Raw genomic sequence first — 230,382 nt, forward strand, 5'->3', positions numbered from 1 at the left:
AGGATGAAACAATTGAGCTCATGTGAGAATCAAGGAGTTTAATGGAAAATTAATGGGCCTCTTAATGAACCCCTCTAATATTATGGCAGAAGCACAGCAGAAAATGTGTGGAGCAAGTCTCACTCCCTGTTTGCCTGTAACAATGCACAGCTTAATCTGGTGTTTTACTGGATGTAAAAGTATAAATCTTACTGCAACCTTTTCTGAAATGCATACTGAAAACTGGAAAGTTCTGTAAGAATCTCTGGAAGTTCCACAGAGTTCTTCCTGGGATCCTGCTGGGGTTTGTGCAGATATTTCCCAATGTGTAAGTGGGTGCATAATGACCACAGTACTTGTGAGGAAACACCTCTTTTTAAAATATTTATTTTGCCTCTTAGTTTCTTTAGTTGCTTTTATTTGGGAAAGCTGTATCTTCCAGAGTTAGATGATCACAGATATCCAGTACTGGATTCCCTTCTCCCACCCTAGTTTTGCTTTTTGGGATTTTACCTTTCTTTCTGTATAAGAATCAGCACCTGAGGTTCAGTGGCAATACTTATATGGTTTTGTTTCCTGATAATAGGACCTAAAACTAGAAAAATGGAGAGTTTTCCTACCCCTGCTGGCCTGAACTTGTCTGGATTTGTCAGCTGAGAGCACAGTCAAAATGGTTGGTTTGCAGAGGGTGGGACTGAGCTGTGCCTTGTCTGTAGTGCTTCACTTGGGGTAAACTTTGGTTCTACTGCTGCATTTCTTTTCTACACTTGTAATATATGATGGGCAATGCTCCTACTGCTACAGGATGATGGTATTTGTTATCTAATGTGTACATCAAGCACTTTGGAGAGACAAAACATCATCTTTCTGCTACATACAAGTGTTATTCTTATGGCTAATAATGAAATTGATTCAAATTCTGATCTTGTCCTTTGTGTGAGTCATTTACAGTTCTCCAGCAGCCAATGGCATTAAAGAGCTATTAGCAGAGTAATTATTATTGGTACAACATCAGAATCAGGCTCTGGAATTGCTTCCTATATAGTGTGAGTCTGTATTTGATTTCCAAATACCCATTACTGTAATTACCTAGAAATTCTAATATTGCCAAGAAATCAGTGCTTTGGGCTTAAAGTGTCTCAGTTAAGATGATTAAGGAATTAGAATTGGCCAGCTTTTGTCTGAGGCAAAGTTCTGACAGTGCTGCAGCTCCAATAAAGTCCCACTGTCATGTTTAACTCAGAACAGTGAGGTGTGTTTACTAAAGATATTTATTTTCCATAGTCATGTGGATAAAATTTATCTTTGTTTATTTTAAAACTTGGCTTCAAAGAGTATTCCTTGCCAGGCTGGAAAAAGAGGTGTCCTTTAACTTGCACATTAGGGATGGCTGTTTCTCCTTGGGAAAGGCTGCAGCACACTTGACATATCTCACCTTGTGGTGCCTGAGCTGTGACAGTCAGGGGTGGATGGGTCAGAATGGACATCAGCAGAAAGGCACCTCCTTCAGCAGGGTGAAAACACTGAAATATGAGGGAAGGTCAGGAAAAGAATGCTTGAGAAAAAATTTAAAAGCAAAATTCATCTGAACTAGTGGACAAGGAGAAGGGAGCTGCTGTCTCCATGCATGGAACAGAAGGTCTGCAAGGCAGTGGCAGTGACTCTTCCCTGCTCTGCTTGCTGGCCTCCAGGTTAGGATTTATTATTTAATATCTGCTGCAGACACTATTTAGAACAGTAAATACCATCACCCCTTCTCCTCTTGGCTTTTTCACTGAAACCTGGCCAGATGAGGGTCTCAATGACAGTTTTACTAATGAACATTCTCTTGCTAAATGAAATTAATTTATGGTGTCTCTATGCTGGTCATGAATTTTTTCCTCAGATAATGATAAGTTTAGCATCCAATCACTGTTTGCATCTCCTGTTGGGCTATTTTTAATTATGATTGTTTTAATTAGCAGCCTAACCTAGAGAGGCTCCAGGAGAGCTGGAAAGAAACTTGGGACAAGGGCCTGGAGAACCAGGGCAAGGGGAAATGGCTTCCCACTGCCAGAAGACAGGGTTAGATGGGATATTGGGGAGAAATCCTTCCATATGAGGGTGGGCAGTCCCTGACACAGGGTGCCCAGAGAAGCTGTGGCTGCCCCTGGATCCCTGGCAGTGTCCAAGGCCAGGTTGGATGGGCTTGGAGCAACTTGGGATAGTGGAAGGAGTCCCTGCCCATGGTAGGGTGTGGAATGAGACAGTTCCTTCCAACCCAAACCATTCCATAGTTCCAGGATTCTAAGATTCAATGAATGTCAGCCTCTTCTCTGTGCCTTTTAAAATCCATTTTTTGCAAGTCTCTTCTGAAAGAAAACATCTCCTATAGCACCCAGAACTGCTTAGAAATGCCATTTGTATTGCCAGAATTGGTGGTGGGCTCTCAGTGTGGTAAGCATAGTAAGGGAGCACATGGTAAAAATAGAATGTGTGTTTTAAAATATTGTGGAACTGATGAAAACTTTTCTCCTTAGCAATTTGTGAGTATGCAGCTGTTATTTTTCCCCAGAAGTTGCTCAACCCTGTGGCCAGACTATTACTCAGCTGCTTTCTGGTCTGCTCTGTGTTCAGATGTGTTAAGGTTGGCTCTGTGCTGTGCTCCACATGCAGTTAGGATGGAATATCCTTGGATCCTTTGGAAAACAACTGAAGGGAAAAAAATGCACCTAGACCTCTGCACTGAGGCTGCTGTGTGGCCTGTTTATACAACAGGGTCAATAAAAGCTAATTGAGATTGGCCTTTTGTTGTCCCACTTCTCCTGTTTTTCCAATGTGTCCCTCTCCAGATGTAGGTTACATTTATCTCCAGCTGTCAATGCTGGTTTGCCACTGCTGACTGTAAATCAATAAAAACATGCTGGTATTTTCCATGTCCCTGTTCCCTGGGGCTTGGAGATCTGTCATGTCAGGAGCTATACTGGGAGCTGGTACAGAGCATGGGGTGTGTTCAGGGGATGAACAGCAGCCTGGAGTAATTTGAATAATCCTCAAAGTGACTAATACCATTCATAAGATACTCCCATGGATGACTGAAGTCCTTTTTGCCCAAAATGCAGCACTGTTTCCCCATGTGCCATTACAGTTAAACACCAGTCACCATTAAATAAATATCACATTAATATAAGGATTTTACAATCACAGAATCACAGAATTGGAAGGGATCCACAAGAAACATAGAGTTCAACATGTTTTAAAAATCCTTGATTCCATTTAATAGTGTCACAGTGATTTTCATTTTTTTATGTATTGATAAATTAGTATTTCTCAATGACAGATTAGACAAATTCCCAGCTGCCTTGCTTCCCTTAGAGTCCCTGCTAAAGGCTCTTAAGAGACAAGGCTGGCAAGCAATGAGTGAGCACATAGGTATCTATAGCACTGTTATTTCCTGCTAAATTGTCAGTGGCTCCATGAGAAATGATTACCAGGGATAAACCCTTCCTTGAAATGCTGTCTCTTATTACTGTTTAATGTTGGATGGTTAAAAATAGCAAACTGACTTAGAACTTCCTGAGCTCCTGATGGGCTTAAACCTGCATTTTACAAGATTATAGGCCTAGATCTGCAGTGGGGTTTGTCTGTTTGCCTTGCTTCTCTTCATTCTTGCAGGCACCCCTGATCAGACAGAGGCTGCACACAGCTCTTGGTGTAAATGCTCATCTCTACATTACTCTCCCTAAATCAGCAGCAGTGTTTTTATTTTGATTCCATGCACCCCATGTGTTCTGTGGCCCCTTAGGGGCTAAATCTCAGTCATTTTCCTAGAGCACCACCTTGTCACCCACAAATTGCTTCCTTGTGCTGGGTCAGGTTCAGTATCCAGTCAACTTACCGTGAATATCTGTGGAGTTTCATCTTAAATGTTGGATTGTTCTATTTTTTGTTATTAATATTATTTAGAGGAAGGAGAGGACAGTGCAAAAGGCAAGTGGAACAGCAAATGCTGGCTGGATCAAGCAGTTGAATTCTTCCAGCTGCATTCTTTCCCCCAAATTTGTGAAGATTTGGATGTATATATTACTCTTTTTTTTCTGTTCTAATATTCCAGGCATGGATGAAGCATAGGAAGGGAAGAATCCTGCCAGTAACAGCTGCTGCTGGTAAAACCAAGTGTTTTGATGACATTGAGGGAAACTTTCAGTTTCACTGGAGCATAACTCTTGTTATGATATAGCTGTGATATAGGGGAAGTATAGACAGGAGAGGAAATTAATGGGCTGCTTAAGAAAATTAACCTTTGCCTGTGTTTCCAAGGCAACACAGATAAGGAAAGGAGTAGCTGCCATGCTTAGAAAATGAGTTTGTTGTATTCAGGGGAAAAATTGCTCTAGCAAAACCTAAACAACTCTCAAGCAATAAAATAAAACAGGTTTTTTCTTCCAGTTATCTTTTCAGACCCCACTGAAACCACTCAGACAGGGAAGAATAAACAAAGTGGAAAAGTCACTCTGAAGTAAGACAAATAATTTACCAGGTGGACACCCTTAACCATTCCTTAGGTGTTTGATCCTAGCACACAGAAAGGTGTCCTGTATTTGCCATGAACAAGGGCTGGGTCCTCATGGGAGTTTAGATGCACTTAGCAGAATACCAGTTCTGATGTTTGAATGCATTCTTATTGTAGACAGGCAATTCAAATGTCTGCCCAAAATATTTGTCTTTTGACAGGTTCACAGCATTTTAGGATCTAACTGTAACAAAGAATACTGAAAGGCTGGGGAAGAGGATCTCTGTGTTGTTGCTTATTCCTCATCTCAGTAAAAGGGTCTTGCTAAGGATCCTACTTATTTTGTTTTTATACACATACACATATATGTATGGAGTTTTTATACAACTTTAAACTGATATATTTGTGAATCCTGGTCAGTCAGTAGAAATAACAAAGGCTTCTAGAAATGTGGCCATTTCAGCTCCTGCAAACATTTCACCTTTGGCAAGCACTTGCTGACCTATAGTTTAAGATAATCTCATGATTTTTGTTTGTTTGATTTTAACCTTTGGCTTGTTTTTAACCTTTCCTAGAGTATTTTTAGTCGTTTGAATGACTGTTCCAAGACTAAAATCAGCTTCTGTCCCCATTTTCCTTAAATAAACTAGGTCTGCTCCAAAAGAGCATCATAAAATAGATGAAAAGAGGATCCAATGACTAAAGACTTAAGGAGAAGTGAAAGATTTGACAAAGAGGTTGCCATGAAACTGCTTCTTGTTTCGTGTTTTCTGACTACTCTCCCAATTCTCCCTTAGTTTTCTGTGACATGCTCTGTGAGCCAATGCCTCTGACTTTCTTCAGGTGAAACAGAACTGCAGAATTCTCCTGGCTCCACTTTTACAGGCTCTATTTATTGTCTGATTTCTTAAAATAAAGAGGAAGATTAAAAAAACCAACAGTGCTGATGGTTGTCTGCTGTTGATTTCAGATTGTGTAACCCAACCCAAGCAATGGCAGTGCTGAGTGATTTGGAAACTTCCAAGAAACAAATTCAAACCTTTATGGAGTAAGATGAGAGGATATATTGTATGTAGTCTCTTCTTGGGCATTGCACTTTGTGGCTAAGGGAGCCTGAAAAATCTCCTGCAGAAGTGTGGATGGAGTGCTCCTGGTGGAAGCTTTTACTCTCCTGTGTGGCTTTTTATGATAAAACAACTCTGTGGAAGTGAACTGGATTGTATTTTGTGTCTTATATTCATAGATCTGACTTTTAAAATATTGCATTTCTTGCATTCTTGCATTTTTCCTTGCCTTCCCTCTACTTTTTTTGTTTTGTTTTGTTTCCTTTTGGATGAGGCTTGCAGGATGATGTTTAGATCTCTTACATATTTTCCTTTGCATGTTTTCCTTTTGCCATCATTACTTTTACAGAAAGTATTGGAAAGACAGTTGGAAAATGACTTTTTGGGAAAAGAGAGGGAGATGAAAAAGTGGCAAACTGACATTTTATTATCTTTGAGGGCAAGAAAAGGTTTAAACAGAAGATTTGCTAACAACTTATTCGATGCAAAACTTAGTGTATTTCACAATGTCTGGAATCCTGCTTTTCTGTTGGAAAGCTTCCAGCTGGAGCAGCTCTTTCTGTGGTTTACATAACCTATTTTCTCTCCACTTTGGCAGCTGGACAGAGCTCCCATCCATGGGTGCTTCAGCATGATTTCCATCTCCTGAGCCATCAGTGACTTAGTGTGACAGAGCCAGCCCAGCAGAGCTCAGGGGGATTACTGGGAGTGACTGATCCCAGCCTTCCTTCTCCAGCAGGACTTTAGTGCTCCCTGACAAATTATCAGTCACCTCCAGCTGCCAGGGCTTCCCTTGCTCCTCTGCCTGTGATCAGAGCAATAAGGAAAAGCTTTTGTTCCTACACATCTCCTTTCCATGGATAAATGTAGGATGGGAGCCTTGCATGGTCACACTTGCCAAGTGTCTTCAATAATGGATATGGATTTTAAACTGGAATACTGCTGGGTGACAGTGTGGCTTGGGGGTAGGGGAGGGCTGATGGGCTATTTTGCCTGCTTATTTATTTCCAATTAAATAGAAATACCATCTGTAATGGGATTATGGTATTTGCTGAGTGCCTGTGGGCTTTTAAAGCATTGACTTGCTGACATCACTGAAAACTGGATGCTGGCTTGCTGTGGTGCAGGGAGAATATCTGAATAATTGAGTCTTTAATGGGCTGGGTTTGGGATTGTTAGCTGGGATGTGTGCTGGAAATGGGCAGGGTGCATAGGAGGGGATTGTTCCCTGTGAGGGTGGGGAGGCCACAGGTTCCCAGAGAAGCTGTGGCTGCCCCTGGATCCCTGGAAGTGTCCAAGGCCAGGCTGGATGGGGTTTGGAGTAACCTGGGACCGTGGAAAGTGTCCCTGCCCCTGGCAGGTCTGAAATGAGATTATCTTTGAGATCCCCTCCAAACTGTTCTATCATTCTGTGTATAGGAAGGAGGAGAGAAAGAGGAAGAAAGTGAAAGAGATGAGTAAGGGGGGGAAAGAAAAGAGGAACTGAAGTACAGAAAAGGAAGACAAAGTGGAGAGAAACATCTTGTGCAATTCCTTCCTTGCTCAGGGCCTGGGCAGTGCAGTGCCTAAAAAGGAGCCTCCTAAACCAAGCTCTTGGGAACTTGGGAGCAGATCTAAAGGTTCAGCTCACCTCACCTGACCCAGTGGCACAGCTGGTTTGCCAGAGCTCAGGGATCAGAGGAAGCACTGCTTGCACCAAGGGCTCCCTGCAGGACCCCAGGGGACAGGTCATGGGCTGCACTGAGGTGACAGGTTGGGTTTGACAGGTTCCTTGGGAAGCAGGGTGTCACTTGTCACTGTGGTTCCAAAAGGATCAGGATCAGTCAGCTTTGTGCAGGTGCTAGAAAGAAATGTCACGCACAGGAAGGTGCTGGGAGGGGGCATCTTGCTGGTCTTGCACTGTCTGTGTTTTGGGAAATCAGCTCCATCTCACAGTGATGGATCCATGTGTGTAAAACAGAAAACTTGTTCTGCCTACTGGGATCCAAAACCCAACAGTGTTTGTCAATCCTGTAAAACATCCCAACTGTGCCACCAACCGTGCTCATAACTTCCCTGTCATTTCCAGGCCTTTCCCTGGAAAAATGGAGACATGGATATCTGGCTTTGGAGCCTCAGCTTCTCTTGATTCCAAGAGGTTTAATTTGACCCTGTGTCCCAAGGCAGCTGTTCTGAAGAGAAGGAAATGAGGGTGGGAGAGGGAATGGTCTGCTGGGGTCGAGAAGGTAAATATCACATGAGGATGTGCAAGAAGGAGCATTGTTTGAAAAAGAGTAATGTGTCTGCTCTGGTCAGCATTTGTAGGACCTGTCCAGCTTGGGATGCTACATTTCAGGAGAGACCTGGGCTGATGAGAGCACTGGGAGGGAAGCACTGAAGGTGCTCAGAGATCTAAGAAACACAGTTCTCAGGGAAAGGTTAAAACAACCTCAATTCTCTCAGGTTAAAAGCAACTGAAAGAAGGAGAGTGGCACACAGATTTTAAGGCCTCAAAGAGCTGCTGTAAAAAGTAAGAAAGCAGTATGTCTTCTATGTCCACAGTTTCTATGATAAAAAAAAGACTAATTATATTAAGGGAGATTTGGGTTGATTTTGGAAAAGCAGTAAATGTACTTACACCTTGTAAACAAACCCAAAACACAGAGGGAGGACATGGAATATCACTAGAGGATTTTAAGAGTATGTTGGGAAACTACTGGAAGCAATTGTATTGACAGAACTGATCCTTTGGTCAGAGGGTAGGTAAGAGAGTCTCTCAAGGGTCCTGTTTCTTTGCTTTTTGACCTAATTTTAATTTTGTCGAGACAACTTTGAGTTTTGATCCTGGCTTCCAGAGCATCTGCAATTGCTTTGCATATTTTGCAAATGTATTCTCTCTGTCCTCATTGCAGTAGCTGCATCAAGATGCAGCCTTCAGGCTCACCTCAAATGATACACCACCACTTGCAACACCCTTGGGGTCTGACATTTGGAATTTTTCCAGCGAGTTGCAGGTTTGTGATTTGGTAGCCACACGCTGCAGGTCAAATCCTGTTTTACCAAGCTTGAGTAAACAGTGAAGGGACACAACAGTGCTGAACTGGCTTGGATTGGTGAAACAAGGGAATGGTTCAGGAAGGTCCTGGGTGGGGAGGAGCTGAGTCCAAGCTGCACTGATGTTGTAAGTGCACAGTGGTTGTGCACACCTTGGGGGCAAAGGCAGTAAAACCCTCGTTTTCTAAGTACTTAAGATGAAATATGAGTATTTACATGTCCTGGGAGTGCACCTGGGTGTAATACTGATTCAGACTGGAAACAAATCAGGAGGAGGAAGGGCAGTTTTGGGTGTCCTCCTGTGTTCCAGAGGACAGGTTTCTGCTCAGCTGTGTCCACCTCTCCCTGGAAACCTGCTACTGAGGCACCAATTCCTGTCTGTGGACTCCTGCCTTCTCTGGCCAGTTTCTTAGGAACCTGCTGATTTTGTGGCCAGGCTGACATGGGGATGTGGGTCATTCAAAGAAGTTGAATTCAGGTGGTTAAAAACATCAACACAATATTAGCACAAGGAGTAGGTGAAGAGTGAACACTCTGTAGGAGAACACTCTGTGCAGCCTTGAGAAGGGTCACAAAAACAAGCCCTTAGTAACACCCCCAAACTCTTGGTACTATTTATCTGTTGAATACAAAACAAGTGGAGGTAGGTGGCACAGGGCAACTGGCATTGAAGCAGATCCAGTTTTATTTAGTACTCCAGATTTTTCCCATTAATCAGATGTTCAGGACACTTTGCAAGTAGCTAACAACAAACTGCCTAAAAAGATGGAAATGCAAGATTTCCATCCATCTCTCTACCTAGCTGAGAGCAACTCTATATAAACTTCCATAAAATAAAATAAACTGGGCAGCTCTATATAAACTTCCATAAAATAAAATAAACTGGCCAGTGATTTGGGGAAGTTCTTCCAATAAACAGAAGAAACCATATTTCTGCTCAAGACATATATTTCTGCTCCCTGTTTTTTGGGAGCCAAAGTTGACTATAGGTGCAGAATGCTCTGAAAATCCTTTGAGAAGGAGCAGGGACAGGAGTCAGCCTGGGCACAGAGGAAATCATGCACCAGAGGGTCTGTGCCAGGCTCTGCCAGGACACAGAGTCATTAGCTGGCCTAGGGTGGCTTTCAGTGTGACCAGCAGCTCATGTGGAAACACTCCACGGCTCACTGATCGTGTTCTGGAGTGCCTATCAATATGTAAACCAGGCCTGAATTGTACTTTGAGTGCTCCAAAGGAGGTCACCCAGACTGCAGTGGATTAAAAATTTACTTTTGTAAAATACGTAACACATTATATAGGCCACGTGTACAAGTCTGATAAGGCAGGTGGAGAAAATACATGAGATTTTCAGTCTGATTAAATACAGCAATATTTGTTGTGCTAAAGAAAAGCAACTCAGGAGACTTTTCATTTTTGTGAGGGGAAGAGAACTGTTGAAAAAATATAAATGCAATTAGCTATATAAAGATATTCCTTTTACTAAATAAGTGCAAATCTAAAATACTCTAAGACTTACAGAGGAAATCCCTTAATTGGCAGACAGAGCCTTTACCATGGTGCCAGTTTTAGTGTTACAGAAATACATTGGTAGTAAATAAATTGAGCTCACTGGCAATTCCAATGGGCTGCTCCTGCAGACCAAGCACTCAGATGGAAATGGTCACACTGGAAGTGAATTCCCACAGAACAAAAGGGAAGTGTTTTGGGGCCCACTCCTGCATTCCTTGAGCCTGAAAATTCATCTAAGCCTGGCAGCAGTGCCACTGAAATGGCACAATGTGGCATTTGTGCATCTACTTGGAGCAGAGGCAGATGAAAATCTCATTTTAAAACGCTGCACTTTTTAAAAAAGGGTAGAAGAGACTTGGGTGTCAGTATCTGTTTGAGACTGACAGTATCTGTTTGATGTGTTCAAAACCACCATGGACTTAAATCCTGTGTGCAGCCTTATCTTAACTTTTTAGGATTTTTGTCTGTCCCTGGAGCTTGATAAAGTGAGGAAGGCCAGCACAGGGCACTCCTGATCAGACCTTTTCTACTTTTAAAGGGTAAATAGAAAGAAAATAAAGGGTAAATAGAAAGAGGTATGTGTGGGAGTTTTAGATCTTATAGGAAGAATAAACACAGCTCAGGCAAATGTTTGCAGATTTATTTTAGAGGCCTAAATGAAACTAGAATCCCAAGCAACCAGCCCTGATTTATTGTGTTCATAATATAGTGAAGGCTTTTTCTCACAGTAAATGTTTTCTTTGTTGTATTGATATAAATGACTGTGTTTGTCCCAGAAGGAAAGTATTTTAGGAGTCTGAGGGTTTCTCTTAGAGCAGTGCATTTCAGTCTCCCAAGGGATTATTCTGCTGATAAGCCAGGCTGGCTTTGGGGACCAATTTTTAGTGCAGTTTAAGTACAGGCCCAGAAAAATTGTCTATGAACTGATGTTAGCTGACTTTAAACACTGTTATTGAGGGAGGAGGGCAAAGAACATTGTGATTCACTGTCTATCAGTTACTCAGAGCTGGGAGGATACACACAGCACAGATTTGGGGAGATTTGTTGTCCTGCTCTTCTTTCTTCTTCCTGCAGTAGGAGTTTGCAGTTTCCAGAGAAGCTCAAGCTTTAAAGATGCTGGCTAGAGAGCAGGATGCTGCTGATCTTTTCTAGGAGAGCTTTTCACTTGGAATTGCATTTTCCTAGCTAGAAATACAAGCAACTCAAATTAGAAAGAAATAATTTAATGTTTAGTGCCCGGGGCTTTATTAAGTAATTGTTTTTGTCCTGGTAAGACCTTTCTGTTTTGCTGTTGATGATTTATTTTATTATGGATTGCAGTGTTAATAATTTGCAAGATCACCTGGCAAATGGAATAGATGGTTCAATTTAACATTTTAGGAAAATATCAAAACAAATCAACATTAGAGACTTTGACACACAGGGTCACTGATTCATCTGCTAAATCTGACAGCAAACAAATGACTCATGCTAAAATGCAATAGCTCAATTATTTGGCCAGCTACTCCAGCAGTGCTACAGAATGGATTTGAGTGTCCCTAGACACGTGGTGGTATTTTCCCCCCTCTCATCCACGTCTAGAGTGTTGTGATTTGGATCAGAATTACAGCTTTTAGCACTTTATAAACCAGGACAAGACCAAAACCCCACTATAAAGCCCAGCACAGGCTGCCCAGGGTGGTGGTGGAGTCCCCATCCTTGGAGGTGTTCAAAGCCATGTGCATGTGGCACCTGGGGACAAGATTTAGTTTTGGACATGGGTGTGGTACTGATGGTTTGACTTGGTGATTTTAAAGGTGTTTAAAAGTACAATAAATTGTAAATTTATTTGATGAGGATTTGTGCCAGATTAATTCCTTCTAGATTCAAATTCCTCAGGAAAAAAAAAAAAAAAAAAAAAAAAGATGGTACATGGCTTGTTACTCATCCCTTTTTGCCCTTGGGTAGGACTGTGCAGCATCAACTGGTTTTTAGTCCCTGTGGGAATGACTGATGGGCCATTGGCCAAAACCACTGATCAAATTCTGTCCCTTTCAATGGACACCACGAAATTCTGGAGGCTGAGTCCTCCTCAGAACAATACTCCCACAACAGCAGGATATTCCTGAACCTCTGTGTGCATGTTGAGTCTAGAAACAATGTTAGGTGTAGCCTAATAACCAAGATTACTTCCAGCAATCCTGCAAATCTGGGCTTCATATCTACCCCACAGATTGGTCTGAGTTCCTCTCTTGCAACCCTAAATTGTATCAGTCCTGCTGTTGGTGCTGTTCTGGAAATCAGATAGGGCTGTGTTTATCCTAAACTTGATCCACAGTTTTTGTGTGGCCCTGGGGGATAATGGGCAGCAGATAATGACTTAATTGGTAAGATATGCCAGAGCACAGTTCTGTACCACAGCTAAACCAAAATGGCCCTTGAAGGCCACCTTCTGCTGCCTTCTCTGTTTTGAGGCCATGTCTTTCCCAGAGCAGGAGCTCCTGTTTTCACCTTAAACCCAGCAGTGGGGAACTCAACTGAGTGCTGGGACTACAGCAGGAGGCAGAGGAGCTGAAAACTGCCCCATTTCTGGGAAAATTTGTGCATCTGAGCACTCAGCACAGGGTACAAATGTGCTCATCTATGTGTTCCATGCCCAGGTCTAGATGGGAACACAGAGACATGTCCAGCTCCCTGCAGTGCTTAAGAGAAGGGATTCAAACAATATCATTCACTCCCTTATAGTATTCTGGTACATGAATATTTTAATACAATAATTTTAAGGGCCAATTCAATTTCAATGTGTCAAAGATGATGGCTTCTGAACTGAAAAAAACTCTTTAGTTGTCTTTTTTTCATGATGCATAATAAAAACCATAGATACTAGTGAGTTTAGATTGTGGTAGTGATCTTCCAAATATACTGCTATAAACCTCAATAAAACACTGTTAGATTGGAGCAAGGCTAAAAATTCACTAGAACAAGGATGAATCTGTGACTTTATTATGATGATACATTACTAATATGTACTACAGTATAGACCATTTTTTTACTGTAGAGTCACACAATTGAAAATAAATGACAAAAGGTGACTTTTTTGTCATTTGTATAGTAAAAGCTTTAAAGCTTTGTATCAGCCAGGTTTCTGCATCTATCATGAGATAATTTGACACTGGAATCTTGTATCAAGCAGCTCAAAGGAAACAGTGATGTACTGGCATTGCTTGAACTCAGTGAAAGACTGGGTATGTATCAGTATCTATTATATTTATATATCATGTATGAATGCTGACTCTTCATAGTGATGAACTAAAACCAGAGTTTATGCCAGAAGTCCAGCCTAAGCTATTCCTGAAACAGCCTTACCTTATATTGCCAAATTCAGCCTTAGATCACTGTTCCAGTCACTGTGACCACAGGAAAACAACTAAAACCAACACAAAAGTAATAGAAAGCCCAGAGAAGAAATTGAATTTATTAGAGGGAATTTCAGTTGAATGTCTGCTTTACAGAGGGCAGAATAATGAAGATAATTTTGGAGACCTCTGAGGACTTTCTGGAATAGTGTCAGATCTAATCTCACAAGCCCTTGGACACGTAAATAATCCTGCCTCACACACGGAGCGTCACCTGACGTCAGTGAATGATTTGCAGGGGAAAGGATTACTCACAGGACTAAGGGTTTGTACATTTACTTTAATGTCTCTCTCAGGTTTTTGCTTGTTTGTTTTTAAAAATGGTTTTCAAATATTAAGGGTAACTTTCCCTGTATTTCTGCTTCCACACCCATTTCGGTCAACATAGCAGATAAAATATATATAGTGGCACATAAATTTATGGTGCATTTAAATTCAGTGTAATTATAACAGCTGTTAAAACCATTCCATAAAAGCAGACACTCTCAGGGACAACAGCCCCAAGTGCTCTCAACATCCTGGGTGGAGCAAAACTGAACTTCTGTTTAATAAGTTTATACCCCTTTTTCTCCATCTCAAAACTAATTGCAGTTCATCCATATGAAATCAAGAGAACTCAAGTGTAACTAGACAGAATAAATGAGAGGGATCTCATCTTGATATCTAAGATGTACTAATAAGGAGGAGAAAATTCCAAAGGGAGCAGTTTTGGTGTGAATTTTAAACCAGGGACCAGAGAAGTCCTTGCCTGTGTCAGCCTGGGGGTACATCTGCATTTGCAACATAACTATGGAGTGTCCTTGGTCCCAGGAATCCCTTATCCCTTGGGACAGTGTCTAAGGCTGTGCTGGTAACATTCAGATGGATACTTTCACTGGAACAGTGTGAGCTGATTTGAGACATTTCTCTGGGTGATTACAGTCACCCTGGCTGGAAGAAAGGGCAGAACAAGATCCCATGCTTTCTTACAGCTTATGGGAAAAAGACTCCAACCAGGATAAATTGGAGGTGAAATATACTGGTTCTTTAAGGGTATTTAGTTGCTCTACACATCACAAATCATGAAGAACCAGCTTGAAGAGCTAGTTCTGTATAATGTTCTGAGGCAGAATGTACGTGTCAGTACTGGAGAAACTTAATTCTTGAAAGAAGAGAACAAACCCATAACCATACATGTTCAAAAGTAACAACATGAACCCTCTGAATGGCTCTGGTACATGGTCATCTTAAAGCCACCAAAAAGAATATTGAAGCCAATACCTGTAACACTGCCAGGATGAGTGAAAGGAGAAGAAATTACTCTTTATTTCAGAGACCAGCAAGCTACTTAGAGTAATTTATGCATTTGTCATAGCAAGACTGGACTGTAAAACTGTTGCAGAGGAGAGCAATTCTTGGAAAATAACACCAAACCTCTCTGTTCAATCCAGTCATCCATGTTGGAGGGGAACAAGAGCAGTGGGACCACAGGAACCTTTTGCCTTACACTGACTTCTAAGAGACTTCAGGTCCTCTGGATGGGTCACCAAAATCCTTCAGAATCTGCCCCCAGGCTGTGGATGAACATGATCCTCGTGTCATGTCACAGTTCATTTTTGTCTTTGTCAATAACTGCTTCTTTGCCCTTTACAAATTGTTTTTCAAAATCTTTCTTGTTGATTTTCTTTATTCCTTGTCATGATTTAACCTCTCTGTGTAGTGCTTATTTGGGGACTATAAAGGGAAAAAATGTACATTGAAATTTTGTTTTCAAACAACCTGTAGGACATCAGGTATGCTGCTAAACTTCTTGAAAGTTTATTAGACAACTTTGAAAACAACAGATACAGACTATCAGTTAGTATTTTCTTGCTGGTTAAAGTCAAGGGCTCAAAACTTCTAGATACTTCCTTATCTTTGATGGCTACTCTGCCAGTACCATGCATTTGTATTTAAAAATAAATAAAATTCCTTCTCTAGCAGGAAATGAGTTTTCTTATCAGATCAGGCAGGTGAATAGCCATGCTTTTAGCATGGTTATGCAAATCCCTGCAAAAACTCAAGGAGTAAAGGAACTAAAGGAGGTCAGAACTGCAGGGTGTTCTAAAGAACTATTTTATAAGTATTTGTGGAAGGTATTGCTGTAACCTGTGGGCTCAGTTGACAGAGAGAAGTCTCTGTGTTGGGTAACTCAGAAGGCTGGAATAATAATACAGAGAACTTCAGCTCCTGTGTTAAGCTAAGAATGGCTGGTTTGCCCAACAAAATGTTCTGTGGGGTTTTGTTCTTCCTATACTTCAGTCCAGAAGTGTGATCAATAAATAGGGATTTGTTTTCTCCTAATTTTTCTACTCCTGTAGAAAAGCTTGCACTGGATCCCACCATGGCATAGATTTTATGTTTGGGGTGTTTTCTCCAGCTGAACCTTAGCTCAACCACTAAGTAAAATAAAAATATCAACTGGGTTATTTTTTGGAAATATTTTCTAGCAGGTTCAGCTGCTAGAAAATCAACCAACCAATCCTTGGGGCAGGGCATGAAAGGAACAACACACCCTCATGGTTGGAAGAAACCAAGTCAGGAGAGGGTAATCCATTGCACTTTGTTCCATTCAGGTTAAGCTCTGTTATAACTTTCCATGACTGTTTTTATTGATCCTGGTTGTTCACTGGTGGCATTTGCTGCCTTCCTTCCTTTGTTCCAATAACTGTACATGTAAATAAAGGAGTAGATCTTCTCCAGCCCTTACTGACGGCCAGGCTTTGAACTCCCAGCCCAGCCAAGGGCTGAGCCTCTGCTGGAGCCCCAACACTGATTGCTGCTGTCAATGACTCTGCTCAGTGTTTGAACACAAATCATTAAGTGGTTTATTAGTCCTTTGCACCCTGCTAGACAAAAGCTGGTGTCTTTGCCAAGCCTTGTAGTGCAAGTTGTTGTGTGTGCCCAGTCATCCTTATGCTGGAAAAGCCTTGGGAGCTTTGTGGAAAGAAGGCAGAAAGCCCATTGTCCCAGCGAGCAGAATGGCTCAGTCTGGCTGCTGAAGGGCACCTGTAGGGTCTCACAGCCCCTGCCTTGGGCCTGCTAAAGGGCAGGGACAGGAGCACACAGTGGCATTTGCCTCCTGCTCTCCAGGTGTCCATGGACATCTCGCTGGTTCCTGCAGGGCTGTGAAATACCCTGGTGTGGTGTTCAATCCCCATCCCCTGGTGCTCACCAGTGTCAGGCTGTGAGCATTCCCTGCAGCCCCTGGCAGCCAGAGCTTCAGGCTCCCAGCTGGCAGCTCCCTGCCCTGTGCCCAGGGAGCCTTTGCCCAGGGTGTGCAGGGCGTGCAGCAGCATCCCTCCCAGGGCATATGGGGACAGGGCAAGCCACTGCTGTCCCTTCTCACAGAGTGGGTTGGGAGGGACAGAACTTCAAGCCCATGCAGTGCCACCCCCTGCCATGGGCAGGGACACCTTCCACTGAGCCAGGGTGCTCCAAACCCTGTCCAGCCTCTGAGGCTCTGAGGGCCATTACAGGAGGTGCCTCTGCCGTGCTGCTGCCCAGACTGTGCCTTCCTCAGGCTGCCTTTGCTCCTCACACAGTCAGGGATCAGGCAAATCTGGGCTGCACTTGGACCTTAACCTCTTCAGGGCTTGATAACAGAGCTGAGCCACTGTTAAGAAACTGCAAGTTAATGCCAATTACTTTCTCAGGTATTTACCTTGCTGGAGATAACCAGAGATTATTACCTGAACTTGCTATTTTGACTTTTCTGCAGAAAGATGGTGCAAGCTGAGCAAGATAAAGCTGTGCATTATACTGATAATTCAAATTACAGTGGTGCCTTTCTTTTTAACCCACTTAGAATTGCATAATAATGCAGCACAGGCAGGAAGTTTCTTTCCTTTTTTTTTTCTTTTCAAGATCACTCTCACTGCATTGCAAGGGAAGTTATTTGTTTTCAAAACTGTTATAGCAACATGTATTTATCAGTTGACCTTGAACTTCATTTTTAATGAATAACAAAAGTCAACAGAATACTGGCTCTTGATAATCTGTAAGAGACATCAAAAAAAAGAGAAAAGTTAGGTAAGAAAGGCACATAAAATCAGGTAACAGTCATTAATGAGTCATGTTATTGCTGTTTACACTATTAAACAGAGTTAATATTGCCTTTCAAACCTTTCAAAGCTAAGTCTTGTGGGGTTTTTCTTAACTAGAGTGAAGGACAAAGATAAGTAAAGTGGAAAAAAGTCAAACTACGTTCTGTGATTCAGGCCAGTATAAAAGAAGGTAACTCAGCAGGAGAGTGAACAGCATGTGCTGGGGGAGGAAGAGGATGTGTCAGTAGAGAAAGGAGAAAAACATGGAAACGTTATCAGAATTGTTTTCTTTATAAACCTGCTGCCCATTTCTTGCTTCTTTTTCATAATGTAGGTCTGACTGGTTAATCACTGCACATGATGGTTGCCTGTGGCTTTGTTCCTGTACTTGACTGCATTTTTAATTGTCAAGGGCACCTACAGCAGTGTCCAGGCATCGTTTCAGGCTGTTGCTCCAAACCCAGGTAAACACAAGTGGAAGTTCCACTTGGAAAAACTCTTTTGCTCATGGAAAGGGAATTTTTAAACTTCACTGTTGACTAAGTCTGAGCAATTAGCTCTGAGTTTGCATTCTGCAACATTACCTAGAAGCTGCTTATCAAATCAGGGAGCAAGGGCCTTGGAACCCAACGTACTTAATTAATTTTGACCAGGGAGCTGATATGTAAAGCAAGCTTACCAAAGAGCAAAAATACACTCCTTGTACACCCCCCCTGCATCCCTTCTGGCAAAAACCTCCAGCAGACACACGTCCAGGAGGAGCAGGATCTGTGGATGAGCTGTGCAGGGGCGAGGGGTGATCCCTGAGTGGGTGGCATTTCATGCAGGCAGGACACTCGCAGATCCCTGTGCTGGGCAGTGAGGACAGCACAGCAGCCCCTGATGTGTGCATGCTGTGCACTCCCTCTTCTGGATAGCTCGGAGTGCTGGTGCCGGTGGAATTTCCTCCCTGGGCTTAAAAGCCTGGCAGGGCTGAAGTTACAGTGCTGCTGCTGGGTTGTGGTGCCTCAAACAGGAGCAGGGAGGCACAGTGAGCAATGGGGGCTCTGGGGGGTTCTGGCACAGCCACGAGTTGTGTGGGTTGTTATCAGCTGTGTGGAGGTTATGGTAACACAAAGGGGACCTGACCAAGCCTGAGCAGGGGCTTTCAGAACCAGCATTTCAGTGCTGACCACATCAAAACTGGAAAATCTGGATCTGACTGCTGTGGCCAGCCTCTTCCAGTGCCGTGAGTCACACGGCAATAATGGCTTGGATGCCCTACATGCCAGGCATCCAGACCTTTGATCACGATTTGGGCTCTGCAGCTCGGACTCATCGCTATGGAAATCTGATTTTCATTTAGGAAAGCAGCTGTGACCTTGCAGCCAGGTCACCTAAAAAAGTGGGGCACAGCCCTGTTCCCACCCGTGCCCCTGGCTGACCCTAGGCATGTCATCTGCCCTCTCCTTCTGTAAAACAAGGCTGGTGACATTTCTGATATCCTGGGAGGAAAATGAAACCACATCAAATCATAGATTCATGGAATGGTTTGTGTTGGAAGTGACCTTAAAGCCCCTCCCATTCCATCCTCACCATAGGCAGGGACATCTTTCCCTATCCCAGGCTGCTCTAAGCCCTGGCCTTGGACACTTCCAGGGATGGAGCAACATAGCTGGGGTAATTTGATGCCTGGCATTGCAAGCCTTTAGCAGCTTTGTCAGACAGAGAAACAAAAATTTCCATATGAAATATTCATTACCTTATTATTTTTGCTCTGGTTAGGGAGGGTTCATAGTATCCTTTCTTGTAACCTCTGTGCGGTCCTCCCACCTCTCCAGCCTCCACCAAGCAAAAAACCCCAACTCTCCATCCTTTCACTGCTTCTTTCCTGGAGCAGACTGATGAGGATTGCCTAATTAACTCCTTAGGGCTGGGGAATATACCCACCAATTTCTTCCCTATCAAAAAGTTTGGACCCTTCCTGTCCACACCCCCAAAACCTTTAGATTACTCCACACTCAGACCTCCAGGAATCTTCAGTCTTGAAGAAAACAGAATTTTGGGGTAATCTGTTTGGTCCCTTCCTTCCCACACCCTTTATGGGTGGGTTTACAGCTATATTAAAGCTCATGAATCTCATATGCCTCCAAAATAGCAAACCCATTGGCAGCACTCTATTTTCCACGTGTAATTAAATCCTCAGTGTCCTATTGGACCATGCAATTTCATTGCTAAGCATTGTGCTGCTGACAGAAGAGAATGCTTCAATTTGAAGCCCATGAGATTTAAAGGAATAAAGTAAAGCTTTGCTCTAGGTTTTCAAAAGCCCAAACTCTGCCTGTGCATCCATTATACATGACAGAATGATTATACTACCAAAAAAAAAAAAAAAATCAGATATCCAATCTTTTGTATTTTGGCTGCAGGCAGTTCAGCTCTGTCTGGTTGAGTGCACGTTGTGTGTTCTTCCTTTGGATACACAAAGAGCTCTAGGTTGGGGATGAAAGGGGCAGGGGGCTGGAATCACATCAGGCTGTTTTCCCTCTGTGTTTGGATAATGCAAGAACAGGCTCTACACACACAGGAATCTCTGGGGATCATCAGTTGCTGTAGGCAAACTCAGTCCCCCATTGTTCTGATGCAAAATCAGAAATACCAGTTCATAATGTGTTGAAAGGTTTCTGTGCATCCTAAAAAAATGATGGAATCATCTGACATGTGGGCTTGGTTTTTACTGGGATATATATCCATATGTATCCTCTGCAGCTGGGTGTCAGGTCTAGCTGTGCCCATACAGCTTCCCAGGTCAAGAAATCCATGATTTGGTGAGGGTTATGTTGGTGAAATCAAACTGTTGCTCACCTGCTGCTGATTAATTTACTTGCAGTGTTTCTATACAAGCAGATGAAGCATTCAGTATTTTTAGCATGGTAAGAACTTCTACAAGCAGTGAAAGCACCAGGCTCTGAAGAATCAGAATATCAGTGCACCTACACTGGTGTTTGCAGTGCTTCAAGTCGTACAGGTGGAACTGGTACAGTGGAGGGTCTGTGAGTGACAGGGCTCAGGGTCCTGCAGATTAGCTGATGTGTCTAGAGAGGTCTGTGATAAAATCATGTACTATGGACCAGCAAGTCTCACGTATTTTGTATTCTTGTATTACGCACTAGCAAGGCTGCATACAGGTATACAAAAATCCCATATTCTGGAGGATCATTTTCTTGGCTTGTTTGTTCTTTCAGCTGGTCTTACTGATCCATAACTCACTGTTCAGCCACTTGTTCATGTCATACTGCAGGCAGTCCTGTGGTTGTGTAAGGCTTCAGCTCCTCATTCCCAAAGTTCCCTTTTCTTCCACAGCCCCTTCCCTCTGTCACACACGTCCCAGCCTTGCACACAACAGGTGTGACATGGTCCTGGATATGCACACCTGTATCCATGTCCCCAGTAAAGCTCACCCCCAAGCTTAGATTCCCAAAGAGACTCACAGAGGCCTGCAGGGCTTTCTGTCATTTATTTCCCCCAGCTACTCCTGCACAAGTATTTATGGGTGTCTTGCACCAGTGGTAAGACAAGGACAAGAGTTACACATGCCAGCCCTGAGAGGGCTTGGAACCTTTTCCAACAGAGAGCTAGATTTACCACTGTAAATCAACACAGGTGTTGCCTGCCTGTTATTAACTGTTTTGAAATACAGTAGCACTCTTTTTTATTTTTGCTTCTGAGCTGGATATACTGTGTGCACAGGTAACAAAAGGGAAGGAGAAGAACAACCACAGCTCCTGTCAGTCACATATGGGGTCTGTGCTGCCAACCACACGGGACCACATCATGGCTGCACATCATACACTGGACTTCTTTCTCCCTGTCTGCTCTGTGACTTGAAATTCTTTCTCCCCTTCCTGCTCATCCCCAAGGATTTCTGTTTTCTTCACTCAGCTCTGCCCATGGCTCTGGCTGCCCTTCCTGAGGATGAGCCAAACCATCCCTTGTGCAAGGAAAGGCTGGTGTGAAACTCTGGATGCAGCCTTTCTCCAGTGAAACTGGAAGCTGCAGATTTTCTCCTGACACCTACAAGGACCATGTCTAGAGCTCTTCAGACTCTCAGCACCCAATTTTTGTGGTTTGTGAAACTCAGATTGAAAAAGAGGGAGTTCCCTGCTCCCCAACACAGAGAGGAGCAGTGAGTTTCATCACTGTCAGCTGCCTGAGCCCTCAAGTGACCTCTTCTAACATCTGAACAGCTGTGAGGGGAAAAAAACAAAGCTCTCTTGCTGAGGAAGGAGGAGGAAGTTCAGGCTGTTTATGTGTAGTTATGGTTTCCTCTGTTTTTTCCTATTTTGTGTTGTGCTTGCTGGGTTTTTTTTTTAAAGCTGCAGAAAGCAGACTTTGCAGGGCACACAGCAATATTCACTGTATATGCTGGAATATACTGTTGTTTTCTCAGGATACAGGCTGTGCTTGCGAATTTCTGAAATCTGGGCTCCTATAAGGGTCTATAAGAGGCCCAAGACATGTTCTAGAATATAAACAGAATTGAATTGTACAGATATAAAATGTTTTGGTTGCTTGAGTGGATAATTTCAGTCCAAGACAGGTAAAGGCCAGTTTCAAATTGAATGAAGTATTCTCAAGCAGTGAGTAAATGAATGAGGAGAGGTGGAGTATTCTCTTACATGGACAGCACTTTGCCATCCAGTATCTTTGCTGGGCCCATTTTCAGATGTTTTTCCCTCCTGGCATATTTTTTATTGGTCTTTTGTGGCTCTAGGCAAAGGCCTCTCCTCCCACTTCTCTCTCTAGTTCATGTCATATTTAGTTTCTTATTTCCTAGCTCTGTATCTCCAAGCGGCACAGAGAATACCTAAACATCAATGCTGGTAATACATATTGTGATTTTCTGGATTCCTTTTCAAGGCTGGGAGATCAGTTTCTTTCTGGACTCTTCAATCAAAGCTCAAGCACAATAAGAGCCTGACCTTCAATTACGTTATTAGGTCTCTTCTCTCTGAAATTGCTGGTTATGCCTCTCCTTGAGTCAGCAGAACTGTTGTGTGCCTTCACTCCTAGTCTTTCTGTAGCACTGATTGTCCTTGTGTTATACACACATGCTCTCAAACAGCATGTGCCTCTGGTCTTGGAGCTTCAAATTAATCTTGATCTTTTTGAGGGGTGAAGTGTACCTGAAGGGTAGTGGAATTGTACTGGTGTTGGTGTAAGCCAGGAATGAAAGCACTGGCAGGAGTAAGGCTGTAACTCTTACAGCTGCAATGTCCAGACTGTTATTTTTCACTGAGGATAATCTGAAAGAAAAGAAATGTTTATGCTGGCTTTGGAATGTTTCAGTCCGGTCCCAAACCACTGACCTCCTAAAAACAAAACAAATATATGCCAACACCTCCCTGAAATCCTTTTGAAAACCCTGAAATCCCCAGGCATGTGCTAATACCAGCCAGTTTGCCTGAATATGCACAAATAATAAATAAAAAGAGCCACATGTCTGGTTGAATCACAGAGCAATTAAGAACCTTGAATGAAGGCTTGCAGATGCTGCCTTTGCAATTTATGGTTTGTTCCTACACTTTATAAGGACTAAATGAGAGTATGATGACTGTTGGCATATCCTGCCGACAATAATATTAGAATATCCTCACTTTTAAGAGTTCTATTTTGAGTAACTGTTTAAATAGTGAAAGAGGGGAATTTCATACTTTCTTGTTGAATCAGCAAAGACTTGAAATCTCCTGTTGCTTTTCTCTTCAGTTATTTATAGCTTGGATTATCTCCTCCCCAACACTTCACTCTTGGAGCCTGTAAATCCAGCTAAGAGTCATGCAAGACTCCTGTAGCCTCAGTTCTCTCTCCAGCTCTCTCTCTGATCAGACTGGATACAAGGAGTGACTTTTCCCGCATAAGGAAAATCAAACCTTGGAGGTTTGTGCAGTCTTCCACCTTTGACATTTCCAAGAGGTTTCCTCTTTCCCTGTGTCAGAACACAGGTTTGATCCTGATGCTCAGTCCTGCTGCAGCTCCTGGCAGCTTCTCCTGCAAGTCTCCTTTTTATCAAGTAACAAACAGCCATGGATTCTTTAGAGTGGGATGAACAGGAGGCATAAAAAATATTAATTGGAGTATTGTATTAATTGGAACAGGAGAACAGAGAAAATATTAACTGGAGTATTGACATGCTAACTGCAGTACTGACTTCAACATATTGGAAAAGAATAGATTTACACTGCAAATGGAGAGATGCTCTCTGTGCTTGCTCTTAATCCTGGTGCTATGGAACTGAGGATGTTTGCTGTCCATGGCATGTGGTGGTTGTCAGTGTGCTGAGGAAGGGCTTTGGGTTGGATGCGTCCTCCTGAAGGCTGCAGGAGATGTCAAACCAAAGAACATAGAACAGAACACAGTCCTCAGAACTGTGTGGCTTTTGTCTCCCCACAGAAAACCATCACTGGAAAAGCACTTCATGGTTTAAGGCAGCAGCAGGATTGCTGTGGCCTTGCTGGGTTATTTTGCTGCCGCAGTGGAAAGAAAGGAGTGGAGTGTGTAGGGCAGAATCTGCCTCTGCTTTTAGAACTATTCCTGGCAACAGGATCTGCAGTCCAGGTCTGAGTATTTCCTTTTGGTTTTCCATACCACCTCCTTCTTCCATCTTAGGGTGGAAATAGAGCCATTCCTCAGCCACTGAATACCGAAATCCTGTTTCCTGTTAAGCTTCTGTGATGGAAAAAAATGCTTGCAGGAAAGGAAGCACAAAGAACCTCCATCAGGAACTGAGGCAAATCTGACAGTGTGGCTCCAAGGCCTGGAGGGACGGGCATTGCACAGAGCTCTGCTCCTGGAGATCAAATGTCAGCCCTTCAACTTGGGCTGGATTTGCATGTGCAAATTATTCACTAGCACTTTATTTTTGCATATTCTCATATGGTACTGCTAACAAAACACAGAGCAGCTCCTCTGTGGGTGTAAGAGCTTTGTTTGTGTCTCTCTGATCTCTTGGTACCTGCTTATAGAGGTTTAGTTCCATATTTTGTGTTTCCTTGGCTACTCACAGCATGGCTCCCTAACCCAGTGTTTAACATATTTTCAGGGTGATACAGCAATGGCAAACATTTTACCTTAATCCACTAAACTACTAATTTAGAAGTAGAAAAACACCAGCTTCTGGAGTTTAGTCGCTGCAATATTGCATCTGTTGTCAGTGGTAATTGCAGAGTACACAGAGCTTGATTGGCAGGGGCAAAAAGCCTGTTCATTCCATTCCTTATTTATCAGAAATTAAAAGCCAGCCTTTGTGCATGGCATTTGTGATGGCACCACTCTGGGGCAGCACCAAGCCCTGAGTTGCTCAGATGGCACAGATCCCATTCAAGGAGCTCTGGTGATGCAGCTGATGGAATCCTCACCTTGCAGCAGCTGTGCCCAAACTAGCTGTACAACTATTCACATACTCCTACAGAATGAGTCTTTTTTCTTGTTTTAAAATGCAAATACATCTCCATTTAAACAGGACAGAACCCAAGAGTCCCCTCAGCAATGTCTGGGAAACTGCATTTACTGAGTTAGAAACTTTGGGCTTGTACCCAACTCAGATATCTAAAGATTATTAGTTTGCTTAAGGAAGGGAAACAGCTCTTCACAGAGTGCACAAGAGGGAACTTGCACAACACCCCAGTTCTGCTCCCTTGGAAGCAAGCTGCATTATTCCTATTTCTTACAGTGTTACATTAAATGTATTGGGATAAGCCCTGTTGTGTTTGCCTCATGGAAGGTATTCCTAAGGGATCGAGGGAAAGGGGCTGTGCCTGGGAGGGGCAGCCAAGCAGGCTGGTGTGTCAAGTCTGGCATTGTGAGGGAAATAAACAGGCATTGGGGGGGAAATGATTGGTGGAATGTTTTCTATCTTTTCCTTCACAGCTTAGCATATCTGAGAGACTGGTTATCTACAAAGTATGTGGCAGTCCTGACAGACCTTCCCATAACTTTGTCCTTTAGGTTTCTACCAATTGTGCTGGCACTGCTTGCTCTATTTGCAGCTGATCTTGAAACAAAAAAAAAGAAAACAAAGAAAACCCCAAAACCAACCAATCAATCAAACAAATAAAAACTTCCTTCAAAACCTCGTTATGAATTATTTTCCCGGGCAAATGATTTTTCATCATAATGTCTTGAACTCTTTCATACCAGCACAATGATAAAATCAGCTGCATTAATTGTGTTGAATCCTGTGTTGAAATCACTACTGAGACTTCATGAATGGGCATATTGAGGACATTTGCACATCTGAATGATTCCAACATCCTGTGACATACTTTGTCTTCCAGAATACACTGAAAAAGGAAATTAAATCCAGATTTTGTGTTAAAAGAAAGAGTAAATTGTTCATTTAAACACAGAACAGGAGAGTTAGATCTACCTTTCAAGTTGTCTATCACCTGAAAAACTACTTCAATAACCATGCTCACAGAAACATGGTTCAGAGCTGGTTGTCTGCCTGGATAAAAAATGGAGCACAACAGACATCTGTTCTGCTCAACATCTTTATCAGATGGAGGTTTGTGCAATCTCCCCCCTTTGACATTTCCAAGACCTGCCTGGTTTGACTTCACAGCTGACCCCAGCTGGGAGCTCGGACCAGATTCATCCTGAGATCCCTTCCAACCTGAATGATTCTATGAAAATTACAAATTGGAAGGATCTCTGGAGGTCATCAGGAGATATTAGCTAAAGTTTAGCTGAATTCTTAGTATCTGCAAGCATGGAGACTCCACAACCTCTCCAGGTGACTTGTGCCACTATCTGACTACTCTCAAGAATGACAAAATTCTGCAAGCAATTGGGATTTGACACTTTCTTAATGTCTTTAAACAAAAGTTATGGTAATATAAGTCAAGATGGGGTCAGTATGGATAGGTTGAGTGGTAACATCAATATAGGTAACGTGGCACAAAACTCCAAGATACTCCAAGAATTGAAATAAGATTTAAAAAAATGTGTATTGTAACACTGTGTTTGATCTGATAAATTGTCAGTCTCTCACATGTTATCATAGCATACCCTTGTCTTGTTTTCTCTCTTCCTTTCCTGTTATCCCATGGTTATACAAAGCAGTCACAGGATGAATTCATGGTGGATCTGCAGCACAGGGAGCAGCCAGGAGTGAGGAGAGGGCAAGGCTCAAGTGGTGCAGCTGCAGTGCTGGCACTTGAGCTGATACACATTCATTGAGGATGGAGGAGTGTAGATTGCCTCAGACAATGCCCCACCACTCCAGGACACTGGCTCTGAGTGCCAGCAGTGTTTGGCTGTGCTTCAAAAGTATTTTTACCTTGGAAGTGGTGTATACATGTCGAATATTGCACTTCCCACTCTGCATTGCACTTAACATTTCTCTCATATGGCTGTCACATAGCTTAACAAATCATTATGTGGTATCTGGGGAAAAGCAGGTCAGTGGAATCACAGAGATTGAGGACCATTTCCATAATCTTCATTAATCCTTTCCTTTGAAGTAAAAATATTCCAAATGGCAGTAAATGTCCTTACAGCATTTTGGCACCAGCAGCCAGCCTGGGGTGTCTTCACATTCATTGCTGCATAGGAATAGATAGGGGTGAATAATCTGGAGCAGTGGGTTACAGTTCCACAGGGATAACAAATAAGAAAGAAAAACAATGGCTTTTCATGAGAGTCTCTTAGAACCCTGTTGGGATTTTTTCTATAAATAGTGACTTATTTCTCTCAATCATCTCTACAAAATATAAAATCCAGCAGGGCTGTCATATAAAATCCTGACTGGTGAGAACTATAAATCATGATGATAAATATAGATGCTTTGAGAGCTGGAGCCCCTCTGCTCTGAAGCCAGCCTGGGAGAACTGGAGAGGGACTTGGGACAAGGGATGGAGGGACAGGACGCAGAGAAAGGCTTCCCATTGCCAGAGGACAGGATCAGATGGAATCTTGGGAAGGAATCCCTGTGAGGGAGTGGAGGCCCTGGCCCTAGAGAAGCTGTGGCTGCCCCTGCATCCCCTTGGAAGTATCAGGGCCAGGCTGGACAGAGTTTGGAGTAACCTGGTATAGTGGGAAGTGTCCCTGCCCATGGCAGGGGTGGAACAAGATGGGCTTTAAGGTCTCTTCCAACCCAAGCCAGTCTGGGATTCTATGATAAATGCTGTTTCCTTCTAGGAATGGGCATAATCAATAATTAGGGCTACTTAGCATGATCACTGCTGTGTGGGATGTGAGAGGTGCTGTGGTGAGATAGACAGCTCTGCATGTTTTGAATAACTGTGAGAACCCCAGCAGGAGGAAAGGGAGCACCAGCCCTTTAGGCAATTGGTGCCTGTGTTCATGGTTTAGCAGCAGTGCTGCCTGCCAGGAAAAGCAAGCAAGGTGTGAAGAGAGGACAATATCCTCAAGGAGGCCAATTACTGTAACTGGTAAATAATAGCCAAAGGTTTGGTCAGCCAGGCCCTTCTGGAGGTGTGATGAGGCAATTCTGCTCATGGCTTTTAGCTCCTTAAAGGCATTAACTGGCAAGAGGAGCTCCAGATTGAGCAATTTTGATCCAGGTTGGACAGTTTACACCTGTAAAGAATACCTGGGAGATGCAAAAGGCCTGCAAAAGGCCAGGGAATAAGGGGGAATGAGTTGATGGGTTGCTGTGTCTGTGGGTGGTGGTGCATCAGGGTTAGGAGTTGCTGCTGGGAAGCTGGAAGGGAAAAGCAGCTTCCCAAACAATGTGTGACTCCCTTGCTAAGAGAGTCAGCTTGAGGGGGACTGGAGTTTGTGTCTGTCTAGACTTCTGCCCACTAAATATAATACCCAAGTCTATGGAAATTGGCTGTTGAGACTCAGTGGAAATTAATTTTTCCTTCTCTTTAAGAAGCTGGAGACAGTGAATTTTCCTTCACAGCTATTGCAAATTATAATTAATAATTGACTGAGGTTGGAGCTAGATTATGCCCAAGGTCCCCTTTTCACCCAGACCATCCTAAGAGTCTATGAATTAGTCCATTTTTGTCTAACTGCAACTGAATTCTCAGGCTGCCTGCAAAAATCCTTGAGCCAGGTGTGTTTACCAATGAGCTCTGAAAATACCTGTCCTTTTTATTCTCTTGGGTAATTTAACCAAACTAACAGGTTTTTGCCCATTGCAGCCCAACAGGTTTTTAATGCACTATGTTGAGCAGATTTCACAATGAAAGTGTTATGGAACAAATAGAGAAAGGCCAGCTAAATGCAAGGCCTCCTTTCTTTTGGCTGATTAATATTGTTGAGATTTAGGACTCACCTTTGCAGGAACACTCAAGCAATAATTTAAATTAACTAAAAATGTGACTTTAACATGTCAAACTGTATTAAGCCCCTGGGTGGTTAATCATAATGAGAATTAATCTGGCCTTTATTTGGTGTAGCTGACTTTATTTCCAAGGTCAAATTAAAGTTACTTGACTCCTGAATTTTTATAAGGAGGTGTTCAAAATGTTTTCTCTCTTGTCTTGAAGAACCTCCTTTTCTAGGACAGTGAATAATTACCACTATTCTTACTCTGAAGATATTTAAAGTCTCTCATGCTGGTTTTGGGCAGGGCAGAGTTAATTTTCTTCCTGGTGTCTGGTATGGGGCTGTGTTTTGGCCAATTCTGATTTATTTCTTCTGAGCCACTTGGCAATGTCTCCAGCATCCCTTGGTTCACAGCTTCCTTCCAACGTGATCTAATTAACGCTGCTGCAGTTGGCTTCCGACAAACAGCCTTATCAGGGCTGTCCTCAAGGTGCAGGATGCGCTCAAGGTACTACTGACGGGTGAGCCTCACAACTTCCACATTCCCAAAGAGTTTGGATAATCATCACAAAGTCTGGATGTTTATCTGAACCTTATTCAAGCCATTCCAGCCCCCTTGGGTCTGCAGATTTAGGTTAGAAATCTTTGACGTAAGACTCATGGTATTTCCTGCTCCTGACAGGGAGCTCAAGTGTCCCTTTGAGGTGACATTTGTCTCCTGTTTTCACTGCTGCTGAGGGGTTATCAGGTCAGCCATTCTTGGATTTGGGTGCAGGAAGAAACTTAAACATGTTCTTGGTCTCAAGTATAAAGCAAAACAACAAAGCCTAGAAAATGGGCTTTAAAGGGAGTAGAAGGACAATGGGAAAATTTGTAAAAGACAGCCAGAGATTGTGACAGCAGGGATGCAGGGGCTGTTGTGGGAGGACAGACATCTGCAGATCATGGGCATTTGACTGCTTTGTGGGACAAAAGGAAAGTTGCTTATGAAGATAAGATAAATGAAAAGATGAACTAAGAACACAAATGAGCAGGAGAAAGTGCCTTCATGTTCAATTTAGGGTTACATTAAGCTTTGCCAAGACAGAAAGAATACAAATAATGTACACAAAGAAGTGGAAATGATAAAAAAATCAATCCAGCTGTGTTGAAGATCAGGAGGGAAGAAATCCCAAATTACAGCACAAAACGCAGGAGCTCTAAGGCTACTTATTGCCCTCTTTTTCCTTTCAAAGAGCTTGTCACTTAATCAGGCCTCAGTATTCAGGCTTGGGGGCACTGGGAATATGTCTTCTGCAATTTCTGAAATCACAGACCTACAGCTTAGGGCAGGATTTATGTAGGAATCATCCTAGGATCAAACTGCTGAGGAGCCACAAGGTCAGGCATATCTAATCATCCTCCAAGGATTTAGGAAGTGCCTTGAGCGAGGACACTGGCAGGAATTCCTAGTGCAACCATCCTGCCTGAGGGTTGGGGAAAATGATGCCTTGTAAAGATGCATTTGTAGAAATATTAATCTCAGCCCAACTGACAACAACAAGGAAAGATGTTTCCTTTGTAAATCTAATAAAAATGTTAAAAAGCAAGCTAACTATTGAGGAAGGACCTAAAACTTGCCTTTGAACTAGAACAGCTTTCATGTAAAAGCAACTTAAGTCTTCTGTGTGATAAACTAAATAACTTTTAACCAAATAGATATTATTCTAATCTAGTCCTTGAAGTTAAAAAGTTTACTTTCTCTGTGATTTCACCATTTATGACAGCCCCTGGCTGTGTTTTTACTGTCATAGCAGCTACTGGCAGACTGCATGTCTCTCACATTCACTACAAAGTAGACAGGAATTTTTTTCCAAGGGGAGCTGGCTGGGCTCCAGTGGAAGAATGCAAGTTATTCATAAGTTCTGGTAGGGTCATTTCTGCTTAATATGGTCTGTTTTTATTGTAGGTTTTATGAAGAAAAAAAAAGCTGTGAATATTTTTAATCCCTTGGGATTGTTTTCTTCAAATGTGTGGGAAATGGCCTCCACCCCAAGCCCCAGCACAGAGTTATGTTGCTGTTTGTCCCAATAATGTTCACCTTTTCCCACCTTGAGGCCTGGCAGGCTGCCAGAAGGTTCCCAAGATGCAGACAGCCCATGCTGTGCTATTTTGAGGACAGAATTGCTGCTGCAGACAGAGACCCATCAGTGTTCTGGTGAAGGGCTGCAGGAGTCTGGACAGAATGGGCCACCCTGCACACCCCCCTTCCCAGGCACAGGCAGCAGCAGCAAGAAGGGGCTTGCTTCTGCCTGGATAACCCTGGCAGGAAAGGGAGAAAAGGCCTTGAGGGGTTCAGGCAGATTCAATACTGAGGAGACACAGCAGAGCCAGGTGAATTTTGCTCAGTGCCGTGGCACTGGCAGGTACCAGGTGCCCATCCAGCAGAACAGAGCTTTCCCTGCTCTTGCCTTGGTTGGTCTCTGGGTTTCCTTTGTGGTTCTTTCAGCTGGAGCTGGTACCTGTGGGAGTACATGGGATCACTCCTGTCTAAGGAGAGAGCTGGGGGCCTTTGCCAGCAGGGGAAAAGCTGGGAAGCTGGAAGATATGAGGTTGTCATAAGGACAAAAGGAAATGAATTGTCCAAGCATAATCTGGAAACTGCATGGAGGCTTCCAAGCAGTAACAAGGTTCTTAGAAGATTTCCTGGGAGGAGGAGGAAAAAGGAACTTGGTGCATTAAGAAAGGGATAATATAATAATGATACAGAAACACTAATTGTGCCAACTGAAGAGTGAATTTGATGAAGAGGAAGGTCCATTTCCAGATTAATTTTCTCTTAATTTCCTTCTATAGTTGCAGAAGCACAGCTATGGAAGTAGAGTGTAACTGAGGAGGAGCAGCACTTCACTGATGCTGTGAAATGGGTGAGTTGTCAAGCCAAGTGAAAGTGTTATCATGCCCCTAACCTCCATCCTGGATAAATCAGCTGTTGTAACTGGAAACAGCACCACAATCAATGTGGTTTGCATGTTAATGGGTGAAAATTCAGCAAAATCAAACCAAATAATAAATTGAGTATTTCACTTTATAATTGATAATGTTTCTGTAATAACTTTTAATCCAATGTTTTAGGCTGATTCACCATCCAAACTGTCTTAAATACTGCAAAGCTCAGAATGAAAATTGTATTTTATCTGGCTGTGTGTATAGGGAGTGCAGAAAAATGGGTGATTTCCCCCAGGTCACTCCAGGACAGCTGTATAAGGGTGATCCACAGAACCTTGTAACACTGCATTTTCAGGTGGGAGACACCCTATGGAAATTGCATGCAGGGAATGAAGGACATTGGAGTGGTATGTGGTTGGTGAGGACCTGCTGGGAAGCCTCTTGGGATGTTTGTGGCTCATGTGAGAGCAGCTGTGCAGAAAATAGTTTTCTTTATCTGCCCTGTGGTTAAAGTCAAGCAGACAGGTTAACTCAGCCCAATTTGTTCCAATCTCTCTCTCCCCCCAGTCTCTGTTTTTCCTTTGACTGTTTCATGCCTGTCTTTTGTTTCCACTCTGGTCAGAGAGGACACTTTAATTTCACATGAAAGAGCAGATTGATGTGTGATGCCAGGGATTTACCCAGCATTGCTGGCATACTCAGCTTTGCATTTTGCCTGCCTGAATGTATTTGGAAATTAGAGCATTAAAAAAAAGGGGGAGACTATTCCTCATAAAGCTGAGTTTGTGTGGCTCTTCTGCATGTTCAAAGCAGTGTCCAGACATCATCTAAATAATCTTGTGATCTTTCCAGGGAATGGAAATGTAAACAGTTATCTCCTTCTCTGAAACTGAAGTAAACTGCTCAAGGCCAGCAGTAGGAGAGGTTCCCCTTCCCTTCCCACTGCCTTTCTTCTGAAATCCTGGGTACAAATCCTTTTCTTCAGGTTTGGGATGGATGAGAAAGGAAGCAAAGGCAGGAGGCAATAGCAAACTTTGAGAAGGCTATACTTACTGACTTTTCCTGTTTTCCCCTCAGTTTAACATCTATGTGTGGAAATGGGGAAATAGTGTACCTGGAGTGCAGAATTTGTCCATGAGGAGGGTCTTGAGCCTGCCTTGGAAGTCACAGTGCATCATTTCTACTCCAAGGGCACTGACCCTCTTGTGCCAGGGAACAGTGGAAATAATGCCTTTGGCACCATGAATTTTGTGTCAGAAGGCTTTATCCAAAGGTGGCCACAGGTCAGGTAATTTTTTTCCTCTCCTTCACTTTACAAAAAACAGCAGGTGGGCAGAACTACTCCTATATGATGATATTATCTTTATAACACTCTTGAAAACAAAATTTTTTTTGAGGCGATATGTACCAAAGATGTTTTAATTATGAATGGAGTAAATTTCTTTCGTTCTTGGTAAAATGGAGATTTCTGATACTTTATCTTGGTAAAACCCATTTCTAATAAACTCAGCAATGGGACACAATGTGGGAAGTGTGTGCCACCTGCTGAGAGCACAATTCAGTAGCTTGGCCAGTAGAAATCCATTTTTTCAACCTATGCATTAGATGTAGAATCAACCTGTTGAGTTCACCTAGGCATGAATTTTCAGGTGAATTTGGACTGGAGGTCGTGAAGCAGTTGGCTGGGAAGCTCACCAAGCATTCCAGACAGCCCCACTGTCATGGGCTGCTTTTGGCCTTTTCCCTTTTGTGTGCCCCAGCCAGGCCTCTGCTGATCCTGGCTTGTCTATAAGCCTTGGAAAGTGTTGGTGTTGGTTCAGTGTTATAGTTTCTCTATGATGTTCTCTGAAAGATTTGTACAAGTTTCTTTCATTTTCTCTTGGCTCATTTGCCTTTTCCTCTTTCAGTTTTTACCTCCTACTAAAGCTGAACTAGTAGTCCAATACAGGATATATTTAAGCCTTCCTGCTGCTTGGATAGAGCCCATCTATTTTTCTTTGAGAAGGATTAAAAATTAATTTTAATTATTCAAAAAGTCATGGGACTGCCTCTCTTTAAAGCCTCACCAATCTCCCTTTCTCTCTGCTTCTCTTCCTCTCCCCATGGCTTTCTTTTCAAAGCACAATAGATTCTTTTCTTTGTTCTGGATATTTTCATCCTCCTGTAAAATTCACTAATGAATCCTTTGTGTAAGTATCAGCCTGATCTTTCAAGCAATAAATGGGAACAGAAAAAAATTACAAAGCCCCAGTTCAGAGTTCTATATTTCATATAAAATATGAAATAATATCCTCTTTAAAGCAAGGTTTTTCTGCAGCTGCTTTATCATTCCTTTAGGTGTTGCCTGTGAGCTCTTCAAAGCCCCAGTCTTGCTGTTGGCAGAGGTGAGTCTCTCTGGAGGGGGTGTAATTTAATGAAAAAAAAAGAACTAATGGCTCATTTTTAACCATTTAAACCACCTCAAAACCTTACTGGAGTCAATGGTCTGGTCATTTGGGCAGGGAAATTTCCAGCTCTTCTGCTGCCTTGTGTCCCTCCCTTCACAGCACCCAGGGTAAATATGTTACCCACTCATGAGGAATTTAAACTGTAAGATTTGATGAAGTAATCCTTTCCTTACCAGATGGATACTCTAACAGAGTCCTGTTATACAGATGGCACACTGCTGTCATAGCTACAGAATTTCTAATCACAGCAAGAATTAAAGTAAGATTTTTAAAAGGTGGCTTGCTCCTTCCAGAAACCTCCAAAAGGGCCTCACACTCCAGACATCAGCCATTCTCTCGAGACCGGTGCCTGGCATCTGATCAGTTTTATAATAAAACAATATCCATGGAACCCACTTTCCCTTTAGGAAGTTTTTTTAAAAAAGAAATTGCTTATTTTCATCTCTAGAAAGCACGTTTTTCCTAAGGTAGGGGAAATGGAGATAAAAACATTAACTGTGTGTTTGATGTTCTGATGCAAATGTTTCAGAAGCAAGGCCTTCCAGTGCCTAAGAGGAAGCTACAGAAATGATGGAAAGGGACTTTGGACAAGGGCCTGGAGGGACAGGACAAGGGGGAATGGCTATAAGCTGCCAGAGGCAGGTTTAGATGGGATATTGGAAAGAAATTCTTCCCTCTGAGGCCTGGCACAGGTTGCTCAGAGAAGCTGTGGCTGCCCACAGCGTGTAGAATCACTTAGGCCTCTAACAGTTACCCAAAGCAAATGACAAAACATTTCATATGGCCTTCAATTGCATTAGAGTTTGCAACAACACAAAATAACACAACTTGGAACCCCACTTGAGAGCAGCATAAACACACTTGTGGAGTTTCTCAGGGCGATTTTTCCCAAATGACAGACACGATAGAAGACAGTGGTGTTTGTTTTCCAGCAGTTTTTGCACAGTTGCTGAAAGTTTCATTCCCTTCTTCCCTGGGTATGCCATGGAGGAGCAGTTCCCAGAGAGAGTTCAGTTCCTGTTTGGCCTCTGGTTCATTAATATTTGTGTACACAAACAACTGACACGCCAGACAATGCTCTCCCTGCAGAGCACTCACACACATCCCTGCTGCCAGAGTATTGTTTTCTACATGGCAGGAAACTATTCCAGAAATTACTTTGCAGTTATCTGGCAAAAAGTGAAGTGTTATAGATTCCTCTGCTTCCAACCTCATCCCTAGGTGGAGTCAGGGAGATATTTCTGACCTGTTTAATTGGATAAATTCATCACTGGGCATGGGGATGAGGGGGGGGAAATTGGACTCTGGAGAAAATATTTTCTGTTAGGACTGAGGGCTGACCTGTTCCCATGTTTTGACAGCCTGCATTCCCTCCTCTTACCATCTCCTTACCTGGGGAAGAGCTGGGGGCACAGCAGCCAGGTTCCCTCTGGCTTCCTCCCAGTGGTGGAAGTACAGCTTTCCATGGGCCAGTAAAGAGAAAGGTCCTACCTTTTAGCAGAAGCTCTGGAGACATTAAAGCAGGGGAAAGAAATGTTGCTAAATTTTGAGTCCATCTCCCTACAGGACTAAGCTAAATTATTCAAATATCATCAAACCTCAGGCAAAATAACTCCAACAGCAGAGGGAGTCTGAAAGGAAGGAGAGGCACAAACAGAGACTGGAGAGAGGAAATGTTTTTGTTAATCCCCAACCATTTTGTGCTCAGTGTTTCTTGTCTCGCATTTTAATGATTTGGCACAAGTGGGGAGAAAAAAATGTGAGGCATGTTGAGGCTCATGGAAAGCAGAGCTGTGTCCTCTCTGTATACAGAGCTCATGATAGAGATATGAATGAAAAATTTATCTCTTTCTGGAATGCAAAGGATTTAGTGAACTTTGGGAACCATCCCAGTTCTTTCTCTTCCTTAATACTCGTGCAGCTTTGAATATAGAAGTGCAGATAATCTGTATTAGCTGCTGGTGATGGGTTCTTTGTTTTCAAAATAATTTGAATTTTCCTAAGCTTCTCTTTGTTTAATCAAGAGCTATTTGCTACTTCACAACATTTCCCAATGAGCAATGTTTTTCAGTGGACAGAAAACACTTTAATGCTGGAAAGAGATACCAAAGAAATTTTGACCTTAGCAGCTTGAGTGATGTAGGCAGGCTGGAAAGGGAACATCCTCAGTGATGGTTTGGGGAAACATTCTGCCTGCAGATGAGCAGAGATGACGGGAACACTTTCAATAAAGAAAGCAAAGCAGGAGCAAAGCTGCTCCAGTAATGGAGTAACATTAACGTTTTCTGGAGAGTTGCAGGACTCTCTGTGCCCTGGGAAGGTTTGCTCCTATCCCCCTTCTTGCCCTCCACATCCACAGCCATCCCAAAGTTTTCCTGGCTGTTGAGGCAGGTGCCTGTAAAGAGAGGAGTGAACTGAGGAGCAGAGAATTGGATGTACAGGTTCTGTTTTAACAACGAACTGCAAATTGCGACTCTTGCAAGCCCTTTGTTCAGTATCTTCATGGAAAAAATTAGATCCCTAAATGGAAAACATTCCATCAAAGATGAAAGTTGTGAAAAGAGAGAGACAATGGAGACTGTTTTAATATAAAAGGAACATCTGAAAGCAGTAAAACAATAAATTAATGACCAGTGCACCTTAATCTGAGACAATTATCAAGTCTATCTTCTATTTAATTAAGTCCCTATTGTACATTATTATTTTAATTATTATTTTCCCTATTTCAAAGGTAATTGAAACACCTCGTTGGTAAATAACACCTGAACCCATACACTAAGAATGGGTGAGTTGGGACTTCTTGGAAGAAAGCAGCCTAATTCCAATGTAAGAACCCAAAAACACAGCTCACAGAGCTTAGTGCTGTGTCTAGGGACCAGCAGAGTATGAACATCCTTGGGCCTGGACTTTTGGGCTGTTCTCAAAAAGATGTGGATTTCCACAACATAATATCCACCTGGCAATATGAAGTGGGAAAACAAACTATGCCATCCAACAGGGAATGAATTAATCACAGCTAAAGTAGAAAAGTTGAAGGTGTTTCCAGAGAAAGAGTTTGGCATTGGGCAAAAATATAGGAAAAAGGCCTGGGAGGAGGAAAGAGTTGGGATTTTGGATAAATTACATTTTTCTGTTCTGAGTAGTGGAATAATCTAAGAATAAAGGGAAAATTATCATTGAATCCCAGAATAACTTAGACTGAAAAGTACCTCTGGAGACCATTGAGGTCTAACCTCTTGTTCAAGGAAGATTTAGTTAGATGTGGTTCTTATAGGCCTTGTCCAGTCTAAGTCTGATTATCTCAGTGTCCAGACACTGGACATTTCTGACAACCTTCATGGTGAAATAACAGAACTGGTACATAACTGGAATTTGCCACATCCCACTTGTGTCTATGCCTCTTGCCTATAGCTGTGCACTTCCAAGAAAGTCTGGCTTGATCCTCCCTACACTTTCCACTGAGGTTGTAGATCTCACCTTTGTCCTCTCCAAACAAATCCAGTACGTTCCACCTCTCCTCAGTGTCCTGGGTTCTGGGAAGGGGAAGGTGCTGCAGTACTGAGTCACTTCATTGGCGTTTGCTTGGAGATATAGGACTGTAGACTTTGGTTTAGAGGCACCTTGAAAATGCTAATTACATTTGAAGTGGTTTTGGCCATCTCCAGCAAAGCAACCTGGGTCACTAAGGAGTTAAATATCTTGCCCAGGGGCCAGGGCTGAGGCCAGGATGCAGAAATCCTGAACTTCAGCCTCTGCCCTGTAGTCTGTCCTAGGAAAATCAAAGTGGTTTTTACAGTGTGGACCAGTGTTTAGGTCTGTCATTACCAAAAAGGTAATTGCTAAAGTTAACAGTAAATCACATGCTAATGCTTTGCAAAGAGAATAATCTTCCTTAAGCAAAGTTGAAAAAGTGCCTTTGTAACTCCAGCATGTCCTCTGGCTGGAGCAGCTGGATGCTCCCACCTTGGCACAGCAGCAATGTGTCTGTCCTTGGCCAGTGGGAAAATCTGCCAGGGTGTGCGATGAGCTTCTGCCACAAGGTGACAGACACAAAAATCAGAAGCTTTATAAGTTTAACAGCCTCTCTGGGTATTGCAATGGGAGGAGGGATAGAGCAGAGGAACAAAAGGCAGTCTGATGGAATCATTAAGATTGGACTTATGGGGTTACTCAGCACTGGGGTTAGAGCACAGCACATGGGTATGAGCAGCTGCTTCCAGATTTGTGAGATTTAGGTTGCATTGGGGAGATATCTGGTACTGAAAAGGTAAGTCCTACAGTTGTCTTTATCCACAATGAATAGCTGGTTTTTATGTGTTTCCCAGTGGCATTTATAGCAGGCCTCTCGCCAGGTTAACTCCTGCAGAGGGAATCTTTAAGGTAGTTCTTGAAAAGAATGTTTTCTATTGAAATGGAGAATAAAAGCATTTATTTGGCAAAAGAAAAGCTGTTTTACTGTGTGGCCCTTGTATTTAATATGAGAAATTAATAATGAGAGAACCAAGTGCTCCTACTTCTTGCATGAAGCTGAAAATGCCTGAAATGTTCTAACTGGCAAAACCTAGGAAAGGAGAACAGAGAGGAAAAATTCAGTTCTTTTTTGCTGTTTATTTTTGTGTTTTAATGTCTGTGCCAGGAGAACTCCCATCTGGATGTGGTACCTTGGCCTTGGTTTTGAGGGGGTGGGGGATATCTCCTCCTGGCCTCTTGTGTGCACTGGGTAAAACCTCTGCTGTAGGAATTCTGGAAGTTCACAGGCTTCAGTTGTGTGTTTGTGCCCAGTCTTCCAGCCCAGCTGTCCAGGATATGGGACGCTTATCTTAGCAGGTTATATGGATTTGTTTTGAAAGGCATTTCACAAGTGATGAAACAAATCTCAAGCTTGGGTACTGTGCTAATAATCATAATCCATGAGTCAGAAAGGATTCAAATGTCCCTTTCTGTTTTAGGCATAAACATATCCACATTCACATCCACATCCACATCCATATCCATGCCAAGGCTCACTTTTAAGTGGATTCTTTTTTGACTCCATTACCCATCACTATTCCTAATATCCTGTACCCTTCCAGGAGGGTTTATCTCCTTCAGTCTAGAACTTCTGCACCTGGCAATACATGAGAGCAAACAGTGGATTTTCTGCTGTTCAGATTCATCTGTTTCCTACAAGTTAGAGCATAAACTCCCCAAAATTATTCCAGAAATTACCTGCAGAGCTAAAAAGTCCATCTGCCCACTAGTGACCAGCCCAGTCAAGTTCAGTACCTGCTTGTACTTAACTGGGACCAGCTGGTTGGCTTCCTGCATATTTAGCTTGGATTGTTCAGGTTTTTTACTAATTTTTTGAGGTCTTTCTTGAGGCATTTGCTGGTCTTCTTTCATCTGGAAAATTTTAGAAGTTCATATGATCAAAGTTATGTACAAATAAAATCTCTTGTAGTTACTAGCATGAATACTTCCATGGTCTTAATAGAAAGCTGCTACCAACATGCCAATGTTTGGTATTTTTTTCAGAGCACCACATTAGCAACTTTCAGACATATTTCGTTTTTCCAAATTAATAGAAATACTTTTTTTTTTACTTTTCAAATTTATTTCTTGTTTCCAGCTGGAAATTCTGTAACTGCACCCCAAGAGTGTGTGCATGACTTTGTATTATGGAATATAATTTAATTTCTACTATAATATCCTGAGCAATCCAGTTTTTTTTGGAGATGTAGTGATCCTCTCCAATCCTAGAAATTTACTGCACCTTTGCTCTGCTTTTGTCATCACTCTATTGCTGAACGAGGCAAAATCTGCATTTCTTCTGGGGGGACTGTATCTATATATCTGTATATCTATTTTTCTATGTGTCTATCACACAATCTCAATTCTATCACTGTTGCACAATAGAGATTCTCAATCTTTTAGAAGGAACTACATCATCTCTTTGGGGAAACTAGACAAACAAAATGCATAAATCCAAACTAGTTTCTGTAAAAAGCTGAGTAACTGTCTCATGCATATCTTCTTATTAGAATATTCAGCATTACAGAAAGGTTTATGCCTCCAAACAAAAGAGATTTTCTCTCAATTATATGTGTTTTACTATTATAGTAGGGCAAGACTTTAAATATTAAACAATAATCTTAAAACTGCTCTTCATCAGCATATTTGTATTGATTAAAAAATGGACATTCCAGCCTTTGACTCACCTGCTCAGGAAATCAAAGGCAGGGAGAGGAAATGAATATTCTGTATTGCCCTCTGCTGCAGGTGCCTTCAGGAGGAGCTGGAAGGACTGTCTCAGAGATGTGGCTGCATTTGGATCCCATGATTTATCAGCTGGATGTACACAGGAAACAACTAAGTGTGGGTAGGTTACAACAATTTTAAAATTGCTTTTTTGCATATTTTTCTGTTGGCCTGGCTTTTTTGACGTATATGAAGGCTCTCAAGGTGGGGGGGGTCTTCAGAGTCTGGACTCTTTTTTATTTATCAAAGTTTTTATTGTTATGTGATCAACTAAATCTGAGATGTGGAACAACTTATAAAACATAAAGAGACTTGGGTAGTGTGTGTTTGCTCAGCCATTGCCACAGGGGTTAAATAGGAGCAGATGATGGTGGGGGTTAGTCAGGAGGAACACTAGGTTGTTACCAAAAGAATGGGGCATGGAGATTGACTTTATGGGTGTAATGGCCCCAAAGAAGTCACAGCAGGATTTCTGGGGGTTGTAGCATAAATAATAATCTCCTGTGCATTGCACATACCATATATTTAATAGCCTTTGGAGGAGTTGCCTATTTTGTTTGCCAATTCGTCAACCACTTATATTGAAAGAGATTATTCCTCCTGAAGGAGGCTTTCTGTGTTTAATCAGATTATGGCACAAAGATCTTTAGTCCTTTCCAGCATTTGGGAAAAAATACTATTTCCCACTACATTTATATGCTTAATTCTTGAGTCTGCATTAGATCCATGGCCTGTTACTTCCTATATAAAGCCTATTTATAATTCCAGTTAGAGATAGTACAGCTGCTTCAATGCCAAAGCAAAATACAGCAGTATTAAATCTAATTTTCTGTCCTCCATGTAAGACAAAAATACAATGTATTCAAGTTAAGGCAAAAATGTGGGGGAAGTTGAAACAATGCAGGCTGGCTCAGCTGTTTCTAATTTAACCAATAACTTTCTGAAATTCCTCAGAACTGTAGATTTTGCCTTGTAAAATGGGGAAAACACCAATGGTTTGGAGGTTAGCCATAGACTTGAGATGTTTAAAAGGATAAAAAGGTGACCCAGAATGTTTGTGGACTGTTTGATCGGTGTCAGTTCTGGTAAGAGTCCCAAGGCAGGCAGCTCCAGACCAAGGGAGTGCCAGAGCATCAGCAAAGTGTTACAGGCTAAAGATGGAGTTGATGCAGTCAGGGCTTTTTGTGGAACTTTTGTAGGCTTTGTTAATGGCCTGAAGCTGAAGCAGGGCAGGTTTAAAGTAGCTATTATGAAACAATTCTTGGCTGGTGAGGATAATGGGACACTGTCACAGGGTGCCCAGAGAAGCTGTGGCTGCCCCTGGATCCCTGGCAGTGTCCAAGGCCAGGCTTGGAGCAATATGGGATAGTGGGAGGTGTCCCTGCCCATGGCAAGGGGTGCAACTGCATGGGCTTTAAGATCCCTTCTAACCCAAACACCGCCAGCCTTTATCACCTCACACCGCCAGCCTTTGTCCCCTCACACCCCCGGGCTATGTCCCCTCACACCTCCGGGCCGTGTCCCCGTCACACTGCCAACCTTTGTCCCCTCACACCCCGGGCTATGTCCCCTCACACAGCCGGGCCGTGTTCCCCCCACGCAGCCGGGGGAGCCCGAGGCTCTTTTGGGCAGGTAAAATGGGCTTTTGGGGCTAATTGCTGTAATTGGATTAAGCATTGTAAAGGCCTCCACCTCGTGGCTGTTTTGTGCAATGAACCGGCAGCACCAGGCACGGCTGGAATTTAACATAGCAGTCATGTTAGGCGCTTTGCACGTTTTGCTTACTTCCCTAATAAGCCTTTTGGGAATCTTAAAACTGTGTGAGAGGAATGTAAGGGATGGTGTTAAAGCAGCGGCGTCCTGGGCTGTCCTTTGACCCGGTCACAGATTCACAGAATATCCTAAGTGGGAAGGGACCCACAGGGATCGCAGAGTCCAACCCTGTCCCTGCACAGACACCCCAACAATCCCACCCTGTGCATCCCTGGGAGCGTTGTTCGAGTGCTCCTGGAGCTCTGCAGCCTCGGGGCTGTGCCCATTCCCTGGGGAGCCTGGGCAGTTCCAAACACCCTCTGGGGAAGAGCCTTTCCCTGATCTCCAGCCTGACCCTGCCTGGCCCAGCTGCAGCCATTCCCTGGGTCCTGTCCCTGGGCACAGAAAACAGATGGGAGCTGTCCCTGTGCCGGCCCTTGGGAAGAGCTGCAGCCAGCCCCTGGGGAGCTCTGCCCTCAGTGTCCTCCAGCTGAACAAGCCAAGTGCCCTCAGCCGCTCCTTGTACGGCCCCTCCAGACCCTTCAACATCTTCACATCCCTCCTCCGGATTTTTCTCAAGGAAGTTGAAAAGAGAAAGAGGAGGATGCTGCTTGCATTCCTGTGCATATTTGCACACACTTTGTTTAACCTCTAGGGGTTAAGCAGACTCTGGGCTGGCCATGCCCTTGGGCTGTGTGATCCTGTCTCTCTACCTCAGGAGGCACCTCATAAGTGGATGAGGCTGTGGAACAGGTGGCTTTCTGGTCGGGCAAGGGGAAAAGCAGCTGAAATACATCAGATGGCAGCAAAGAGCTCAGATATAAGCTGGTTTTGTAAATGGATGTTGGCTGAGAGGAGACTCTGAAAACTTCTTATAGAAACCTTTTGACTAGATATGGCTGGCCAAGTTTAGAAGTTTTAGAATATAAGAGTAATTCAATTGGAATGGGCCACAAGAATCATCAGCCCAACTGCATGAGCACTTCAGGGCTGACTGGAAATTAGTGTGTTTTTAAGGGCATTGTCCAAATGTTTCTTGAACACTGACAGGCCAGGGGCATCCACCAGTTCTCTGGGAAGCCTGTTCCAATGTCTGATTACCTTCTCAGTACTGAAATGCTTCCCAATATCCAGTCTGAACTGCCCCTGGCAGAACTTTGAACCATTTCCACTCATGCTGACCCTGGATCCCACGGAGAAGAGCTCAGCACCTCTCTGCAGGTTCCCTCCTCAACCTCCTTCTCTCCAAACTAGACAAGCCTAGAGCCCTCAGCTGCTTCTCCCAGGATCTACCTTCAGCCCTGTAACCCTCCTCTGGATGCATCCAAGGACCTTCACATCCTTCCCTGGGGTCAGGGCCAGCCCTGCACATGGGGCTCCAGGTGAGCCCACGCTGAGCCCAGCAGGACCATCCCCTTTCTGGATCAGGGTACTATGCTGTGCAATGCCCCCAGGATGGGATTTGCCCTCTGCTCTCTTCTCCCCAGTGAGATTCTGGCCACCTCATGTGACACAGAGAGCAGCCTGAGGCAGAGGATGATTAAATTCTCACTTCCTTGCTCAGCCTAGCCTTCTGAGGCAGTGATGGTGAGTCCCAAATGTGCTGTTCACCAGAGGGACAGACACAATGGTACTGCACCAGGCTACCCTTTGTAAGCAGAACTTGTTCTTTCTTTCTCACATTCTCCATCTTTGGCCCCTGTCCCCAAGGAAATATGAGCTGCTTCTCTAGGACTGTACACAGCTGTGGTTTAAACAGTGCTGTTTGATCCTGAGGGTTGGTATGCCACAGAGATTAGAGATCTCTATTTGATCATGAGAGCTGGGGTTCTGCTGAGGTTTGTACTAATCCTCATCTCCCACTTAATAAGGTCTTTCAATATATTCTGAAAAGGGAGTTTTGTTTAAAAAGTAAAATAGAATTGATCTTTGGAAGTCCCAAGCTACCCATGTCACATGAATATTCTCCACTTGTATGCGTCTTTTTGCTCTCTAAAAGGAAAACCACAAGCTTCATCAAGACTCTAAGATCAAACTAGATCAAACAGATTCCCTTTTTTTTGCCAGGTCAATTTTAAAAGAATGTTACCAATCTAAATACTATAAGAGCTAATATTAATTGAAAATAAACTGTGGACCACTTCTTGATTTTATCCATCCTTCAGCAAGTCAAAGTATTTGTTTCAAAATTACCTTTCTGCCAAATCCAGTGAGAATGTAAACAAGTTAGATATTGAATTAATTTTCATTTCTTGTACAGATAACTCATTTTTCTTCCCAATTTCTTTCTCAATTCTTTGGTAAAATTACCTTGGTCTGAAGACAGTCAAAGCCCATTCTTAACCCACCATTCCCATTTCAGAGCTCGGGAGAAGAATTCCCAGCAGTTTAATAACTGAGCTGTGCCTTTGGGTTTATGCACACGCTACTTTGTTCCAGGCCCACGAGCTCCAGGAAATGTCTCTACCCAAGATAGCAGATCTAATCTCTGCCTTTGTTACCATGGCCTGGCACCAGGAGATAAGCTTTCATCAAAAGCAGAGCTGTGACTGTGGTATGGGAGCAATATTTGGTGCAGTAACTTCTGCTTGATTAATAAAAATGAGTAATTTAGAGAGCCAGTAATCATTACAGCTGGGTCACTTTGAAATCGCCACAGTGGGTAACAGGTGATTCAGAGCCCAAAAGGTTAACCAAGGGAGGAAGAATGTGGCCCTGAGCAAACTGATCCAGTAAGTGGCATCCTTGCACACGGCAGGGAGTGGAAACTGATGATCTTTAAGGTCCCTTCCAATCCAAACCATTCTTGGCTACTGTGAAATAAATGCTTCTGAGGATGCCAGTTGTTTTATCTGAGTGCTCTGTACACCCAAACTCCATTCAATGTACGGAGAAACCAGGTCTAAGCACTAAGACAAAAGTTTTGGTGGTATTACTGCAGTTTTGATCTGATGTCTTCCCCTGAAAGCAGAATCTTACTGCCTACCTTTTTCTGAAGGCTGTTTTATTAGTTAAATAGTTAAAAATCATACAGTTGCAGAATTGGTTTGGTTGGAAGGGACTTTAAAGCCCACCCAATCCCATCCCCCTGCCATGGGCAGGGACACCTCCCACTATCCCAGATTGCTCCAAGCCCTGTCCAACCTGGCCATGGACACTTCCAGGGATCCAGGGGCAGCCACGGTTTCTCTGGGCACCCTGTGCCAGGGCCTCACCACCTTCACAGGGAAGAGTTTCTTTCAATTGTCTCATGTAAACTTACTCTCTTTCATCTTTGCCCTTGTCCTGTCACTCCATGCCCTTGTACAAAGCCTTTCCCCAGCTTTCTTAGAGATCTGCAGAACAACTGTGGCATCAGTGAAATAAAACTCCTATGTTTAAAACCAATTATTGAAACCTTAGAATACTTTATTTTGCAAGAGATTATAAACCTTCTCCTTCCAGATTTTTTTTTTTTAGCTGATGACCATCAAGAACAGTTTCATGATGAGGCCATCTACAGTAGAACTTCTAAAATACATTTTGGACATTGCCAACTAGTACTTATTGATCTGCAAAGAAGGTTCACCCCTCATTTCTTGGGTTACTGGGCCTGTGCTGGGAAAGTCACACTGAGCATCATAGAGTAGCACTACCAGAAAAGGTTAGTTGGATGCTAAATATTGCAGTTCAGCTGTGTGCTCTCTCTGTTTGTTCTGATTTTGAGGAGTGGATTTAGAAGTACTTTAACTAGAACAAAAAAGACAACAATAAAAACTCTATAACTGTAAGCAACAGGAACTAAATTACTTTAACAAGCCTTCCATGAAGTCTGCAGAAATGCTTTGATCACAAGAACATTCCCAAACCCTGCAATACTGCCGCTGATGTTATTAAGCAAGAATAAATTTTATCTTGGCATTCAAGAAGTGTGACAGAAAAAATATGATGCATTACCTTCCTGTAAAATATTTTATTGCACACACAGAAGTTTGTATTTTAAGTTATTAAAGCGTGAGTATCTTAAAAATCTTCATAGCAGCCCAGGAAGGCTGAGCAAAGACAATATGTGTTTTTGCAGACACTTGAGATGTTCTGTGGCTGATAGACATGGAAAGCGCACTTCCCCTCACCTTCTGCTCATCTACAAGCCATGGAAAAGAGAAGTCTCTATATTTTACCGACTGGATTCTAAAACTCATGAAAATTAATTTATTACTGTTGTTACATGTTAATTACTGGGCAGACGGGTAGAAAGGAGTAATGTAGAGCTTTGCCTGCATTTGCCTTAGCAGACCCATGGGCTTCAGCAGAGTCCTGCTAATCTAGGCCCTGCATTTTTGAAATTATTGTACATGCCAAAATACTAGCACCCTAATCAGTGGATTCAGAAAATCTCCCAATGGAAATGATGCACACACACAGGAGAAATGGGAAAGTTGATCAGGCTGCCTGTGTCTGGAATGTGGCCTCTCATACTGAAGGAACAGCTTATTCTGAACACATTGCCTAGTTAAACAGGAATGGTCTGATCTAGGGATGGCTGGAAAGGAAGTGAAGGAGCCTGTTCACCTCTTCAGGCCAGGAATGTGTTATTGTTTGTATTTAACTGGAATCAACAGTATTTCTGACACCTTTTTGCTTTCAGACTCTTAGACCCAGGAGCCTGAAGGTAGGAGGTAAATCTACCCAAGACTGGAGTATTGAAGTAGGAATTTGTCTTTTTAAGCATAGCTGTGATCATTCCTTACAGGAGCTGTCCCTGTGCATAGGCCAGTTGCTGCAGTTGCAGGAATAAATAGTTTTCCCAGCTCAGCTGATGTGAGTTTCGTATGATATGAATTAACCAAGATTCACTTTGGTTTTTCAGAAAGGGCTTGGCATCAAGTTATATGAAGTGAATCTGCTGCTCACTCTTTTGGAGCAGAGACAAACCACGGGCAGTGACCAGAGTGCCACTTGATGCTCCAGTGCACTGGAGCAGAATGGGCTTACTTGTCTCTCGTGCCGCTGTGGCTTGGCTCCAAACCAAATTTCTCTCTTGCAAGTCAGGCTTTATAAGAGAAGTTCAGCCTGTCACTGGGGACTGGCAAAGCTCACTTTAGACAGAGGTCTTAGAGCAGTGACAGGAACCACCACTGTGCTCAGACTGTCACCAAGGGATTTAGTGACCACAGGGGAATGACCTCTGCTGCTTACAGCTGGCTTTAGCCCCACACTGCTGCTGCATCAACCTCCTGAGATCCATTCAGGACCTCATTTGACACCCACTAGAGCTGCAGACCAGCGAAATGGCTTTGGTACATGTTATAAGGTAAAGCTGAACAGCCTGCCAGGGCTGTGCAGACCAGCTGCAGCTGTAGCTGTGGGTGCCAACAATTACATGTTCTCAACTCTCAGAAAATGAGCCTGAAATTCTGGCAGCATAGACGTGTGGCTCCTGGTCTCCAGTTTGCATAGCTACAAGCCTGGGTGTTGCCACCAGCGCCAGGCTCAGAGCACCAGCACCTCAGCCAGCCCCATCTCAGAGCCCTGCTTTGTGCTGGGTGCACTATCTGAGACCAGAGCAGCTACAATTTGAATGGTGGTGGCTCACCTGTGCTGACTCAGGAGCCTGGTCCCAAGTAGTACCAGGGGACATTCAGATTGGATATTAGGAAAAATTTCTTCATGTGAAGAGTGGTGAAGCACTGTCACAGGCTGCCCAGGGCAGTGCTGGAGTCACCATTCCTGCAGGTTTTCAAAAACTGAGCAGACGCAGCACTTCACAATATGCTTTATTTGGCATGGTGGGATGTGGTTGAAAGTTGGATCCAATGATCTTGGAGGTTCCTTTCCCATCTTGATTTGGTGATTCCTTCCATCTTTTATGCAGAGCTCCTGATACTGCTGGTTCCTGCCATTTGGCTCCTTGCATTGGGCTTTGCAAAACTAGTGCAGAGAAGGGTACAAATCTTGTCTGGGGCAGTGAGTGCTCTTGGAAACACCTGAGTTCTTTCAGTGGAAAGCCAACAAAATCACCCCAGAGCAGAATTTTTATCTGGAAAATTTCAGACCAGACCATGAGTCTAACAAATCAATAACGCTCTGAAAGCAGGGCTGGAATGGAAACTGCCAGGTAACCTGATGCCAAATAATGAATTACCCATTTCTGTCTGTTATGTGTGTGTGCATTAACAACTATGTTTTGTAAGGGGAAACCTTTATCACCCTTTCTTATGAAAGGCTTTTTATTCTTATTATGAATAAAGGCTCAAGTCCACTCTTATTTAACTCATCCCTTTAATCCTAGAAAATGCTATGCCTGACAGAAGGCTCACATTTCACACCAGAAGGAGAAACAGACAATAAAGAAAAAATGTATATGCAAAACATTCCAAGTTTTAAGAACACCTCTGTTATGCCAAGAAGAGTGTGACTGTGGAGAATACAGTCCATGCTGGTAGTAAAACCAGCTCTCCACTACCTAGAGGTCTTAGAACGTTATCCTTGTTAACTACTGGGGAGGTGCTAACTTACAGTCTGGCAGGATTTCAAAGGATGCTTTGGTCTTTATGGGCTTAAATGTAAAAACTGAAACTGCAGACTAAAAATAATAACCCAAAAATTATGAACTCATAAATTGGGTGAACTTGGTTTCTTTAAATGCTGGAAAAACACATCTCACATGCCTGAAGATATTTAGTACTCTGTGGCTGAAGAAATCTAAAGCAGGATTTTTAATAATGTGAGAAATATTTAAATTAGCCAAGTTGACACACTCACAAAAATATAATATTGAGATTGGAACTGTGAACTAACACATCCATGCTGATGAGGATAGGTGGGGAGAGAAGTGCCAAACAATTTTCATCAGTCTCAGCCTGTAGAGACAGGTGCCTGGAATCTGGACTTATGTTTGGTTTAAAACAAAATACTTTTCTGACAGGCTTAAAAGGAGCAAAACTACAACTCTGGAGAACTAAACATTTATTTTCTTCTTTGCTATGCAAATGGCATGAACACCAAACTAATTCCCATTCCTGGAAGGGTTCAAGGCCAGATTGGACAGGGCTTGGAGCAACCTAGGCTAGGGGAAGGTGTCCCTGCCTGTAGGAGAGGGTGGAACGGGATGGGCTTTAAGATTCCTTCCAATCCAAACTTTTCTAGGATTCTATGGTTTGTTGTTCCATGAAGTAATTTCATTTCATGATTTATGATCAAGGATGCCTAGATCTCTTTCCTTCAGCTTTATCAGAACACACCCACAGGACAGCTCTATCTAATTTCTGTCATGGGGTGTTGATTTGATGCTGAGCCTTAACTTACTTCTCCTTAGAAATTAAAACTAGAAGAGTTCATTCCAAGGCATGAGGTGCAGTAATTAAGCTCATCTGTCAACTGCATTCCAGAGGATAACTCCCAGTATGAGAGGAATGAGATGCTTTGTGATTTTATCTATGGTTTGAGTGTCTGTCATTGACTCCAAAACAAGTTTTTGTCTGTAGAGCCAAGTGGCAAAGCAGCTGCCCTTTGTAACAGGATTATGATACTTGAAGTAATTTCCTCTTCTTTCAGAACCTATTCTGGATGTCAGCCAGGAAATATTGCTGCTTGCCTGTCAGATAAGGAATTGCAGAACTATGTTCTAGACTAATTGTGTTAGCACTGCACCAAACATCTAACCTCAAGTCCTTCTGCATTGTATGGGACTTGTTGTAGTAATAAAATAATTGAGAACAGTTCCACATATCCAAAGTGGCTGTTAAATGATATAGACTGTCATGTGATGGAACTTTTGTAGATTTTTCTGAATATCAAAGTTCATTTTAAGTAATTCAGAACTATTAAGGAGACAACAAGAAGGTATTAAATGCTAGATTTTCTCTGGTCAAATTATTAAACAAATCTATCATTGGACCAGTTTTGAAAATAATATACTCTAAGTAAATAAATTTTTCCCCAAATATAAAAAGTACTCTTGCCTTTTGAATTCTCCTATCACTAGAATCTATCTTAATGTACTTTCCAGAAAACCTTCCTGTAGAAAAGACTTGTGTAAATATTATGTACAAAACATTTGGACATAGGGATAGATCTGTGTGTGTCTGTGATGTTTGCTGCTATTTTAGGGTTGTTTTCGATGCCATGTGTGAAAAGTAATTTCATTTTATATTCTCTAACTTTATTAAAAATAAGGCTAAAAATCAATCCTTTCTGTAATCCCTTCTCACAACATCTCGATGTGATGTACCAGCAGAGGGAGATAATGTTCTTGTTCTTCCTCTTGCTTTCCTAACACAGCCTGGTTGCCTAATTGTAAATGTATTGATAACCCTGACATGGCCAATGGGATATATTGAAATTCTCCGGAATACAAATCTTGTCAAAATTTTAATATACCTTTAAAAAATATTTTTCAAAAGATTCCTATATGCAACAGCAATTACTCATAGAATCATGGAATTGTTTAGGTTGGAAAAGCCATCCAAGACCATTGAGTCCAGCCATTCCCCACCACTCAAGTGACCCAAGTGCCACATCCTCACAGTATTTGAACACCTCCAGGGTTGGAGGCTTCACTACTGCACATGGAAATCTGTTCCAATGCATGAACACTCTTTCCATGAAGAAATTTTCCCAGCAATCTCCATTCTAAATCTCCCCTGATGCATCTTGAGGCCATTTCCTCTCATCCTTGTTTTGTTACATCTATATATCTAGTTCTCTATAAATATAATTTGATGTAAAATTCATGCTTGCAATTCAATGCATACACACAGGGATTTCTTGGAGAAATCAAATGGGAGATCTCCATGGACTGGAAAAGGAGCTCCAGGTGTTTAGGGTAGATGTGGACACCCATGGTCAGTGGATATACTGATATTTTAGGGGCAAGGAACCCCACACTCCCTCATGCACTGTATTTAATACACAACCACAAGTAAGGTTTGCATGATGACATGGCTGTGGGTAAAAATAGCTTGGAATAATGGATATTTAGCATGAATTCCCCATGTGCAGAATTAAAAAATTTAAGTACAGGATTTATTGATCTTCATGGAGCTGATCTTGAAAAATTCTTTTGCTTTCAGTGTGTGATAATGTTCCCAGTGTTTTCATAAGGAAATACATTACTTCTTTCATTAGATATTTAATATCTTGAAATCTCCATCCATCAGTTTATCTTCTCTTTTGTTTTTCCAAGCAAGCAGCAGAGCAGGTCCTAACTTGGTCCCAGTCTTGCTCCATAATTGTATTAATGAAGGCAGCAAGTCTTCTTCTGAGCCAGAAACAAAACTTTTGACCCCTGACTTCTATGTCATAATCACAGGATGGCCTGTTTTATAAAACAAATGTTTTATAACAAAAAGCAAAGTGATTTCATCTTGCAGATGAGAGATGATTCAGTGCTAAAACAGGGTGAAATGGTCTCTTGGCTCAGGCACAGGGTTTGTTAAACAAACTACTCCAGTTGCTACAGCTACTTAATGCTTGTGTCTCACTCTTCTTCACTGGGATGTGAGAGTTTGAAAGGTTTTGAACTGTGAATCAAACTGACATTTATATTTAAGCAAACCTCTGTGGAACAGAAAGAAGATTCAAAATGGCAGAAATGTCTTAGACTTTAGATCCCTCACAATGTAGAACACACAGCATGTTAAAATACCTAATTTTTACATCTTTTACATGAAAATCCGCCTGTCATCAGAAATGTTTGTAGAACACAGGGAATTGGTACCATACACCTGTCTGCTCTGATTCTGTTTTAAAGCATTAATTGGCAAAGCCATGAAATATTAGAGCAGACCAAGTTTAAAAAGGAAGCAGGAACCATAAAACACAGGATGGCCAGAATTCAGCCAGATACTATAGGTGTGAACATTTCAAAGTAGATTTCAGTTCCCATAGCTGTAGGGTAGGAGCAGGGAACATAGCCTGTAGCTTAGTTTTTGATTCAAACCTTTTGGGAATGTAGAGATCAGAAACTTGCAGTTCTTCAGCATCTGGATTATGTAATAAAACCCTTCATTCCTGCACAGATGCTAGAATCCAAGGGTTTGTTTCCTAAACTAGAGCAGGTTGTTTCTAGTCATGGGGATTGTGGAGAATACTCTCAATGTGTTACCCTTCTGAAGAGTCAGAAGGAGTCAGAAGGCAGAAGTAGAACAAAGGTACATACATCCCATTTTTATATAAAATCACAGTTTTGATAGTGTTGGCAAAGGTAAGCTACCTCACAGGAAGCTGTGAATCCTCTGTGACTGAAAGACCTTGGGATTGTTCAGCATAGAGGCTCTCTGGTTCTGTCTGCAGGACAGCTTTTAACCATCTCCACTGAATGGTCACAGAGCAGAGGGATGAGTACTAAAAACACGCTGTCCATGTGTGAGAGCAGCTGCACAGCTGAAAACCAGAGGGCACAGGCTGGAAAAGGGTCAGGGGTTATTTGATCCCTTCAGAGTCTGAACCCTCATCATATAATGGCATTCACATTACAAAATCTCCCCCAGAAGTTGTGCAGGTGTTTTCATGGTCTCTGTAGATGAATATGAAGATTATAACAGTATAACCACAGATTAATCTATCAGCCCTTTCTCTTTTCTGCACCTTGCTTATCTTTTCTTGAAGATCTATAAGCAGCAGCCCCAGTGAGCTGCATTAGCTGCTTCCAGGCTCCTGATATACCTGCTGATTCCTGTTGTAGCATTCCTGTCCTGGGATGACACTTTAACCCTGTCCTTGCCAAAAACAGCATAGGTTCTGTCTGCATGCAAGAATTTGAGACAAAAAAAAGATTATTTTTAGTTTTAGAGCAGTGAATTTGCAACTCTCATATGCAGGACCAGAGGTGTCTACATACATAAAATACAAAGACAGAACTAAAGGCTGGCAAAGAAAATATGGTCAGTGAACTGGAGAAAACTCACTCTCCAATACACACACTTCTCACAGGGAGAGCCAAAGCCACCTATCCAAAACAAACACAACTGTTCCCTGATTTTGCACAATTAATCAAGTTCAGGAAAAAAAAAAAAAAAAAAGAGTCATGATGGGATTTTTAGGAGGAGTTGGAATAAAAGCTTTAAATGCATAAATGTATAAAAAGCTTTATGGAGTTCCAGAGGAAACAAAATATTGTCATATGTGACAAGGTGGCCCAGATTATGTGGGGTACGTGCAGAACTTGCTGGCCAGGAGAGAGGTGTCGTGAGAAAGAGCTCTGGTGGATGCAGCCTGCTGTGAGTGGTCCATGGGATCCCAGGAGGAGCATCTGTTTTGGGACCAGCAGTTGCTCTGTAATTAGAGAGCAGCATCAGCTTTAAAAATAATCATTTTGATGTTCTCCTTCAGATGGAAACTTGAGTTTTGGAGTCTTGTTTATTATAAACGAGGATCAAACAGGCAGCTCTTTCCTCATTAGCAGCCACTGGACAGTAACTATTTTTAGCTGCAAATTACAAAATGGGTCAGATTCAGACAGAAGCACAGAGAGCGAAAAGTATTTCCTTCCCAATCTTCTAAGCTTCTACACGAATTGTATTTGTTTTAACGGACATGAGTTTGAAAAAGGAATTAAACAACTTAATTCTTTATTCCACCTCGGCTAATACTTTACAACTGCCCAGGATAAATACATAGGGGAAGACTCATGGACTGTTTGGGTTCAAAGGGACCTCTAAAGGTCAGCTGGCCCACGCTTTGGCCACACTCGGTGTGACAGTACAGGAGTGTGGTGACAAGGGTTTACACTATTAAGACCACATATTTTTGATTTTTCCATTCTACCAAATTGCATAAAGAAAATGTTAAATTCCAACCCCAAAACAAGCCCAAAAAGATGATAAAGCTAGAAATGCTCAGAATTAGGAAGTGAGAATACAACTGAAATATCTGTGCATACGAAGGAGACTCCAGTGGACCTCTTGAGGGTGGCACCCGCTGTGGCAGAGCCAGGGCTGCTCCCTCTGGGGTACCTACTTCTGTGTCTCAGAAAACACATCCCTGAACATGGCTTTTAAGGTGCAACATAAAGCAAAATCATGATTTTGTAACAGTGGAAACTGATATTTATTTTGGTTGCCTCACACTTTCCACTATAAAATAGCCTTGCAGCTTGGAAGCTCTGACACTATTATTCACAGCAGGCCTTTGAAATTTGCAGGAAGAAAGTCCTGTAGCAAGAGGGACGGCTTTTTTTTCTTCTTTTCCAATGAAATGGTTTTCATAGTTTGCCAAAGATTTGTCTATTGAAAAAAAAAAAAAAAAAAAAAAAAAGCCTGTGTTCCTTCTGACATGCTTTACAGTAAGGTTTTGACATGATGCCAGAATGAGAGAGAAGCACAGGCACTCTGAGGTCAGGCCGTGGCACTGTGGGAGTGCTCTGTGGCAGGAACACTTGGAGATTACCAGGGTGGGGGGCATGGAGGGGAGAAGGGTTGGGGTACCCCAGAGGGTTGTTTTTTTCATATAGGCATTGGGTTTATTCTTTCTTGTTCACAGCAAATTGGGAAAGAATTCAAGACAGCACTGTGGCTTTCTTTATGATGCAAAATGTAACAGAAGTTTCTCTTCCTAAAGGAGTGAAAGCAATCCTTAAATCCAAATGCTGCCAGTCCTTAGCATGGTTGAAATACATATTCCTATTTAATGGCGTGAGTGTATCTCTCTTTACACAATTTGTGAGTATTTTTGACAAACCTGGTCCTAGTTTTCTGCTAACAGAACTACAGATGAGACAAGTTTTCCATGGTTTGGGGTTTTATTGCGAATGCTTCACACAGCTCTGGTTATGTGTTTCCTTTTCATGACATCAGTGCTGAAGGGGAGAAAGAATGTAAACATCTGCTTTTTATAATTCAATTCCAGGCTTATAACTTGATTAGGATAAGCAATGTTTCTACATGATTTATTTTCCAGTCACAACAATGCACAGTTTTAGCAGCAATTTGAAGATTAGTAAAATAAGGATGAAACTAATGAGGTAAATCCTGCTTCATGGTCTACCTTTTTGAACTGCACCAAACATTGTGCAAAGGCTGGGGATTTCCCTCCCTTTTGGTGTTTAAAATGATGTCCCATTATTCCCCACAGTGCAGGATGCAGCCCATGGAAAGGAGGCTTACACAGCAGCACTGAGGTGAGCTGGAGCAAAAGAGAATTTGGGCTCCTGACTCTCTACTGAATCCTTCTGTGTGGCATTGGGTCAGGACTGAGTTTTCCAAAGATGCCTGCTGGGACATTGCTGCATCCCTAAACGACTAAGAAGCCTGAAATATAAAACCTTTAATCTCTTCCATCACTGGAGAGGGTTAAAACTCCACTCTGGTCGCTTTCCTTCCTTTGTTTTCCAGGATTTTCTTGCACCAGAAACTGACAGGGCCTGGAGCCATGGTCCTTGTCACAGTCTGGAGTCTTTCCTACTCTCTTTAAGCTATTAAATTGAAGGATATGCTCATGGGCACTGAGGAGGGCTTCATTAGTAGTTGTGGACGTGTAACTGAAGCCAAGGGACAGCCAGGGCAGTAGGGCATGTCAGAGTGATTTCAGTCTTGTATCACGTTTCCAATAATAAAACACTAAAAATCACAGAATCCCAGAATGGCTTGGGTTGGAAGAGACCATAGAGCTCATCCAGTCCCACCATGCCATGGGCAGAGACACTTCCCACCATCTCAGGTTGCTCCAAGCCCTGTCCAGCCTGGCCTTGGACACTTCCAGGGATCCAGGCCAGCTTCTCTGGGCATCTGTGCCCAGGCCTCTCCACCCTCACAGGGAACGATTCCTTCCCGATATCCCATCTCACCCTGCTTGTCTGGGACAAGCCGGCACTGCCACCCTCACGTGCGGCAGGTGCGGGCACAGACCCCGGGCCGTGAGGGACAGGTCCTGCTGGAGTGGCCGGGCGGGGGGACCCCGGGTGAGGGGGGACCCGCAGGTGAGGGCAGGACCCCGGCACAAGGACAGAGACCTCGAGGTGAGGGCGGGACCCCGGCACAAGGACAGAGACCTCGAGGTGAGGGAGTGACCCCCAGGTGAGGGCGGGACCCCGGCACAAGGACAGAGACCTCGAGGTGAGGGAGGGACCCCGAGGTGAGGGCGGGACCCCGGCACAAGGACAGAGACCTCAGGTGAGGGAGTGACCCCCAGGTGAGGGCGGGACCCCGGCACAAGGACAGAGACCTCAGGTGAGGGAGTGACCCCCAGGTGAGGGCGGGACCCCGGCACAAGGACAGAGACCTCGAGGTGAGGGCGGGACCCCGGCACAAGGACAAAGACCCCGAGGTGAGGGAGGGACCCCCAGGTGAGGGCGGGACCCCGGCACAAGGACAGAGACCTCGAGGTGAGGGAGTGACCCCCAGGTGAGGGCGGGACCCCGGCACAAGGACAGAGACCTCGAGGTGAGGGCGGGACCCCGGCACAAGGACAAAGACCCCGAGGTGAGGGAGGGACCCCCAGGTGAGGGCGGGACCCCGGCACAAGGACAGAGACCTCGAGGTGAGGGAGGGACCCCCAGGTGAGGGCGGGACCCCGGCACAAGGACAGAGACCTCGAGGTGAGGGAGTGACCCCCAGGTGAGGGCGGGACCTCGGCACAAGGACAGAGACCTCGAGGTGAGGGAGGGACCCCCAGGTGAGGGCGGGACTCCGGCGTAAGGTCGGCGACCCCGAAGTGAGCGAGGGAGCCCGGGGTGATGGCGAAAACCCTGAGGTGAGGACGGCGACCCCGAAGTACGGGGGAGACCCCAGGTGAGGGCAGGACCCCGAGGCGGGGGCAGGGGCCGCGGCGGGCCACGGGAGGCGGACCGGGGCCGGCGCCGCCTCCATCCGCAGCCGGTGCTCTCGGGCGGCAGCCGCAGCTCCAGCCCCAGTGCCGGCCGGCAGCAGCAGCCCCGCGGCACGGCCGGGACCGAGCCCTGTCCCTCGGGGCGGCGCTGCCCCGGCCCTGCCCGGTAGGGAAGGCGGAGCGGGGCCGCAGCCGCGCGCAGACAAAAGCGGCGGCGCTTCCTGCGCCGCGCCGGAGGGGAGCGGGCGGTGGGCGACGGGCTCCGCTCTCCCCTCTCCCCGCTCGGTGTTTGCTCCCTCGGTCTGCCCCCGCCCTGCCCGGTCTGTCCCGGCGCTCTCCCGGGTCCGTCCCGGTCTATCCCCTCGCTTTCCCCAGTCCGTCCCGATCTATCCCCGCGCTCTCCCTGGTCCATCCCCGCGCTCTCCGCGGTCCGTCCCGGTCTGTCCCGTCTCCGTTCCCCCGGTGCCCTTCCCGGCCGGCGCGATGCCGGTCGCCGGTCGCCCCGGGGCGCTGGGCACGGCGCTGCTGCTGCTGCTCGCCCTGAGCGCCCGCGCCGTGCCCGAGCCCGAGGCGGTGCCCGAGGGAGCCTCCACCCTGGCCTTCGTCTTCGATGTGACCGGCTCCATGTACGACGACTTGGTGCAAGTTATCGAGGGCGCATCCAAGATCCTGGAGACATCGCTGAAGAGACCCAAGCGGCCGCTGTACAACTTCGCGCTGGTGCCGTTCCACGATCCCGGTAGGGCATTCCCCCCGTTGGGACGAGCGGGACCGGGCCGGGGCGGCAGGAGCTGGGGAGGGCAGCAGGGAGCTCCCGAGGGCTGCAGAAAGTTGGGTTTTCTGCGCTTGGAGAGACTAGAGCCTAAGTATTCCAGTCTCATCGCAGTCCTTGCCGCACGCCTTTCTCTGTCGAGTAACATGTGACGCTATTTCTCTATCTCTCTACAAAGCTTCCCAAAGCCTTCGGGATAGACTGGATGGGCTCTAAGTGTGCTTTGTGCACCAGAGTATCTTAAACGATCAAATACTCCCCTTAATTGTTCTGATACGAGCTGAAGTAGCGTCAGTGAACTGCACGTGTAGTAGTAACGGTGCTACTGAGTTTTTTCCGATGCACTTCTATAGGAGTGCAGTTAAAAACATGCATAATGTGGTTGCATTCTTCCTCCTGTCTTATTATCCCATTCAGAAACTTACATTCAGAAACTTACATTCAGAAACTTACAATGAAATTATCCAGAAGCTTTACATAGTATGTTTTTTTTTTGTTTGGGGTCTGATTTCTTCCCCTCACCTTTTTTCCGTCTTCCACTGTACATCGTGCATTCCTCTCTTTCAGCATCTGTTTTTTGTTCCCTTCCTATCCGTTTTCTCTGGCTTTCTTCCTCTTTCCTTGTCAAATTATTCTGTTGACTTGAAGAGGAAATAGGAACAGGATGCCCCAGGCTGGTGATATGTGCTGTACTGTGCAGTAAAAACTCCCTTAAATAAAGTCAGAAAGTGGGAAAAAGCCCTTGAAAATTACCTTTTGGCTTTAATTCCCTTGGAATATCTCAGAATATGATATTCCCAAACTCAGTGCTTAAGACTTCCATTTTTGCAGGGATGTCAGCAAAAAAAAGTGGACATCATTTCTGTTTCCCTCCTAGTAACAGATACTCCTGCTGACAGTATTTTGCTATTGGTATAAATATCTTAAACCAAATGCTTAAAAATTAGAGGGAATAGCTTGTATAGGTTCTATTTTTTTCCTAGAAAGAGTTCTTCATGGTGGTATCAGCATGTTCTATCACAAAAGATTCCTTATTGTTTCCACATTTGATGTCATTTTCTTTTTGGTTTCACTCTGTTCACCCTATCTCCACCCCCCCCCCTTTTTTTTTTTTTTTTTTTTGTTATTTTATGGAACAAGCTTATATGGGACTTAAAAAGCATCATGCCACGGAAATAAACAAGAAGGGAAAGATTTGGGTCAAGTGTTGAACCTAGAACTCTTTTATATCCTAAGCTGATAGATATCTTTGGAGCTCTTTTTCCATGGAATAGCCAGAAGATCAAGAGGATGGGTTGGGTGTGGTTTTCTCTCAATGATGGGACATCTTCAGTGAGCAGAAAGGAATTCAGTCTAGGAGTTGATAGCTCTTTTTTTTCAGTGATTGGGTAACTATTCCATCCACAAGAGCAAGAAGATGTGTGGTGCTTGTTTAGTGGTCCTTTGTTCTTGTGCATCCTCAGTAGAAAGAAGTCTCAGCTTTCTCTCATGGGTAGTCCTTGGCTTTCATCACAGACCACTTTCATGTCCTCTGTTTCAATAGCTCCTTTTTTCATTCTCATTGCATATGTTTTCAGTTTTTCAGTTTTTCTTCTGCACATTTTCATCTTTTCAGTCCTTTTTTGTGTCCTTCTCCCATTCCTGCTCCCACTGCCTCTCCAGGTCCTTTGTTTGTGTTCCAGACTGACTCCTTTGACCATGCTTTGCTGTACCACCCTTCCTTGCTCTGTACAGACCTCACCAGCAACAAATCCACTGCCACCTTCCCCTTCTTGAGTCACATTTTCCCACTCACTGACTCCTTGCTTCCTTGCCTCCTCCCCCATTCCCTCTCTTTGCACAGGAGATCCCTTTCCTTGGCAAATGTTAGACTTCATTCAGTGGAGTGACTGAAACTTAAACCTGCAGAGAACTGACCTGTGCAGCACAGAGCTGCTGGCAAACGTGCCTCAGAGTATCCTATTACACCTCTGTGTGGAAGTCCAGCTTCCCTGAGGGGCCTTACTTCTTAGCCTGATGGATAACCTGTGAGGGCAGGGCGCTCTGTCAAAGTGGAAGATGGACAATTTTCAACTTCATTTTGTCCTAGTTTCTGAAAACTATTTATCTGGCCTTTCTCAGAGTTAGAAAGGCACACTACAGGCCAATGTCTTGAATTTTGTGGGTGTATAAGGTCCAGATGATTGCTGGTCATCTGTACTGTACATCTGATGATGACCAAGCTGAGGCTCTTGAAAAGAAATGCAAGAAATGCTGTTTTTACCACTTCAACCTCTTTTTTTTTCTTTCTTTTTTTTTTTTTTTTTTTTATTTTTTAATCTATGAAGAAGTAACTTTTCTCAAGAACCTCATAAAAGCATTGCTTGGCAAGTATTTCACAGCATCCAATTAATTTACCTAGTATTGGTCTTTCTGAAGGTTGCTCAACTGAATTAATGAGCGTGAAGCTATTTTTGTTACAATTTGTATTGTTATTCTCTCAGTTCTTCTTCCAAAAAAGAGCTTGATATGTAGCTGCCTCACAGGCAAATTTTCTGGGTATTTTTGTGAGGTGCTGTGGTCCCTGGGGCAGATGGGACTATAAAATGGATAGAGATGCAGCTGGGGCTCAGGTACAAGGAGCTTCTCTTTGAATAAAGGTTCCCTGATGCAGACACACTGTTGATAGGTAATTAGAATTTAAACTGGGTGTGGATTTGATTTCAGACTCTATTGTTTTCCTAGTCTGTGTTGCAGAGTGCACTTGACATCCTACAGGGTACAGCTGGTATACATTTGGTATAAATGTAGTCTAGCAGAATATGGGAGGATTTTTAAATAACTCAAAGTGCTGCATTATTAGCGCTGCATTAAGGCACTGGAACTTGTCCAGGGAAGGGAATGGAGCTGGGGAAGGGTCTGGAGCACCAGAAACAGCTGAGGGAGCTGGGAAAGGGGCTCAGCCTGGAGAAAAGGAGGCTCAGGAGGACTTTCTGGCTCTGCACAACTCCCTGACAGGAGGGGACAGCCGGGGGGAATCAGGCTCCCAAGGACAGAATAAGGGAAAATGGCCTCAAGCTGTGCCGGGGCAGGTTCAGGTTGGATATTAGGGAAAACCTTTTCACAGAAAGGGCTATAAAGCATTTGCACAGGCTGGTGGTGGAATCCCCATCCCTGGAGGCGTTCAAAAACCAAGTGCATGTAACACTTGGGGATAAGGTTTACTGGTGGTGGTGTTGGGTTGATGGTTGGACTTGATGATGTAAAAGGTCTTTTCCAACCTGAATGATTCTGTGATTCCATGATTGTGATGTGCCAATGTACTGTGGTGTGTGATGGCAGATTTAAATGTAGTGTTTTCCCTACTGCAGTGGCATTTTGGTAAAACAGGAATACAAGTATACTTTTGGTATCAAACCTGAAGCTTTTGGTACAGAATTGTGGCCTAGGGAAAAATTCGTCATGGCTTGCACATTCCTGTACCATGTACCATCTAGTGGGATGCAGAGAGTTCAACTTTGGAAAATCCTTTTGTTTTGGATTCTACTTTGTGAATAAGCATGTGCAGTGCTTTAACAGATTACAGGGAATTTTTTTATTGTGGGCTTTCAATGCCTAGACGTGATCACAGAACTTTTGTAGAAGATGAAAAGGACTGTTGACTAAGAAATTTCTTGCCAGACTTGTGTTCAATGGAAGAACTGGCATGGGGGGCAGAAAATTGTCCCAAATTTACGAAGAGTTGGCCCAGGAAAATTTAGAACTGGAGCTAAAGCTGAAGATCAGCAAATGCTTTTGTAGTTGTGTGTTGTGGGTCCTGATGTCCTCCTAACTCCCATTGTATCCTGTGGAAATGGGATTGAACTTGGAATGTCTTTATTTAACATCTGTGGCCAGCTTTGCTATTTTTTCTTTATGCCATTAAGGAATTTTGGAATGGAAAATAAGCCTGAGAGGACGAATTCATCCCTAGTATTTTTCTGTAAAGCTAATGGAATTATACCAGTCATAACTCACTCTGTGTGATTTAATCAAGCATTCCTTTGGTGTGAATGACTATTCCATAGACCAAACTCCAGTAATTAATTAAGACAGAAATTAAGGGAATATATAACCTCTGGATTTCCTAGGGTAGAGGATGGTGTTTGTCTGTTCATATTCTGCATATCTACAGAACTGTGAGCACCTCCTGACCCTTTTCTAACAAATCAGAAAGGAAAAACACTGTGTGAGAAAAGGGGAAACATTAATAATGCTTAGTTTAGATGGGAAAATAGTATTGAACTTAAGTCACATAGTAAGTGTGTAGAACTAGGAATACATTTTTTCCCCCTTGATCCCATTCCTCTCTTTTGAGAGAGCAAAGCTTTTTTCTATCTTGGAGTTATGCACATAGTTAAGCATGTAGTTATGTTTAACTGGAGTCTCTTTTTTAACAGACTGGCAGGGCTGTGTCTATAACATGGTTAGGCTGCTGAGCCACATATTAGCTTGGATCAAGTTCAGGAGGTCATATGAAAAGTCTGGGAACTTTGGGTTTTGCAGGTTTGATGGGTTTTTTTTAGAAGTTATATATAATGAAGAAGTAATGATTTTTCCAGAGGAGGAATTCTATGAAATTAAAATAAGGCTATTAATGGAGTTAAAGTTTTTTGTACTTCCTGACAGAAAAAGTGGCTATGCAGATGGATAATGAAGGGAGAGGGGAAGGCAGGACTGTGTCCTTGCTGTACCCACAGCTGGATGGTATCACGGATGATGTCACTGCTTCTTCCTCTCACATCCAGCTCTCCTGATAGCTCTTCTCCCATGTGCTGCCCTGCACTTTTGCGTTCTTCTGTCACTTGAGGTCTTTGGCCTTGGGCTTTACTCTCAGATTTATGAGTGTCTAAGTTTCTTAGGCAGAGGCTGAATGTGTGTAAATCACTTGGAGAAGATGAAGAATGACCCTTCTTGTATAGCTTTAAGAAGAGGGGCATTGTCTTCAGCATTCCCTCTGTTTCCTTTTTGGGTTGGAAGAAGTGGTTCAAGACTTATTATTAGTTCTAGTAAAGAACAGGAACATGGTTGTAGAGAAACACTACTGCAGCAGTGGTTTTCAAATCAGGGAGAACAAGTTTCAGGGAAATGTGGTATTCTGTACTGATATCTGAGTTTACCCACACCATGGCACTGGTATTTCTACAGGAGATGGGGGCAGCATGGAAAAGATTGGTGTCCCAGAAGCTGTGGCTGCCCCTGGATAATGCCTCAAACAAATAATTCTTTTCTGCTTTGAATTACAAATTATTTTTCATGTTACATTTGAAATTGTTTCCTACAGAGCTTAGAAGTTACTTGTTCTATTTTGCTTTGCTCTCCTCAGCTCCAAGTGGTTATAATTCCAAGGAAAACTGCAGCTCATTAACAATGTATTCCCATGCTATTTTGTCCCCATAATTACTACTGATGTGATTTGTCAAGTGAGCCTTGCTGTTTGTTAGCAGTGTGTGCCTTTTCCCTAGAACTTTTGGCATTTGATACTTCACCTGTTGTGTCCCACGTAGAAGTCACAGTACCTTTGTTAACTCAGCTTTCTGATACGTGACAATTCACAGAGAGATCTTCTCCCAGTTTCTTAACCACACTCTGAATTTATCTCCCAGGAGTTACAGCAGCTTATGTTTCACACAATCACATGGAGAAGCCCAGTTAATCCTATTCATGGAAGTAATTGTTTAACACAAGGCTACAGGTCTTGATGGGAGCTCTGTGGTATGGAAAGAAAAGAGCAATTTCTGCTGCTGCATGCATCTCCTGGATTGGTTTAAATGCACACAAATCAAATTCATACTGATGTACAAAAAGCAGATATTTGATGCAGATGCTCAAGTACTTTTAAGCTATGAATGAGCTGTCCCTCTGAGACTGATACAGTGTCCCATTTTCATCTGGAGAAAACAACTATTTTCTGAGAATGCATGGTAATGAAGTGAATAAGGAGCCATGAATATTGTATGCATCTTTATCTCACTTTAACTGAGGTGATAGTGTTCATTATAAAGAGAATTGTCACAGAAATATGGAGGGAAGTTGACAAGGAGGCCAGTCAGAATATTTGCTTCTTGAAATGCCAAGTTTGCTCTTTTCAAGTGCCAATCCTAGAGGAAAACTAGGAAGAAACATGTCTTTGTGGTGGGGAATTGGAATCATAGAATTGTTAAGAGAGGTGAATTGTTACAAGGTTGGATGAGACCTCTAAGGTCATCTAGTCCAACCACTAGTCCAACACTGGCGTGTTTGCCACTAAAACTTGTCCCCAAGTGCCATACTGACATGTCTTTTGGACACCTGCTGGAATGGTGGTTCCTCCACTGCCCTGGGCACCCTGTTCTAGTGCTTCACCACCTGTTTGGTGAAGAGATTTGTTCCCAATATCCTTAACCTCCCCAGGAGCATCTTGAGGCTTTTTCCTCTCATCTTGTCCCTGTTTCCTGCGTGCAGAGCCCAACTTCCTCCAGCTGCCCCCTCCTGTCAGGGAGCTGTGTAGAGCCAGAAGGTCCCCCCTGAGCCTCCGTTTCTCCAGTCTGAGCCCCTCCAGCTCCCTCAGCTGCTCCTGGTGCTCCAGCCCCTTCCCCAGCTCCATTCCCTTCCCTGGACATGATTTAATAGTGAATGAATGCCTTTACTGGAGAGAATGAAGTTGAGGTCTCAGGGGAAAACGAAGGGAAAGAACCACTCAAGACCCAAAAACTGGTGAAACTGACACTGATCCTTAATCCTTGCTCTGTGTGCTGCACTGCCATCCAGCAGTACTGACTTGATTGGGATCAGGCACGAGGCCATGCCCAGGTGCCTTTTGAAAGCTCACTTTTTTGTGAGGCAGGGGTGTGCTGCATGTTACCTGCAGAGGTTGAACAGTTCCTGTCCTGCAGAGGGGGCATGGAGCGATGGAACTCCCTGTGCTGATACAAATTGTGTTTGAGCTTTGCTTAACCAAGGAGGAGTAAAAGGAGTTTGTATTGGGTTAGTGATTTTTTTCAATGCATTATGCAATGTTGGTTCTGCATCCTGCTGGTCCAACTTGTTAGAAACCTTAGAGCTATTTTTAGTGTACTGTGAAAACAGGGAACAGTCATGACCCAAAGGCTATCAGAGCTCCAGGAGCTTTTGGACAATGATCTCAGGCACAGGATGGGATTGTTGGGGTGTCTTGTGTGTGGCTGGGGATTGGGCTGGATGATCCTTATGGATCCCTACCAGCTCAGGATACTTTGTGATTCTATGGCTTGACGTCTCTATTGTCTTTTTTCTGACTTGTGCTTTATCCTTTGTGTGTGTATCAGTCTTCTTGGAATTCATATTAGTGTGGATTCACTCAGTGGAGGATCTGGATAAACCAAATTGAGGACTGTGGAAAAGGAGCACATGTTTAATTTAGTTAATGTACTTCAAATGTGGCCTGAAGCCTGGCAGGAGGAACCCTATAGACAGAGAGCCCCCAGATGCCAGTTAGTATATATTTTCCAGTCAATGATTTGATTGTTGGCATATGCTTTGGCTTTGATTTTGAAGGAGACACATGCATCAGAGGAAACATTGAGAACATACGCTTTTCAGTTTGCAAATGGCAAAGCAGTTTCTCTGTTGAAAGCGAGTGATGGTGTTACTTGATCAGCTCACCATGCTGTGGTAATCTGCAGTTTTGTTAGAAGGAATAGGATGGATTTAATGAAATGTGCTCTCTGCTGGTTGCTTTTTGTGCTTCATTACTCCAGCCAGGGAGAACATTTTACCCCTCACATTTTTGAACATAATGTGTCTTTTATAACTGGTGCTGGTGTTTAGGATTTCCTGTTTGAGGTGTGCTGCTCTGAGATCATATTTATGAGACCCTTCAGTGATGCTGTCAGTGAATTCATGCCTGTGCAGTTGTTGTTGGGTGAGCTCTGGGTCCAAGATTTGAATTTTGCAAAGGGGTAGCTTGCAGTGTTGATTTTTAAGGGGAATTAGGATTGTTTAGATCAGGCATACCCCCCTTTGGTCTATGGTTAAGCTTCTTTTGTTGCCTTTTGAGAAGCACATGTAACCTACTCTTTGGTAACTGATTTTGCCAGAGGAGAATCACAATGAACTCATGTTCATGTAGTATTTGGATGGGATAATGTTATGTCAAGATACATGAAGCCGTGGCACTGAGGACAGGATTAATTTCACTTCAGGCACTTAACTGAAGACTCTCAGATGAGAGTCTGGTGACCCAAGGACTCTTTCTGTAAATCACAAAATGAAACTGGCACCTTAAGGAGCAGTTCATCTCCTGTGAATTTTTAAATACTCTTTGGAGATCTCATTTGCTCTCACTGACTGTAGGGAAAGCAAAGATTAGTTCAGTCAAAGCCCTGAATTTACAATGCATGAAGTTAATTGAGAAGCTTTCAGCTTTCTAGCATTCTGCACTGGGCTGCCTGTCCACATAATAGTCCCTGAGGTTTGTTTCACACCTAGGTTTTCATCCTTCCATGGATACCATGGGCTCTCAGGGGGGAATAGGTTATTCCCACATGGTCAGCAGCTGAAGAAGGTCCCTCTCTGGGCAGCCCCAGCACACCCTGAGGGCTCCTGCAAGCCTTTGCCAAGGGCCTTGCTGCCTGTCTGATCATGGAGCTGCTCAGGAGCTCAAGCATCTCCTCTGCTCTCTCCACAGATTATTGGCAGGGTTGGAACCTTGGTGTTCAGAGACCCCTTCTGTGTCAGCTAAAGGAGTGACACTGGCAGATCTGGGGCTGAGAGTGCCATGGGACAGTCCCTGAGTGGGTCTGGGATGTGCCTTGTGCTGTGTACTGCAAATATAAACAGGCGGCCTGTGTTCCTGCAGCAGCTTACTGTTCTGTGTCCCTGTGCTCCTCCATCCTGATTTGCTTTGGCACCCTTGCTACTCCTCTTCACTCTGTGCCCTTTGCTGAGCTGTGCCCCTTCTCCTAAAACATTCCTGGCCATGGATTTCAGTCTGCAAGGCATTACTGGTAATATATATGCATTTTTGCAAATGACATATTCCCAGACAGCGAGCCAGCCTGCAGCAAACATCACAAACAAACAGAGAGAACTGAAAGGATTGAATTTATTCTCAGTGATGTGTCCCTGTTAGCAGGCTTATCCATACTTGCTGGAATAGTGGCTTCCTTACCATTTGCTCTTGGGAAAAGGCCAGTAAGTAAGTGTGTGATATAGGTACAATGAATGAATATTATACAGCTTTAAAAGCTAATTTCGTGTAGCCTGATACATAGAGGAGCCAAATATCAACTTTATAGGATCAATTATAGCCAGCAGAGCTTGCTTAGCAATAAGAGGTAACCAAAGCAGAACAGGACCCCAGTTCTCAGCCTGGAAAAATGCTGCTGGAGTGGAGTGAGTGGGGGTGGGTTTGCAGCATGGAATGAAAATGAAGGAATGTCTTGTGTTGCTGTAGTCCCTGCTAAATGTCTGGGCTGTTTGCTCAGGATAGCAGTTCTGAGCTGTGACTGTAGGTTACTGCTGGACTCCTGCCAGCTTGTTTAAATTAGATTCCTAGCCCGGGGGCTGGGGTGATCAGCAGGAAGCCATTGTAATTTTCATGCCTTGGACACCAGTGTATTTTCATGAGCTGAAGTGAAGTGTCTCTGGGGATGCTGAATATCTCTGAAACATTTCCTGAGTTCTCTTAAGCTCTGCAATGGTATGTCCGACTCTGTTTTCCAAAGGATGGAGCTTTTTGTTTAGTTAGTGAGGTCTTAGTTCACTTGAGTAGTATGCTTTTGCTGTTGGAACTCAGAGAGGAACAGAAGAAGAGGAGGAAAGCTGTGCAGGAAAAATGATGGGCTGTGTCTTAGGACAGCTAGGAGTACTGTAATTTCTTTTATGCCCTCATATTAATTTGTATTTCTGTTTACTAAAATCTTCATGAGATTGTGACTTCAGGCTACTGTGTCAGAGACAGGTTTTTAGGTGAATGGGGGAAATGTTTGGGCAAGCACACAGTTTTAGGTAAAAGAGCAGTAGCTGGAGTGCCTAGGCAGAGAACCTGTGATTTTGGGCAGATCCTTTGCCATTTTCTGTTACTTACACCAGTACAATGGTAGTGTGATTTTTAATTAGAGATCATTAACATCCCTGTGCACACTATTGCTGCCATGTACCACAGTTGGAGTACCTGAAGCATGGCAAGACCCCAGGGTGTGGCACAGGCCAGGCCTAGTGCCTGGTGATGCCCCAGTACTTTGTTGAAATAAGACATGGTGTGCACTGTTGGCTGCTCTCTAACAGCATTTGGAGAACATAATAAGGTGCCTAGGCAGTGGTGCTTGATTTAACAACATAGTACTTAAGCCCCTACACATCTGTGTCATAGGACATTTCAGATGTCTGTGTGGTTGGTTTTTTTTTTTTTTTTTTTTTTTTTTTTCCCTTGGTGTCTTGGTTTTTTTGTTTTGTTTTGGTCATGTCTTTCCCTTTTAAAATTTTACATAAGTTGAATCAAATCACAGGGAATTCATGTGACCTACCCCTGTGTCACAGTTTTCTGTGTTAAACACAAACTCACAAAACATTTTTTTCTCTCTGAAATGTTTATTTCTTCTTTTCATTTCTTTCCTAGTCTGTCTGATTCCTCATCTTTTTATCTTCTTTGTCTGTGTATTCAGCCCATCCCTTCCTCAAAATTTCCATTGACCCTTTTCCCTCAGAGGTTCAGTGTCCCTTCTCACTACTCCCCTCCATATCTCAAGATTTCTTGGCAGTCTGGAGTATCTTTTGCATATACACACTGGATCCTGGTGGTGAAATGTGTGGTGCTAAAGACAATATATTCTTGCTTTCAAAGAGGTGCTGTGTTACCCACAAAAAGGTTTGTGCAGGAGAGCACAGAATCATGGAATGGGTGCTGTTTGCCTCAGTCTGAATGTGGCTGGTAGCTAGGACACATCTCATTCCCAATTCACATGTTGGTCATGGGAGTGAGTACTTTTGTAGAGTCAAAATTGGACCAACTGACCCTGATACTTTGTTTTCTGAAATTGTGCTTTCCTAAAGTTGTATCTGTAGTGGACAAAATAATTATTTTTCTGCATTGCTTCCTGCTTCCCTCTTCTTTAAGGTCATGGCTTTTTCTGATCCCCAGTTACGAGTGCTGCTTGGCAATCCTTGATTCATTCTCACACAGTCCAGGTTAGCAGAGGCAGAAGAAGCTTCTTAGTTTGGGAGCTTGATTAGAGTGCATGATCCACCCTGGGGCTGAGCAGAGGAGAGGTGATGGCTTGTGTTGTGGTGGTTCTGGCCAGCAGGACTGGCACTGGGCTCAGCTGGCAGGGAGGGAGCATCCCGAGTGCTAGTGAGCTGGAAGGATTGAGTTACACTGGATCTGTGTATGAGGGAGAATCTGGACAGCCTCTGTGAATGCTGACAGTGGAGGAAAACTGGCTTTGTGTGTCAAGCTTTGTTCTCAATATTCCTGCTGTGGCTTATGCTTAGGGTGTGAAAAGCAGGGATCATGTCATTGCTGTAAAATGTTGGCCCTTTCTCTACCTTCCAAAGTTGATTTGAATGTCATTCTGTTACCCAAATGAGCCGTGGCATAGGGAGATGAAAATCATGACTGTTGGCTAAATGGCATTTTGAAGAATTGGCAGTTCTAACACATCAAGCAAATAATTTAATGACTTGGTGGTATGGCACAGCCACCAATATGATGTGTACCCGTGGCTGGGACTTGTTTAGAGGGAAGGCAAAAAAATACTCCCCTGGAGTCTAGAGGTCTATGGTACAGTATGGAGCTGGAACTGGAGCTGCAGCTTAGCAAAAGGTGGAAGTCTGTATTTCTTTCTGGAAAGGACACAAGGGAGGCAACCAAAGAGATGCTGTTGCATTCCTGCTTTGTGGGGACGAGTCTTGGTTCATCTCAAACTGTCCTTTTTACAAAACAAGCAAGTAAGAAAAGCCCTGAATAAGTGAAGCATGTTTTGAATTAACTCATTAATTTGCATAAATCTTGCGTAGAGGTAGATTTGAAGTAAATAAAACTTTTCACTCTGTAGAGGATTTTGACTGAGGGTATTTATGGGATAACTCAAGCCCTTTTTACCTTATGTTGTATCTATATAGCATTAAACGCTTGCTTAGTTACTTGCAATGAAAGCCATTTTTTCCCAGTTTGGTATTCTGTCTCTGATCAGGTTTTGATCTCAGTTAAATGGAGTAAATCCAGAGTAATTCCATTATAGTCAGTGATGCTAGTTTGGATTTACACCGGTATAACTGAGCTCAGAGTCTGGCTTTGGTTGTCTGCCATCTTATTCTGCTAAGTATTACATCCTTCCCAAATGTCCTTTCTCATCTTGTTTTCAGACCTTGCTGGCTCCTCCTACTTTACCAGATTCCAAGAGTAACAACATAGGTGAAGTTTACGTGATGAAAGATTGTTTAAGCAGGGTCTGGTTTTTATTAGCTCAGCTGGTTTTCATTTTTTCAGCCCTGTTTGAAGTCTGATTGTGCTCAGGCTGGGATCTGGATCCATCCTGCTTTTCCTACTTCACTCAATTTTGTCCATTAGAAGTGTGGTGTTTTAAATTACAGGGTGCTGCCCGACATTATAGTTCAGTAACAATTATGTGCCTCAGTGATGTTTTAAAGCAATTTTTAACTCCAAAGATCAGAAAAAAAGAAGAGTACCTTAAGGCATTACTGCTAATCAGCAACATAACTTGTTTGGAAGGGCTCAGAAAATGTGAGATGTGACTTTGGAGAATGAAATTAATTAAATTTTTCCTGGTTTTGTTAGCATCTAGGTTATTCTGTTAGTTAAATAGGGTTTATTACTCAGGTTTGCAGTTTGGACAGTTTTATCTGTGTTTATGTAGTTTAGCTGGGCATTGGGGGCTTGGGCCTTGTAATCATTCCAGAAATGAATCCATAACGTTTGTTGTAACCTATTTACAGTTGGGTTTATGTTGGTACAGTATTGCTGCATTCATGGGATGATAAATAATCCTACCCAGGATATCCAGCCCCAGCTCTAGGGATAAAGAAGGGATAGGAAATGGGAAATGTCACCTCCTTTAGATTGGAAACCTCAGGCACAAACTGTAGTTAAGCAAAACACTTCGGAATGTTTTTATATAGATTCTGTTGATTTTGATACCTTTTTCACATACCCTTAAGTTTTTCTGAGTGAGGCCTGAAGATTTGCCTCTGGCAGCAAAGGAGATGTTTGGCAGAACTGGTAATTTAAACCTGAGCCATCGTTCCTTAATCATCTGGATGGCGTTTTGTACTGCAGACACCTGAACAAGATCTTCAAGAGAAGCTGGATGACTATCCATGTCTGTACCTGATGAGCTCCTGAATTCCATGAAATGACAGTCTTCACTGTGACCACTCCAGTGGGCAGTTGGTGCAAGAAAATGGTTCCTTGAGTCTGCCCAATGGGCTGTTGTTTAAGGAATTAGTGATTCCCTTGCAATCTTTGTTCCTTGGCCTTCATGTTCAGGAAAACTGCCTTGACTGTCAATGTATGCAGGTATTCCATGTTGGTTTGTGAGTTTCTTTAAGATGCTGGAGGGGGCACAGAGAGAGTTTGGGGCTGGAGCACTGAGCAGCACATCAGAACAAAGATGGGACCAGTCTCTAAGGGCAGGATTGAAGACAGGCTGGAAGAGCTGGGGGTGTTTACCTGGAGAAGAGAGGTTTCTGGGGGAGACCTGAGAGCCCCTTCCAGAGTCTAAAGGGGCTCCAAGAGAGTTGCAGTTGGACCTGGGACAAGGGATGGAGGGACAGGACAAGAGAGAATGGCTTCCCACTGCCAGAGGGCAGGGTCAGATGGGATATTGGGGAGAAATCCTTCCCTGTGACGGTGGGGATGCCCTGCACAGGGTGCCCAGAGAAGCTGTGGATGCCTCTGGATTGCTGGAAGTGTGGATCAGGGTGGATGGTGCTTGGAGCAACGTAGTGGAAGGTGTCCCTGTGCATGGCAGGGGGTGGAATGAGATAAGCTTTAAGGTCTCTTCCAAACCCAAACCATTCCATGGTTCCATGCTATTCACTGGTGACATCCTCAGTGACTGTACTTGCTGCAGCAGCTCAGGAATTTGCACTCACTCTTCACTCGTGTTGACTCATGAGAGGAGTGGTGACCCAACCACTTCAAATATCCATTGTGAGCTGCCAGACTGTATTTGAAAGGACCTGCAAGTTCAGAGAGTGGGTTTTCTTCCAGACACAATGCAGACCCTGAGAAAATACGCTTTAGATTGACTTACACAAACAGTGCAAGTCAGGTGATAACATCGATTTTTGGAGCTTGATGGTTTTATGGTCAGAGATCCAAATTCCCCAGAGAAGAAATCTTTGTGCTCTGTGTTGTATAAACAGGCTGAACAGTATAGTGAAAACAATCATCATGGTAAATGCTTCTGTTTTTAAACTGTAATCATTCTTTTAGAGTAAAGTTTGGTTATTATTTAGCGATCGATTATTTCATTGCCCTGTGGGAGTTCCATGTTTTTCCAGTAGTCAGCTGAGTACATTCATGTCTGTTTGGGCTAGGCCAGATGGAGGGTGAAACTGAGAAATAGAAGGCTCAAGACAAATGAGTTAGTCTAAATTAATTTCTGTCTAAATATAAATAATGGCATTATTTCAAACAAATTTTACAAGATGAGTGAACGGAAAACAAGGTTTTGCCTAATGTATTCCTGCTTAGCTGATTAGGGCAAAAAAGTTAATGTTCTCATCCTCTTTCCCTTCTCCCTCCCTGTTCACATCTGCTTTTTGAGTTAGTTTGGAGCATGCCTGCATTTTTACACTAGTAAAACTCCATGGAATTTTATAACCCACAGATAATATTTAATGTTTCCCTCTCTTCCACAGCTTCCTAAAAACTACTGAGCACTGAAACCCGCATCAAGAACAGAGATATTCTGATGCCTTTTTTTTTTTTTTTTTCTTTGTCCAAAGCCATGAAAAAGCTTTCTTCTAGCTGCTGAGCTCCCGTGGGCTGTGCCGTGTCCGTGGGTCAGGGCAGGGGCACTGGGAGGTGATAGAGATCTGCACGGCTGGGATTCCACTGCTGGGCAGACAGGGCTGGGCAAAGCTGCCCGGATTAGCAGCTCCCCAGTTAAGCTCTCGTGGATCAGGCTGTCATGAGCTGCCTGGAGTTGTTGCTTGCATAGAGGAGTTGGCAAAAGGCAGCGTGGTAGTAAGGGAACAAATGCTGTTTGTGGGACTCATCAGTGGCATCTGAGCAGGGCTGTGGGCTGAGTGCCAGGCCCTGTGACACACATGTACCTCTGCTGTTTCTGTGAGCTGGGCAGCCTGATCTAGTGGAAGGTGTCTCTGCCCATGGCAAGGGGTTGGAACAAGGTGATCTGTCAGGTCCTTTTCAAACCAAAACGTTCCATGGTGTTCACTGGTGGCATCCTCAGTTACTGTGCTTGTGCAACTCAAATTTGCCCTTGAAATTAGTTTTTTGTAAAACACTTCCAGAGGCTTAACTTTGAGCTTGTCCTGAGACAAGCCCGTAGGGAGTAAAGACACAGAACAGGGCAAGTCCTTCAGCTTGCTAGGGAAGCTCATCTGCTTTGAAAACTACTCATACCCTTGACGGTTTAGGTAGACTCTGAAGGATGCTGAAGAAAGGACCTGATGAGCTTTTAGGATTCTGAGTCCTGTATGGATCCAGGTCACACGAGACTGTGATATGCTCTGAGTTCCTGGCTGAACTACTGGTGATGAGCCCCTAGAGCTGCTGGTTCACAGCTGAAAAAGCAGCCTGAAATTCTTCCTGAACAAGTGCATGGCTTTTCCAGCTTTGGGCTTCTTTTCTCACTTGACATTTAAAGCTATATTGTTATAAAGGACATGAGGAAACAGCCTCAAGTTGCTCCAGGGGAGCTTTAAATTGATACTAAGAAAATTTCTTCCCTCATAGGGTTGACAAGCATTGGAACAGGCTGCCCAGGGAAGTGTCACCATCCTTAGAGGGATTTAAAAGCTGTGTGGATGTGTCACTTGTGGATGTGATTAGTGGTGGCCGTGGCAGTGCTGGGGCAGTGGTTTGAGGTCTTAGAGGACTTTTCCATCCTAAATGATTTCATGATTCTCTGTTATAAGGTGTTTTGCTATCTGATTGAGATGTCAATTTTATGTGACAAATGACTGTGGGCAGAAATGATGCTTAGACATGGATTGGGGGATTGTTTACATACCACAGAGTTTACATTAGTCAGTGAATGTGCAGATTCCCTTTCCAAAGTGAGAACTAAACGTGTGTCTTGCAGCCAGACTCTCAGCAGCACTGAGTGGGGGACTTCTGTGCAACAGGATTCATTTACCAAATAGTCATTCCCAAGAGTTGTGTCACTACTGTGGGGAGAAGTTCTGGTTTTTGGTTCTCGTGGCAGATTAAAGCCATGAAGTGAGTGCAGCCTTTAGAGGGGGGAGAGTGCCTCTGAGCCTCTGTAGATGGCTCCCAGCAGCCCAGCTCCAGGGGCTGCAGCCTATCTCAGGGAGGAGGGCTGCCAGGGAGCCCTGTATGGGCTGCTGGGCCAGACTCAGAGCTGGGAAGAGTCAGAGGCAAGGCATTCTCACTGCTGCAGCCCGTGTAGAGCAAGGAGACACATGAGACCACTGTCACCTCTGAGCTATTCTGGCAGTGTGGAGACACTGCTCAGCCTGGCTCTGCTCCTTTCCCCTTCCCCTGGGTTGTGGTGAGCATTCCAGTTTCTCAGGCTTGGTTCTCTAGACATCTGCAAGAAGTTTATCCCTTACTTGAATGGTTTCTGCTTAAAAATGTTTTTCTTGGTGCCATTTAGAAAATGACACAATTACAAATGATACAGGCAAAAAAGTGAAGGGATGGGAGGGAGCTGCTTCCAGCTGACTTGCCAGTTACCAAAGTAAACAGTGCTGTGATGAAGCTTTTGTGAGGCTCGTCTGGCCATGAAAAACTTGCTATATCTTTCTTTTTAAATCGACATTTTGATCCAAAACACATATTTTTAAAAATAGAGCTAAAATGTTTCAGTATCCTCTTTTCCCTGGGTTGGCTCTGTCAGATAAGCTCTTTTGCAGTCTTCTTTTCTGCTTCTTTTTCCCACTGCCTTCTAGAGTCCTGCAACAGGCCAGGTTAGAAGTGACCTAAAAAAATCATCTGATCCAACTTCTCAAACAGAGCCTCACCAGAAGTAAGAAATATGTGCGATAGGTGGAAATAGATATAGAATTTTCACTGTTTGTGTTAACAATAGATTTTCTAAAAGACCAAAAAGTTCATGTTAACCTGGAACACCAGTAACATTTGAACATCCTTAAATGGGTGTTTTACCTTCAACTAATCGATGCCTCTTTATTCACAGTGGTATTTGAGGCATCACTGGACCATTGTTAGAGCACTAGGGATAATATTCCCAACTGGATATTGTCAGAGTGAATAATTGGTGTACACGGACAGTGTTATCTGCTGTACATTCCATGTTCTGTCAGCTGCACATGGATTAGTTCTGTGAAGTGGAGACTTAGCTGGAATGATGCAGACATTTGAATTTACAGTTGTAATGCCTGAAAGGACAGGGTTGGGGTTTCTAATGGTTTTACACTGGTAATCCTTTAGCAATTCACTTTATAGTGGAATACTTGGATGGGAGCTGGGATCTGTTCTAAATGAATTCAATAAAAACTCTGTCAGTTACTTGGAAAGAAGGCAGATACATTTTTAGTAGTAAAAAGGAAGAAAAGAACATTTTAGCTGCAGAGAAACCTCATGCAGAATATCTGCTTTTGTACTGAATGTGACACTTCTCCCAGCAGCTCACATTGAGTTTTGTTATGTTGGAAAATCTGCATTCTCAAAGGATGGCAGCTGGATATATCCTAAAGCCTTTTATTATATCAAAATGATGATGTTCATGCACCTGTGTGTATATGTGTGCAGGCACTCATAGGTCATCTAGAACCTTGGTTTTATTCTCCTAGAATTTTCAAAATGAAACTTTTTCCTTTCTTTCTTCTGTTCTATTGAGAGACAGATAGCTTGGTATAAAAACCAAGGAGACTCTATTTAGTAGTGTTTGAATTATGCAGGTGTAGGTAGGTCTGTGTTTAGTGTCTATCTTTTCCCTTTGTATTAGGGCTAATTGAGTCATTATGTGATTTGCTGATATTTTGCTGAGCAAAATTTAATGTTTCAAGGATTGTGTCTGGCTTCTGAAGGAATTTTAGTTCAGTCTTTACTTATTTTGTGTTTCTTTTAGGGAAAAAAGCCTACAAATTACCACACTGTGTTTGAGCTTCATATCCAACAGTGATGTTTTGTTCCAGGCCATATAACTCCCTCCAGCCAAATAAGCTTCCAGAGACTCATTTAAACCTAATACACCATAGTGCATGTATGGTTAGATGGAGAGCCACTGTAGGGATCAGTGGAATGGAGCACCTCTCCTATGGGGAAAGGCTGAGAACATGGGGGTTGGTCAGCCTGGAGATGAGAAGCTTTGTGGTTACCCAATTTTGGCCTTGCAGTACCTGGGGGGAGCCTACAGGAAAGACTGGGAGAGACTTCTTACAAGGGATAGAGGGGACAGGTCAAGGGGGAATGGCTTCCCACTGCCAGAGGGCAGCACTGATTGAATGCTGGGTGGGAATTGTTCCCTATGAGGGTGGGGAGATCCTGGCACAGGGTGCCCAGAGAAGCTGTGGATCCCTGGAAGTGTCCAAGCCCAGGTTGGACAGGGCTTGGAGCAATCTGGGCTAGTGGAAATGTCCCTGCCCAAGGGATGGAACTAGATGAACTTTAAGATCCCTTCCCACCTAAGCCTTTAATTCTGTGATGATTTAAAATAAAATTATCTTTTACCATGTCAAAGCAAACCCTCAACATAAGCCTGTTAAAGAGCAGGGTAGGGTAAATATGGGAACATACTCTGGGAAGTCCTTGTGTTCCCATGGTCTCTTGGCAGTTTTAACCACTGATGGATGAGTGCCATGGTCTCCATAAAGCTTGTTAGGAGAATGACTTCTTGAAGAAAACACTGTGCTTTGTTAATAACTGGGGGTAATTACCTCTGTTAAGTACGGTTCCTGCCTTGGGACTTTGGTGTGTGCTACATAATGGAGTTGTAGAATGTTTCCCCTCATCCCAGACTGAGTAGGACTGGGTTATTCTGCTCCCAGGATGCTCAGGTTGCTGATGGTGACTTTATTTACTTACAGGGTCTGCTTTTGTGTAGCTGTGGGTTCTGGATGCATTAGTAGCTCCATACCCTTTGGGAGAGCAATGCAGCTGCACTTTCAGCAGGAAAGAGACGGTTGCTTTTCAGTTTGCTGATGTCTCAAGATCAAAAAGCTGACTTGGCTTTAGTAAGATAGCTCTTTCCAAGGATCTTCCTAATCTCTTTGAAGGATGTAATATAATCTTCCAAGCAGAAGCTTTTGATTAGCCATTGTAATTGAATTAATCTGTCCTGCAAATAAACGAAGCTGTGACATTTTTTTGCCAGTCAGCCCCTGGACCCCTCTTATGGTGGGGTACATTTGGGGACATGGTGGGAGCCCGAGTTCCATGAAGGAGAAGGAGCTTTACAGATGAGGCTGTGGTGCCAGGAGGCTCTCGATGGTGGAGCTCGGATATTCCTGGCTGACAGAGGCGTGGACAGCAGCTCAAAAGCAATCATGCTAGATGTCACAGTAAATGAGTTCGTTTTGTAATGCAGTATTAAGTATAAATTGTGAATTAAAAATTGTGTTTTAAGTCTTTCTTGATTTGACTTCAGCATGGTAAGGTAATTAATCACAAAGCAGCACTATGAAATGGGTAGTTGTGTTCGTTCCTGCCTGATTCCTCAGTAGATGTTCTTTATCCAGTGCTGTTACAAGTGCAGAAGGAGCAGTGCCAAAATACACAGACCCAGAGATGAGACAGAAATAGACCTGGACTGAACTGGAGTTCAGTCTGGAGAAAGAATTTAAAGAGCATTATGAACTGAGTTTTACTCTGTTCAGCCTGTTGTTAACAAGGGGAAATAAACACAAACAGAAAGTGAGCTGATGACCTTCTCAGATGTTCAGTGGGAGCTGGGAGCACAGGCCAGCCCCAGGATCCGGCCCTGCCGCCAGGCTGGACAGTAAGGAAGCTGTGTCTGCAGTCCTTATCAGCTGGTTGTCCTTTACTGTAGGCTGAGTTCAGCAAATCACTCAAAGCTTTTTCCCCTTGTGTCTGCTCATGCCTTTTCTTGTTGGAATATCAAAGTAGCCCCGTGTACGCTGCAGTGGTGGCAGTGCTGGATGGGGAAGCACAAGCCCCAAATCTCTGGGAATGCAGGAGAGCACAGCCTGCAGTCCCGGATGAACTCGGTGCTGGGATGGAGCTCAAGCTCAAGACTCGGATGTCAGGGACCACCTAGTTGTAGGAGCCTCCCGTAATCTCCGTGGCTCGCTGAGCCTTTGGCCTCTCTCAGGGCCTGTCAGCCGCGTTGCCAGCCGTGGCTGCGTGCTGGGAGCTGGGCAGTGATCCATGGATCCATGGAGGGCTGGCCAGAGGAGCAGAGTCAGCTCTGACACGGCTGTGCCCCGCTGGGAACAGACCTCCGGCACCGCGCTAAAGGCTCAGGCAGGGAGGAGGAAGGTGGGGCTGCTCCACATTTCAGCATTCACTCTGTTTGCTTGTCCTCACAAAGGAAAAACCTTGCTTTGTGTAATTCTTTTTTGGGACATTTAATAGCCACTAAAGTCATTACTTTAAATCTGAACCACATGGACTCAAGTTTTCTGGTCTCTTTGCCTGTAGTTGTGCACCAGCAATAGACAAAAACTTCTGGCCTCGCAGTGGAGCTAGAGACGTTTAGCTGGATTATTTCCTCAGAGCAATAATCAACCTGTGTTTCTACTTAATTCAAGCTATCTTTTTCTAATTTCCAGCCTAAGGGAGTAGTTTTTTAAATTAGGATTCCTTGGTTAATGTGATGTACTGCTCATGCAAAGGGCTTGAGAAGCTCCAATGCTGTTTTGTGCCTCACTCATTTAAGAGAGGACTTGTAACAAATCTGGATTTACTTTAACTTCTCTGGGTAGAGGAGGTTACTCTGCACACACTGTAGTTTGTGACTGTAGTTCTCAGAAGATGGAGTTAACAGTGTGCTGGGCAAATCTGTCCCTGATTTTTATTGTTTCTTACTGCATGTGGTTAATAACTTTTAGACAACTGCACTTGAGACTCATAAGCTAAACTTAGTGCTTGTTACAGTAGACAAAGGATGAGAATATTAGATTTTATCCACTGTGGGTCTCCAAGTGAGCTTTTCTTTTCCAAGAAATGAAGCAAGTATCATGCTTTTTTTTGGTCATTGTTATTTTCCTTACAAAAAAAATCATGAGCTCATAACTATTAAAACAATGGGAAATAACAACACAAATGTGGCACTTGCTAAGGCACATTGCTAGTAAAGTTTGTGGTAGATGTTTGGTAACTCAGTTTCAGCCAGCCTTTGACCACTGTCCTAAGGTGAAGAGTTTGATGCATGAGGGTGGTGACCCTTGCCATCTATGAGGATGGAGCTTCATCAGCTCCCTGGTGCTGGGTTGGGCTGTTCAGCAGGGCTCTGATATTGCCAGCATAATCTAGCTGGTTTGTCTGTGAGCAGCCAGCTAATGAAAAACTGGGTGAAAAACTGTGAGCAGTCTGACTCCTTCCTGTCTGCTGTTACACTTAGTAATCATAAGTCATGAGGCTAAAAAATGATTTAAAAAATAACAAAGTGAGTGTGTTAAGGAAACATGAGCTTGCTGGGCTGGTTTGGCTCATTTCTCTCTGGTTAAGAATCTGGTAAAAGTTGCTCAGTGCAGTTTTTGGCCTCTTCAAAAAATTAATTATAGCCAGGTTAGAATCTGAAAGCAGCTGAGTCATGAGGGAATATAATTTAGGAGGAAACTTTAAAAAGCTTTTTACATGTTCTAGTGCTAAAAGCATCCTGGCTTGGTCAGTGCTCCCTGAATCCACTGGGATGGTTTTTCCAGTGGGATGTCTGTTAGCCATGGAGGCTCATGACTGAAGGCAGCATCTCCAGTGCTGCTTTGTGCTCCTGAAAAAATTCAACGTTTCTATCCACACAGCTCCCATCATCTATCTCAGTGGGAGGTGAGATTGTCCTTTACCTCAGAGCACGAAGCACAAGGCTTTAAGTTTGGTGTTTCTTTACTACATGGTGGAGTCAGCTTCTTGGTTTGCAGTCAATTAAAATGGAGAAGCATTTTTTTGTGCATTAAAACATAATGCTGTAAAACAGCTTCTGATCCTGTATGCATGTATTTGTCAGCTGTGTGAGGAACAAAACTATTCACTGTTGTTTGAGTGGCAGTTACAAGTGGTTTTCTTTTATGTAGTCTCACCTGTGTGCTGACCCACCCTTTAAGGGGAAGGAGAGCCCTGTGATGCACTTCCAGTGGCAGCTCCGGGATCTGTAGAGGGAAGAGCCTGCAGGACTCCAGTTTTCTGTTGGAAAATTGCAGGTTTCTGCTTCTGTGCCCTCAGGGTGGACAGCTGGCTGGAGCCTGGCTGGGAGCAGCTCTATCATTGCTCTTACTCTCTGAATTCTTGGCAGTGGCTGCTCCTAAAGGTGTTCAGAGGCATTATAAGCAGATCTTTGCAATGGATTGGATACAGTTCTTTACTTCCTCTGAGAAGAGCATTAAATCAGATAAACCTCGGTGCTCACCACCTTAGCAAATGGCTTTTAGGGCATAATTGTGCACCAGCTTCTTTTGGCAGGGATCTTGGTTTAGGCATTTCAGCTGTCCCATCTGATTACCCCTAATCCTTCAGCATCTCTTCATTTGTGGTGAAAATTATTTGATATACATGTACTCACATACACACATATATATACACACATATATAAGTGGGCAGGTGAGGATTTGTATATACGAGTATGTGAAACCCATATTAGTCCTGTGTTCTCAAAAATGTCAGAATTGCCACAGCACAGTGCTAGACTTGTCAGTCCATTTCATACACTAAAAAGAATGTGGAAGATAATTGTCAGCCAAGTTTTTTCTGTGTATACTCTGTTATGAGGAGATAACTAAATATACCAGTAACTGTAATATTCGTTTTTATTAGTATATAATTAATGTAGTTATATAATGTAACAATGTAATTATTGTGGTATTATTATATATAATAATAATGTAGTTATTGGAACATGAGGGATTTGTTGCTATTCTGTGGTGGGTTTTGGGGTTTTGGTTTTTTCTATTTTTCTTTTTCATTTGTAGTGTCATAGTTTTGAAATTTATATTTCTTTGGAAGTATTCAAAGGTGTGGAGGCTTTTTTGGGGGATATCTTTATTTATTTAGTTAGTTTTAATTCTGGATATGGCTTTGCATCAGGAAAACATCCTTGCTGTGAATTAGAGGAAAGAATTCTGTGGGTGAGAGCACTCCACAAGGTTTAGCATCTCTGCCAAAATTCCTTCAGCTACCATGTCTCACTTAGGGCTTTTTTAGTCCTTCTGGAACAAACAAATCCAGTGTTCTGAGTTGATGAGAGGTAGGCAAAAGACTTCCATATTCCTTTGCTAGATGTCCTAAAGCACCCAGCTGTCCAAAACAGACATTTGGTGCAGATGTGCTCCGTGGTCAGGACTAGGGGAGTGCCAAATTTGCAATCACCGTCAGTGGTAATTATCTGTGATTGTGTGTCGTGGGGAAATCTGCAGTTTTCCCAATGTGCTTGCTGCTCAGCTTGTACATAAACATGTTTCCATTTGAGGTGTGGCAGAGAGCCATGGAAAAACAGCAGGGCCTTTTGGAATGGCCAGTTTCTCAGGTTGCTGTGGGCTTTTCTCTTTCCTTACCAATGAGATGGTTTTTACAAGACTTGCCCCAGAAAGGAAGCATCAGAATCCTTGATCTCTGTATTACTCAGTCTTATGTTGTTGTAGTTGTTGTTTTGCTTAGGTACAAGCTCAGATGGCTATGTTGACCTTAGTGATTTCAGTTTTGGAAGTTCAGGCTTTGCTCAGGGATGTGTAGCCATTCCTTTAAAAGGTTTCCTTTTGGTTGCTAGCAGTTTGTGTGTGTGCAACAGTGACTGTTGGATTCCCAAGCTGGAAGAGCTGACATTTACACTGTACTTGTGAGGCCAGAGAGCTGAGTTGGTGTCTCAGAAAGACTCGCTGCCATTCTGGGGCTGTGTCAGCTTGCTCACCTTTGCACAGCTCCCTCTGGGTTACCATGAAAGTGAGCAGTGGAGAGAGTTTTGGAGTAGTGAGCAATGGAGGGACTCCCACAACAAACCAGTTCCAAATATTCCCATATTGGTCCCTAAAAATGGATTCAGATTACAGCATGAGAATGGAAAACCTCCCCATCATTATAATTGTCCAAGGTCAGATTGGATGGAGCTTGGAGCAACTTGGGATAGTGGGAAGTGTCCCTGCCCATGGAAGAGGGTGGGACTAGAGGGGCTTTAAGGTCCCTTCCAACCCAAACCATTCTGTGATTCTGTATTCTGTTATTCTGTATTCTGTTAGAGTATTTCATGTGTGATGAAGTTAAAAAGCTTACTATTTTCTTTTGCTTGGTGTGTTTGCAGAGTGTAGTTTCTGAGTGAATACTCTGTTTAAACTGTGCTCGTTATGTAAATTCAAATAATTTCTCAAAATGCCCTCTCACTTTTTTATATTCTGGATACTTTGAGGGCCTTACTTGGGCTGCACTTGGAAGTCACAGAATGAGGATGGAAGAAACTGAGGCAGGTGAAGCTTTTCTGAGAGGCAGGTCACATAAGCTGGTGGCACAGCAGTACGTGAAGGACAGCTGCTGGGTTTTCTGGGACAAGCTGGTGTGTGTTCAGATTGTGAGGAGAGCACCATCACCATTCAGACATGGTTGTGGGTCAGCTGAGGGTACCTGTCCCCCTGCATGGCTTCTGATGGGCTGTTCTAGCTTAGCTGAAGGAGTGTTGCTTTTCAGATCTTTATTTTATAGGGTAAGAAAGCCTTTCCAAAGGATTTTAGGCTGAAATGCTGAATCCCTCAACGGATGGGAATGATGGAGCTAAGGGAGTTACTGTATGGATAAACACCAGTCAGTGACGTGCTTTAGAACAGTGCTTGGCAAGGAGGAGTTTGGAAGCAAAACAGTTTGGAGGTAGCTTTATTGCAGGTGTTTGCTTTAAAGGACACCCAAAGGAGAATAGTGCCAGGGGGAGTGGGAGGACAGCAGGATGAGGTATGTGAAGGAACAGTGAGTCCTTATAATGGCTCTTTTAATGATACTGCAGCATTTTAGTACATGGCATTCACAGATAAATGACTCACTGCCATACAAAAAGCCCCCAAGGACAATTTAATAGTTTATGAAAGGTTTTGTGTGAGCTTGTGGGTGACTTTGAAAGAAATTAAATCAAAAAACATCCATAAATAGAGCTTGCCCAACAAATGCTGGTGTGATTAGAGTAGACCTTAGTGATGGCAGATGTTGTAACTCCAGTGAAATAAAACCTTGGGTTTTTTTAAAAGAGAAAAATGTCTGTAATATATGGCAGATAAGTGCATATAAACTTTTATAGAGCTTGGAAAGTGTTGTGAGGTCTGCTGAGGCAGCACTTCCCTGTAAGCTGCAACTGTTAAATTGGCACCGTTGCAGTTTCATGCTTGGGTTTTGCTCTGACAGCAGAATTGTGCCCCATTTGGTCTGTCAGAACTCAACTGATCTCTTTGAGTGCTTTGGAGCACTCAACTGTCAGAAATCTCTTCATTTGTGTGTGTGTGTGTGTTTATTTACTGATTTTTGGCATAGCACCATGATTGCTCTTGTTGAGCTGGGCGAGTGCCCATGGCCAGGGCAGCAGTGCCTGCCCGGGCCAGACAAAGAATGAAGGGCACTGGTGCCAAGGCAGATTGAGGTGAACAGGCAGTAAATCTCTGCACAGGCACCAGCTGGCTGGAATCACATTTGATACCAATCAGGAAGGCAGCTGTGTGAGGGGCAGAGTGACAGCTCTGTGGGATTGGGAAATGCTCACATATGTGCTGCTGTGACACACCCCAGGCAACTTCACTTGGATGTCCTGCCGTTCCACAGTAGACAAAGACATGGCAAATGCCATGAATAAAGTTGTTTCTGCTTTGGTTTCTTCTGGCAGCTCCTGCTAGATGTGCTGGGACTGGGAGTAGGGCTCACACTGGCATTTTTCCAGTGTTACTTTTTTTTTCCAGGAAAGAAATGTGACATGTGTCTTTTTAATTACAGGAGTAAAATTGCAAAGCCAAGTATGTGTGTTCTGTCCAGAGAGGCCTCTTCATGTTTACCTAGAATCACAAAACAGTGGAATGGTTTGGGTTGGAAGGAACCTTAAATTCATCTAGTTTCACCTTCTGCCATGGGCAGGGACACCTTCCACTATCCCAGATTACTCCATGCCCTGGCCTTGGACACTTCCAGGGATCCAGGGGCAGCCACAGCTTCTCTGAGCACTCTGTGCCAGGGCCTCCCACCCTCACAAGGAAGACCTGTTTCCCAGTATCTAATATCTAAACCACTTCCCTCATCCTGTCCATCCAGGCCCTTTTCCTAAGGCCCTCTCCAACTCTCTTTGAACCCTGTTAGGCACTGGAAGGCTGCTATAAGGTTTTCCCAAAGCCTAGTTTTCTCCAGTCTGAAGAGCCTCTTTCTGGAAAAATACATTATTTCTTGGTCCAGCAACATTTGTTCTGAGAATTTTTGTTCCCTTTTTATTACTAAGAACAATTAAATGTTTGATCAAAATCAAAGGTGAAAGGCTTTATGTGCCTAAGAGTGTTTAAGGCAGAGTTTGGGAATACTGGAAAATTAAAGTTACCAGATTTGATGTGTAGATTTCAGTACTGGGGATATCATTCTCTACGATTTCTTTCTGTTCAATGCTTTTAGTTTCATTTTTTTTACTACCATGTGTCTTTGGATAACTCTTTCTTTGTATTTCATTCTAGAAATTGGTCCAGTGACAATAACCACAGATCCCAAGAAATTTCAATTTGAACTTAGGGAACTTTATGTTCAGGTGAGTAACTTGTTTCCTGTGCAGTTTTAGCAAAGACTGTTTCCTCACACTAATCTTTCCTCTTGTGCTGATGTTCCTGCTGCAAGCATTCATGAGGATGTAGATCACTTACCTCTGTCATTTTGCCTGCACAAGCCATTGTCTTCCTGCTCATCTTAATTTAGGGCTGTGATTCATTCCTTTGTCTTAGTTTGCATCATTGTGTAACAATGAGACATGGTTTGATAACACAAGAATGAATAATTAGGTAATGCTAACATTTAGTTGGCATTTTCATTAGTCCTGCCACTTGTCCCCAGACACTTTTATGGACTTTTACTGTGTTCTGGAAATTATATTCCATGAACACTATTCAATAGGAGGACTGTAAGACCCATCAGGTTTTCCATAGGTATTGCTTTCCCTGCTGTGCATTGCTTGGCACTTACTGATTCAAAGGCTTCTTAGAATCACAGAATATCCTGAGTGGGAAGGGACCCACAGGAGTATCCAGTCCAGCCCCTGGTCCTGCACCCCAACAATCCCACCCTGTGCATCCCTGAGAGCATTGTCCAAATGCCCCTGAAGCTCTCTCAGCCTCGGGGCCGTGCCCATTCCTTGGGGAGCCTGGTCAGTTGCCCTAGCACCTTCTGGGGAGAGAACCTTTTCCTGAGATCCAGCCTTACTCTGCCCTGACACAGCTCCAGCCATTCCTTTGGGTGATAGGAAGAAAGGGGGGAGTATTGGAATGAGGTTATCCTTACTGACAGAACATATGTTTTCATTGTCCTGTCTTGAACCAAGGAAAATGCTTCTGACCTGTGGTGAATCTTGCTGGAGTCAGTAGAGTAGACAGGCTTTCCTTCAGAAACTGGCACATGGTGTAATCCCTGTAAGAACAGATTGCTTGAGGATTACTTTATAAGTTGGCAGAAGATTTGAAATCCAGGAAAAACAATAGCTATTGCAGTTTTCTCCTCCATGAGGAAATTAAGCTTCAAAACTCCATCCAGTTTTCATGTTTTGTTTCCTCAGTAGTTATACTGGACAGTAATTGCAGCTGTTTCTAAAAGGGTGGATTATTTAGGTGAAGCTTTTGGGAATTTCAAACTCTTAATTTCTAATCAAGTTGTTTAAAAGTTTCTGTCTAATCAATTTTAGATTTTGTTCTTTAATGCTGGTTGATTGCATATTTCATAATTACTTTCAAGATACGCTCATTCTGCTGTATGCAGGCTGTCACTGACTTGTATTCATCCATTGTATTGGTGAAGGACCAAAACAGAAATCAAACAATTATTAGAACAGGGCTGGTAGGTCATCTTGCAGTAGAGAAAATGTAAACACTTTATACAGGTTTGTTACCAGTATTTTTCCAAATTGACTGATAAAAGATGCAAGAGTGAATGGTGTGGAGGTAGAGGAAATTTTGAGCTTGGGTTTGTTTTGAGAAAGGGCATGGACCAAATATTCTCATTAATGGACAAAGCTAAAATTAAAGTGGGAAGATAAATAATTTAAGGCATCTTGTGTATAAATCATTATATCAAAATGTGCTCAACTTGTTCTCCCTGAACATCAGGGTAAGCCCAGCTCTTGTTTTCCTTTCGTCTGTCACAGAACAGTTAGAGAGTCTTTTGGCTGACATTTGACATCAGGTAAAAATTGAGTGTGTACATTTCATTGCAGAAACTGGGTCCTGTTTCCTTTTACATTCAGAGTGATAAAGGACATGTTCCTTTGATACAGGATCAGCTTAGGAGGTTATCCTCTGTATTTCATCTGTAATTACCTTTGAATCATTCTTACAGACAGTGATAAGAACATGGACTTGGGCAGCAGTGGCTCCTTAATGTTTCTTGGTTTTGGTTTTGTTTTGGTTGGTTGGTTTTTGTTTGCTTTGTTTGTTTTTTTTGTAGATTTTTTCTTTTTGTTAGGCAGATTTTCTGTGTATTTCTGTGGGCCTGTTCAAACTGAAGGGAAAATGAAGCTTCCTGAGCTTCACTCACCTCAGCTTTTCCAGAAAGCTTCACGAGGTCGTTGTATTTAATTCCAATTTGGAGAAAAAAGGCAGGAAATACTGAATGGAAATTTTTCTACTTTTTTTATTTAAGTAAAGGCAATGCTAATGTTAAATGTTAGGGAGCAGTTCTGCCTGTGAATGTGGTGAGGGTGCCCAGAGAAGCTGTGGCTGCCCCTGGATCCCTGAAAGTGTCCAAGGCCAGGCTGGATGGGGCTTGGAACAGCCTGGGATAGTGGAAGGTGTCCCTGCCCATGACAGGTGTTGGAACTGGATGGGCTTTAAGGTCCTTCTAATCCAAACCATTCCATGATGTTTTGTTGTTCTACCAGCTGCCTTTTACGAGTATTATTCTACATTATAGGAATAAAAAAGTCCATGCTTGTTCTCAGAGCAGCCATTCAGCTCAGTAGTGCTTTTCATGTGCTGTGTAGAAAACAGATGCTGCCATATAGAATATTATGAGATGATAATCAAGTAGACTTGAAGTGGGAACAGAAATTTCCCTGTTCCAAGTAGATGTCTGTAGAAATTAGCTATTATTTTGACTTTGCCCACAAATTAAAGCTTTACATGGAAGAGTCTTCTTCTGAAAGAATTTGGATATACTGATGTGTCCCATTGGACTGTATAGGCATTGCCAAGATAAAGTTCTGACGTGTGTCAAAAATCTTGGAGAGTTCTCTTGAATTTCAGGCTGTCTGGAGTCTACCACTTGCTTTTCCCATAAGTCTAAGACTACATTTAGGAGAGCTGACTTTGAAAAAGAGTGATGGTTCTTACATGACTTTCAGGAAAACAGTGACCACATGCTTATTCTTTAGCATAGGTGAGAAACTTATTGATAGTCTTGCTTTGAAATCGGATTAAGGATACTGATAGATTAAACTTGTTCCCAACACGAACATACTGAGGACAAACAAAATTCTTAAATATGAAGGACTGCTCTCTTTTTGCTCTCTTCTTTCCCAGCATGTGAAGATTTGTATATACGTATGTGTGAAGGCATGTTGACTGTAAAAATCAAAGAAATCAATTTTATATTTAGTATTGAATATGCAGAGATCTATTGTAAATGGCAGGGCAAGTTTTACAGTTTGTGTCAGCTCTTTGGAAAGTTCTGTCTTCGATACGCCAAGTTAATTTTAATGTAAGTTAGTGAACTTTTATTTAAACAGTATTTTTCCCAAATTCTTAAGTTAGGGAGAGAAATGAATCCTTTCCTCTAAAGATAAAGTCATACTTGGAAGCATTGTGATTAAACACACGGTCTGAAAAACCTCCAGCTCTGCAGCTGCTGCTGTGCAGAGCTGTGGGAACACAGCACCTGTGCCCTCTGCTGAGCTCCCTGTCCCAGGGTGAGTCCAGGGCAAAGGTGAATAAATGATTAGAGGCTGAGGAAGTACCTGTCTTGAATGTCCCAAAAGAAAGTAACTTACTTTGTATGTTTTTGTTTTTTTCTTAAAAGAAAAAAGTTATGTTTTCTTTCTACTTGTGAACAGGGTGGTGGAGACTGTCCAGAGATGAGCATTGGGGCAATAAAGATTGCTCTAGAAATTTCCCTGCCTGGCTCTTTCATCTATGTATTTACTGATGCCAGATCCAAGGATTACAGACTGACCCATGAAGTGCTTCAACTCATCCAACAGAAACAGTCACAGGTACTGAGGGGATTTGCCTTCCCAGCTGATTTATATGTTTAATGCTTGGTTTCTCAATGAAAAAGGGTGGAATTCTCCTGTGTGGAACTTGGTGAAATCTTTTTACAGAAGGGACCATAATATTGCATTCTAAGGATTTAATTTTTTTTTAATAGAGTTAACTGATCTGGTTAAGGAAATATTAGTGGAATATTATTTTTATTATTGTGAAATAAATAATGTAACTGAATCTTCTACCAGTATATGTGCTTTTGGTAGCTTATCACTTATGTGGATTTTTAAATATTGTTCTAAAAGAAGTATTATGTGAATGACAGGGCTGATTGAATTTTAAAGAGATTTTTGTCTGTTCCTTTTCTTCTGCATTGCTTTTTCCATCATTTCTGAATGCAATGCCTCTGTCCATGCAAAGTAACAAACACATCTTGACTGACATTCTTCTGTTGTCTTCCTTAATGCTGCCCTGGCAATGCTCTCCTCACCTATGCACCGTGTGTCCAATGATTCACTGATTTTTCTTTAATCCAGGTGGTATTTGTGCTGACAGGAGACTGTGATGACAGGGATCATATTGGTTACAAGGTCTATGAAGAAATTGCCTCAACAAGTTCTGGTCAAGTTTTTCACTTGGACAAAAAACAAGTTAATGAGGTAACTTTGCTTGAGTTTTGCAATAAATAAAGAAAATGAGGGATGAGTTACACTGTAAATCTTTGAGAGACCTTATGATGGGTTAGAGAGCAGAAGGGGAACTTCTAAATGTTCTGGTCTTAGTAGGTGGACTCTATTCCACCTTTCTCTTCCTTCCTTTCTCATTCTTCTATATCAGGATTCAATTCTGTGACTTTTGTTGACACTAGAGAAGTGTGAAGTGGTACGTCTCATCAGAACCTCCCCAGCTTGCCTCTGCCTGTGCCAGAAGTCTTCCAGAAGAGCCTTTAAAAAAAGGAGTGGTTCTGGGCTCTATGTAGCCTAGTGGCTTCTCTGCTCCAAACAAGAGCACACATTTAGCTTTAATGAGCATTTTGTGAGCAAGGAAAGGACTGCTACAAGATGTTCCCCACGCAGGATAGTGTGGACTTTCAGGTTTTTATTATTCACAGAGTCATGGAAGTAACTTTTTAATTGAGGTTATTGCTGCAATACTTTTCACCCCTGCTGCCCTCCTGGTAACTGTGGTTCTGACCCATAGCCATGAATGACTGTTTGCTTTGGGAACTTCAGTGAGTCTTACACAGAAATGAAACTTCAGAAGTGCGTGAGAAAACAGTTTGGAGAGAGGTGAAATCACATGATATTTATCTGGAGAGCTGGAATTGTTTATAAATGTTGTAAATGTTCCCCCTTTGAATTCCCAGTGTAGGCAATAACTAGCTGAGGTTTTTTAATAAAAATTTACTCTGTTTTTGTTCATTCTTTTTTCTATCCTAAAATTTGGACAATGATAAATGTTGGAAATAAATTGCATTTTTGTACAGCTGTTGTCTAAAAAAATTGAAGTTTTCATTGGGAATGATAGAAGCTATTGGCAGTGATGTGAAGGTGATCAAAAGGAGAAACTTCCCAGAAGATTTATCCTCCAAAAGTTAGGTTAAATTTTGGAAGAAAAGAAATGATCTATTTGGTCTGTTCCTGGCCTGCATTTTGCTATTATGTACAAAGGGTAAAACTTCTCTGTGACACTCCATGGAATCCCTTTATACAGAAGGGATCATCATGGAACAGGATGGTCTTTAAGGGCCTTTCCAACCCGACTGATTCTGTGACCCTCTGATACTGCCAGTTCTGGGTTGCAAGATGTCTTGAAGATCATCTCATTCCACCCCCTGCCCGTGGGCAGGGACACCTTCCACTGTCCCAGGTTGCTCCAAGCTCCATCCAGCCTGGCCTTGGACACTTCCAGGGATCCAGGGGCAGCCACAACTTCTCTGGGCACCCTGTGCCAGCTCCTCCCCACCTCTGCACAAGAGCAGAGGGTGAAATCAGTAGGTGATATTTTTGCAGGATTTTTTTTTGAGAGAGAAGGAAAAATACAGCCTATGGCCACTGGAAAAAGATGCTTAAACAGTGCAAGAGATTGCCTAAGGTGGAAAAAAAGCAAAACCTAAATCACTTTCAGAAGTCTTCCACAATAACTGCTGAACAATTTGTGTTAAAGCCAAACCTAAAAGACTCTGCAATTCTAGTGATTATTGACCTTACATAAATCTGTGTCTGGGCCAAGTGACTGTGAAAATGAGTAGGCCAAATTGCTGCCATCCCCAGTAAAACCTTCTCTGTGGTTTCAGTTCTGGATCAGCATTGATCAGCTGTTTATGGGATAGCCCTCAGGCAGGGTTCAGCAGCAATCAAGCAATCACACTTGCCCTCCTTTTTCTCTGAGGAGTGGATGATGTGTAAAGAATGCAGTTTGTAAATGCTGAAGCACACTCACCGTTATGGGCCCAGAGACAGCCAGGGCTGGATTGGGGATTAGGGAATAGCTACAAAGTCCCCGACAAACCCTGCCAAACCAACGGCTTGTTTTGTTAAAACATTTTGATTATTCTACCCCCCAAAAACCCAAACAAAGCTATTTTTAGTATCTAAAGTTTCAAACCATGCCTCTTGTTCTTGCCCTTTGAGCATTAAGTGCAGAATGAAGCAATATTCTAAGCTAGATACAAGGAAACACAGCAAAACAGTACTTGATACACATCCAGTGCTTGTGTACTGAGAAGATTATGAAAGTTTAGTGCCTTCTTTATACTTCTGAAAAACATGTTCTGATTTCAAATACTACAGTTAACTTGGGAAAAATTATTAGTGATTGACAAAGTTGTGTTTGGTTCAGCCCAGCAAAGCATGAAATACATATGTATCTCCTCTTACTTGCTGATGGTAGCTCATCTAAGAGTCTGGGATGAAGGTCCTGTTTTTACAAACTCACTGTAATTTCTGTGCATTAGATAAATGAGAATATTTATCTAGTTAGAGTATCAAGGCCCCATCCCTGGCAGGGAGTGTTCAAGGCCCATGTTGGGGCTCTAGGTTGAGCAGCCTGGACTTGGAAGGTGTCCCTGCCTGTGGCAGGGGAGAGAGACAAGATGGGCTTTAATGTCCCTTCCAACAGAAACCATTATAGGATTGTAATAATCTGAAATGTCCCCAGTATCTTGGAAGGCCCTTATCAAAGTGCTTTATCAAAGCACTGAAGTCCTGATTTTGAAAAGTGTTCCTTTAGGGTAAGATTTCTCTGGTTGCTTTTGTAGAGTCAGAGCTTAATTTGCAATAATTGCTTGAAATTTAAATGAATCGCAGAATATACTGAGCTGGAGGGGATCCTTGGAATCTGCGAGGACTGAGTCCAGCCCTTGGCCCTGCATGGACACCCCAACAATCCTACCTGTGCATCTCTGGGAGCATTTTCCAAGTGCTCCTGGAGCTCTGGCAGCTTCAGGGCTGTGCCCATTCCCTGGGGAGCCTGGGCAGTGCCCACCACCCTCTGGGAGGAGAACCTCTCCCTGATCTCTGGCCTCACCCTCCCTGGCACAGCTCCAGCCCTTCCCTCAGGTTCTTACATTGAGAATATTCATCAAGCATGGGTTAAATTCCCTGTTAGGAGCAGATTCTCTATTTTCATAACTGTGTCCAGTTTCCAAAAGGTACTACTAATTTTGGCTTGGACTGAAGTTACATTACACCACACCTAATTATCCTTCTCTAGGGAAATTCATGTAAATAGTGATGCCCAAAGGTTTGTACTGGTGTCAGAGGGGGTGTTGAGATGAACTGTGATGATCAGCAGAGTGTGAATATAGTCTTGTGGAAAATAGTTGGAGATTTATTAGTCATTGGCAGTTCAGGTCGTGTCTCCAGGTTGTTTTGATTGTTTGTGGCAAAAATGAGGCATTCCTGTGTCTGATGAACTGGACTGATCAGTTTGGATAAAGCAGGGAGTTCACAAGGACTAAGCTGGTGAGTGTTCTTTTTCCATTTCTTTTAGTGTTGAAGCACTTGATTTTTCTTATTTCTAACCTTTCTGTAAGAAGAAAATTCCTGTCCTTAGGCTGCCTAAAAATACATCTTTCTTCCTGATCTTTAAAATAGAAATGGATCTTCCAGATACAGAACATTGATAGGAGGAGAACTGAGAATGATATGGGGGCACAGCTTTGACTTTGATGGAAGAAGGGGGTGTTGTTGACTGCCTTGAAAGCTGGATGAGCCTATATGGGGGAAAAAAAAAAAGTTTGGAATTGGAGGAGAAGCCTGTGAATGAAAGGGATACTGTGAATGAGACGAGATTGAGGGGGACTAAAGACAAGACTGGTGCCAGAACATTTAGAAGGGATGGTGCAAAAGGGGTTGTTGTTGTGGGGAAGGTGCTGAAGGGCATCATCTGTAAGATCACAGGGAATGGTGGTGGTCACTCGTAATGGTTTCATGGGAGAAACAGCTGAATAATTCTGTTCTGAAGATACATAATGTATGGTGAATGCTAAACAAAGAAAGGAAAAACAAATAGTTATAGCTGGTCTTTCTCTGTTTTCTATGGAATTTGGAGTCTCTGGAAAAAATAAACCACAATGATATACTTAAGGTCTGTCATAAAGCAAGTGCAGAAGAGCTTTTAAAAGGCAGTTGAAAGCAGACAGGCCTATTTCTAGTGGTTCCTAAATTTGAAGAGCTTGAGGTCCAACACTAAAACTTTTCAGTTGTGTGGTTTTCCTACATGTTATATACATAATAAATGTTTTATTTTATGGTATTATTTTCTCATGCACTGTCTCAGTTACATTTTTGATGTGCATTTAAAAACATTACTAGAATATTTTTCCTCTTTGGGTAGAAGTATGAACTTAAATTTACTTCAGCAATGAAACAGTTAACCTGAAATCCCATTGCTTTGACTGCTTGAGAAATATTCTTGAGTCTCAGAATAAACAAATGGGAATAGAGACCATGCTCCACAGATTTTCCAGGTTTCAGTATGCATTCCAAGAAATGACCTGACAGCAGGGCAGGTTGCAAGAGCAGATTTTCTGGGGAAATGTTATAAATCATTGCTGTATTTGCCCTTCCTCCTCTGATAATATTCATCACATCACGTTTTGGCAGAACAACAAAAGCTGCTGTTGTTTTGGGGGCTTTCTGTAAAGGTCTCAGAGGAGAAAAAACCTATTTCTAAACCAGTGTTACAGCAGTATTGCAAACCCCTTTGGAATGACAGGGTTGGGAAATGGATCTCCCAGAACTGCCTAGTGAACTTATATAAGCAAGCTGCTGCCAGACTACAGACAGCTGGGTTGTTCTGTTGCCTTCCACATTATCTTGAAAACTCTCAGAAACTGAAGTTCATATGGGTTCATTGAATTTTACAATCCATTTAAAAACTTACCTGTGGAGGTGAGATCCTGGAATTAAATAGGAACTTTTCCATATACCTCGTACAAAAAAGTGTCATGCTCATCTCACTGGGAGTAGAACACTGAAATTTCTTTGGAAGCATTTTTGGCCCCAGATGTATAATTTCTAAAGTAGAAAATGGGTTGCATCTTTTTGAAGCCTTGTGATTCCTGTTCCAGGCTTGCCTAAAGCAAACACAAGCTGCTTCCTAGCTGGTGTCACCAGCTGTTGCACAAACCCCACTTCTCTCTTGGGCCATGTTACTGCAGAGCTTGGAGCAGCACAGGCAGTTTTACTGTGATTTTTTGGGAATGTTGTTTTGCAGACATGCACAAGCACCTTGCTCATGCACACCCTTGGTGAGGAGAAACCTGGTCAGTGCTGTCCCACCCTGTGCTGGGAGCACTCAGCATCATTCAGCTGGGACATTGCTAAGAGTGGAGGGGGAATCATTGATGAAAACCTGCCCCCACCATTTCAAATGTGTTTTCAGTGATGCCCCTCACTTAAATTTATATCATCTTTGCACACAGGTTGCTGTAACATATGAGAACAAGACACTTTTATAATAGGCTGGAATCTAGTTTCTATCACAAAGTCATCTCACACACAAACCTATGGCATATTTCCATTTTTTAAACTATAAAGTAGGCAAGTAATGCACAATAAACCAGGGGAATGATGTTCTTTTGGGCAATGTATTGAATTGGGCCCTAGGTTGAAGGACTTGCCCTGGAGACCCCCAGTACTTAGGGGTAGCACATTCAGGTTAGTTTATTGTTGGTTTCCAAGTCTTGAACTGACATAATCAAAAGACAGCTCTCTTTACAAGATGTTTCTCAATGCCACCATGGTAAACTGCTACTTAAAATCACGGTTCAGTGTTACCGTGAGTCACATTCACATTGTTACACAAACCCAATATTACATCAGTAGGATTTAAAAGATATGGTGCAGCTCTGTGACATACAGAGGTGATGCAGAATTACATGGTTTGACAAAACAGGTGTGTTTTTGGGGAGCTTGGATTGGTTGTAGTGGGTTTCCCTTGGCTGATTGTGAAGTTCCCTCAGCCCACTCACCCATTGCAGAGGAGGACTGGGTTGAGGAAGCTTCTGGGTTCAAGACAGGGAAATCACCCCTTGTTGAGGGCAAGACAAAGTTGACTTAAGGAAAATTAATTTGTTGCAAATTAAAATAGATACTCAATTATTCCTTCAGGCAGTGGGAAGCAAAGACAGGTAGGAACTGCCTCACTTGCCCAACTCGGCTTCTCCCCTGATTCCTTCTCCCTTCCCCAGTGCCACCAGGAATGGGGCTGTGGTCAATACACACAGGTTTCTCCTGGATGCTCTTCCTCCTCACAGCCTTCCTTCACTGTGGGCTCTCCCGTGGGCTGCTGTCCTGTCCCTGGTGTGGGAGTCTCCATGTCCTGCAGGGACACACCTTCCAAAGCCATGTTCCCCTCCAGTCCCACCTCTGTGCTGTGCCTAACAGTAATTTGTGTTAGGCATTTTAGGGGGAAAAAACCCTGGAAAAGTCCATAGATAGCAATTACTCAGTGCATCTGGATGAGAACATTTTCCTGTTGCTTCATGCAGCTAATAACTGATGACCAGAAATGTCCACAGGTTTGTATCCCTAATTCCTTTTAAAATGTAGCTGTGTTGTATGTAGAGCTGTGCTTGTGTATTTCTTTAAACACCATGCTGACCATGATTTTGCTAGTATCTTCTATTAAAGTTGCATTTGCTTTAAGTATTCACGTTTTAAAATATAAATCAATATGGAATCTCTGCAAGACAGAAGAGACAAGCATTTCAACAGAAAATATTTCAGCCAGTACTGCTGACAGTATAGTAACAACTGTTCTTTTCTCTTCTAGGTGTTAAAATGGGTTGAAGAAGCAGTTCAAGCCTCCAAAGTGCATCTCTTGTCTACAGACCATCTGTCCATGGCTGTAAATACTTGGCAGATCCCTTTTGATCCCAGTCTGAAGGAAGTTACAGTGTCCTTGAGTGGTCCTTCACCAGCAATGGAGATTCATAATCCTCTAGGTGAAGCATTTTATACTTTTTTTCTTTGTGATAGTGAAAAAAGGGAAGGAAAAATCCCTTCTGATATTTAATTTTTTTCCCAATATTCCAAGTTTTTTTTCCCTTGGAGGAAACTGAAAAACTTCCTTATTCTGTCCACTTCATCTCACCTCCATCTTCTTTGTTACTATTTGTCATTGCATTCCAGATTGCTGGACACTTTTGCCTTTCATCTGTTTTTGTATTCCCTGAACCATCATTTAAGGGTTTGTACATGATATTTGGGTTTTATGTGAGGAAAGTTCAACCATGGTCTGACTTTTTTGAACTGTGAGAACACTCAGAACCAAACCTGTCTCCCCTACCCATCTTCAGCTGAGCAGTGTGTGATGGGGAATGCAATGACAGATTTGGAGCTAATTTGTAATTGAAGCTATTTTGAACAAATCTGTTGTTTATTATTATGTTGATGCCTTAGGAACTTGGAATACTCCAGAAATAAATTCAGATCATATTTCATATTCTCTAAATGACTTTTGCCTAAGGATATAGGTTGAGTAGCTTGGAAATATTTTATGCCCAGGATGGGTTCCCTGCAGCGTGGTCTGGTCTGTCCTGCACTGAGGCATTCTTGTTTGCAGGAGAGAGATTTGCTCAGTGTCTGTGTTCAAGCCATGACAGCACAGTCCTGGGTGCAAGTGTCAGGCTTCAGCTGAAGCTGTGACCCCACCTCTTTTTGGCTTTTGTATAGATCAGCTCCATGCATCTAAATCCACAGAGTTTCACTGAAATTACTCAAGGTACATCTAGTAGGTTATGAAAACATGCACTGGACATCCCAATCTCCACTTCCTCTTTCCCTTTAGTTCTGTGAAAGAGCCAGGTGAGTTTTAGGGCTGATGATTCTTCAGGGTCAGCCTTGAGGGAGCAAAATCCCTCTCTAGAGAGCCAATTCCTGCACACAACCACCCACATATAAATTCATGTTTTCAGTATTCTGTCAAAGAATTATAAGGAATTTTGACTGTTGTAAATGTCATTAACTGCTAAGTAGTGAGTAAGTCAAGTATCAGAAATACATTGGTACAAAAACAACAGTATTGTATTTACCCTCTGTTGTGTTTTTTAAGCAATACTGTGTTTACTCCATCCTGTATTTAATTTCTGTTTCTGTTCTTTTAGGCAAGCAGCTCAGTAAGGGATCAGGACTGAATGAATTGCTAAATATTCACAACTCTGCAAAGGTAGTAAATGTCAAAGATCCAGAGCCTGGAACATGGACAATTAAGGTGAAGTTATTGCAGAACTCATATATGATTGTCCTGGAGCATATAAGGGGATTGTATAATGATTTGCTATGTTATTTATCATAGATACTCACAGCTGAGACTGTGTTACAGTAAATGTCCTGTGATCTTGTATTTAATATTGCTATATACCTCTTTATGTAGGTAAAGCTGCATGTTCCCAGCTTTCCTAAACAGATGTGGAAACAATCCTGCTGGTGTAGATCCTTTCTGACTGAACTATTCTATTGTAGCAGTGTAAATACTCTATAGTCATTTTTGGAGGGGAAGGCACCCGTGTGAGGCACTTTATAGGCAGTGCTGAATGGACCCTGCTGTGCATTGTCTCTGCCCTAAGCACAGAGGTGCTTTGAAAAGAATCATTAATTCACACACAGCCCTGGGGGAAGCTGTTGATTCTGCTGCAGAACTGCAGCTACAAAAGCATGTTGAGCTCAGCAGCTCTGGGGAGAACTGTTTGGATGTCTGTCTAGGACTAGGGGCTAATCAAATGAGGGACAGGGACTTTTTATATGGGCAGAGAGTGATGGGACAAAAGGGAAAGGTGCTGGCTTCTGGGGAGGAGTCCTGGGCTCAGTGTGGGACACCTGCAGAGCCAACAGTCCTCTGGCAGCAGTGCCAAGCCATTAGGCTGCTCCTGCAAGCAGGGCCTGGGAGTTTTTTGGGAGGTGGGAGATTTTTTGGGGGGATTTTTTCTAAGCTCAGCATAATGCTGTCTCCTGGTCCATGGGGAGCATGGATAAAACATTCAAATTGATTTATTTTGGGTTTAAAAAGAAATGAAGAAAATCTCTTGAATATGTAGTTGAAATATTCTAATCTAAATTTTATGAGCAAGCCAGGTCATACATTTCTTTGTAGATAATTGAATTTTAGGTAGTTTTTGGATGTTGTTTGAAAGACAGGAAGGCATCTTTCACAAATATGTATTAGCTCTTTTGATTATACTCATCCAGCCTGGGATGGAAAACACTATTGTACAGTCTCTGTAATCTATGTTCAAGTAATGAGAAGAGACCTAAACATAATAATTGGAAAGCAGTCCTGTGTGATAAAACTAATTCCTGGTATTTGCCTAGAGACCCCCAGCTCCTAGACATGACAGTGAGAGATGTGCTAATTATTATTAGGAAATGGTAAAATTTTATAAGGTTATTCTGGCCTTAAAACTCGCAAATATCTAAAGGTCTAAGTAATTCATAGAGAGAAATGCTTTCCTAGCATATTTTTCTGTGGATTGTGTACTCAGCTTTAGTCACTGGCTTGGTTTATTTGCATAAAGATTTTAAGACTTAAGACTTAAGCTTTGTGAAAATTTTATTCACGCCATAAACTCCTTATACAGATGCACCAAGCTATAAAAACAGAACTTTATCACTGAGTTTATCTAATGAAATTTTAACTGGCAATTAACGCTTGATACCTTGAGTTGTTTGGCACAATTAAATATTTCTTTATATAGTTAACAGCTGGCTTATATAAAGATAGTGGTGCTATTTCTGAGGTGAAAGGCTAACTAAATAGAAGGAAATATATTGCTTTAATCAGATGGACATTGATTTGTCATGATGTCTAGTGCCTGTTCCAAGGCTGCTAGTTATAAGAATCAACTGTTTAATTTCTGATACACACATGCAGTGGTGGGGGTTACTCTGGGGTAGCCTCTCTTCTGGAGGATTCTTTGAGAATGGATCAGGTAAAACTCCAGGGAAAGCTCAAAGGAAGCTTCTACCCTGAAGGGTGTAGGAGAGGAGGAAAAGCCATGGGTTCCTGTGCACCTTTGGCAAGTAGAAGTTGACCTTTCTTTCTCTGCATAGCAAGTAACTTATAATTACTTTGATTTGTCTTCTTTAAGATTAAAGACTTGCATCAAAGCAGCTGTTCTCTCCAGAATATGAAGCTCAGGCTGTTCAAGGGTAATGGATGGGTGGGGGTTGTTCTGATTTGTTTTTTGCTGGCTGAAGCAGAATGACAAGGTGAGGGTACAAGAGTACAGAGCAGAGAGGAGAGATACCTGTGCACCCTCTGCTTTCCCCTTGCCTGGGGAAGAGAAGCACCTTTAATGCATAGATTTTTCTGTTGAGTTCTGATTCACTCACCATTTTCTAGTAGTTTGTGATGGTCAGGTCCTAACTCCCAGACCACTCCCACTGCAGGCACTAGCATGGGGCAAGGAGTTGTTGATTTGTTGGTGTGATTTACTTCCAAGACAAACTGTCTCCCTTTGCTGACACCACAACTGTAGGGCCTAGATTCAAGGTGCTTTTCCTTACAACTTCAGCCGTGGGGCTGCTCTGTGGGTTAGTCCCTGACTCAATGGCTGGCTCACCCTTGTGCAGTCCCTGCAGTGCTAATTCCACGTGCTGGCTGTGTTGCAGACCTCGAGCAGCGGGAGGCACTCCGTGCGCATCACGGGGCTCAGCACCATCGACTTCCGAGCTGGCTTCTCCAGGAAGCCCACCTTGGACTTCAAAAAAACATCCAGCAGGCCAGTGCAAGGTTTGGTTCCACTATGTTAAATGGCTTCAGGCCCCCAAAATTGAGTAAATTGAGGGATGCTGTGGGTTGGTTCCTAGGAGGGGGCTTTGTATCTGTGTGACATAAATGCAGATATTTTTAACTATGCCTCAAAATTGCAGCACTGTTTCTGTTGTTTTTGGAGCTTCAGAAAAGCACTGTGGCCCAGGGGCATGGTGAGGAGGTCATAAAGAGGCTGCTATTTCAGAAACACCTGTTGGAAATCAGTAATTTAAACTCTCCCCAGCTGGGTCTCCTCACATCTAATAAGCAGAGCTCAGCTCAGCACAATTTAGCCTTTACCTACTCGGTAGGTAAGGGCTGGAGTTGAATACTGCATTCATGGAGTAGTGAGCTATGCAGATGGAATTTAATCTTTCGTGTTTTGGTTATCTGTTTTCTTTAGCACTTAAAATAGCATGTTTCTGTTTTTCTAGGGATTCCTACCTTCATGCTGCTGAATACCACAGGGATCCTGCTTCCAGCTAGAGTAGACCGACTGGAACTTCTGAGTATTACAGGGGAACTCCTTAAGACCTTGCCTGTGAAATACTATCCTGACAGAAAGCCCTATGGACTATGGAATATTTCTGACTTCATTCCACCAGATGAAGCTTTTTTTGTTAAAATAACGGGCTATGACAAGGATGATTATCTTTTTCAGAGGGTTTCAAGTGTTTCATTTTCTAGTATTATTCCTGGTAAGAGACTAACTTGAATTGATTGCTTATTTGTCTGATCTGGATAAGTTAAAATTGAGATCTTGTATGCTTTTATGACTTATTCAAGTACTTTCTGTGCTGTTTCCTTCCGAAGTTCTGTCTCTAGTTCATGGTGGTCAAAGCTCCACTACTAAGTGGAGTTTTATCAGAAATTGAACTACCTTTTAATAAAAGGAAAGGATAGGATGTGTGTTAGTAGCTGTTAATGTACTTTCTGGGAAATGTTTTCTTTTTTCAGATGCCCCCAAAGTTACAATGCCCATGAAGACTCCAGGATATTATTTACAGCCAGGCTCTGTTCCTTGCCATGTGGAAAGCCTTATACCTTTTACTCAGCGTTTTACTAAAAATGGAGTAAAACTGGGAGTGGATCAGTTCTTCAAGTAAGTAGTGACCTTTTTTCACAATGCTGCTTCATTTCCTGTTCATAGCTTATGATTTCTGTTATTATTTACTTTTATGTGCTGTCTACATCCTGCTACTTCTAGTCTGTTATTTTTGATGCTCTTCATCAGGAAAGCTGTATTTTATGGAGATGTTGGTAATATTTTTATATAGAAAGAGCTATCTATATATGATATATAGAGGAGGGTGTACACCCTGTACATGTAGTGGTGCTCTGAAATTATAATAAACTGGGTCTAAAAGTCTAGAAGGGAAATGGATTTAATTTATATTTTTAAAAGTTTTATGCAAAATTGGTAACTCACTTGGTTTATGAAACATACCCTCACTCTGGCTCCAGTGATACATGGATGACTGGGCATACATTAATTTGTTTGATTTTTAATGTCTTTCGTTAATGCTCTAGAAGTATGTCCTAAGACCTGCCCTAGAAACTTTCATCTTCAGAAAATCTCTCAAAATAGCAAAATTTATGTGATGTACCAGAAGGCTCTTCAGATTTCTGTATAGAAAAATAATTATGTGCCCTTTCTCTTTAGGGTGAGAGAATAATAATAATAAAAAAAAAGGTAAATTAGTTAAAATTCTCATAAAATGCCCCGTTTAATTGTTTGTTAAAACCCGAAGGGAAGTGTGCACTAGCAAGCAGTGTCAGCAGCCTGAAGTACCTCAGGAGCAGACTGAATTCCCCAGCAGGTACAGCATACTCGAGTAAACGCATCCTGCAGCTCCTGCACTGCTGGCAGTGGGAAATGCTGCAGCTTGGTGTGGTTTGGGTTTTAATGAGGTGCCAGTGACACATAGTCAGCCCCAGCACAGCACATGCTTGGGCTGCTGTGTAATGTTTTCCATTCCTTAGGTATCAAACCCCACGCTTCTCCTTGTTCTTCACACGTCCAGCTGATTCGGCTGCGTTTTTCTTTTTTCTGTTACAGAGCAGATGAATGAACACATCATCCAAGTTAATTTAACAAAACATATCTCAAGCCAAGTATTGTTGGTCATAGTTAAATAGGATCTAATTCAGCTTGGCTTGTTTGCCTCTTATTTGTAGTGAAGTTCCAGGCAGGGTTTGTCCAGCTTAGTAGTTCAGTGCAGATTTGAACTGCAGTATTCCTCTGCATTGAATAAGTTTTGTTTGGGTGTTGAAATGTCTTTACTCAACCGTTTTAGTATTTATTTCAATCCATAAATGGTTTACAAGTTGAATATCATATTTCTATTGTGATAGTTTTCTATGTGAAAATACCCTTAGAATGACTACAGGTTCAGGGTTTATGAGGAGAACAGACTCTGAAATTTGAATGTTTTTTTTTTACTTTGGTTCCAGAGGTACTATCAGCTACAATAATAATTCCTAATTTTAAATGAGTAACATATGTTAGGAAGAAGAAATTTTTAAAAAATTGTAACAGCTTTGTCTTTCTACATTTTTGCATCCTGTGGTAGTGTAGTAAGAAAATTTGGATTTTGCTTAATATCCCAGTGCATTTTTGCCCAGCCTGGTATAGGAGGTCAAGAGCAGTAGTTGAGCACCCCATTCTAGTGGGGAATCAGTGGGAGCTGAGCACTACAATGTCTTTACAATCCATTCTATATTATAAATAGCAGAACCCACCAATCCTGCAGAGATTACAATCAGCAAAAATAAGACATTAAATTCTTTCAAGAAAGGCAATTCATGTAGTTAATCAAAACAACAATCATAATTTAAAAATTCACTCATAATCAACTGATATTTGTGGTTGTTATTCAAGTCTAGTAAACCATGCAGAGTAGTATATCCCTCCAAACCATATGCTAGGAAGTGAAATTACAGATTTCATTTCTCCCTGTGAGCCACAGCCTTCTGCTGGTGATTTCCCATCTGTGTCTGGAGCAGCATGATGGGGTGTCCAGGAGGTGAGGTCCAGTACAACCCAAGCACCACCATGCTCTGAGTGACTGAGACCCAGGGAGTCATCTAGCTTTGGAGTTTGAATGTTTGTTATTCCCAAGCTGCCCAGACCAACAGCCCAATCAGCAGATTGCATGTACACTAACATGAGTTTGGTAGGTAATGGTGGTGCTGGAAGGTGCTGAGTTGTCCCATGACCTGTGCTGTGACTTGTGTGCAGGTACAGCTCCTCACCCAGCACCCATGTGTGGAGCAGATGCCCTGAGCTTGCTTCCAGTGTTGGTTTAATTTTTTAAATTTTTCTTTCATAGTCCACCACAGGTCTTTGTTTTGCCAAGCTGTTCCACCCCCAGGCACATTTCCCTTTGTGCTTCTGTTCTCAAGGCTTCCATGTTTGACATCTGGTGTGTAGCACAAGTCAGGAAGGAAGTGTAGCATGATTGCCTAACCTCACTTTTAAAATTCTTTCCATGAAATAGAGGAGTTTCTCACTTGTTATTTGGAAGAAACATTACTTTATTCTTTAATGCTGGCAGTTGCTGCCATGCCCATGTGTCAGCATTGCACTGGGAAATGTCATAGATTTGAAGTATGATATATTAGGTTATCTAGAGTAAGTATGAAGTAAGAGGGAACAAGTAGAAAGCCGTTTAAGGTCACCATACACTTTTTTTTTGTGGTGTGGTTGTATTGTATGTCTCATGGTGCTACAGCACTGAACTTCCACACATATTCCAAGTCTCTTGTTCCTTCTGTATCCTTTAAGGGCTGATAAATCAATCTATTCAGACAAACAAAGGGGTCATTAATGTAGTGTTTTCCTGTAATGTGGCAATCACTTGCCAAAGCTCTCACAGATATTTTGGTGCTTATCAGTTTTGTTTATGTGCCATAGTAACAGACCATGAAGAGCACTGGGACACTGCTGAACCACTGGTTTGCTCATTTATGTCAGCCTCTGTGTGTTTGTAGTTTATAAAACGTGGTTTTGAATCATGAGAAAATGAAAATGTTTTGAAGCACATGTAAGTAGCCTACGTAGTTACAGTTTTATTGCCTTCTTGTTTTCATATTGTGATACCAACATGGTGTTACTGCCCAGCAGCCTTGGCCTTGCTGGGATCTAGAGAAAACCTGCAGTGGTTCTCTGGATGCTTGTACCTGTGAGTTTGGGAAGCTCAGGTGAGCGGGTGAGACCTTCTTGCCTTTGCTGGTAAGAAGCATGGGTTTGGTACCATGTACTGGCACTGCACTGAAACTAGCTGGCATCAAGGACTGTGTCTTCTCAGGTGGTAAATACAACAGAGCACAAGCAGCTGAGGGAATGACAGCCAATACACTGCCTTTGGGTTTTGTGTGACAGCTGCTGACCTGTTAAAGGTTTATTTTCTGATGTGCAAGTGGGATGTTCTGCAAAATCATATGAGAAAATATCATCCCTTAAGTGACATGTAATTTGATTCATTAGGGGGTCTGTCTTGCCTCTTAATGATTGTGAGAACTCTCCTGTGTCTGCAGTCAGAAAACCAAGCTGGTGTTGCTCTTGGTTCCTTGAGAGATTCAGTGAGTGCCCTTTTCTCCTGCAGGGAATCATCCAGCATGAGCTGGGACATTGCCCAGGTGTCTGTGTCTGACGAGGGCTTTTACGAGTGCGTGGCCAGCAGCACAGCGGGGACGGGACGCGCGCAGACGTTCCTCGATGTGTCAGGTGCGTGCCAGCCTCCCTCTGGGCTGGATTCCTTGGGCTTGAGCACTGCAGCACGTGGGCCCAATAAAATGCATTCAGTTTTAAGTGTATTTTTAATTACTGTGTGTTTTCCTCACCCATGTCCACAAGTGAGCTGAGGTTTATTAAACCTGTTTTAAATATCAGAGTTGGTTTGGTTTTTATTCCTGCAATCAGTCAGACTTGCAGAATAAATCTGACCTGTAGAATCCAAAACTTAAATCTCAGATTTCAATTCTTCTCATTTTTATTCCACTTTGAAGCAATTATATGTTGGCTTGATTGTATGTATGTTTTCTGATGTACAAGGAAGTATGAAAGTTGTGTTCTAATTTCTGCTTTTTTTACAGTACAAAAATCAGTAAATTGTTGGAAATCTCATCTATTACCTTGAATTTCTTAAAAGTAGTAAAAGAGATGAGGAAGTAAAATGAATGAGGTAAAAACAGGGCTACTCACAAAGATTATTTTGAATAAACACTAGGCTTATTTCTGGCTGTGGGCGGATGGATGAGACCCCTGGCTATACTATAGCAAGTTTTAATTTTTTTTTAATTTTATTTTTTTTTTTTACAATTGCAATGCAGACAGAGTGAGTGGGAAAAGTAATTTCTGGTTTGTAGCAAAAGATCCATTCTATACAGCCTTGTGCTGGTGTTGGTCAGATATGAGTCTTGGAGCAAAAAACTGTTGCTGCTAAGCTAGGAAAACCCTGGAGCAGTTAATTTTCTGTGACACTCAGAGCAACATTTTTGACTTGGGGTTTCATTTAATTAATTTTGAAATTAAAGTTTCCTTGCCTCTTATTTCCTGCAGTAGCTACTCCAGGTAAATTAACCTGGATTGTGAGTCACAGAATTAAAAAACAATTCAGGCTGGAGGCACCTTGGAAGTTGCCTAGTCTGATTCACTCAAAGAGAATTAGCTTCCAAGCTTGATTATGTTTTCCAGGAAATTGTCCAGTCAGTCTTTGAATATCCCCAAGGGTGGAGATTTCACAAGTTCATGGGCAGCCTTCAGCGCTTAATTACCCCCACTAGGAAAATATTTTGTATATCTGATCAGAATTTCCCCTGATGCATGTTATGAACAAAGACTCTCTCTTTTTTTTTTTTTTTTTGTTTTTCCCTCTCCTGTGCCCTGAGAAGACTCTTAATTGTGTATTCCCTAAAACAACCCTCTCAGTGGCTCCATAACCCTTCACCTTCCCTTTTTCAGGCAGAGATGTTCCTCTCTTTGTACTATGAGCAAATGCAAAGAAGCCAGTGTGATAGCATTGATTTTATGCAAGGCAAAGCTTGTAAAGAGAGAGCCCTCTTGGACCAAGAGCTGAATTTGAGGAGAGGAACATCCTTTTATTCCCATGAAGTAGTGAGTAGAACAGAACAGTAACATCTGTGCTTACCCAAGTCCTGGTTCTAGAGCACTAGTTTGTATTTTGGCCACAAAAATCCTTCAAGAAGAAAGGATATTCCCAGATGCTTGTTTTAAACCATGGCTTAGAGGGCAAGCAATTGTGGGCATAAAGATTCTCAGTCTAGAAATTGCAATCATTCTCCTCATCAAAGGGAAACGTGAAAGAAAATCCTGACCTTTTTTTTGTGATGTTCATAGCACTTGAAAGCCAAGAGTAATAAGGGGAAAAAAAATCCCATATCTCCTCATTTACAAAGCACGAGTGATGGCCTGGAACTGAGTCATTGTGTAAACATGACAGTTTGTTCTGTTCAGAGCCCTGCAGAGTATTAATGGGAGAGAGATACTTTGAAATCCTTGTGTACAAATATTTGCAAGAAAATTACTTGAAATTTCTTCTCGAAGCAAAGTAAACAATCTTTTCAAGTGTTCTTGGTTTACCCAGCTGACAGACAGTATATCACAGATAATCCATTCTGGCAACTGCTGTGTGAGAAGTATTGGAGCTGTGCCAACATTTTCTCATTTCACAGAAAGCAAACACTTGAGTTTGACTTTGTTTTACTCTTATTAAATCTTTAAAATGTCAAATGGCTCATTAGCTTGTGTAACACCCTAACTGAAGGGCCAGTAAAGTGCTGGGGGATGGCTGAGTTTGAGCACTGCTGTGGGCAGAGGCTGGGGTAGTGCAAAACTTGTGTTGTCCCACTAGACTGGCAGTCAAAAGATGGGGATTCCAGACCTGTGCTGGCTTCATCTCTCTCTTTCCTGGGTTTAGGTAACATATTTGATGATAAGTGTGTAGAAAGCAGTAGAAGATTTACTGTTTCTCCCAAACATCCCAAACCTAAAATGTACAGGGGATAAATTCCATTCAGTAAGCAAGTGTAGCTTTTCCTGACTCCCCTCTGTGTGGGTTAAAGTCTATGGATTTGGCAGTGGGTGAATTGCTGTCAGGACTGTGTTTGTGGGGAGGCAGAGCTGCACACCCAGGGCACAGTGCTGTGCAGGGATCCAGCATGGAGCTTGTGAACCTCATCTGAGACCTCCCAGGAGACCTTGAGGAGGAGGATTTATGGCTGGTTCAGACCTTAGGAGTAACTTTAACCCTTAATAAATACAGATTTTTTTTTTTCTATTCTGTTATGCTTGCTTTTTTTAGGATAGTTGTTTTTTAGTGTGTGCTGATAAAGATTTGGTCTTGCTCTTACAGCTGTCTCGTTTCTGCACAAGCATCCCTCTCAAAGTATTATTTATTGCAGAGTTTTCTTTGTTCAGGAACCAGTCTGGGGAAAACCAAATGGAATCTATATGTGATATTTTTAATGGGAATGCATAAAGTCATAAATAAAGCATTTTCTTTCTTGAAATGTTGCCTCCTTGATCAGTAATATCTCAAGGAGGAGCAGAATGCTGCTATTTTAAGCATCTGTGGTTTCAAATAATTTCAGTAGAGAATTACTGCATCTGCTTTCTTCTGGGAGAATGATAGAACTGTACAGGTGAGTTGGGTAGAAAGCAGATAACAAATACTGGGAGTTGCAACATAAAATATATACAGGAAAAGATAATGAAATTCCCAGAGGTTTGAATGGAAGTGAGAATTGAAGGATGTTGTACGTAGCTGCAAGAATTCCTCCTGCCTGGCTGCCAGAGCTCATCTCATATACCTAGGGACACCTGGTGTGTGGCAGCACAGCACTGCCTGAGGTCACTGTGGGCTCCCAGAGCTGGGGCTGGGACTCCAGGCACCCCTGGAGCTGGGGGTTCCTAAACCCTTGGTCTGACTGCAGCATCTGGCACCCAGTCTACTTACACCAGTCCTCCAGTAGCTGGCACTTAATATTTGCAGGGATACAGAGAAGGAACAGGGACTAAGGTTATCCTGGGAGACTTAAAGAAGGGATTTACTAGTGAGAGAACAAGCTGTGCTGGTCAGGCCAGGGCTGAGGCAGACAGGGTACTGACTGGTGGTGCTTTACAGGGTACAGGCCCTTTTTTATGCCCCTTCCTGCCTATTCCTCCCTTTTCTACTCTTGATTCACTTCCCTGCGTGTTCCTTCATGAGTTTGCCAGCTGGCCCTCACCCCCACCATAGCAGGGCCCTTTGGTTTGTGTCCTTACCAGCTGCACAGTCTGGACCCACCCCTCTGCAATGATGCTGGTAACTTTTGGTGCCCTTCAATCAACATGAGGAGGAGTGGCTTTTGACATTGTTTCCTGTCTATCAGGGCTGTGTACTGTGTTTATTACCTCCCCCTTTCTTACCCTATTTTGTGAAGTCTTTAATCAAATAAGAGCATGGATGCTTTCTCCTTCCACATTTCTGTAAAAAATCCATCATGAAAAGAACTCACTAATGGTGTTAACTTGGTTCCATTGTGGCTGCTGGAAGAATTTCCTACTAATTTATTTTTTTCCATATACAATCTGTAAAAATCTACTGCATAGCTCACTGAAATGCCTCCAGGTGTGGTCACCAAGATCATACTTGGAGGTCTGTGGTGATCCTATCTCCCTCCCATTGCTGTGCTCAAAGAACACAGAGCTGCCTCTTCTCGTACCGGATGTGGTTTTTCATCCTACAGGATGTGGTAGTTTGGATCTAGACTAAGTGTGACCTTGTGATGTAAGCTCTTGGCAGGTAGCTCAGCATCAGTGAATGAGGCTGCTGCCCTGGGGTCTGTTAGTGTCTTCAGAATGGGAGATGAAACCAAATATTAAACCTGAATTATTAAACAATTCATCAAATCTAATATTTAACCCCAACCTATTAGATAAATAATTAAATATTAAAATTACATGACTTTTTCTTTGTTCTGTAGTATGCCTAAAGTTGTTTATCAAGAATGCTGGAAGGTTGCTGTAATAAATGAGAAACAAAAGTCTTGGTATTCAGCAAAATTTAGATTGCTTTATTTTATATAGACAGAGCAACACTGCAATGGGGATACATGGGCGGTCACTGCCCAATCCATGCTCCACCAAACTTGGTTTGCAGCTCCTTTTTATAGTATCGTTTCCTTGTAGTCATCAATAATTGTTATTTTTTTGCTGTCATAATTCTGCCAGGTAAGCAGTGGTGGTCCGTGGGGTCGCTGGATGACATGAAGTCTCTAGACAATTTGTCAAGTCTCGTAGATAACCATCTGGTCTTGGTAGATAAGAAATGACAGAAGTCAGGAAGTCTGGTCTTAGTGGATAGGCTGCAATTGATTACACAGAGGCAGGAAACCTGATTTTGCAGAATCTTACTGGGCTGTGTGAAAGCCTTGCTTTGCAAACTGTAAACCAGAATGATTTGATCATATATTTTCCTTTCTTTAGTGTCACGCTTCATTTCAGACCTGAGTATTCTGGTTTATACCAACCCCAATACTTTCACGATTAGCACTCTTTTATCAATTACCACGTTGCCGAGTGTCTCACCCGTTTTCTCTCCGTTTGCAGAGCCCCCGCCCGTGGTGCAGGTGCCCGCGAACGTGTCGGCGCTGCCCGGCGCGGCGGCGGTGCTGAGCTGCCTGGTGCTGAGCGCGGGGCGCTACAACCTGACGTGGCAGCGGCACGGGCGCGACGCGCGCCTGCAGGACCCGCTGCGCCTGCGCCTGCTGCCCAACCAGTCCCTGGAGGTGCGGCCAGCCCGGCTCTCGGACACGGGCAGCTACAGCTGCACCGCTGCCAACGAGGGCGGGTCTGCCACGGCGTCCGTCTTCCTCACCGTGCAAGGTAACGGCGGGGCGGCTCGCCTGGCAGGGCTCCTGCTGGAGCACGCTGCCCACAGCCTTGGACAGGCCCATCCCTGCCAGTGGCTGTTATAAATGAGAAACAAAAGTCTCAATACTCAGCACAATTTAGATTGCTTAATTTTATATACACAGAGCAAGCAGCGCACTGGGGATACGTGGGGGCCACTGCCACTCCATGCTCCACCAAACTTTGGTTTGCAGTTCCCTTTTATAGCATGGTTTCCTTGTAATCAGTAATTATTATGTTTTTGTTGTCATAGTTCTGCCAGGTAAGCAGTGGTGGTCCATGGGCTTGCTGGATGACATGAAGTCTCTAGACACTTTGTCAAGTCCCATAGATAACCATCCAGTCTTGGTAGATAAGAAATGACAGAAGTCAGGAAGTCTGGTCTTAGTGGATAGGCTGCAATTGATTACACAAAGGCAGGAAACCTGATTTTGCAGAATCTACTGGGCTGTGTGAAAGCCTTGTTTTACAAACTGTTAGTAAAACAGATTGATTTGATCATATATTTTCCTTTCTTTAGTGTCATGCTTCTTTTCAGACCTGAGTATTCTAGTTTATGCAAACCCCAATACTTTCATGATTAACACAACTCTTATCAATTATCACATGTCCAAGGATGGAGGGAGTTTGGAGCAACCTGACATAGTGGAAGGTGTCCCAGCCCATGGCAGAGGGTGGAACGAGAGGAGCTTCAATATCCCTTCCTGTTACAGTACAAGCTGGCCTTGGTACTGGGCAAATTGATTCTCCATATATGGGAGAAGCAGCCTGGTGGGACAAACAGTCCTTCAAGGACAGGGATAGGACAAATTCAGAATCAGAGAGGGATTTGGACCAATGGGTTCCTGCATGGCTGCAGAGGCTTTTGGTCAGGGGGCTGGGCAGCCTGAACTTTGAACCAACCACAAGTGCTTGCTGAGGAACATTAAGAAGGCTATTTAAGGAGCAGTTCAATATAATAAAGGGCGTTTTGTCACATGAAAGGCAGAGTGCTGTGTCTATATCTCAGGCTCAGCACCATTCACGTTACACCTTCCAACCCAAACCATTGTGTGATTTCATGAAAAATCAGTCAGAACTAAAAAAGGCAGCATGAGTGAGACCAAACAAATCTAGGTCTGGGCTTTTGCTGTATACCAGGAACAAATTTAAAAGAAAAGTATGAATGCTATAATTGGTATTGGAGCAAATACTTTTAAAAGTTTGAAGTAATGCAGGGTTTTTTTTTTCTACTTGCCTTGATTATGTGAGATTTGAACCTTGGTTCTTTGTTGCTGGTCTATGGATTAGGAGAGACAAAACTCAAAATTGTATAGAAAGAAAATGGTTCTGTCACTTGTAGGTGATTCCAACAGATTTCTGCTTGTAATGCTACTGGGTCATGTTCTGAAGAGGGGGACATTCATTAATTAACTTTTCTGCTCTAATTCTAGTAATTTGTTAACTAATGGAAAACTTAGAATTATGGAAAAAAGAAATTTTGAATTTAATAGTTTGACCTAAGGTGCTCCAAAACAGAGGTCAAAAGTGGAGTTGTAACACTTATTGAAGGGGTGTCCATTTTTACTCAGTGTGTGATTGTCATGTACAACTTGCAGTGCTTGTTAGGGCCTGCAGTAGTTTTCAACAAACAGCTTTTATTTGGCAGCAAAGAGTAAAGGGTGGCCAGATGTAAGAGCTACAGCTTTATGGACTGTTATTACTAACACGCCAAAGAGGGAAATTTGAAATCTTGTTAACTGATGGAGATGGGTCTATGCTTTGTGTAGATGTAAGTAATTCAGAATGTCAGATTAAATTCATCCTGAAGCCCTTTATTATTGTTGAACCAGCTCCATGTAGGTCTCTGAATTTTGGATCATATGAGAATAAATACTGCTTTCATCCCTGTTTTCTCTCTCAGGGGGAGTTAAGGCAGAGAACAAATGCTGGTGGCTCTAAAAATAACCCAGCATCTGCTTTTCCTACTGAGGGGGGTTGTAGTGAGCCCTTGTTTTTAAAGTGTTGGGTTTGATGCTGCTGTTTCTGGAGGGGAGCATTCATGTGACTCCTGTGCCAGCAGCTGTGCAAATACAGCCTGGATTCTTCATGGGGCTGACTTTGTGTCCCAGTTGTGTGCTCAGGAGAACATGCTGTGTCCCCAGCCTCCCACTGCTCCCCATGACTGGGATGCAGGTAGGACACAGCCCTGTGTGAAACCTGGGCCTTTGTAGGCTGGGGGTACTGCCCAGAGCACTCTGGAAGGTTCTGGAATGCAGTTTGATAAATCCCAAGGAGTCTTGATGCCCTGAAATCCATAGTGTGCTTTACAATTGTTAACGCTGCAGATTCACTTCTCTTCCACTTATGTGTCTGCACAAGTGACTTTCATTCTTATCCCTCAGGTTACATTCTGACAATTGACCTATCTGAGGGTGTGTGGGCCTTAGTGTCCAGTAGTCTGAATAAATTTCATAGGATCACAGAATGGAGTATATTGGAATGAACCTTAAAGCTCAGTTTGTTGTGACCCCTGCCATGGGCAGAGACACCTTCCACGTTGCTTATTGGCTGGTATTTGTCAGAATTGGCTCTCCTGCTGCTTATTTAACCCCATTCAGGAAGGCAAATACCTGAATTCTGTCCTAATGCCTCTTATAAAGGTGGTTTAGTCTGAGACTTTGAATGTGCCAGTAGAAACGAGTGGGTTCTGACCTTCGTTGGGTTGCTTTCTCACCATGGAGCTATTTGAAAATGGGTATATCATAACCTGTGTTTTCTAACAAGAGATTTTTAATTGCTGCTTTTATTTTCTTTTGGTAGAACCTCCAAGGCTTGTAATTTCACCCAAGAACCAGACTTTTAAAGAAGGTTCTGAAGTGTCCATCAGGTGTTCTGCCACAGGTTACCCAAAGCCAACAATTGTGTGGACACTCAACGATATGTTTATCATTGGCTCCAGCAGGTGGGACTTGAAGTTGTCTCCATTTCTTTTAATATCATATGTGAGAAGGAAGGTTTGAATAGTGCCAAAATACTCTTCTACTTTAACAGGAGTCTGTGAGTTTTGGAGGTAATACCTCAGTCTTTACTTCGATAACTCTTTAATTGCAATTACCACACCTCTAACAAAGAAACACTTTAGTTCTCTTCTCTAGGTTTTTTTACAAGATTAATTTATGTAGTTTTCACAAAATGTAGTGCTAGATATAATACTACTAGTAGTGTTTATCATGAGTTAAAAAAACCCAGAAACACCTATTTATAAACCATCTGCTCATGCTGCTGTGGCTGCTTGCAGTGTGGATATAACCATTGTTCTTTCTAATAATTTTGCTTGGTCCCCTGTGTGTTCCCAGGTACAGGATGACCCCAGAAGGCACCTTAATCATAAGAAAAGCAACTCCCAGAGATGCAGGAATTTATGGCTGTTTGGCAAGTAACTCAGCTGGGACAGAGAAAGAGACATCCACCCTCACATACATTGGTAAGCGAGAAAAACAGTGTAATGAAATTCAAAAAATAAACTAATTGATCATCAGGGAGGAGGAGCTGTTAAAATGAGTAGAACCCTGCAGAACATACTAGAAATTTCAAAAACCTCGGAATATATGTTGAGTAGTTCCTAAATGTCCCTTTTGTTTCCTGTTCAAACCTGAGTAGTATTGTTACGTAGTATTTGGAGCTTGATGCTCTTTCTAAAAAGAAAGCTTTTTATGTTAAAAACCTTTTTTAGGTTAAAAAAAACCCCTAAAATAGGGTCTTACAGTGTGAGTGATTCTTTGGAAAAGAAATTGTGTTTCTGTATCAAAATACTGTGTTAAAATATTGATAGCAGAGTATTAAACTGTTTTATGACTGACATCTGGCTGGAGGCGGAGAATGACTCTTCATGTTCATTCATTCACTTTCTGCATGGTGAAACTTCCTTGATTTTGTCCTTATATATCCTGTACATTCTGCATATGATTCAGGTGCTCTGGTCAAGACTTAACTTTTCCATGTTTCTCAGTGTTGATCTTTCACTTTTAAGTCTGACTTTTAATGACAAACATTCTTCCATATAACAAAAGAAAAATAGAGTTTTTTGTGGTTTATATCTTTAAAATTACCTATACTTTGGGTGAAGAGCTCATTTTTTTTTCTGTCATGTTTCTTTTTAGAGGACCCAACACTGACTGTAGTTCAGAGTGAAATTCTGGTTGGTCTTGGAGACACAACTGTTATGGAGTGTAAAACAACTGGAATCCCACCCCCTCAAGTGAAATGGTTTAAAGGTGTGCTCATTGCTTGGTGATTGAGTCATTTATTTAGCAGCAATATTTAGAACAATGATCTGGAAGTGACTTAATTTCTCTCAAGAGCATTATGTTGTATTTAACCAGTGACGGACCTGTGAAATGCTCTAAATTGAGAAGAAATGTCATTGACCTCTAGGGCATAAATTCCTGCTTCTATTTAAATACGGTGAATTAACACACCATAATTAATAATAATAATAGTACAACAAAGCTGAGTCTCCTGCCTGCTTAAATAAGGTTAATTCTTTCAGAAAATGTTTAGCTTTATGCTACAAAAATCACAAAACATTTTTCTGTCGCCTTTCTTGTTCCGTTTTCAAGTAGTCTCTAATTAGAGAAGGAGGAATACAGCTTGACACACTGTACTAATGCTGATCTCTGCCCAAAGGTACTTGGGTTAGTGTTTGCCTTGTGAGACCAATAAATAAAAAAGGATGTATTTAATGTAGTAATCAAATTTTCCTCTCAGTTGAGTGGGAGTCAGAGTTCTCATCTGCTGAATCCGTACAGCTGTGTTGTGAAGTAGTTCAAACTTGGACACTGTTTTGTTGGGATAATTTTGATAAATTTAGGAATATATTTGATGTAAACAGTTATATTGCCTTTTTCTGTCTGGACTTAGGTGACTTAGAGTTGAGGCCATCAGCATTTCTCGTTATTGATATTCACCGGGGTCTTTTGAAGATCCAGGAAACACAAGACCTGGATGCTGGTGACTATACATGCGTGGCCACCAATGAGGCAGGGAGGGCTGCTGGCAAGATAACTCTGGATGTTGGCTGTAAGTAGTTAAAACCCCTGTGGGGCACACTGAAATTGCAGAGTTTCTGTACTGGTCAGGGAGTGGTGCTTTGGCTCCCCAAACCTTTCTAACAGATCTCTGCGTGTGCTGGGAACACCTTTTGGTGGTGTTGGCTAAGCAGTTTGCTTGCCCCATTTGGACTCTGGCTTGGAATCATGGAATGGTTTGGGTTGGAAGGGACCTTAGAGCTGTTTCCAGCCCAGTCTTACTTCTTTTGCAAAGTGTAAGAGTTATGGGGAGGAAGAGGGGCACAGGAGGAGGAAGCTGTTCAAACCTCAACCTAACAAAATTCTCGAATAGAGAATTAATTACACAAACTTGAGTTACTATGTGAGGTTACTGTAATTTAGCCCTTCCTCTCCCCTTTTCCTAATTCTTTCCATCTGCCTGTGGCCTGCCACATTGCATCCTGTTAAATGTTCCTGTCAGGCACATCTGCTTTCTGAACGAATGGCACTGTTTGCAGAGACAAGGAATTTAGCAATGCTGGTTCATAAGGGGTTTCTAGAGTTGGGAATGCTAGAAGAAAACCTGTGCACAGTGGGACGTGACCCGAAGTCATCAGTGGTATTGGAGGATGGGATTGCTGTGTTGCAATGCTCACTTTGTGTGTGTGCTCTCTCCCAGCTGCCCCCGTTTTCACACAGGAGCCGGGTGACGAATCTGCAGATCTGGGCTCCAATGTGACCCTTCCATGCTATGTGCAGGGCTACCCTGAGCCCAGGGTAACATGGAGGAGGCTGGATGGGGCTCCCCTCTTCTCCCGGCCCTTTGCAGCCAGCTCCAGCAGCCAGCTCAGGACAGGCGCACTGGCCATCCAGAGTAGGTAGACTCAGCCTTAAAAGAGCAGAATTCCATGAGCAACTAAGACATTTGCAAGTTACTACATGACTATATTAAATTAACTATGTAAAAAGACTGGATTTTTGTCACAGATTGTGTTAGTCATACTGATGTCGTTGCTGTTGGCATGCAGTTCATTTTGCTGTGAGCTTGTGAATTCAGTTGTGTTTGGTCATTGGCTTCAGTCTTCTTCATGTAAATTAATATATCTTTGAAATACACATGGGCTATAGTGTTTGGTCCTGAGGAGCCACGAATTTTCATTTTTGATTTTTTTTTTTTTTTTAATTAGTTTTGGCAGGGTTGTTTTTTTATTTTGGTTTGTTTTAGTTTGTTTTTTGTTTGTGTGTGCTTGTGGGGGTTTTTTTGTTTGTTTGTTTGTTTTTTTAGCAGAGAGTTGGTTCCAAACTTAGTGTTTCAGATCTGTCCTAATTTGGGTAATAATAACAAACTTTGCAAGTGGCTTTGTGATTTTTGATTATTTTGGACCATTTCAGTCACTCTTATGCTAAGTGATATTATTCTGTTTTCTTAATCAGTTTTTAATTCCTTTCTGTGTTTTCATTGCTTCTCTACTTGGTGACTGATGGAAAGGAATGCTCTGTATCAAACTGAGCCTTTGAAGGTGGGAGAGACAAAGACAGGGTGTCCATGTGGAGGGGAGGGTCTGGCTGTCCATGAATCATTTCAGATGCTGCAATCAGCTCTTTTTTCCCCCGTAGATCTGTGGGTCAGTGATGAAGGGACGTATGTCTGTGAAGCTGAGAACCAGTTTGGAAGGATTCAGTCCCGACCAGCCACGGTCACAGTGACAGGACTGGGTAAGAGCAGTGCAAGGCAGTGGGAGCTGCTGGTGTTTGGGCAGCAGACAGGATGCCTGGGGCTTATGTCCGTATATGCTGTGACTTATCTCTGTGCTGTATTTGTGTGTCATCCATACAAACTGAATTAGAAAGCATTTACATGGAATATTGTAATTGATTTCAGTGGATTTTGCTTGTTAGAACATTTTTTTGACTGGCTGCACTAATTGGAAATAGTTCCACCTGCACTTTAAGCTTAGACCTTAAAGAAGTGATTTATCCTGTGTTTTTTCTTATTCCTAAATAAATTTATTGAGGAATGAAAAATCACCATAATGATGAATTCTAATTATGAGGTTCCTGCCATTTAATTAATCTTAAACAAAACAAGCAAAAAAAAAAAAAAGGCAGCAATGAGTGTGGTTGTGTCAGTGTTGAGGTAGGTGGGAAGGAATCTTGGTGATCCAAGAAGATGGTAAATGTCTGGGCTTGACCACAGAATCCCACAATGGCTTGGGTTGGAAGGGACCTTAAAGCCCATCCAGTGCCACCCCCTGCCATGGGCAGAGACACCTTCCCCTATCCCAGGTTGCTCCAAGCCCCATCCAGCCTGGCCTGGGACACTGCCAGGGGTCCAGGGGCAGCCACAGCTTCTCTGGGCACCCTGTGCCAGGGCCTCCCTATCCTTACAGGGAATAGTTCCTTCCCAACATCCCATCTGACCCTAATCTCTTTCAGATATCCATGCTGTTAGAGGCTTGGTTGTTATCTGAGTTTGACATCTGGCAATAAAAGGAAAAATAATGCAGTGGAATGTGTACATTTGCATGAGGATAAGAACAGAGTCTCTCTGCCATCGAAGAAACCATTTGTTAACTTCAAACTTACTGCAAGAGGCAGTAATACTGATAGTGTTTGATAGGCATGGTTTTACCTGTTTAGAAGGTAAAACATGAGTTCCCCGGGAAACCCTTGATTGGATCCAGTTTCAGCTGGACAGCATCTTCCATTTCCTGCCATTCCTTAGGCTAAGGATTACTGTTTGTATCCTTCCCCAGCTTCCCATCTCTTGTGCTACCCTTCCCTTACATTTGTTCAACTTTTTTTCATGTCTTCAATTTATTACTAATTTAATTTAATACTTTACATGAATATATAAAAATTCCTAGTGATTTCTTCTCGCTCTTCCTTTTGTTCAAGTCACTCCTCGGATTGGAGCAAGCCCTGCCACAGCTAATGTCATTGAGGGACAGCAGCTCACTTTGCCTTGTGTTCTGCTTGCTGGGAACCCCATTCCAGACAGAAGGTGGATTAAAAACAATGTGGTGGTAAGACTGCTTTGTTTCCTGTGAGATTTATTGGCAGAGGAAAGCTACAACTGACATCTCAAGGCATGATAACAGCTTGGTTTAATTTACAAAACTTAATGTGATCACTGCCCATGCCAAAGAATTTCTGATCCTGAAGTACAGATGAGGGAATAGGAGATGGCAGTGTGGGATGTGGAGGTCTAGAAAAGAACTTGGAACAAAAGTATTTATGAATGTCCTTTTATCTTCTGTCTTGCTTGCTTTCAAAGGAGCTTTATGCATTTTTTTGGCTCATGAACTTCAGCCTTGGACTCTGAATGCTAGTGGAATATACCTACTAGAATGACAAAAGTGGGTTATTTAAAATAAAGGTACCAGAAAATTTCTTTAGATTTAGGATGTTTTAGCGTCTTGCCTTCTCTTGTTGCTGATGGGCTGAGGTAAATACCAGTATCCCTGTTCCATATCCTCCTTTCCTGATGGTGTTCTTCTCAGAGCATGGATAAGTGTGTTTTCTTTCCCCCTTGGGAACATACCATTGCCAGTTTATATTTCCTGCAGATACCACTAGGTGATCTCTATGGTCCCTTCCCACCTAAACCACTCAGGGATTCTAGAAAGGTGCTGTAGATACCACACCTGGGTTGGCTATGTGTATGATACTTCAGTTCTTCAATACTAAAATTTCTGACTTTACCCTGTGAAGATGCTTTTTATCTTTGTTGCTAATTTCTCCCTAAAACCCTTTCTGCGCAACTAGAATTAAAATATTGTAGCAAAATGCCTGATTTTATTATCACAAAGTAGAACCTGGTACTACCTGACTCCTGTTCAGGTTTGCTGCTCAGTTTAGGTGTCTCTGGGAATCACTGGCTTTTCCTTAGGCTGTGCAAGGAGCACAGGCTGTAAGCTCTGTGAGAAATACTGGCAGGATCCTCCTTGTTGAGTTGCTAATTCCTCTCTCTAGTAGTGCTGGTTTCCTGTCATTGTAAACTGCTGGGAAAAGCTGTGCTCCAAGGAAAGTGTTGGAGTAAGTTATATTTAGAGAAGAATTCAGCTGCTTCTGAGTGTGACTGGAACAGATTTGCTTTCTAACAACCCTTTATGAGACAGGGCTGTGCTGCCAGGCTCAGCTTGATGTTGCTGTAGGATATATAACTTTTCAAGGTGAAAGTTAGAATTCTCTTTCACAATGGCTTGCTTCAGAGCTCATCTGTTGATGCATGTGGAAGTTAGGTTTTGATAACTGTAAAGGAAAATGGTCTACTTGTGGAAGAACAAGTCACTGTACTTAGCAAGTACTGGAATAACCAATAAAAACACAGTGAAATAATTGAGCTAATAGCAGAGCAGAGTGGCTCTTGCAGCTCTCACTCCAGCAGCAAAATCAGCTTTGTACGAGCGATGGAAAGTAGGAAAAGCTTTAACAACGTGACATAGTCAAGTAAAGCCACGCTGCACCCCAGAGTGAGCGTTGTCAGGGAGTATTTTGCTGGTGACAGTGTGTCTCTCCCGGCAGCTGGTGCCCAGCCCGTACGTGAGCGTGCGCAGCGACGGCAGCCTGCACCTGGAGCGGGTCCGGCTGCAGGATGGAGGGGATTACATCTGCATGGCCAGCAGCGTGGCAGGCTCCAGCAACAGCACCACCACTGTCCACGTGCTCGGTGAGCTACAGCCTGCCCTCCCTGCTTGGGGCAGCACTGGCCACAGCAGCTTCCACTGCTCTGCTGCTCTTACACATTTCCTCTTCTGGCATGGTGCCACTTTGTAAAGTAACACGGGGGGACATTGGATCCACTGCACGGGGAGGAGCTGAATGATCAAGACAGTTTTATTTGATTTTACTCGAAAAACAATTTTGTGTTCACAAAAGATCCTCGTTCAAATGCTGGGCTTTGCTGTTTTCATCAGGTTTAGTTAACAAAAAGGTGCAAGTGAGAGTTAGCTGGGAAACCATGAGAAGTGATGTCTGAACGTTTCACAGCTGGGGTAAGGAAGCACAGCTCATGGGAGAATTAGAATGAAAGAAAATGAATTACGAGTTTGGTAAAAGTCATAATTTGTTTGTTGTTTTTGGTGTCATCCCCATTCTCGTCCCCCTTATTTTTTCTCTTTAATTAAAACATACCCAAAACTGCACTGACAGCAAGACAAAATGTTAGCACTCTGGTAATCCATCTGTATTTCAGCTGAGCATATTTGTGTTAACTCTGTGAGGCCACAGTCCCTTCATGGTTTCTCATTTGTTAAGTTTTCTCACATGTTAAGTTAATCATGGGAGATTTATTTTAAGCTTCACTGAAGATGCTGAAACCCTCCCTTTTATGTAAGGAATTACTATGAATTTTTAGTGCAGGCAAGTACTCATAAGATCTTTCATGTTAACAATAGTTTTTTCAATGTTTCAGAGCTTGAGAACAAAAAGGAATATCTTTGTGTGTGTTTAGAAATATATTTGTTTTGGTATTGTACCCTTAAATCTTACCTTATTTTTCTGTTAATTCAAAGGCAGCTCAACTGAGTGAGGGAATTCAGGTTTTTATTGTCTTCTGTTACTGATTTTGAGAAGCAAAGCCTAGATTGTTTTCAGAGGATAATGTGACAAAGCCCTTTTGAAATAATTTCAGTCAGTGTAGTACCTGCAGTTAGTTTATAACTGTGTATACATAATGCAGTGATGAGCCTATGGCTGGCAGGCTCAGTGTGAACACAGATTTATTCCGTTCTGAGAGGTTGGAAAGTGACTCCTTGTCCATGTTAAGGTTGGAGAAGAGGCTGAAAGGTCCCAAACCCTGCTTGCCTGTAGGAAGTACTAACTGGATATAAAGATTTTATCATAATAGTTGTGCTATGTCTTTAATATTTGCATGTGTTTGTAGTCCTGCCTATCATTCATCATGGGCAGCAGATATTCAGCACCATTGAAGGAATCCCAGTGACACTGCCCTGCAAAGCAAGTGGAGTTCCCAAGCCATCCATTGTTTGGTCCAAGGTAATCCCTCACCTTTGAGATATTCATGCTGGAAAATGGGCTGAACATGTAATTTAGTTGTCATAAAACCTCAAAAAACCTTCAAATAACATGGCCCAAAACTCCAGTTGTGAGTGACCTGGAAATTTCTTTGTTCAGAGCTGCTTTTGTTTCTTAGAGCAGAACTTTTGGCCGTGGTCCTGCCACAGCTCAGTGTTCTATTCTTTGGCAGGGCTTAGGTTATCGCTGTATCTTTATGGGTTTTACACTTTAGAAATTGTTCCTGTTCCTGTTGTGAGTTGATAATTTGAGTTTAGGCAGCCTGCCACAGACTAAGAGTTCATTTTTCTTGTGGAGCTTTGACTTTTTTCTCTGAGGAAAGTGTATTTAATAATGGCATTGTGGCGTTAGCCCATGAGTTTTTCAGTCATGGCTTTGACAAGATGTGAACTGAGGAGATCCTCAGCCTTTGAGGGAATTTGTCTTAAAGCTAGTTGGGTTTTTTTTTTCCCTCCTTGTACAGGATAATTTCTGGTAGTAACAGTTATTTGGGGTATATTGCAGCTCGCATGACATGGTGTGAAGGCACTTTTGGGGCCTCAGAAGTTGTGCAGATGTGATTGATTGGGACCTTGGGAAGAGATTTGTTTCAAAGAAGGAATAGAACATGGTTGGTTAACTGTTGGTTTCGTAGGGAAGAGAACATGGGAGGATTTATTTTTCTTTATTTTATCACTTATTCAACTACATGACAAGGAAGCAGGAGACTAAGAACAAGTTTGTGTGATGTATACAAGATTCATTTTGACATCAGAAATTAATGTCAAAATTAACTCAGTTCAAATCTTGATTATTGTTCTTGAATATTATTTTTTAAATTTTCTTTTAAGACTTTGAGTGTGTAAAATGTAGCAGATTTTCTGCTTATGAATCCTTGTGCTTCTGTTCTCGTTACTGCTTAGAAAGTGATACTCCAGGACTGTGAAGAGTTAGTTTGTATAAATGGAATTTTAGGGCCAAGTTTCTTAGTTAACATAAAATATTTTGTTCACCTCAGCCTCAAAAAAAAAAAAAAGCAACTTTTATTGAATTAAATAATTGTTATTTGCTTTATTTTGAAAAATCCAGGCACTGTGGACTTTTATTATTTTTCTTTCCACAGAAAGGAGAGGTAATCCTTCCCAGCAACGCAAGGTTTTCGGCAGGGTCAGATGGAAGCCTGTATGTGGTGTCCCCAGGGGGAGAAGAGAGTGGGGAGTACGTGTGCACTGCCACCAATGCTGCTGGCTATGCCACCAGGAAGGTGCAGCTGACTGTCTATGGTGGGTGTCAGTTCAGCTGCAGTGTCCCTGTCCCCATCCAGTGCATTGAGAGCTAGACACACCCAGGGCACGTGGGATGGGAGCTCTTCTCCAGTTAGTGCTTTTGGATCCCCTAACCAGGTAGTTTTATACACGGCTGATCCCAAAAGGCCTGTCCTTCAGCCATTATAATTCACTTTAAGCCTCCTTATCCCTTTTACCTCGAGTTCACAGACCTTGGGCTGAGCATAATTTCATCTTTATGCAAGTGGATAAGAAGCATCTGTACAGGAGTAGAATTTCCTGCTGAGAGAAGAATGAAGATCCTTTAATCCCACCAGTCCCAAGCCTTCCTGTCATCATCAATCCAATGTTATTAAAATTTGGTTCAGGTGTAGCTGTGCTTTGCAAGGCTTTTATGGCTTGGAGTTACTGGGACTGTAGTGAAACAATTCAGGGAGTGGATGCTAACTACCTGTGCAGTACAGAGCTCAGCACATGCAGGAATTACAGCCATCTGTTGTGTCCACGTTTTTAAATGGATAGTCCAGACTTTCTGGTATTTGTGGTGTTCCATGTGGGCATCAGCTCATAAGTGCTACAGGCACTTTACATCAGCATGGCAGTGATTTATTTCTATTGCAGACAGGTCATTCAAACAGGATTGTAATGTTTTATACCTGATTAAAAAGAGAGATGTTGTATGGTGTTACATTTGTACAAATATATGTATTCATTGCAGCTTCTTACTGTGTTCCATGTTATAGTGAAACCTAGAGTGTCCAGACCTGGAGATCAGCAAGGAGATGGACATGATAAGCCCATAGAGGTCTCAGTAATTGCAGGGGAAGATGTCACACTTCCATGTGACGTGAGGAGCTTGCCACCTCCCATAATTACCTGGGCCAAAGACATGCAGCTGGTATCTCCGTTCTCTCCAAGGTAACAATGTTTGATGAAAACAAAATAAAAGTGAAATTGCCTCTAAACTGTCGGGATTTTGGAAGGATGTGTGATTTCTGATTGCCAGAGGATCACTCAGAAGGTGTTACTTTGTCCTGCCTTACCTGTTGTACTGGGTCTTGAAAGTCTCCTTCTCAAACCTGCTGAGCCTGTGCATGGTTGCACATCTGCCATTCCAGCATGTGCTTGTATCCAACCTCAGGAGGCTGGGAGGAGAGAGATCCTGGGTATTTGTACTGTGGTGGTGCCCAGAGACCCACATCATCTGTGCATGACTGTAATTGTTTGAAAACTGTTTCTTTTCTGTACTTCACATTTATGCTCAGGGGAGCACTGTCTGTGCTTCACATGAAGCCTGGGCTGCCTGTAGGATACAGATGATGGTGATAAATGTTTGGGTGTGCTGACAAAGATCCTCTTGCTCTTGTGGCCAAACCTGCACCCTGGAGGCATTCCTGGGAGCCTGTGACAGCCTCAGCAGGTCTTTGGCTACTGTGTCTGCTGAAGGAGGCTCATGTGCAGGGATTTGGATTGTTGTCAGCAATCCATGAGGGATTTTCTGCTGTGTCCTGTGGGCGTGTTGCATGCACTAACAAATTTGCATTCTTGGTCTTTACTTGTCCTCATTTTACCTCAGGAGACACTGATAAATTAGGGTACTTGCTCGTGGCTGTTGTGGTGAGATCCAAGTTGTCTAGAGGAACAGGAGTCCAGCTCAGCCCATTCCATAAAATTGTTTACAGATGTCAGCAAAAGTTACAGATTAGTCCAAACAGAATCATTTGAGACCACCCAAAGATCTTGTTAGAAATGTGAACAGTAAACAAAGGGGGAGGGAAATCAGATATGAAGGAACTTTTATCAGAAAGCAAATGTAATTACTGGACAAAATCAAGCAGGAGAAGTTGCCTCAGAAATTTGTCTTTTGGGCTTATAAAAAAAGTGCCAAAACGTTTGGAAATCTACAGGCAGTAGAGGAGGAATTGTAGTATCAGACAGATTTTACACTGAAGAAAATACTTTTCACTTTCCTTCCATTCATCTCTCCAACCATTGCAATCCCCAAATTTCAATTATGTCCTAATTAGTGCTACAGAAAGGAAAACACATGATCCCACCAATTCTGGGTGTTGCCTTGAGTTCCAGGCTTGAATTTCTTCTTGTCAATCCTTAGCTGTCATTTTTTATTCCCTCATCACTTACTCTCCCTGTCTCTATTACCTTTGACTCCTACAGAAGATTTTAGCTTAGCTGGCCAAAGCGGTTTCTGGTGTTACAAATCTGTGACCAGAACTGTGGGAGAACTTCATGTTATGTAGTTAATTATTTACTGGGGGATAATGGGAATTCCTATAAACACCAGAAGTGGCAGATTTTTTAATCAAAATCCTGTCTTCCATCTTGAATCAATGTAACATCATTTTTTGCCAGGATGGAGCAGTAATAAAAGTTTTTACTTTCTCACCCTGCTGATCTGAGCTAGCAAAAAATTTTAACAAGAGGGTAAAGAGCTCAATTTCTCTGCCATATCTTAATAAGTCCTATAAATATCTAGAACCAAACTTTGTAATTTGGATCTTCAATTTTACATATTTGCTATGTATTCTGAATATAGGGGCCCCATAAAGAGTTAGAAAAAAATGAGTAAATAAAAGTCATCATTGCATAATGTGGTCAGAGTGGTGTTATTTTAGCTCGTAGCAATCATTAGCAGTGTGTAAGGAGAGGTCATTTGCCTTTCCATACATGTTTATACAGTTTATCTGCTTCTTCTTTTTCCAGACACACTTTGCTCCCGTCAGGGTCAATGAAGATCAGCGAGACCCAAGTCTCAGACAGTGGAATGTATATCTGTGTTGCCACAAACATTGCTGGGAACGTGACTCAGTCAGTGAAGCTCAGTGTACATGGTGAGTTGGAGCTCCAGAGTTCACCATCTGCAAGTTTCCACGTAGAACTGAGCATCTAGAAGAGATTTTCAAAGCTTTTTCCTATTTGACATTAAATCCTCTCAACTGTTGTTCATTCAGATTGTATTATCTTCATATGTGACTTACTGGTTTTGTGGGAAGGAAGTATTGTATAAACACCCACAAATACATAGATATGTGTAAAGGTGTCCAGTGGCTCCAGCCAGGACATGTCCCTCTCCCTCTTCTTACCTTTATCTCATGTTGCTCGTTTGTCTCTCTCCTGCCCTCCCCATACTGGGGCGCAATCACTGTCTCTTAAACACTCACACAATGTTAAGTCTGTGAAAATGTCATTTATTATTGTTTCAGGCATTTTTAAAAAGTTTTTTTTTTTGCCAGTGATCCTTAAGAAAAGGAAAAAAAAAATATTATGGCAGAAGACTTATGGTGGATTTACATTATTCTGTAGGACCGGCGAAATCACTTCCCGTCATATTTTATCTCCTTGTCTGAACTTGTGTTTGGAAATGTACAAAGGTCAGGGATTAGGGAAAGGAAATTAAAATGCCAAAAGGAAAATGCGATTAACTCTATCATAAAAGCTTTTGAATTGTTTTGTGTTATGAGGAGCCAGTACCCACAGATCTTCCAGTGTGCTCAGAATATGACAGTGCTCATGGGAGTCGTGCAGTGTGGCTTGTTCAAATAAATTCAGCACCAGGCTATCTCCCATCCTGTTCTGTGCAGAGAACATGCAGGGCTGCTTCTGTAGTCACCTGAGGGCATTTGATTTCAGTAAATAAGGAACATTTTCTACAATTATAAAAATAGAAAAAATTTCATAGGATCATAAAATATTTGGAGTTGAAAGGTCACCTAGTGCCACCCCCTGCCATGGGCAGGGACAACTCCCACTGTCCCAGGGTGCCCCAAGCTCTGTCCAGCCTGGCCTTGGACACTTCCAGGGATCCAGGGGCAGCCACAGTTTCTCTGGGCACCCTATACCAGGGCCTCCCCTCTCTCACTACAGAAAATTTCTTCCTTATAGCTGGTCTGAATTTCCCTTCTCTTTGTTTAAAATAGTTCCCCCTTGTTCTGTCCCTCCATCCTTTGTCTCAATTCCCCCTCCAGCTCTCCTGGAGCCCCTTTAGGTGCTGGAAGGTGTTCTATGGTCTCCCTAAAACCTCTTCACCAGGCTGAACACTCCCAGCTGTAGGAATGATCCTGTACATTGCTTCTTTCATATTTCTGTGGACTAAATTTGTCTTCCTCAGTTCCTCCAAGGATCCAGCGTGGGCCTCGAGTTGTGAAAGTGCAGGCTGGGCAGCGAGTGGAGCTTCCCTGCAGCGCCCAGGGCGTCCCTGCCCCGTCAATCTCCTGGTACCGAGGCACAAGTGCTGTGCCTGCAGCTGGGGAGAGGTTCCTGCAGAGCCCAGATGGAGCTCTGGGCATCAGCAGCATCCAGCTCCCTGATGCTGGCACCTACACCTGTGTGGCCACCAACAGCGCGGGCAGTGACACGGTGGAGGTCACAGTGCAAGTGCAAGGTACTTGCTTAAAGCCACGCTCCTGCCCTGGCCCAGGCTGGCATGGGGTTGGGGCTTTCTCTGGCCTGCAGTTACATGATGCAAAAGCCACATCTGCTTTAGATGTTGTGTTCTGATGTCAATTGAGGCGAATTAGAATGAGCAAGTAGTCTTTGGAGAGGTTGCAGAAATAAAAAAAAACCTAAACTTGTGCTCTCTCTCTCTCTGTATATGTATTTAAGTTTAAAAATTATGTTGAAATGGTGAATGGCACATTGACCACTTATCCTATTTAAATACATAGCATAACTCCTCACGTGAGGGGCTGGCAGATGTCAATTGAGCATGACTGACTTAAGCTGAGCAGGAGCTGTTTCTTCTTTGCAGAAATCTAAAGGCAACATTCTGATCCCTTTGGATTAGAAGTGCTGAGAAGCGCTTCCTACAGGCAACAAAGAAATCTCAGTAACTTTAATTATAAAGAATATTCTTCATATAGTCTCAGTCTGCGCAGTTTAAGATAAGACCTGAGAACAAAGGATGCCAGTAGCATTGAAATATGTGGTGTGGGGAAAAAACAGTTAATATTTTGCAGATTATGCAGAAACATTGCCTTCAAAACAAATATAGCAAGATTTAAAGAGAACTATTTTCTTTCAAATTTGAAAGCCTCTTTGTACTGCTTCCTTCCTAAATATTCCCACTGAAATGGAAACTACTTCTGTAGTACCCATTTCAGGCAATGTAAGAAGGGTTATTGGAATGTGACCTGTGTGAATGAGAGAGACTTAGTGTTATATATTGTCAAATTGTATTTTTATATTTGGAGCAGAGATCAAGCAGATTTTTGGGTCTAATTTTCTTTCAGAGCCTCCCACTATTGAGGATCTGGACCCTCCATTCAACAGCCCCTTCCAGGAAAGAGTGGCCAACCAGCGCATTGCATTCCCATGCCCTGCCAAGGGTGAGTGTCTTGGTTACCCCTTGTAGTGACAAAAGGATCTTTTTCTGCTGACCATTGCAAATTACAACACTGCTGTAAAAATGTCTGATCCACACAGTATTTTCCATGTATGCTTTATATGGAAAAATTCAAACTAACAGTGATTTAAATAACCACTGTGTGTGGAAGTCCTGTGGAAAAGTCATTGCTAGCCAACAAGGATTTTACAATATTTAGTATGACGGTTTTTAATGTTAAAATCATCCTGGAACAGCTGGAGCTTCCTCTTGGAAGCTGCTGGCCCTCCCTGTGTGTGTTGTCCTTCCAGCAAGGCTCCCAGCGAGCAGCAGGAGTTGTTAGGATCAGCGTTGCTGTGAGCTGAGCGAGGCGTTTGAGGCGTTTCCCCTTCTCGTGCAGGTGTCCCCCAGCCTGCCATCCGATGGCTGCGCAACGGGCGGGAGCTGAGCGGGGCTGAGCCGGGGCTCTCGCTGCTGCAGGACGGGACCCTGCTGCTCATCGCTGCCCTGGCGCCCTCGGACGCTGGGGACTATGTCTGTGTGGCAGCCAATGAGGCTGGCAGCACACAGAGGAGATACAGCCTCAAGGTCCACGGTAAACAATGCATACAGCCCTTGGGGAGCTGGCTTGGAAAAGTGTCTTCTTTTCTTCTTGCAAATTGCACGGCCTAAACCTGCCCTTGTGCGGTTAAATTATAAAATCTGAGTGCTTCCTATTTTTCTGACACTCTCTATAGCTTTTCTTTTGCCCTGTTTTTTCTTTTGTCCGTGATGTTATGCACAAGCCATCTTTGTTTTGCTCAAGGATCCAGGTACATCTTATTTGTAGAAACTCCAGTTATGCTTGAAAATTATAATGCAAATAACAAATGAAGCTTTGTACTGCAGAACTTAGAGATTGAGAGCTAGGTCTGCATTTCAAATGGGAGGAGAGTTATCAGAATGAACACAGACTAGGAGATTTCTAGTTGCTGATGATCTTCTTCCTCCAGAATCCTAGTTAGGAAATAGAAACCCTACAGACTACTTTTATTCTAGCCTTGTTCACTTCCCATGACAGTTAGTTCTAATGCCTGAGCAGGATTATATCCTTGTTTTAAGAAGAGCAGGAATTCCATTTTGTGCCAGCAGGGCTCCTCAGTGGAGTTGGAGCTTTCTAATCCATCACTTAAGGCCATTCTCTTTTTATTCATAGTGGGACGAATGATAGGTGGGGTTCTTGGGCATGACTGGACCAGTGAAGAGAGGAAAGATGACTCTGGAATAGGCTTCTTTCATATGCTAAACAATTAACACTAGTTTTCAAGATTAAGTTTCAGATTAATTTTAAGATTATGCTCTTAAAATGTTGATGGTACTTGTGTTTGAGTGAATTTCCCTGGGAGTCTGTTATTGAGCAAGAGAAGACTGTTTTTGGCAAAGAGAAGAAAGGACACAGGGCAATACATCCAGAGCCTAAAGACAAATGGAAATGTTGGGAAGTGAATGAGAAGGGTTTGAGAAATTTTGGTTTATAGTGGTCCTTGACTGGGATGAAAAGGAGGAAGGGGGAAATCACTGGAACAGGAAGACTTAAATCATAATGTTGAGCTTTCTTGCAGTTCCTCCTGAAATTAGAGATCAAGATAAGGTGACAAATACATCTGTGGTTGTTCATCATCCTGCAAGTCTCTTCTGTGAAGTAACTGGTAACCCCTTTCCAATCATCTCCTGGTATAAGGATGATATCCAGGTATGTGGGATTAATCTAACTGTGTACTTCTGAGGGCTTGGTGTGAGAATTCATTCAAAATAAATACAGGTAAATGCCTTTATGTATATTTAAGTGCTCTAAGAACACCTCCACAAAAAGGCAGCTAAATACAGCTCATCCATTAATTCTGCAAGTCAAATGTAAACTATGTTCTGTATTCCTTTAGGAATTGGCCTTGGCAATCCCCCAGTATTTTAGATGCAAATCCATGCAGAGGGGACCAATATTGCAATTTTTTTCATTCTGTAGATGGAGAAATAAGAACTTTTGGAGGAGAGTTGAATTCCTCAGGATTATACTTGAGTCCTCTGTTTCCTCTTGTAGCTGATAAGTCATAGTTTAAGATGAGGAGAGGTCCCTTTATGCACTCCTGACACTGTCCATTGCTGCTGGTTGGAGTTTCCCCATTCCCTGCTCCATGCTGAGCTACAAACCATATTGAATACATTGCAGCAGGGCAGGAGATTAGTGCTGAAACTGAAAGGGGAAACAGATTAATCTTCCACTAAAACTACCATTTGCTTATAAAAATCCAGCTGTGATACTTGGCTGCTGTAGCTTGGATCACATAAGGCTAATGTCTTGGGTTCCTCTAAGGTTGTGGAAAGCAGTGCTCTCCAGATTTTGCACAATGGGAAGATACTGAAGCTCCTGAAAACTACTACTGAGGACGCAGGACAGTATTCGTGCAAAGCCATAAATGTAGCAGGAAGTTCTGAGAAGCTGTTTAACCTCCATATACTTGGTTAGTTCCATGGCTTTGGGGTTGATTTTTGTTTGGTTTGGGTTTTAGTTGGTGATTGGAAAAACAGTTCATATTTAAGAAGCCAGTAAATTTCAACTCATTATAAAGATATTCTTCCACTCACTACCCATGAATTATTGGCTGCTGAAGCACTGATTGCTTAAACTTTGCCATTCTTGTAGGAACACAGACAAAATGTTGTTTTGATTTCTGGGCTTTGGTGCTTTGTTTTGTATTTGGGGCGAGCAGTATGACAGAGGGGTGTTCCCAGGTACAGTTCACCAGTACAGGTGTGGAAGTGCTTGTCACAATAGACAGGATGTGATCTGCAGAATTTCCCCTCTACAGTGAACACTAAAAGTTCACTTTTAAATAAAATTTAAATAAATAAGAAAATATTCATTAAGATCCACTGCCACATTCCCTTCAGTCACAGAGCACAGCTTCCCTTCTAAATACTAGTCCTTCCTTAATGTTTGTCTTTTTAAAGTTCCACCAAGTGTAATAGGTGCTGATACACCTGGTGAAGTGGCAGTCATCCTCAACCAGGAAATCCATCTGGAATGCAGAGCCAAAGGCTTCCCTGTTCCTGACATTCACTGGTTCAAGGATGGCAAGTGAGTACATTGCCACTTTTGTGGTTTGCCAGGCTCTTCCTGCCCTAGAGCAGAGAGGTCAGAGGTGCAGTGTTTAACTACTTAGTGCCATCAGAATTTGGGGTGGTGTGAGGTGGTAAATTCTTTAATCAAAACTTAACATCCCACTTTTCTTTCTGAACTCACCCATTATTGACACTTGCAGAGCTGATTTTGGGTTTTTGAAACGAGATGATGGTTGAAGCAAGATAAGCAGAGCCATTTCTTTGAGTTTATTCTGAGAATTATTCTACCTGGATTATTTTACGCTTATCATTAGTTAAAATGCAGTTATTTAGCTGAGAATTTTTTTCAGTGATAGACAGAAGTCATATCAGATATTTTGCTGGCTAGTGCATTGTACAGTTTTGCATATACATTAAAGTTTTGAAGGGTTATATGTACATATATATATAGTAAATGTTTGAAAACTTTTATAGCCTGCATGTTTTTCATTCCTCATCTCATCCTCCAGGAAAGCACGCCAGGAGAGAAATTCTTAAATATTAGCCGAAAACCCAGCTGGGCTGGGTGTTTTTTGGTGTTTAACAAGGCAGTTCAGTGTAGGCATTGGTCAGTACTCAGTTACTCTGCTGTGACAGTTCCTTACTCTTTGCTATGGGTATGTTGTTCCTGTGTAGTAGTTGACATTTCGTTACCAGCAAAGGCCTGACATGATTAAATAAATTAGGAAAAGGAGCTGAGGTGTGTGACTCTGATGCTGACATCCTGGAGGTCTGAGCAAAATACTTTTTGTGGTTTAATTTCTTTTAGAAGTTAGGAGTAGAGTTAATCATAATAGCTTATCACTGCATGGTGATTCTTGTGATTAATGCCATAATTTAGTGTCAAATGTCACTCTCAAATGGTATAATTACTGCCACCAAAGGACCTCTTCTTCCTGTCAGTTTAAATTAATGCAGAAAGGGTGGGGCAGAATTCTATGAAGCAAAATGGTCTCTGTTTCAGGCCCTTGTTTTTGGGTGACCCCAATGTTGAGCTTCTGGACAGGGATCAAGTTCTCCACATCAAGAGTGCTCGCAGGGTTGACAAGGGTCGCTACCAGTGCAGTGCCACCAACACTGCTGGCAAACAGGTGAAGGAGGTCAGGCTTGTTGTCCATGGTAAGTTTATGGAATGCCTGATCCCAGAAGATCCTCTTGTTTTACTCTTAAGGTTTCTTTTTGGATAGGGATACTCAGGCAAATGCAAATTAAGTCTCTGATACTACAAAATTTGTGTGTAAATTTAATAATCATATGTTCACAAAATTACCTTTTTGAGTATTTGTATGTATGAAGTTAAGTATGGATGTGGTCTTCACAGGCTTGGAAAAACACCTTGAAATGTTGTTTATGTGCTTCTTTTTCTAATTAGTGAAAGCTAAATATCTTGAAGGATATTCTCAAATTCTGCTGTTAGTTTCAACTGAATTTTTATTATCACATTGTCTTTGTTGTTTTGGTCTGTCTTAGGGAGGAGAAAATTAATAAGATTTTGATTTTAATACATGTTGCCTTATTTTTCTTAACCTGGTGTCAGGATACAGCCTGTGCTTCATGGGACTCAAATTCTTGTGCCAGGAATGTGAAGGGTAGGGATTTGAGTCTGTTAGCTCTCAAGTCCTCCCTTACCATGGGTTTGTTCCTGAACGCTGTGTGTGACTCTGTGAACTTAATGTGCATTATTTCCCTCATCTGGGACATTTGTGAAGCACAGAGCACCCACAGGCACAGGAATGTGGCTGCACACCAGTCGTGGTGAGACCTTTTTCTGTCAGGAACAAAGAATGCAGGGAGGACTTGCAGGGGATTGTGGCTGTTTTGAGATTAGAGGAATAAAACTGCTTCCCCCCCAGATAAAATCCTTGCAGAGGAGTAGATTTATTTCAGATTCTTCAGGAAAGATGAATTTGTGACAGCAGAATGGAACTTCTCTTTACTTTTATATTTCTCATTAGTCCTGGCTGGGCAAACAGAAACCCACCGAGTAAGTGAGGAACTTCAATGCTAATTCTTGCTAATGTTTTTCTTTAGCTGTTTAGTCCTGGTTTTGGCTTTGGTATTTTCCCAAAACACCATATTAAAACCATTCTTCATCTCTGATAGAGAAATGCCATTGCTTTTGAACTGGGTGTGCGTATTCAGTGGATTTGGGATTTTGATACGAAAATAAAAATTAATTAGTTAGTATTTAATTGTGGTTTGATAACTGCAAGATCTGTCTGAGGTGGGGATTCATCCATTCACAGACACTTTGCTTTACATTTCTGCAGTGTTGTTTTCAATGACCACTATGGAAGTCAGAGGAATCCGTGGATATACTGAGCACGTTTGGCAGCAGAGGAGTCAATGTGTCTGCCAGATGTGTCTGGTCCTTTCAGCAGCCATAAATTTAGTCTTTGCCAATTGCACTGTGTTTTTATTGCTTCTATAGAGATTTATGGACTCTTTATATTGGCTGATTTACACAAGAGCTTGTTTGCTAGAAAAATCCGAGTCCTGCTGCCTAGAGAGCAAGGGAAATGACTATGGGCCAGAAAGCTTCAAAAATAGGAGCATAAAGCAAGACTGTTAAGCTTATACTTAGTCTCAAAGTAACTGACTTCATCCTCAAAAGTTTGGAGGATGGAGCAGTTCCCATGCTGTTGTGGAGGCTCTTGGGTGTGTTTGGTATTTTCAACAGCAGGATCCTTGCTGGGAGGATGCACCTCCTAAGGCATCCAGGGATGGCTCTTCCTTGGATGGAGATGGGGAAGAGGGCTGCCCAAATGCATTGCAGGAGGCATGGAGGCCCAGCTGTCCTAACCTGGCACCATGTTGGAGCCTGGTGGCCTTTTTGTCGTGTTCTCTTCGTGCTTTCCACCCTGTGTGCCTTCAAGGACTGTACAGGTAGTAGATGAGCTCTGCTGGGCAAAGAATCAAACAAAACACAGCAGGACGTGTTGGACAGCTGAAGATACTTTATTCTTACAGCATTCTAATGTTTTGTTTAAATCTGCACATATTCATAGTCTAAGGCTTTAACGTTGTTGTCTTGTCTTTTGAACTAGTCCCCCCTAGTATTAAGGGAGGAAACATTACCACAGAGGTATCGGTGCTCCTCAACAACCTGATAAATCTGGAATGTGAAACCAAGGGAATCCCTGTGCCTACCATCAGCTGGTACAAGGATGGGCAGCGTGTGATCTCCAGCCCCCAGGCTCTGTACGTGGACAGAGGGCAGTTCCTGCAGATCCCACGGGCACAGGTGTCAGACTCTGCCCAGTACTCGTGTCGTGCGAGCAGCGCTGCGGGGGCTGCGGAGAAGCTCTTCCACGTGGATGTCTACGGTGAGGGACAGCTCCTGCACTGCCTTACTGCTCCTGCAGAGCAGCTGGGGAAGAGATTTTCAGCCTCTGCAGCCTGGCAGTGGCTGTGATTAAATTCTGGCATATGTTGGAAGGGCTGTGTAGAGGGAAATTTAGACCCTCTGCTCTATGGGACTCTCCAACAGCTCTTGACTTCTGGAATTATAAATGGTGTGGGTTGAAAGGGAGCTTTAAACCCATCCAGTCCCACCCCTGCCATGGGCAGGGACACTTTTCACTATCCCAGATTTTCTTCAAGCCCCATCCAGCCTGGTGCTGGACACTTCCAGGGATTCAGGGGCAGCCACAGCTTCTCTGGGCACCCTGTGCCAGGGCTTCACCACCCTCACAGGGAACAATTCCTTCCTGATACCCCATCTACCCCCAAGTCTGCCCTCCCTTCACTGGCCTTGGTCCCATGCTTTCTTCTACTCAGCTGTTTCTTTTCCATGTGTATTCATTCTCTATCTCACATCTGCATGCTAAACAATACTTGAAAGAATCACTCTGGATGACATCTTTAGTGTAGTCCTTTAAGTCCTTCTTGTCTTGTTCTTCCCCTCAAAGTACTGCATATCCTCTTTTTTAAAAAGCTGGTCAATTTTGAGCTACGTCATTTGACATCTCTGCCTTGCCTTGCCCAGCAGCAAATTCTTACATGAAATTGTGCATGACATGGTGGCAGATGGAGCCAGAGTGGGTAGAACAAACTCATTTTCTCTCAATACATTTTTTGGCTACAGAATTATTGGCATACATTTCTTCCTTTCTGCAGTTCCTCCAGTAATCGAGGGCGATGCTGACACAGCCCACAGCAGGGAGGTGGTTGCTGGGAATTCCCTGACATTGGAGTGTAAGGCTGCTGGAAACCCTCCCCCTCTCCTGACCTGGCTAAAAGATGGAGTTCCAGTGAAAGCAAGTGACAAGCTCCGTGTCCTGGCTGGGGGGAAGCAGCTGGAGATCCTGAACGCTGTGGAGGCTGACCAGGGCCAGTACTGGTGTGTGGCCACAAGCATAGCTGGAGAACAAGAAATCAAGTATGACGTTGAAATCTTAGGTGTGTGAGTTGCAGATTTATCAGGCTCCCATTAACCTAGATGAAAAGTTTCCATAAAACCTATGGTTTTGGTTTTTTTGTTGTTGTTGTTGGTATTAATATATTAAGATCAGTTAGTCACACTCTGTGTCTAGCTGAACCTGGGTACTGCACAACTTTTCTGTCCAGGGCTACAGAACAGTTGAAGACTTGTACTTTCAGGTTAGTTCTTGAAGGATTTTTGTGCATGTGGTAGGTAAATATTATTCTCAGTAACCTCTAAAATTCTTCTTACTCATCTTCAGAAAGAAAATCCCAGAAATCCATTAAAAATATCTCTTAGTAGTTGCCTCTGGGAGAGGACATCTTTCTCTAAATTTGAGTTGAGTTGTGCAGGTTTTGAACCTTATACTGAAAAATATACTTCCTCTCTGTATCCCTTGAATCATTACCACAGTCTATATCTCAGCAGTCCCTTCTGAATGTCTTGAGGTCTTCTCCTGACATGGAAGAGAACTGTAAAGAACTGATTTTTAGGTTTTGCTCAGTTGAACATAATACTGAATGCAGATGTAGAGCATCCCTTCTGCTTCTGCAGGTAAATGTCACTGTCTTGATAGTGAAGGTGCTGTGCTTTCTTCCCAGAGAGGATATGAGAGGGTAAAGAGGATCTGGAAGGGGATCCTCTGCACCTTTGTTTTCTTCTTCTGCTGACAGAGGGTGCCAAAAGGCCTCCCCTTCCCACCCATTCACAAGGTTCTTCTGACAGAATCTGGAAATCTCAACCAAACAAAAAACAGTAAAAAAGTGAGCAGTGATTTGAAGCCACGAAATATCACTGGGCAGATTTTCCCTTCAGAAAGGAACAGTGCTTCATAATGAATCAGTGTGCATTTAACAATGATTTAACAGTTTAAAAGTGAGAGACTTTTTTGATATTTCTGATGTGTAAATATTTCTGTTGGTGGATTTTTCTCTCTTACAGTGCCACCATTTGTGGAAGGTGGGGATGAGCTCTTGGGCAACATTGTGATTCTCCATAGCCCTTTGGAACTGGATTGTTCAGCAAGAGGGACACCATCACCAACTATCACGTAAGGGCACTGGTATGGCAGTAGAAAAATTACAAATCAATCTGCTGGTTAGTTAGGTGAGCTTTGTGAGCCACCTGTGTTCATCAGTGGTGGCTAATGAGTAGAGGGCAAACTCCTGGCTCCACTGATTGCACCATCTTGGCAACATCAGGATTTCATTTTAGAGTGGTTTGGTTTGTTGTGCCAGTATCCATGTCCTGGAAGTGAGGATAGAAAACAAGAGCAGGCAAAACTTACATGAAGTTGCACTAGCAAAGGACTTTGACCTTTTCTTCTGCCACCCATGATTGCTTTTGCTTTGGAGGTTCCTTTCTGCCTCTGGTATCTGCTGTCCCCTTTCTGACACTGTCTTAGTGGCTGTTCCCCTATATTCCTTTCTGATAAACCCTTCAATCCATGGCACTCAGACAAGGGGAATACAACCTGAAACTTTCAGACTTTCCTGGAAATGCAAACAGAATTACTGATGCATTCTGTTTAATAGAATTGTGCATACTTTTAAGATTGTTCTTGATCTTGCTCTCACTGGCAACTGAGATGGAGCTTTCATTTTGATAGGTGGTTCAAGGATGGCCATCCAGTTGGAGAGGAGGCTGGACACCAGGTCTTATTAAATGGACAGAAACTTGTCATCTCTCAAGCTCAAGTGTCAGACAGTGGCCGCTATAAATGTGTGGCTGCAAACAAGGCAGGAGAACAGGAAAAGGAATTTGATGTTACAGTGCATGGTAGGTTATTCAAGGCTGCTTTTATTGCTGGCAAGAAGGTGCTCAAACTTTCTATAAATGCTTATTTGCATTAGCAGGTTGAAAAATTGGAGAGGAGATTAGATGAAATAGAATCATAGAATGGTTTGGGTTGGATACCAGCCACAGCAGGGACACCTTTCACTAGATCTGGAAGTAGAAGTAAAGGTGCACTTACCTCTGTGTATTTAAATGTACATGTTTAAATGAGGCATCATTTTTGGTTTTGGTGCTTTTTGCAGTTCCTCCAACCATTAAATCAGCTGAGCCTTCTGAGAAAGCAGTTGTGCTCTACAAGCCTGTGACACTGCAGTGCATAGCCAGTGGCATCCCCAGCCCTTCCATAACCTGGTTAAAAGATGGACAGCCAGTAAACACAGCCAGGGGAAATATCAAAGTAAGCATGATTCTTTTATGGGATCCAAGCCATGGAAGATAATTGCCATAAATTATACATGTTAGTGCTTCTTTTGCTTCCCTCACACTGTGATACAAAAGTGCTTAAGATCCATCCTGCACTGAGGACCTTTTTACCTGATTAGGGTGGTGTCTCATGTAATAGCAGTGTTCAGTAGACTGAAGCCCACTAGACACCTCAGGAGAGTCCATGACTGGAAATTCAGAATCTGTCTCCTTCCAGTTGTACTTTGCCCTTCAAGGTCACGTGGTTATCTGCAGGTTGTGAGGTGGCTCTAGCCACTCATCCCTGTGAAGTGGGATTAGTAATTTTCTTCTCCTGGTGAGATCCTGCCTTTCCATGCAGAGCCCTCCCCAGTGCTCCCATGTTCTGGGGTGAGTGCTTGCAGTGGCTTTGATTTCCCGTGGCTGGAGCAGTTTTCAGCACCTTGCCTGCAGTCTCCTCTGCCTGCCTGCCCCTCACCAGCCAGGTCTCCTCACACCTGTACCCTTCCTGATGCTGCTGACACCTGTGACCCCCCCAGCAGTTTCCTTGTTCCACGGGCCGGGGCTGGGAGGGGATGAGCCTGGCTGTGTCTGCTCGCCCAGCTGTGCCAGGCAGTGGTGTCACACTCCTCTCTGTGTTTGGGAACAGCTGGAGGCCTCGGGCCGTGTCCTGCAGCTTGGCAAAGCCCTGCCTGGAGACGCCGCCCGCTACACCTGCGTGGCCACCAACGCTGCGGGGGAGGCGCAGCAGCACACCCGGCTCCACGTGCACGGTAACGAGCAGGGCTGCTGGTGACCAGGCTGCCCACGCCTCTGGCACCTGGGCTCTTTGCTCTGGCTTTTCTCCTGCCTCTGCAATCCACCTCTCAGGTCTCTTTCTCTGTCCCACTCCATAATAAGGAGGGAGAGCAAAAACTGGCTTTTGTAGAGTTTGGCCTCTCTCCTGTAATAAAGGACACAGAAGTGAATGAATTAGTGTCTTTCCAGGTTTCCTACTCACAAGGGTACTCTATGTTTCTGAATCAATATACCACCACTGGCATTTCTAATTTCATCCAAGCTTTTTGTGGATGCTGGTATTCCCCATGACCCTGGAGAATGGGAGTTTTTTACAGGAATACCTTTACTGAGAAAGGAACACTTTTTTGTGAGAGGATTTTTCAGCCTGTTTAAAAGGAATTTTCTTCTGCAGCTGAAAACAGTATAAAAAGAATCAGGGAAACTTGAGAAGCTGTTGTTTGCATGTGAATTTAATAAATGCTCTCACCATGATTTGCATGTATTGGCTCCAAAGTGGTCATGAAATGTTGTGCATTGCTGATGTGACCCAGTCCTCAAAAGAGGTGTGGCAGTCCTCAGGAGGTGCAGGAATAGACTGTGACAGTATTCTCACAGAGTGACTTTTGCATGTTGACTTCTATTGCCAAACCAAGCCAGTAACTGGAAAACTTGAAACTGAAGCGAGAAGAGGTTGCAGAGTCTCTGTGGATAGGACTTAGAAAGAGGAGCCACATTCAGACTGTGATAATTGCATCACAACCAATTTCAGTGTCAGTCCCATGCTCATAAAGCTCTCCTTTGCTGTCAGTCTTCATGTTCAAACTGTTATTATCTGGCATTTGTCATGTTTCAGATTTTGGAACTTCAGGAAGGTAAAAACTGTCTACACCACTCAGTTTGCTCAGGTGAAGTGAGACGAGCTTGCCACAAGAAAGCATTGCTGTTTTGTGTTGTGTACCCATTACTTGCAAATCTACTTTAAGTTCTTTTTTTTTTTTAAAACTAAAATTAACAAAAAAAAGTTTTATTCCTCTTACCGCTAATGAGATTATATAATTAGAGAGTATTCCCATTTTAGAGATGATCTTTCTGGAGATATTCCTTGGTCACCCAGCAACTGAAGCTTGTGCCACTTATTGCCCAAAGTTTCTCTGAGGGTAGACGAGTTTGTGATTGGATGCTTTGCCAGCTGGGTGGCTGAATTAATGAAAATCTGCTGCTTTTTTCTTTTCCCAGAACCACCCAGTCTGGAAGATGCAGGAAAAATATTAAATGAAACAGTGGTGGTGAATAATCCAATCCATCTTGAATGCAGAGCATCTGGGAACCCTCTGCCAGGTATTCATGTGCACCTCAGGGAACATCTCATAAAGGGTTTCACTTCCATGTGTCTTTTGGAAAGTAATGGATATGCTGGATGTGTGATAATTGTGTGGTCTAAAACCACCTAGAGACTGTGTGATGGGAAATACCAATGTATGGGCTGACATAGAGGCAGGATTGAGGAATTCAGTGGTCCCCACTGATAAATGAGTGAAAACATATCCCAGAGATAATCTATTCCCTTGTGATGCCCTGTCCACAGGCAAGAGCACTATTTGATTTCTACTGAATGAGCTTTAAGCACTTTTATCTCCTGTCAGTTTAGTATTAGTGTAAGGCAGACCTGAAATACTTCCTGGATTGAGCGTGCCTGTCAACAAGTGTGCCTGTGTCTAGGACATTTTTAATGTGTGGTTTTTGTTACCTGGTAAGATATAAAAAGACATATTATTGTGAGAACAATTTGCTGTATTAATTATTGTAGAGCAAAACAGGGAGAATAGTTACTGAGAGCTTATATCTAATATAGCAAATTATTCTTGTGCTGATTATAGCAACATTTTCAGAAGAAAGGTGTTATTACATTTCAGATGTGCATCCAGCTTCTCATTTCCTGCCTTATTAAGAATTAATTCACAGCAAAGGATTATTTTATAGAATAATTTATACTTGCATAAAAAATTAAAATATTGAGGAAGTAAAATGTTATAAAAGCATAAGAATTTTACATCTATTTTATACTCCTTTTACATTTATTTCTCCTTTCATCCTTCAAATTTTGAGTTATTTTAGAACAAACAATTAAAATTATGGATTTCAGATAATTTATGCATTAAGAACAGTTTGGTCGTTCATGGTGTGATGTGATGGCATATCCTGTTGTTGAGATACAACATGAGTCAGGAAAGTGAGAGCACAGCATCCCACTGGAAGGGAGAGCAGCTGTGTGCAGGTCTTGTCTGTCAGTCAGCCCACAGCACTTAGTGGGTGTGAGTCTTTCCTCAAAACCCTTTGTGTATTACAGATAAGCCTTCCATGAGCAGTAATTTCATCTGAGTGGTGAAGTGGTGCCAGCAAAGCCTCAGTGACCCACTCTCCTGATGGATGGTGCCATCTTTTGGCTGAGATGCAAAATCTGCAGATTTTCTTGGTTGTCAGCTGTCCCTATAAAATTTTCTTCTGCTGTAACACCAAGTATTCTGCTCTTTATTTTCAGTTTTTCAAGCTGCCAGTTGCACTTCGATTTGGTTGCTTATGTTTTGATTCTTTGTCCCTGGTAGTTCAGTTTAATGTAGTGATAATTTAGGGTAAAAGGTAAAAAATTTGATCTGTATTGTAGAATCCCTGGATAGATCCCCTGTATTGTAGCATCCCTGAATGATTTGGGTTGGAAGGGACCTGAAAGCTCATCTCCTTCCATCCCCCTGCCATGGGCAGGGATGCCTTCATATTTTTGTGTGGTTTTAAACAGCTGCTCTTTACCTTGGTATAAGATAAGTAAATTTTCAATAACTTGCTTTGTGTGTTAATTTCTCAATTTCAGAACACTTTTCCATAAATATTTGGGGGGTGTGGATCATAGTGTCAAATTTCCTGTTGAATTGCGGGGCACAATCAGCATTTTGTACAAATCTGGCTATTTGCTAATTTTCTGTTATATGTTATGATTCTTAATCACAATTAACACTGCCACTGACTGTTAAATGTTGTGTGAATCTGAGGTGGCAGTGTGACAGCTCTGGTGCCAGGTTTGCCAGGGCTGTCAGTGGTGTGTCCCCGTGGCAGTGTGACACCTCTGTGCCAGGTTTCTGGGGGCTGTCGGTGATGTGTCCCCATGGCAGTGTGACACCTCTGTGCCAGGTTTGTGGGGCTGTCAGTGGTGTGTCCCCGTGGCAGTGTGACACCTCTGTGCCAGGTTTGCCAGGGCTGTCGGTGATGTGTCCCTATGGCAGTGTGACACCTCTGTGCCAGGTTTGCCAGGGCTGTCGGTGATGTGTCCCTATGGCAGTGTGACACCTCTGTGCCAGGTTTCTGGGGGCTGTCGGTGATGTGTCCCCGTGGCAGTGTGACACCTCTGTGCCAGGTTTGTGAGGCTGTCAGTGGTGTGTCCCCGTGGCAGTGTGACACCTCTGTGCCAGGTTTGTCGGGGCTGTTGCTGATGTGTCCCCCCTGTTCTCCCCAGCCGTGTCATGGTCCAAGGACGGGCGTGCCCTGGCTGCCAGGGGACAGGTGCTGCTCATCGAGGGCGCGCAGGTGGCTGACGCCGGCCTCTACAGGTGCCTGGCTGCCAACGCTGCGGGCACGGCCGAGCTGCTCTACAGCCTGCAGGTCCATGGTGAGTGCAGAACACGGGGCTGGCACTCCTGCAGCTTGGGAAACGCTTCTGGGAGCACTCAGTCCAACTGTTCCCCCAAGGCCACCCCTGACCTGTGTCCCCTCGTGCTGCATCCACATGGCTTTTAAATCCCTCCAGGGATGGGGACTCCACCGCTGCCCTGGGCAGCTGTGCCAGTGTCTGACTATCCTATCCATGAAGAAACTTGTCCCAATACCCAAATTAACCTCCCTATCCCCAGCACAACTTGAGGCTGTTTCCTCTTGCCCTGTATTGTGAGACTTAAGAATAATACATTCAAGCTCCACCTTTGCTTTCCTCCTTTTCCAGTTTGCTTAACAGACTTGGGATCACTCATCACATGATCACAGAATCTCGGGGTGGTTTGGGTTGGAAGGGACATTAAAGCCCATCCAGTGCCTCCCCCTGCCATGGGCAGGGACACCTCCCACTATCCCAGGTTGTTCCAAGCCCCATCCAACCTGGCCTAGGACACTTTCAGGGATCCAGGCGCAGCCACAGCTTCTCTGGGAATTCCATTCCAGGGCCCTCACCACCCTCACAGCCAGGAATTCCTTCCCAATATCCCATCTACCCTGCCCTCTGACAGTGGGAAGCCATTTCCCCTTGCCCTGATGCTCCATTCTCTTCACTCTTCTGTTTTCTCACTGACATTAGAATAGGTGTTTTGAATGCAGAAAATGTGCCAAGGTTTCTAGGAATAAGAATTGTGGCAGAGGTGTTTTGTTTAAGGGATCACTTGAGCAATTTGGAGGGCCAGGCAGTTGCTGGGGTTTGTTGTAGGTGACTTTGAAGCTCACAGTAGACAAAGGACACAGATCAAATGCTCTTTAATGATCCAAGAGTTTTAAAGAAAAATGTGCAGTATCTGAGAAGATGAAGTGGAAGTGTGGGTGTTTGCTGGCATCAGACACCTGAGCAAAAGCCTAATTGGAGCTTCTCCAGTGATTTTTGGATACGGCCATAATCCAAATTCTTATCTTAGATACATGCATGTGCATGTAGCTGGTTTTCTGTGGGAGTCTTCAATGCAAAAGTGTGGCCCAAATTTGTCCCCAGTTGAGATGTACACACAGTATATAGTTCTTATTGATGTTAATTAATGAGTTGGGCAGTGTGTTTCCATGGATTTAATGACCATCATGGGAAAAACTGATGGCACAAGACACAGTCAAAGGCAATTAACCCCACCCAGTAATTAATTCTCAGGAACTCCTTAGAGCTAAGGTCAATATTCTAGTTAAATGGAAAATAACCCCTCAGTACACATGCATCTTTTTTGGGGTGGCAGAATTTCAGCAAACACATCCAGAGTTTTCTAGGGAACTAAATTTTTCTGACTAAAACATAGGGCTTCCCCTTCTAGAACAGAGTATATGCAGTTGCAGCCACAACTAATGGCATCAAAGGAACTAATTGCATTGAACTCCTGTCCATGACCCTGCTTCATTCAGCTGCTGTCCTGCCAGAGGTGCTGGAATTCACCATCCACAGGTTTACCATCCACTGCCCTTAAGAGTTTATGAGTTTGAGAAGGCAAAACTTGAGGGTTTTGCCCTCTTCACCAGTGGAAACAATGACTCCCTAATGGAGAGCAGGCTCAAGTGCCAAGTACTGAAAGGTGTGCTGCATTTATAGAAACGCTGTTCTAGATTTCCATGAGCACCTGCCTCAGTCAACTACTGGTTTTATTCACCAATTTCTGTTGTTAAAAACAATGCTTGATAGTGCAGGCTTAACACTGAATGGAACCAGGAAGGCCAGCTGAAGGAAGCAGGTGGAATTCCAGTGTAGGTAGAATTCACAGGGTTTTGTATTATCTCTTTCACTTCTTTCTGCCCACTACAGCTTTTTCAGGCATGTTTTCTCCCCTCACACAGGATGATACATATGAGTAGCTCACACCATTCTCATCCCTTTGCAGGAGTGACTTTAAGTGTTAAGTTTTCATCTGATACTGACTTTTAAACTTTATCACTAAATTATTACTGGTAGGAGCAAATAAAATCATCTTGATTTTCCTAGTACATGAAACATCTTCCTTTTTTAGTGATTCTTGTCTCGCTTTCTACCAGAGCCCTACAACATTTGCTAGACTATGTGCCTAGAGTAAGTGCTTTAGATGTTCCATTGCAATGTTTTGTGTCATCAGAGAGGCAGATGTTTTCCAGTCTAATCTGGTAAACATTTCCATATGTTCTGCCAGGCTAATTTATCACTCCGTGTATGGATTAGCTTTATGTGGTTTATATGGTAAACTCCTTTCTTTAATCCCCACCACTCCTAAAGTCTTTCACAAGATCTAAATGGAATGGTAGAAAAGTTTGAGGGAATATTTTCTGGCTTTATGGTGTGGTTCCTGGGTTTCACAGCTGTCCTCTGGGCTGTGGGCCCAGTCCCACATACCTTGCTCACTGTAGTTTCACTGCCTGGTCATGTGAGGGAAGAGCAGGATCTGGTACAGAGCAAAGACGTGACAAGAGTTCAGCAGGAATAACATGAGAAAAGAGAAAAACCATCCAAAACTAGGTAGCCTATTTTATTTCATTGTGATTAATACTCTTTTGTAGCTGTTACAGCCCTTTTTCTGTTTTTTTTTTTTTTTTTTTTTTTTTTTTTTTTTCAGTCCCCCCATCCATCTCTGGCAGCAGTGACATGGTAACAGTAGTGGTCAATAATCCAGTGAGACTGGAGTGTGAAGCTAGAGGCATCCCTGCCCCTATCCTGACATGGCTGAAGGATGGGAGCCCTGTGTCCAGCATCAGCAATGGACTCCAGGTACCAGGGTCACATGCTGCTCTGTGGTGCTCCCTGTTGTGGGAGGTGGCTTTAAAATCAATGCAGTTTAATGGAAGAGAGTAAGTTGGAGGGTTTGGAATAATAATATAATGCCTTTTGCTCTGGATTGTGTGAGTTTAGCTCCAGTACTGTGTGAAGTGGAAGACAGAGATATATTGAAATAAAGTGGTCCTTTCAGCTGATGTCATACTGAGTAAGTTGGCATCAACAAATTTTCCACTTACTGGGAAGAAGAGGAAATTGGACCAAATTCTTCTGCTGAAAAGATCTAGAGAGCTCATTGCATACAACAGTAATTTAGAAAAGAAAACCACCTCTGATGTAAGGAGATAAAATGAGAGGCCATGGTTGATTTTTGGAAGTTGATTTTATAATATGAAAGGGAAGAGGGGGGATTTGTGTTCTGTGGGGACAGCTCAGGGCACAGATGAAAGGTGTGACAGCGTGTTTGAATCTGGTGGGAGGGAGGGGTGTCCAGACCCTGCAAAATCTAGAGAATGCCAGGACTTGTGGTGTGCCTGAAGGTGCTGTGCTCCCACTGCAGGTGCTGTCAGGGGGCCGGGTGCTGGCTCTGCCCAGTGCCCAGCTCAGTGACACGGGGACATACGTGTGTGTGGCAGTCAACGCTGCAGGGGAGAGCCAGAGGGACATCGACCTGCGCGTCTATGGTGAGTGACCAACGCCTTCCTTCTGGTTCTGATAAAAGAAAATACATCTTTGTGTAAAGACAACTGGATCTGCCAGGTGAGAGATTCTTGGGGCCAGTGCTCTGTTGTCTTTATTGCACCAGAAGGAGGTACTGGGAGTTCCCCATCCAGCTCTGTGATTCCCATGCTATTCCCAAGCCTTGCTCTGCCTGCCTAAATGGAGGGAACTCTTTTAGTGCTAAATAGTGACACTGTTTTGAGCCCAGCCAGTCAGCTCTGTCTTCTTCGAGGTAGTTTTTTAGTTTGACAGTTTTCCTGATTGTCAACAAGTTAATTGTGAAATCTTTTTGCCTTTTTTTTGTGTAAATTCATTCTCCCTTCTGATTAGGGCAATGCTCTCAGTTACATGATGTGATTATTGGGACTGTCCCATGCAGGATTTTGGCAATCCCTGTGGATCCCTTCCAACTCAGGATATTCTATGATTCTGTACTTTCTTGTAATTTGTATGTGTTGTATTAGAAGCTGGCCAGGGTTGAGCTTAGCTGCAGGACCAGCTTGAGTGAGGCTGTCACCAAAAAGTAATACTGCTCTTCAGACTTGCCTCATAAGGGCAATCTAATTAAGAAGCCACAGGAGGAAAATAATTTGGAGTAGAGTTGGGGCTGAGTTGGTTGGAAATGTGCACTGAGCCAGGAGTTGGAACAAGCTCAGTTACTTACAGTTACTATGAGCATAATTAGATTAATTTTAAACCCCATTCCTTCAGAAATAAATGCTTTAGTGTCTGTCTTTGTGTCATAAACTCAGTTTCCTTTTGAGCACATTTCAATTCATTGAGCCAAGAGGAAAAGTAATTGGTTAAAAGTCTTTGGAAATAAATTTGCCTTCTACAGGAATGAATCAGCTTCCAATTCTCAGTTCCACAATACTCATAAAGAATCTGGACCTTCATGAGTTCTAGAAAGAAAAAAAGAGAAACAGATTTATTTTTTTTTCACTTACTATATTTCTTATCCACAGGGACCAGGCTTTTCCCTAAATTATTTCCAAACTGTGAAATCAGCAGCTCTGCTCTGTACTTCCTGGGCAAGAAACACAAAGCTTGATTGTTCCTGGTCTTTTCAGGCCACCTCAAGAGCTGTCTTGCTGTCCCCGAGTGCTATTTTGGGACACCTGGTCTCCTCTGTGTGACTAACCTGGTGTGCTGGTTCTCACAGATGGTCCCAAAGCCTCCCTCTCACCCTAAGGTTCTGTGCACTCAGACCCTCAGTGTGTGGGGTCATGGATCCCAAAACCAAAGGGCAAAGGGTTATATTTGGTCCTGGTCAGCTTTTTGGGGAGGGGCAATATTTTGTCTGTTCTTTTTGACTATGGCCATGAAAATACTTTCCCCATAGAAAGTTGCTGACTTGCTGTGTTCAAGGTTTAGTTCTCAGTTGCCTTCTCAGTTACTTTTGTTTTTCTGATTGTGGAAACACAGAATTTTAAAACGGGGGGAAAAGTGTGTTTTCTTAAATCCTGGCACTGTTCAAGAACAGCTAATGGGTTTCAGTTGAAGTGTCTGGTGTTTTGGGGTTTTTTTGTTTCTACACAGAAAACTTTCCTTTCAAAAGGAGATTTTTCTACAGTCTGATTTGGAAATAATAGTGTAATAATGAGGTTATCACTGAACTGCAGGACAAATGTAAATATAGTGCTCAGTGCCAACAACTGCAGTAAGTAGTAGATTCCACACAATCCTGATACATGAGCTAATTGTAGGTTATTATTTGTTGATTAAGTCATTAACCCATTGACTTGCTTGCCAACCATACAACTTCTCATTCTGTCGGCTGTATTTGGCCATCTCTGGACAAGTTCTCTGCAAGTCAGAGCTTTCCTTAAGGCCAAGTATCCTTCTTGGCACTGTCTGGAACAGCTTAAGGCGTTTTCAGCTTCTGAGGCTGGTTGTTATCTCATGAGCTGTTTCACCCAACAGCTTTTTCCTTCTTGCAGAAATGCATTCCCCCATTTTTTATATACTGGGGATTTTCACCCAACAGCTCTTTTTCCTTCTTGCAGAAATGCATTCCCCCATTTTTTATATACTGGGGATTTTCCTTTCTAGCTACTTTTCAAGGGGATTTTTGCTAGTCTTGGCTCATCCTTATGATTTCTGTGTGGCTGATACCTCAGTAGTGTGTATTTTGTGCGGAAGATATTCTGTAAATAATAAAAATGATTATTGTGGTTTTTGTGGTATAAAGGAGACTGAAGCTGTGGGTGACTTAAGTTGTGTCATTTTATCTTTGCTAGGTGAAGTCCCTTAACTCCACATTATGTTTGCTCTGGGAAGTCTTCAGTGCCCAAAGGTCCCTTAGTTTGAGCAGCAGGATCAGAGGAAACAGCTTCAGGTTGTGCTGGGGAGGTTCAGGTTGGATATTAGTAAATTTCTTCACAGGAAGGATGGTGAGGCACTGGCACAGCTGCCCAGGCAGGCAGGGCTGGAGGTATTTAAGACCTGTGGGTGTTTTCCCTGGGGACAGTGCTGGGGAATGGCTGGATTTGGTCTCAGAGGGCTTTCCCCAGGTAAGCAGCGTGGCGGTGTCGTTGCAGTGCCCCCCGACATCGCGGGCGAGGAGCAGAACGTGTCGGCGCTGCTGGGCCAGGCGCTGGAGCTGCGGTGCCGCAGCAGCGCCGTGCCCCCGCCGCGCCTGGCCTGGCTGCGCCACGGGCGGCCCCTGCTGCAGAAACCCGGCCTCAGCGTCTCCGCAGACGGCAGCCTGCTGAAGGTAAGCTGGGCTGCCCTTCCTTCCCGGGAGCTGCGACAGCGCTGGGCTGGAGGGAGGGAGCCTGTGCCACTCCAGGCTGTTTGCTGGCTTCCCTGGGCGCCTCCAGGCCCGGGCGGTGGGCTCGGAGGCCTTGGCACAGTGCCCAAGACCCTTGTGGTTTTGATTTAAAAAATTAACCATCCTTGCAGGAAGAATTACAAGTCACAAAAATAAATAGAGTATAAATTAGATTATTAGAAGGTAGAAAAGTGAATTTATAATAAGTTTAGAGCTAAGATGGAGGATTTTGGGCATGGTGTGTTTTTTCTCCTTCTTCTTCTTCATGTCATCCATTTTCTGAGTCAGAATGACACTTCTGGATTGGTGTGAGGGAGAACTGGACAGGGCAATGTAAGGGTCATGTATTGGAAAGTAATTGTAAACATTAGGTACGTAGTTTATAGTATAAAAGATAAGACCTGCCCTCTGGGCAGTGCAGTGTGCCTTTGACCAGCTTGCTAGATAGATCTCTGTAACTCAGAGAAAGAATTCCTTAGATAAGAAAACATAAACGACCTTGGAAACCTCAGGAAATGGCTTCTGCCTCTTCTTCAGTGCTCGAGCTGAGAAAAAACACGAACTCTAAAACCACCAAATGTCATGCTGTGAGACCCCACAGGTAACGACAGGAGGGATGTCAGACACCCTGACTGGCTGGGTACAGAGCTTGCTGAATTCACACTCTCTTATTGATTGTTACAGATAATAAAGAGATTAAGCCGAATTAAGTATAATAATAATAATAAAAAAAAACATATTCTGGGAGACATGAATTCTGATGAAGGCAGGTTCTGGTTTACAGGAAGATGGAATTCAGATGTATCTTGCAGGTCTTGGTTTATGGGAAGCTGGCATTCAGATGTATTTTTCTCCATGGCTCTGGTTATCTTAATCGTGGGTGCTTGTCGGGCTCTCATTGTTTGGATGTTCCCTGGACAGAGCCATCTCCGCTGGGCCATGTCTATTTGATTGTTAATCTGGGCTGCCCTGCCTTTGTTGGATGTTACAATGATGTGATGAAGCAGTCTGTGTCCTTTTCTTCTGTGGTCCTCTTTTTGATTTCTGAGTTTTCTTTAATATTTTATTCATACAAACATTGCTTATCCTACATTATTGTACAACTTTACACGAATTACATTATATGTCACAAGATTCAGGGAGACATATGTAAAAATAAAATTGAAACCATGAATAATTATGTAGGAAGAGGAAACCCAGGTTTTCCTTTTGTTCCCCAGATTGAAGGAGCTCAAGTGCAGGACGCTGGACGCTACACCTGCGAAGCGACAAATGTTGCTGGGAAAACTGAGAAGAACTACAATGTCAATATTTGGGGTAAGATTTGTGAGGCTTATATCAGAAACGGGAATGAAGCTCAGAGCTGAATTACAATGTGAGACCCTGAAATCCTCTGTAGTACATCAGCACTCAGTTGCTAAGGCTCATGCAGGGAGATGTTGTATTTGCTGTACTTAAACAGGCCCAAGGCAGTGAACACATTTTTCAAATTGCTTAAATTTAATTATAAATTAACACCAGTTATATATCTACAGGCCTTTGTTGAGCTTGCAAGAATGAGAGTAGTTAGAGCTATAACTAGTGAATGGCATCCCTTCTCATGGCAGGGGGTTGGAACAAGATGATTTTAAGGTCCCTTCCAGCCCACACCATTCTGTGATCTCTGATTCTATAATAAATACCTGGTTTGGATCCATAGCTTTAATGCCATTTAAAGTAACATACCAACTTTCAAGTTATTGAAATGCTGAAGCATTGGAAATTCAGATAAATAAAAGCTGCTTTACCTAGCTTTATTTGCTCTACAAATTTATTAGTGCTGAATCCTAAAACAGCTTTAATAATTTTTTTCTATGGCTTTATAGTAAATGTGGCTTAGGACATTATTTTAATAATTGCTTTTGAGGGGGTTTTCTGCACCATCATTTTCTTCTCATATGCAAATTGAAATGTCCCTGTTTTACTATTATAAATCAATTTCTTGTTTTGGAGTCACAAGACTAGAATTACCAATAAGGGTTTGTAACACTAAAATGATATGTTTCAGTACAGATTTTAAGTCTGTCTTTATTAAAAGACCCATTCATGGCATTTAAATTAGGGGTGGGTGCTGTAGTACCATGCCATTTTCCCATGCTGAAGCAAATACCATTTACTGTGCGGATCAACCTTTGCTCTCCTCTCTCTCCCAGACTTTTGCACAGGACCTTTGCTGGAGGGATTTAGATTTGTTCCTTTGCAGTAAGATCATTCCAGTAGGATTTGAGTGGAGGGATAATTCTTTGCTAGTTAGCAGCTTTGATGGGATAAGCTTGATCGAAACCACAGGCTGCCTGTGAAAGCCATCTGTGGATAATTGTTTGGAATTACAGTTTTCATTTATGCCCTTGCCATATTTTGAAATTTTTAATCCAGGAAATGTATCCTCTGAGTATTGGTGTATTCTAAGTGTGGATCCAGGAGCCAGCCCATGAGTTAAATGAACGGAATAGCACAGGCTTGTCCTGGCTGGAAGCAGGACAAATAAAGGATAAAGCAGACGGTACCATAAGGCCCTTGGCAATGTTGTTTCAAACCCCAAACATCTGATTGCTGCTGGAGAGCTGGAGGTGTCAGAAGGAAAAGCTGGCTATTGTCATATGCATTAAAAAAAGTGCTGTATAAATTGTTCACCTGGGAGGTTTTATTTGCCAAATTCAACCTATGTTCTCTTCTTGGTCTCTACCTACTCTGTTTTCATCTGATGGAAATGATTCCTTGATTCCTAAGAGGCAATTATCCCTTCCTTAGGGATCGAACCAAAGTGCTTTATGACTTGAAGAATCAGAGTAAAACACTGGTGCCCTTTGTCTGCAGCTGGTTCTGGTTTAGTCACAGAGCTGTAAAGCAAAGTGATCCTTCTGTTGCAGGAAGGTGATCAGAGGGGTGGGGTCCATATCCTTGGATGTGGCAGCCAGTGTGCTGATGCAGGAAAAAGTCAAAGGAAAAATGTATTTTAAAATGAATTTTAAAAGTCACTGATGGTGATCTCTGTGGGTTTATTAGCTGAGGTAATGAATGAGGCAGTCTCTTATAGTTGGAGTCATTTGACAAAGTTCCCCAAACCAGCTTTGTTCAGTGAAGTCCATTAAAGGCAGCCCAAAATAAAGCCTGTGCATACAGCAGCCCTTAGAGCCCAGAAGGATGGGTGCAGTCATTCCCAAGTGTATTGTTCCCTACCCAGGGCCTGGTTAGCATTGAGGAGACAATTCTTGTCATTTCTTCAGAGCTGAATGGGAGAGATTTGCATTTGGGTTTTACTGCTGGCTGACAGTGTGTTGTTTCAAAGGCTGACCTCAGGCTTATTTGACTTTTCTTTGCAGTGTCACCAAGTATTTCTGGCTTGGATGATGTCTCTCAGCTGACAGTCACTGAAGGGAGCTTGATTAGCCTGATCTGTGAGTCCAGTGGCATCCCACCACCCAGTCTCACCTGGAAAAAGAATGGTGGGTAACTGCCAATTGTCTGTTTTATAAAGCAAGTGGGACAATTCTGACCAGCTGAGTTTTCTTTTCATCTTGTGTACATTTTGGGTGGTGTGGGGCAACAGGACAGAAGCATGGTGCCCCATCCCTGGAAGTGTTCCAGTCCAGCATAGATGTCTCTTGAGCAAGTGGAAGGTGTCATGGCAGAGAGTTGGAATGAGATGATCTTTAAGATCCCTTCCAACCCAGACCATTCTGGGATTCTAAGACTCGTTTGTGGATCCCAGATGTCAGGGCCAGGGTCACTGGGAGTCCCTTGATGTGGAGTTGAGTTTCTGCCCTGTGATCCACTGCATAATAAAGATTCTCTTTGCTGGTTTTTAATCTGTAGCCATGGCATCCTGCCAAGTGCTGAAAATGCACGTAGTTATAGTAATTTCTTTGGGGATTCACCAAACCCTTTCTCTCACCCAATCTTGGTCAAGAGTAGTCTGCACACCTTTTGCTTTAGGGGTTAAAGTTACATCACCAAACACCTCTTTAGGAATGGGCAGACAAAGCTAGCTATTTTCAGCACCTTCTGTTAAGCATTGACGCTGTTGGAGACAGAATATAGGACAAAATAAGATAATTTACTCTTCCAGTGTGGTAATTCTTGCGTTATTAATCAACCTTACTTATATTTCTGTTTTTCTAAGCAGCACAATTCAATATGTATGTATGTACTTGCTTTAATTAATTTTGGTTCATGGAAAGAGCAGGTTTTAATTACAGAACTCTTATTCCAATGCATAACATTTTCAGAGAACAGGAAGTTGTTTTTAAACCCTGTCTCTTGGAAGCCAGAAGGGCCTTGTATGACATGTAAATGCACTGCTAATGTGTGTACACTTAATGGCAGGAAGGAGACTTAGAAAGTTAGAAAGGAAGAGGAGTATATTTTTCCCCATGTTTGACATTTGGTGCACTTTGTGGAGAGGACTTTAAATGCACAAGAGGGAAACAAAGATTAAGTTTGTTAGAAGTATCCATGGCAGGTGCATTCCTTCCGTCACAAAGTCTCCCTGCAGTTTGGAAAGATGAAGATGGATAATCTGAGGTCTACTCAGCAAGACTTGAGGATTCTGCTCAGAGAATGCAGTGAGAGTTTGCTGTCATGTTTCTGCTGAGGATTTCCTGAGAAGAAGGCTGTGACACACAACACACAGATGGTGTGAAACCTAAATTACACGTTTCTAAGCACTGGCTGTTCTGTGTGAGACAATTATACACTGAAAAATGAGTCATGTTTTACTGAAAGTGCTGTGCTTTCTGCTTAGTGGAGGTGTTCCAAACTCTGCATGGATGTGAGGGAGAGTCAGTGTGCTTTAGCTCAGGGTATCCCATGAAGTCAGTGGTTAATACAGAAAGTCCTCAGGACCTGCTTGTGCCAAGTTCCTGCTCTCTGGAAAAACTCTGACAGAGTACTTCTAAAATGGGCAATTGTGCAACTCAGTCTTTTTGAATGAGCCACTGGACTTCACACCATGTGATTTTCATTTGCTCCTGGCCACTTGTGTGGCCTTATATGACAGAAGGTCTCTTGCAGGTTCTCCTGTGGTGCCGGAGCCGTCGGGGAGGGTGCGGGTGCTGTCTGGGGGCAGACAGCTCCAGTTTGCAGTTGCTGACAGGTCTGATGCTGCATCTTACACCTGTGTTGCTTCAAACGTGGCTGGGAGTGCCACCAAAGAGTACAGCCTGCAAGTGTACAGTGAGTGCCAGGAAAACTGATCATGGTTTACCAGCTCTGCAGTAACGCTATGGGAGTGAGCCAGGCACTGATGTTGAGCTGCAGGTTCTGCAGAGACAGAGTGCTGGCTGTAGGACAGTTTAGAGGTAGTTCAAGGAGAGTGTCATTAAAATGTCATTAAAATTTTGGCAATTTGGACCTGTAGCTTGACCAAAACATTGCATATCTCTGTTGAAAGTGCACAGTCCATGGATGTAACCCCTTTAGTCTTGTCCCCAAGCTGCAGTAGTGATGACTGACTGAACTTCCTTTCATTCCCTTACACTTTACTGTATTTTTGTTAGGAATAAAAGGAAGTATTTTTAAACAATCTCACAATCTGTAGGGGGATTGACAGTGCTGGGGGAGTCTTTTTAAATTTAATTTTTTTCTCTTGTTTGCATTTTAAAAAAACATTTTTACTTTATGCTATGGGAGAGGGGGAAAGGAAGCGATTTGCCTTTTACTGGCTTTGCTGCTCTGGAAAATTGACTTGGCAGCAGGTGAAGATTCAGGTTGACTCCTACACTGTGTCCCTTGTTCTTCCCTAGCTCGACCAACGATCTCCAGCAGCGGTCCCCACCCGTCGGAGGTCGTTGTCACGCAGGGGAGCTCAGTGTCCCTGGAGTGCGAGGCTCAGGGCATTCCTGATCCAGCCCTGGTGTGGCTGAAGGATGGGAGGGCGCTGGGCAGCAGCAGGGATGTGGCAGTGCTGGCTGGGGGCCGTGTCCTGAGGCTGCAGCGTGCCCAGGTATCCGACACCGGCCGCTATGTCTGCGTGGCCACCAACGCCGCCGGGCTGGCCGACAGGAAATACGACCTCAGCGTCCACGGTGAGTGGGGGGCACCTGGGCACATGGAAACTCACCACTGGGTGGCCAAGCAGTGGTGGGGAGCTCAGTGCACCTCCTGAATCTGCAGTTGGAGGGTTAGGAAAAGCCCAAATCCAAGTTTATAACTCCTGAGTATTTTAAAATTGTAGCCCTCTTTCTGTTAATATCAGTTGTAGGAGCTGGAGGTGGACGGTGGTCAGGACAAACTCAGGCGCTCTCTATATTCTGGTCTTGAAGTTTGCAGTTTTTTACATCAGGTGTAGGTGAAAAGGGCTTAGCTGGGAGCTGCCAGACGCTGCTCAAAGCAGGCCCAGAGGAATAAAATAACAAAGGGGGTAAAAGCAATTTTGTAAGCAAATTGAGTTTGTATTTGCTCTGAAGTGTGGCTTTTCCTTACTCCTTGCTGTAGTTCCCCCAAGTATTGGTGGTTCCCTGCAGCTACCTGAAAACATCAGCACTGTGGAGAAGAATCCCATCTCCCTGGTTTGTGAAGCCTCAGGAATCCCCTTGCCAGCAATAACATGGCTCAAGAATGGGCTGCCTATCACCTTGAACAGCTCAGTTCGAATCCTCTCAGGTACAAAAGCTGGAGATGGCAACATCTCACTTTGTCGTGCCCAGGAATGCACTTCATTAGCTCTCCTATTTATTTTTCTCCACCTCTTTTGCTTCACAGTTGTTTTTAGTGTTCAAAGAGGAAAAATCTTTGAAAGAAAAAATGATAAATCTTTAATTTCTGTGGGTCTGTATATGAAACCAAAGGGAGCCTCAGAGATGAATGCATGTAAAGGCATCTCTGGCACTGCTCATCATCTTGATACTGGCACGTAGAAATTTGGGGTGACCTTATCACACTACAACTTCCTGAAAGGTGGTTGTAGTTAGATGGGTTTGGTCGCTTTCACCAGGCAGCAGCCAACAGAACCAGAGGACACAGTTGCAAGCTGTGCCAGAGGGAAGTACAGGTTGAATATTAGGAAAAAGTTTTTCATGGAAAGAATAATAAAGTACTGGAATGGTCTGCCTGAGGAGGTGGTGGAGTCACCATCACTGGGTGTGTTTAAAAAAATATTGGATATGGCACTTGGTGCCATTGTCTAGCTGAGGTGTTAGGGCATGAATTGGACTCCATGATCTTGAAGGTCTCTTCCAACCCAGTGATTCTGTGAATTTCATGACAATAAGTTTTGATGGAGTTTCTAGTACTCTGTGATAGCCACCATGCAAACCCTGCATCATGAACCTAAGAAAACTATCAGACAAGTAAAGACCTGGAAGGTATTTAAGACTGCATTTGAAGCTGATAAGCTTCAGGATATTTTAATGAGTGCAGCTTTTAATGTTGCAGATAGTCCTGTCCTTTGCTTTTCCATTTTTGCATATGGTGTGTGGAAAAAGGAGTGTGTGTGTGATTATTTCCCAGTATGAACCTGGCTCTGGGAGCTGCTCTGCATTCCCTTCAGTGTCAAGCTGCCATCAACAAAAATAACATCTTCTGGGCTTGATTGTTTCTGTCCTGTCTGTTGCTTTCTACACCCACTCTAATCTCACCTCCTGGATAGTGAGTCAGGAAGGGAGAGACAAAAAGATGTTTATTGTCTTTAGATATTGGCTGTGTGGGAGGGGAAACACGCCAGGGCTCAGGGCTCTGTTTTCCTCCAGGCTTTGTGCTTCAGAAAGCTACACGTTGTAGTAGTGAACTGTGGCCAGCATGGCACTTGGAGCTTTATTTGTGCTTGCAGATGTAAAAAACAACAACAAAAAAAATCCTCCACTAATTTTGGAGTTAAATACTTTGCCAAAGCAAGATTTTAGTTCTGTTGATTGAAAACATACTTGGCATTGTAGATAATTTCAATGTGTGGACACACTGCTGGCAGCTTTTAGTCAGTTAATTCAGATCATGGAATCACAGAATATCCTGAGCTGGAAGGGACCACAAGGACCATCCAGTCCAACTCCTGGTCCTGCACAGGATACCCCAACAACCCCACCCAGTGCTTGAGAGCATTGTCCAGATACTGATGTTTGCTTTTGATGATGCTTCCTGCATATCTTCCTGCAAATCTTCCTTTTAAATGAACATGTCTGTACAAAGGTGATTTGACAACTACAGAGTTAAGAAGAATCTGTTCTTTTAAACCATTGCATGTAAACCAGTGCTATTATCAGCTATTATTATTATTATTATTGATGCCACAATTAATGCAAATGCTAGAAGGCAGAAGTGGAATGTTGTTCCTTATCTATACATATGAAAATACCTTAAGGGTATTTATAAAACAAGGTGTTTATAGAAATAAGCTTATTTTTGTGTGTACACATATAAAAAGCATTGCTGAGGCATTATTAATTTTCCTGAATATTCATCTAGAATCTCAGTATAGCAAAGCACTCTTGTGAGTGAAAACCCTGCTGTCTGAGGTACTGTGTGCTGTCCCAGTTTCCTGCCCAGAAGTGTGTGTTGCAAGCACAGCATTCCTGCCACATCCCAAGTGCAGATACATGAATTCCATGCAGTGGAGCAGAGTGTGTGTGTGCCCTGCCCAGCCCTGGGGTGGTGCTGGGTGGAAGAGCAGGGTGTGTGTGTGTGTGCCCAGCCCTGGGGTGGTGCTGGGTGGCAGAGCAGGGTGTGTGTGCGTGTGTGCCCTGCTCTGGGGTGGTGCTGGGTGGCAGAGCAGGGTGTGTGTGTGCCCTGCCCAGCCCTGGGGTGGTGCTGGGTGCAGAGCAGGGTGTGTGTGTGTGTGTGCCCAGCCCTGGGGTGGTGCTGGGTGGCAGAGCAGGGTGTGTGTGTCTGCCCAGCCCTGGGATGGTGCTGGGTGGCAGAGCAGGGTGTGTGTGTGCCCTGCCCAGCCCTGGGGTGGTGCTGGGTGCAGAGCAGGGTGTGTGTGTGTGCCCAGGTGGTGCTGGGTGGCAGAGCAGGGTGTGTGTGTGTGCCCTGCCCAGCCCTGGGATGGTGCTGGCTGCAGAGCAGGGTGTGTGTGTGTGCCCAGGTGGTGCTGGGTGGCAGAGCAGGGCTCTGATGCTGTTTTGGCTGTCTCAGGGGGCAGGACACTGCGGCTCAGCCCCGTGGGTGTGGCAGATGAGGGACATTACACGTGTGTGGTGACCAACGCTGCAGGGGAGGCCAGGAAGGACTTCCACCTGTCTGTCCTGGGTGAGTACCTGCTTGAGTTTGGGGCAGCACCAGAGAGGGGTTTGTATGGTAATGGGAAGACATTCTGCGTACTTTGCTGGTATTTTAAAAAATGTTATGCCAAAACATACATCCTTAGGGGCAAAAAAAAAATTAATTTATTTTAATACCACATGCAGAAAATCAGCTTGTAAAGAGAAGCTTCTCCTACACACAATCATAGAAACCTGGAAGGGTTTAGGTTGGAAGGAATCTTAAAGCACATCTCCTTCTATCACCACAAAGTACACCACTATCCTAGGTACAGCCTTACCACCCTCATAGGGAAGGATTCCTTCCCAGTATCACATCTATCCCTGCCCTCTGGCAATTAGAAGCTATTCTCCCTTGTCAGGTCTCTCCAGGTCCTTGTCCCAAGTTTCTTTCCAGCTCTCTGAAACCTACTGAGGTCCTGGAAGGGGCTCCAAATTCTCCCCAGAGCTTTCTCCAGGATCAGCAATCCCAACTCCAATACAGTGGAAACCTTCAATCAACAGAGTCTTTAGTATGACAAAGGATATAAACCAATGTGATATATAAACTAATGACCCTGCTGATGTATTTAGACCAGGAGTTGCCTAGTAGGGTCTTTAGATGCTATTTGGAACCCTTAATATATTATTTTACCACATTGATTAATTTTGCCAATCAGTATTTTCCCCAGAAAACACTACTTCTTGCTTTAGTAACTGCTATTTTTATCAGTAATTGTCAGGCCTGGCACAGTACAGGTTTTCTCACAGCATTTCTGTGTGGAATTTTGTTCTCAGTTTCCTTTCTCTGAGGTGCTGGGGACCCTCATCTTCCCTTGCCTTCAGCTGACTTGGACATATTGTGCCTGTAAATGATAATTCCCATTCAAGTCAGTTCATGTGTATTTGATGAGCTCATGGAAGTGTAAGTGTGGTAGAATGGAAGAGATGGATAAACACTGGAAAGCATTCATTGTCTGACTGTTTTCTTTGGAGGGTTTTGGTAGCAGGGTGTTCTTGAGGGTTCTGGGAATCTCTATTGCACAGTCTTTGTTTTCCTTGAAGAAAAATGCTCAGTGAAGCCGATTTCAAGTGGAAAATTCCATTGTTCAGTCCTCTCTTCCCTCCCCCCAGTAATTTCTTTGTCTTTCTAGAGGAAATTCCTGGAATGGGGCCTAACAGTGGCACAATCCTTACCAGTCACTGTCAGTGGGAACTGTACACAAGCATGCCAGGGGTTTTCTGGGTTATTGTAGGAGGTGCAGCAGTTTGCAGGCAGAGCTTGGTGCAATAAGCACAATATTTATATATTTGTGAAGGGTTTGGTGTGGCTTTGCCATATTTTTGAAATTAAGATGTGTTGACGACTTACTGTATTATTCTGGAGTCAAAGCAATGAGTTGCTGTCTTTGTTTATGAATAGTAGTAACTTCTGGCTTAAGTCCTGAACGTCATGATTTTAAGGTCTGTTTCCCCCCATTTGTTTCCTTCGCTCTAGTTTGAACTCTTCATTATTTCTCATTTCATACCAGAAATCTGGTGTAACATTCTTGTCTCTGTTGACAATGAATTCTGCATATTTCCATGATTCACTCTTTTATAAAACTTTTTTTCCAGCAAGAAGCTAGATCACAAATAAGCTGCTAAATATATATTTAATTCCTTTCTTTTTAGATCTCTTGTCTAGGCTGAAAGTTTGTATTTTGCAAGATTATTAAAGTATAAATCTGCCTCCATACTCTGACCATTTTGTTACAATATTTCCTATATCTCTTGGAGATGGAGCTGCTTTCTAATAACTACAGGTCTCCTTTTCAGTCTGCTACACTCCATGCCTACTTCAACTTGTAGTGCCAGTTTCTTTTGGTTCAATCTACAAATGCCTCTACCTTGAAAGAAGTAATTGATCACAGCTTTTAACCACCAAAGCTACTCCCCAGCATGCTCATAATCTGCCCTCCTCATCCAAAGCACAAGTTGACCAGGATAATTCAGAAACATGTCAGCCATACAGTAGGAGTTTCCTTGGGTGGGTGAGATAAGTATTTTAGGGGTTTTATCTTCTGCTTCCCTAGAGAAATGTAATTTGTACCATAGCAAGGTGCATTTAGATCTATGTAGTTTGTTCATTCCCATATGGAATTAGCTGTACTTGCAGAGAGCATTGATAAGCTGTGGCACAGCATCCACTTGTTGGGAATGCTTTTGGTTTTTTATGGCAGTTACTGTGTAACCAAAAAGGAGTTTGTTTTCCTAACCTGTGTTCCCGGGCTCATCCCTCCTAGTGCCATCATCAAGCAGCCTGTTGCATTTCAGTGTTGCACAGAATCCATGCTGATGTTGTGTTCTTGCCTGTTGCAGTGCCTCCAGGGATTGTGGGGGAAAATGCACTGGAAGATGTGAAAGTGAAGGAGAGGCATGGAGTTACCCTGGTGTGTGAGGTGACAGGTAAAAGAACAGTTTATGATTCACCTTTGCTCATCAAAGCCATGGTTAGATCACTGCTGGTGCTGCACAGCCTGTTTTTAATGGGATTTCAGTCTAAATCTCAGATTTAACTTGGTGCTTAGAGCAGGACTGAGCACTTATTGTAAAGGGTGGATGAGATGGACCAAGAGGGATGTTGCTGTGATATTTCTTCTCCAAAGGCCTGTGGAATTTCAGAGAAGGTGTATATCACTTGAGGAGGTTCTGAGACTTCAGAATGCATATTCCGAAACTTCTCTTCTGTCTTGGTTTGAAGGACAGGTATCTGCCAATAAAGGCAGAAGCTTCTCTTTGAAATGGAGAATACAAACCTCCTCCCTCCAAATTATTATAATTTTGAAATTAAAGGGTTCTCAGGCAAAGATATGAGAATGAGGAATAACGGTTCTTTACTAGGAAAATTAAAACAGAAATACAGTATTACAAAGAACAATCCCAACCTGACAGACTCAGAATACAACCTGACAGCCTGTCAGTCAATCAGGGTGTTGGTAGCAGTCCCATTAAATGGTGGCTGCATCCTCCTGCAGTGGCTGGAGCAGTGCTCCTGTAGAAGGTGCAGTTTTCCTCTGAAGGTTTAGGGATGAACACACCTTCTTACCTGCACATGAAAAGCACACTTGAAACTGTATTTTCCTGTTTCTCAGAAATCTTAGTATATCCTAGAGGTTCTGCCCCAGCTGATGTTTGCCATTTTCCCACCTCCATCAAGGGAACCCCGTGCCCCAGGTGACGTGGCTGAAGGATGGGCAGGCTCTGGTGGAGGCTGGGGTTGCCAGGATCGTGTCCAGCGGGGGATCCCTGCACATCTCCGAGGCACAGCTCCTGGACACGGGCCGCTACACTTGTCTGGCATCCAACACTGCTGGGGACAGGAGCAAAACCTACAGCCTCAACGTGCTGGGTGAGCAGCTGGGCTGCCTCTGCCAGAGGAGCAGGCAGCTCGGGAACAGAGTCCAGTTGGAATTCTGTAGGGCTTTATTGACAGCAGTGCACAGGTTGCCTGTCTGTGATTAGAATTTTACATCTTAGTAATCGATAAGTGGTAGTGGTTTAATAGAAAAACCAGTGCTGTGCTTTAGACAGCAGAGCTGGAATATAGGGAACCTTCACAGGACATGTCCCTATGGAATGGGGAATTGTGATTCAAGGAAGGAGCATCTGAAGAGCATTTCAGATTGTGATCTCTTCAGAAAAGCTGAAACCATCTGCATTTCTCATTTTGTTTTGTTTCTTTTTTTCCATGAGGATTGTTGCACAACAAAGTGCAAACAATGGTGAGTTTATTTTCCACAAACAACTTGTTCCTAGGCTCATCCCTCCTTCCAGGATCATCAAGCAACAGTTCTGCTCAAGGAGCAGTGGCTGGCTTCCTGGGGACCTGAGCTTGACAAAGGCATGGGTGGGAGTGAATTCCACTGATTTGGGATCACTTGACTTCAGGACAAAACATAAATCCAGCTGAATGTTGTCTGGGTCTGGGTTTTGGTGCTCCTTGTAGGACTGCCTCCCACCTAGCTGGGGCTGCAGCCAGATTCCTAGACTGACCAGGGACCAGAAATAGGCTCTTCAGAGAAGAGCTTTCCTCCCTGTAGTTACAGATTTTGTTGTTCCAGTGGCTCCAAGCATTGTGGGAGCAAACAGCCAAGGGAATGCCGAGGATGTCACTGTTATCCTCAACAGCCCCACCTCGCTGGTCTGTGAAGCTTATTCCTACCCCCCAGCCACCATCACCTGGCTGAAAGATGGGAAACCCTTAGAGTCCAGCAGAAACATCCGTGTTCTGCCAGGTAAACTCTGTTCTTACTGGGAAATAACACCTAATTATTTTATTGCATATTTGTTCTGTTGCAGACTTCTTTAAAAAAAAAAAAAAGGATATATTTTTCTTAAGTGCAATGCACTGGCACAGATTGTCCAGAGAAGCTGTGGCTGCCCAATCCTTGGAAATATCCAAGGCCAGGCTGGATGGGGCTTGGAGCAAGCTGGGATAGTGGAAGATGCCCCTGCCCATGAATGGGCTTTAAGTTCCTTCCAACCCAAACCATTCTGGGGTTCTTTGTACTTCTCTAGCACTTCCTATTCCAATAATTTTTAAGTGCTTTACAGTTGACTGATTGTGTTTTATTATGTATTCATCCTTTTGTACCATCAAACAAAATGATGGGAAAATTCATATGAGTTAATGATAAATATAAATGAATTGCAATTAAGTGTGGAAATTAGATGGAGAGAGATATAAATTATTAAAGAGAATGAGGTGGGTTTTTTATAGGTCATTAGTAGTTTGCCATTTTTAGTTATTAGAATAATTTTTCCGTTGTACCTGTGGAGATGGAAAATGGAAACAAGCTTCAGAGGGAACACTGGAGTACTGTAGATGTACAAGTACCTTACCTTGTTAACTGCAAGTGTTCAGAGAAAGAATGAGTCCTAGCTAAATATCTTCAAGAAATTCCCTGCACAAATTTCTTGAGAAATTTCTTAACAAATTTCCCAAGAATCCATAAGCAGCAGGAATTGAGATCCACAGCACTGCCATGAATCAGGCACTCATTTGTTACAGACGGTATTAAGCAGTCACATTTTCTGCTTTCAAAGAGCAGATTTTGGACCAAAGGATTGGAAATATGCTGTAGGAAGTATTTAAATAACTGGGAAGCAAGAGTATGGTGTGAGTGCTGTTAAAGGTTGGTGTCTTTGGCAGGTGGGCGAACCCTGCAGATCCTGAATGCCCAGCAGGACAGTGCTGGAAGATACACCTGCATAGCCACAAATGAGGCTGGAGAGACACTGAGGCACTATGAAGTGAAAGTCTACAGTATGGCAATGCTTTCAGTTTTTGAAATTTCTTTTAATTTTGCATTTCTCCCTTTTCCCCATTGCGGTGTTGTCTGTCCTGGTGAATACAAGGTTTCCTACTAATGGCTTTGCTCAGCAAACATCTGTATTAGCTCCTGGCGTTGCTGGAGGAAAGACACCAGAAAAGCTGATTGCATCCTTTGCAATGCCACAGTTGTGCTAAAAACCTTTATATCACCCAGGGGAGGACATTTAAGAAATACTGAACTCCATTTTCCTCTGAAATGCTGCTTTTTGTGCTGATTTTCAAGTCACATGAGTACAGCAAAGTGGGAGACATGAGCAGAGAATCTCTTGAGCACAGAAACCATTTTAGAAAAACAGGAGAGGGCCTCTAACATCTAGTGAGACACTTTATTGAGGAAAGTAAAACTGGAGGATACTATTTTTATATCCTTCTATAAGCTTCCATATGCACAAAAGTTTTCCCATTCAAATTTTTCCATCAGTACAATATCCTTTGAGAATTTCTACCTAAATAATCAATTTTGATGCTCAAACGCTTCATTATGGGCTCAATCAAGCATGATTTTTTTACCTTTTTTTTTTTAATTCCCAGTCTGATTTGGAATTGGTTTGCTCCCTTACAGTAACCATACTGTTATTTAATTACACTAAGGCCCCAATGGATTTGGAGTAATGAGAAGATGACAAAAGAGTTCATTACTAATGCATGGCTATATGGGAATGTAACGCCCTCCACCCCCAAATGCCATTACAACTGTCAGTTGTTAGGGTACTGTAAGTATTAGGGGAGTATTTAAAAATTCCCAGTGGAAAAAAAAGAGTAGAAAATGCTCTGAAAGCATTTTACATAATTTCAAAAATATTATGAGACCAAGCTGGGGGGTAGCTGAAGAATTTTGAAACATTCTGTTTTCCTTTTGATTCAGGAAGAAACAGGGTTTTGCAACAGTGGGATTTCAGTGGAAATATTGAGTTTTGACCAGCTACCCTGAGTGTGGACTTGTGATCAAACATGTTTCTGGGAATATTAGTTTCCATTAAAACACTTTTTAATGACTACAATACCCTGCACTTTATGGAATTGAAGCCAGACACGTAATAAGTGCTGTAGTTTAGGTAGGGCTGTAGTCAGGTTTGCAGGTTTAAAACCTGCATGTTTAAAAGTGTTGAACACAGTTTTGTATTTCTATAGAAATACACCTGTACTAAAAGTGGCTTAAAATACATATGTAGGTATGTGTATATATATATATATATATATATATATATATGTATATGTAAGTATATATAACGTAATAATTTGGCTGTGGGCAAGAGGCAGTTTACTGGGGGGATGCACTTGCTTTCCTGGAGGTTATCATCAGGGATCTCCCTTCTTTTAGTTACTGATGAAATGCTGCAGCAGCCAGTAAGCCATAACAGTCTCTCTCCCCTTTCTGCCTTTGTCTGTGTGCAGTTCCACCCACCATTGCCAAAGGGGATATCTCAGGGACAGGGCTGTCCCCCAAGGAGGTGAAGATCAAAGTGAACCACAGCCTGACGCTGGAGTGTGAAGCTCATGCCATTCCTGCTGCTGCCATCAGCTGGTACAAGGATGGACAGGCCAGTCACAAACTCACTCCTTCCTCTGAGGGGATGTGGGACAGGGGCAGCTGTGTGTACCCTGTCCCTGAAAATAGCATCCATGCAGGGCAGCAGGAGTCACCCTCGCTCCCTGCTGCTGGCAGAGTCACTGCCTGGCAGTGTGGCATGTTAGCTGTCACCCAGAGCTCTGAAAATGACATCCTGCCTTTTGGTGGGTGCCTGGCAGTGCCTGAGGCACTGGGACTGGAGTTTCCAGGCTGTGAGAGGGAGTGTCCTTGGCAGGAGCATCCCATGGTGTGACCACAGGGCCCCTGGCTGTTGTGTAAAGCCCCAAAGGCTCTGTCACAGATGGTTCCCTCAAGTGCTGCCCTTGTAGAAGTTGCAGAGCCTCCCCCTCGGTGCTGGCAGAGCTCACAAAGCCACAAGAGCATCTGGCTGCTCTGGGGGGTGAGGCTCAAGTCCTGCCACACACAGCGCTTCATGAATCCATCTGGAGAGCTTGGGGAGGGCAGGGCCATGGGGACACACTGAAATACAGCATGGGAATCAGTAAAAAAGGAACTGTGCTGCTCTTCTGTAAGAAAGGAGAGTATAATCTCTTGCTTGAGCTGTTCTTGGTTGGGCACTCACTATGGAACAGCTCTTCCTGGATTTAACGAGCATGAGGGAGCAACTTGGATGATCGCTCTCTGGCTGCTTCAAGTGTGCCCTGCTGTTCTGGGATCCCTGGGAGTCCTGGCTGTATTGCCAAAGGAGAACTCAATTTGGGGAGTTAAGAGGTCCCCAAAGGCAGTGGCTGTGCATACCTGACTGCCAGTGGGCTGCCCTGGGTGAAAGGCTCTCACTCCTGTCCACAGACTGAATGAATTGTCCCCTGCAGGCCAGGAGTTCAGTGCTGACTCCCTAATCATGGAAGCATGGATTCATGGCATGGTTTGGGTTGGAAGGGACCTCAAAGCCCATCCAGTTCCACCTCTGCCATGGGCAGGGACATCTCCCACTAGACCAGGCTGCTCATGTAGATGAGCACATCTAATGTGTTCTGGACACACAGGCTGCATCACTGCAGCCTCTGCTGTCACGTGTGAGCCACATTTGGGCACAGGAGTATCTAATCCTGTGCCTCTCTGTGCTGCTGCTCTGTCCATTCCATGTTCAAGCTGTGTCCTTGCTGGGCAGCACATCTGTAGGATGGATTAGATCCATTTGTTCACCTCACAGAAAGCTGGGAGTTTTCCATGTATTGGAAACTTGGCCAGTGAGCTCAGCCTGATTGGATCCAATGTCATAAGAGCCCTGGCCTGATGGGGATGGCATTGCTCCTCTCCTGGGGCTAGGAGTGATGGAAAATCACATCCTTGAGGAGACCAGCCACCACCATCAGAAGGATGAAGATGCAGAGTTTCTGACAGGCGTGAAAAGAAAATTGTCTCCAGGAACTTGGAGCTTGATTGAGTTTACTCATATTTCTACCACAAATCTGGCTATTTCTGGTGTGTTCATTGCTGATCATTCATTTTCTTTTGAATTGAATTGCAGCCACTGCAGGCAGATGAGCATGTCCTGATCCAGGGCAGTGGCCACACCCTGCACATTAAGGAGGCCCAGGTGTCAGACACGGGGCGCTACACTTGTCTGGCCTCCAACATTGCTGGGGAGGATGAGCTGGAGTTTGATGTAAATATACAAGGTAAAAGGGTAACAAAACTCTCCTGGTAGCCTGCTTTTCTAGTATTCTGGGATGTTTGAATTAATAATTTTAGGTCCTTTACCCTTGCGTGGTCAAACCCAATGGTTTTGTGTTTTGTTTGGCTTTAATTTCAGAGATATTTTGCTCATTGCTGACATTTTGTGTTTGATTATTCTTTTATATGTTGTGTTTCTGAAATCAGTGCAATGACATAGCAACTCTGATCTTCCTCTAAATGCCATGAAAAATTTTAATTAGTTTTGAACTAAGACATACTTTATTTTTCTGTTTTGAGTAGTATTTAGAGGCCCCAGACATAAGCATTCTATTGGCCTACTGTGTGTAAATACAAGGAAACAATCATGAGTAATTTCTGAAAATTGAGACAAAATGAGAGCTTGAGTGAAACCAGATACCTCGTTGTTTAACTATTTTTGTTGATGAATACCCTCTGTGTTTGTTACCAGGTCATCTTACACTGCTATTTATTAGTCTTCAAAAAATACTCAGTAAATTGCTCAATTGTTCATTCTAGAAGAACTAGAATTTTCCTGGGCAACTTAAAGTAGGGGGAGGGATTGATTTAATACACTTAATTTTTATTACTGCTATTGAACATTACAAAACCTTCTTGTTTCTTAACTTTACCAGTTATTTCTGCTGAAAAATGCTAACGTTTTTCCTCTTCCTTGTTACAGTTCCTCCTAGCTTCCAAAAACCTTACAGGGAATGGGAAGCTGGGAACATGGTAGATGTAGAAAGAGGTGGAGAAAGTAGAGATGTGATTGTCAACAACCCCCTGTCACTGTACTGTGAGACCAATGCTGTTCCTCCCCCTGTGCTCACGTGGTTTAAGGATGGGCATCCCCTGAGCTCCAGTGACAGAGTGCTCATCCTGCCAGGTGGGTGTTCAACTGGCACTCTCTGCCCTGCACTGAGCAGAGGGATGGAGCTCCTCTCCTGTGAGGAAAGGCTGGGACAGTTGGGATTGTTCAGCCTGGAGAAGAGAAGCATCAGGGTGACCTCATTGTGGCTTTGCAGTGCCTGAAAGGGCTGACAGGAAACTGGAGGGACAGGACAAGGGGGTATGGACTCAAATTAAAAGAGAGTGGGTTTAGATTGGATATTGGGAAACAATTATTGCCTATGAGGGTGGAGAAGCCCTGGCACAGGGTGCTCAGAGAAGCTGTGGCTGCTCCTGGATCCCTGAAAATTTCCAAGGCCAGGTTGGATAGGTGTTGGAGCAACTTGGGATAGTGGAAGGTGTCCCTGCCCATGTCAGGGGATGGCACTGGATGATCTCAGAAGTCCAATCCAACCCAAACCATTCTATGATTAAGGAATGGATTTAGTGCTCATGGTGACACACTTCTCCTCTTCAGAGTGCTTCTTTAATGTTCTTTTCAGACTTCATTAGCTGGAAATGTTTCTCTCCAGTCCTTGGCCTTAAATTGTTTCCTTTAATTTAAGAAGTAGTCCCTAAAATAGTGTTAATGTCACCACTGAACTCGTACAGTCAATCATGGGATCTCAGAACAGTTTGGTTTGAAGGAATCTTAAGGCCCATCTCATTCTACCCTCTTCCATGGGCAGGGACACCTTCCACTATCTCAGGTTTCTTCAAGCCCCATCCAGCCTGGCCTTGCACACTTCAGTGTGTTGCATAATGAAATACAGCAATGATACCTTCTCTCTGTGTTCCTGATTTATTTCCTTATTAAATTTTCTTTGACAAAAAGATAATTGGAGTAGAAAAGGGACGAGCATGGAAAGCATGTTTGCAGCAGAAAAATGGCCATAATCTCTTACTTAAGCTCGTGGGGAAGGGAAAGAGCTGCCTGCAGTCATGAGTGTTGCTGTGCAGAGGTGGTTTGGGATGGAGTGTTTAAAGAAGGGCAGTGGTAAAAGGAGAACACCTGCCTATCCATGTTCTCCATCTCTTGAGAGAGCAATGACAAATACTCCCAAAGTGTATTCCTAAGATTTCCTCTCCGGAAGGTATTGATATGGCTATGCTTTTATGAAGAATAGAGTGAAAAGTACCTCTAAGCCTCAGAGGTGAGTCTTTTCAGTTTGGAATGGAATATTGTGCTTATATTTCCTTTTGCCTATTAGTTCTGTGCCATCTTATTGAGAAATATTTCTATTTTTGATGGAAGGGTAATTCCTGGATGCATATTGCTGCAGCATGTTTTTCCTTTATGTAGAATTAATTGCTGTTTTCTAACATTTCAGTATGGGCATGGCTGCACTCCAACTGTCTGCCTGTATAGAAGAAGTAGCCAGAAATAAAAACCTTTAGCTACTTAAATTCAGACCAAATGCTGACCATTCATGGATTTGCTTGTTCAGTCTCTGGTGAGGGGTGCCTGATGCTGGCCTGGGTTTGTGTTTGCAGGAGGCCGGGCACTGCAGGTGGCGCGGGCGCGCGCGGGGGACGCCGGCAGATACACGTGCGTGGCGGTCAACGAGGCGGGGCAGGACTCCATCCACTACGATGTCCGAGTGCTCTGTGAGCTCCCCTTCTCCTCTGGGTGCCACACAGGCCGTCTGTGCAAGATAACCAGCCACCAGAGTCCTGGGGTTTTTAATGTTTATTTGTAAACAATGGCATGGTGTTTGGGGTGCTAGAGTTGTGTGGGCAGTGTGTTGGTGTTCTTAGTTCCGTGTGAGTAGGGTATTATTATAGGAACTCACTTGTGTTACAGCTCTCACCATTCACCAGAAAGAAAAGTGCAGGTAAAAAATCCAGGTTTTGTCTTGGTGTCTCTTGTTCTTTCTTCAGCTTCCCATTGAGAATTGTGACCAATACTTTTCTCTCTTTACTTTGGTCATCATTTTCCACAATACTTGCAGAACTCCTGAAGCCTGAAGGGAGCTGAGGATTTAGATTAATGAATGCCTGCACAACCATTTGGATGACTTTTTGTGTCTGTTGATGTACTCAATGTTTTAGCCTTGGGAAACACTTCTTTGCCTCTATGGCAGTGTTATACCATTGAAAATACTGATTTATTGTTACAAAGGGGTCCTGCCTTGGAAATAATCTTTTATTTTGATGGCAATGAACAGTGGAATAACTGGAAGATGGGTTTTTACCTCTCCTCCTCTCTGTGTGCTGTGAATAAGTGTAGTTCTGCTGCAGTTCTGTAGTTCTCCTTGGAGTTGTGCTGAGTTGTTCCAGCTGAACTACTCATGGGATGGCTTTATCTTTCACTGGAGGTTTCACCCCTTCCTCCTGCAAACCCAGTCTGATCTCACAACCACTTGAAAGGTGCTGAGTGTGTGTTCTTCTCGCCTTCGCTGCCTGCAGCTCCCCCATCCATCAGTGGGGCTGATGGGGACCTTCCAGAGGAGGTGACTGTGCTGGTGAGCAAGGAGGCAGCCATGGACTGCATTCCCAGTGGGAGCCCTGCCCCAAGGATCACCTGGCAGAAGGATGGCCAGCTCCTGGCAGAGGATGACAAGCACACATTCCTGTCCAATGGAAGGAGGCTACAGGTCGTGTAACCTTTTTGATAGTGGAAAAACTGGATTTTGGCAACAAAATACTGTCTGGTTTTGCTGAGTAGGAAGTATTTTCTTTCTTCTACAAGGTGCTGCAAACATATAAGGTGTTTTTGTCCTTTTTTTGTGTCCCTTGCTGCTTCTCACTCCCATGTCGTTCCTCAAATCCAGCCATTTGTGGGTTCATGCTATGAACCACATCCATTGAAATCACTTGCTTTTAAATATTACTGATTTTTTTAATTTTTTTTTTTTTTTTAGAAAATAGTGAGAATAGTGTATTCTGAAGAACTTCCCATTGATGAATGAAATTCAAAAAATCATGAAAGCAGATTTGCTGCAAAATTTGCAAAATTTGCTGCACTTGCTTCTTTGGCAGTGAGTTGTCTATATATTTGCTCCAAAACCATGTTTTGTCTTTTTTTTTTGCCTTAGATTCTGAATTCCCAAATAACAGATACTGGCAGGTATGTCTGCATTGCAGAAAACATAGCTGGAAGTGCCAAGAAGTATTTTAACCTCAATGTTCATGGTAAATACCATCATCCTTAACTTCTGACTTCTGTCAAATGCTGGTTCAGCTTGGATGTGTTATTCTTAGCAGAGTGCTTAGATCCCCTCAGCTTCATTTCTGGGAGTCCTACTGGGTGTGATGGAGATTGACAGACCAGAACTCAAAAATCAGTTTAAAGTAACTTGACAACATACTGCTCCTCATATGTGTTCCAGAAAAGTGGGAATCATTATTGAGGGAGCCTGGTGTGGTGGCTGTGTTTATCCTGTGGGGGTTGCTGAGCCCTGGAATTATGAATTATAAACAGGTTGGATTATAGCCTGTTTTGATACATTCAGAAAATGCATTTTTTCAAAGAAATTTATGATAGAAAGCATTAAACAAAGATACAAAAAAGCACCATTCCCACCAATTCTTCTGCACAGTTCCATGTTTCAACCTAACAAGGAATACTGGCAGCTACATTTTTTTCTGCTTTAACTGATAGAAAACAAGGGCTGTCATTTCTGCCACCTAAAGACAGTACCAGCATCCCAGGAATGTAAGGAGTCAGTTTATTGCACACAGAATAATTGCATTTTTTCCTCTGTCACACATGCAACAAATTTACCTACTACGTGGCACAGATTCATAGCACTTTTTGCTACTCAGTAATGCATTTAGCCAAAAATAGTGTTGTCATGGGAAGAATTTGCCCTGGAATTGTTCTCTGAGAAGTTATTTTCTGGACAGACAGTGGAATCTGTCCAGATTTCCTGATGTGTGAGTTTTGCTTTTAAGTCAAAATATTTCACTTTTCCTGACATTTGTATTTAAATTTAAACTTCTGTCATAAAAATATTTGGTTTTAGTAACTATGGCTAAATAGGGTTCTCTTAAAAGAAATATTTGCATGAAGTTTCAATTCTAACTCAACAGTATTACAAACTTAGGTCTACTTTTCTTAATGCCTTTTTATTTGAAAAATTAGATTGTAGGTGGTCAGGAAAAGACCACACTGGATGAAGCACTAAGGAAAATGCATTATCAGTAAGCAGCAGGACCTGTGTTTTGTCCATGTCAAAAAAAAAAGGCTATTTCCCAGCATTTTTATGCGTTTCTAATAGAACTGCTCTCATAAATTTAAATAAAATACTAAAGATGTTTCTCTTTATTAAACTGAAAATATCTCCAAGCTGAGGTAATAAAATTAATACAACACCTTTTAAACATAGGAAATAAGCACCCAGATTTAAAATAGAAGGAATAATAGATAATTTTTATTCTGAGTGCTATATTTGAGTCTGTGACTGTGTCTTTATGCACGTACAGATACATTTCCATATGTAGATTACCTGTGGTACATTTGTGGGTGTTTGTTGCTGCAGAAATTGAAATCACCCACTGATACAATTTAGGCAAATTTCATTAAAGGCAGCTGAGATTTGACCCTGTACATTAAATTACCCACTGCCAATAATCCTATCTGTGGAAAAGAAATTGTAAAAGTAAATAAATATAAGTAACTGTCAAATGTCGTCAGATCAGAATTCTCCACTTGCTCTATGAACCATTTTATCCTCTTTATCAGGGAAATATTCTTCAGTTATGCCAAGCTGAAAAATATGGACTGAATTCCCCATTTACATGGACTGCTCTTGTTTGTGCAGTGCCCAGAGGAGCCATAAACTTGCCTTAATGACTGGTTTGTGTCACTCAAGTGGCAGCAAACAGCTGGAGCATTTCAGGGGGAGATGGGCCAAAATACTTCAACATTTCTGTCTTCGAAGAGGAGGAGTCCGTGTGTTCTTTGGAATGATTTTTCCATACAATAAAGCCAAGAACATGCTTTTGCTTTCCTCTTAAGTGTTTTATATATCCCCACTGCAAAAACATGGCAACTAGAGCTTGGGGGTTATTTAAAAGGAGAGATTTACAGTTCTTTCATTCTAAATCGTTCTTGTAGAAAGGTCACATGTCAAACTGTTCTTGATTTAAAAATTCTGGGACTTGTAAGCTTAAGGAATGCACCCCTTGGAGCAAAATGCTTCATGCCAGGATTTTCCAGTGCTTAGCTCACTTGTAAGCAACAGGTTTGTCTGGTGGATGGAACAACTCTGAACTGTGTCAGGAAGAGTAAGTTTGGGGTCTCTGTAGGTGGAAAATGGAGTGTTCCAGAGAGAACAGGAGCAGCAAAGAATCAGGAATAAGTGATAGTAATCCTGCATATCCTGACAATGGGAATTTGCTCTGTCCTGCCTCACACAGCAAATGTGCATGAGCAGTGTTAGAAAACTGGCAGTGCATTGTCAGGATCTTGTGTGGGTTTGTTAGCCCTCCCAGGCCTGCAGCACAGGACTGCAAATGAAATAGCTGACATTGTTGTGAAGTGCAGGAGCAGGAGTGACCATTAGATTCGTTTCAGTCATTTCCAGATGCATCCAGAAAGGAGTGGATCCATTCATAGGATGTGAAAGATCTTTGCAACCTGGGCCTTTGGCAAAACACAGCAATTCAGCTTTATTGTAGTAAATTAGGATCTTGTGGGAAATCCTGTGCTGATGCAGTGACAGATGCTATTAATGTATTTTTCTCTCCACAGTTCCTCCAAGTGTTGTTGGGACTAACCCTGAGAATCTGACCGTGGTGGTGAATAATTTAATCTCTCTGACTTGTGAGGTCACGGGCTTTCCACCTCCTGATCTCAGCTGGCTCAAGAATGGAAAGCCTATCAGTTCAAATTCCAACACTTTCATTGTGCCTGGTGAGGAATCTCAGATTTTCTGCAGCCTTCAGGCTCAGCTTCTGTCTGGTTTGTCTTGATAAGGCCCATGGCCACTCTTCGTGGGGCACAGTGCCCGTGCTCAGCCTGTTGCACCTGTAATCCTAAAGCAGCCTTTGGGATTGACACAATCACCCCTGAGCAAATCTCCAGCCTTCTCTCCTCGCTCCAGGTGCTCGGATGCTGCAGATTCCCCGAGCCAAGCTGTCAGATGGTGGAGAATACACTTGCACTGCCAGGAACCAAGCTGGGGAAAGTCAGAAGAAGAGCTTCCTAACTGTCCTTGGTTGGTGTTTTACTGTTTTCTTGGAAAGTGTGGGGAGGTTTATCTCCTTTAAATGCAGAACTGAGTGTGGGTTCCTTCCCCAGTGCCCCCGAGCATCAAGGCGCAGGGGGGAGCGTCGGTGGCGGTGCTGAGTGTGCGAGCGGGCACCCCTGTGACCCTGGAGTGCGAGTCCAACGCCATCCCAGCGCCCGTCATCACCTGGTACAAGAACGGCCGCCTCGTCCCCGACTCTGCTGCCACAGAGCTCCTGGCAGGCGGGCAGAGCTTGAGGATTAAGGCTGCAGAGGTGGGCCAGGCTGGGGGGAGGCTGCATCTGCCACTGCTCTGCCCCTGCCAAGCAATTATTTCAGTCTTTCGTGGTGTGTTTTGCTTGCTTTGCAAAGATGTGTTTCATCCTGTGAGTCTCACTTTGAGTTGGCAGAGGCACAGGTTGTTAATGTCGCTAAACTGTAGCGTTAAGATAAGAATCCATAATGATTTCTTCTAAAACTTGTTTTTGTTTCAGGTTTCTGACACAGGACAGTATGTGTGCAAAGCCATAAATATTGCAGGACGAGATGATAAAAATTTCCATCTCAATGTTTATGGTGAGCACCCTCTGCATCATCTACAGTAGTTATTATAACAGCACAGACTTAGCAGATTAGGCAATTCAAAATCAGTTTACATAACATTCTTGTTGCTTCCATTCAATTCAAAATCAGTTTACATTACATTCTTGCTGCTTCCGTTCAATTCACAGTGCCTCCAAGTATAGAAGGCCCTGAGCAAGAGCTGGTCAGTGAATCCATCAGTAATCCTGTCACCTTTGTGTGTGATGCTACTGGAATTCCTCCACCCACGTTAGTGTGGCTTAAGAATGGAAAACCAATAGGTAACATTGTCTCATGCTTTTCACTCCTCTTCTTTCCCTCTTTGAGGCTCCACTTTGCTGTTTGCTGCCTGGTTTGTGTTTCTCCATTTGTCTCTAGACAGACTCTTATGAGAACTGATTGGAACCTTTATTTTGAAACTTCGATGGAACAATTTCTCCCAAAAAAGATGTTTGCTCCCTGTATCCTGGTTTGGAATGATGACTTGTTTATGTATTTCAGAAAACTTGGATTCTCTTGAGGTTCATATTTTATCTGGTGGAAGCAAGCTTCAGATCGCTCGCTCTCAGCTCCTGGACAGTGGCACCTACACGTGTGTTGCCTCCAATCCAGAGGGGAAAGCTCAGAAAACCTATGTACTTTCCATCCAAGGTAAGAAATGGGGGAGGATGCAGGGAACAGAGCTTGTTGAACATTGGGTGAACGTGACACTGTGTGTGCTAGGGACACTGAGGTCACATAACCACATAGAAAAGTGGAGAGTTTGAACTATTACTTTTGTAACCAGAGGGGAGAGTGGTTGGAGAATTTAATACTTCTGGTTCAAAATTTGCATGGAAAAGAATATCCTTAAGCCCTGACTATGGAACTTGAACAGAGTTGTGCAGGTTGTATGTGTCTGCTGCTGGTCACATCTTTCCTCCTCTTGAGCCCTGGAGCTGCCTTGTTTGGCTGCAGAGCAGCACATGGAGATGGATTCAGGAGCAGTGGTACCTATTGTGCCGTGGGAAGAGTTAGCAAAGACCTGCTGCCAGAATTTCCTTAGGAATACTTCCCTCACCCCCACCTCAAGTGACAAACACTTATTTGTTATGGAATTGTCTCCTGCCTTGCTGTGAATCACCCTTACTTAGTCTGCAACTGTTGTGTTTTCCTCTGTTCCTAATGACTCATCCCCACTAATTGCACTGGTGTACCCCTGCCTGTCAGTTTTCCCCCAGGTTTGGGAATGGAATGTGAACTGGCTGTTTGATCAAATGGGTCTGAAATTGCTTGAAATGCTCAGAACTTATTAGTGGGACTGACAGTTTTGACTTCATGAATAGCAAAACTGTCATCCTTGTTCCTTGGGAATGCAGGCTGGAAATGGCTTTGATTAGGATGGAATTAGTGAGGATGTTCACAGGGCTACGATGATGTTTGTCACAGACTCCCAGACTGGTTTGGGCTGGAAGGGACCTTAAAGTCCATCCAGTCCCACCCCTGCCGTGAGCAGGGACACCTTCCACTAGCCCAGGCTGCTCCAAGTCCTGTCCAGCCTGGCCTTGGACACTTCCAGGGGTCCAGGGGCAGCCACAGCTGCTGAGAACCTGCCCAGGTGCTGCATTAAGTGCTGGTGCTGTCTCTAGTTCAGGTTACATTTCTTACTGCTGATTCTCTTCCCTCCATGGTGCATTTCCAGTTCCTCCCAGCATTGCTGGCTCTGAGATGCCAAGTGAGTTTGGTGTTCTCCTGGGAGAGAGTGTCCAGCTGCTCTGCAATGCCACTGGAGTGCCCACCCCGGATGTGCAGTGGCTGAAGGACGGAAAAACAATTGCCAGCGATGATTTACAAAGGATAAGGCAAGAAAAATAAGCAGGCACTTCATTCTCTTCTATAATTTTAAGGGCCCTAAGGAGGGAATGTGAGGAGAGCCTGAACTGGAGCTTTGCCAGGTTAAGAACATAATCTCCCTCCTTAGCTTCTATAAATCAAGTATAATTTGTTTGATTTTTAAAAATTGCATTTTCTTAACAGAGATAAGAGATAAGTGTATGATATTTATATCTTTCTCAGTTAATAAATTCCATAAAAGTTCACCAGCTTCATGAAAGTTTATTAGGGTAATTTAGTTCCTGTGGAAGGGAAAGATCTGAGGCATAGAACCATTTTACTTGATGCATTTCATTATGAGTCCTTCAAAAGCCTGGCTGGAGTTGAATCTTAAAACAAAGTTAAACAGGACATCTCTAGGAAAAACTTCTTAGCCTATTGCTAACAAAAATATTTTGCACAACACAGTGATTGTCTCATCAAGCTCCCAGGAAGATAGAGGTAGTTACTGAAATCTCCAGACCAGACTGTTTATTTCCAGGTCAGAGGAATACTAAACAAACTCACTATGCTTTGTGATGGTCCTTGTAGAGTTACTCCAGATGGTAGCACATTGAACATCTCCAGAGCTCTCACCTCAGACACAGGAAAATACACTTGTGTGGCTACTAACCCTGCAGGAGAGGAGGACAGGATTTTCAACCTGAATGTATATGGTGAGTTCTGCCAGATGTGAGACCCAAGTCTGCTCTGTAATCACATCCTTGGGAGTGCTCCCAAGGGAGAGCCCAGAGAGGAATGCCTGTCTGCAGTGGAATTCTGCATGCACATGTTTCCAATTGCCTGTGCTGTAGATATTATACAGGATAATTTGTCAATGACAAAAGGGTTGAAATTGCTGGTAAATATGTTCTGGGATAAACAGGAATTAATTGTTTGGTGGATTTCATAAGAGAAGGATTCTGCTTGTGGTGATTTTTTATTTCTTGTGGTAAAGAATATATTGGGGTTGATTTCCTGTGACACTGCTGTTTTGTTGTATTATCTTCCCTAATTCCAATCAAAGCACATCAGTTAGGAGCAGAGTGGTATGAAGGGAACTGATAGTCAAAGGTCCTGAGAGTTTAAAAATGAGACAATATTAGAGGAAATTGCTCAGTTTTACATCCAGTGGTTAGTGAGTGTAATCCTTTAACAGCATAGAGAGTGGATATTTTAAGTTGTGGAAAATGTGGTCATTAAATACAGTGTAGAGGAGAGGGGAGAATTCTTCCCAGGCAGGTTTTCACCATGGGTTAGGTATCTGTCCCACTTACACAGACTCAGAATCAGTGGGAAAACAGGCATGAGGAGAGCAATAAGTGATGGTCTTTGGTATCATAAAAATCCACAGCACATCTTTTTGGGACAGAGTGGCTCTGCACAACAGTAGGGAGTTTTGCTCAGTTTGTATTGGTTGAAGTTCAAGCAATAGCCAACTTAAAGATCTTACTGGTGTCACTGTCACAGTGAGTGATGGGATCATAACTGAGCCGGTACCTGGAGATGCACCTGCCTGGGTTTCTTGATATAATGAACCCCCAAGGCCATTGCTTTCAAACTAACCTGTAACCCCAAAGAGCCCCAAAGCTCTTGGGGGTTTGTGTCATCATCCAGAATGCTTACCTAGACATTTTGTGCTTTTTCTGTTTGAAAATGAAGTCAGCAGATGCATCTAGACATCAGCAAACTAACTTTCCTTCTCTGTGATTCACTGTATATGAGGTTTATTGAAGGCCATGAGTTTGAGTGGTCCCTTCTGGCGCTGGGTTCAGCCCTGCCCTTCCTGCACTGTCCTTCTCTCCCCAGGAACTTCAAGCCCTGAGCTCTGTCTTGCTTGCTCCAGGCTGACAAATCAAAGAGAATTCTACTGTCATTGTACAGTGCCTCTGATTTGAAATTTATAAATGGATGATTCTTAGTGCTCAAAACTATTGTCTGAGGATTTACTCTATGAAGGATTGGATCCTCTTACTGAATTGCCAGTGGGGAATTAGGGGCACGGTTTCCTGCAAGGTGGAATGGTTTCAAGAGCCTGTTTTAATACATTCCTTTCCATCATCTACAAAATGCAGTTCCTCCAACGATAGCCAATAGTAAAGATGAAGCAGAGGAGCTCACTGCCCTTTTGGACACCTCCCTAAACATTGAATGTGCTGCTGCTGGGACCCCCCCACCACAGCTCCACTGGCTGAAGAATGGCCTTCCTCTGTCCGTCTCCTCCCAGATCAAGCTCCTCTCAGCTGGGCAGATCCTCAGGTTGTTTTTCTTTTCTTTTAACTAGATTACTTTCTGTTCTTTTTTGCAGTATCAGCATAATTCTGCTGTATTTTTGGAAGCAAGAGTAAAATTTGATCCGAACCATGCCATAATAAAGGTAATATGTTCCATGTATTCCATTCACAGCTTGCTTTAATTGCTTTTTCCTTAGACTTGCCCGAGTGCAGATAGCTGATACTGGAGTGTACACTTGTGTAGCATCTAACAGGGCTGGAGTGCACAACAAACATTACAACCTGCAAGTTTTGGGTGAGTGTCTCTGAAATGTTTTATGTAAAGAATCTTATCTCTTGATTTCTTAAACATACTCTTTGGTTTTCTTTTTCACCGATGCCACACTCACAAGTGTAGATCTTAGATATTACCACTGGGGAAATACTAACTTTTCAAAGTATTGGGGTTTTTTTAAATGGAAAGTGTTTAAGCCCTAGAAAAGTCCTTACTTGAATTGTCACCCATAACATAAAATCACAGAGTGGTTGGGATTAGAAAAGACCTTAAAGCTCATCTAGTTCCAGGTCCCATAATGTCACAGGTTTTTTTAAGAAGAATATTTCATTTGTAAGCAAAGTTTAGCACAGGAATCTAAGTGGGGAAGTGCAGAAGGGCAGCTGTTCCAGCTGTGCTGTGCCTGAAATACCCCTGTCCCGTGTGTGACTGAGCTCTGTCCCTGCAGTGTCCTTGTCCCATGTGTGTCTCGGCTCTGTCCCCGCAGTGTCCCTGTGCTGTGTGACTGAGCTCTGTCCCTGCAGTGTCCCTGTCCCTGTCCCATGTGTGACTCGCCTCTGTCCCCGCAGTGTCCCTGTGCTGTGTGACTCGGCTCTGTCCCTGCAGTGTCCCTGTGTGTCTCGGCTCTGTCCCCGCAGTGTCCCTGTGCTGTGTGACTCGGCTCTGTCCCTGCAGTGTCCCTGTCCATGTGTGACTCGGCTCTGTCCCCGCAGTGTCCCTGTGCTGTGTGTCTCGGCTCTGTCCCTGCAGTGTCCCTGTCCCTGTGTGTCTCGGCTCTGTCCCCGCAGTGTCCCTGTGCTGTGTGTCTCGGCTCTGTCCCCGCAGTGTCCCTGTGCTGTGTGTCTCGGCTCTGTCCCTGCAGTGTCCCTGTGCTGTGTGTCTCGGCTCTGTCCCCGCAGTGTCCCTGTCCCTGTGTGTCTCGGCTCTGTCCCTGCAGTGTCCCTGTGCTGTGTGTCTCGGCTCTGTCCCCGCAGTGTCCCTGTCCCTGTGTGTCTCGGCTCTGTCCCTGCAGTGTCCCTGTGTGTCTCGGCTCTGTCCCCGCAGTGTCCCTGTCCCTGTGTGTCTCGGCTCTGTCCCTGCAGTGTCCCTGTGTGACTCGGCTCTGTCCCCGCAGTGCCGCCCAGCCTGGACAATGCAGGGAGCACGGAGGAGGTGCTGGTGCTGCGGGGTGGCGCGGCTGCCCTGGGCTGTGTGAGCAGTGGCTCTCCTGTCCCCAGCGTGTCGTGGCTCAAGGATGGGCTGTCCCTGCCCCTCGGGGCTCACCTGAGCTCCGGCAGGCACGGGATGGTGCTGCAGGTGCTGCGGGCAGAGCCTGGGGACACGGGCACATACACCTGTGTGGCCTCCAACGCCGCCGGGCAGAGCAGCAAGCACTTCCACCTGAAGGTGCTGGGTGAGTGTTCATCTCTCAGCATGAGCAGGGACATGCACTTCAAACACCTCCAGGGATAAGGAGTGTTTTCTTAGGCTCAAAGAATCCCAGAGTGGTTTGGGTTGGGAGGGACCTTAAAGCCCATCCAGTCCCACCCCTGCTGTGAGCAGGGACACCTTCCACTATCACAGGGTGCTCCAAGCCCCATCCAGCTTGATAATTTCAATAAATGAGAGAAATAAGGAAATTAAAGGTACCTAAAGATGTGTGAATGTGCAATACACTATGTGTTTCCCCCATATTGAAATGTGCTATAATTAATATAATTATATGCTATAAATTAATAACTTTCCTTAGCAGAAATTCAGCTTTGACAGGAAGATGTGCAGCTGAAAGCACAACAGTTCAAAAGCTGATAAATATGTTTGCTGAAGTTATATGTTTTATCTGCATTTCTAAAAACATTTTCTACCTAATAATGCTAAATCATAAAATATTCAAATTAATAGGCAGAGTCAGATAGAAATTACCCGAGTTCCTCAGTGAGTTTGTGGTACAGTCAGAAATAATTTAATGCAGACTAATTATGTGGACACTATCCACAAGATCATGTTTTCAGTTTTTACAGGTGTTTTGAGTCCATAAAGAACTGGAATGTTTTTCCTTCTGCAGAGCCACCTCGTATCAATGGTTCAGATGAACCAGAAGAGCTCTCTGTCATTGTTAACAACCCACTTGAGCTTCTCTGCATCTCCTCTGGTATCCCAGTGCCCAAAATCTCCTGGATGAAGGATGGGCGCCCACTGCTGCAGACTGACAATATTCATATACTAGGAGAAGCCATCCGAATAACCAGTGCTCAGGTAGAGCGTTTGTTTCAAAATAGGCTCAGTTCTGCAATCCCTAAAATGGTTCCTCCTGCCTTAGGACCATCCTCAGAGATGTCCTAAAAACCCCTAAAATTCACCCACCTGCATTTATGGTTAGAGAAGGGTCCATGTCAAACAACCTTTAACAACCTGCATCAATAAACTAAGGCTGGATCCAGCTGTGGATGCCCAGGTGAAGTTCCCCAGACAGTGGTGGGATATGGTCAGGGATTGATTGCTGTTTGTTTTTAAAACAAACACTTCTGGGCTGTACAGTGAGGAGTTGATGGGAAGGCGAAACCAAGATGATGTTGATGACTGTGTACACAAAAGGATTTCCTCAGTGCCCAAACCTGAGCCTTCCTTAGATGGATCCCTATAGCCAATTCCATCTTTAGTGCTGGACACACATTATCCTGAGAGATTTTATAGAGTCCTGCAGCTCCTGAGCCATCTCTGAATAACCCCATCAAAGTGAAATAAAGAAGTATTCAGCAACTTCATTACTTTCTTTCCAGGCATTCTGTGTCTCCTCTGCTCGTGTTCAAGTGCTGCCTGTTATATGTTGTTGCTATGTTTGTATTTCTTGGTTTTGCTGAATTTTTCCTATAATCTGTAGTTTCTGCTGAAGTTGTTCCTGTGTTTCCAGGTGGAGGACACAGGAAGATACACATGTTTAGCATCTAGCCCAGCAGGAGATGATGACAAGGAATATTTAGTACGAGTGCATGGTAAGTTTAAGGAAAAAAAAATGTAAACTGCTAAGGTACATGTCAGCATCTCATTTAACAAACACATATTCCTAAAGATTAAATATTCTGTGATGTTACACTATATGATCAGAATTAATGTTTCTGATTAAGGATGGGTATTCTGAATGTGATACACAATTAAAAGAGAAGTTCCACCAGATTTATGTTACAATTCCAAGTCTTATTTTGAATACCCAGGAAGCTCACAGGTGTCAGTATTTGGTTGGACCAAGTTTGTTGTGCTCACTCTATAGAGACGTGAAATATACTAATATATTTAACACAGGTCTTGAGAGGAAGAACTAATTAATGATACCACAGCTTTTCATTTATTTCAAACTTGAGATAAATTAGAAATGTTGAATAAGCAGTTTTCCTGATGGTTCATATGTGTGGTGCTGATAAATGAGAAATGTTGGCTAAGCAGTTTTCTTGATGGTTCCTGTGTTTGCTCTGTGTTTGTCCCAGTCCCCCCGAACATCGCTGGTACCGGCGGGCCGCAGGAGCTGGCGGTGCTGCAGAACAGCCAGGTGACTCTGGAGTGCAGGTCGGACGCGGTGCCTCCTCCCACCATCTCGTGGCTGAAGAACGGGGAGCTGCTGGAGGTACCGAGCTGCCAGCCCTGTGCTGGCCCTTTGCTCGCTGCAGGTGTCACAGGTGCTCCAGGTCTCTCGCTGCGCTCGCTCGCCCCTCAGCCCAGTTACAGAGCGGCTGGGTAGCCCCAGTGCCGCTGCAGTCAGCCCCAGTGAGCCCCCAGAGCCAGCGGGCATGTGGAGTGGCCATCCCGCTGTCACTTGTTCTTTTTTCCTTTAGGGGGATCCCTTGCTCCTCCTGGATCCTCTGAGCAATGCTAGAAGCCTTCGGTAAACTCCTGAATGGCTTCCCAGGAAAGGTAGCTGAGACAAGACTGCACTCTATGTTTCCTTTGGCTATATTATGCATCCTCCTACTTTAGTAGTATTAGAAAGGAATTGAAGTTCTTTAAAAGAAAATCCCCAGTTTTGTACCAAGTGCATCTTTCCCACTCAGAATTCCATAGTGCTATGGCAAGGCACAGTGTCTTCACTGGTTGAAAGACAGTTAGCAAGATGAGGATGGTTTATACAGAAAGAATCTTTTCCTTCCCGTCCTTGGGACCACTCACAAAACAGGTCCTTTTCAACTGAACATTAAAGTTCAGTTATTAATTGAACTTAATTAAAATTTTTCTCTCAACCTTTGTTCATTAATAAAGAGGAAGCAAATACAGATTATGAATTGTCTCCCTTAACGGTGATCCATCATTAAATCTTAGCCCAAGTTGCTGCTTGTTTGCTTTCCTCTGACATGTCATTCCTCAGACTCTTCCTCTGTGGTAGATTTAGAAGAATTAAATATTACTGGAAGAAGGATATAGTGAGTGAATGTGTCTCACAGAATGCTGCTAGGGACCATGATCTTAATATAGCCAGAAACCAGCTGGAAGCAAATTTAACAGGACCGTTCTACTTCTGGACAGTTAATTCTCTAGCTGAGTGGTGGGGTTTTTTAATAAAAACAAGGTTGAACAAGGCTTGGAAATAAAATATATGAATGCTTTTTTGCTTTAGCCTTCATTGGAAAGCTTGTGTCTGAAAAGCAGAGCTTTCCCTGTTAGGGAACATAAACCATGAAAAGCAGCTGCTGTTAAAAATATTCACCAGAAAACAAAAGTAGAGGAACACTGTGGCAGCCAGAGGTGCTCAGCTGGTTACCTGGGAATTACCTTTGCACTGTTAGTTCTCCTTCTGCCTCATGAACTCATGTCAGAATGTGAGGGCTAAAGCTTCTTGGGGCTTCAAAGCCCATTCAGTGCCACCTCCTGCCATGGGCAGGGAAACCTTTCACTAGCCCAGGTTGCTCCAAGCCCTGTCCAGCCTGGCCTTGGACACTTCAGGGATCCAGGGGCAGCCACAGCTTCTCTGTGCCAGGGCCTCACCACCCAATATGAGCTCATATTCTAGACAGCAGGAAAAATCAGTGTACTGCCCAATGCCCATTTGCTTTTTCAACCCCAAAGAAATGTAACAACACAGCAGCTGTAAATGGGTGTCCTTGGGTGTGGGAAGAGAGGTGAGGAGCTCCTTGGCAAATCATCCTCCTTGCCTGGAAAAGTGGAGGTGTCACAGTGGCAAGAAAGAGCTGGAGAAAGGCAAGTTCTCAGCCTGCAGTGTTACTTCAATTTAAGTTTCACTGGTTTTGTGAAGCAGCCTTCTTGTGGGGATTGTCATTCCTCCCGCTTTTGTTGTCTCCCACGGGGCAGAGTTTGAGACGAGGCCTGCCCTAGTGTATCACTGTGTGCTGAGTGACGGAACTGTGCAGCACCACCTTCTCTGGCAGCACATCTATGGAAAGATCTGGCCTCCAGCAGCTTTGAAGTCGTGGCACTCAAGGGATTTTGGAAATGCACATTGAGGGTTAAGAAAAGAATAGGAGCCTTCTGGCCTAACCTGGCTTTTTTCAAATACTAAACGACTTGCTGAGTTTGTATTTTTTTTCCAACATGAGTTTTTTGGCTGACTTTGAGTAGAGTCTAGGGATTAAGTTACAGCTTCATCCCCTGTCTTCTGTTATCTCTAGCTGTCTGTGTTTAGAAACTGTCACACAAGTTGCTTCTCAACAGGAAATGCCAGTGGTTGCCCAAAATCTGTCAATAACTCACCCTGGTGGTGAATTGTGTCCCCTGAGAGCCCCAGCCCTGCACTGCATCCTTGGAGCTGATGCCTGGTGTGAGAGCAGAGTACCAGGGTGCTAGTGCAGAACACTCTGGGGTGCCCTTCTCAGACCCTCTAACCAGAGGAGTAGATAGGAATGTCAGCTTTCAGTTCCATCCAGAGAGCAGGTAGCACATACTGGAAAAGCCAAGTTCATGCTCTTTTTCCTGATGTTCTTTATCCAGTCAGGTCTCTGAGCACTCGTAGCTGATGTTGCTGTTGATGATTGATGCAGACACAGCCCAGGCTGGGTGTGGTAAAGCTCTCACTGAACTGGCTCTTGGCAGGGGCTGTGGAGTTACTGCAGAGCTGGAAAGAGGGGCAGCCTGTGCCCCAGTGCTGGCTGGTGAACTCCTGGCTGGTCAACTGAGCTGGCTAAGCCTGTGCTGCCTGTGCTGAGCCAGATTGTGATCCTGGAGGAACAGTGTAGAAAAACTTTGATTCTTTCTGCCTGTAGAGTGCATAGATAACAAGATAAATAAAAATAATTATGTGTTATTAGGTGCCCTGTCCATAAAAACTCCAAAGCCCTTTGGCTCTGTAACAGCTGCCTCCTTCAAGCACAAGTCTCAGCAGGGGTTTCAGTGGAGAGGCAGCAAGCAATGCTAAGTTCTGGAAGCTTTCTTTACCCTCTTCTCTTCAGGGCTGTAAAGGCAGCAGTGGGTCCAGCCCCTGGTTTGTCGGTGCCCTTCTCTCCTGGCTGTTATTGCTGAGCAGTGAAGATGCTGTGTGCTCAGAGGCAGCAGTGAGCTCTAAGCCCTGCCTGTGTGTGTGCCCGCAGGGAGGCCCCCGGCTGCGGATCCTGTCCAGCGGGAGGTACCTGCAGATCAACAACGCCGCGCTGGGGGACAGCGCCACCTACACCTGTGTGGCCAGGAACGTGGCGGGGGAGACCACCAGGGAGTTCCTGCTGGCCGTGCACGGTAACCTCGTGGGCAGGCTCGGGCTGCCTGGGCTTTGCACGGCGTTTCTTGCAGGAGTTCAGGTGCAGGGACTGAGTGTTTGTGGTCACTTTCCAGCTGTGTGTTGGTCTCTCACGCTGTGCCCAAATGGGGGCCATGTGCATGGCCTCATGTACACTGCTGAGCACACAGCTGGCCTCTAGACTAAGGGACATGCTGGCCACTTGCCATGGCTCACTCTCCATCCATCTGTGCTTCCTGCAAGCAGAGGCTGTGTCCAGCCATCATCTGACAGGGAGTCAGGATGCATCCAGAGTGAACACCCATATTCAGAACTGAAAAATGCTCTGGGACAAACCCAGAGCAATTCTTTGGACCGTTTGACTGGCACCCTGGGGACAAGGTTTCACAGCTGACATGACAGGTTATGTGAGAGCTATGGCAGCTTCTCTACACCTGGATAGGGCTTGAGGGGCCTTACACTTGATAGTGTGTTCTACCATAGCCCTGAGCTCCATTTTAAACCTTTTTATTTTCTCACCTCTAGTCTGATGAGAAGCTATTCTATTCTCACACTCAGGTGACTGGAAGGAACTTTTCCCCCTTTTTCTATTCCATTTCCAGCCAAATCACATGGGCCTTGCCTTACACTGTGCCCCCAATTACTGGCCTTACCTGGTTGAGCCAAAGTCCTTTTTTCTCCTGAGTGTGTAATCAGGAAGCAAGGATATCCCCACAGCCTTAGCTTGCTGAATTCCATGTGCTGAACTCCTGCTGTTTTAGCTCAGTGATACCCTTTGCAGTAACTTGCAGAGCTGACCTTTGCAGTACATTTCAGCCAAACTTTCTTTCTCCTTCCCTGCTGCACCTTGGCAATCACCATCACTCAGAATGGTAAGAAACTTGTTCCTGTCTTTGCAGAAGCTGCTGCTGCACCTCTTTTCAGTTCAATTTCAGTCATTGCACTGTAGAGTTAATTCCTTTGTATCATCAGCAATTCTCCCTTGCAGTGGCTCCTACGATCCAGAGCAGCCCCCAGACTGCCAGAGTGCACATCAACACCTCTGCCCTGCTGGAGTGTGCTGCAGGAGGAGTCCCAGCCCCCAGGATCACCTGGAGGAAGGATGGAGCTGTTTTTACTGGAAACAGTTCCAGGTATTGCCCAGAATTTACCATAAATATTCTTCATTGCTACTTAAGAACATATTTATTACAGAAATTTAATTAGACATTAAATTGTTCTAGAGAAAAGTAGCAGCACCAAAGGTTTCACCTTTTTGTTGTTAAGAAGGTTTGGCAACCAAATATAATAATAAGTATTTTGACATTAGGGGTTTTGAACAGTAATTGTGAAAGATCTTTAGATTTTTATATAAACACAGAGCTTTGGGATGAAGCCAAGCAATTTAATGCAGTCCTAAAGCTATTCTGTATTTTCTGATACATGAAACTTTTCATACATATTCTAATACCAACTTCTATTATAGTGAATGGTTTCTGTCTCCTGACTGTTTTATAAGGAAGTAGTTTGGCATTTTCTAGAACTGATGAAATAATAAGGAATTCTGTTACATTGCAAAGAAAAAAAGTACAGAGATTAATTAAGTTTTTTTAAGGTTAAATGAGAAACCATAACAGAGGAGGTTGGCTGTTTTCTGTAAATCCAGTATCATTTATGTGAAATCACCATGTCAATCAGATTTCATCATTTCTTTGGGAAATAGATGTGCTGGGAAAGAGTGAAATAAGTGAGAAAACTCTGTGGCCCAATTAACACATGCTTCATTTAGGCCATTGGCTGTGCCCCCTGAGTCATCTCGTCCTCTGCACTGTGGGGTGCCGTGTTGAGGGGTGGTGGGCAGCACCTGTCCTGGTTTGGAGGACAGGTGTCTGCCAAGAAAGGCAGAAGCTTCTCTTTCAAATGGAGAATGTAAACCACTCTCCTCCAAATTATTATTATAATTTTGAAATTAAGGGGCTCTCAGGCAAAGATATGGGAATTAGGAATAACAGTTTGTCACTAGGAAAATTAAAATAGAAATACAGTATTACAAAGAACAATCCCAACACTGACAGAGTCAGAATACAACGTGACACCCCGTCAGTCAGTCAGGGTGTTGGCACAGTCCCATTCAATGGTGGCTGCATCCTCCTGCAGTGGCAGATGTGGTTCAGCTGGAGCAGTGCTCCTGTAGAAGGTGCAGTTTTCCTCTGAAGGTGCAGGGATGATGTGGAAAGGTCTGGCTTTCCTCTGGAATCCAGTGGAAAGAAGGTACTTTGGTGTCCAAAATCTCAATTTTTATCTGGGTAGGAAAGGCTTGGCTGCTCCCCCTGGCTGGAGCATCTCCCAGTGGGATGATGTAATTTTATCAGTCATGCAGTGGGACTCAATGGGCCAGCAGCAGATGATATCTCCTGGAGGGAGGATGGGATGTGGGAAAGATGAAGATGATTGCCCAGCTGGTTTAAAGCTGGGCCATTAGCAGATAATATGTGCCAGGAGATCAGGGTCACTGCCCCACCCGGCTCAACAGATGGTGGCAGAATTCACATTTCTGGCCACATGCTGTACTGCAGCCCAAGACAGCACATTTTGCTCTGTTGCAGGTACTCGGTGCTGGAGGACGGGTCCCTGCACATCCCCTGGGCACAGGTGGCTGACTCGGGCAGATACGTTTGCATGGCCACCAACGCTGCGGGCAGCGAGCGCCGGCGCGTCGACCTGCACGTCCTCGGTACGGCCCGGGCTCCGCTCAGTGCACTGGCAGCAGCTTTCTGCTGGCAAAGGCAGTTCCAGTTTGGCCCCTTCTTAGCTGCTCTGGTTAAAAAAAAGGGAGAGAAATGTATGTGTGTGTATATATATATATAATCATTCTAAATAATTAGGCTTTGTTTGTCCTTAGTTCCTCCAACTATTGCTCCTGGGCAGACGAACATCACAGTTACCGTAAATGTGCAAACCACTTTGCCTTGTGAAGCCACTGGAATTCCCAGACCAGCAATTAGCTGGAAAAAGAATGGGCATCTGCTTAGTGTTGACCAGAACCAGAATATATACAGGTGAGAAGTGTTTTCTTTTTCACTGTGGGTTTCAAGTTTTCAGAGATGATTTTGGCACTTGAAAAAAATCTATCTGTGCTTAAACACTACCTTGTCTAGCCAGCAAATTCAGTGGGCTGATTAGCTCAGAAGGCAAGAAGTATTTAAATGTCTTTTACTTTCTTTTTCCTTTGTTCAGACTCCTGTCTTCAGGTTCCTTAGTAATCATTTCTCCCACTGTGGATGACACTGCTGTCTATGAGTGCTCTGCGTCAAATGATGCAGGAGAAGATCAAAGGGCAATTGATCTCACTGTTCAAGGTAGAGGGGATATTGCTATTTCACATGTGAGGCACCCAGAACTTCTTTGGGGTGTTCCAATGTTGAGATGAGATTTTTATTTCTTTCCTCTTTGATACTGATGTCCATAAGTCTCTGGTATTTCCAAGAATTTATAACAAATTAATGTGAGCAAGTAACCTTTGCCCTTGATTTTCAGTGCCCCCATCCATAGCAGATGAAGCCACAGAGCTCCTGGTAACAAAGCTGTCTCCAGTCGTGGTTTCCTGCACCGCCTCCGGTGTTCCCGTCCCCTCAGTTCATTGGACCAAAAATGGCATCAAGTTGCTTCCCAGAGGAGATGGCTACAGAATTCTCTCTTCAGGTAACGTGCTGCAGGAAGTTAGTGCGACCAGGCACATCCATAAGGAATGAATTACAGAAATGCAAACAATCCCCCAAAGATCCCCTCTCTGATGGCTTGGAATGGAATGAGGGATGCTGTGCCTCGAGGATGCTGTGCATGTTGTGGTGCTCTCTCTGCCCCAGGAGCTGTGGAGATCCCCTCTGCCCAGCTGGCCCATGGGGGCAGGTACACCTGCGTGGCCCGGAACGCTGCAGGCTCTGCCCACAGGCACGTCACTCTGCACGTGCAGGGTAAGCTGGAGGCTGAAGAGCAAGACTGTTCTGGCAGCATTGCTATTTCAACCTGCTCTGGTTGTACAGTTTTAGTGCTCTTCTGTATTTTCTTAGCCTAGAACGTTATGCTTTTCCCTTTTTCTTTCATTCCACAGAGCCACCTGTGATCCGGGCCCAGCCAGGGGCATTGGATGTCATTGTGAACAATCCCATTGTGCTGCCCTGTGAGACCACAGGCACTCCTCAGCCCGTGATCACATGGCAGAAGGAGGGCATCAACATCATCACTACAGGTATCCTCCCAAAGCCTGGGACCCTGCCTGCCCTCCAATGACACAGACACCCGTTTTTCTTTCCTGAAACTTGGGTTTCTCCTCTCTGTTCATTTAAAACCAAAAACCAAGCCAGAAGTGTCATATTTTGATTATATTTGTTTTAGGCAACAGTTACATGGTCCAGCCAAGTGGCAATTTGCAGATTGCTAGAGCAGCTGTGGAAGATGCTGGCACTTACATGTGTGTTGCTCAGAATCCAGCTGGCACTGCTCTGGGGAAGATCAAGCTGAAAGTTCAAGGTAAATCACCTTTTCAACTCATTCTCTTGGTCCAAACATAATTCTGAGCAATAGAAAGGGACCCAGTGCTTTCCTTATAGTGCTTTCATCACAGTTTGATGTGATGATTAACACAGCCCAGGAGATTTATTCTCTTTAGTTCGATGCCTATTTTAGGATCTTTTGGAATTATCTTCACTAAGAACTAAAGTGTTCCTTGCTTCTTACACATCTAATTCTTTGTTCCCTCTAGTTCCTCCTGTAATGAAGTCCCACACGGAGGAATATGTTGTTGCCGCTGATCAGTCTGTCACTCTGCAGTGTGAGGCTGAAGGCTACCCTGGGCCAGAGATCAGCTGGCATAAGGATGGGCAGCAGATAACAGAGTCCATGCAAAGGAGAATCCTGAGCACGGGAGCTCTGCAGATCCTGTTTGTGCAGCCCGAGGACAGTGGCCGCTACACCTGCACAGCAGCAAATCCTGCAGGATCCAGCACATCCAGCATGGAGCTCACTGTGCACGGTGAGGAACTCTTCCTGGGAGCATGGGGGCTCTGTAACGGCTGGGCCAGACAGGATGAGTTCTCTCCATCCCTGCAAGTGTCCAAGGCCAGGTTGGGCAGGGCTTGGAGCAAGCTGGGATAGTCAGATGTGTCCCTGTGCACAGCAGGGATTGGAATGAGATAGGTTCTAAGGTCCCTTCCAACCCAAACCATCCTGTGGGATTGTAGGGAAATGATATGTGTTACCAATGTGACCCCACAGAGAGCAAGGAGCTAGGGATGGACAGGGAGGAGTTCAGGAAAACTGTGCTACTTAATATAGGGGAGTGTTATTAAGTTGTAATATTGGCCAAGTTGCTTGAATTTTATTGATGGAGACAGACAATCCAGAAGTCCAGGCAAGGGTTATCTTCCAGTGTTGTGCTTGGATATAATATAATACCCAGAGGAAATGTTTGTAATGACCTCCCCACAGTTCCACCCAGGATCCGCAGCACGGATCCGCAGTACACGGTTACAGAGAGCTCCCAGGCTGTTCTGTCCTGTGTGGCTGAGGGGATCCCAACACCAACAATCAACTGGAGGAAGGACAACACGCTGTTAAGCAACACAGTGGGGAAATACCAGACTGTGCCTGGTGGAGACCTCATTTTGGACAATGTTATGGTAAGTTCCCTACATCTAAACTATTACTGGACACATTTGGCAGTGATAAGATCCACTTCTAGGTTAGTAATTGTTTTATTCTGAGTTCTTGTTCTTAGTGTTCCAAAATCATTATAAAAGTTTCATTTTTCACCAGGGAGTAAAATCTATGAAGAATTTATAGTGGTAAATCCTCAGGAAGGGTTAAAAGAAGTGTTAATCATCCTTCAAATTTAGGGAAGTGGAAGAGCTCAGCTGAGCATTTCTGCTGAATGCTTGTTCCAAGCCTTTCAAGATTCTCTTACTGATACAAATGGTGTGTGCTGTAGGATATATCCCAGGTGTTGAATATATCCCAGCTGAAATTTCCCCACCATGTTTCCTTCCAGCCTGAAGACTCTGGCAGTTACACCTGCATTGCCACCAACGCTGCTGGGGAGGACAGGCACACAGTCACCCTGACAGTTCACGTGCTCCCAGCTTTCACTGAGCTGCCTGGAGATGTGGCCTTGACCAAAGGAGAGCAGCTCCGGTTAACCTGCAGAGCAGCTGGGATACCTGTCCCCAGAATAATGTGGACTTTTAACAATAACATCATTCCAGGTGGGTCCCTGGTGGCCATTTGGCTGCAGACTTCTTTCCCCTGTGCACTGCAGTTTAGGGCAGGGAAGAAGAAAACTCTAGCTGGAATAAACTGTTAGTGATTGTGTGAGGAATATCTTTAGTGTTATGCAATCATGTAATTAAAACTGCTTCTGAGACAAGGCTGTAAGGAAGGTAATTAAAAATTGTCTGTCTTCTGTAGCCAATTATGTAGCACATTAAAAGCATTCATATCTGATGGTATTAACTCAGCATCCAGCAACTGATGCTCGAAATTACAGAGCAGCTGAAGTGAATAGGTGCATGTGGGCAAATGTCACAATAGTGGCTTCCTGTGCATTCCTGGAGTGTGTCAGGGATGCACAAGACCCCCCAGCTGTGCTGCTGTGATTGCACAGCTCCAAGCACTCTGAGCTGTGCACATTGCAGTCCCTGGAAGGACCCTTTCCCTGCTCTCTCCAGCGCAGTATGACGATATCAATGGGCACAGCGAGCTGCTCATCGAGAGGGTGTCCAAGGAGGACTCTGGCACCTACGTATGCTCTGCAGAGAACTCAGTGGGCTCCATCAAGGCCGTTGGCTTCGTCTATGTCAAAGGTACATGAAATCCAGCAGTTGTGGTTGCTGCTGGACAGCTCCATGTAACAACTGGTTTGGATAGTGGAGTTGGAATGGGGTGGGTGGGAAGGGACCTTAAAGCCCATCCAGTTCCAAGCCCTGCCATGGGCAGGGACAGCTTCCACTATCCCAGGTTGCTCCAAGCCCCATCTAGCCTGTGCTTGAACACTGCCAGGGATCCAGGGGCAGCCACAGCTTCTCTGGGCAACCTGGGTTGGGGCCTCACCACCCTCATGGCGAAGAATTTATCCCAAATATTCAATTTGAATCTGCCTGCTGTCAGTTTAAAGCCATTCCACCTAGTATTTAATACCTTGCTGATGGCTAAATGGGTAAAATCCAAACAGGTTGAAATTCCCCCTTCAGAAAGTCAGAGGTGAGTGGTCCTCTGCCAGTGCTTCTCATTAGGGACATTTTATTTTGGCTCTACTATTTTTCTGCCATCCCTTGTTTCTTCAGAGCCTCCAGTCTTCAAAGGGGATTATCACTCCAGCCGAATTGAGCCCCTGGGTGGCAATGCCATGTTGAATTGTGAAGTCAGGGGAGATCCCCCTCCAACCATCCAGTGGAGCAGAAAAGGTGTGGGAGTTCAGATTAGCAACAGGATCCGACAGCTTGTCAATGGTTCCCTTGCTATCTATGGCACTGTGGTGAGTCCTGCCCTGTACTGTGAGTATCTGCCTTGAACTTGACTGATAAAGGTATTCCTGGTCATATTGGTTTGAAAGAGTCAGGATGGACATTTATCCTTTTTTGCTTTTCTCTTTAACAAATGTTTTAATTCAGACTAGAATCAGATTTTGAGGCAAAAAACCCCAGGGGGTCAGAGTTCTCCCTGTTTGTCAGAAGGACAGAATTTACATACTAATTGCTGCTGTGTGAGATCCTGGTCATGACCAGTTAAATGGGACCTTAAGAGGTCCTGACCTTAAGAGAGCCTGGGTTCTGGAGGTCAGTGGAAAAGCAATTGCATTCTCCATGTGCAAATCTCTTATTCCAAATCTAAATTCCTAATCTGAACAGCAAGACCCCAGTTTTTCCCCATGTACTCATGTCTGCATTTTGAATAGGGATTAAAATTCCTTGCCAGGAAGGGCACTGTAGACTGAGCCCCTGTTTCTGTTTCTCAGAATGAAGATGCTGGTGACTACAAGTGTGTGGCGACCAATGACGTGGGCGTGGTGGAGCGCAGCCTGACACTGACCCTGCAGAGTAAGGCTCAAAGGGAGGCTTAAAGCCCCTTGAGGGAGTGAAAACCTGCCTGTGGGGAGGTGCAGGCAGCTCCTGGGGGCGTTTCAGGTTGGGCACTGCCCTGGAGGTTTGGACTCAACCACTCCTCCGTGGAATCATAAAAGGGCTTGGGTTGAAAGGGACCTTAAAGATCACCTGCTGTGAGCAGGGACACCTTCCACTAGAGCTGGTTGCTCCTTGAATGCTTCCAGGGATGAGGCAGACAAGAGCTTCTCTGGGCATCTTCCTTCATGAATATATGAGAGTCTGGTCTAAGCTGTGATTGAGGTCAAAGAAGAGAGGGATATAAAGGGTGGTTGAGCCTCATTGTAGAAACCAGTGTGGAATGAACTGAATCACTCTCTGAAGAGGTCTCTTTCTCTTAGTTCCCTTAGTACAACTGGAATAAACTAGACTCTCAACTTACATGAAATGAATCCTAATTCTCATTGGTATTACTTTATTTTTGGCAAAAATAATATGTTAGAGTTTTCCTTTGCTAGTGGGAGAATTTTTAAACATGCCCTTCCTACTGTAGGCTCAAGCATTGTGGGTCTGTTCCTTACCCCTCAGTTTTCTCTGGACATGAATAATAAAATCTTCCTGTGGGTTTTACGAAAAACAATATATTTTAGCAATGGGCTAAAGAGCATGTGCTCTTATAGCTGAGCCTTAATCTCTGCTTAGTCCTCAAATTGCTGCATGTTCAAACCCGCTTTTTGTAATGTGTCTGGTGGCACTTGGGGACATGATTTAATGAACAGTGGTGGCAGTGCTGGATTGATGGCTGGACTTGGTAATCTGAAATATCTTTTCCAACCTTAATGATTCTGTGTTTCTATTTTGCCAGTGGGTGATCAGCAATAATAATTTTACTCAAAGTAAATTGACTTAGGATTTCTCTGCGTTTGCTTTAATACTGAATCCATCAAGCTGTTGCCCAGAGAGCCCTTTCTCTTCCAGGCCCCCCGGTGATCACTGTGGAGCCCGTGGGGACGGTGCTGGAGGCCGGTGCCACGGCAGTGCTGCACTGCCAGGCCGGGGGAGAGCCCCCTCCTGCCATCTCCTGGTCCCGCCAGGGCCGGCCCCTGCTGGGCGAGGACAGGGTGACCCTGCTGCCCAACGGCTCCCTGCGCATCGCCGCGCTCCGCAGGGAGGACACCGCTGAGTACCAGTGCCTGGCCAGGAACCAGCTGGGATCCGTGCTCGCCGCAGCGCCCCTGACTGTGCAGGGTAGGTGCACAGAATTCAGAGTGACTGTTAATCTGGATCAAATGTGGTCAAGGTTCATCTTGCCCACGTTTTATGGATGAGGTGTTTGATCTTATTCCTTTATAAGTTTAGTCTGAAGGGTCAGTGGGATTCTCTTTCATTAAGTTTTATTCTGTTACACTCATCCAACTGGGTGTGACAGAGGCTGTGAAGAGTGAGAGACAAAAATGATAATGAACCAGATCCTATCCTCAGAGCACAGTTATAACTGAACTGTGCCTCTAAAGAAAAGCATTTAGGAGCATACGCAGTAATTTTCTTTGAACTATGGTACGGGATTTTTGTACAGTAATGACATGAAGTGAGGTGGATTTCCAGGGGTCAGCAGGTGCAGGTCTCACTGCTCTGTGTCAGCCTAAGGGAGCTGTAGGCAGCAGCAGCGCCCAGCAGCACCCTGCTCCCGTTGCAGTGCACGGAGGGTTCTCCAGCTGGCTGGAGTGGCGAGCGTGCAGCGTCACCTGCGGCCAGGGAGCGCAGGAGCGCGTCCGGCAGTGCGACAGCCCCGCGCCGGCCAACGGGGGCCGCGGCTGCCAGGGCCCCCACAGCGAGCTGCGCGGCTGCCAGCGCCAGCCCTGCCCAGGTACTGCTGCAGGACACTGCCCCGCGGGGAGGGGCTGGAGGGACCCTGGAGATCCCCTGGTTCCACCCCTGCCATGGGCAGGGACACCATCTACTGTCCCAGGGCGCTCCAGCCCTGTCTAACCTGAGCTTGGACACTTCCAGGGATCCAGCAGCACCCTGTGCCAGGGTCTCCCCACCCTCACAAGAGATAATTCCTTCCAAATATCTAATCTAAACCTCTCCTCTTTTACTTTAAAACCTTTCCCCTATCGCTGTCTGCCCATCTAAGTCTCCCTCTATTTTGTAACCCTGTTTAAGCCACAATGCATTGATACTTTTAATGTGCCTTGCATTAAGTGCCCAAACAATGAACTTTTGTCACCATGGATTTTCATGGCAGATAATAATATCTAAGTAGTTGTAATTAATTTTGGAAAGGAAGAGAAAATTTCAAGAAATACTGCAAAAATATTGTTTAATGAAAATTGCTTTTCTGGTCCTTAGTGGATGGGAGCTGGTCAGAATGGGGGCTGTGGGAAGAATGTTCAAGGAGCTGTGGCCAAGGGAACAGGACAAGAAGCAGGACCTGCAGTAACCCCCCAGCTCAGCATGGAGGGAAGCCCTGTGAGGGCAGTGCTCTGGAGTCAGTCATGTGCAACCTTAGGCCTTGCCCAGGTAAGAGAAGTGTAATTTAACCTTATTTGCATGAGGGGTTCACATACAGGTCCCTTTGTTTCTCCAAACTCAAATTATTTCAGCTGATTTTTACTTGTCAATTACTTTTTTTTTTAAAACTGAATGACATGAATTCTTGGAAACAGGAATCACAAAAGTGAGTGTAAGAAATCTCAGCAATTTTTTTACACCAGTAAAAGTATTACTTGTTACCCACATCCTCACAGCATAAATTCTCTCTACTCTAAACTTATCCTGCAAAGCCAGTTAAAATAAGAAAAGAACCAAACCCAAACCACCAACTATTCAAAAGCTATATAAAAATGATTGTTAATAATTTAAGACTTTATCTGTATATTTTCCTTTATTGTTAAAATTTTTTGCCACATTTGCTCCCAACTACGTGAATGTTCATGTTTCCTTCCTGTCCCATGAGTACTTCCTACTTTTGACAGGTTGTAGTTTATTCAGAGCCTTCACCACTGACATGTTGCCTTCTGTACAATTTGCAGTTTTTGATTTTTCCATTTTTCCCTGGATCTGCTGGTACTGTGATGCCAAATGCTCATCCATGGGCCTGAGACTGAATTCTCTAGGTTTTGGCAGGAAAGTCAGCTCTGGCTGCTGCTCTCTGGCAGCTTTTAGCCAGGCTGCCTTGGCCCTACCCAGGGAATTGGGAAACTCCAGATTTGATCAAGCATTCAGTTCTGATGATCCACAACGGTGGTAAGGTACTGTAGTAAAAAAAAAAAAAAAAAAAAAAAAAAAAAAAGAAAGGAAAGAGAAGATCTTTGCTTGTCAAAGTGATGATTGTTTGGGCCGCTGCTCATGGCATTTTGTGGGGGATTTCGGATATCCAGGTGTGTGTCTGTTCTGGCAGTGTAGGAGATCAGGCATACCCCAGGTGTGTGTTCTGGCAGTGTGGGGGATCAGGCATACCCCAGGTGTGTGTTCTGGCAGTGTGGGGGATCAGGCATACCCCGGGTGTGTGTTCTGGCAGTGTGGGGGATCAGGCATACCCCGGGTGTGTGTTCTGATCACTGTGGGTGATCAGGGGTACCCCGGGTGTGTGTTCTAGTTACTGTGGGGGATTTGCCATACCCCGGGTGTGTGTTCTGGTCACTGTGGGGGATCAGGCATACCCCGGGTGTGTGTTCTGGTCAGTGTGGGTGATCAGGGGTACCCCGGGTGTGTGTTCTGGTCACTGTGGGGGATCAGGGGTACCCCGGGTGTGTGTTCTAGTTACTGTGGGGGATTTGCCATACCCCGGGTGTGTGTTCTGGTCACTGTGGGGGATCAGGCATACCCCGGGTGTGTGTTCTGGTCAGTGTGGGTGATCAGGGGTACCCCGGGTGTGTGTTCTGGTCACTGTGGGGGATCAGGGGTACCCCAGGTGTGTGTTCTGGTCAGTGTGGGTGATCAGGCATACCCCAGGTGTGTGTTCTGGTCACTGTGGGGGATCAGGGATACCCCGGGTGTGTGTTCTGGTCACTGTGGGGGATTTGCCATACCCCGGCTGTGTGTTCTCTCTGCCCAAGCCGTTTGCCCTTGCAGTGGCCGGTGCCTGGAGCCCCTGGGGGCCGTGGGCCCCGTGCAGTACCTCCTGCGGGAAGGGCTCTCAGACGCGTCTGCGGCGCTGCTCCAGCCCCGCCCCGGCGCACGGCGGGTCCCGCTGCCCCGGCCCCGACCTGCAGCTCCAGCTCTGCCACCGCCGCCGCTGCCCAGGTGACAACAGACTGCTCTTGCCCTCCCCACTTCTGCTTAGTTAACGCTTTCCATTCTGAAAGTCTAACGCCTGAAAAAACTACCCTTCAAGCTTTTTATTGTCACTACTTAGCATCTGCTGTAGACCCTGCAAATGGGATTTCTTTCCTTGTCCTTGTTGTGTTATCTCACAGAAGCCACATTTTAAATTATCAGTAGTTAAATGATAGGTTTCCTAAATATTTATTTTAAAATTTTTCTTCTGTTATTCATTTATTGTTTTTTTTCTTTCACATTTCAGTGAGTGCTTCATGAGAGGATAGGAAAAATCACATTTCTGAAATAGGACTTTTGTATTTGGCTGAATGCAGGGATGATGGAGGGAAATTCCATGGATTACAATGTGCAACGTTAGACTCAGCTTTCTGGCTTCATGCTCCTTTATGCTCTTGCCAGATCCTACACCGAGTCCTCATCAAGATCAGGAAGCAGTTGAAGGGAGAACTGACCTTGTGATGATGGACTTTAAAGCCCATCTCATTGTCATCCCATCCCTGCCATGAACAGGGACACTTTCCACTAGCCCAGGTTGCTCCAAGCCCCATCCAACCTGGCCTTGGACACTGCCAGGGATCCAGGGGCAGCCTCAGTTTCTCTGAGCACCCTGTGCCAGGGCCTCCCTACCCTCACAGGGAAGGACTTCATCCCACTATCCCATCTAACCCCCCAAGCTCTCCCAGCCTGGCTCCAGAGGAGAGGGTCTCCAGCTCTGGGAGCAGCTCTGGGGCCTCCTCTGGACCCTCTCCAGCTGCTCTATGTTCTTCCTGTGCTTCTGGCCCCGGAGCTGGAGGCAGCTCTGCATGTGGGGTCTCGCACTGGGGGATCAGGGCATGGGGAGTTCTGGTCTCACCTCGCATGGGCAGAAATCCCTGAGTGCTGAGATGCTGTGGAAAGTCAGTGACATCCCTGTTAGTTTTCCCTGATGCAGCACTGCTGTGCTGTTACTCCTGTGGTCAGAGGTGTAACTGCCCTGCCTCTCTCCCCAGTGGATGGGAAGTGGTCCCCGTGGAGTAGCTGGAGTTCCTGCAGCACGTCCTGCGGGGGAGGCAGCAGGCAGAGGACACGCCACTGCTCCGACCCAGCCCCGCAGTTCGGGGGACACACATGTGAGGGAAGTGACATGCAAATGGATTTCTGCAACAGTGATCCTTGCCCAGGTAAGTGCTTTGAGTTGGGCTGTTCGCCCACTCTTTGGGTTTGGTTATTTTCTCTTGGGCAAAAAAAAAATTAAGAAGTTACTCTCCAACAAAACTATTTTCCTGGCTTGACTGACTGGTTTTAAACCCCTGAGGAGGATAAATCTGTCTTATTCTTGCAGTTCATGGCAACTGGGGCCCATGGAGCAGTTGGGGCACTTGCAGTCGGACATGCAACGGGGGCCAGACAAGGCGGCACCGCAGCTGTGACAGCCCACGCCCAGCCAGCGGCGGCAGGGCCTGTGCTGGGCCTGATGTGCAGATCCAGAGGTGCAGCACGGACCTGTGCCCAGGTCAGTGCTCACAGCAGCAGCAGGAATGCAGCTTTCCCTGCAGGGTATCAGGGTATAGCCACATAAGGAATGTAGACCACCCACAGAAGTGCCCAAGGCCGGGTTGGATGAGGCTTGGAGGAACCTGGGGCAGTGGAAAGTGTCCCTGTGCATGGCAGGGAGTGGGACAGGGTGAGCTTTAAGGTCCCTTCCAACCCAAACCAGTCTGGGATTCTGTGTTTCTGATGGCAGGCATATTCACACCTGCCCATTACAATGGTTTTGTTGTCCTTTGAGCTATTCCTTTAGAACCTTGGTTCCTCCAGGAAGGAATTGACTTCAGCATAACTGATGCAGCCAGAAGCATTTAAGCTGAAAAAGTGCTTTGTTTATTCTGCAGTGGATGGAAACTGGGGGCAGTGGCAATCATGGAACCAGTGCTCTGCTTCCTGTGGAGGAGGAGAGCAGACCCGGGTGCGCGTGTGCAGCAGCCCAGCCCCGTTAAATGGTGGCCGTCCTTGCCCTGGGGACTCCTCCCAGATATCCAGGTGCAACACCCAAGCGTGTCCTGGTGAGTATTTACAGCCTGCACGCACGGACAGTGTGGTGAAAGCCTGTGCCACTCCTGATTTCACTGGTGCTGTCTCTCATCTTGGCCAGCTGACTGGGTAATTTAATTTTTTGGGCTTAAATCTGCCATGCAACTGAAGCTCAGTTCTCTCTCCCCTAAAATACCTAACAGCACATATCACATGGGGTTGTGTTTTGCCTCTCCCCATCCCCTGCACAGGTGGGCCTGCACGTGCCAAGGGCAGCATCATTGGCAATATCAACGATGTGGAATTTGGGATTGCTTTCCTGAATGCCACAGTAACTGACAGCCTGGACTCTGACACCAGAGTGATACAGGCAAAGATCACCAACGTCCCTCGGACCCTTGGTAAGCCTCTTTGACTCTTACCAACTTTTTCTCTGAATACACCAATACCTATAATCTTCTGGTTTAGATCTGAAGGGTTGCACTAGTTCTTCATGTTCAGCTCCTGTGCATATGGGTCTGTGATGAGACCAAAGCTCCCTGATTTTCTGTGGTGTTTCCTTCAGGCCCAGCAATGAGAAAGCTTGTTTCCATACTCAGCCCGGTTTATTGGACAACTGCCAAAGAAATTGGGGAAGCAATGAATGGGTTTACACTCACTGACGCTGTCTTCAAGAGAGAAACTCAAGTGGAGTTTGCAACTGGTGAGTTCCCTGGGATAGACCAGCTCTTTCTGTGTCTAGTAAAGCCAGATAGATGCTGTTTTTCTAAAAAGACAGCAGAGGACCATTGCTGAAATTCTAAGGTCTTGTGCTTACCACTAGTATTTTTAGACTGTGTTCTTCTGAGGCTTTATTCCACCTTTCAGAGCTGTAGTTTGAAATTGTCGTGTTTTTTCTCATGGACATGGCACACCTTACAAAATGTAAGTACAATAACAGGTCAAGGGACTGCAGTTTAGATTGCACATGTCTGTTGGAGTCTGTGTTTGGAATGTGTGATAAACCAGCGTCTGTTTCACTGCCAGGTGAGATCCTGCGCATGACGCACGTTGCCCGGGGCCTGGACGCGGACGGGGCCCTGCTGCTGGATGTTGTTGTGAGTGGCCACATGCTGCAGCTCCAGTCAGTGGCTGATGTCAGTGTCAAGGTAAAGCTGCTTCAGGCACCACCCCTGCTCCCGTGCATCTGTACTTCTCTCACCCAGAGGAAGGCAGGAAACACTGAGTTCTGAAACCTGCAGTACTGTACGTGACTTCTTTTGTGCCTGGTTGAACTGGTGATGCTGATGTTGCCTTTGAAAGCAGAAAGTTCTCGTGACAAGGGTGGTGTTGGTCTCTCAAGAGTTTGAGATGGCAGGTAGTGTTGAGGAGTGTTCAGCCTGGCATGTCAGTGTTGTTTTGGGTAGAGCTAGAAAGATGCATCTTTAACCTTTCTGACTTAGTAACTAGTAGCAGGTAACCAGTATTAACCCCAGCATTCAATAAATATACCTGAAATTGTTGATATTTTGGAAAACTGCAATATGTAGCATGTCCAATATTTATACCCCTCTTCAGTGGCAGAAGAAAACCACTTGTTTATTTAGCATATTTTCCAGCATCTGGCTTCTAGTAAAAGTCAAATATTTAGACCTCAAAAGATTGTTATTGAGGAGTAAGATATTTTTTTAGAAATCTTCTGCTGTGGCTTCTATCATCAGGATCCTTAGTACATCAGTCAGTATCTTTTTTAAAGTAATAGACTAGGCATGTGAGATTCAGCAGTTAAAATAAGAGTGATGATTATGTGTATGTGGTTAAGATTAGCCCCTTTCTGTCAACACATCTCACAACTCTGAAGCCAGGCCCAGGTGTGGGAGCAGCTGATGGCCAGGGCTCTGTTGCAGGATTACACAGAGGACTACATCCAGACGGGCCCCGGGCAGCTGCACGCGCACTCCACGCGCCTGTTCGCGGCAGACGGGGTCAGCGTTCCCTACACCTGGAACCACACCATCACCTACGACTCCAGCAAGGGCAGGATGCCCTTCCTGGTGCAAACCCTGCGTGCTGCCTCCATCACTGCAGAGTACAGCCCGCTGGAGGAGGCCGTGGCTTTCAAAATCCACGCTTCCATTGCAAAAGGTATTGTTCTGGGCTTTCCCAGAAATGTAGCAATGGGGAAAGAGTGTCCTCTCTTCCTAGAACTGAGTCACCCATAGTCTCAAAAGGAAATTCTGTGAAACTTGCATAGCTTTAGTGTAGATCCCAGGATCTGAAAGTCTTGTTGATGTACCCATTAATTAACTATTGGTTAGCATTGCTAACTGCTGGCTTATATGAACCTGAATCACCAAAGGGGATGGGCATGGATTTATATGAGCAGATTTTCCTTTAAGAAACTCTAATAAATGAGCAAACTGGCCTGTTATTTTTTAACACTATTTGGGTTTGGTTTTTTTTACATAGTAGGGAAATTATTCTGGTTTGAAAGTAAACAAAGCAGAGGGATTGCCTGTTTCAGTCTTTCTTTTCAGTAACAACATTCTAAATTAAGTTAAAAAAGGTTTTTCACACTTGCCAGACTAGGGACTCATTGTACAATTTGGAAACCAAATACATATTTTTTTCTAATTTAAAAAGAGATGCGATAAAAGGGAGTATTAAGGTCAAGATATGTCTGTGATTAGATCTGGCTAAGCCTTTACTGAACTTAGATTTATTTCCTCCATCAATTAAGGTACTGGTGTTTGGGATTTTTTAAAATTTTGGCTTTTAAATTTCAGTTTTCAAGCAGCCAAAACCCTGTGTCCTTTGAGGAGTCTTTCCCTGAGTTTTCCATTGCAGTTTGTAGTACATAGTTGTGTTCTTCTACAGTGACCTCCTAAGATTTGTGACATGGTGATTTTTTTGGTTTGGGTCTGTTGTCCTTCTTTTAGTGAAGTAAAACTGAGTGGTCTTTATTCTTTCAACAAGAAACTTTCCAGGATGCATTAGACTGGGGTGGAACTTGCAGCTCACTCTGAGGGGACCCCTACACATCTATTCAATGTTACTCAAACCAGCACAAGGCGTGCAATACTCACTATTAGTGCCAAAGTAGGAAAACCAGTAAAGGCTGCATTTAAAAGTTTCTGGTTTGGTGTTGAAATATAATAAATATTCTAAAATTGCTAGGATGCAATTCTTACTGTTAAATTAATGAAATGGTCACACTTTTATCCACAAAATGTGCTTTTTATCATACAGGGGATCGGAGTAACCAGTGCCCTGCAGGGTTTGCTTTGGATTCGTCTGGGCCTTATTGCTCAGGTAATGACTGACACAGGTGGGTGTAACCATGGGGTCCTGGAGTGCTTTGGGTGGGAAGGGGCCTTAAAGATCCCCTATTTCCACCCCTCCATGGGCAGGGACACCTTCCACTAGCTCAGGTTGCTCCAAGTCTCGTCCAGCCTGGCCTTGGAAACTTCCAGGGATCCAGGGGCAGCCACAGCTTCTCTGAGCACCCTGTGCCAGGGCCTCCCCACCCTCACAGGGAAAAATTCCTTCCCAGTATCCCATTTAACCCAGCCCTCTGGCAGTAGGAAGCCACTCCCTGTGTACTGTCCCTTCAGGCCCTTGTCCCAAGTCCCTCTCCAGCTCTCCTAGAGCTGCTTTAGGCCCTGGAAGGCGCTTTGAAGTTTCCGAGAAGCCTTCCCTTCTCCAGGTGAACACTCCCAGCTCTCCCAGCTTAGCCCAGCCCTTGGAACATCTCCATGGTGTCCTCTGCACCTGCTCTAAAAGGTCCATGTCCACCTTGTGCAGAGGGCTCCAGAGCTGGACACATTATTAAACCACCAGAACCTATGTCCCCTTTATTTAGAGTTCAAAGTATGCACTTCAAAAAGTGTGACTTATCCTTGCTAAAAGGGTGTGGATCCAAGTTGAAGATGTTACTTCTGTCCTCACCTACAATGTGAGTAGTGCCCAGACAGCTTTTAAATCAGCACCTCCGGTACACCTGGAGGACACTGAGCCTCAGGCTCTGCTGAGCCTGCTGAGCAATGAAGGACTTAGGTGACCTGTATGGAGGAAAGGATGAGTGTTGGCATCTCAGATAAGAGCCCATGTGTTCCTCCTTGGGGGATGGAGGTGGAGAGAAGCACGAGTGCCCCGGCTGTCTCTCTAGAGCTGGGATTGTTTTAGGGAGAAATCACCTGAGATGATTTTGTGGACTTACTTCATTACCTCTTGAAAGGTTGCAAATGAAGGGAATTGCTAAATCTGGTTTTGCCCTTTGGGATTTATTAGTTGCATCCCTCTGAGGAAGGATCAGAGTAGTTTCTTGTGAAGTCTCACTGGTTTTTCAAACATTTTCTTGTTCCAGATGAAGATGAATGTGCTGTGGGAAATCCTTGTTCCCACACCTGTCACAATGCTGTGGGATCCTACTACTGCTCCTGTCCCAAAGGCCTCACCATCTCTGCTGATGGCAGAACCTGTCAGGGTAAGAAAGGTGCTGCTGGGGACAGCTTGGATAAAAATGCCCCTTAGATAACTTAAGGTACTTAAGTTGCTAAGGGGAGGTTTTACTGGGGCCATTTTCTCATTGTAAGGACACAGTTTATTGGTGGTACTCTGTTTCACGGCTGACTGTATTTGCAGTCACGTGTTTGTAGCTGCTCATGCTGAGGGTGCTGTGTCAGGGGCACACACGTTAGTGTGTCCCCGTGCTGGCTGTGCGGGGTTTGCAGCTCGTTTCCCCTTGCAGACATCGATGAGTGTGCGCTGGGGGGGCACGGCTGCCACGCGGGGCAGGACTGCGAGAACGTGCCCGGCTCCTTCCGCTGCGTGCTGCGCTGCGGGAGCGGCTTCCGCAGGACGCCCGACGGCCTCGGCTGCCAAGGTACTACTGCCAAGGGGCTCAGCAGCTCCCTGCAACTGCAGCTCACGTCACAGCACTGTCCCCAAGTACCTGTTGTCCTGGTTTGAATAAAGGCAGAAGCTTCTCTTTCAAATGGAGGATGTAAACCCACTCCCTCCAAATTATTATTATAGTTTTGAAATTAAGGGGCTCTCAGGCAAAGATATGGGAATTATGAATAACAGTTCTTTACTAGGAAAATTAAAATAGAAATACAGTATTACAAAGAACAATCCCAATCCTGACAGAGTCAGAATCCAAGCTGACACCCTGTCAGTCAGTCAGGGTGTTGGTAGCAGTCCCATTAAATGGTGGCTGCATCCCAGTGGGATGATGGAATTTTATCAGTCATGCAGTGGGACTGAATGGGCCAGCAGCAGATGATATCTTCCTGGAGGGAGGATGGGCTGTGGGAAAGATAAAGATGATTGCCCCAGCTGGTTTAAAGCTGGCCCATTAGCAGATAATATGTGCCAGGAGATCAGGGTCACTGCCCCACCCGGCTCAGCAGATGGTGACAGAATACACATTTCTGGCCACATCAACCCAACACACCTGTCTATACATTTTCATTCTTAAGGTTGTGTGTTTTAGGGGGTTTGGTTTTTCTATAGGTTTGTTTCCTTTTTTAATCTTTTGCTTCTTCTGTCTTTAGAAATAAATTTAAAATCCCATCAGGAAAGAACATAGCATTCTTGGGTTTATGTCCCATGTGCATTTTCTTGTACAAAGATGGGAGAGCAGCAAGCACTCTTGAGCTGAACTCAGCCAAACCCTGCTCAGATAATGCCCTCAGGGTAACTCCCAGCCCTGGTGTCAAGGATTTGTCTTGTTCCACAGACATCAACGAGTGTCAAGAGTCCAACTCCTGCCATCAGCGTTGCTTCAATACCATAGGAAGTTTCCACTGTGGCTGTGACCCAGGATTCCAGCTGAAGGGCAGAAAATGCGTGGGTAGGGATGAACTTCTGAATGTCCATTCCCTCTTTCTGACAGAGTTCAACATTTATTTGTTGCTCTATTTTATTATGAAAGAAAATGCTGCTATGGATGATACACTTGATGTACATTTTGTAATCTGTCAAGCAGTACTGAAAGCCAGAGGCAGCAAGAATTGGGCTGGCTGATCCATGTGCATAAAATGATCCAGTGTGTAGACACAGGGTAATTTCATTACATAATTGAGTCCAATTTGTCCTTTTTTTTTTTTTTTTTTTGGCTTTTGTTTGAAAAAGATGTCAATGAGTGCAGGCAGAATGTGTGCAGGCCTGATCAGCTCTGCAAGAACACCCGTGGTGGCTATAAGTGCATTGATCTGTGTCCCAGTGGAATGACCAAAGCAGAGAACGGGACTTGCATTGGTAAGTAGAAGCATTAATGCATTGTGTGGTTATGGGAAACACAGGGACAATGATGATGTTTATTTTTTTAAATAATCCTAAAGATTGTCCATCTCCGGTTGTTAATATTTGCACGTACTAAAGCACCAACTTGTTTCACTTATGGAACATCTGTATTTAACCTTTTTGTAGTTGGTGTTAAAAAGCAGATGTATTTCTAGTTTTCCACTGTTCTTAAGCAAGAACAGTAAGATTTCCCTTGGTGTCTTTTCTGTGCAGGGACCTTGATTTCTCTGTTATTCATTGATTGAAATGTTTTACTCTGTGTGTGCATGATTCCTTAAGAGTTTGGCTCAGGGGCTCTCAGTCAAGATCACAGGTCCCTGCTGCTTATCAGGGAGGGTTTTAAGCACAGCTGATATAGGTGATAGCAAAGCTTTTGTTCCAGTGAAATCATGGGATGATTTGGGCTGGAAGGGACCTTAAAAATCTCGCCATGGGTGAGAACACCATCCACTATCCCAGGTCCCATGCAGCCTTGAGGCATGGAGCCGGCACAGCAAGGATGCTGCAGAGCTGTGACTGTTCCCTTGGCTGTTCCCTGTGCTGCAGATGTTGACGAGTGCCGGTCGGGGTCGCACCAGTGCCGCTACAACCAGCTGTGCGAGAACACGCGCGGCAGCTACCGCTGCGTGTGCCCGCGGGGCTTCCGCGCCCAGGGCTCCGCCAGGCCCTGCGTGGGTAAGCTGCCACTCACCCCTCACACCTTGCCTCTGCTTCTGCCTGCCTTTCTCTAGAGACAAGCTTGCTCTGGCATTCCCAAGCTGCCCATCTAAAACAGTGTTCCATTCCAAACAGAGCTAAATGGTTCCAAACAGAGATTGGCTTGGGGCCGTTATTTTAAAACTAAGTGTAAGAGGGTTTCAGAACACTAGTGGATGGATGTGGCAAGTGACCACTCCACAGGAAGGCTTCAGTTATAAAAATCAGGTGGGGTTTGTTGATGTGCCTGGCTCCGCCCTGAAGACAGTCACACAGGGAGTCATGTGGGTTCCCCTAGAGAGTACACCCCCAGGAGCTGCAAGAGGCCCGACAGACCCAGAACTGAGTTTGGCTCCTGAACATCCCAAGTACATCTATCCTCTCATCAGGGGTGTTCCCCAGCAGGCAGAGCACAGGGACCTGATCTGCATTTATCCCTCAGTGCTCCCCTCCTGGCATGGGTGGTTCTCAGCAGGGAAGGAATAGAATCCCTAGCACTCACAGGAATGCCAGCCATGCAGTCACCCTCTGTGCCATCTTGGCATAAAGCCACGCAGGGTTTTCTTCCATGTCACCGGAGCTCTGATGTGGGGAGCAAGAGAGTTTAATGTGTGGGGCCATGGCAAGTGGATTAGCACATCCCCTGGCATTTAAGAGACTTCAGGAAGGCAGTAAGCACCTTAAGTGACTTAAGGTCACTTAGAATCACCTTTACTGCATTTATGTGAAATATTTAAAATGTAAGGGCTGACCTATCCTGATGATGACGATTTCTGAATGTGGGTATGTGACACCAAGAGAGGTTGGTTTCTGTTGCTGTTACATATCATGTCAGAAAAGCATTCCTCCCTGATGACTCCTTCAAGATTAGCTTTCCTAAGTAATAAATATTTTTTTCTTATTTTATTTTTTAACAGCCTAAGATTTTGGACTGTCAAAAGCCAGGAATTTTTGGGATTTTTAAAAAGAGATTAAATTGCAATAAGAAGTGTTTGGCTGTAGACCAATATATTGCTTTACTGCCTCTGTAATGAAATAAAACCAATCCCAGATTCTTAACTTATATTTAAGCTATTTAAACATCTGACAGGAAAAAGCCAGGTAAAGTCTAGGACTGTAGGTTTTCACAAAACACCAGCAGCTTTAAAGCTGCCTTCTGACCATGGGCTGCTAAAAGCTCCCTCCTAAAGTATTTTTATCCTTTGAATTTTTATGTTCCTAAAAATATATTTGAAATACTGATTCATCCAAAGCATTAGTTTTGTTAATAAAATCCAATTTTTATTGTCATTGTTAACAGTGAGCACAGGGAGGAGTTGAAAAGTAAGTAGGGCCCAGACTGAAAGAAGTAAATTTTGTTCCTGCCTGAATTTTGTGCCATTTTTACCCTGGGTAAAGCCCTTTGTGCCACCATTCCCTTTTCTGTTTGTTGGACAAGGATAAGATGCTCCTTTGGGACTCCACAGAGCTCTATCTGCCCATTTACAGCATTTCTGGTACCTGTGTTGTTTTCTCTCCTTTCCACATAGGTGGAAAGGCTTTGCTCAAAGTTGCTGTAATGCAGATTACACATGCAAGGCTATCTAGAATATAAAATCAGGTACTGTTTTTCAAATTAGAAAAAGCCTGAAAATGTAGCTATTTCAATTTCAAAGTAATTTTACCCTGTTCTTATAAATATTAGGTTTTCCATACCTCAGTAGCCTCTTCTCACAGGGGCAGTCTGGAACCAATGCTGGTGACTCCCTGCAGTCAGTTCTGCTTGTATTGCACAGGCTGCTCTTGCAAAAGAAATTGCTCAGATTTTTACGTGTTTTGTAATTTCTATGATAATCTTCTGTTGCTTATCCACAATTTGTTTCAAGGACATTGATTGTCATAAAGACATCAGTGTTAATTTATTTTAGGCAGGTGCAGAATGTAAAAGTCAGCGCTTGAGTGCTAAGGAAATAATGAGTTTATTTTCTTTTATGTTTATATGTATAATAAATTTTCCATCTTAAGCACATACTGAGGTTAATACACTTAAAATTCAGATGAGTTGTTGTCATACTTAAAGCGAAATTCTCATTTGTAAGACCTGAAAATTCTACCCTAAGGATAATTCCACAAGTATGTGAGGTTTCAGTTGTGTGTTTGCCAAATAACAGCTGGAAAATATTGTAACACTCTGCAGTTACTACCTCTGGATTTCCAACTCTTAAAGCATTTAATTATTAATATCCTCCTAAATTGTTTAAAACCTTAAATGTTTCAAATATTAACCACTTCATAAAGAAGCAGCCTAATGTTGTACTATATTTCTGACAGTATTGATTTTTAAGTACTATTCTCATGAATTTGTCGCTTGGGGAGTTACAAGCTGTGCCCAAAAGCCTGTTCACAGGGGATCCAAATGAAGCTGTAACAACACTGGCTTAATGCCATTTTTACAATAGTAATGGACAGAATACACACTACTATGAAATAATTAAATTATTATTGAGTCACCATTAAGATCATCTTTAATTTCTCGTAGGAGAATGTTTATAATATGTGTCAATTATAGCTGTGATGTATGTTAATAGGATTTTTATTTCTGGTTATTGCAGAGTTGTTTGGAATTAAAAGACTTTTGTCTTTTTCTGGTGAAGAAATACTAAGTTTGAAAATAAATACAGTATGTGTCAAATTTCCAGCTGAGTGGGAAGTAACTTGATAAAAACTAGAGAAAATTTATTTCTGGTAGTGTCAGAGAGACTGTGGGAGAAGGTCCTACAGTGTCAAGAGTACTCATAGTTACTTGGAGGGAAGGCCATTCAGCATATTTTACCCTTAAGGCCTTTACCATACTATGTATGCTCAATACTCAGTTCTGATTTAAGGATGGATATTTACTGCTGGGGTGGCTCAAATAACTTTGGAGTGCAATTTAAACAACTAAAAAGATATTGCTTGGAAAGCAAAAATAAAGTGAATTAATATGTCCTCTTAAGTCTCCAACCTGGCACAGTTGGAATGACCAGTAACAGCATCAAAAATTAGAACATACCCAACCTCTTGCCCCTGCAGCCTTGAAGCATGTTCTTGAGCCCAGTGCTCCATCCCTGGAAGTGTCCAAGGCCAGGTTGAGCAGGGCTTGAAGCAGCCTGGGATAGTGGAAGCTGTCCCGGCCCATAGAGGGGGTGGGAGCTGTAAGGTTCCTCCAACCCAAAACATTCCATGATTCTATGATTACCCCAACACAAGGCACAATAACCACATCAGAGCCTGTTGTGCTTCCCTTATGTGGGGTGTAAGGAATTTCTAGCACTGTACTTCCCCTGGAATGCTCTGTGTTAGCATTGTCTTTTAAAGAAGGGCCCAGCAGCTTCTTCCACTCATCTGTGGAGCACTTAAGGAATAAAACTCAATTACTAAAAGAATATTATATTGAGCAGTTGAGGCTGAAATGAGGCTTCAGCAGGGCTCCTGTCCTGGTGAGGACAGTCACATCAGCCTGTGGGAGAATGAGGATCTCTTACAGGCCAGGACAGTGGATCCTGCCTGCTTGGCCTAGTGTTCTCCACATTTTACCTCCTCCAAATCTTGCTTTTATGTCTTCAGCTTGTTCCTGAGACTATGTATCCGTGTGTATATATACGTATAGTTATGTGTTGTTGTTTGTTTGTTTTCTCTCCTTTCCGCATGGTGTGGGGCTCTGGATCATGTCACATGAGCAGACATTAATGAATGTGAACAAGTGCCTAAACCCTGTGCACTTCACTGCACCAACACCCCCGGCAGCTTCAAGTGTTTCTGTCCACCTGGGCAACAGTTACTGGGTGATGGGAAATCTTGCGCCGGATTGGAGAGGGTGCCAAATTCGGGTGCCTATTACAGTAGCTATAACTATGCTCAATTCTCCCCTGGGAGAGACAACCAGCAGCTGCAGCACTATTACAGGCACTCCTCAAATCTCTACAGCTCCTTCTCAGAGTATAGGAACAGCAGAATACCTTTCTCCAGGACTAGAAGGAACCTTAGAGAAACTTGTCCTGAAGGCTATGAGGCAAGAAATGCCAGATGTGTAGGTAAATGTCAGTCCTGTCTATGCAACTCTGTTTTGAGCCTTATTCTTAGGTTACTGTGTGATACCAGGGGCTGAGGGTTTGTGGTGCTGGGTTGTGTTTTCTATTACCCTGGTCAATATTCACAGGGTTCTGCATGTTCTGGTCTCAGCTGTATTGGCTCACATTGTAGCAAAAATGTTCTCAAACTTTCTTAAAACCTATTGTTTTAATTGTGCTGCTTATTACTTACTTGCAAAGTATTTACCTCTTAGTCTCTTTCTCCTGATCACAGTAGCTCACCTTGGTGAATCTTCTCACACTTCAAAAACCAACAGTAGCTCCAGTCTAGTCACAGTGCTTCTGTCAGACTCCCATTGGCAACAGTAATCTGTGTCAGAAAGGTTTGGAAATAAACATTTTAGAATTGATTACACTGGCAGTGTCACAAGACTGTCAGTCACTGTCACATGGGCAACAGGCACAGAAGCTTTTAAATAATTATTGTTATTTTATAAATAATTATTATTATTATTTTATGTAAGAAAAGGGGTTGCAATATAATTCAGTGAGCGTGGAGAAGACATCAAACCTTGTATTTAAGCTACAAAGAGGTTTCAGTAGTCATATCCATGTGGTTTGTTATGGTATAGGAATTTAATTGATAGACCTAGGAATAAACTCTCACTGAGGGAAGGAAGGGTTTGTTTCAAATTTGGATCCTCACGCCAGCTTTCAGTTGGAATTAGTTAATGTGCCATGAATATTAGTAATAGTAATATTCCATGAAACTTTAATTTCATTGAATAAATGCCTAAATTTGAAAAATACCCCCAAATGATGCTTTTGTTAAAGACAATTCTTTCAATAGGCAACCATCAGGATTTGCTAACAGCACGGAGGTTTGTAGTCACATCTGTTTCTCTAGTGCAGCCCTTGTTAGTCAGACAGAGGGGAAGCCAAAACCTTCCTCCCACTGGTTTAACCAGTGTGCATCTCTCCTGCACGAGATTTCTTTATTACTGTCCTGAACTAGGCAGATTTTTCAAAAGCCATTATAATTATATATTATCTCTGTCTAAATCGTGCTAATGTGCTTTGTAAACTTTACATGATGTGGTCTGGTACTGGTACTTCTGTATTTGAGAAAAAAGAGAGCATTTAGTGACAGTCTTCCCAACTACTGAGCCTAATTCATCCCTCTGGCATGGGCAAGGTCAGTTTAAAAGGGAAACAGCTTTGCCTGAGGAGGGAGTGACTGTAAGGAGGACTCCCCCAGTAGCAAGGCTTCCTCTGGTGAGATAATGAGTCTGAGTGTTCGCTAAGCATGTTGCTTAACACCTGATTGATTATCAGGCAGCTCAGATTGCTTTGGGGGCAGGACTGTGTATGACCCTGTCAGTGGACACAGGTGGCACATTTCTCTTTCTCCAGAGCTCTGTCTCAGCACTCAGCTCTCCTCAGCTGTAACATCTGTCACAGCTGCTCTTCACCGAAGGGAGGAGCCCCTCAAAGCTGACTTTAGTGCCTGCAGTTACAAGGAGTGGCACAGGTAAAGGGAGAGGACACTCTAGTCTTAGATGTTCAATCCCATCAGAAAAAAAAGACCCAGATGACTCCCACCAGCTCTGTCCACACCCTTGCAGTACATAAATAGGGGAAAAGTACCTGTGTTGATGGCAGGCTCAGGGAGTGCTGAGGTGTTGGTGCTTCTCTCCGCAGACATCGATGAGTGTGAGAGCAGAGACACGTGTCAGCACGAGTGCAGGAACAGCCTGGGCAGCTTCCAGTGCGCCTGTCCCGCGGGATACCGCCTTATGGCCAACGGCAAAACCTGCCAAGGTACGGAGAGACAGCTCTGCAGGGCTCTGGGCGAGGTCTGCAAAGAAACCAGACACAACCAGCCCCAGCACGTGGCTAAGCCACCTCTCTGAATTGGCTGTTTGAGAGTCAGCATTCAAAATTTCAAGTGTAAGAGGTTTTTATATTCCACACTTTATTGTTTCATAAAACATCAGGAAACTAGACAATTGCGACTTCTAATTCTCTGCAGTTCCCCTGTGACCTCCCATTCCACATTGAGCTCCAAACTCTAGGGTCAAACAGAGGCACTTTCTGGGCTCTGCTCAGCCTTTACCCACTTTGGTTTCACCCTTTAATTCTTTTACCAGCAGCTGATCCCTTGCACATTTTTCTCTCCAGATATTGATGAGTGTCTTGAAGAGAATATAAATTGTGGATCAAATCAGATGTGTTTCAACATGAGAGGAAGCTACCAGTGCATAGACACTCCTTGTCCACCCAGCTACCAGCGAGAGCCACATTCTGGGTATGTTTTATTCTCAGCCCCTTCTCACCTGTCCCAAGCTCAGCTCTTTAACCTGTGCTTGTTAAAGGAGAAAATTTAATTTTGCCTGACACCAGTAGAGCTCACGATAGCTAAAGGCAAGGCATTGACATTGAAGATCAGAGAGTCCTGGGATGGTTTGGGTTAGAAGTGAACCTTAACAGAACATTCAGTCCCACTCTCTGCCATGGGCAGGGACACCTTCCACTAGTTCAGGTGGCTCCAAGCCCTGTCCAGCCTGGCCTTGGACACTTCCAGGGATGGGGGCAGCCACAGCTTCTCTGGGCACCCTGTGCCACTGCCTCAACTGTTAGGAAGAATTCCTTCCTAGCATCTAATCTGAATCTCTCTAATTGCCTGACTTAACCATCAGCTTCAACGCATCAGATATATTCTTTTAGTCATGAAAATGACGCTAAGTTCCTGTTACGGTTTGTTATTTCCCCATTCTGGGGAAAAAGTCCGTATTGATTTCTTTTAATCTTTCGATATCCTGAAAGAAAAAATAGCTTGTTTCATAGCCAGAAACCATCTTTTGGGATCAAACTCAACTGCAGTGACATCTATGCTGACATGGAGGTCATGTCCTTTGACCTCCATTAGCACTGGCAAACTGCACTAGCAAAGATTTCATGTTTTAACTTTTGATTAATAAAAGTAAGTTTTATTTTGCCCCTCATTCCAAATTCTTTATTTTATGACCTAACAGACGCATACCTCAAATGCTGCCCAGAACATTTTAAACTCGATCTTCCCATTCTAATGTTTAAGAGCCCACAGATGTCAGTGACATCAGTGTAGCCAACATCTTTCTGAAATGATCCTGTTGAGGCAAATGGGGACATTAAACTGAGTGCAGCTTTAAAGGAACAAAGGATGAAGAGTGCATGAGCACGTCTAGAGAAGTTTTAATCTGCAACAGGGTAAACAGGGGAAGAATTTCTCCTCTAAGATACTTAAGATACTGGTACTAGGTGCTTAAGATACCGGGCTAAAGTCTTCTGCTCGTTCCTAGATTCTGTCTCAAAAGCTGCCCAGCCAACGACCTGGAGTGTGACCTGAGCACGTACGCGCTGGAGTACAAGCTGCTGTCGCTGCCCTTCGGCATCGCGGCGGGGCAGGATCTGATCCGGCTGGTGGCCTACACCCAGGAGCGGGTGATGCACCCCAGGACCACCTTCCTGCTGGCGGAGGAGGACCCGGCCGTGCCGTTCGCCCTGCGGGATGAGAACTGGAAGGGGGTGGTGTTCACCACGCGGGCGCTGCGGGAGCCCCGGACGTACCGCATGGGCGTGCGCGCCCTGTCCTACAGCGCCGACGGCAGCGTCGAGTACCGCACCACCTTCATCGTCTACATCGCCGTGTCCGCCTTCCCCTACTGAGCCTGCAGGAGCCAGCTGAGCCTCGTCCTGCTGCTGCTTCAGCCTGGGCAACCACTGCACTCCAAAGGTGCTATGCTCTCTTCTCCTACCCTGCTTCCCAGAGGCTGCCTCTCCAGTTCCGTTCTTCCAGCTCAAGAGGAAGATCCGTGGCTTTGAGGACCTGTTACCACTTGCTTTATTTATTACACTGGAATAGTTATTTTCCACAGTATGTTACGAAAACCAGCAGAGAAAAATCCGTGTAGTCTAAGCAGTAAGCAAGGAGCAGCCTCCACTGAAAGTAACTGAAGAAAATAAACCCGTAATTTCAAGTGGTCTGCATATTTTAAAGGTTGCTAAGTGATTTAAATTCTATATCTATTAGGTATTTTCCTTATCAATTACCCAATAGAATTAGGGCTGTGCTATACTATGTTGTGTGCTCGAACCCACCAAATGCCACTGTGCCCAAGGGTTGCAAATGCTGAAACAAATGAAATTAAAGTTTGTTTGCAGCTAATGAATCTACAGAAGAATTTGGAACTGGTACATTTGATTTCCATGCAAGTTTAGAGATGTTGCTATTTTTTGGAAGAAAAAACCAAAATGGCTTCTTCTACTTTATAGAGCAGGTATTTTATAACTTGTTTTTACTCTACCATTCTGGTATAGCCATTTATTTAACCCAAACCCATATCCGCTGCCATACTCCCAGCTCAGTAAGTGGCCTGGGGTTTTACGCACATGGAACATTTTTCTCCAAAGGTGATGATGTAAGTTTGGTTCAATAATGTCAATACACTGTACACAAGTAATTTTGCCAAGATGTATTCTATTTTTATGGACGTGTATATATGTGGTTTTTCCTATGTGTATTTTCTATGCAGTATCTCAAGAGTGTTTTACAATTAAGTTTGCATAAAAGGACAATGTCAGTACAATAAAAATAATCAAAATAAAGGTTTCCATCACCTTTGAGACTGCTGGGAGTTTTATCTTTGAAAAAATTTAATTTCTAAAACTCTCACCCTAGGTGTCAGGGGAAAATGTAGAGGGTATTGTGCCCAGCAAACCAGGGAGTAGGTCCAGCTCTTCTCCCTCTTCCTGGCACTCTGGGGTAGTAAGAGATTATCATCAGCTTTAAAGTAGATTTTTAGCCACAGGGACAAACTGTCTCCCAGTAGAATTTTATCTCTATTCATGTGTATTATTAACTAACTTTAGACATCTCCACTTGTTGTCCCTTGTTTTTTCTTCCTTTTCTAGTGCACCAAGTGAAGTAGTTCTGCAAAACAAGGACAACTTAAAATTACTTTACACTTTATACAAATTTATCTGAGTTACAGACTTCAAACTGAACAGGTTTGCTTCTTGGAAAACTGACTTGAAAAATAAAAGCAGCTCAAAGAAGACAAATCCCATGAAAAAGACATGAGGAAAGACGTGAGAAGTTAAAATAGTACAGGTAGTTACCTCAATGTCTTTTACAGATGAGAATCAGACTGAAAGTGATGTCCTTAAGGGAATCTAATTCCACTCCCAAAACAAAAATTTTACTCTGACATATTTTGTGAGAAGGGAAAAAATGTCAACAGAGAGTTGACAGCCTTTAAAGGCCAATGTGACCTTAAGTAATAGTCACCAGATGGAAGCCACATACAGCCATGGCTCCAAGTTTGCCTTCTCATCCAGGCTTTCCAGGAGGAGCTGCTTGTGCATGTGCAAGGTGTTCCTTACCCTGAGATGATGCCAGGACTGAGGACTGCCCAGTGAGATCTGGTGAGTGTGGTGGTTTTCACTCAGGGACTCAGAAGGGAAGTGCTGAGTAAAGGACACCTTGTGCCATGGCCTTCTCTTCTTTGGACATCTTGAGCTGTGTTACATCTTTCACTTCTGTGCTGTTGGAAAGGTTGCAAGTATGTTAAATTAAATCTCTGGGCAATTGTACCTTCTGCTGCTGCTCTACCTCCACAGGCTACCTGGCCCTGTTGCTGCTGGAGAATCTGCTGCTTATCAGTTTTCCTGGTCTAACTTGAGAGGCAAAGGACAGGTTAGTACATGTTTATGTGCCCACAGGAACTTGGGTGTTTGCTAAACATTAAAAATCCTGCTTTCATAAATCCAAGTTTTAAATACAACAAGTATTCTACTGTGTTTATTACCACTTTGAATAAGGCTGCCCAAACCTTAGATGCAATTTGCAGTGTCTCAGGGCTGTACAGTCACTTTGTGCAAGCCCCTCTATTAGTCTTCAGCAATAATTTGCACTGTTAAAGGTTCACTACCATCACATAAAAGACTGATACGGTCACCACACCATTTGTCACAAAACTATTTGCAAATGCTCTCTTATCACAAGCAACTAACTCTCTAAGAGCAGTATGTCAGAATGTTAAGTTCTTATTAAAAGACAACCACCAGAAAAATAGTACTTAAAAAATTGAGGTCTCAGGGAGAGCAATTAATGAACAGTTAATGGTCCACTGCTACCTTGGGCCTGTGCTTACCTTCCTTCTGCACCAGCCTACTGTTCCCACTGCTTATTGGATTTTACTGGAGCAAATTTTCTCCTGGCCCATTTATCCCTGAAACACTGTCCTGTGCCACAGACTCCTGCCTCTGTTCCTGGCCCTCACCTCTATGCAAACACAGCAACATTTCATTAACTACACTTCTGGGGTCAAACACCCTGTGGAAGATGGCAAAAAATCCGTGAAGATGGCAAAAGAGGATTTATCTCCCATAGGAAGGAATTTGTTCATAGGGGTGGTTTCAGGGTGACGTCTGGTGGCATCTCAGCAGCTGGGCACAAATGTCCTTAGGCTCACCTCCCAGTGGGCACACCCTGGATCCCAGCCACCTGCTTGCTACAGCAGTGCCCAGAGTACTCAGCCCACACGTGTATTCCAGGAAAACATCTGCTAAACTCCAGCCTTTGCCAGAGTACAACCAGACTCACTCTTCCTCTCAAAAAAAAAAATCCTTTCTTGGTAAAGCCTGAAGGAAACTATCTGTTAAATACAGCCCTTTTCAAAAACCTTCCAGATCTATGGTCTAGGAAAGGAGTAGGGCTAGAAAAGGAGTTCAGGGAACTAGGGCAAACTGGGGCCAGAAAGGATGGAAAATTCACGACCGGCATCTTTAAAGGCGACTGATGCCCTAATGCCAACCCCACCACAGCATAAGGTTTCTGTATCTCACACCCTCCAACAAGGCAGGTGTTCAGGAACCAGAGGCAGGTAAGGAATACCATCACACCTGCTGCAGGGATCCAGCTGGCCAGCCTCTGGAGAGAGGAAATACACTGGGGTTTTGTTTTCCTTCACTCACTGGCTGAAGTAAAAAGCTACTGCACGAGTACAGTAATGAGCCTGTGCTGGATGCACAGGACTAAAGGGAAAACATGTCAGCAAGGACCAGAGCAGCTGTGCCTGACTGGGAAATGTCCACATCCAAGTCAGATCCAGACAGTGGGTGCGAAACCAGGCCAGCTGCTGAGTAATGCAGCCGTCATTGCCCACATCGGCAGGGCACTTACAGGCAGGACACTGCTCCTGGGGTCCAGGGGGGAGTTCTACTTCACAGGCGTTTCTAGTTCTGGCAGCTCCCATCCAAGGCTGCTGCCAATAAAAACTTGGCACAGTGCAACAGCTGAAATCCATGGATTATCTTACGAGGCTGGAATCCCAGTGCCTGTCCCGCTGTCCACACGAGTGGGAGCAGGACACAGCACTGGCTGTGGGATCCCCTGGCCAAAGTGCAGAGGAGGCACCTGGCACATTTCCCACATTTCCCGTTACCTCTGTCAGGATATGGGATGTACAAATGCGTGGATGGGCGAGGGCTGCTGGGCAGTGCCGTGATTTGTTTCTGTGGAGAATCCTGAGGGCAGATAAGGCTCCTCCAGCCTTGTGGTCTTTGGCATCAGCTTCAGTGGAGAGCTTTGATCCAGCCCAAAAAACAAATGGATCTCATTGCCATCCCTCAGCATCACAATGAAGGCTGAAACCTAAAGCACCCTCTTCACCAACTTCCATAAATGCTGGAGAGTCTGAATGGCTTAAGTGCAGCTCTGTTTCCTAGGGAAAATCAGAGACATTTTCAGCTCTTGAACATGCAGAAGTTCCCCATTCATGCAGAGGTGCTGCTCCACAGGGACTACAAGAACTCTTTGTGAATGACTTCATTTTCCCCTTGTAACCCTGGGCTGGGTGTGAGCTGGGGCACCAAGGAAACACCAGAGAGTGCCAGCTGATGGCTGAAGCTAAGTGGAGCCTTAGGCATCACACCTCCAGCAGCACTGCACTAATCAGCTCAACATCGAAGCAGTGCATCCAGCCAGGTCCTCTGAATAAGGTTAAATGTGATCCCTAGCTGGCTGCAGATTTTTATACACACATTTGCATGTCTGGACACACAACTCCATTCACTTCTCAGATCAGTGGGTTCAATGTTCACATCTTCAGTGCCCTACTGGTGCCAGATTATTCTGCTTTGATAAGTTTAGAAAGGGAAGCAAGGAGACTTGCTTACAGATAAAGGCATATGGATAAAAAAGATGCTCTTCAGCACTAGCATATATTCAAATTATTATTTATGAATAGCTAAATAATGGAGGCATCACAAACATCACCAAACCAAGGGGCTGTTCAGAATACAGAGCAAAGGTTAAGAAATGCTCTGAAGTAATGCTGTGCAAGGAGAAGAGAATCTATTATTTTTCGCTGTATGTAAGCACTGCACACCTCCTGTGGTTCTGGATAGCTTAAGTAGTCTTGCAATGCAGTGAGATGCAGCTGACTTCCTTATTAATAACTTCTCATTGCTAAGGACTGAGGCAAGCTCCCCCCACACCTTTTAACAGCTCACTGCACAGCAGTCACACAAATCAAGTCTTGCCCTCCTGCTCAATCACAAGAAGTGTCTCAAGGACTCCACTCACAGAGAACACCTGAGAGGTATGAAGAGATCTGCACTGCCCCATAATTCAAGCAAGGCCAAACTCTTGGTATGCAAAACTGTAGCAGAACCACTGGCAAACACAAAGTTGTATGTAAAAGCTTAAGAAAAGGAATGTATCTAATTTGGGGTCTCCAGCTTCAGAGGCAAAGCCAACCAGCATCCCTGAAATAAAGATTCTCATGAGTATTCCCCATTACCATCGTCCCTGATAAACACAGTGGTGCATAAAAAAAGTCCACTTCCAAACATCATCAAGGTTTCTTCACAGGGTTTTACCTGCATTGTCTCTGGAATCTACTGCTGTAGATGTTAAAATGAGGTTTACAAATCTGGGAGAACAATGAGTTCCCAAATACCAGAGGAACAACTAGAGTGTTCTTCACACCATGTCGAGAGAGGAAAATGCGGAGTTCTCTGGTGTCACTGCAGGACTGACTGAAATGGAAGAAGCAAAAATAACAGGAGAAAACAACAGTAAAACACACTGAAGAGACTACAGGAGCCCCAGTGATAAGCAGGGGAGGACAAAGCTTTCTTGCACCAGAACCAGACAGTTTCTGCTGAGACACCCTAGCAGCTCCCATCCATCACTTCTTCAATTTGTCTTCTACTTAAAAGAACTGGACTTTAAATATAAACCTCGTAAATAACTCTGATTGCATCAAATTTATTCATCCTTCCTCATCTGTCTCATCCTTCCTCCTCTGTCTGTGAGCAGAATTAGCTCACCAGTACTCACTCTTTACCCAATCCTTCAGGCCAACCTGCTTTTCTCAGCTGCTGTGGCCTTGTTGAAAAGGAAATATTGGTGGTTTTCTTACTGGTTGCTCTGCAATGCTGTCAGTGATGCACAGACTGATAGAGAACCTCAAGTTGGGTGTAACCCTGCAAAGCCTGTGCCAAAATATTACCGCTAACGTTTCACAGCTCATGTTTTGAAAATTTTTGGATGCATAAACAATGTTGTCCTTTAATAGATGAGGCTCTAAGACAGAAGTGGTTTGTGTTCACCAGCCCAAATGCACAGCGAGGTAATATCATGGTGTTTTTACTACCTGTAGTAGCTTTACTACAGACAGGCAAAGAGCCATCAGCAATTACCAAAAAGTCACATCTAATGAAAGCCAGTCACGACCTTGTTAAAAAACTCCAACTGCCTTCAAATTGAGCACCTCAGATAATCAAAATCTCTCTTAATCATAGAAAACTTCTCAGCAGATACAAGTAATAGCAAAAGCTAGAGCTGATATAACCCAAATGGTCCTGATACAGATTTGAAAATTATAAACAGGACAGAAGAGCCCACTGCAGAATGAATTACCATGTAAAAACACACCAGCAGAGCAGCTAATGGAAACAGGCTAAACTTAGCTGAGAATCAGCTTTTTGGAGGAGTAACGCTGGTTTTGGGGCAGTCAGGTTCAGCAGTGAAATTCAGCACCACCAGATTAGCCCATTTGTTTACAAAGCCCTGCTGATTATTGAAATAAATCACACAGCACTGGTTTTGCTCCCATCTTGCGTGCTAGAAAGGAATTAATAGAAAATAACAATCACTGAATCTTCAGCCTGAAACTGGAATTTAAACTAGTCATGCTAAAGTCTGAGACATTTTCATAGTTTAGAGCTGTGTGAGTAAATTGCCCATTTCCACAAGTTTTTGCAGTATTGTGACAGAGTTCTTTGACCACCTAAAGCTGAGCTGAGAAAAACACGATGGATGTTTGCTCCACTTGCCAAACCCCAAACTCTCCCACTTTTCTGTCATCAATGCTTCCAATACTCAGATGCATATCCAGACAACATCTTCAAATAAGATATTTGGTCCCAATTACACTGAAGTCAAAGTCTGAGCTTTATGTACCTGAGCATCAACTTCTTAGCCACCTCTCAATGACAGCAATAACCTTTCCTCTGACTATAGCAAATCCTTCCCCCCCACTCACAATAACTCTGAGTACTGCTACAAAGACCTTGATCTTAGTCTGCAAACACAAGCAGCTACTTTTTCAGGTCCTCTTCAGCCTATATTTACTGCCAGGAATTAGCCTCACTACACTTCCAGATCTGTTTGCTTTTCCTCTCAAATGGGCCTTTTCTCACTTGGCAGGAGTTTGCTCCTTGCACAGAAAGACTTCATTTTGCTCTTTCAACTCTTTCTCCAGGGTACTCCTCTGTTGGGGTGTCATTAGAGGTAAATATAAAAAAGACAAATGTGCAACTACAGGAAAGGAGTCCAACACCATTTTCTGTATAGGTTATCTAAAAATTAGTTTTGGAAGCTATTAAACACCTTCCAATATAACACCATGTTGGTAAACAGCACTTTCATAATGATTTCCCTTACGAGAGGGTTGGTTATTGAGCTGTTTTTTCCAGTTTTACAAACTCTCTCCAGATAAACTCCATTCCATTACAGACAAAGGTGTTTGTGCTTGGATTTTAGGACCTGTTCTGCAATGTACTCCTGGGGGAAGAACAGGGAGTTCCTCTGGCTCACAGTCTTATATATTATCTTACAAGGAATGCACTGGTACCACACCAAAACCCGTGATGGAGAAGTATTCTTGAATGTATGAATGCTGCTACCAAAAAAAAAACCAGAGTTTTACCTGGCAGGATTAAGTGGAGGAGCCCTTGTTGCTCCATGGAATGGGACAGTGACAGAGTAGTGGTGCCAAAGGCAGGACCCACTGGCATCAGAAGTCTTGGACTGCAGGTGGCCCAATGAAACTTGCCATGAATATCAGATGCTGCCATGAGCACTTGCAGGTTTCAAATGGTGGTCACAGAGACAAAAATTCCCTAGGTCAGAGATGTCCATGAGCATGAGTGACTCAGCAGTACCAAACCCCCAGGAGTCACAGACAGACCTGTGATACATTTAAACCAGAAAGGGAATCCACAAACACCAGGTCATGTTTACTTTACACCATGGATGTATGGATTTAGTTCAAGTGGGAGCTGTCAACAACTCCTGACACCATCCTGAGCAGCTGCTTCGAGTACATGAGCACTTACCAATGCACCCTCAAGCCCACAGCACACCGGGACAACTGCAAAACAGAAACCAGAATCAGAATCATATTTGCTGAAACAGTGGACAGGTACTTTTAAAAAATGTAATTGGGATTTCATTCTTTTGTTTCGATTTCTCTTAAGCTATCAGAACATAGAGCATCAAAAAGCTCTGCTACTTAGCAAGGAAGCCTGCAGTTACAGATCTGAGCTTAGTTCTGAACCTCTGGGATGAAATTCCATTTTTTTCAGTATTGTTTCCAGCACAAAATGAATATGTATTTATAGTGTTTATAAGATTGTTGGCATATAATAATAATATTAACTTAATCAAATTAATTAATAAAATGAGAGTTAATGTTCTCACACAGAGATAGAAAAAGCTCCCTATGAATACCTGAACAAAGAATTGCCTACATGCCGTGAATTATTTTTTTTTATGAGTTATTATACATTTTCACCTGGAGTATTATATCCTGTGTCCCATATTCCAAGTGAGCTGTAGATCCTCTTTGAGAGAGACTGACATGAAAAACAACCATTGCTATTGCCTGAATGGTCACAGGTTAGGTAGCCCTCTTCTATTGACAGATGTTCTCAGAAGACTGAGATTTCAAATTAAATCTGTTGTATTTTAACAACAACAACAAAATCAAATATTTTGAGAGTTATAATATCTGTGTCTGTAGCAGAACTGATATGTCAGTTATTCAGTCAATTTTCTACTCCAGTTTTCCACAGACAGATTTTGTAAGTAAAGATAATCTTTGTTTGCATTTACCTATTATGCAGCACTTGTTTATTTTTAAGGTGTTCTGGTCCTGCATTAAATGCATTTACTTTAATAAGATGAGCAACAGTAGTTGTAAATCAGAACATCTGGAAATGCCTGCCATCTGCCAGACAGTCTTGTGAAAGAGTAATCACTCCAAATAGATGTTATTTGCAATGCTCTTTAATATTATGCCAGATAAAGTGAATATAAAAATGTAAAAAGCATAAAAGGATGAAAGTAACATCATATCCCTGAAATCATCACCAAGTGTCCTTATTTTCTGATGTTCGCATATGAATCACAAGCAAACTACTGTCCTGGTAAGACCCAAAGGTCCCTGAAGGGGAACATGCATGATGTTCACAGAGGGAAAAAAAGGAAAGAGAAAAATAGAGCAAAACCTACAGATTTTCATGTTCTATGGGCAACTTAATTGTTCAAGGGAATGTCCATAGATTAACTGAGACAATTAAGGGTGACACTTTTGAATTAAACTGTTTTCATTAACAAATGCAGAGTTGGAACGGACTTCAAAAGAACATCATCATGATCTTATTTATCATTAAGTCAATACCACTATTTCCTTTCATTAGAACATAAAGTATAAAGTTATAAGGAGGAACTAATGGTAAATATCTACACTTTCTCACTCTTCACTATTTAATGATGCGATCTTGCTACAAACCAAGCAAGCTGCTTTTAAATTATCTTGTATTAACCTAAAGTAGTGTTTCAGAGGGATCATCTTTGTCGTTGAGATATGTTTAAATTTTAGCTTTGGTTTCAAAACTGAGTTAAAAGGCAAACTAGTACGGTGATCAAGATGCTCTAAGAGCAACTAAAATTATCTACCTAAACGTTACTTCTGAAACTAAAAATACCCGAAACAAATTACTGGTTGGGAAGCTGTTGAGCAGCAGGAATGAATATTTTTCCCAATTTTATTCACAGAAAGCTGCAGATGCCACACACCTTGTCTTTTACAACTACTGGAGTGATTTTTCTAGTTCTTATTCGCATCAAAATTTGCCTAAATTTCACAGTTAGCAAGAGAAACCAATAATTGAATGGCAGAGCTCACAGACTTGGAAGGACAAATTTCAAAAGGGTGAGTGAGGCCAGTGAGGCCTTCTCCCCTCTCACCCCAAGCTATTGAGAAAGCAGAAATTACCCTAGCAGAGGAGGGACTGAAGCAAAATACTGGAGCCATTGGCAGTTGGCAGTGTCAGGAAGCTGGGAAATGAGTGTTATTGCCTCTCCATTAATTATGAAATGGCAACGTTTTACTGGTTGTCCAAAGAAGACTCTGACAGATGGCTGTGATAGACAACTTAGTAAATGGAAATATATCAGATCTGTTTACAGTGAAGTAATGTCTCCAAAATAACTGTCTCTGCTCTACTGTCTTACAGCAAGAGCCTTCCAAAACCACCTCAGGTTCCTGCTACAGCCTCAGCTTCACTGTGCTCTTACAGCAATGCAGACTGAGAGGGCAGACAGGGAGGGACACCAGGAAGGAACTCCTGCCACCAAGATCCTTCTCTCACCCTGTTCAAAAATGCATCCAACTCCAGCTTAAAGTACATTTGGTCAGCAGGCCGTTCCCAAGTCTCAGTGATAAAATGCTTAAGAACCTTGTTCTAATTTCCTGCAACCTTACTCACAAAGTTCTTGAAATTATTGGACTTTGGCTGCTTTAGCTAAAGGTTTTATTAAACTAAAGGTTCAAATAATCCTCTTCCTCTTGATCCCCCAGATCCTTATTGCCTGGAGGTATTTATGCACAGAAATGAAAGCCCTTCTTTGCTAGAATTAACAAAATAAACTCCTCTGTGCTTTCCTCTTGCATCTTTCCATTACTTTATTTATTATTGCAGCCTCTTCTCATTTGTCTTACTTTCAGTACCTTGTGCTCAGGCAGCCAAAGCTGCTCACAGTATCCCATATCAGTCTAAAAATATTAGTCAAGGCCCATGGTCTTTCACTGAATCCAGGCTCCTGAATTTCTGAACTGTGCTGGTCTAAATGTCAGCAGAAGAGTTTGAACAGCGTGTTCACAATAATGGGGGAGTTTTATCTGGCCACACAGTGAAGTTCACTGAGTAACCCGAGCCTTTAGGAGCAGAGCACCAGGGCGTTGCCATGAGGTAACACAGAGTCATCAGCCCCAGCCAGAGCCCTGGAACAGAATGTTATGAATATAACATCAACCTGAAAATGGTGCCAAACTTCTGCAATCCTTGCAAATTCCACAGCCATCTCCCCCATCCCTCAGGATTCCCAAAGACAAAAACACTTAAGGCTATCTGCTGGCAGGGAGGGCTATTCCCAGTCTCTCCATGGGTGAGTATTCCAGGCAGTGCCTGCTGCCCACGGCTGGTAGCTGCTCACTGACGCCAAATCCTCCTTCTCTCACGTCCTGTGTCTGCAGCCGAGCCCATTCCCATCAACGCCCCGCTGCCAAACAAGCCAGCACACAACTAAACCAACACTGAGGGACTCACTGAGAGCCCAGAGCCTCTCAGTCTCTGCTTACGCCTTCCAGCACCTCCTTCACCTTCACTGCCCACGTTCAACTTGCCTCCCGCTAAGTTCTCATTAATGCCACGTTTAAAATTCATCTGAACTGGCCCCATTTATCACTGGATCTAATAATGCAGCTGGTTAAAATACAAGGCCACCCTCTGGTCACTTCATATTCATATGTATTCGTATTCATATGTATTTCAGTAAATCTGAGGAGAAACAAAAGGGCTCATCCCATATGGACACCACTTACCAACCAGGATAGTCCAATAACAGTGCCAGTCTGTCCTTCATGTTTTCCACCTCAAGAAACACCACAACCATCTCAGCAAAGCCTCAAGACAATATTCAGGATTTGTACATATTCTGAAACCCCTATGAAACTCCTGGGAATTTAAAAGCATCCTAAAGTTTAAAATTTATTATATGGGGGAAAAAGATTCTTGGATGTTTTGTGGCTTTTCACTTAGAGGTAATAAGCTGGAATACATTCCAATAGCATCTATTATTTTATGTATATATTTTACTGACATAAATAACTAATTTAGGAAGTTTTCCTAGTTAAATGATCCTTTCTTAGGATTACTTAAATAGCTACTAGATGCAAGGTCCTAAAGGAAATATTTATCATCACATTTATAAATTAGTGCAAATAACTGAGTTTTCCTGTTTGGTCTTCATTTTGTGCAAAATAGGCACAATTGATATCCAAGCTTCATCAGAGCCTGATATAAGCTTAGAAAAATATATTATTATCTATGTTCTATTTCAGAAATAACCCCTTTAACCTAGTCTATGCTCACAGCTCTAGTATTTGTATGTAAAAATAACCGAAATGCATTAAAAGTAAAGCCCAAATGGTTTGGGAATTTAAATATTTATGTGTTATATCTGAAACAGTTTATAAAACTAATTTTACTCAAGCTAAAGTCACAAATTTAGCTTTCTCTAGGCTTAACGGAGCTAAAAAATATTCATAGAAACAGATGAGACTATGTAGCACAATAAAAAGGTCAAACATGCCCAAGACACAAGGAGAAGCACCTTATCTCTATTTAGAATTTACATCTTTCTAGTTTAAACTCATACTTTCACACGAGAACAGTTTATTAAGATAGAATGTCTTCAAATAAAAGTTTTTATCTACAAATAAAAGTCGCATCTTTTTGGCGATTCTGAAATTAATTTCCTAGAATTTGACAGACAGCCTGCAGTCCCACTGCTTTAGCTTCTTCATCCTCAAACCTTTTCTAGCAATTCTTCCTCTAGTAGATGTCCACTTTATGGATTCTGAGGATCATTTTGAAAATGTGGTGTTCATATCACAGTTACATCAAATTACTTTTTAATCTAAGAGTTACACTAAACACTTAGAAGGACTTGCTGTTCCCCTGAACACACTGGTGAGTTTGGAGCATATCCTTGGTTGAAATGTATAGAAGTAAGGAAAAAAAGATTAATTGAAACATCAAGAGATCTGAATTTCCACTGAGTTTGGCATGAAAGGCTGACCAAAATGCTTCCCTTTTCAGCTCCTTTTCCTTTCAGTGTATTCAGGATACCCAAGAACCCATGATCAGGTATCAGGAAAGGACCATTGCAGGATCTTTCCTTGGGCTGTTCTTCCTCACGTGGCCCCCACATTCATCAGAGAGTTCATTTTCACTGCTATTTCACATCATAGTATAGTCACTAAGTTCCTGTGGGATTGGCTTTGGCAAGCTGTTACACTGAGCTTTCCCATAAATTGTCTCTCCACCTGCTCATTTCTCACATCCTGCATTGAACAGCAGCAAGAATTTGGCTGAATCATTTACTAAAGCAGAGGCAGAGCAGGGGCTCTAATGTTCATTGTCAGTACTTTGGCACACGCACCTCCACCCCATGCTGAAGGTTTTCACTCTTCAGCAGAAAAGGAAGCAATTAGCAATGTCATTTTGTTACTGGCAGGATTTCTGGAAGGCCATGCTTTTAAGCAGCAGTTATTGTATACAATCATAGTTATGCAAATTCTTTTTTTCCAGTCTAATTGAGCCTTTATGATATTTGTTTCTCACAGCACAGCACCCATAAACACAGGATAAATTATGTTCTCTTGTTAGAATACGCTTATGTCAACGCATATTCTTTACCAACATCCCTGGGATCTTCTCTTATTTTCTGAAAACTACCTTTGAGCAAAGGATGTTGCCAATACTCTGAGCTCAATCTTTCAGGAATAGAATTGTCTTAAGGGTGGTGCATTATTTACAATTTTCATTTTCAAACCAACTGCTTTGGTCACAAAAACATATGACTCATTCTGAAGTGACTGAAAGAAGGCTGCCCGTAAAAAGTCCCATCCTCCAGATACATCTCAGATGATGTACTGAAACAAGATTGTTAGGTGCAGAGGGAAAGGACTTCTTGTTTGGTTGCAAAGCATCTTCCTTTTCCTTTGGGAGAAGAGAAGCTTGTAAGGATGACCTGCTATTCCCTTAAACACCTCCTCCTAGCATGTCCTTTACAAATACACCTTCCTCATGTCAGAATCTGACATCCAAAGCCTGTTCTAATCTTTTGGGATAAGAGAAAAAAAACAAAACAAAACAAAAAAGAACCAAAAAAACAAAACAAAACAAAAAACCCCAAAACAACAAAAAAAAAGTGTCTATGCTAGAAAGGGAATCTTCAAATTATGCTTTTATTAACAGTCTTTCTTCAAACTAGGCTTCTATTGCAGGCAGGTATTACCTGTAAACCTGTCAGTCCATCAGAGAGTGATCCAAATGGCTCCATTCTCTACTGGAAAGATTTTCTTTTCCTTGCAGTCCTCATTACAGCTCAGAGTCCCTCAAAAAGTTGAGTTAAAGAGCCATCAGCATAGAGAACACTGTGACAGAAACAGAGCAGACCATGTTTGGTGACACAGACCCATTCTCAGGTGTCAGTTACAGAAAATACAGGAAACTGTTGCCAGACTTTGGTGTTCCTTTTCCCTTGACAGTGATGCCAATCAAGGTACAAAGTTTGTCAGATGCACCTGCACTCTCATCCTGTCTGTGCCTTGGGAAAGAGAAAGGTTGATAGCCCACATTCTTCTCCTAGACATGCATCATGTTCATATATTTTATATGTGGGTGAATGAGCTGGGATGGAGAGATGCATCTGTTTTCTCTTTCTGGGAACATTAGAAGGATTTTTTTTTTTTTTCCTGGCTGTTATTAAGGCTACAGTTTGTGATCAATAAAATGGATTTCTGACACTGTAGTTTCTTAAATGTTATACCAGACTATAACATACCCATCTATGCAGTAAGAAATATTACATATTTAAATATCACATATTTACAGCCAAAGGTTGACATCAGTACAAATTATAGCTCTGTAAAGTACACCAGAAAACCAGTTCTGGGACTTCAGAGTAAACATAAAGGCAATCCCCAGTTAAAACTTAGACATGTCAACGACCAAAACTCTATACTACAGAGGGCTCCATAATCCTAATTTGAAATCCTCTAACCCTGATCTTGAGTACCAGATTAGATTTCTCCTAGCTCTAATCCTATCTCTGCAATCCCCAGATAATGTAAATATTGATGTGCTGAATTGTTAAATCGAATCTTCCCTATAGGCAGAGATTAGTACCTCTATAAAAGTAAAATACAAGGCTGTAGTCATGTCATGTCATGTCTGCTGACATTTTTTGGGCTGTAGAAGTCCAAATATTGACTCCAGCCCACATCCTTAGGCTAACCTCAATAATAAAACCAATCCCTACAGTAAATGAGAGCAGCAATGTGAAGCAACTGAAACACACAAATTTCTGAAAATTTAGACCGAAACTGAAATATGTAAATTGAACTTTAAAGAAATTAAAGAATTTCGCTGAAATTCTATTACTAAGCATATACTGAATATCAGCCATAAATATTAATATGAAGACCCCAAACTGAGTTTTACTGTAGAGATCAATTCCTATGATAGTGCAGAAGGTAATACCTTTGTCAGCCCTCAGCCCTCCTTTTAATCTCCTAGTGCCAGAGCTCCAACACCAGAAGCCCTGACTGTGAGCCCAAACAAATGCTTAGTAATATCAGTAGATTGATCAATCCCTACAGTAAATGAGAGCAACAGGGCCGTGCCAGGCACCTCCCTAAAACTGAACACCACAAAGTTGAATCACTGACTTATAATCTAACTTTAATTCAAACCATAAAATTAATTTGAAGTCTAGAAGGGGGATGAGTCATTTAAACAGAAAAGCTGCCAGCCCTCTTTCAACTCCTTTAAAATCCACAGAGGCTCATCTTCCCAAAGCTTGTTGACCTTGACCCCAGCACAGTCATCCCCTCAGGAAGGATATGGGGACTAGTTCACATCCCCAGCCCCAATAGCTGTGAGTGCTGGCAGTCCATGCTGTGAAGGAGAACTGTTTAGCAGAGGTAAGCCCCTCCCTGCCAGAAGGGAGCTCCTACTACCCATGCTGGTGCCCTTGAGAAACAGGTAATTACATGGGCTTCCAGCTTCACCTTTCCAAAACCTAATACTCAGCTCTAACCCAAGACTTAATTATAGGAGAACAGAAGCTAATGCCTAGAAATTTCCTGATATATCAGAAAGATATCTGGATAACAACTACAGCTTGGGGGTTTTTAAAATTTTATTTTCCCCCATCAGTTAAGGACAATAATTTTGCCTTTGCTGCAGATCATTCCTGCTTCAGATCAGCACTGCACAACCTCTGATATAACACAGCCCTGCTGAATAATTTACATATTTGCCATAGTTTAATTTGTAGACATAAAATTGCTGTTATATTTGAAGTACAAACTCAGAGCTGCTGAGCCTCAGTGCCCTGCTTGGAGCTGCTGCAATCATGCTGTGCTTGTGTAACTCTTGCAGGAGGTCTGAGAAGAAAACTGATCTTTTAGAGGTAGAGTTCATGTTGAAAGCATTTAAAAGAGAATACAACAATTTCAAAGGTCAGTGAAACTGAAGGGGAAATGAACATTTTCTCATGTTTTAAATACCTTTACCTCTGCCAAAGAAAAGGGGATTTATCATGCTGAGACAATTCACTCTGCCAAACACCCAGGCAACCCTTGTTCACTGTAGGTGTCTTATAAACAATAGAATCTGAATAGACAGAAGTACTGAACATTTCACAGGAATAATTCAGATTCCTGCAAAATACTGTTTACAGTAACAAAGAAAGCAGGTTCCACGAGCCTCTGGAAGCTTTAACCAAATCTTTCTCCAATGCCTCTAATATGCAGTATTCAATAGTGCCAGGAGAGTTTTTTGTACAGGAGCTTGTTATTTAACCTTTGAGAGCTTCCTCCTGAATGTACATGAGAAGTTACTATTCAGTTCTCACTCTGAAGTCATGCAACAGCAGAAAAGTTCCGAAAAAGAAAAAAAAACTCTTCTCAGAGCTGCATACATTAAAATCTACTCCTCACTCTTCTTTACAGTTATGCTGATCCAGGAAGATTTTCCCCCTTGCATATACACATTCAAACAGATTATTTTTGCATGAGTACATAAGAAGTGAAAGCTTGAAAATGTGTTAAAATAATTATTTATAGTAGCCTGAGTGTGATGTCTAAGAAAGATGATTCTTCATGTTACAAGAAAATTACTTCATACCAATTCTGAAAAACCCTGTCTGACACCTTTTCACTGCTCTTTTGCCAGACTGAGGGTGTTATTTGTCAGCCATATGAAAAATGGTGACTGTTTCTGAGAGCCATCTGTCCTGAAGGGATAATGACATAACTAAACCGAAAGAATTGTCTGCATCTTTCATTTCCAAGATTTCCAGGAGCCAGTGCTAATTCACCTC

General features: G+C 43.5%; 1 protein-coding gene across 1 annotated transcript; it reads left to right on the forward strand.

Annotated features, from left to right (window-relative positions):
* The first annotated feature begins 57,045 nt into the window (after window positions 1-57,045).
* Window positions 57,046-214,251, forward strand: HMCN1 (hemicentin 1). Its single transcript, XM_056497859.1, has 107 exons — window positions 57,046-57,661; window positions 84,653-84,723; window positions 88,225-88,383; window positions 88,912-89,034; window positions 95,657-95,828; window positions 96,990-97,096; window positions 99,493-99,613; window positions 100,069-100,332; window positions 100,592-100,736; window positions 104,242-104,363; window positions 109,248-109,523; window positions 112,353-112,494; window positions 112,889-113,016; window positions 113,693-113,806; window positions 114,453-114,611; window positions 115,260-115,454; window positions 116,198-116,296; window positions 117,479-117,606; window positions 119,108-119,252; window positions 120,468-120,580; window positions 121,722-121,881; window positions 122,628-122,802; window positions 124,606-124,733; window positions 126,011-126,283; window positions 127,131-127,226; window positions 127,623-127,817; window positions 128,824-128,954; window positions 129,573-129,720; window positions 130,211-130,337; window positions 131,325-131,479; window positions 133,408-133,686; window positions 134,480-134,761; window positions 135,726-135,834; window positions 136,393-136,562; window positions 136,823-136,977; window positions 137,632-137,755; window positions 138,999-139,100; window positions 141,268-141,420; window positions 144,068-144,219; window positions 144,785-144,908; window positions 147,486-147,661; window positions 148,939-149,035; window positions 151,081-151,203; window positions 152,771-152,932; window positions 153,502-153,783; window positions 154,193-154,360; window positions 156,827-156,940; window positions 159,292-159,378; window positions 160,130-160,321; window positions 161,034-161,207; window positions 162,125-162,238; window positions 163,703-163,848; window positions 165,370-165,520; window positions 166,219-166,422; window positions 167,919-168,032; window positions 168,834-169,021; window positions 169,463-169,559; window positions 172,123-172,284; window positions 172,475-172,588; window positions 172,672-172,874; window positions 173,094-173,175; window positions 173,331-173,462; window positions 173,683-173,832; window positions 174,863-175,022; window positions 175,585-175,709; window positions 177,108-177,291; window positions 177,464-177,561; window positions 178,655-178,933; window positions 179,585-179,775; window positions 180,431-180,512; window positions 181,002-181,138; window positions 184,047-184,188; window positions 185,178-185,322; window positions 186,775-186,902; window positions 187,071-187,227; window positions 187,406-187,527; window positions 187,706-187,870; window positions 188,035-188,142; window positions 188,280-188,417; window positions 188,564-188,698; window positions 188,931-189,200; window positions 189,656-189,846; window positions 190,215-190,428; window positions 190,891-191,025; window positions 191,506-191,696; window positions 192,177-192,258; window positions 193,240-193,509; window positions 193,958-194,128; window positions 194,614-194,784; window positions 196,339-196,509; window positions 197,535-197,705; window positions 197,867-198,037; window positions 198,417-198,587; window positions 198,807-198,956; window positions 199,121-199,258; window positions 199,582-199,703; window positions 200,442-200,679; window positions 201,784-201,846; window positions 202,901-203,020; window positions 203,285-203,419; window positions 204,278-204,391; window positions 204,673-204,798; window positions 205,390-205,518; window positions 209,241-209,591; window positions 211,290-211,409; window positions 211,770-211,896; window positions 212,930-214,251. Exons 1-107 carry the CDS (start codon window positions 57,406-57,408, stop codon window positions 213,294-213,296), a joined length of 16,884 nt encoding a protein of 5,627 aa, XP_056353834.1. The 5' UTR covers window positions 57,046-57,405; the 3' UTR covers window positions 213,297-214,251.
* Window positions 214,252-230,382: the final 16,131 nt, after the last annotated feature.

This window comes from Oenanthe melanoleuca, chromosome 8 (assembly GCF_029582105.1).
Source record: "Oenanthe melanoleuca isolate GR-GAL-2019-014 chromosome 8, OMel1.0, whole genome shotgun sequence".
In the NCBI taxonomy this organism is placed as follows: Eukaryota; Metazoa; Chordata; class Aves; order Passeriformes; family Muscicapidae; genus Oenanthe; species Oenanthe melanoleuca.

Excerpts from the sequence above, each read along its gene's own strand:
- HMCN1 (XM_056497859.1), top strand. The coding sequence starts at position 57,406 with ATGCCGGTCGCCGGTCGCCCCGGGGCGCTGGGCACGGCGCTGCTGCTG. Across the intron at positions 115,455-116,197 it reads AGGCGCACTGGCCATCCAGA|ATCTGTGGGTCAGTGATGAA; the intron begins GTAGGTAGACTC and ends TTTCCCCCGTAG. Across the intron at positions 169,560-172,122 it reads TTTTAACCTCAATGTTCATG|TTCCTCCAAGTGTTGTTGGG; the intron begins GTAAATACCATC and ends TTCTCTCCACAG.